The sequence below is a fragment of the Chanos chanos genome, chromosome 6, assembly GCF_902362185.1.
Source record: "Chanos chanos chromosome 6, fChaCha1.1, whole genome shotgun sequence".
NCBI classification, from domain to species: Eukaryota; Metazoa; Chordata; class Actinopteri; order Gonorynchiformes; family Chanidae; genus Chanos; species Chanos chanos.
This window is the reverse complement of record NC_044500.1, coordinates 34,469,488-34,757,845: the sequence shown is the minus strand read 5'-3', so window position 1 is coordinate 34,757,845 and position 288,358 is coordinate 34,469,488. Positions and strand designations below refer to the sequence as shown.

At 39.2% G+C, this 288,358-nt stretch overlaps 6 protein-coding genes and 1 pseudogene across 6 annotated transcripts; 4 read left to right on the top strand and 3 right to left on the bottom strand.

Moving 5' to 3' along the window:
- The first annotated feature begins 13,807 nt into the window (after positions 1-13,807).
- Positions 13,808-27,709, top strand: lrrc38b (leucine rich repeat containing 38b). Its single transcript, XM_030778663.1, has 2 exons — positions 13,808-14,435; positions 27,462-27,709. Exons 1-2 carry the CDS (start codon positions 13,808-13,810, stop codon positions 27,707-27,709), a joined length of 876 nt encoding a protein of 291 aa, XP_030634523.1.
- A 27,981-nt stretch (positions 27,710-55,690) lies between these two features.
- dhrs3b (dehydrogenase/reductase (SDR family) member 3b) lies at positions 55,691-63,296 on the bottom strand. Its single transcript, XM_030776958.1, has 6 exons — positions 62,625-63,296; positions 57,589-57,732; positions 57,131-57,250; positions 56,488-56,726; positions 56,259-56,384; positions 55,691-56,133 (listed from the first exon to the last, which is right to left on the bottom strand). Exons 1-6 carry the CDS (start codon positions 62,817-62,819, stop codon positions 56,049-56,051), a joined length of 909 nt encoding a protein of 302 aa, XP_030632818.1. The 5' UTR covers positions 62,820-63,296; the 3' UTR covers positions 55,691-56,048.
- A 2,629-nt stretch (positions 63,297-65,925) lies between these two features.
- On the top strand, positions 65,926-68,661 carry aadacl4 (arylacetamide deacetylase-like 4). Its single transcript, XM_030778550.1, has 4 exons — positions 65,926-66,153; positions 66,794-67,019; positions 67,110-67,173; positions 67,351-68,661. Exons 1-4 carry the CDS (start codon positions 65,977-65,979, stop codon positions 68,135-68,137), a joined length of 1,254 nt encoding a protein of 417 aa, XP_030634410.1. The 5' UTR covers positions 65,926-65,976; the 3' UTR covers positions 68,138-68,661.
- A 6,109-nt stretch (positions 68,662-74,770) lies between these two features.
- LOC115814218 (arylacetamide deacetylase-like 4) lies at positions 74,771-77,004 on the top strand (annotated as a pseudogene).
- Positions 77,005-77,197: 193 nt separating this feature from the next.
- Positions 77,198-82,686, top strand: cfap107 (cilia and flagella associated protein 107). The gene is made up of 4 exons (XM_030778685.1): positions 77,198-77,403; positions 78,466-78,576; positions 81,807-81,981; positions 82,360-82,686. Exons 1-4 carry the CDS (start codon positions 77,287-77,289, stop codon positions 82,629-82,631), a joined length of 675 nt encoding a protein of 224 aa, XP_030634545.1. The 5' UTR covers positions 77,198-77,286; the 3' UTR covers positions 82,632-82,686.
- Positions 82,687-84,864: 2,178 nt separating this feature from the next.
- On the bottom strand, positions 84,865-87,237 carry klhdc7a (kelch domain containing 7A). Its single transcript, XM_030778737.1, has one exon. It carries the CDS (start codon positions 87,232-87,234, stop codon positions 84,865-84,867), a length of 2,370 nt encoding a protein of 789 aa, XP_030634597.1. The 5' UTR covers positions 87,235-87,237.
- Positions 87,238-92,267: 5,030 nt separating this feature from the next.
- Positions 92,268-230,986, bottom strand: igsf21a (immunoglobin superfamily, member 21a). Its single transcript, XM_030778542.1, has 10 exons — positions 230,848-230,986; positions 172,088-172,200; positions 137,409-137,530; positions 132,869-132,987; positions 110,092-110,207; positions 104,429-104,912; positions 98,592-98,692; positions 95,836-96,028; positions 93,934-93,972; positions 92,268-92,344 (listed from the first exon to the last, which is right to left on the bottom strand). The coding sequence occupies exons 1-10, from the start codon at positions 230,984-230,986 to the stop codon at positions 92,268-92,270; spliced, it is 1,503 nt and encodes a 500-aa protein (XP_030634402.1).
- Between the last annotated feature and the right edge of the window lie 57,372 nt (positions 230,987-288,358).

The following is a 288,358-nucleotide window of genomic DNA, read 5'->3' as shown; positions in this document are numbered from 1 at the left end:
TCATACATGACAGCTGAATGTCAGTGTAGCAAAGTCAATTTGTCTGTTTTGATAGAATTCCTTAGAGAGCCATTCTTACTTCTGCAATGTGTTGTCAGCTCATTCTTATTGATTTGAGTCTATTATGAGATGTCTTGGATCATGAATATATTAAAAAAAGATATTTTGTTGAGTGTGAGTGTAATGAATAACTATGACCGATATAATAATTTTATCTTAAAGAACTTCAGGAACTAAACTATATTGCAATCAACTGAGCTTTCAGAAACCGGTAAAGAATCATTCCATTCTAACACCTGTTGGATTTTGAGAACTGTACAGCATGGGCCTCACTGTCCTCATTCTGTCCTTATTTTAGTATTACAGTTTTCCTAGGTAATACACAAGATACGCTACATAGCAAAAACAGAAGGATACAATTTTACTCATTGCAACACATCAATAAGGTATTTATGTATGTGTGCCTTTTGGTGTGCAAATAAAAAGAATGTTTTCAAAGTTGGTTGTGAATCTTGTGAATGAGAAAACCTGTTACAGACTCTTTCATCTTACCTGTGGGGAACTAAGGGGACAGATGCATGGCTAATTAGAGAGCTTCGTTAAAGATACAACTGTCACAATATCAACAAGGGTTGAGTGAAGACCTTCCCTTTTTTAATTGGTTCAGGAATGGTCTGTTAAGTTACATGTGCCCTCCATCCATCATGGCCCCTGCACACAGAGTGGAGAGGAGAAGATAGATGAAGAAAGGAAGGAAGCAGATGCTGCAGATTGAATTGTCTTGATCTATGCGGATGAGGAAAAGGTCCTCCAAAATCTTTGCCTATTTTACTTCATTTAAATCGTACCCTTGATCCATCTAACTAGATATAATATTCTATCTTTTTTCTCTCTGTCCCAACACCCACACCCACCCCCCCCCCTCAACCCCCATGCCTCTCACTCTCTCTCTCCCTCTGTGTCTTCCCACCTGATTGTTGCTCTAACTGGGTCTGAGGGGTTGAGGTGGCTCAGAGGAATAGGTCCTGTTAGTGGAGTTATCTGTGACGTTAGTTTGGCAGAGGGTTGGTAGACCTCCTGGAGGGGACATAGGAGTGATGGAGCCGAGTCGTGAGAGCCATTTGGTCGGGGGAATTTATGAGGACATTGTGGAATCTGTAGAGTCTGTCTTGGTTATGCCTCTCACTGGGACAAAAACATCCCCAACCGGTCTGATGCAGTCTGATGCAGTACTCCTAATGTGGTTTTAGCTGAGATTCTTGTCTACAATTGATAATATAAATAAAAATTTATGAAAGCTTGTTTACAAAACTGGTACACTACCAAAAATAGCATCATACTTACGTTAGATTTGTTCTGAACAAAACATCAACACAGCAAGCTATAGCTGAAATTTTTCAACAGTTTTTGTAGATCCATTATAAAGTACTCAGATAGTAATTCTGGGTTGAGTAAAAAAAATCGTAGAACATTGGAAATGTAATAGTTATGACAGTTCTGTCTCCTTAAGTTTTCCTATGGTTGTGAGGGTTGTACCATTATGGAACATTCTGAGAACTTTCAGGCAATTGCTGTCATGAATCACTCTCCGTTTGTGTATGGACCCAGTTAACTGGCTGCAGCAAAACAGAATTATTTTTCCTCTTAACTCAACACTCATATTTTCAAAATCTATATGTGCACACATAAATAAAGCCAAACATATTTCAGATTTTTCTACCAAGCACCAGGCAGGAAAGACTGCACCAGTTACAGAGGTGATGTACACTGCTGACGAAATGGTAAGACTGCAGTGTTACTGTAGCTAACACTGAACAAGAACCCCATGCTAGTATTTCAGGTTTTACCAGCCCCATAAATCTCAAAAGACCTGTACAATCCGGTGACATACACCACTTTTTTCAAGAGCACGTTTAACGATACAGTTGACTGCAGTGCATCCAGTTGTCTTCATATGACACAGTATGAAGATTTATAGATGAGTGTGTGAACTAAGTATGAGAAGATCACCAGGCACTGTGAAAGTCACCCTGGACAGGAGGTGTCCATCACCTGCTAAGCTAATGCTTATCTGGCCTCTTTGGAAAGTTGTGACATGCCAAGCACAGCTCAAATGTCATCGCACCTCTGAGTGTGTCACCCTGGCTTACACAGACAGATCGTCCTTACACTTGCTGACTAGCTGTGAACAGGAGAGACGTATTTGATGTCACTCAGAAGTTCTTCCTTCGGCTTAGACGAAAAGATGACTTTGACGTGGCTCAAATAAAAGTCTGTTTTTGTCCTCTGCAAAAAAAAAAAAAAAGGATTGACTCAATCTGCATGTGACACGGCTATCCCCGAGAATGGGAATGAAAAGCAACAGTGGGAGTAGAATACAAAATCGGAGCTATACACGTCACACCTCATACGTAAAGGACTTATCTCCGTAGCAACTAGCCCCCCCGCTGCTGCATGCGGTGTTCCAGAACGTTTTCCCATTCCACAAAGTTAATGTGTCTTTCAGGGAGATGATGTATTCTGAGCTAACACTCATTTGCCCTTCCTATTGTCAGGAAATTTCATTTGGAAGTACATCTGATTAACTCTTAAATAGCACTGGCAGAATTCACTGCTCATTGACTAAGGTCAGTGATTGTATGCTAAGGTCATTCATGATATACTATGCAAAGTGAAGGAAATGCCTTTAAGCTCTTTAATTCTGCATTATTGGAAATATGTTGTGAAAAACATTGAAACATTATGCTCTACATGAGAAGCATGAGAAGTCCCCGTTGTTGGCATTTTATGCTGTGTTCTCAAAAAGAGAGAGAGAGAGAGAGAGAGAGAGAGAGAGAGAGAGAGGAGGAGGAGATTTCCATCTCAGAGTTATTTCTGTACTGTGCCCTGCAGCTCCTGGCCTCTGCCCACCATGCCAGTGCCACCCAGCTAATGATGTCACTCTTTCAAGGCATTCCTCTTCTGAAACTTTCAACCCCCTCAGTGGCACAGGGGCATCAGTGACGTGTGTGTGTATTGATGTGTGTGTGTGTGTGTGTGTGTGTGTGTGTGTGTGTGTGTGTGTGTGTGTGTGAGTGTGAGTGTGTGTGAATAGACAGTTTCATAACCATGACACCTTTTAGGACATGGATAGACACCCAGCATGCTGCTTTGATTGAAGTCAAGATAGATAAACAAATTTTGATGACTCATAAGTCTGCATCCATGTTTTTCTTGTGTATTTTAATTGGCTGGATTCATTTGCCTGGGCAGATCTTTTATACATGTACACTAACCCAGTGGAGTTTCAGCATCCCAAACAGATGCGCCCTGAACAGCCTCGTCTGTGACATGCCGTGTGTTAGCACGAGCTAACCTTAGGTACCTTTGTGTTTTGGTTCATCTGTTTTCCCCATGGTCCAATGAGAACATGCTCAGACTTAAAGCAGAAGGGTCTCCTAAAAAGCTGTCCACGAATGTGAGTGAATGAATAAGTGCCATTTTAGACATAATGTTAAAAGGTCTGATGTCAGGGCACTGCAGTCTGTAACAAATTTATTGCCAGAGGATACAGAGACTGAGAGAGAGCTAAAAAGAGAGTGTAATAATTTACCTTAAGAAATACAGGAGCACTTTAAGATATGCAAGCTGTTTCTGATTACTAAATTTGTATTTTAAGAAATCTGACTAGATACACATTTATTGATCTGTGAAGCTTTTTGTGTTGGGAATTAGCATGTAGTGTTCAGTTTAGTCTAGCTGAGTGAATATACAACCCTGATGACTGGAGGGGATTGAAATAATGATTGTGTTAGAAGTGAAAACACAAAGAGTAAACTGTGATGAAACACAGGTTGTTCACATCTCTCACAGGAACTGTACTGTACTCCCAGAACTTAAAAGACCTACCAGGTGGACCTGTAAGGTGTGTTTGTGTGTGTGTGTGTGTGTGTGTGTGTGTGTGTTTGTGTGCGTGTGTGTGTGCGTGTGTGTGTGATTGACCTCATCCAAAAACTCCATGCTCCATTCTGGCAGTGCTTCAGAGCTTGGCAGTGGGACACAGAGAGGGGCATCAGCAGACATCAGCATCCACAGGGCCAAGCTTTTTCATGTGTTAGGCTATAAACAAATAGGAGAGGAATGTGCACTTTTCTGATGATGGTGGCAAAATTCTAAAACTAAAATGCTTTTGGTAATATGAAGCATTAAGCTTTATTGAGGGTTTCACACACACAGTTGTTTTCAGTCTACTATTATAATGATGAATAATACAGTTTATGAATTACCCAGGGGCATATACAATGAAATGACATCCATTAACTATAGGCATATACAACAGGTATTGCTGATATAATTATGCTGGAGAAATGGTGACCAGGAACTGTAAGATAAAAACAAATAAAATTTCAGAAAATGCTGCATTTGACTGCACTTTACAATTGCACAAAACATGGTTAAAATGGTCGTACTTGAATTGCTGTCCTTTGTTTGTAGCAACAATGTTCTTACCTTAAAACAGAAAAGGTACACTTCAGTGTTGACACCTCTCAACTTTTCTTAAAACTGGACAAAGGATCACAAGCAGTACTTAAGATGTTGTTCCAGCTGTAAATCTGGCTATAGTTACAACACCTCATAAAATGTGATCATCTGTCTCCTACTGTATTCAGTGACTGCAGAGGATACTGTCAGCTTCTATAGCTGGCATCTCTTATTAGTTGGCTCAGTAACAAAACTGCTGAAACTCGTGCTGCACTGACTGGGTTCAAACTTGTGTGTGTGTGTGTGTGTGTGTGTGTGTGTGTGTGTGTGTGTGTGTGTGTGTGCGCGCGCCCGCGTTTTCCAGAGGTGCAGCGTGGGAGGTGTACGCTGCTGACAACACTTGTCTCAGCAAATGACATCACCTGCCAGTGTAACTTTCCCCATTCTACTCGACCGGTGTCTTAACTGTCTCTTTGCTCTGAGGGATGTAGTTGTGTGACATGTGCTGATCCTTCAGTGGAACTTCCCACAACTCACACATGGATGTGAGTGCCTCATTTTCTACTGTCAGTTAGGACAACATTGCTGCATTTCACTTATAAATGTAGTTTATAATGTTGCTGCCCTCCCTGTGCATTGTGCTGAAACATATTCATAATCCTTCACATAAGAAGGGTAATTATGGGGCAATTGTTCATAATAGGAAGAGTAACATCCTATAGCAGGTCACAGTACAAGGTTTGTGAGTGATCAACGACTCTACACATCTGCTCTTGCCTACACGCCAAGGTCTTGCCCCCTTTTAGCTTCACTGCAGCTGAATTATTTCTTATGCCAAGTATTCTCTTCTTATGTTAGTTATTTGCTGTGCTAAATTGGCATAAGAAACAATACACACAAACAGACACATGCACAGACACACAGACACACACACACACACACACACACACACACACACACACACACACACACACACACACACACAATGCCTCCTTTAAAAAGTCCTTACTGGTAGAGAATAAGATTGCTCTGAAGTTGATTTCTGTTTAGAAGAAAATAACACTCCACATCTGTGGCCAAAAAAACATTAAGCTGTCATCATCCTATAAATACCTCTTCCCTTAGCACTGGAGAGAAGGATGGTGAGATGTATTTTGCAGGAAATGAAAGTAATACAACACTAATGCAGGCCAGTCTACTCAACAAGGCTAGCAGAGGGTGGGAAGAATACAGGCACGCAATGTGATGAAAGGAGACAAGGGAAGGTGGTTGCCATATCTAATATATCTTACTTTCCTTCCATGGTGGCAGACCTTTGCGTCCACACCTCTCATCATTTTCATGGTGATGTTTGGGAACAGAGAGTTATTTGCACCCATTTGCCCCGCTGGGATGTGACACAGTTAGAGAGAGAGAGAGAGCAAGTTATCAAGGGCACATCCTGAGAGCAAAGGAATCAATGCAACACCCACCCAATCTATACTTTTCATTAAGACCCCGTCTCCCTAGACTAGGACTAGCTGCAGATGTAGCTCACTAAATGCCAGTGGACAGATGCAGAGATAGAGTGAGAGGCAGAAACCTCTATATTATGCACAGAAGTGCAACTCAGTTCACCTCAGACTTACAGTTCCCACATGATTGACAATACAGAGTGATACTGAAAGCAGAGGTATTAAGTTTCTGGCTGCTCATGTGAGAGGAGCAGCCTAATCTTATTTCCCGTTACATTTTGTACCCTTTATTTTGAGCAGTGTATGGGAGAACTCTTATTCAGCAGTTTGGAGAGGATCTCACTGAGCGAAAATTTCTTACACCGCAAGTTTTTACACAATAAGTGCTAAGAATGTACATTAAATTAAACAAAAACAAACAAACAAACAAACAAACAAAAAACCAAAATAAAACAAACAAACAAACAAAAATGCTTGAAAAAGTATGGTTTGAAAGCGTTCCGGTGGGAAAACCTTGAGTCAAAGCCCCAACACATAAACATTTTTACTGTTCCACTAAACTGTAAAACTGCTTTATCTGGTTTATTATTTTTCAAAAAAAAAAAAAAAAGTGCCTCTTTGTGATCTTGCTAGTGTTTTAAAGCAGCAGAGAGCCAAGCTGCTTCTTTGAGTGTGTGGCTGTCTTTCATGAATGTTGGCCTCTAGTCAATTCCCCAGCTGCTGCCCCACAGCCAGCTGACCATGGCCTTGGCCTCTTCCCACTGAGTGAAGACAGTATGTATTTATACGGCTCAAAAAATTCAAACTAGACTCACACAAGCCGGCGCTCAGAGTAAGAAAGGCACTATTTTTATTTTAGCCCTAATATGAGGTCACTGAACCATCATAGTGTTCACTGAACCATCTTTGACTGAAAAGACAAGTACAGTTAAATGTAATGAGCGCTTTCATGTGAAGTTTTGCAGCAACATGTTACTGATGCAACACTGATCAGATACGTACCACTGCTGAGTGAAATCCTCTAAAATGAGGTCATATATTTGAATAGAAGTGTGAAATGTGTGTCAGGATGGCTTCACATATGAATATGCGAAGTCTCATTTAATTAAAGGACAAAACACAAATGATGCATGCGTCTTAAAAAATGTTCCAAAATACACGCAGTTAACTACTGATCACTGCTGAGTGGTGTAAAATGCTTAGTGTGGGTATTAAAATGAAAAGTTATGGAGCAGATGCTCCAACAACATTCGGCCTTGATCCATCTAAGAGCCACTGTGCCGTGCACTCATATACCGACGTATCCAACAGTGTTTGCGTGCAGCTGAAGTGTAAACACTGAGCAGATGGCCTGCTACATTCTCATTATTAATATGTGAAAATGGATGCATGTGTCATTTGAAACTTCCAATAACTAGAGGTTGAGTATTCGGCCTCATCATCTTAAGGGATTACACATGAATGCGAGCAGTGTATATGTTAGGATGAAGAGATTAAAAAAAAAAAAAAATTCATTGATTCTTTCCATTTGCCTCTATGACATGGCTAAACAAATGCACAGCAAAGGTAATAAGGGAAAGCTGATTTATTGATGTTATGTGTCTGTGTTTAGGGAGGGCATTGAGAGGGTAATCTGATTGGTTACAGACAATGGAGATTGTAACAGTGATGTAAGATAGGAACAAAGCCCCTGAGCAGCCTCTCTGAGAGGCCCTAAAACAAACAGCTTAACAAGTGAGGATTTCATCTCTCTCACATACTGTAGATTGTGCATTTAGCCATACAGCCATGCAGAACAGAGGTCACGCAATAATATGCTAGTAGCAGTGATGGCACGTTAGGTCATGAGGGAATGTAGATAAATCTGGTTGCCTTCTTTATTTTAAATTCTCTTACTTTGTTATAAAGTGTTACAGATTTAAAGTGAGTGCAGGGAGGAATCCAAAGGCATGGATGCTGAGGTTTGTGCTTTCTTTCTTTTTAACAAAGTATGTACTTTTTAAGCTAGATTCATTTTTGTCAAGTTAGTTTGCCTCAAGTATGTGTAAAGGTGATGTTGCTGTACCTCTATACTTTGAATGTTGTAAGGAAATGGCCACTTGTTGAGCAAAACATTATGAAACTCCAGAGGCAGATCTTCCCATCTCACGGTCTGTCTCCCTCTTGCAGATGACCCAGGGTTCAGGACTCAAAACCTTCTCTGTACTTGACATAATGCAAGCATCTCAAATCCCCTACTGCTTGGCAAACAGCTTAAGACTGGACAGCTGCTGGGGCGTCTTGAATGTCCAGCGCATTCTGAGATCACCTCAAAGGGAGGTGACATTTGCAGTATTTCCATCCCTGGCTTGTCCAGATCCTCCTGACGGTGTTCTGGCTATTAGGCCCTACAGGGCACCAGCACCCAGCCAAACCAAACAACATGCTGCATTTGACATTCATCATTTATTGATGTGCTCTGCTTTAATTGCATCTGGGGAGCATTTGGCTTCCTTCCTCTCAGCAGCTGGACCTCCTACCCCAAACCACCCGCTGCTCTCTCATCACGCTGAGCACTGAACTGATGGCCAATAAAAATCTCTCAGCACACAAACAACACTGTGGTGTAGGTTTTTTTGTTTTTTTCAGTTGTTCCCTCTTCACATATGTAAGCACAATGATTTACACATGCTGACACAGAATACACACGCACACACGCACACATGTGCACACACACGTGAACACACACACACACACACACACGCATGCGCGCACACACACACGCAAATATTTGAACTCATATCTTATTGGGGAATTCCCATTGAGTCCTACTTTACTGAAAATAAAGAATAATAACCTAATCCTAACCTTAATACTAACCAAAAAATTATTGATACCTTTTGTTTTACCAATAACAGTGATATCTTAAAAAAAAAAAATACAAAACGTAAAAGAACAGGAACCAGCAAATGTCTCTATAAGGTCACCACTTGTCAGCTGTTTATATCACCGTGGAGACATTTGGTCCACAATCCATCACAAAAACATGGCAGACAAACAAACAAACTCCAGTCTATTCATTCACTGCATATTACAGGCCAAAATGGCCTTGTGCTGTTACCTTTGTAGTGGAGACAGTGCAGGCATAGCTTAGTGATCATTCACTAAACTGCAGTGGAGTAGATTTTTAAAGCTAATGGTTGTGAACTGTGTTCTAAAGAATATAGTATTAGCTGTACTTCCTTGCTAACAGCAGCCTCTTGAAAGCAGAATACTCCAGACTGTATACTGAATAGTCACTGCAACTGTTTCACGGTACAATTATCTTGAGGCTCACTTTCATGTAAAAGGTTACTGTCTCAATTAGATTATGATAAAGAAGTCTTTCAGTCAAAAGAAAGGAGAAGACAATGTTGGTTCATTTTTTCTTGATGGCAGGTCTTTTAATATTGAAAGCACAACTGAACACAATACATGTCTAAATTCGAAATTTAAACATAATCTGTCACAGATTATCTTGAGTCAGACAACAAAATTGCTTCTTACTACATTGGTCATGCTTGTTAATTGTCTCACTACTTACCTTACATCGCATTTTCCAGTATAGAATACTTTTAAACTGATATAACTGCAGCTTCGTGTAAACACAGTCAATATGATTAGCAGTATTTTTGAGGGGAAGAATTGCATTGAGTTTAAGGGGAAAGATTCACTAGGTGTGACCAAGGTAATGTTCAGTGGCAGCAGTGCTGTCTGGCACTCCTGTCGTACAGTGTTACATCATCTGTCTCAACTAGCTCCCCACAATTGACCTGTGATGAATGTAAGTACTAAATAGACACGTTCATAATTCAGTGCATGTTTATTGCCCTAACCGGCTAAATTTAGAGATCCTTTGTCACTTTAACCTACCAACAAATAACATCTTAATTTTAAATACTATGACAGAGTGTAAGATCAGTACAATAGCTTTTAAAAGTCTTTGAGATGGCAGCATGTCAACTGATCTTGTCTCTGAAATTAATTGTCTTGCTACACATTATTATTCAGTTATTCAGTATTTCAACAGGTGAAGTTAAGCAACAGACGAACTCTATGAAATCCTTTATGATAATCCAACACTTGAACTCCTCCTGAACTGACACAGATAACACAGACTGGACTTCAGTGCACTATTTACTTACTCTGGTAACCTCTGATCAATGTGCTAGAACAGAAAATCTCTGAAATATTATCTGTTGCGACAGGATTTACTGTGTTTGAGCTGTAATTTTTTTTTCCTTTGTTGTTTGTTTGTGCATGAGACTAATTAATGTAATTTATGTTAACATGGCCTCATTACTAAACTAATTTAAGGATCCTTCAAAGGCTTCCATTCCTGGACCAGGCTGTTGTCCATTGGGATAGAGAAGTAGGAGATTTAATTTTACACCTGCACAGTTAACTATGGAGTATCAACAGCGAACTTTATTCTGGGTGGTGTTCCAGTTTCATCCTCTTTACTCAGTGTCTACACAGTTCAGTGTTCAGTCCACGATTACTCAACCATCACAAACTAGTGAACGGTGTCCTTTTCTTGCCATTTGGAATAAGGGGTGTTTGGTCTAGTTCTCCTTTTCTTCACTTATTGAGCTGGCTGGGGAGGAAAAAAGGCTTTGGGCAGTGTTTAAGACTGTACATTTCTGAAGCATCTATAATAAGTTCACAAGGTCACCACAGTTGAATAAAATATATCTTCCATACAAAAAACTACAAAATAGAACTAGTTTTGAAAATCTGACTTTGATGCCTTTTCACCTTTCTTAACTTAGCGGAAAGTTTTACGGTGTTCATCTCAAAGTCACTGTTTATGTAATTTGCATAAAAATGTATGTCAGAGCCAAATTTCAGTTACTGAAGATTAATTGGCCTATTTTACAAGCAAACTGATTTTAAGGTTTTTTTCTTCGTAACATTTTCATTCTTCTTTCAGTATGCAGCTCCTTGTCCTAATGTTGGTCCTAGGACAGGTGCACTATGTGTAAATAGCAGATTCATGCTTATTAAACAATGTGCAAGGACTATCATAATAATATTTGGTGGTTTACCTTATGTGCTTTCACACAAGATGGACATTATAGCACCGGATATTGTGTACATCCAAAGCTTTCTTTTATGGCTTTGCAGTGTTTCTGTACAGCATTTCCATGAACTAGGTGCTCCTGAAGTGGCAATTACCATCAATCAACAACTGATTTTTTCTTTAAACATTTTCTTTAAACAAGAAATCTACTCTGCTTGCAAGAACATCTTGCCTTCAGCAACTGTAAAACATTCCCTCGACTATCAAATTTCCAAATATGACTATTGATTCTACTAGAGTGCTGATGCTGTATTACCTTTGTTAAAGAGTTAGTCTGAATAAACTTTTTTTTTTTTTTTTTTTACCAGGCACATGTTAAAAATGTTATAATGCAGTACCTACAAATCAGGACTTTAATGAGCTGATACATCGAGAACAATATGTATGTGATTAACTACATTTTCATTTCATGGTTTCACGGTCAATTTTCAAACTTGGAACACACGGTCAGCTACTATCATTATTAGCGTCTTTGTGTACACTTCAAGTTTTCTTTACACTTGAATTATGAATATTACGACTCAAGTAAGAAACATTGATTAATGAAAATTGCTTGCAATCCTGCAGGCACGGTGTGAATAAAAAGAACCCTAGATTGTTATGATGAAGAATCTGCCCATATGCTCAGCATTATATCAACATTACAGGTGTTCCTTTATGACAGCTTGGTCTCTGAACAGTTTATGTCGGCCTTGGGTATTTGAGATATTGGTTTATGGATGATAAAACACGTTGGCCGACAGACTGAAATGGGCATCTACTACTTAGCCCCAGCAGTCATTACAGTTGTTCTTCAGCAAGTTTTTTGTAAAGCATCTGCTCTATGTCTTGGGACACATTAAGGTAGAATAAGAAGAACATTCCCACAACTGGTGCTTTATATTTCCAGAATGGTCCAGGAACCAGTTTGCTCTACCTGGGTATACCCCCTAGGTCACAGAATTCCAAATTAGTTACCTCTGGTCCCCACAGAGCATCATGATTGACGTGGTTCTACTATAAGTCATTGTTCTGAAGCTTAAATTGTCCCATTACACTCCATTGCACATTGACTTCATAATTCAATCTTTTCTGTCTCTTCCAGTTCACTTACCCTTTTTCATTGGGCTGCAACCTTGGACTGTGTTTCTAATTCTATTTGCCTGTCTGGAAATCTCTGGAGAAGATTCTTCAGTGAGAATCTTGGGACTTTCTGGATACTCCTCCTGCTGCCTTTTACCACAGAGGACAAAGTGATTCAGGTAACTGATGAGGTCAGAATGAATGGAATATGCTCATTGTTCTCTCCCAGACAGTGCGCCAGACTGCAGCTGTAGAATCTTAAGTTTCAAAAATGTAAATTATTGTCTGACGTTTCCCTCAAGGTTAAACAAGACTCCTTTTCATATATGTATTTCATAGACAAATCACAGCCGAACCTCCTCACGGAGTCACTTACTATTTAAGATGTAGATATTTCTGAATTCTTTTTGTGATGTAATAGAATACTTAAACCTTTTTTTGAAAAGGATTTCACAGAAAAGAAATGGTGATTTCTAACTGTAAATTGTCCTCAGTGTAACATTAAATGTGACATTAAAAAGAAGCAACTGTTTGACTCTGTAGAGCACAAATGTCAGAGTAAACCACTCTGTGGTGCATGACTACATGATCAGTGCCCCAAACTAGTGAAGTAACATGGTGTGTTGATTGCATGATTCAAAAATTCCATCAGAAAAATGGGAGTAACAACACAATACAAAGACCACCATTTCCCCCACCTCCACCAACAACAAAACAATAGACTCTAAAGTAATGTGCTGAAGGTGGTGATATTCTGGTAATTTCACGGTTTAGTGATCTGTGTGCAGACAACTTGTTTCTGAATATTTTTCCATAGCAACAGAACAGCAAATTATAAGTTCAAATGTTTCACTAGTCACAGTTCTGCCAAGGCATCGTGATGCATAGAAGCCAAACAGGAGGAGAGAGAGCAAGGCTGCATGTTTTGCACTTCTTTTTTTCCAGCGTTTTGGAATTTTGTTTTCTTGTCAGCTTTGCAGTAGCTATAACAGCTAAAGACACCAGATCTGAAGTGCTTTAGGTCACGACTGCAGCTACCAATTGAGCAGCGTTCCCACTCAGTGCTGAAAGACAAAAGAAGGAATGGAAAAAATTTACTCTGTATTCACCATGTTGGTGCCACCCTGTGGTTTATCCTTTTGTGTTGGAAAGCTAGGCATTCCCCATCTGGTGTGGGTGATCGACTGTGAGTTAACGTGGGGGAGCAGAATTGCTAGAGTCCCTTTTATACCCTTTAATTCCCCGACTGATTCCCCAAATATCCTCCCATGCTCCCTCGCTAGTGTCTGTTTGCCGCTTTCTGTTATCTTCCCTCCCCTCTCTCTCTCTCTCTCACTCTCCCTCTCTCTCTTTCTCGCTCTCTCTCACACTCGCTCTCTTTCGCTCCCTCCCACAGCTCGCTATCTCTCCTCCCCTTGCTCCTTCAAAGCCAACAGTCCGTTATTCACTCTAGGCTGCTTGCTACATGATCTCACGGAAAACAGCGTTCGGCATCTCTTTTGCTGCTGTATGTCCGGATCCCTTTTGAATTTCATCTCTTTGACGGCAGGATGCTCCTGTACAGGCATTGATCTCTCCTTTCCTCCTCTTGTTTTCCCCTTCCCCTCCCCTCTCCTAATCTCTCCCGCCCTCTGACCCTCACCCCTCTTTCCCCTCTCCTTCCCCCCTTTTTCCTATTTCTCCCTTTTCTGACCCTTCATTACCCCACTTTTCTCACACCCTCTTGACCATGTTGCCATGTGTCTGCTGGCTCCAGCGTCTTCTTGCCTTGCTCTCTGCTGTTTTACTGACTCGAGGGGAAAACTGTCCAGCTAGTTGTCTGTGCCCGGACCCTCACACTGTGGACTGCAGCGGCCGGGGGTTGACCCGCCTGCCGGACTCCATTCCCTTGGACGTGAGGAGGCTCTTGCTGTCTGACAATTGGATACCCCGTATCCCCTCTGACTTCCTAGTGCTCTACAGTGACCTGGTGTACCTAGACCTGAGGAACAACTCACTGTCACACATTGAACCTGGCACCCTGAGCACCTCCTCCAGGTTGGTCTTCCTGGACTTGGGTAGTAACAATCTGACTGAAATTCCCAAAGGGACATTTGGAGAGTCGCGGAGCTTGATCAAGTTGCGTTTGGGCAACAATCCTTACTTGAGTATGGTCAATGAGGATGCTTTCCTAGGCCTGACGTCTTTGCGTGAACTTGAACTGGAGCGCAATGCGCTGTCTGGTCTACAGGTGGGAGCGCTAAGCCAGTTGCCCTCTTTGCGGGTAGTGAGGTTAGAGGGCAATCCTTGGGTTTGTGACTGCAACTTTGCCAACCTGTTTGCGTGGCTGATGGAAAACAGTCATAAGCTTCCAAATGGTAAGTCATTATTAAGCCATTTAGTAATAAATCATTACAAGACATTTACTTTCATTCTGCAAACAAAGGGGTTCATATCTGCCTCCTTCTAGAAAACACCATGTAACACTGTACTACAGTTGTCGTTCCTCCCGAGGCTAGCATATCCTCATTCATGTCAAGCACTGTACTATTTATATTATCTCAGTAATATAAGGGACCCCTTCCTCTTACCTAAATTTAGCTCACTCTCCCACCCGGATACAATGAGCGTAAGAGCTTTCCAGAGTAGTGACAGACAAATTGAGGAGTGTGTTTCAGATGGGAAAGCATGTGGGGATCTGTTCTGACTGGTCTCAGTTCAGGGTGAATCCTCATTCTCTGCCAAGCTCACGTTTATCATTCTGCTTGGGAATGTGCTTTGTGCTCCACAGACGTGCAGCACGCATGCCGAACACCTGCCTCTTGCTTAGGGCAAGTGTGGTAGTGTACTGTGCATCAAGCTAGCCAGAGATGTGCTATTTGTACAGCTTCCATTATAATAGCATTCCTCCTGTTAAGTGTACATTTGTGCACTGGCTTTGTGTTTCTGCCTGGATGAACTGGTTAACAGCACTGATGGGCAAGCACAGACCCAGTTTGTGTTTCTGGAACACTTACTAAAATATATGTGTGAAGGCTGAAGACAACAGTGATGATAAAGATCATTGTCCTTCGAAAGGGGGACATCGACAGTATCCAAATGCTAATTGGATGGAGAAAAGTCCGTCTAATATCAGCAATCATGTTTTTTTCTTTTGGCAAAGAGGATGTCTGTTGGTAAAGAGGATGTTTCTTTGGCAGGCAATTCACTTTTTGCTTGAATTGCTGACTGCTGTCTAATATAATTTATTATTATTATCTATTTGATTATTTTTTATCTAAACTGATTGCCTCAATGTTTTTCTATGTGTAATACTGAGTCTTAAAGTGGAACAATTTAACTATCTTAGTAACTGGAATGACTAAAAATACACCCTCAGAAAAAGACGTAATGAAATAGACAGGATATTTCGATAAGTGGTTCTTAATTCAGAGTGACAGATATTGTTGTGTAGATTATACAATGTCTGTCTGAGCAGTGGTGTTACATATAAAGAATTCTAATGTGCAGTTTTCTGTACATCTATTTAAAATCATAATCATCTGAGTGATATATCCGATGCTCATTTCTGGAACTGCTTTGATTTAATTGAAGGTCACCTGCCAAGATTAATTGTGCTTCAAAAGCAAGTGTTCAGTATCACTTTTTTTTAAAAACTGTAAAAACATTTTGAAATCATTGTGGTAAATAATATGCTGAAAAATAAATAAAGATCTAAAGTTGTACTTGTCTCTCAAGGTCATTGCCTAGGAGGCCTTGGGTGTATCCCCAAATAGTAATGTGTAACCTAAACTCTGTTACATATAGTATACCTAAAGTTCAAGAAAGTATGTACTATGTCCATTCACAGGTATCATTTCTCTGTGAGAATACTGGAAAATATATCAGTTGGGTACTGTTGTGGGCTGTAGTACTGTTGTGGTCCTTTAGTCATATGGTTTGTACTGTCACAACACTAACCCGCTGGTCTTTCAGCGGGTGCTGATAAACCATTATCTCACTGTGTTTACATGTGAAGATACCCTTGTGGTGTCTTTGTCAGCTGTTCCACAACCTCTGTTCTTTTACAGATGTCTAAGAGACTTATAATGCAGACTAGCATACTATGGACAAGATGACTCCAAATAGCAAATGATATATACCTAATTCCCTCATTATTCAATCTACAGTTTACTTGCAACTTTCATCTTTAAAAATGTATCATAAGTATAAGTAAATAAGTTAAAAACCCTAAAAAATGCAAAATTGTATTTTTTAAATGTTGCTGACTTATCTTTTGGCCTTACTGCGTATGGTGCAGTCTCATGAACTTAGTACTTTGCTTGCAGTCTCGGACTAGGGCATAAAGAACTATATTTGAGAGCAGAACCATGCACACATTAGTAACAGCAGCAGTAGATAGAGGCTATGAGCGGAGCCAAGCCTCCAGCATACCTGCCAACTGGCCCACAGCATATGCACTCATAAATCGAGTTAGCAGTGCAGCGTCCCACCTCATATTCTGTGCTTAATTCCACATCACTGGGCACTTAGGACTTGTGGAGGTTACAGAGTGACTGGTCATAATCATGAATAAACCATGGTGACCTTTTTACATACACACACACACACACACACACACACACACACACACACACAGAGGCTGAGGTCAGCCCATCAGACCTTGCCAACATCATTTTTAATGTAACTGAAGTCTCACAGAGAGGCATTTTACTTAAGGCTCTTACATGCGATGTTCATCCATCAGTCTGAAAACTCTCTTCAGTGGGGACTTTCTTTGGTTCTAATCTTTGATTGATGGTGATATGTTCAACCGAAATGATATTATTCTGGAAAATGTTCAAATATTTGTTTACATACATACTATAAGCAGTAAGTAAACAAATAAACCCATCATTCTTCATTCCCGTCATGCTTTGGAAAGGTTGTTCCCGTATAGAAACAGCAGTCATCCATGTTTTACATGTGCTGAATCAATACTCATAGTTCTGAAGAGCTCATTAGGATGGAAATCTCAATCTGCACAGGGTGTTTCATCAACATGAAATTACAATTACTCATCTAAAACAACACCACCACCACCAACTACAGCAACAAAACAGCTCAATATGTACAATGCGCTATTCCACAGCAAGGCGTGAACATTATTCTCAAAATGGTTTGTTCTTAGTGCTTGATCTGTATAGAGCCTACTTGGAATATCACCCTCCACAAGTTTTATAGTACATTCTCAGGGAATGTGTGGGAATCTCTGAAAAAGATATAATACTTTGATGAAAGACAATAGACTGGTAAAGTTCAATTAAACATCAATCCCCAAGTGTTAGTCCTCATTAATTCGGCAGAATTCAAATGGTCTGAGAGTTTAAAAAATCTAAAACTTCAATCAACCGTTCATGAGTGAGGATAATGACAATGATTACAGTTAACTTGGCATGACAAATTTGTTCTGATTTTGAGGGTGTTTCAAATGATTGCTAAGATTATGCTGTATCGCTACTGTTGAGAAGCCTTGAAATACTGAGAGTGTTTCTGGAAAAGTCCAGGGGCCTCCTGTTTGACCTGTCTGGAGTTACTGAATTTGCATACACCACACATTCTCTTCCAGTCAGACAATTCAGTCAGGGACCAATGACTCAGAACTTAGAATCAATTCTGTGAATGGATTTGCACAAACTTTGGGTGCCCTTATCATTAAAAAAAATGGAAAATTACTGCATTTATAACATACAGCTCTGTGGCTTGAGCAAGAATATAAATGAAACAAAACAAAAGATTTGACAAACACCCTTAAAGTTCTTGCAAATTAGTTTGCTATTCTGGTTCACTGATGAAAAGTAAATTACATCAAATTTAGAGGAAAGAGCAAAGCTTAATTTGGATCTCAGTGTTTCTCATCAATATAAACACACACACACACACACACACACACACACATATATAAACAAACAATCCACAATTAATGTGTGTCCATTGTGGCATAATGGAGAGGCACAACAAGTCATTTAAATGTACTTTAAAAACAGATGATGAGAGATCCATTTTCTGACAGCTCCGTCATTGGTCACGCAACAGTAGATGATGCAGGTGTGAGTCTCGACTCTACATGTTCCTGACAAGCCTATTTGTGCATTCCAAGATGTACTGCAACTCCTTCTGACTTTCCAGTTTTGAAATAATTGCGCAATTCCAAATTGAACTTCTTAGACTTATAAGGGAACAAATGCATTTGAAGCTAGCATGAAGCTCTTGATAAGCAAATGAAGAAATATACAGAAATATATCAAACTGATTTAAAAAATTAAAGTAATTTAAAATTAAATCTCTGTTTGCCTTTCAATGTCTATTTGTGTCTACATTGCTTTGTCTGTATGGGAACACAATAATTTTCTACACTAGTTCAAAACATTTTATGTTTGGGTTAGCTTCATTTAAATGTCTTTAACACTGCATATGTAAGCATGGGTATCTTAGTGTGTGAGTTGTGTTGTACTGAGGTTAGGAAGTGGGATTTACGCATAACCAGTGGTTCGCTGCTGGTCACGCATTACAGATGGATGATCATCTGTAAAATGAGGCTCTCCAGATAATCTCTCTTGCTCTGAATCAAGGATTCTTATGAAAATAAACGAGAGGCTATTATAGCCCACTATCATACTTATTTGATACTGGGAGTAAATGATTCATTCAGTCAAGAGATAATTTGACTGAAAACATGCAGAGTAAGTAAGGATCATTCAGAAAGCCGTGATCAAAACGATCTTTGTTCACATCTAGCCATGATGACTCTGCAACGGTCACAGGATGGCAGAGGTCTGCAGCCTCCTTCATGCTGTGAGGAGGCTTTTCCAGTACTTTCCACAACACATTGTGTATATCTAGGCCAGCACGAGGTGTAGACACGCTTGGTGCGCATATGTGCGTGTTCACTCTCTCACACATCCTAATTTCCCATGTGCCCGCAGCCATGGGTCCTCAGTAGAGAATTAATCTCTCTGTTTGCATAACTTTGATTAGGCTGGGCCATGCTGAGTAGGTTGTAAATGTAGAAAATCCAGGGATTTAATGGATTAAATGGATCCTTGACAGTAGAACTGTTGCGCTATATATGGCAGCACAGTGCAAAGTTCAATTCATTGAAACATATCGTTTGATGGACCACAGGACAGGTTTTTATTGTTGAACAAAATCCAATATTCAAGTGAAAATAAGCTCTTGCTCTGTCTATTGTGAGTAGCCTTTTTAAAAGGTTGAGTTTGTGGGTTTTGCCATGTTAGAAAGGATGTGGGTTTCAGGAGATGCAAACGCTCACACAGTAAATGCTGATTCCAGAAGTTCATCTTACATTTGAAGGGGGGGGGGGGGGGGGGGGGGTAAAAGAGAATATCTCAGTAAGTGACATGGAACAGTGAACAATATTTGGATAAAGAAGGACATTGTATACCAGCCTTATAATCACTGCGATGAAACTTGTATGTTCGTTTTGGTCTCATAATCTTAGGAAACAGCTGTGCTTTGAGAGTGTGTTTCATAGATTTCAGACGGCCAACAGCAACCAACATGAATGTTTCAACAGGGAAATGAGTGTAAACATGATCCACTGGTGTCACCAGTGCTCTTGGGTTAAGAATGAACAAAGTACATCCATAATTCAGAGCCTGACAGTCTTCAGAGTGCCGTGCCCTGCGTAACAGGAGCTCTTGCTGGTCAGTGGGGAGGGCGTACGGGGCCTGGATGGGCACATGTGCGTCAGCAAGCCTGCTGTGGCACTGCCAGTCACTTCACTAATAAGTGTCAGCCTGAATAAGAGGAGAGTTCATGTGACAATGTCACTAAATATATTTGCTTCACAGTCTATCGAGTTACTTTTTAGCTATCCTTTACCTCTGATGCTGATGTAATTGCTGATTTTTAATCTAATATGGTTGTATAATTTAATATTATGGTGAGACATATGAATCCACTAATTCCATCTGTGAACAAAAGGTCAGACTCAGTGCCAGGTGCATTTAATCTTCTTGCCAGTAGCACAACATGCTATAGCATAATCAGTGTTACTAAGTATACATTAATTTAAAAAATCTAATTGTATAACAGCATAGGAAGAGATTTACGTTGAAATGATTCGCAGTCATTCATTATACACCAGAATAAATAGTACATTCAGGATCTTGGCAAAAATCAACCACAGCGCTGTAGATATTTAGATAGATATGTTTTCTTTTTATGTGTTTGCTCAGTGCTGTGACTGGGCTGCTGGGGGAATTGTGTTCCATGCTGTAAGTGACATGCAGAATGTATTCAGTTTTTCTGCTGAGAGAAAGCCCACGTGACTGTGACATCACCCCCCCGCATGAGGGAAACCCCTCTTAGTGTGTTTATGTGTGTGTGTGTGTGTGTGTGCGTGTGTGTGTGTGTGTGTGTGTGTGTGTGTATGTGTGTGTGTGCATGTGTGTGCGCTTGTGCTTGTGATGCACAGTGCTTGTTATCAGAGGCAAATATATCACTTTGCATGTGTGGAGCCACATTATACTTGTGCATTTTTCTCTTTATCTCTCATGGTTAACCTTGTGGGCAAACTCATTTTAAACTAAATCAGATTCTGCAAACCGCAAAACCATCTCTTTTAACAGCTCTCTGAATCTGTTTTTTTTCATTAGGCCCATTTTTTTATGGGGTCCTCAAGCAATGAGAAAAAAAACTACAAATAATCACATATCTGACAAGGATGACTGCTTTCATACAAATCAAAAAGAATGTCCTGCTGGGTGCTGATTCTCTACTCAACCTCAAGGACTTTCGTCTGAGCGGAGGATGAAAGGGGAGGAGGCGAGATTCCAATATCAGTCCATGTTGACTGGGTAGATCAATCACTCTGTAGCCAGGGAGTAGGTTACAAACAGACAGGCTATCAGTCTCCTTGCCAGCCTCTAATCCTCATTGTAATTCATCAACTGCTGACATTTCCTGTAACCAAGCCGTCTGCATAACTACACCTTAGGTTCAGTGATTGGTGTTTTCTTGCATAACACCTTAAATCACTTTATCTCATTAATTTCAGCTGCCTGTAAGGTTTGATAATGGGGTATAAAAAGTTAGGAAATAAAGACCTCGTGAAAGGAAAACATGTGTTCAACACTGTGGAAGAAATGATGGGGAAATTATACATTAGGAAGGTTCATGTTGATACAAATTACATGTTTCGAACATGAGTTTGTTATTTTCCTTCATCCTTTAGAGTGCATGTTAAAATAAACTAACATAACCACTCGTTAATGAGAACCTGTCAGCAATGGATGTTTGTAATGGCATTCTTAATATGACTAATGGAATATTACTTTTTACTACCCTGAAATAAAACAGGATGTCAGCACTCCTGTAGTTTACAAGCTGAGCATAATAACAGTAATAGAACAGTCATGAATAATGTAACACTTTTGAAAATGACACACGATTACCACATTGTGTCTTTGGAATATACTGTCCTTAAGTTATAATCAGCAATTCTCATAAAACTGATTATGGGACTGGAGCTAGACTTTAATATCTTTATTAAAGCTAAAAATATCTTTACTTGCCTTCTGAAAACATAGAGTAGTCTTAGATAGTCTTAGAGAGAGTGTGTCTGACACTCCATATTTGTTCCATATTCTCTGAGTGCATGTTCAAATTCTGAGGCATCTGCCTTTTTTGTTCTGGAACATACATATATTTTGTTTTGACCATATCGACAATTGATGCATCTTGGCCCTGGCAACGCATGAAATGAATGCGTCTTTGCCAAAAGATTCCACAACTCCAAAAAAAAAAAAAAAAAAAAAATTTACCCAGCTACTCAATGGGCAGCGCTGAATGCAGACATAATGTGTAGGAAAGAAAAGTGCAGAAACTGGTCAATTGCAACACTGACATTATTTATTGAGCCATAAAATGATTTCTGTACTGGTGACTTGTTCATAGGGGGAGCAGATTATGTGCCTGTTGATCTGTAAATGTAAATGTATCAATATAACTTCTGAAAAACTTCAGAAAATGTCAGTGCTACAACTGGCCTGTATTAGTTTTTAGTATCACCATCACCCATCGTCGTCATTAAGACACGATTACAGTGTCTGACTTAATTAAGAATCATTATATGTGCCTTTCCCATGTATCATTTTATATCACTTTTTATATCACTTTGTTCACATTAAAAATTTTTGACTCTTATGTTGCATTCCTTTCATTGTCATCTCAGCATTAGCACTGTGTCAGAATGAGTTTCTCTGAAAACTGACCCAAATGAATCCAAGGTAAAATAAAAAATGTGCAAAAACAAACAAAAAACAAAAACAAACCAAAACAAGCAAGTAAGCAAACAAACAAACAAACAAAACATAACTCTACAAATAGGCTTGTATTTACACGCTGCTATTAGCTGACGTCTTGCTAAAATCAGACACTGTATGTCATGTGATGGCCTTGTGAAACTGATTGAAATTCTAGTCAGTGTGTGAACCACATTTGCTCTCAGAGATAGAAGTGTGATTGGGTTGTGTTGGAGAGATGCAGAGCTCATCCAAACCTACATTTTACAGTGTAATAGTAGAAAAATACGAAAGTTTCTATGTGGGGTGATCAAAGTTTCCAAGAAAGCATTGTTAATCATACTTACCTATAACAGGCATGGTTATACTTTATTACTGAACTGATGGCTATATCTGCACATTACTATTTTGAGAATGCAATTTAATCCCTATCACTTCGAAAATACACTAAACATGTTTCTAGAACCATGCAGAATGTGTGACCACTAGTTGAAATGAGAGATTATTCTTGTCTGCAGAAAATTTGTTGATGTGGCCTATGAGAGTCAAGTAGGCCAGTAACTGATTTGAGGTTAGGAGGCCTTTCAAACAGTTGGAGGTACAAAATAAGGTTGCAGCCTATTGTGACCTTAACAGTATCATTTATTTCTGAATTTAACCTGTTGATTTGTTGAGCTGTTATGACACTGTAATGACATTTTCTGAAATTAGCAACTGTGGACACTCTTTCTAACAAGACAGACATTTAACTAAGTGCTGACATTTGCTAGTTAGCATGAGAAGATGGCAACAACATTTTAATGCTTAAACCCTTTAAAAGTTGAGTATCATGGTAAATATTATACAATGCTGAAAATGTCTATGAAATACATGCTTAAGTGAAAAATAAAAAAGCCCAAACAGTTTCAACTAACCAAATCTATATATGTCTAAATTAACATATTATTCTTCAGTGACCAGTAAGTAAAACCACTGCAAAAAAGAAGAGAATTTCTTTCTTTTTCTTCTTTTTAATGGAGGTTGTGTACTTTATTTGCTGAACTTCAGTTCTTCTCTATAAAAATGTCTTTAAACGGGCTATATTTGAAAATAGTTTAATGGACTTACACTGATACTGCTACCTACATTTTATCTTGGAGTCCCAGACTGTGCTGAAATTGCAGGGGGCCAACCTTTTGCAATTTTGTCAATGTGTGTCTCCAGTTGCTTCTCAGAATTCTATAGAGTATATTCCTTCAGGTACAGTGTCTGTGATGAATGGAAGGGAAACTGCATCCAGGTCATTACTCGGTGAGCTCAGAAATATGCTCTGCTGCAGCGTGTATTGATTTATTTGGCAATATGGGTCTGCCCTCAATGCCCACTGAGAACAGCCTAAAGTTAATGACTCAAACATAGGCCGTATGTTAAACAGGCAAACTTTTGGTCACATTAATCAACCTGCTTAGACAGGTTGGAAACAAAGGCCACAATGAGTGTTTATTGCTAAGTTGTCGATAAGTTAAGGTAAGTGTTGGGAGAGAAAAAAAGAAAGAGAGAGGTAGACTATCTGTGTATAGTAGACCTTTCTCTCCCATATCTATCTATCTATCTATCTATCTATCTATCTATCTATCTATCTATCTATCTATCTATCTATCTATCTATATACATATATAGTACATTATGACTTTATGTATGCATTCATATATAGAGTGGTTAAGTATACCTTGACCATAACCACAAATGAATAAGTGAACAAGCAAACAAATAAATGATAATAACACACAATAAATAAAAACAAAATAAACAAAGTCAGAATCTATAGTTCCCTTATTTATTAGGCCAGTTCAGCTACAATATTGCTACTCCTCGTTTCAAGTGAAATACTATCTGTAATTGTTCAAAACTTTAGGGTCACAGTATTTTCTCTCACATGGTGGTTTAACCACACTGAGTTTATAAGGTCAGTGAATTAAAAGAATCTGTTTAAAATTAAACAGTAGAATCCAAATCACACCCTTAGTCAAGTCAATGAACACAGATTGCAATACCTGAGGAATTTTTGTGATCATTTTCTGTTCTCAGTGTCAGTTTTCAGGGAATGTGGCTATTGTACGCATCTACTTATCCTCTTCTTGTTTCCTCTCTCTGAACTAACGAGTGAACGAAAATTCATAGCCATGCGCCTTAGCCATATTCCTATATGAGGGTAATTTAATGAGTGTAACATGTGTGTCCACATTGATCTATAGTTCAGCTTGCCAGTATCAAAGCTTCCACATAGTGTTTGTCATGATTATGGCTTAAAAGATGTTCGGCTTGTGAACTCTGACTATCATGTTGTATAAAGAGGTCAGGTGACACATGAAGCCTCATGGTATATGAGAGAGTCTAGGGGTACAAGGTCATCATAAATGTCACTGAGATCTGGTGAGTAATGCTATGATTTTAGAGCCTTGACCCTCATACATCCTCCTCAGAGCCTGCAGTATCTTGTTTTTCAGTGTTAATAAGCTGAGCCTGTCAGAACGAGTCATTCTAAACCAGCACATGCAGTGAGTAACTCTGTCAGAGCTGCAGACTTTTTGTCACTTTAGACACTAGGGTGGGGTTGCATATAGTTTCTCTTGTGATAGTATGACTCACAACTGAGGGAGGAAATATTATATATATATATATATATATGCTTTTTCATTCAGCCTTTTAGGTGCCAATTTGTACTTCAAATGTGGTAAATAAAAATATATCAAGCTCGATGAAATCAGTTAAGTGGGATGAATAAACAATTATAATCATTATTTAAAATAAAATGTGAGAGAGCAAACTTATACTTAAAAATATCCTACAGAAACTGCAAGCTCTCCAGTGCTGTATATAGGTACATCCCCCACACAAAAACACAAAAACTCATGTTTTGAAACAGAGACGTGACTGTTTCTGACAATAGAAGGGAACATCACTTTACCATTCTCATGATTAGATTTATTTTAGAATTTCTAAGTGTGTGTGTATGTGTGTGTATGTGTGTGTGTGTGTGTTTTCTCCACCTAATTACCAATATGAGAAACAAGTCCAGGCATATCCAGTCCACTCTTGTTTATTTAAAATAAGAGAGGATCAGTTCTCCTAATTTACAACCACTTTTATGTCCAACTCTCTCACTGTTAGCGAACCCTTTTGGACCATAAAATGAAAGGAATGACATGAAAGGGGGAAAAAATCACAAAAATCTATTATTTTTATATGTAGACTTTTCCAAAGTTGTAAGTTCTTCTTGCTAATGTTTTCTATCTTTCTTTTATATATATATATATATATATATATATATATATATATATATATATATATATATATATAGGTATGGCATCTTGGTATAAATGGCATCTCAGCCTTTCTGCTTTAAGATTATTTTGATACTGACAAATAAAATAAAGTGGTTTTGAATATTTTCACCTTTGTAGGGTAGAGGGCCAAGCTACTTGCTCTGAACAGAAAATCACTTACAAATGGGATTCACTAACATGGTGCAGCAGACATAGTGTACCATTTGTGGAGGTGTATGCCCAGTGGAATTATCAGCACTGGCAGTCTTGCCAGATCTGTTGCAAGGTTAACAAGTCAGCCTTGAGAATGTCAGCAGCCGTGGAAACATTTACACTGTGTTCACTAATTGCTTTGTAAGAACAAAGATCCTGATCTCACATGACACGTTTTTTCTGTATACAGAGCTGAATTACAAAATTACGTAATATGCACATGGGTGAAATTTTGAAGTTTTAATACAGTAATGATTATTTCATTTTATGTTCTGTAGGCTGGGAATCTAGAATTATCATCATCATCAACAGCCTTTCTTGCCACTGCAGGCGGTTGGCCTCTACAACTGTTCCCATCTTTCCCTATCCTTTATCCTATAGAACAGTTAATGTAAAAAACAAAACAAACAAAACAAATTCTGTGCACTTGAAACATGTAGTCCTTTGCTGCTGCAAAGTTTAACTTTGAGAATTTCTACATATGTTTTACTCCTACTGAAGACTCAGATAAGAAGTGTAGTAGTTGATAGATTTAGCACTCTTGTGTCCTATGACATGGGTTTTCAAAGAGAGGGCACAGAACGACGGTAGTATGTGTGGGGGGAGAACTTTTTTTTTTTTTACTTCAAAAACATGTATACATGGCTTGAATTAATTTTGAAGTAAACACCAAACTAAAGTAGTATGTCTTTGCCCTTTACTATTGGGTTTATGTCATAATTTTATATGAGCATATTTATAAATAAATATATTTATATAAATGATTGCTTGACACTTGTTGCATGCCTGTCTGTCAATAATCTGCTATTATGTAGGAATCTAGGAACAGCCTGCTTTAGTCCAGTTCACTGAGAGCTGAGATAAGTAAGCCAATGAAATAATTAAGAATTGTTTTGTAGAAGATTAGGCCTAACTAACATGAGATGGACACATTTTGGAAAAGACAAACACCCTCAGAGGAGACTGAAGATGATAACACAGCTAAAAAGACTAGTGCTGAGCCTAGCATCTTGTGGGGGGTTTACTGAAGTGTATACAGTCACAGAATATAAGGAAGCAGGGATCAGCTTCAGGGTTAATACTCTGAATAAACTAAAATTTAAAAATGATACAAAATTGCATGTTGGTTGATTGACTAATTTCAGTGCTATGCAAGGTCATGCTATGCTTCACAATATGTGTTTGGACCTGTCCTATAAAATTACTTGTCAAGGAGTATCGCCTTTAAACAAAGCAGTAAATAAGCAATGATTCCCTTCCAAGCAGTTTGTCTCATTATCTGCAATCTGTTTCTTCAGTAATATTGAAAAAAAAAATCATTTGAAATGAGTCCAGGACTTTCATTCATGCCAGATGGAATCTCCTTTACACAGATATGACACTTTTAGAGTAACTGATTTCATATTCCTTAGATAAACCCTTTGGAGCCAGATGGCACATTCGATCAAGGTTATAAGAACAGCTGTCAGTCTGTGCAAGAGTATGGAAAAAATTGGGCCATTTCAGGCTGAATGACTTTTTGCAGCTCTTGATTGATCCAGAATTACAGTTCTAAAATGTATTTGTTTTCTTTGTGCAGGTGTGGAGGGCATGGAGTGTTCCCTGCCCACAGATGGCCGGCGTGTACCCCTAAGCCAGCTTTCCCAAGACAGTTTTCGGGAGTGCCAAATCACCCTCACCCTTACTGACTTCCTTATCATCATCTTCTCGGGCATTTCTGTGTCTGTGGCTGCCATAATGGCCAGTTTCTTTTTGGCTTCCACTGTTCACTGCTTCCAGCGGTGGAGCAAAGGCAATAAAGGAGAAGAGGAGGAGACTGAAGAGTGAGGAGAGGCTGGAGCCAGTAACACTCTGACCCATGCCAGCCCTGTTAATTCCTATTGGTGGACAACAGGGGAAGGAGCTGATATGCAGAGCCCTGCAAAGGTTGTAATATGTAAATTCCCAGATACCAGCCAGAACAGGACTGCAGGTGGCAACGAACCATATGTTCTAAGAACCATATGGAGAGGCAACCCTTCCTCTCTGTCAAAAATATTTCTTACTACAAAATCTGTCAAATTTCAGGGGAGAATGTTTGATTCTTGCATCAGAATCAAATGGTATGTGCGGCTAGGTAGAAAGACCTTAGTATGAAAAGTGCCAGGGAGTTACAGGATACAAAGGTTTGACAGATTAATCAAAGTCCTGCCCTTTAAAAGCATCTTCAGCGCAAGACAAGGTTTAGAATAAAAGAGCTTTCAGATGAAAGAAGTCTGGCCTGGTGAGCACAGGTCTGCAGCCATGGTTAGACAGAGCCACAGTGTATACCATTAGGATGGAAAAGAGAATTTATGTAGGAGGATAATATTGCAAAATTGTGGCATTACCATCAAAATAACACATAGCCATTGCTGATGGAAGCCTGTCATCTGATTATTTAAAAGTTTCATTGGTGAAAAAAAAACCATTTCATTGGGTCAGATTGCAGAAATCCCTCTTGTCAAGTGATACAATACAGCAGTTAGCTTAGCTTAGAGCCTGAAGTGAATAGCTGTGTCAAATACTGCACTTTACATGGTGACCATTCTACTTGCATTCTGCCGGCTTTCAATCCACAAAGTGGACTGGCACAGCCCAGATCTGCCAAAGAAGTCATTTATGTGTGAAGAGTGTTGTGGGGTTAATGTGGCTTGTGTATATTAGAGATATCTGTCTTTTTTCCAAAGGAAATGTGGTATAACCAAACTACATTTACTCAATGTATGTTAGTATACTCACATATTTAACATAGATGTGATTCAGGTGAAAATAGAGGGAAGAAATCATATTTATTTTCATGCTGCATTATATTGTTGTTCCTGTCTTACATAATCAGTAATATTGGTAAAACATATTTTTAACTACAGTGGCTTTGTAGTACTGTTTGGTGTTATGAACAGTGGAGACAAACTAGAGACAAATGAGCAGAAATTGTTCTTTAACAACAACTAATGATATACGGAATATAACTATAACATTGTTTTAGCAGATCAATTAATAGGAAGCTTGTATTGTGTGAGGAAACTGTGAGGGGTTCATTTCAAATATCTTTTGGACTGTTTTGGTAATGTATGTTTTAGTAATTGGTTGTGTTTGTCTTGGGATCTTGTTGAAAAAGGGCTTCATTTCATAATTTCAGCCAAGCGAATGAAACATAATCTGATGGGTCAGTTTCTACCAACACAATTATAAATGTTTGTTTACCCATAATCGCAATGCCTTTCTCCACATTTATGTGAAGTTATTATCATTTACTTTATTTGTGCTCTACACCATCAGAAAACTATGATGTATTTCAAAAGAGATCACTATTTCCTATAATAGGCTGGTTTAGATGATTGTGGAGAACTCCCTTCAAGATCATTTAGGTAAAAATCCCAGATTTAGTTGATGTAGCATTTTCCTATGACCTTAGCCTTACTCCCTTGCATTTCAAAACCAGAGGCATTAGATGTCTAATTCTAAAAGTACAGAACCCTTCCATAGACTTGCAATATGTGATTTATTCATTGAATCAAAGGTGTGAAGTTTAATATATGCTCAACTTCAAAATAAACAACACTTTATTTGTTCTTGGAGAGATGCTTCAAGCAAGCAATGATGATTGGTGGTGTTGGATGATACTATATTATATGCTGAATATCTAAAAGGTGTCTAAAAAGCAAAACTACTCTCTCATTTTTTTCAAAATATTTAATCTTTTTCAAGTGTAGATTCTACTGGCCAGTCCTCAAGGGGAACAAGAACCTTGAACCTTTCCTCATCTGCTGGTTAAAGTGACCTTATTCCCAGCAGTTAAGTAATCCTTCTCAAAATATCCGGCCAGTCCCTGTCAACAAAAATTTACAGTTAATAATATGTTTTCAAAATGTTCCATATTTGACACGCAGTAGAATTAAAAAAAAAAGACAAATACAACATTAACCAAACATTAAGCTCTCCTTAAAATGACATGTTTGGTGAGAGATGTGTATAATAAATATGAATAAAACATTCTCCCTCTTTGGTATGAGAGAATTCACATCATGGCTGTGGTTCAGAGACGGTCTGTAGCAGAACAGCTGGTAGGTGAAGAATGTGCAGCACAAGCTATGTGGCGTTGTGATTACCAGTCCTGAAATATCACAAATGTTTTCCTTGACTGCGTCTTAAATGATGCTTGGCTTCAATATGTTATTTGTCTTCTTTTTTTTTCTTTTTTTTTTTATGTACAACAATTTATGAAAACCAGTCATTTCGTTCAAGTTTCTCCATGGCATATTTGTTGTCCAAAACACAGCAGGAAGCTTCAGCAGGGTTGTATAATATACTGCATAATTTGGCATTAAAAAGAGTTTTAGCTGGCTTTGGATTTTATGGCGCATCAAATAGACATTTATTGTTTTATCAAGACAAGTGTAATATGATATGCTCAATACTCTATTTGCTGTCTCCAGAATCAATTTTTGTGTCATTTGAAAGCAGATGAGCATCATGCTGTACGTGTGACCTGTAAGATTTATCATACCATTACTATTACACTGAACTGTGCTGTAATATTATGTGTATGACATTATAACAATAACATGAACATGAAAATGTTTGTCCTCAGTCTTAAATAAACACCATGTATACCAGTAGATATCCAACTACTATGTAGTTACAGTAAAAATGAAAACTACCCAGAACTGTGTTAGTATGTTTTTATTTCTTTCTTTCTCTCTCCGACATGGGATGACAGATCCTTGTTACAAAAAAAGGTCAACAGGAAACAGCACCTGACTCTGTTGCTGTGTTTTTAATCACAGACTGACATAAGTAGTTGAGAAGCTGTGATCTCATAGCTGGTAATAACGTGGCAGTTCAGTTCCTGCTATCAAAGATGCTCATAAATTTATTCACAGGCCTGGTGTGATCAGCACTGATCTTGTCCTGCACTGTTTATTAGCTTACAAAACAGTGTTGTGATGGGTAGACAAATTAATCTCCACATTCATCTTGGTAGCAGATAAACACATGATCTTAACTAGTGTTTGTCCCCTTCTATCCTCTTTACCTTCTGCTTAATGGAGCAGACATATCCCCTCACTGAAGTCAATTACGCTGTCACTGCAACAATATTAAACATTCACTTGTTATGAAGTGAAAATCTTAGCAATCGTACACATGATATGAACTCTAGTATATGAAAAAGCTATAAAATGGATGTTGCAGAGAAAGGCTTAAAAGCTTAGTTACGGGTACTAGATGTAGGAATAATTGAGTGTCCAGATAATACAGTGTTTTAATGTCATAATTGCTTGGATTCTCACTCAGGCATCATTGTATTCTGAAATGCCTCTTCTGGCACTTAGGTCTGTGTTGTTGACAGATCCAGTTTGGAGATTAAATGCACAATAATGCACAGTTTCATAAGTGAGTCTTTCACAAGTGCAGCACATTGTTGTATGTCCTGCATTGTGGATTCTGTTTTTATGAAAATTTGAAAAAAAAAAATTGAAAAACAAACAAAGAAACCTGTAGAAACATAATCTTTAAAACAAGAAAAGTCGGTACAAAATCACAAAGAAATTTAAGTTGGAAATGAACACTGGAAATATTGTTTTCCTCCCGTGCACGAATGACTCACTTTCCAAACGTTTGCGTTGAGTAGGAGCCCAACCAGTGGCTTTAGTGGCTCAGCTCCCATCTGTGAAGCTGCTGTCATGAACTTGTTTATATCCATGAATAAGACATTCTTACAAAGCAGAGGGGAAACAACAAGATTGTCTTGGTACAAACACATATGTGAAAAGGAATCCTCTTCCAAGAAATGATACTAGTTTTGTGGTGGGACACAGATTAGAGACATGCTTACAGCTAAAATAGGCCAATGAGAGTACTTTGGAAGGGGAGGGCAGAAAATGAGGATCCTCCTGCATCCATTTACCTCATTTGGTTGTCATGGTTACCGGGCTGGAGGCTGGCTCTCTGGGATGCCGAGGCGTATGTGGAAAAGGAGAAGTAGGCACAGCCCACAGCAATGCTGCCATATCTCCATATCCACTTCACTTTAAGTCAACCTGGCATTTTGGGAGATGCGTTATGTGTCAGGCCCTCTAATCTGGTCTTGTGCTCCAGTCTGAAGCGCAGTTAATGTTTTCACAGAGAGCAGTCAAAGTTATTTTGAGTATTGTCAGTGTTTCATCTATTTTCATTAGTTGTTGCCCACATAACACATAATGGAATTAAAGAACAGTCTCATCAGATTAAGCTTTTGACCTCCATCTGCATCTCTTTCTCTCTCTCTCTCTCTCTCTCTCTCTCTCTCCCACACACACATACACTAACACATACACACACACAGACACACATGTGCACACGCGCGCACGCACTCACACATGCGCACACACACACACGGACACACACACACACACACACATGCGCACACACACACACACACACACACACACACACACACACATTCATACACACACATTTGATCTCACGATACTCCCACACATGGTTTCATGCGGTGAGGTAGCCAGAGATATAGATTAAATATAATCCTCTCAAAGTACAACTGTGCTCATGTTCTTTCTTACTTTGCGCTTTGCGTTTTGGAGGGATTTTGTGTTCACATTACAATAAAAAACACTGACATCACAATAAAAGCAGCTGTAGAAACTCACAGTAATCAGCCCATAAATAAATAGGAAATTTATTCAACATCATTTTTACATCCTCCCACTAAATGTTCTCCGTACAGTACTTTGAAAGGGAGTGAATAGTGTTTAAGTTGTGACCTAGAAACCCTGAAGGGAAACTGTGAGGAAGAATAGTAGGTAAGCTGACACCCTTGGAGAGGCCCCTGAGGAGAACTTCAGCGGTCTAAGGTTGGATTTAATGTGAAGTTGAGTGCTCTGGTTACAGTGTTAGCAGAGCCTTTGGGCTTCAGTACTGCACCTTTGGACTGACCTGAATAAAGAAAATGCTTGGGCTGTGCTTAGATAAATGTAATTAATCCAAAAATCAAACTGGTTCATTTTGGGAGCAAGAGTCTTGAACAAAAAGTAAGAGCTATCAAATTACAAAACAGAAATAGACCAAAATAAGATCCGTGTTCCAGAGCTTGGAATATGAGGAAGCGCAGATATGGTTCTGTCAAGACTCTGAAAAGCTAATTGTTTTACAGCATTGATTAAGTGTTTGCTTAACAGGGGAAGGTCACTATATTTAGAAGAGTATTTGAACACAAAGTCTGAAACAAGTGAGTGAGAAGAAAGAAATAGGAGGATGGAGTGGCATGGAGTTGGAGTGAGGAAGACAAGGTGAGAGACAGAGAGTCAGGCAGAAAGGTTGAGACAATGCAATGCATCAGTGGCTGTCTGCGACTGTGAGAGAGACGAGGAGCTGGAGCTGTGGAGCTGGATTAGGAGTGATGGGCAGGCAAGGCTCTCAGCACTGCAGGGCACGGGCCTGTCTCCACTGGCTCTGTCTTCCTTTCCCCCTGCTCCCCACTGCTGTCGCCACCCATATATGTACTCACACACAAGCACATCAATACTGTCAGCATGACCAAAGAATGCTGAGTTTAAGTGTGAGTGTTATCTTGTTGAAAATAATGTTGTTGTTTGTTTTTTTTTTTTTTTGTTATTTGTTGTCGTTTTTATTTAATAACTATTTCAAATCATTTCAACAAAACTGTTCAGTTTATACAGTTTTAGCTTAATTAATAGAAATTTTGCATTTAAAACAAAACAAAGCAAAACAAAAGAAAACTGCTGTCTCTTTTGATATGCCACTGCACACAAACTCAAGCAGACACACATTTGCACACGCATGCACACACACACATTTACACACACTTACACGCACACACAAACAAACACACACACACACACACACACACACACACACACTTATGCAAACAACCCTCCTTCCTATTCCCCAACCCTCCATCTTTATGTGTCTGGCCAGCTGAGATATTTGTATCTATTTTAAGACAGTGGCATAGGATTGTGCTATCATGCATACTGTTCCTAGTGTTGTTCTATGAACAGCTTGATAGCATTAGAGTTTTACTCCATTTCTTGGGTTTGCATGAAGAATATGGATTAGTGCAGGATGGCTGCTTTTTCTACTTGCCCCCATATGTCTGTTCCATTACAGGCACAAGCTCGTTATTCTGGGAGTTCACATGTGACTGTAGCCATGTGTGAGGACTACAGCAGGGTCTGCCAGTTTTCATTTCATTACACACACACACAAAAACACATACACACAAAAACACATACACACACGTAAGTACATGCACGCACGCACACACACACACACACACACACACCAGATTTATCATTGTCTCTGTAAGCTACCATATCCTTGCTCTCTATGAATTGAAATATCAATAAGATACTTCATATCTCACAAAGAATCAGGGGTACCTCTTTTTAGACATGAGTCATTGTCTTTTATTATCTTATTATCCACTACAGCAAACGGATCCTTCAGTTTCATTATTCAGTCATTACATACAGACATACAACATAACTCTTTGGTTACAACAAAGAAACACTGTGACCTTTTGAATAACAATCTGTTTTCATTTGCTCAGTTCCGTTAACAATTTCAACCTATACATACATGAACATGAAGAAACCAAACAACTATCTCAGTTGTGCTCCCTTGCCTGCTTAGCTACTCAACCATGTCCCCTCTCTTTCTCTTTCTCTGTCTCTGTGTGTGTGTGTGTGTGTGTGTGTGTGTGTGTGTGTGTGTGTGTGTGTGTGCGCGTATGTGTACATGTGTCAGAAGGAGGCTGTGATCCTCTGAAAAGTGAATTGAGTTTAATGTGACATTCAACTAGGGCAGCATCTTCTAATTGATTGATGTTTATTCATCTGATGAGATTAATTCAGCATGGCAAAACTGATTGAGGAACAAAGGAAGGCGAGACAATGAGAAAGAGAGTGACAGGAAGAGAGTGCCCAAAGCAGAATTCATGCTGAGTAATTTCTCTCTTAATGAGGTCAATCTATAAGCAATTCATCAACTGCCTGTCTTCACACCCTATAAGAGAAAGCAAATAAGTGATAGCAGGACAATACTGGTAATAGGTTGAGATAGCTAACCTAGAGTTAGCAAGGTAGCTTTTTAGATTGCTCTCAAGTCTGATTTTGTTTTGACATTCAGATAGTCTGCATTTATCTCTCCTAATATAATGACCACAATGACTAATGTAACACATTCATTAATTCTGCTGTGTACAGTCATTGCATTCTAAAGTTTCTGCCATGAGCAACTGTGCAGGCACAGTGTTTATGACATAATATTTGTTGTTTTCCAGGTTACTTGGTGAGGTTGTGAGAAAAATGGATTGCACTTGCTGTGAAAAAGTATCAGAGTGAACATCACATCTCCCAAAGCCTCCAAAAATATCCCAGCTTTCCATATGGCCCTTTTACATTTGACAGTACTGTTAAGCCTGCACTAAAGTGTGAAGTAAATGGGACATGTGAATTCAGAACCAGGGCATATTTATTCAAGTCTGTACCATAAACTTTTGTTTAAGAAGACTGAGTCTATGTTAAGTACAATATATTTACTCTCTTTAATGCTGTGAATGGCAGAGGCATCAGCTGAATTGTAACTGTTTCAAAGGTTGTACACATTCCCAAACTGACAGTCTTGACTTACTTTAATCAAGTCACTTTGGTTCATCTAGCAGCATGTCAATCACGTCAACAATGAATCTAAATCTCACTCACTTTTGGGTTCTCTCTGGATACACTCCAGCAAAATAGTATTCCATTCTTAAGCAATCAAACCTGATTCCAATATTCTGAGTCATTTAGGGACACTGATTACCTGAGTAAACTGGGTCAGGACTGCCCACTCTCTCTGTAATGGGAGGGTAGCCCCATCCACTCTTTCTGTAATGGGAAGGTAGCTCCACCCACTCTTTCTGTAATGGGAAGGTAGCTTTACCCACTCTTTCTGTAATGTGAAGGTAGTCATCTGTACTTTTTCACACAGCTTGCCTTCAATCAGACCACAGAATGGAGACAGACCGAAAGCTCGATTATTCACATCTGGAAAAGGTCAGCCATGTGCATGTTCTCAGTGAACCTGTCATAACAAGGACAGTAAATCTCTTTATAGTACTCTGTGTGAGATGGAGAGGACCCTGAATGATCAGCTGATGCCCTATAGCCACTGTACGCTGAACCTGATATCAGCAGATACCATTGTTTTGAAAACTAAGATTTCACGAGGAAACTACTTGCACCGCTTTAACTCTGACCAAGCCTGGAACAGTTAGAGGGACAACTGAAATTGATTAAGGCACAAATGAAGTGAACATTAAGTCTCTCTCACCTATAGGCACTGGGAATAACTGTTCAGAGATCTCATTTACCCGCCCTCTGGTAAACAGAGCAAGGTGCTCTTTCAGATCGAAACAGGAGTCATCAGCCAGAGAAAGTAGAGTCATCAACAGGGGTATACTAACTGGCATTCCACATAACACTGAATCTTTGCTATATCTTTGAAACAAGGTCAAGGCCACATTCGTCATATGAAATTATGAAACTGCAGTGTCCGTTCTTGGTTTGAGAGATGTGGAAGTGCTCATCAAAATGTTTCATGGACTGGTGCTTTACTATGTAACTTCTAAGAACCTTGTTGACAAACACTTGCCTTAATAAACACCCTTCCCACACACAAATGGGAAATTTGCTGAAGCATATTCAATAAAGCAAGCATAAGAGACAGAGAGACAGCTTGATTACATACATGAAATGTGTGAATGTAGATGATGAAAAAAATAACACGTTAATGTTTTTTTAATAGTTAAAGAATTCTTTTGGGGGAAATGTGTTTTTTTTCTTCAGATGGATTTGATGGAGAAGCACACCATATGGCCTATGGCCCTGGTTCTGTTCTAGCACTCATCATTGCTTGGCTCCTTTTTGAGTACTGTCAGTGCTAATTAAGTATTAATGAAAAACTACATGTGCCCCGTGTGTGCTTTGCGAACATGGAGAAAGAAGGTTGTTTCGTATAAACAAGGTGACACAAAGAGGACTCACAATACAGCCAGAGTACAACACTACCATGTGCAAATGTAAAACAAACTGGTAACTGTCAGAAATGTCTTCTGCAGTTTAAGACTAGAATTCTACACATTTAAAACTTGTCCAGTAGGTTGAGATAGTATGAGAAATCACACTTTCATTTATGTAGTCTGTATTTTGATGGCATGTGTATTACTCGACTACATTTTGCAAGACTATCTGAGGCTGCTGAGAAAGGAATTATGAATTATTAAAAATGCTCTAGCAGTGTCAAACACTGCTGAATGGAGTCTGTGTATGGAGCTGAAAAAAGGGCACTTACACAGCTAAAGTAGCGGTCAAAATGAATCACAATCACTGCCTGACAGACTACACTATTACTGCATCTGCAAGACACTTCTTCATTTCAAAAGGATAGAAATAATTCACTGTGCTGAAAGCCAAGAAAAGCAGTAAATCTGAAACAATCTAATATCCTTCACTGTCTTGAAGAAGGAGACATACATATATTTAAAAAAAAATACAGTTTATGTTCTGTTTACACTGCCTAATACAATTCACACAGGACAATTATTCATAAATTCATATATTCTATGCATCTTCAAACCTATTAGAATGCAGCACAGTATGCTGGAAATAAATGTCCTCTAAGATTCAAGTAAGAAAAATTGTGCCCATGATATATCACACAAAAAATAAAGGTTTAAAATAGAGAACAAAAGCAAATCTATACTGGAACTGTTGGCATGAACCTGATGGGAGAAAAGGAGAGGAGCAGGAATTAGACAATTATGAAACACATATTACAACATTTATATATTACATCAAGGACTTTCAGGAAAACACACACACACACACACACACACACACACACACACACACACACACACACACACACACATTCAATTATGGAGCACTAGCAAGCTCCTGTCATTCTAGAAATGTGGGACACTGAAGTGTCGACTAAATGTTCTGGGAATAAAGTTGCCTGAAGATCAACAGTCCAAGGAAAGTCAATATTGCTCATTCATCTCAAATATTGCAACCTCCTGTCATTGTGGAATGCCTCAGATGATTCAGAATGTAATCATCTTGACTGTCATGTTTTAATTATCTTTACCAACTAATTTCATGAACTTCATTAAACAAGCTTATGATATTCTTCTTTAAAAGAGTTCCTTTCTATACTAATACTGAACTTACTTAGCGTTGCTGCAACATAATACTCTAAAAACCAAAACTGAAAACCATTGTGAAATTTGTGAAATGAAATTTGGTTATAGAAGTAACTATATGATGTCTCCTTATGATAAAACGGTAGGTTGATTGCTTGTGGTTTTTATGAAGTAACTGAAATATGGTCCAAGATTGCCCTCTTCTGGTTAAATAAAACTGCCAAAATATGGTGTGTTGTCTTATGAACAATTTACATCTTAGATATATAGAGAAGGAAAAAATGAAAATGGATGATTTCATCACTGTGAAACAAAAAATCTGAATGTGCGGTAGGTGAATCATAGTATAGAAATATTTGGGAACCAAATGCGTAAAAAAAAAAACAACAGAAAACCAGTGGTCTTTAAATAAGACCAAAATGGTTGTCCATAATGAAGATGCATGAGCATTGTCTTTCTAGTATTTTTCTACACCATATGAAGTCAGTGATGTTTTATTGTGTTCAGATGAGCCAAATGTGAGTTACTGCAACAGTCAGCAAGACTGAGAAATACAATCAAGAGTCTGGATTGTTATTCTGGATGCTGGATGGCCATCTACATACAAATCTGAGTTCAGTTCACTGGCTTGACAGTGGCTTTCTTATCATTAAATCTGAGGAGGGATGACCGTGTCCTCAGGTGAAGGACTCAGATTCACTTTGTAGTTGGTGCTCTTTCTGTCTTGTTTTTGTTATTGTTTCATAAGACTTAACCACACTGAATTTGCACAAAGGGACAGATTAAAGCTAAGGCAAACCAGACACGTGGGCCGTGGTTAGTGTCCCTGTTGGCTTTATGGCACTCTCAGAGAGGCTGGAAACCTGCCCCCTGCCTGTAATGTCAAATGCCATAAGCCTGTTGGATAGCCCTGTGTTTGGTGCGCTGAGAACTTGGCTGCTAACACTCATTACTCAAATCATATTATAAGTGAAACTGAAAAGTGGGTCCCAGAATGGTATGAAAGCACAACTTCTATAAAAAACCACCCTTGCCCATGTGATACTAGGCAAACAGCCCACTGAAGACTATGTTTGAAATGCTGACTCCAGAGTAAAAACTAACAGGCAAGCAGGTGGATCGCAGTAAACCTCAATCCAGGATTTTTTAGCTCACAGGTGACCAGGCCAAGTCCTACATTCAGTCTTTTTCAAAGGGCTGGTAAGAACTGCCTCTGTGGAGGAATGAAACAGAGTACATCATTTTGTTCTCCATTTGACATTTCTGACATTTCACACTCTTCCTTTTGGAAAGGCCTGGACAGAACAAAGTGGTTTGTAATAGTAAACACAGCTCAAGAAAAAAAAAAAAAAAAAGCAATTACCATGTAGGTATAAGAAAGTACAAAGAAATGGAAATATATATATATATCTATATATATATATCTATATATATATATATTTTTTTTTTTTCTTAAGTTGGTCAATATTTCACTCTATGGCAGCCAACTGACTTTAGACAAATTGCCACTGAATATATTTACTTGTACATATTTCTTTATTTCTGAAACATAAAGCAATTTCATTTAGTTGCAGAGCTGGCAACAAGACATTGTAGAATTGGCTACAGGACGTGACAAAATGCTTTACAGAGCATCTTTGAAAATCAAGAGAATTCTAAAAGATTTCAGCACCAGTGGAATGTATTGATGAAAGTTGAAAATATTCAGATCAGATATTTCAGTTCAGATAAAAACAATGATGAACAATCTGGATCTTGTTTTAATAAAAGAGACACAAGGACAAAAACGACAGATCTCTTTAAAGTGGATTAGCTTAGATAGAGAGCAAGGAAAGTCATGTGTGAGGTCTCCGTGGCAGTCAATCAGACAGTGAGACACACAGGGTAAGGAGCACTCTTGATTGAAATGCATTGAACCATATGCCAGTGCCCTTCCTGTTTGTAAGTACAGAGGGAAGCAGCAATTTTCTGCTGCACAATCAATTAGGAACAGTCACTGATGAACAAGGATACATTTGTCTCTGGAAAGAGTACAATTTTTGCATGACTGTCAAAAGAGGCAGGTCTCACAGCAGGGAGATGTTTCCACTCGATCCATCTCAGCTAAAGGGAGCCCATGTTTTTGGTGGAGAAACACTTATTGCACAGACATCAACACTAATCCCAGCAATCTGATTTTTTTTTTTTTTTTTTGAGATTTTATTTTTTTTACTGAATGTAGATAATCTTATACCTCATTAAATTAGGAGCAATATATGAAACCCAAGAATATTTTTGGTTTTATGAAAAACTTGTAATTTTTTTGATTTGAACAAGATAATGACAGCAACAAATCATGGGAATTATGACATCTATCATTGTTGTTATTGTAATATGTGTTTATTTGTTGTGATCATGATCAGCCACAGCAAACAGAGGTTGTCAGTTCACCCACCACAACTTCATTGCATATGACAAGATTAGTCAGCTTGTTTAACTGCCTGCCATTATGCTTTGCATTAATGCCATCCTAGCACCTATCACTAGGACTGGTCCCTGAACCTTGCACTACACCCCATATCTGGACCTTTGCAGTACACCTGTTTTCATCTACACTATTTATTGTACATGTCTGCTATTCATCTCACCTCATTCACCAGCTACCTCAGCCTGATGTTGATATTGCACAGCTGACTACCTTGCACATACTGCCCATATCTGCACTTTACTCCATTTCTTCCCTTTTCTTAAGAATGTATACTGTATTTTTAAATTCTCCCTTATATTACATTCTATATTACATTCTTTATATTCTGTTATATTCTATTTATGCTCTGTTTGTGCTGTTATGTACATTCTTTTTTTATCCTTATCCCTGTCTTGCTCTTTTTATCATTCGGACAGTCAGAACAAGCATTTCACTACATGTAGCACTGTGTATGGCTGTGGTTGTGTGATGAATAAAATTTGAATTTGAATTTGAATTTAAAGTTTCATATTTAAACAGTATAGGTGTTTAAATACAAAATAATGATAATAAAAAAAAAAAAAGATAACTGTGGGTAGAAGCATCGAGGAGCCTAAAATATTTAATCCAGTCCTGATTTGCAGCATTATATCAACAGTACATCATTTAAATGTAATCTAGACAGCAAAGTATTTTTGAGGTCGTGCATCCTGGCTCAGGGTTCCCTCTCTCCCTTAGAGTAAAACATTAATAAGTGGCATGAGCTCCCTCATCTTGCGATCCACTGTTTGGTGTCAAGAGGCTTGACCTACATTGATCCTGTTAGGACTTAATCTCTCTCCTAAAACAATCTACGCACATAGAAATGACCCGGCTAAGAACAGCATCGTCTTCTGCTTTAGTAAGCATCATCCTCAGAGACCTGTTAATATAATTTATTTGTGCTAATTATGCTAATGAGAGGAATGTCCACAGAATCAAGACAATTTATTAGACTCAGTAATGAACTAAGATACAGACTATGTGGGCATATCATTTCGTCAGTGCTTGATGATGTTTTCTAAATAAAAAATGGATGAATGGATAGGCTTAATGGCAAGTTAATTGCTGTTAATGTATAGGATAATTTTGACAATTGTCTTCTTGCAATTAAATTGTTGTCATAATTAATCTGATGCTATCTTAGTAAACTCCTATTTATCTTTTGTCAACACACAACTTTCACAAGCTGTTAAGCGATGATAGCGTTCTGTACTGAAGAATAATAGCAAAAAACAAACAAACAAAAAAACAAAAAAAACATGTTCATGCTGCAAATGAAAACAATATCAAAAAGATTACTCGTCGTTCAGAAAACCATGTGTTGGCAGGAATTCACTCGTGATGTTCCACTGCCCAGTCACTAGAGGGCCCCCAGACCCTACTCTGAATTAAAAGTTAACTGTCCGTAGCACTGACAGGAATGGACTCAAAGCTCAATGACAACCCAGCCAATTAATTTAACAGGTACCCACACAGCTTGATAGCTTCCTAAGCTGCTAGTTGAAATTTGGGCTGAAAGTAATTTCATGGAAATTACCTACAAATGTCAAAAGTTTCATGCTCAGGGTGATTCTTTTAAACTCCCACTTTTCCAGTGATTTTGTTAGAAAGCTCACTCCATGGGACATTTGAGTAGCTGCTGTCATGTGTTGAGGTTTTGTCCTGTTATGACTCAGTTTAGTAATGTTGTGCTGAACTTTGCAGTAAATTATGTTTCTGTGAGGTGCTTGATGCTTTTATTTTATTCATAATGAGTGAGTGAGTGGTGAGTGAGTGAGTGAGTGAGTGAGTGAGTGAGTGAGCGATTGAATGAATGTGTGAGCAAGGGAGTGAGTGAGTGAGTTAGTGGCTGAGTGAGTAAGTGAGAGAGTGAGTGATTAAGTGAAAGTGTTATTTAGTTAGCCTGTTAGTTTGTTAGGCTAGTTGTTGCCGAAGCCTCATGGATAGATTAAGAGGGAGATGGAATGGTTCACTATGTGAAAGCTGAAACTATGGAGAGGGACTGGGTGGGTATACCCATGCCACTACTATATAAGTGACACATTTGAATTCAAGTGTAACGTACTGAATTTTGCATTTCTACTGTGCTTCAATTTCCATTATCTAAGTTTTGACATTTAAACACAAGAATGCAGCTGGGAATTGGTAATTGGGGGAATGAAAGCTTGTATTCTGGTAAATGTTTACTTTCCCTTCAGTTTTCCAGCTGCTCGCTTAAAGAAGAGATGGAAAACCAATATCAGGGGGATTATTTCTGAAAGGTAGTCAGACAGGCTGTCAGCAGTCCTGCCGCCATGGAAGCTTGCTGAATATGCAAGTTTATCATTCAGCAGAGCCTTACTGCAGCTAAAGACGAATGTCAATGTGACCAGTCAAAGGTATTTTATGTCTTACTTAAGAAACTGCCCCATTGCACATTGTGGATCTTTCACTCATATCTGAGTTGGTTTTTGCCAATGAATGGTGGAGAGTATTTTGTATTCGAGTAACCTACACTAGTGCCCTATCATAATTCTTTTTAAGAAAATGTATAATGATATGCGTTATGATTTTATTTGTCACTAGGTTTATTTGCTGAAAATTAACTAATCTGCGTACCCCATGCATGCCAAGCTTTTCCCCTTTTATAGGAAACAAATTACACATGTACTGACTGCCAAGACATTGGTCTCTCTAGTTTAAATTCCTTGCCATGGTACTTAATGGAAATCCAATTTTCAGGGAGGTGTTTTAAGATGCAATAATTCATCCAGTTTCCCACTAGTGCTGTAGGGAAACGTAGTGAGGTTGCAGGTATACAGTAGTTCTCTGTTTCTCTCTCTCTCTCTCTCTCTCTCTCTCTCTGATTTTCATTTAATATTCTTGTGTGGGTTGGGTTGTTGCTGCAGGTCAGTCCAGTTTGGTCCTGGCCCTGATTCTGCTGAGTTCTACCTTCATGATTACTCTTTTAAAGACTGATTGGAAAAAGTCTGGTGCTTTACAGGCCTGTCTGCCTCTGGCATTCCTGCCCTCGACAACGCTGACATTACCAGGTTCCACCAGGCTTTTGGTGTTCAATCCTTTACCATTTCAGCTCATAACCCTGCCTGAGAGAGGACACTTAAGCCAAATGTGATACACGATCTTCTCAATGTTCCACTTTGCCTTTTGCCCTCTCTGAAATGGGCAAATATTACTATGTCTCAAAACATGAGATTCTGTACTCTTCATAGGAAGTCAAGCTGAAAGAACAGAAAGGAATGTAAAAACCACATGTGGGTATGGTTAAGGATCCTGGGCATCAACCAATGCTAAACATCAGCTCTCCAGTTTCTTCAGCTTTCCACAGAAGTACCAATTTACATTTCTGTGCTTTACAGTTCTCATTTGACTAATCCCTTTCATGTTTCACTTCTGCATGACCCAAATGAGTTCTGGAACCCAATAATTTGAACCTTATGTAGAGGACTGTGCTGAAGCAAAAGAATTTCCTTTTCAGTAAGTTCTCCGTTTCCCTGCCCTTAACACTCTCTTTAATGAGCCTAAAACCCCAAACCTCATCATCATCATACTCTTCCTGGAGTCACCAGACACACCACACACACATACAGGCCTCATGACCAGTGCAGAGGGGGTTGGAAGGTGTGGTGCTGGGTTATAAACATAAAAGAGGTCTCTTTTCCTGAGAGAAGTTGGAGGGATAACTAGGTGTCAGGGTTAGAGTGGAGGGAGATTCTGGATTCTTTTCTGGAAAATATATCGGTTTGGTTGGAAAAAGAGGACAAAGAAAAAAGACACTGAAAAAAGTTGAAGATTTTTTGGGGGGTTTTGGGGGGGCAGGAGGGGAGGGGGGGGGCAGGAGGGGTGCCCTGTGGATGAACTCGATGGGGACTTAGCTTGCTGGGGTCATTCCAAGTTCAGGTCGTTCCCTTGCTGACTGGGTGAGAGTGGAGGAGCTGTGCGTGGCAAAGGGGGCTGCTTGTGGAGGCCTTTGGCCTCGGCAGGGAGCCCCCCAGGGCCCTGTAACACAAGCCTATTTACAGCAGGCCTCCTCTGTAGGAGGGGTCTAACTGCATAAGAGCAGGTCAAAGAGAGGGGAGTGCAGGGGCTGGGAAAGCACCTCTTCAGATGAATTCCAGCCCTCTGGACCCAACAAAGCATTTGAACTTGCTCATCTCAATATTTTGTCATTCCCCCATTATTTTTTTCTCCTGGTTTCATCATCTCTCCACAATCTACTGCAATGACAAGAATCTTACATCACCGTTGCAAACAACAGGGGCACACCAGTTTTCTCCTCCAAGCTTCTAAAGTTATTTTCCCAAAGTTTGCTGTTTCCAGGTGAGAAGTCTATTTGCCCAGATGGTGAAAAAGATAGGTAATGCCCTAGTCTGAGACGAATGGGAGACAATCAGTCATTCAACACACAGAATCAGGGGAGGCCCACTAATCTGGCAGTTTGCACAGACAGCCCAGTGGGGGCCCTTTGACTGGATAAGTGGTCCTTCCCATTATGTCAGGAGCAGGACAGTAATGGGTGGTGTTTGCAGGGAGTTAATGAGATGAGTGGTGGGCTAATTAGGCAAAGGGGGCACAGTGTTATGACTGTGCAAAGACATGGAGATCAAAACTGATGAGCACACTTCTCAAGTGTGCAGGTGTCCCTCATTATCTAACATGACTAGCAGAGCACCCTAAATAGATTCTCTGCAAGTTTGTTGACTTGTGGCTGAATCCAAAACATCTCTTTTAAATGTGGAATGTTTGCTTTTGCTTTAAGCGGACAATTACCTTTATTACTGTAGTGGGAACTAGTATGTTATTTTTTAAAACTATGTTCAAGAACATTTTACTTTTATTTTCATTTTTTAGTATGTTTATGTAATGATTTCAGCAACCTGCTGTTGCACACCATGTGTTTGAAATAATTTTTAACATGTGCAAATTCCACAGAAATTACCTCTAAGAAGTTATGCTGTTGCATCACAAATTTAACTATAGCTTTCTAAGGCAATCCTGGGTAAATGGTCAAGTTATTTAAGTGTCTATAACTCATTTTAATAGTATTAGAAGACTGCAGAGGGCCTCAGTAGTGAGGACACCAAGAAGAGTGTTCAAATGAAGCAGTACTCATCTGTCTTTGGGAAAAACAATTCCCAGGTAAGTAAAGCTGTGCCAATATCCTATTATACAATGTCTAAATATCATGGTTAAATTTTGTTTGTTAAATATGATGTATGTTTTTAAATAATTTATTGATTCAAAACAATAATTGTTACAATATTTGGCATTTCAGTGTCTGCAAATATGTGTTTTTTGCTGAGCGGACAGAAAAGCAAGCCTAAGAATAATGTTTGTTTATGAGTTCTTCTCATTATTCTGTATTGCCAGATAACCTGCGGCATTTGCTTAATCTATCTCATTTTGATAGCATTTGCCTAATCTGTCTCACTGTAATATTTTGATATCAACATTATAAAATCTGATAAACTCTGAGTAATTACTTTCCAATACATTTTATGATGAGAATTACTGTAAGTTAAGCTACATCAGACACAGACATTATATTAAAGTTTTTTTTTTCTTTTTTTTTTTTAATTCTTGATGTTAATTGTTCTAACCTCTTTTTCCCATAATTTGCTTGAGCCTAAATTCTGAAGACCAGAATCCACCTGGAGAAACAACTTGAACTTTGTGTACCTGTCATGAATGGGTCGTAAATTAGGAACTGTGAAGAGGTGTCATAAATTACAAAGCAAAAATATCATGCTGCAACTTTTTTATCCCTTCAGTTAAGAAAGTTGAACACATAAAACAAAACAAAAACTTTAAAAGCTGTGAACTTATGAACCAATGTTGTGAAAATGCAGTCTAACCATGGATCGAAAACTGTGGATGTCAGTGTTCTTTGAAATAAAAATAAATTCTGGGGTGATAAGGTGCTCCTGAAGGCCGGATAACAAAAGATTTGGCATAGCTTTGAAACGTTTATGCTGATTGACATGAAACTATCTAAGCAGTGTAAAACATTCACTTCTTATGACATTAATCAATGTTGATGTAATGATTTGTCTCAGTTTCAGTTTGAATTTGTTTTGACACAGGCATTTGGAAAGTGAAATAACTTGTTATGCATAGCGTGTCTATATTTGAACTGGCTGACAAAGACAGATTTCTGTCTCCCTTGCTGAGGCGCAAAAGATACAGAGATAGAAAAACAGAGAGAGATAAGGAAGAGATAAACGAGAGAGAGAGCGAGGGAGGCGACTTGTGAAGACCAAGGCTGGAGGGAGGTAAAGGAGGGCACTCTGGAGGTGTGGGGGGAGTGAGAGGAGGGGTGGTAGGGGTGGTATGCCTGAACAGGGGACCTCCTGGTGAACTGTGTAGTCGCGAGCCGGGTCATCGGGGCGAGGCTGTCAGAGCGTGCCTGAAACAGTAACCCGGGGGTTCAGCCAGAGTTCACATGCAAAATGTGCACGATCCGTGTCCCTCTGCTGGCTCCTGTCACATAAGGATGATATTTCTCTCTCTCTCTCTCTCTCTCTCTCTCTCTCTCTCTTTATTTCTCCACCACTTTGTTGTCTAATTGCCCTTCTACCTTCTCCCCTTTCATTTTAGACTTTTTTTATTTTTAAAACTTAGCTTAAGGAATAGGGTGAGGTCATATTTTTGAAAGTTCAGGTATGAAAATGCTCTAACTGAACAAAGAACACATTCAACATTATGGTGACGAAGTAGCATCTAATTTACTCTGAAATCTGGGAGTATTTATATAAAGTTGTAGAGACATGAGAACACTGTTGAATGGGATTCACAAGAGAACGACAGAATAAAAGTGTACACTAATTCCTGTTGGTATGGTTTAAATGAGAAAGGCCACTAAGCTAGTGTGCCCTCTGTGTGTGAGAGAGCTCCCTGTGGGAAAGCTGCCTGTTCTGCTCCCATTGAAGACTGGCTGGCCCATTGTCAAGCAAAGAGTTTGACCTGCAGTTGAACCCAATTGTCAACCTCTGAGTGCAGTGCTGAACATGACTGAGGGAGGATGGGTCTAAGTGAGCAAAATCAGATTGAAGGAGAGAGCTTGTCATGGGCTTTTAAAAAGAGTTGCAGTCTGTGAAATAGCTTTATTTTGTGTGTGGTCAGTATAAAAACATTATGACAAGAGTGATTCTGATAAAGGGAGGTGGAGGGGTCTTAATTTGTCATGCCAGTGTCACTTTTGTGCTCCTTGTAAAAAGCGTCTGAAGATGAGTCTTATCTCCAGTTTGTTGATGCGTGGATCGTGCAGCCCCACTTCTCTCCATGAAATACTGTAGCTGTCTTTCTTCACATGAGGCTTAGGAAAGCAGCTACAGCTGTGGTGGCCGGCGCCAGTGCTGCAGGGCCTGGGCCCAGCAAAGACAAGCCCGACCCTCAGAACAATTCAGCCTTTGTGGAACTACTGGAAGCGATCAGCCAAAATCAAATGACCGTAAGCCGCAGATATAAGCCAGATGTGGGAATTCCAGGGCTCCCTTCCAACTCAACCCGGCCCAACCCAGCTCATCTTAGTCCAGCCCAGTAGTGGTAGCCAGGGTTATGGTCAGTCAACGGGTACTGCACCACCTTATTGTAAGAGATAAACTAACTATATCACACAGTTTAATAACAGTTTATCTTGAACTTGCCAGACAAACAAAAGCAAAATAGCAACCCTCTTTATGCGCATTAGTGTAAACACAGCTCTTAGTTCTTCCCTGTCCTTGATTAAACCTCCATAAATCTCTTTTAATATGCATCACTATACCTTCCTTAAGTCATATCCAGTTGTCATAAAATCTGCAGTAAATCCAGCTGGTTGGGGATATTGCATGGGCTAATGCAGCACAAAACCCCTCCACCCTCAGGCTGAAATGTGTGGATCCTCAGATTTAATTTCCTTTGCCATGAAAATCAATTGTTGAGTGATGACACAAGTGTTAAGAAACCATCGTGTCAGATTTTACACAGTTCCATTACCCCGTCATATAATAAATCTGCTACGCTTTCCCCTTGAAGTCGAGAGACTCGTCAAGACAAGAATTAAACTTTTATTAACCCGTGAACTTAGGTAAATCAACATATTTTTACACCCTTACACAGACCAAAGTGTAGTGTGTTTTGTGCTTCTCTGTGCACCTATACAATAAAAAGTTTGCTTTGGATAAAGGTGCCATGTCTTGTGGTATTCTGGGGAGTTTGATGTGTAATCAAGTATGATGTCATGCACGATAAATCTGAAATTTGCACAGTTTCTGTTTGTTACTGGTAATGAGAGCCACCCTTCATATAAAATAAGATGTGATTTGGCGCATTATGTAGCACTGTCAAAAAAAAAAAAAAAAAATCTTCACAAACTTCACAGCAGTGTATTCCAGATGTACTTTTGAGGCACTTGGTATGAACTATGAGTTTATGTCTCCAGGGAAAAATGCAACATCATTACTATAAATCAAAGGCCACGAGCCATGAGATCTAAAGACAGACTAAGGTGAACTATCACATCTTGCAATTATGCTCTTCAACCATGTGGTACATTCCAAAAGGCCCTAATTATCAGTGTCCTTTCATCTAAAAAAGTGGCATTTCAAAGAAAGAAATGAGAACCCGCTATTATCTTGGTGACAAGATAATATCAAGTGAGGTTTGTCTGATCTAGCCCTGGGTACCACTGCTTTCTGGTCTGAGAGGACTCATTTGTCACCTTGCAGGCTAATTAGTCCTCAGAGTGGGAACCCCTGCTTCTCCAACTGACCTTTAACCCTCGAGGTGTTGAGCAGGCAATTACTCTTTTCAGCTTCTGTACAGCCAGACTTGTAGCACAGGGTTTTAAGCCCAACTCTCCTACACAATAGCTGCAATTTTGAGAGGGTAGAAAGATCAAAATATCTGTGTAGTCTGCAGTCCAGCTACCGACTCCTTAGCTGAGGTATATGTGAGAATGGGTGGGTGTTCTTGAATATGTAGGGCATGTTTGATTATGGGTGTGAAGGGTCATTTGTGCCCAGTGAATTGTTAGCTTTGGGCCACACTCAGTAACAAGCACCTGACAGACAAGTACTCTTGGACTTCAGACCTGGCCATGGTTGTACACCAGTGCTTCACTGTGAAGTTTAGGGTCACTGTGTAAGCAGCGTAGAGCAGACAGAGAACTGATAAAAAAAAGTCAAAATATTTTTATAACAAAAATGGGTCAGTCAGTCCATCCTGTTGTTAGTACTTGAATGTGCTTGTTACTGATGAGTGTAACTGTAAAAGAATCTGAGGTGATTATATATAGTTTGTTGGGAGTTTGATGTCACAGACCTGGGTTCAGCCAAAGGACTCAGCAGTTCTAGAAAGAGTACCACACATGTGGTTATATTGGTCCAGTCTCTCTGAGATGGAACTCAGAGTGTTTACCATACTGACTCATTACTGCAGAAGTTTATATCCTCTCTCTCACGTTGCTTCACAGGCCACATCCTCCCCGCTAACCTCCACAGAGCCACACAGTGGGAGAATGCCTTCAGCCTGATACATGGCAAGTTCAGTCTGTTCCCATTTAAAAGACTTCAGGTATACTTCTGCAAGGCTAATGCTTGGTTAAGGGCTTCAGAGAACTTGTTTATAGAATGTTGCCAAGTGATTTTTGCACATGAAGCCAGTAATGCATGTGCTATGCAGAAAATCAAAACATTTTCTTGGAAACCATTTCCTGAGGACTTGACTGATGTGGTTGATTGATATGTATATATATGAGGGAAAATTCTAACATTATTATACATCTATTATTCTTTTTCATAGAACAGTTAATTCCAGTCAAATAATTTGATTGGACAAGAGCATTCCAAAGGGTGCTGATATAGAGTATAAAAGCACAGGGATGTTTTACTATTATGTATCACTTCGCTTTACAGATGTTCCGATGCCATTGTTAATTACACCAATGCAAACTTAATTCACATTTACCGACAGCGCAAATGGGGATACGTTTCTGTGTATGATAAAAAAAAGAACTTAACTAGCCTGCAGTTAGGTATCATAAAGAATAGCTAGCTAGCAAACCTACCGTAAATCTAGCCCATCCATGTATGCTAAAAAGTAGCTTGCAAGCCTGTAGTGGGCTATGATTAAAAGTGGCTTGCTTGCCTACTGCATAGGTAGCTTTTATGTTTATGATAAAAAGTAGCTGGTGAGCCTGCTGTGGGGCATGAAAGAAAGTAGCTCGCTAGCCTTTTTGTGATAAAAAGCAGGTAGCTAGCTAACTAACCTGCAGTCAAGAAACTTTATGTGTTGCATGACAACACATGTAAATGTAATCCTGAAGTAACTATTTTTGTTGGTAGAGCCAGACAAACAACAAAAAAACATAATTTGTTGTATCAAATTACCGTTACTTGATAAACGGCCTTGTCTGTATAACTGTTGTGTAAAAGCAGTATTATACTCGAGGTCGTGCTGTTGTACTATATATCCTTCGGTGCTCGGCCTGCGGCCTTCTGCCTATGACCAAACCACAGCCGTTCTGATGTACAGTATAACAGCACTCCCTCTCGTGTGATATTGCTTAAATATTGATATTTAAATAAAACAGTGCAATAAAACACTGCAAGGCAATACATCACGTCACATAAAGACAGCTCTCTTTGTCTGTGTTTAAGGACTGCTGTTGGTATTTATAAAATGACTGAAGGGATTCCAAACACATCTGGTCATGACAGTTGTGACATGGGCTTGTGTTTAGAGTGCATATAAGCTGTTTAAGCTGCTGCTTCCATTAGCTCCAAGCAATATGGGGAACCCTATCCTTTTCATGACCCACTGATGTTTACCTTGATTAACGCGAACCATTGGTTCACACGGAGCATACTAACAACCAATTGAAGAGGAAGCCATTTGCTCTAAATAAAACTATTCCAACATAGTCCATCTGTGAATTGTACTTTCATTGTGGAGTCCTAATGTGATTTCAGAGCTGTTTGAAGACTTCAGATATATACACAATCCACAATATGTTTTAACTATATTTCCCTTAGTTGTCATGTTGGTCTTAGTCTGCTTTTACCTAGGGCTGAGGAATAAGGTTTGCTTTTTTTTTTTTTTTTTTAGCCCTGGAGCTCTTTCCTTTAACAGATGTGGATGATGCAGGTGTATTAGATTGAGCCCCTCTATATACTGTTATGTTTGGATGATATATCAGTGACCGAGATTTCACTCTCCAAACATACGGTGTGACCAATCATAGAACTTGCCTGTGACAAGTGATGTGCCCATATTTGAATACAGAGTACAAAAGCTTTGAGATGAAAGAGTCTTTGTCATGTTCTGTTTAGCAGTGTTTCAAACCATCTTCACTGATAAAAGTCCTCTGGGTTTGTGCCTATCTAAGAGGATGAAAAGCACAATTTTCAGTGTGGCATAGACCAGGGGATTCAGCCTGACCCAGTTATGCACACGTTATGTAATTTTTTGCATACTTGCTGTGAGCTCTGTGGCTTTACTGTTGTTCCTGCTTTGATCTGTCACAATGATATGCCGTTCCCGAGACGAATACTAATGAAAAACAAGATATAATAGAGAGGAAGTTCACTGTGTTGCTCCTAACAGTTTCCAACAGACACGCTATAATTATATAATGTCTTTTACAATGCACTGTGTGCAACACAGTAGCGTTGGCACAGTAGCAGAGGACAGTTCATGCCCCGATGTAATATTTTATTTTCTTCAAGAATTACTCATGTTATTATTTTCATCAAGGTAACTGAATTTCTTTACTGAATTCATGTTTGACAGACCTCATCTTGAGCTTTGTCAACACAGTGACCCACAGTGTATTATACACAGAGTAAACAACAGCATTTATGTGTAGGATCTGTGTTATTATTTGTATATAGCCCCTTTCACACATGCACTGCAACCCTAAAATAATCGGGATTCTAACCGGAGGGGCTGTATGTGTGAACGAAAATGTCTGAATCAGTCAACTCGGATTCTAAATGGACTTTATTCCACCAGCCCCCTAGTACAAACTCCGTTTTCTCTTCTTTTGGGTCCATGTGTGAATAGAGCGGTTTATACTCCGGAGCATGCACAGCGAGCGACTGGGTGTGTTGATGCCGTTTCTAACACGCTACTGGTGCAAAACCGGAAGAATACAAACATCCGAGGGTGAAGAAGAAGGGTCATTTACATGAAGACGCCGATGAAAATGTCTAACTGGAGAGACGACGAGATTCGGGAACTTCTGTCGGTAAGGGCCAACGCCAAAATCGTCAGACAAAAGTAGGTAGCCTCGTCCGCTTTTTCCAATTTGTTGTAAACAAAACAGTGTGATTTTCACTGCGAGTACTTTCTGTGTCATGTCCTCCACTCCCTCAGTGCAATTGCCTTAATCTGGTTTGAACCGCAGTTTATTGAGAGGGTACACTGGGTCAGTACTAAGTTAGTGTATAAGCATCATAGACTACAACCCTCTGGCATAACAAGTGCAACGTTACTTGCTTTAAAGACACTTGCTTTACGATTTGGTTCACTTTTTGTTTGAATGCTTTTGAATCAAAACGGATGAAGGGGTCACGTTTTGCACCGATCTTATGTTTTCATCACGCTGTTTGCTATAACTAGGGGTTAAAAAAGCTGAGATATTTCAGATACTGCTTATATTCTTGGAAATGTAATGCATGTCTAATCATCCCAACTGTAAAGACTTAAGCTTAAATCTCCCTGTGTGTGTACCTTTACCCTCTAGCCTCTACCACCCATAATTCTTGTGTGACAGGGCAGCCGAGGCATGGAGCTTGGCCTCACGCAGAGGGTCAGCTCACTGCCGTTTTGTCACATAAGCTGCTTCATGATGGATGAACACTGGGCCGAAAATGGCATTGGTTGCTCAGCAAGGAGTGAGCCGCACTTAGCAAGGTGTGCCCACACGCATCATAGCCTTCATACCCTTTAAACTCTTTTAGAGGGCAGAACTCTCTGGATCTCTGAGGATCTCTGAGGATTTCTGCTTAAAGATGTGATCGTTTGATGATCTGGACATTTCTTATTAAATTTGGGTAAAGGGGGAAATAATTCTCAATAAATTGTTTGACCAAGCAAAACATGTCAGTCAGATGTACAGAACCAACATTTCTCAATATTAGAACATTTTGTCACATTAATTGATGGATTTTCCTAACATTCTCCAAACCCATCATTACCTCAGAGTGTCTTATAGTATTTCTTCCTATATGGCTTTCCTGTTAGGATTCAAGAATGAGGAAATATAGAATCAAGTAATCCAGAGGATTATATAATGGAAAAAAGGCCTTAACCGTTTGGATTACTCACTGCACACAACATGTCTCTGCTCCACCAGCCTCATAATGATTCTCCCAAACCTCTTTTGTCAGAATTCCAGGGACTTGGAGAGGGAAATAAGAACCATGCTGCATTGCTATAAGGTTGTCATCACAGCTGTGACTGAATCCAAAACTCTGTGGGTCTAGGGGAGCTTTAGCTTCAGAAATCTGCATAAAACACAACATAAAACATATTTTGATATTTCCCCACATGAAAATAAGGTCACTTTCTCTGGTTTTAGGTGTTTCTTACCCATTCTCTAATTGGTACTGATTTATGTATCTGGTATCTTGAATATATGAAGGGTTCGTGTGCGAAAAGGACTGATTGTATATTTTCTTTTTCTCCACTCCACCTGTGCTTGGCCAGTTACTCTGTAGCTCTCAGTGCTGGGTAAGCTGCCTCTCTTGCTGTCTCAGTTACTGTTCTGATTTATCCCGTATTTGGCTAACCCTGCTCTGAACCTTCCCCCCAGAGAGTTGAAACCTCCTCCCCCTACACATATGAATGCCGCTCCATGGCTCCATGACCCAGTACCGGCTCCACATGCATCTCCCTGCTTTCGCAACAGCCCACTTGGGGCAATGAAACACAGTCCCCGCAAGAGGCTCCAGTTTCCCTTTGCTGAACACATTCTCTCTTCACTTTGCCACGTCTGTAAGGGTCATCTCCTGATCACAACCAGAGCCACTGTCATAGTGGCCGTTGAAGGTGTTTGCGGTTCACTTCTATATGAATGAATGTTTATGAGGCCTGTCATGCAGTCACAGGTCAGACACTTTTCCTACTTTTACTGCTATTTTCATTGTTTAACCTGTGACTGACTGCACTTGCTCTAATTTGTGCTCCAGTCAGGGGAAACTCATTGCTCAATATGCCTTGAACTTAACCGAAACCACTGTATATAACTCTGACATATAGTACCTGCCATGTGACCTCCATAGAAATAACTCACTTATAATGTGTGAAGACAGATTTTAAAAGGATGCTCTTCGTAATGTTACTGCTCTGTTGTCAGAGTGACTTGCAAGAACACACTTCAGAACCTTGTGTATTTTAGATAATCCCACAGCAAACAGTAATCTGATGGATCTGTAGTTAAATATTTCTAGCTAGTCATAAAGTGGCCTCTGAATAAGCACAGTAATTTTCCCTGCCTAATCTTCCACATAAGTGTGCTCTGGGCAAAGTCCAAATCCTGAAAGGTGCTGCCTTAAGCAAGAAAAGATAAAGCCAGTTGAAGTGGTTGCTTAAAATAACGGTCGCCCACAGAGAAAATGCACGATGAACATTTTGAGGGATCATGCGGCACTGAAGGTTTCACATGCTGGTTAATTATAGCTCTTCCAGTGGCTGAAAAAACTGTAAGTACTTCTGACAGGGAAGCAAACCAGCACACGTGCCAGTGAGACAGGTCAAGGCCAGATTGTTTTGTGTTGGCGTGAAAGGCGTACAGACTCCCCCTCCAGTTCACTGACTGTGAAGACCTCTGTGGTACATGTTCTGTGGGGCCACACACGCCCTCATCACCCCCTTCTGTTCTGGCTATGAGTTCATAGCTGGCCAAGCTGCAGTGTCATCATGTCTACTGAAGAGTCACACACCCTGTCTGATGGAAGTTTTACAGCATAAAACCAGTATGTGTGAGTCCATCAGGATTCATGACTACTATTTAACACACCGCAAAGCATCCTCACTTTTAAAACTGCATTTTATTCAAATGTTGAATGTACAATGACATTAGTAAGTTTTTTATTTAAAAGAAATTGTTAAAAAAACAAAACAAAACAAACATGTACATAACTGGAACACAAACGAGTGGGACTGTTCTTGCAAAGGCTGAGCTCAACATGTGTAAATCATTCAAAGTTCATCCAACAACACATGGAGGTCAAAAATGACCGGCCAGTCCCTAGGTTTGAGCATCATTCACTGCACTGCAGTATGCCATGACATCCATTTGTATGGATCTCAATTAAAAGTGTCTGCAGGAACACCACTGGAGGAACTCCTTTGTGTATTCAGGAATTTTCCCATTGTTGGTCCATATTACAGAGCTCACAATGGTGCTGTAGCTTCTTTGAGACGTATGCACACTGGAAACTCCTGTGAAGCATCAATGCTTCCTATGTCCGTCCTTTGAATGTATTCATGCAGGTATAGCTTCCTGAGAACTTGTGAATTTCCTCGAGGGCACTCTGTGGTAAGATGCTGTTGTATGAGAAAGGCACAAAAATGAAGTTCACATTTTAAAGAAAACAATGTTTTGAAAAAAAAAAAAAATTGGATCTGTGAACAAATGTTGCTAAAACATGATAATTTTGACACAACAGTACCTTTTGAGTATAACAAGGGCATGCATGGTCCATGGTAGGTGGACAAAAGCTGTGTTGGTTCTGACAGCGTCAACGGTTCGGTGGGCCACCACTTCCGGCTTAAGTGGTGGAAAGAGTTTAGGGAATCTGCAGAGCACATAGACAGATGTAAGGTCAGGACACATGTTCATTCTGCTCACATGGGTCTTCTTTTGTCTAAATTATACTGCAAGCAGATAGGCCATCTCACCTTACTCTCATGCCCTGAAACATCTCAGTGTTGGTGTGGAAGGGAAGCACAGTTGTACAGCTGACTCCAGGGCAGTCCAGCAGACCCAGGGTCAAGCTCTCCATGAAGGCCAGTGAAGAAGCCTTGGACGTGCAGTAGTCAATAGCACCAGGGATGGGTGACTGTGATAAGATAGAATTCACACAGACCACATGGCCATTCTGCAGCTCCAGCATGCGTGGAAGGAAAGCCTTTGTAGTCTGCGTAGGGAAAAAGCACAGAGAGAGCAGAGTTGAATGTATGGGATCTCCTGGAAGTTCTTGGAACGCAGACTGGGAAATCATATCAGAGTGCTGCCACTATAGCTGAGGTTTCTATTTATAAAACAGATGCCCACAAGTTTTCCAGCTCATGATAAGGCTTTTTGATCTCAAGTCAAAGGAAAGAGCAGATCCCTCAGGTTTTTGAGAGGCCCTGCAACTCTTTCAGATTTTTCAAGTGCTCAAGAAAAGAACCCATAAACTGGAATTTCCCTTTTCTTCTCCTCAGACTGGCGCACCCCTGGGAGCCCCCAAGACTTTTCATGTCTACATTCTGCACAAGAAACGGCTGTCAGAGACATAATAGCTATTTGACATGTCTCTCTCTGTCTCTCTGGACTTACCCAAAACTGCCCCATTGTATTGATGTGCTGTGACTTCAGAAGGGCATCATCGTCACTGTCTATCAAACTCTTCCCGTGCACCACTGCTGCATTGTTCACAAGAATGGTAACATCTCCCACCTGCCACACAAATAAGAAAGACCACCTGTGAGATGTACATTTTTTCCACAAGAATTTATCTTTTTTCTTCTTTTATGACAAATCTCCTAGTACCAACTGTGCTGACAGACAGCCATATTGCAGGCTCTTATCTTATCCAGACATTTCAAGTGAAGTGTAATCTATATCCAAGATGTGGAGGTGGAGAGCGGGGGGGCTGAACCTGAGCCAACACTGGTTGGGAGGAGGGTACGGGCAGAGTGAAAAAAAGCCTTCAGAGATTCTGTTGAAGGCTCATCTCATCCAAATGGATTATTTCAGGGACTATACTTTTCAGTATTTAAGTTCATTATATTTACCTTTTCTCTGACCACCTTCGCTTGCTTGTATACCTCCTCTCGGTTGGCCACGTCACAGAGAAAATAATGGCACTCTGTCCCTGAGAGGTTGATCTCCTCACACGTCTCCTTCAGACATTTCTCAGTGCGTCCCCAAAGGATCAGCTGAATGACACAAGAAACAGAGGTGAAGGGTCAAAGAGATATGAATTCACCTGTTTTGAAATGCTTCACCAGACACTAAAGCAATCTTGATCATAAGATACAAAGACTGAAGTACTTTGCTTTAGTACAAAATGTATTTGTTACTGATTGAAATGTCATTGTTGTTTTATGATAGAAAACAATGTGCTATGTTTGTTTCTGTTAATTTTTCAGTGTCCCAATGTAATTCTAGGTAACACTCACTCTCTCAGATGGACCAATACAGACTCAGAACTTAGATAAAATCAAAGAAGCATCACAAAGCAGTATAACCTATTAAATATGAGAGGCATCCAACATAGCAGTTCATAACAGTGGAATATTACAAGCTCTTCTGCTGTATTTTGGCAATCATGCCAATTTGAGGATCCTTGCAGACCAGTCTGAAAGATCCTAGACTTCAATGCTAATCAAAGGTATTCATAAGGGCTCTGGTACATTTTATTATATTGCTACATGGAATTCTAATGTATTTTGACTGCCAGTGACTAACTCAATTTTATGGATTCTTCTAAATAATAATTGTATATGAAGCACACAGTAATAGATTGCCTTTTCACACCAAGTACATGATACACCTAAATCAGCTGAGGTGCAGCAACTTGTCTTTCAAAGTCAGAAATGAAGGTATGCCTGTTTCACATTTCTGTCTGAGAGGTCGAACAGTTGATTAGTACAGCCCCCAAGACAAACTACTTTACACACTCGGGCAAAGCCTGATAGTAAATCCAGGATTGAAAAGCAGGCACTGGGGAAGGTTATAAGAACATTTCCAAGGTCAGAATATCCCTAAAGCACACTGAGGCCCATTACAGGGAAAGGGAGAAATGTGACATAGTTGTGCATATGTGCAGAAAAGGGCATTCTCATCTTCTGATACCACTCTGAGTGTGAACTATATAAATATACAGTTAGGTAAGAGTGTCTCAGTGTTTTTAGGAAATGTATTTTCCAATTTGGTGCATGACATCCATGGAGGAGAAGAGTGCCTTTCATTAAGGTAACAGAGAGCTTGTTTTTAGCAGGCCACACATACTTTGGAGGAGGATTAAGAGAGATGACTGTGAGAATGGATTGGCCTGGGCAGAGAACATAGGGGGCAATGATTGGGCAATTAGATCTGTCAGTCTCAGGGGTCAGGGAAAGGTAATGAAATCAGGGATGAGGTCTCCTCATCTCTCGAACACATTCTCTGGGAGATTACACGGCCTGCTGGGCATATGTACCAAGTCATTTTCTGCTCCAAGAATTTGACAACAGTGCTCTTTTTGTGTGTGTGTGTGTGTGTGTGTGTAAGAGTTAAGAGCAAGGTTTGGCACTGATTAATTCTACCTTTAAAATAAAAATATTACTGTGTATTTGGGACACATCTGTGCCTAGGTGTTTAGTGGAGTCATCCCTGACCTCTCACTCTAAATTGCTTTTCTGTCACTAATATGTGAAAAGACTATCTCTGGAGGAGTGAATGGTGAAATTTTCACCTAAATCTGTTTCTCTCACTTGTAGGAAGGCTCTGTAATAGCAAAACTGATTGCATGGCACTGAACTGTTAAGTAATCCATTGACACTGCTTGCTGATTAGTGCTGAGGAATGGAACACATTACTTTAGCCATGATTTTCTGCTGCTGCCTGTAATTGTTCCAATTATTTTGCTGTGGTGCAAGTAAGAGCTTATCGGAGTTTTCACCCTTGGTCATACTGTCATTTGTTCTCAAGAGAGCAATTCCATTCTTTGTCAATTTTGCAGTTTAATTGTGCGGGTTCTCTGCAAGACAGATTTTTCCCACCCTATACCCACAGATGAACATTCGCACACACACTTACACACATGCACACATACAAAAGGCACTGTCGTCACTTTTTAAAGTCCCTTTTTCCCTTCTGTGCACATTGAACATTTACCTAATGAGAGAGGAGCCCAATGACTTTATCACTGTGTAGAAACTCATACATTACATAAACCAACTATACGGGCCTTAGCAAAAGAGACTTGATATTCAGTTTTAATTTAATATTGGTGTAAGATTATACATTCCTAAGTAGCAAACTTAAGAGAAGAGGGACAGAAGAGGGACACATGGTTCCACAAAGGGCTGAGTTCATTAGGACATGAACAAGAGAAACAGACAGTTTTTATCAGCAGTATGATTAAAACTTAGTTTGGTATGATGTGTGATCTCTATTTGCATAGCCACAGGGATAGTCATTAAAAAGGTTTACATTAAACCTAAAGACCCTTAATAAGATTTTAAAATGAACTTGGTGTTTTCTTTAAAGTAAGAGTTCACAAGGTGGTATCCAGCATAATCCTGTTATGTCATTCTCCTGCACACATTAGCTAAGCCTTATCACACAAACTCCTCAGAGTAAGCAACTTGTGATTGAGTTGCATTAGCACCTAATATGTAAATGTCAAGAGCAATCAGACTGTATGTAAACCTTCCCTATGAGGACATACACCTTCTGACTCTTAAAGAAACATTTTTCAATAGGTTGCTGTCAGCTTTTTGCAACTGATGGCTCATAGTCCCTCAATCCTCCAAACCATGGTTTTCACCTCTTCAGATAAACAGGACTGTACGTTAACTAGGCCAACCTGTTGGAGAAAGATTCATAAAGCTTAAACTATTGTGAAGAAACTACAGGGCTCACCTTTGTCAGAAAGAAGCGTATTCTCATCCCCCCATATAATGGTAATGGGGCAGTGAGGGATTTGGGGGGTGGGGTGGGGGTGGGGGGGTGCTTATAGGGGGCATGGGGAGTTCAGGAGGCAGTCGCCTGCCGCTGTCTAATTAGTACGGAGACAGCAGGGTCAGCCACAGGGCACTGCCCAGCTGGGAACAGTTTGCTCCCTGCTTCCCTCCCCCAATTTTCTCCTTAACACACACACACACAAACACATACAGCAATTTACATAGAGCTCGCTTCTGTATCACCTCATTGCTGACCTTAGACTACTTTGACATGTTTGTCATGTTGATTAGGTACAGCTGTGTCAGATAATATGTATCAAGGTAAGTGCATTATTGTGTGGTAATAACCAGTACTATATAATTGAATACGCTAGGAGGCTTTCTCCACAATGCTTCCTGAGTTACATACTTAAAAGCGCTTGCCTAAAATGCTCAAAATTCAGGTTAGCACTGGGGATTCTGAAGGTTTTATCCACTAAAATGTTGAATTTCCTGTAGTCAATATACATATACACACATGAAATGGCAAATTGTACTACCAAGTAAGTGATTCCCTATCTGGAGCCGGCAGCTGTCATTCAGAATCCTCTGGAAGCATATTTATGGGATATATCTGACCCTCCTTAGCATTTCTTAGGACTAAGGTAATTGTGAGGTGGATTTCACAGGTGTTGCTTCCAAAGCCTTCACACCTTGACAATGACAAACAATGCCAAGCTGACAAGCATGCTAGTTTCCTTTGTCATGTATTTGTAAAGAAAGGCCTCTGCAATGTTGCCTCTCCATAGGTTTTTGCCTGGGGATGATGTCGAGGACAAGAGGGGGAAGAAGGAGCTAACAATTAGTTGTTAAAATGAACTGTCAATTCAGCATGATTCTAGCACTGTCCTCCATGCCAGTTGATTTTCAGTTATTTTTAGAGATAGCAACACCATTAAATATCCGCAGAGAGATAGTTTGCGGTTTTTGAGCTGTGCTTTCAAAACCTGGGATGAATTATTTACTCTGTACCAAGAGCCAAAGTTTTTGTCGAGCAGAAAACACAGACCCAGTTAAATAACACCACCATTGTTGTCACAAGGGCCTGCTAAACTGACTTTGTTGGGAGTTGGGGCACTGAGGCTATTTATAAGCCCCTTGGAAGCATGTTAAAGATGGGTGAGGCAGCTGCCACATTTCCTCCCTCCACTTGAATTTCTCACTCATTGCATACCCTCAAAGTGCTGTCAGACCCTGCTTGACAAGAACAAAGGCACAGATACCCAACTAACGCCCAGAAAACAATTATCTTATGCAGTCAAATAAGGCATAATATATCAAATCATTATAGATCTTGGGACCACCGCACTAAGAGAGCTTTTTTGAGGACTTCTGTAATGACAATGCATTTTTAGATGAGCCTACCTAAAATGAGTAACATTGATCTTCTTTTTGTCACTGTTTTTCAGATTTTGCTAAAAATGACCTGTGCAAGCCTGACTAGGCCATTACTCTGTCATCATCTTAACATGGAAGAAGGACAAACTGTTCATATTGCACTAGTGATCAAATATTTGAGGAAGCATTTATTGATGCAGTCAGCTGCTCTATCTGAACCAGACACTGAACACTTCTGTTTTCTTATTGATCAGTCAGAAGCTATGATCTATACATTGATACGTTTAAGAGCAACACAACCAGCCATTGTTTCTAAAATACATAGAAAATATTTATGTGTTTAATATTGGCAGAATATTGTGTTTTGTAAATCTGAGGAGGGCCTCAGGGCACAACAAACACATTCAAAACACAAAAACAAAATGTTTCTGTGTGTATGGGTGAGGAGATTTTAAAATTGATAAAGAAAAACAATGTGACTGATGCTCCTGTGAATACAAGACAAATTCACCATCTTCTGAAAATTGTTTTTTGGTGGCTGGGCACTGGGTGAAGTGTCTTCGGTCTGAAGACAAAATTTAACGTTGATATTTGAATATTTGTTGTAATAATTACTTAACTGAAAACTGATTTTTTCCCCACATCAGTGAATGAAGCTGACAACTGATGTCATTAATATACTCAACAGGTAGTTATAGTACTAGCCTCCAAAACATATTGGTTACCCCAGCCTTTTACAGCTTTTAACTCAGCGTAATCAAAAAGAACAAAAAAATCTTTACCTTTTTAGCCCCTTGTTTGGCAAATTCTTTTGCCAGGTGACGACCGATGCCTCTTCCGCCGCCTGTGATCAGCACCACTTCCCCAGTCAGGCTCTTCCGTTTACTCGGTAGCAAGAAACACACGCCTGCCTTGATAATGTAATAAAGAATCTGGATAGGTAGCAGGATCACAGCACCTACAGCCTTCAGATACATTTCAGACAGTACCTGGATAAGCTGAACACAAAATCGTCGTTCACAGGTAATTTGTTTTAAAAATGAGAGTTTTCTCCTCTTGATTTCAGTGGAAGTTGAAGCAAAATTAAAAATGTATCATGTCAAGCGAGTCATGCATCAAATTCCTCCTTCAGAACAGCGAGTGCCGTCCACCATTGTCCATGCCGTGGCAGAACACAAGCTTTCGTGCGCAGCCGATTTCAGTTGTGCGGGGCTATGATTCAGTTCCCTTGTCTCGTGTAGTCGATCTTATTTTCTGTAAGCTTGGAACTCTGAACTAGCACGTACACAAAATAAGGGAACACGATGATGTGTTCTCACAAAGCACCCAATGACTGCTGCAAGTGCGAACCTTAATGCGCTTACAGTGCCAGTGATGAATACCTTAAGTTATCGCCACTAGTCACTGTTCAAGAGGACTAGTTGAACCTCACAGTCGCAAGGCTACTCCGCTCTGACAGGACTCTTAAAAAGACGATTAATCCTGACTGACAGCTTGTGCTTACGAATATTGCTTTACTGAGTTTCTTCTGAGTGGTTGTTTTCAGCCGCCTATGTCCCCTCCCCCAGAAACACCGCCACTGGCAATTCTGTAGCTCGTTCAAGTGTAGTCACGCTTTCCATGTCTCCCATGTTTTCTCTTTAGGTTATCAAAAGTCACATTTTTCGATCTTCTACGTCATTAACACAGTTTGAAATGATATTGAAATATAGGGTGACGATTGTCTTCTTCTCCGTTTATAGGCCTACCATTGACAATAAACTAATTTACAGTAATCAATACTTCGCAGCCTCAATTCAGTCAAAGTTGATATTTTGAAGTTTGTTTGCATTACGCAATATTTTGAGGCAATGTCTTCCAGTTGCACATTAGACAAGTGGCAGCATGATCTGGAGAAAACAGTGGACTGACAGGGTGATGCGTGTTGTAATGTTTCTTCGAACCGGTTTGACAGGGCGAATTTGTGTCGACCCAAAAAAGTATCATATTTCAAACAGGTAATAATGGCACTGTGACACTTCATTCGTGCTATACAATTTTAGTCAGGTGACAAGTCATTAACATTTTTCGCGCAACGTCTTACTCTTATTTCTTCTTTTATAGCTACAATAGTAGCCAACAAATAAAACTCATTGCTGATTCCCAGTTCAAACGCTGAAGGCAGTCCTATAGCATGTGCAAAAACATAGAAAGACATTGTGCCGTTTCATGCGAACATTTAATCGAAACTGGTATTCTGGGATTTATGATAAGGCTTAGAATTCAGATGACTGCTATTTTACTTTCAATAGAATTTTTTATTTGACATTTCAGATGTTGGGGACCAACATCACTATTAACGAAAAATGCAAAATGTCCTAATAAAGACGTTCGTGAAATTTTCTCACATGCAAACTTACCCTTAAAAAGGCATTAAATGTACAACTGTGTGAGCTCTCATGTTTGCTTGCCATGAGCCTATTCTGAAAAAATGAACGTAAGTGAACTTGTTACAGGGGCACAGCCATGATTCTTTTGGCCGCAGAATCTCCATGGTGTGTGGACCTTTGTGAATGCCTCTTCGACTAATACAGTAAATCCTCTCCGGTGAAGAGATTCCAGTCTGTGATTTTTGGCTTTGGCCCCTGCTTTTACTGGGTGAAGCTGAATGGAGGACATTGCAGGAACTGGAAAGGGTTTAAAAACATCCTCACAATGGTTGCTTTGTACTGTGTTCAGCTTCTTAGTAATGGCCCAGAGCTTCTCTGAGAAGGGTAAATGGTTGTCTAGTTGTAGATAATGTTAGCAATGAAAACTGCCTGTGTGGATCTGCTGGTGCCCATTTGCTAAGCTGTTGCCAAGAATTACATAGGCGTACCTCTAAACAAACAAATAAATAAACATTTATATCAATTTCTTCCAAATCTGCAAGCAGCAGTCCCCTAATAACACATTGTATCCTGCTTGCTTTGGTGAATGGTGCGCATTGTGCTTTGTCACTTGGGGTGTCACTGCCATCTACAGATCGACAGTGAAAGTTCACATGTGAATGATTGTCTTCGGCTGATAGATATTATGGCACATAGCAAGTAATAGAATGATTAAGTATTTAATGGCATGATTGAGATTTGAAGGTATATATGTTGTCCTAAAATAATAAACTAATAGTTTATTCATTTTAAAACTTCATCATCCAGATTGGAACCCATGTTTATGTACAGTACATTGTTAACTGGAAGACTGAGGGCAAGGTGGAGAGTGCTTATTGTTATCCACTGGACATACTACATGTAAACATAAAGACACACTATGTGTATTGTTTTAGCCTTAAACAGTTCCCTCAGTAATAATAAAAAAACAGTGTATCATGCAAGTATTGTCATGCATATACACATGATATCTCTGTAAGTTATGTATGATACCTTCTAAATGCTAGATTGTTGCTAAATAACCAAGTTTTTTGTTTTGTTTGCTTTATGTGGCCGTGTGTGTGTGAACGAATAGCGCTTTCCCCTCCCTCGGTATGCATGGTTGAAGTGCCCTCGAGCAGAGCATCAAACCCCAACTGCTCACCGGGTGCTGCAGCTATGGCTGCCCACTGCTCAGGTTGTGGGTGTGTGATCACTGTCCCTAGTGTTTGTGTGCTTATTAGCTCACTGCTCTTAGTGTGTGGGTGTGTGTTCACCGCTCTCTGGATGGGTTAAAATGCAGAGGTCAAATTTCCTCGTTGAGGGATTAATAAAGGGATTCAACTTAAACCTAAAACTTTTCTTTTGACCTGGAATTTTGTTGAAATTTTGACTTCAATGGACTGGTGTTCAGGGTGTTTCCCCGCCTTTCGCCCAATGGGATAGACTCCAGCAACCCCTGCAACCCTAATTAGGATAAGTGGCTTGGATAATGAGGGAGTGAGAGACTGCAGTGTGCAAGCCCATCTGTTAGGTAACAGGACATTCAGTCATTGTATGCGTTATTGACATTGGTCGATAAGCAGCCCTCCCCTGGGCAGGTCAGTTAGAGGAGACGTGACGGAAGCTTTTTCTAAGGCAGGAGATAACCTTGCACCTGCAATATAAAAGAATAGGGAAACTTGTTCTCCCTCCCTCTAGTCTTGTACTCCCCACTGCGTCTTGTGCGAACCAGGCTATAGCGATAATGTATATTGCAACTCTTATTTTGATCTTTGGCTTTGCTGTGCTAGCTGCAGCTTTTTGTCTGCTGCTTATTGGCCTTGTGTATTCTGAGTTAATGAATTCAGAAATTCCTCCTGGAGTTGCCAATTATAGAAAACTACATGTGGTTCATTGCCTCTATGTAGGAATAGCAGTTCTGGTGAGTATTCATATGGCTTGGTAAACACGTATTAACAAATGTTTTTATGTTGTTCAGCAAATCAGATGAAGTCTGTCATGTTCTTGAAAGTAATTATTTACCCCAGTGAAATACATGAAAATTATAGTTCATTTTAGAGCTTATTTTAACTTGGAGTTTCACTTTGTCCCTAGGAGTCTGATAAAGCCCATGCTAAAAAGAGCACAAGGTTTGATTAAATTAGAGCCATCAGAGTTCATTTGTCTTCCAGTTTTCATAGAACAGGCTAGTTATTCAATAACATGAAAGGGATGATACAAAGTCCAGATAAGTTATGTTATAACTCTTTGTGGATGTTTTATTTTTAAGGAACAGTTCATAGAAGGACAATATGCTGTTTCCTTGTATAACCCCTGCATTACTCCATGTGCCTCAAGAATTGTAGGAATGAAGTGAATTTTTCAGATTTGCATATGAAAATAGGCTACATAATTGTGCAAGGCATTTTATTTGATAGTATAAAATGGTATTATGAAACATTATCATGAGGTTTGTTCACACAAATTCAAATCGATGAAAAGACCCAATTCATCAAGCTGCAATATTTAAATCCAAAATGATTATTGTTAATTCTTCAACACTGTGTCCCAACTACACATAGGGTCGAATCTTGGAACGACTTGGTATCTGTGATCAAGTAAAATTCAGCCGCAGGGTCACAGGCTATATGACAGTACGAAAAACACCACCTCCCCCTGGGTTACGCATTAAAGACTTGACCTTTGCTGGAGTTCCAGTGCGTGTGTATGAGCCTACTGTACCATCTGACAGAAAGAGAAGAGGCCTGGTGTATTTTCATGGTGGAGGCTGGGTTGTGGGAAGCATAGGTGAGAGATAAAAAGCATTGGTCTTCATGATTGTCTCTGTGTTGGTATTTTCCTGCTCATGTCACTATTCACCATCTTGCATCTCCCCAGATACTCATGAGGAAATTTGCAGATTCATTGCAAAGGAGAGTGAAACTACAGTTGTGTCTGTCGGGTAACTTGGCAACTTTTGTGTTTCCTCATATGAATCTTGTCAAAACATGTTAGCTTATCCAAATCATGCAAGTCTGCCACTTAAAACATGTGTTATAGTACCATTGCTGAAGTATCAAAAACTGAAAAATAGATATTATGCTGATTTTGTTGCCCTCTCTCTGTTTTGCACAAACAGCTACAGACTAGCTCCAGAGCACAGGTACCCTGCCCACCTGGATGACTGTGAGGCTGCCACCTGCCACTTCTTCACAGTAGCTGAGGCAGAGTTTGGTGTGGACCCATGCAGAGTGGCAGTGGGTGGGGATAGCGCAGGGGGAAATCTGGCAGCCGCACTGTGCCAGCGACTGGCAAAGCGACAGGATGGGCATCCGTTCTCTCCCTGTGCCCAGATTCTTATCTACCCAGCTCTGCAAATGGCTGATCTCAACCTGCCCTCGTACCAGCAGAACCATGCCATTCCCATACTGTTCCGGGGCCGAGCAGCATTCTACTTCCTGCAGTACATCAACGGGGAAGTGTCTCTTTGCCAGGATGTGCTGGAAGGCAATCACGTTCCTCCTGAACTAAAACAGCACTACAGGAAGTGGCTGTCCCCAGATAACCTTCCACCTGAGTTCAGAAGGCAGGCTAGCAACCCTCAGGTGGTTACAGGTCACGATGCCGAAGTGTATCACATGATTAAAGTGGGCTTAGACCCGGAGATCTCACCATTGCTAGCGGAAGATGACGTTGTCTGCCGCTCACCTCCCACCTTTATCCTCACCTGTGAGTATGACGTCCTTAGAGATGATGGGATTCTCTACCGCAAAAGGCTGCAGGACCTTGGAGTGAAGGTGACCTGGGAACACATCACAGATAGCTTTCATGGGATCATGAACTTCTTCAATAAAGGCTGGCTGACCTTCCCCTCATCACAGAAGCTCTTAGATAGCATTGTGAACTACGTAAAGACTGAAATGTGATCAGCCATTACCGTGCCCATTATTTTTTAGAATTTTTATAAACATGTGGAGTAAGAAATTAGTCAATCTCCAGTAACACTTGACTGATTTACTGTAAATGCTGCTATGTTGTAAGCCACTGAGTTTTCCAGACCCTTACTTTCATTTAGATGTGTAGAGATCAAAAGAAAGCTTTCCATATTGTCAAATATTTTACCCATTAATACAAAACACAAATATGTATTTTTTCTCATATGACTGTAGGCAAACAAATGATTTCAGTGCATTTGAAGATTTTACCTTTTTTTGTATGTATGTTTCTGATTGTCTCATAGGCTATTGTTCACATAAACATAATTTACTATACATTTTGACTCATTGGTAGTATTCATGTTGTTTATTCATGCAGAAATTAGATGAACGATAACAATTTACTGAGTTCTTCCGAAGACACTTACATTGCATTATGGGCACTGTAGTCTCTACTGCTACACCACCTCTTTTTAGCTCAGCAACAGACTTTTCAAAATAAACCATTCTTTTAACACAGCTCTGTAAAGGCTCCTTTCTTTAACATTTAGGAATTATTTTATATCACTTTGACAAGTCTTTTTTTACTTACCTATGAACTTAGGTTACATTCACTTTTTACTTATAAATCAAGTTTCTCAGGAGGCCTTGAGACACAGTTTGATCTAGTGACTGATGATTGTTCAGTTGGATTCCCTGTGGCTCTAAGGTGAATTCTGCTTCTCCTTAGAATACCCCTGTCAGTCTCTACCAAGTATGACTTTGGCATGTTGGCAGTTCTTAATACCGTTCCTCTGTGGTGATCCACACTTTCTGTTCAGAGATTAGCTCTGGGAGTGTTCTGGAATGGTGGTGGATGTTGTAGTGTGCAGCTTGCATACGCCTCTCTTCCCCATCCTTCCTGCAAAAAGCCTGCAACTCCGGCCATTTAAGATCCAGCTTACTTGAAGATTGTGGTCGCGATGTGCGTGGGTTTCTTCCCATCAGTAACTGCACTAGTGAAAACCCATCCTTCAATGTCTGGCTCTGTATGCCAGTAGTGCTCTGATTTGGTCAGTGTCCTTTTTCCATAGACTCTTGACAATCTGAACAGCACATTCAGCCTCACCATTTGATTTCAGGACTGCTCGTGATGTGTGTGAAGCTGCTCTCTTGTGCGAATGTTCTGAACGTCTCTGAGGAGAACTATGGCTTGTTGTCGGATACTACAGTCTCTGGATATCCATGACAAGGGAAAGCCTCCCCCACAGTTTGACCCTGAGCTCTGCTACCTCAATGTATCTCGAAAAAAAATCTGCAATAAACAGGAACTTATGCCTCCTTTGACCACTCAAACAAGTCCATCCCCACCTTTTGTTACAGACGGTCAGGGACTGTGGTGGCTCTCTATACTATGTTCTGTGTTTCTAGCATATTTTACATTTGTCTACTGTCTCTCTGATCTGGGCAGAGATACCTGGCCACCATACTGATTCCTGGGCTCTGGCACGGCATTTGGAGATCCCTTGATGACCCTCATGGAGTTTATTCATTATCTCCTTCCTGAGTATCTGAGGTCAGGGTTTCCATTAGATGGTAATTACCGGTCTTTGCCCGGTAAAATTTATAGAAAAACGATAAATTAAAAAGTAGCCAGTCAAAATGTCCGGTATTAATGCTCATACAAAACGTATGAGAGTGACACGGCTTATGCGCATTGCAAGCTGCAAAGAACCATTGGACACGTTTGATTTCAAATCGAAAAAAAGGAGAAAATAAAATGCTGCCCAGTAGCCTATAGGCCACAGTTGATGCCACGTAGGGTTTTTTTTTTTCTTTTTATAAACAAGCTACAGATGTTACAGGTTACAGATGTTTCATTATAGCCTGCATTTTAGTGGCTAAGTTTAAGGTTTTGCTCAATCGTTACAGTTCGTTTTGCGTAACCATTACTCTTCATTAAATAGTCAAACTGATGTGAGGTCGTTGTTCTTTCGTCAGCCTAGGTGTACATTATATTTGCATTTGTAGCATGGACCGTTATTGAAACGTGACCGGTAAGTATCAAATTTGTCCAGTAAAATAAATTCTTTCTGGACACCGGACCAGCAAGAAAAAATCCTAGCAGAAACCCTGCCTGAGGTATAACGATTCTCTCCCCTTCCATGAGAAGGTCTCCTGCAATATATAGCTCAGTTCTGACCTGCCAGTAGGGTGTAACATCTGGTCTCAGTCTGTGTTTCTCTGGCCATTCTGTTAGACAGTAAGTAATGTGCCACTGTTTTGTCACTCATTGGAGCTCTTGAAAATGTGTCTGCGGTGATGAGATTTTTACCTGCAACGTGAACACAGTCACAGTTATATCTTAAGAGTCTCAGACTGAACCTCAGAACTCTGGGTGGCCGATCATCCAAACCTCTGGTGCTCAGCAGTGGGATCAGGGGTTTGTGGTCTGTCAGTAGTGCAGACCCTGCAGGCAAGAGGTTAGTCTTTTGCATGCCCACATTACTGCTAGCGCTTCTTTCTCAATCTGCGTGTAGTGTTTCTCTGTATCTGTCAGTCCTCTTTAGATGTATGTGACAGGTTTCCATGTGTCATCTGTCTGTTTCTGTGTGAGAACAGCACCTATTCCGTATGCTGATGCGTCTGCTGCTACTTTGGTCTCTGCTGTGTTCAATTACTGAGCGAGAGCCTTTGGTCAACTCAGTCCTTCTTTCAGCTTTTCAGCAGCAGTCTGTTGAGGTTCTCCCCACACCAACTCATTTTTCTCTCTCAGTAGGTCCGTTTGTGGCATGGTAACGGTAGCCAACTGTGGCACAAACTTGGTCAGATACTTTGTCATGCCCATAAGGCGCTGTACATCATCCACACGTTGGCCCTGACATTTGTAGGATTGCTTTAACTTTGTTCAGATCTGGATAGATGCCTTTTGCAGAAACCTTGTGACCGATGAAGATTATGTGCCCCTTAGCGAACTCACACTTCTCGCTCAGAGTGAGGCCTTCGTCCTGCATCTTCTGTAGCACATGATGTAGTCTTTACTGTTGTCAATGAATATTCTAATTTCGATTATATAATCGGATTGTTACAAAAAACAGACATTTGATTTTGGAAACACTTCAGATTTTGGTCAGTAGACGGCAAAATTGTGGAACCTCGAGATAAACCTGTATACAAGCTACGTAAGCTACAGTTAACTTACCATTCCAGCACTAGCAACCTGAGGGCACAGCTTACTCGGAGCATTGAATGTCCTATATACCGTAACCTAATTATTTCATTTGTTTAATTTGTAGTCTATAAGTATGTAGATCTTTTAAAAGATATGTTTATGTTGAAATAAACATACCTATACAAGTAGTTATGTCTCTCGTTGTATTGGTTTTCCCTCGTATGGACGTAATGCGCAAAAATAAATATTCAAAGGGTTCGAACCTATGTGTGTTTTTTACAATGAATAATCTAATGTGATTTTTGGCCAATTTTGACAGTGGCAGTAGTCTTTGGTCATGTTCCTGTCTGTTCCACCTATACACTAACACATCATCTGCTTGACATACCATGCCCTCAAAACTCTCGAGGTATCGCCGAAAAGGAGTGATGAAGGTAGTGAGGGGTCATGACTCTGGCATTAATGGGATTTGCCATAATCTAGATTGAGCATCTAGTTTTGTAAAAAACTTTTGCTTCTGACATCATTGCGGGTGTTTGGTCAACTGCTGGTAGAATGTGGCGTTCTCTCTTCACTGCTGCATTAAGTGGTGTGAGATCCACACAGAACCTGAGCTTGTCTTTCATTGGTTTTGGAACAACAACCATTCTGGAACACCAGGCTGTTGATTCAGTCACTTATGATATGACCCCAAGTGTTTCATTCTACCCAATTCCTTGTGCACTTTCTCTAACAGAGGTAGAGGAACCCATCTAGGTGTTGAGAGGGTGTAGGGTGTAGCCCCCTGTTCCAGTTCTATGTGGTATGGCTCTTTTAGCTTACCAAGCCCTTGGAACACTGCTGGATATGCTGCCTTGAAGTCTGTCTCAGTCTGTGTCACTGTCACTTCATCAGCCCTCTGTACAAGTCCCATGGCCTCTATTGCTGGTTCCCAATAGGGGTTATGTCAGTCCTGCCACAACATACACAGCTGTTTACATTCAGTAGATTGCTACCTGGTCCAAACAGTCTTTAAGTGGTCTTCCCAGATTACCATCACGCTCTGGTTTGAAGACATCTCATGTTTCTGTTATTGATCTGCTCCCGTGTCATTCTTGAAATTAATGGCTTCCCCATTCAGATGAAATTTTTCCATCCATGGCCTTGTAATCTGTGAATCCACTTAGTCTAAGAACGTGTAGTCTTGAGCGTCACTGCCTGACAGGCCTTGTGTGACTACAGCATATAGCATAATTGCTTTTCTTGTGACACTTTCAACATTTAACATCTTTAGCTGGACAGTCTTTCCATGCATGTCTGTGTCGTTTTCCACATTGGCTGCACTCCTTTTCACCTTGAGCGTCTGACTTTTGGCCTTTGTTTGTCTTTTGTCTGGTGTGCTGAAACTTTTTGGTTTTGGGGTCTCCTCCCACTGCATTGCTGTGCAGTGTTGTCTGTTGTCTCTTAACAGTCTCACTTTTTGTATTGCCTTTGCAAGGGTTTATTCTGAGTCCATTTGAAGCTGCTCTGACAACCTCCTGTCTATTATCCCAATCACAATCCGGTCTCTTAAGAGTTCATCTTTAAGCACTCCAAAGCTACAATGTTCCGCTAAGTTGTGCACTGCTGTGATGGATGCTTCTGCTCTCTCTTGACATCTCATGTTAAACTGAGCTCTTTCAAAAATTACCCTGTGCTTTCCTACACAGTGTTGCTCAAATGCAGCTTTAACCGCATCATATTGCTTTTATATTTTTATCAGTCATTGGCAAAACTCCAAAAATATCACCTGCTGCATCTCTCATTGCATAACGGAACGAATTCACCTGATATTCTTTGGGTTTTTCCTTTAATCCTTTAATCCGACATGAAATCTCTCAAATCGCCTGATCCATCTTGGCCACTCTGACAGATCTGAGAAGTCAAATGGCTCTGGGTGTGATACTTGTACAGCTGCCACTGCCATTTCGTCTTTCCCCCCATTGTTTTACGTTCTGGAAGACTTTTATGCCGCTCTGTTGTTCCTCATCTTCTCTGCCACCTGTATGTATCTGGCTGGACCCTGTTGCCTAGCACTTCGCGGACTCAAGCAGACTCACTGGCTTTCTCTGCCTTCACTCATCGCTGTTTTCTGTGCTTATTTTCGCCACTAAGCTGCTCCCCAAGTGTCTACTCACTGAGCAAAACATCCACAGCTTATAGCAGAGTAGAGCACAGAGATTTTGAGTTCTTTTTCATTTTCTGACTCCATGTATAATGAATGAGACGGGACACCATGGACATGAACAACAACAGTTTACTGAGTTCTTTGGAAGACACATCGCATTATGGTTACTGTAGTCACTACTGCTACAGCTGTGTCACAGTGAAAACCTGGTGGTGTGCAACACTCTCCTGTAGATGAACATCTTATCTTGCTGTAATGTGTGACACCATTAGAAACAGAAAATAGATGTCACATGATCATGTACAAAAATGTAATGTAAATGGCCCAGAGCTTCTCTGAGAAGGGTAAATGGTTGTCTAGTTATAGATAATATTAGCAGTGAAAACTGCCTCTGTGGATCTGCTGGTATCCATTTGCTAAACTGTTGCCAAAAATTACATAGGCGTACCTCTAAACAAATAAATAATTATACATTTATATCAATTTCTTCCAAATCTGCAAGCAGCAGTCCCCTAATAACACATTGTATCCTGCTTGCTTTGGTGAATGGTGAGCATTGTGCTTTGTCACTTGGGGTGTCACTGCCATCTACAGATCGACAGTGAAAGTTCACATGTGAATGATTGTCTTAGGCTGATAGATATTATGGCACATAGCAAGTAATTGACTGATTAAGTATTTAATGGCATGATTGAGATTTGAAGGTATATGTGTTGTCCTAAAATAATAAACTAATAGTTTATTCATTTTAAAACTTCATCATCTAGATTAGACGACATAGTTATGTTCAGTACATTGTTAGCTGTGCTGGAAGACTGAAGGCAAAGTGGAGGGTGCTTATTATTAAGAGGGGTGGGGGGTGGGCACCTGACCCCCAACTGCTCACCGGGCGCTGCGGCCGTGGGTGTGTGTGTGTTTATTAGCTCGCTACTCTTAGTGTATGTGTGTGTGTTTGTGCGTGCGTGTGTTTGCCGCTGTCCGGATGAGTTAGAATGCAGAGGTCAAATTTCCCCGTTGAGGGATTTATAAGGGGATTCAACTTAAACTTTTGTTTTGACCTGAAATTTTGTTGAAATTTTTAAAACAGATTGCAATGTGCAAACCCACCTGTTAGATAGCAGGGCATTCAGTCATTGTATGCGTTATTGACATTGGTCGATAAGTAGCCCTCCCCTGGGCAGGTCAGTTAGAGGAGACGTGACGGAAGCTTTTTCTAAGGCAGGAGATAACCTTGCACCTGCAATATAAAAGAATAGGGAAACTTGTTCTCCCTCCCTCTAGTCTTGTGCTCCCCACTGCGCCTTGTGCGAACCAGGCTATAGCAATAATGTATATTGCAACCCTTATTTTGATCTTTGGCTTTGCTGTGCTAGCTGCAGCTTTTTGTCTGCTGCTTATTGGCCTTGTGTATTCTGAGTTAATGAATTCAGAAATTCCTCCTGGAGTTGCCAATTATAGAAAACTACATGTGATTCATTGCTCTTATGTAGGTATAGTAGTTCTGGTGAGTATTCATATGGCTTGGTAAACACGTATTAACAAATGTTTTTATGTTGTTCAGCAAATCAGATGAAGTCTGTCATGTTCTTGAAAGTAATTATTTACCCCAGTGAAATACATGAAATTTATAGTTCATATTACAACCTATTTTAATTTGGAGTTTCACTTTGTCCCTAGGAGTCTGATAAAGCCTCTGCTAAAAAGATCATAAGGTTTGATTTAATTAGAGCCATCAGAGTTCATTTGTCTTCCAGTTTTCATAGAACAGGCTAGTTATTCAATAACATGAAAGGGATGATACAAAGTCCAGATAAGTCATGTTATAACTCTTTAACTCTTTATGGATGTTTTATTTTTAAGGAACAGTTCATAGAAGGACAATATGCTGTTTCCTTGTGTAACCCCTGCATTACTCCATGTGCCTCAAGAATTGGTAGTAAAAATGATGGGAACTCAGTAGTATAAAACATTTTATCATGAGGTTTGTTCACACAAATTCAAATGGATGAAAAGACCCAATTCATCAAGCCGCAATGTTTTAGTTCCAGTGCGTGTGTATGAGCCTACTGTACCATCTGACAGAAAGAGAAGAGGCCTGGTGTATTTTCATGGTGGAGGCTGGGTTGTGGGAAGCATAGGTGAGAGATAAAAAGCATTGGTCTTCATGATTGTCTCTGTGTTGGTATTTTCCTGCTCATGTCACTATTCACCATCTTGCATCTCCCCAGATACTCATGAGGAAATTTGCAGATTCATTGCAAAGGAGAGTGAAACTACAGTTGTGTCTGTTGGGTAACTTGGCAACTTTTGTGTCTCCTCATATGAATCTTGTCAAAACATGTTAGCTTATCCAAATCATGCAAGTCTGCCACTTAAAACGTGTTATAGTACCATTGCTGAAGTATCAAAAACTGAAAAATAGATATTATGCTGATTTTGTTGCCCTCTCTCTGTTTTGCACAAACAGCTACAGACTAGCTCCAGAGCACAGGTACCCTGCCCACCTGGATGACTGTGAGGCTGCCACCTGCCACTTCTTCACAGTAGCTGAGGCAGAGTTTGGTGTGGACCCATGCAGAGTGGCAGTGGGTGGGGATAGCGCAGGGGGAAACCTGGCAGCCGCACTGTGCCAGCGACTGGCAAAGCGACAGGATGGGCATCCGTTCTCTCCCTGTGCCCAGATTCTTATCTACCCAGCTCTGCAAATGGCTGATCTCAACCTGCCCTCGTACCAGCAGAACCATGCCATTCCCATACTGTTCCGGGGCCGAGCAGCATTCTACTTCCTGCAGTACATCAACGGGGAAGTGTCTCTTTGCCAGGATGTGCTGGAAGGCAATCACGTTCCTCCTGAACTAAAACAGCACTACAGGAAGTGGCTGTCCCCAGATAACCTTCCACCTGAGTTCAGAAGGCAGGCTAGCAACCCTCAGGTGGTTACAGGTCACGATGCCGAAGTGTATCACATGATTAAAGTGGGCTTAGACCCGGAGATCTCACCATTGCTAGCGGAAGATGACGTTGTCCGCCGCTCACCTCCCACCTTTATCCTCACCTGTGAGTATGACGTCCTTAGAGATGATGGGATTCTCTACCGCAAAAGGCTGCAGGACCTTGGAGTGAAGGTGACCTGGGAACACATCACAGATAGCTTTCATGGGATCATGAACTTCTTCAACAAAGGCTGGCTGACCTTCCCCTCGTCACAGAAGCTCTTAGATAGCATTGTGAACTACGTAAAGACTGAAATGTGATCAGCCATTACCGTGCCCATTATTTTTTAGAATTTTTATAAAAATGTGGAGTAAGAAATTAGTCAATCTCCAGTAACACTTGACTGATTCACTGTAAATGCTGCTATGTTGTAAGCCACTGAGTTTTCCAGACCCTTACTTTCATTTAGATGTGTAGAGATCAAAAGAAAGCTTTCCATATTGTCAAATATTTTACCCAGTAATACAAAACACAAATATGTATTTTTTCTCATATGGCTGTAGGCAAACAAATGATTTCAGTGCATTTGAAGATTTTACCTTTTTTTGTATGTATATTTCTGATTGTCATTAACTAAAGGAATATCCTAAACATAATTTACTATACATTTTGACTTATTGGTAGTGTTCATGTTGTTCATTCATGCAGAAATTTGTAGCCTCTTAGAGCTCTCACAGCAGCTTCTCTAGCTCAGAGTGTTTGTGGTCTCCATGGTAACAGTAAACTAATTCTTCCCTTACTGTGGCTATGTCACAATGAAAACCTGGTGGTGTGCAACACTCTCCTGTAGATGAACATCTTATCATGTTGTAATGTGTGACACCATCAGGAGCAGAACATAGATGTCACATGATCATGGACAACAAAGCAAAGGAGTACAACAAATGGAGCCAACCTGGCTGGCGAATAGAGCAGAAGTATTCCAACAAAGTTCTCATTGGTAACTGGATGGAGGAGAAACTACAGGTAGGCTTTACATTTAAACTACCATGGGGGCATTAAAAAGTGCTGAAAAAAAAAACCCCCAAAACAAAACGAACAGATGAATTAATATATCATATGAAATATTCATATACTTAATCAATTTAAATTGAGCTGATAATTATAATGTAAGCAAAAGGGAAAATTCCTTATTGCTTAAATGTGATTTATGTAGTTAACTTAGCATGAACTACTCAGAGAGAGAGAGAGAGAGAGAGAGAGAGAAAAAAACTGCATTGAAAATACACAATTATGATGCTGTTATCTATCTATCTATCTATCTATCTATCTATCTATCTATCTATCTATCTATCTATCTATCTATCTATCTATCTATCTATCTAAAGTAAAAATAAATGTACACTAGGTGTATTTTATTTTCACAGCCTGTGTATTGCTTATTGCACGACTAAATTTGCGCTATCCATATACACAACTCTTCACATTTCTATAAAAGGAATACGATTTAGAACCAATCAACTGGATATTTCTTAAATCTGCCCTATAAAAGCAGAGAACAGCAGCAAAAACATCCATTTTAATGTTTAATGTAACAAGCTGTGGGAAGCAGGACAAATGCGTTGACCAAATACAGTAATGTGAATGAAAATCCCAATGCCCTGGATCGTGCAAAATTCATCATGCATGTCACATTTGTAGCCCCACTTTAATATGTGTCTCTGAGTTATACTTTCAGGCAAATATTAACAGTTAATGCATGTCACTGATCCTCTTATGGTTGTTGTCCCATCACTGCATCTGTGGCTGCAGTCCCAGTGGTCATTCAGCTCTTCAGAGAGCTTTCAGATGTATGTAGGAGTGATATCTGAGAGAGATGTACAGTTCAGCCAGGTCAGCATATTCTCATGGAGTGAGAAACTGGAGAGCAAGGTTAATGTCATCACTGAGAGGCTTGTAAGCAGAAGTGGTTGTACAGAGATGTGGTTAGAAATACAACTTTGATTGATATGAATGTGTGAGCTATGCTGAGTTTGGGTTTTGTTTACTGTCAGTTCCCTCCATCTTGTTTTTCTCTGTGTGAGATAGTTCACTCGACAGAGCAGGACAGCAAACAGCACGCATCGGCTGGACTACAAACCTCGGACAGAGCACAAGCCAGATGTCATCGTCAGACGAGAAGCCCTGCGCAAATCAGAGGTTAGGCCACAAGTTCTGAACTTTGCACTATATATTTGATTTCCAATCTAATCAGGGCTGGTTGCAGGGTGCGATGACTGAGGGGGCATTTGAGATTTGTAAGGGACAACATTTTCTAGTGTAAGATTGGTCTGAGTTACCGTGATGCAGGCTTGGATGGGCATAATAAAATTTAACAATGCAGAGAGAGGTTGGAATTTTACTCACCCTAATGCCTTGTCCACTGACTCCCCTCCCTCCACTGTCTCACTTCTTCTGTCCTCTCCTCATCTCTCCCTACTGTTAGTATTTCTCTCACTCTCTCTCTCTCTCTCTCTCTCTCTCACTCACACACACACACACATACACAAATAGAGAGAGAGGGAGCATCAATGACATAAAAAAATATAAGGAGAATAATCATGCACCCTATGGTTCTATTGGCTTACATGTGAGACACAGCAAGAATATGCAAAGGTTGGGGTAGGTCAAAATTTATATCATCCTATCATTTCAGAAAAGCTGTAATCGCCTTGACTTTGCATTGAACTTCCGAAAGAACTTCCATTCATTCTCTCTGAATCTTGAAGTAAGATCCTACTTGCATGCTAGTTGGATTAACTGGGTTTTCCTCTGGTGTATTATGCTGCCTCTGTGCCGACAGAAAATGCCCATGAGGGTTGAAAACGAGTTCTCACATGTAGCTGTAGATGCTCTGAGTGTGAGCCCGTGCCTAAATGAAGTGTAAACAGTGGGCATAGCGGTGAAAGGCCCAGACAGCTGCTGCAACACATCGAGCGGAGTCCAGTTATTCCTATTGGATCGAGCGATTTCGTTTTGCACAAACTGAGCAGCAACAGAAAATTTGGCTTCCACCAAATCTGTTTTGGTTAGATCCAGGAGTGGCTTAACCATTGTAGTATTGAGAAAATCCTTGTTGCCGGGATCTAAGGCACAAACTGCTAGGACCAACTGGCTGTTGAGCTCATTGAACCTTTCTGTCATTTCTCCAATCACAGCATCTAGGGTGCTGAAGAAGAATCTTTTGCATTTGGTCTCGTCTGCCCCATCATTCTGCCCTTTCCATGACAAAGTCTTCAAGGCCCCTGTTCAAACTTTCTCGCCATTTTGCCCTCAGCTGTAAATTGCATCCGACCCACAATGCCTCAAACTCGCTATCACATCTCAGCCACGCCTTTTATCACACTAAGCACAAGTTTCACCCCTGTGTAGAGGTCAGTAGCTTTAGCCTGAAGAACTGTTTTTGCAGGATCCAGTGGCAGAAAGATCTTACGTACCACTGAGGCAATGATTTGGAAATCAGTTTCAGTCACCGTCTTGGCTAAGGCTGAAGCCTCAAGTTTTATGTCAGTGTTAAACACGCCTCGTGAGCGATCATTGTCGATCAGAAGGCTGACAATTTTGTCATAGCATCTCGCAATGACCGATGCCACGGCCAGGTGTGCCGTCCACCGTTGCTCAAGGAGCCTTTTCAGTGTTTCTCCGGTGTACTGAGCAGCCACAGTGGTTTTCCTGACAAACCTGCACAGCCTATCACAAACATCAAGAAATTACTGAAGAGCATTTTCAGAGGACAAGTCATACACAACTACTAAAAGACTACTAAATGCAGCTGATGGTTAAAACAGTGAATGCATGGTATTTCCCTATTCAGTTTGTCCTGCAGCACCTCTTGCAGGCCCCCTTTTTTCCAGACATCACACTAGCACCTTTGTAACACTGACTTAAGATCATGTCTATGCCAAGGCCGATTTTAGTTCTGTCAGCGTACAATTCGTCAACGGCAATGCATCCAGTTCTCGACTCATTGCCATAGAGAGCAGATGCTCACGCACTTCATTGCTTTCAGTAAGATAGCGGACGACAATGGAAATATTTTCACAGCCGGTTGGACTTTTTGTTCCATCAACCTTAAGTGTATGCCAGGAGTCTCCTGTTTCGTTCATGATTTCCTCCTGCACAATCTCACTCATTAACTGTATAATCTCACTTTGAATGCCACGAGAAGTGTATGTTGCGTTGGCTGGTATGGTTCTGAGCACCTGAGCAAGTTCAGCATCTTTTCTCATAGTGTAATTCATTAATGACAAAAAGAGCCCACTCCCTTCGTGTTCCATTGAATCAACTCCATCCAGTGCACCCCTCAAAAGAAGCCTATTTGATGCAAGGAACTCAGTTATACCAATAATGGCAGACATGTACAACTGATTTCTCTCTAGCTGTCCAGCAATCGCTAATGTTGATACCTCGGTTCCTGTTGCACTATATTTGTTTGTTTTTTTCCTTCCAAAGAGTGGTGCATGTCACATGCTCTTTGGAGGATTCGTGTCTTGGATCCCTTAGTGGGATCCATTGCATGCCACCAATTACTGTAGCCTGATAGCACAAAAGCCTTATCTGTGCCAGAGCTAAACTTTCGGCAGGTGAAGCAGAAGGCTGCATCCAAAGACACTGAGTATTCTAACCATTCTCCTCCTGAGTACCGCTGTTTATTAAATGCTCAGTTATTGCCACCAAAATTCTGCGATGGATAATGTTCGAGACAGACCTGGCTAGGGGACTCTATTCCGAGGTCGTCCGTGGGGACATGCTGAGAGGAGACGCTGCTACCTGGGGCAACGGTGGCTGATGCTGACGCTTCTGGCTCAACTGAGAAGTTTTTTTTTTGAGGAGACTGCTGCACCATCTGAAGAAGCAGCAACAGAAATGTTTGGCTTATTAAGCCAGCTTCTAATATCCATTGTAAGATTAGTTAGATAAATATATTTTTCTCACTGGGCGTCGGCACTGCACATGCACTCAACAATAAGTTCTACAAGACATCAATGAAAACCACTCCCGAAATGTTTATTTTACAGGTTGGGTTAAATGGTACAGGCTGGCTGCATATTTACCCCTGCCCCTCCGCCAAAGACAACAAGAGGCGTTTTTCCCACGCACTAACTGTATTTGCGCAAGCAGGGAGTGGCTTTGCTACAATCATACACAGGCACGAACGTAATGTGTACATTATGATTAAGCTACAGTTAAAACTGAGGGGGCAAAAAATTTATCTGTGCCCCTTTTGCCCCCCCCCCCCCCCCCCCCCCCCCAGTCAGCTTCATGTTATGTATGAGTGGGGGAAAAAGTGGTGCTTTATTCAAATATGTACTGCATAAATTTTCCACCCACAGCTTTACACTGAGGAACTGATGTTATTTCAGTCCTCTATTTGTTTATGTGTGTTCCAGGGTCTCCCTGCCAGGCTGCTGCTCTCCCACCATGGTACTCCCAGGTCACACTATCTTGTCACCCTCTATGATGAGATGTATGGGCGTCGAAATAGCACCATTCTGCCCACTCTGCGCTCCTGGAACTCGGACAAACTGGCATGGGTTCCTGAGAAGTCAGACCACCCAGTCAAAGGTACTAGAAGGTTCTTATCCACAACAAAACGTCTAATTAAGGGATTTTGTTGAGAAATTCCCAACAGATGAATGTGAACCATTTAGTTGTCTTAAATAATATAAATTGAAGAAAAAAAATGTTTTCAGAAACATTTCTGTTAAAAGTGTCTGATGAACTTTTTACACTGTAAACACTGAGTTAGGACAAAAGTAACAGTGGTATACAGTTAAACAAGAACAAGACACAAAGCCTTTGATTTGTTCCAAATCTGTCATGAGTGTAATTAATGACTGCAGTGAAGAACAGCTGAGTCTCCTACTCCCTTGTCTCCTCCCTCTCTCCTTTCTCTCTCTCTCTCTCCGTCTCTCTCTCTCTCTCTCTCTCTCTCTCTCTCAGTTCCTCCTACTAACTTTGGTCTGCTGGAAGCTTGGCATGCTCAAATACAGCAGCAGCAGGCAGCTGTGCCCACACTGAGTGTGTACCGGGCAACATATCCGTTGCACCCACTAAGTGCTTTCTGCCAGCCTCGCCATGCCAGTGCACCACGTATGCTCTCTGGCAGTCTACGTCCCACCTATTGCAGCTCCGAAAATCTGAAGCTGAAAAGCCAACCCTGCAAGCAAGTCCCCAATAACACATCCAGCCAGCCCCAACTGCCTTCAGTGTAGACTCTTTCATCTCACCAGTACTCCACACATCAACCACCACCCATGGGGAAAAACTCTTCAGAAAGAAAAAAAAAAAAGAAAAAAAAAGCTGTTTGTGCTTTACACGTTCACAGTCTGAAGTATGGAAGAAGAGTTAGGCAACATGTTTTGAAATGAAAGTCAATAAATATGTATGTTTGAATGCGTGAGCATATATGTACGCATATGATGTGTCTGCGTGAGAGACAGTGACAGAGAGAGAGAGTATGTGTGAGCCCTTGGCTATTTTAATATGTGTCTGGAAAGGAGGGAGACAGAAAAAGGCTATGAGTCATGTTTACCAATGCAGAGGACGGTGGCCTACAAATTCTATTTCTCAAACACATTTCTGGGCACTGTAATGTGTTTCATTATGGTACCAGAATAGCCATGTAGAGAAATCAACAGTTCAATTACACTGTACCACTCATGAGAACCACAAGCTGAGACACTCGAGGAAAATTCAGAGGGGACTTATCAAACTCCCATTCCATTAGACATTTAATTACAAGGAATCAGACACTTTAATTACAGTGAATCAAAGATGCTCATATTTGATGGTCAGCCATCTGTGTCACACGTCTCATGCTGTCTTGTAATGCAGATGAAGCTCTTTGTACTCCTCTGTTATTTATTAGAGCATATACTGGCTGTCTGTGTGTCTGTTTGTGCTAGCTTTTTGAACACTAAATCAGACATTATTCCTAAGGGTTCCATCATATGGCATAGCCACATGATGGCGCTATGGCAACACACCACTGGCAGGAAGGCCTTAAGCTACTGGTCATATACCATATGCTGCTTGTTTTTTCACACTGCTTTTGTCTCTTGTTTAGCAAACACACTAAATTCTGATTTTATGCAGTTGCCGTGCTCACTACGTTAGATAGTGATAGTAACAGTAATAGTAATAGTAATCGTAATAGTAACAGTAATCCTAAATACAGGATAAGTGAACTTTAAATTCAGTGAATATACAAGGAACACAAATGATTTTTGCCATATCAATAGGTGTTGTAACTGTGCAAGAACTATAAAACAGGAATTTTCAATCACAATGGAGGAATTGTTTATTCACCGGACAGATGGTGATTCTGTTTTATTTAACTATAACATACAGATTGTAATGCATTTTGACACTTCCTTTGAGTAGCTCAGGGGATAATAATACAGTCCTCAGAGAGACACCAGTTGCGTAAGAGCAATAGGAAGATTTCAAATTCTTAATGGAGGCTACTTCATAGAAGACTAGCTCTTCAAATAGTTCAAAAGAGGGAAACCTGAATTTGAAAATTAAAATAAGAAAAGAACAAAAAATGCGAGGACATTCTTTTCCTTTGTCATTATCATACATGCAAATTCAAGTGTACTTTTAAGTTGAGTTAGATGGAAGTGTGGAAGAGTAGAGAAAATATCATTTTTACACCTTTAAATTAATCCATACATTCTGTTAGTCCATTAGTCCACTAGAACAAGCAGCTGCTAGCAGATCTATCTTTCACAGATGATTAATTTCACACTAACCATGCACCAATTCAATGAGACTGAGATTCATTGAGATTACTTCAACTTGCATTCATTTTTGTTGACAATATACTTTGTTTGGGTACATATGTTTTTTTTTTTTGTCATACATGAAAAACTAGTTTTGTCTCACATGAACTTGGAACAAGTAAAGAATTAAATCCTTTCTTAGAGAACCCATTAAAGGAACATAAAGAGTAGTTAAAATGATCCTAAACAGTGGAAAATACATGATATTTTTTGCTAATATGAATTGAATATCTCCATTCAAATGCAGATCATATTTTTTCCAGACCCCAGAACCTAAACAGTTTACTCATGCTTTGCTCTAGTTGCTTTTATTTTACTTTCCATGTTTCAAAGCATTTTAGTTATGTGAACCACTTTGAGAAGTGGTACTAGGCATTAGCAAGATTTAAGACTTGACATGGATAGCAGAGTGGATGGAAAGTCCAAATAACAAACAGCTCTCAGTGAAACGCAGGGTTTAGCCAGGAGCGTGGGCTTCATAAATCTCATGCTGCACTACAATAATTGCCCTTAATAGTGTTACTATTTCATTTCTATTGCCCCTGATTGAGCTGGTTGTGCATTCTAGTAACTTATATCAGGCTTAATGCAGTCTGAGAACACAATCATCGAGTGTTTGTTCTCCTCTTTAGAGCTCTCTGCTTCAGGGATCTGACCTTGCTTATACTCGAGTTTGTAGAGCACTCTTATCAGGAAGTGAAAGGACAAAAGGAAACAAGATGCCCTTGGCTGCTGAGAGAACTTTCAAATCCTCCGCAACAAAGCTGGGAGACACATCGTCGGCCAGGAACCTCATGGTGAATTGACGACTCACACAGTAAATGATATCATCCATGGTAACACATTTGAAGGCAGGACAGTAGAGGAGACGTTTGGAGCAGCACTCATACCACAGCCGTGCCACAGCATGGTAACGGTACACGCTGATGCCCAGTGAAGGGCTGACATCAAAGCGGTAAAGGAAGTTCCTCACTGCCACCAATTCAGTGGTCCTCTCTTTGGTGCCCACCATCAGGCACTGTTTCCATGTGTTAGTCTTGGGGCTGTAGCGTAAGAGCGTGTACTTCAACGTGCCACCTGTAACAAAAAGTTCACCATTGCAAGCAGTGGCTCGGTGGGCTACGGCAAAAGTTTCATTAGGCAGTGGTGCAATGAAGGTCCATCTGTTAGAACGAGGGTCATAGCGCTCTACTGATGAAAGACATTCTCCTCCAATGGCATAGACAAAGCCCTGCAAAGCCACAAGCTTACAGTGAGGCCTGGCTTCATTCATGGGACTGATTTCACTCCAAATGGAGGTTATAGGATTGTAGCAAAATACTCTTCTTGAAGGAGCTGCATTGCGGTCCCTGCCTTGGAAGCCAACAGCAACAAACAAATAATTGTCCATGGTACACATGGCACAACCCTTTGATAAGACTTCCTCAGGTATGTGGCCCTGGAGGTGCCATGTGTCTTTGTAGTCATCATAATAATATATCCCACTGGAAGTCTTTCCAGAATCTGACTGAGATACCTGTGATAAATGCCTACCCCAATCTGGAGACTCCATGTCTGCTACCATCAGGAATCGCCTACCTCGCATGCGCTCTTTTTGGATTTGTTCCCGGTCTCCAGCTTTTAGCCTACCATACAGGTCTGGGTCTCTAAGAACTGCAAAATAGTTGTCAGACATAACTCTGAGAGCAGCTTGTCGGAGAGCGGCGTGCCCATGTTTTTTGGCCAAACACAGTGCTTGCAAGCAGTTGCCTAAGTCAAGTTTACCTGCCAGACTTTCTAGTTCTGAGCTACCTATGTTCTCCAGAGAGAAGTTTAAAAATTTGGCCCCAGCTACTGTTTCCAAATTTTGCTCATCTAAGAGTTCACTTAGGTATGATGTATCTTTATCAGAAGCTGATGGGCTGACAGGGCAGCTTTGCAGATCTTTAGATGATGACACGGGAGAGGAAATTTGTGTTGTTGAGGCCATGGATGAATGTAATGGCATCTGGAGCTCTGAGTTTGAGGCTGCTGTGATGTAACTGTCCTTTCGAAGAAGTCTATGCCTGCCGGGTCTTTTGGACTCTGGTCTGATGGGAAAATGTGGGTCCTCAGACATTTCAGCGGCTAATGCCTTATCTCTCATGATCATAGAGGAGGGTTCAGGACTGGTTATTCGAGGGATTTCCATGATGTTGCTTTTAAGACTTGACAACTCCACTGGCTGTGACTCCAACATAAAGCTGCTTTTATATTGTCCATATGTTGGGCTTCCAAGAGAGGAAGTGGGGCGGAGGTTGGAAATGGAATGTGAAGAAGATTCGACATAATAATCATAGATCTTTCCACGTACCTCAACAGTCTGGTTGCCAGGCTTTTCCAGCACGAGATCAGCATCCTCTACTTTAATCTCTGCTTTGGATAAAAAGGTAGAAAATGTGCCTTGGTGATCCAGGTTCTGCCTTAACTCCCTACCCACACCCACACTACCCTCCAACTTCCTGAATATGCATGGAGAACGGCGCCCAGTTGGGCTCACAGGGTGATTTTCATCAGCGTTAGGCAATGGCAAAGTCAGTCCTGACTTTAAATCATCTGTGCCAAATGTGTCCTTAATGTCACTAGGGGAAACATCCTCTGTAAAATCTTTTTCCTCTGCAGTGGGAACTCTCTCCTCAGAGTTTGCAGCTGTCGCACAGTATTTGAACTTGTGCAAGTCTTCTTCTGTTGTCACCGCATCATTTCTCTCTTGTCTGAGAGTGTCCTCTTCTGTGTTCTGTGGGGATTGTTTAGACTGGTTTTCTTCCACAGAATCCTCCAGAGTGCCTTTATTACACGGTTTTAGTTCCATCTTGCATTTGCTACATGTTTCCGGAGCAGTCGGATTGTTTCTGGGCTGAGCGAGTCTGTTGCTGAGTTGAGTTCGGTCCTGAGCCCTTGAGCTGTAGAATCTGTAAGCCCAGGAGATGAGCAGTACAGCAGCAACGGACAGAGTCAGCTTGCCCAGCAGCTGCATGTCAAAGCGCACACCAAGCAGATCTGCTATTGGCATTTCTGAACTGGCAGCGGACACAATCAACTGGACAATAGTTGTTTGGTCTGGAGACTGTCCTTTGCATTTATCAGCCAATTTGTTTTGCCCTTCAGCTGATGAGTACAGCAGCACACTGTCAGCTCTCTCCTGTCTTGGACAGACTAAGAACCTGATACCTGTAGGGAGAGTATTTGCATACTGTCCTCTTTAAGGGCGTGGTATAGGTAACGTTCTACCTGCAACAAATGATCATTATGGGAACTCCTAGACTTAGAGGTATTGACCTGTTGCATATTAAAGAACCCACTTTGTCAGTGGGTCTTTGCTAACTAATTTGTCCCTTAATGTTAGATACATTTCAGTATATGTGATATTTTATAATGGACTGTATAATTAGAAGGCAATTCTCTCATACACTGATAAGGTTTATAACGATTCTCACTAAAGAGAAGATGGGGAAAAATGTATTTATTCAATTTGAAATATCTGAATTTAGTAAAATCAAATAAAAAGTCCTTTGGCTATGTAAGTTAGTAAGGGTGTCATGTGTCATGTGTTTGTTTACTCCAGCACATTGCCTGAGCTTTTAACTGCTGGTCACAGGATTGTAAAGAGTGATGACACTAGTACAAGCACATGGCCATTGTGTATTGCCAATGTAATTTGTCTACAGGGTGGAGAAGACTGATACAGAGCGTTTAAAACAAGCACCTGATTAACAGGATCCAACTGTTTGCATAGTGAAAGTTGAGGATCAAAGGTCCATTAACTGACAGCTCACACACTGGAAGAGAATAGAGTGTTTCCCTATAAACGGTTCCTTGATGAGTCATGAGATGAATTGAGATTAATTACTGTGTGAATTGTTAAATGAGATAACCATTCATCATTAATATTTATAATCAGTTACATTCTTTTATGTACATTATGGTACAATATACATTTAAGAATGGTTTAATATAAAATAAGGAGTAAAAAAGAAACAATACTCCAACCTGACTTCATACAAAACAGAATTCTCACTTTGACTCAACTCTGTCAAAACGGTTTATATTAAGTTGCTGTTGTCAAGCTGTTTTCATGCTGCCTCTGCCACCAATATGCTTGACCAGGCCTATAACCATCACAAAGACTTTTTACAAAAATGCCTCAGTGAACGGATGACCCTGTGGAGCGAGTGTCTCATGGAATTTTGAACACTGCTTCTCTGACACAGACACTGTTGTGCCATCTGATAGTACAGACACCACACTTCACAAAGGAAACCTGAGGCGACAGGCACACTTAGTCGTGAATAATTCAGAGTTGTTCAACAGAGGTTTACTCCATAGATTACCATCATCTCATGTGTCTGGTGAAACATTTTGGAACATTACAGAAACAATGCGTTCGGGAGCACATCTAGCCTGGTACTGAAACTTATACTCTTAGTCTCTTTAAAAACTGAGTGCATTAAACTGTTGTAATGTCAAGACGTCCTACATCTTAAACACATCTATAGTTTTAATTTACCGCACACTATATTTCAGATACTACCAAAAAGCACCAAGAGAGAACAGAGTGAAGTGAGAAAGAGGTGGACAGAGAACAAGTTGGGAAAGAAGGAAGAGTGAAAACCTGTGGGACAGTGGCACTTTGCAAACTGTGTCAAGATAATAAATACCCATGTGACTGGGGAGAGAGAAAACAAGAGCTCAGCCTCTGCCTCTTGCAGTGCAAGTAACAGCCCTCATTTGCATCAAAAGTCTGATGAAAAATTCATAAGATAATACAGTGGCAAATATTTTTATTGTGTGGTCTTGTTCAGTCTCCTTTGAAAAGGTACAGTGCTACACACAGCAGAAATACTCATATCACATTAAAAATAACAAAACAAAACAAACAAAAAAAAGACCAAAAAAAAAAAAAAAAAAAACACTATACAATGAGCGATGACCTTACTCTTACTTTTTACTTAAAGATGATAAACTTGACATAGAACTGAAATAACATAATAACATAATATGACACATGAATTCCCTTTGACAGAACTGTAAAGTTAAATCTGATGCATAAACAAAACAAATGGTGACCTAATAAGAAGAGGACAGCTTTCTGCAGGCCTTGATCAGTGTGCATCAGCTCTTAATTATACTCAACTCTGCAAGTGAAGTCTGAATTGCATATTTAATTTTCCTTTTGTTATCATGAGTAATCGTTATGGTAACCAAATAAACAAGCATTGATCATTTACTATAAAAATAAACAGTGCTTACCTTATTGTTTATCATTAAGTATGCTAGTCATGAAGAGATGTTTGATCGTTTTTTTGTAGTGGATAAATACAAGGACTCAGTTGTGTGTCTTCCAGACATAAAATGTGATAATTTTGTAAACAAAGTAATTTTGTGAGTGTTATTCAGGCAGAATAATTAAGCCATTAAAATACAATTTGTGTACTTTCTAATGCTTTTATTGTAGCTTACAACATGGACGCCTTTCTTGAATTTCAATAGAGCTACGCAGGAACCAAAAAAGCATTGCGCTGGCTTTTAAATTCAGAATAAGAACCCACTGGGATGCAGGGAATAATTCAGAGTGTAATGACAGTGAGGGAAAGAACAAGAGAAAAAAAAAAAAAGAGAATAAAATCAAATTGTCAGAATGATCATTGAAAAAGCATTGCTCATTGTCGTAATGTTCCCTAAACATCCCACACTCATCAACTATAGAGGACTGTAGGAAGGTGAAGCTATCCCAAACAGGTTGGGCCCATCTCTCCTATTTTACTAAGCTCATAAATCTCCTCTCCTACCTAGGCTTTAGTCTTAATCCTTTAATACACGGTGGGTCTAAAAAGAGCTTAAATTGCAATTCTTCTGAATCCCAAAAAATGCATGATTACTTTGTATTCGGACACCCTGAGAGGGAGAGTGACAGAGGACAAACTTATGCAACAGCAGGAGCTAAAGGAGCTAAACACTATTGGCTGGAGAAATACTTTTCCCTAATGACTTTAATAGGGACAGGAACATTTGGGGATGGACAATAGAGGTGCTTGAAACTTGTCCAAAGTTCCCTCTTTTGAACATTTTCCAGTGTTACTGCAGGAGGAGTATCAGAAGGGCTTACTTCAAAAGCATTCGCCCATTTGAGGAAAGAGGAAATTCAAAAATCATTGAACATTTGCAAAAAAAAGCAAGTTTAAATGTGCTCTTGAATGGTTCCCAAAGTTAGATTTGATGCATGGGCAGTAATACCTTCAGAAAGGCACTTTATGTGGATGTGTAAATTCACCTAATCTGAGGGGAAGTAATCCATAATTATAAAGAAGGTTATGTCAATACAAATTAAACAAAATACCCAAATCACATGCTACAATTTGAACACATTTAAAAGTTGTGCCATATAATTCACAAAAAACATAAGACCTTTTTTATCTTTTGAATTCCATACGTCATATCCGATACACTGCTATCAATATTGAAGTCAGTTGAAGAGAAATGCATAATTGCGGTTGGATTATTGAATGTGGTATTTAACATTTTGATGCAATACAAAATACAAACATTTTCTCAACCAAAGAGGCTTACATTGTAGAAGCACACTTGAGCCATATAAGTTGATCATCTCCTTTTTAATATAGGTGATATGAAACAAATGCAACAAACCCTGTTTGTACCAAGCTTCACTTGAGCTTCCTTTGGGGTAAAGGTGGCTAACATGATCCTATCAGTATCTGTTAGGTAAGAATTACATACTGTACACAATGCAGGTCATTTAAGAGAATATGCAACAATGAAAGAATAGACTTACAGGTAGGTGACAATGTAGAGCAGTGAGGGCCACTGCAACACATCAGAAGGAGAAATAATTGTCAAACGTCACATGCACCACAACCCCAAAAAGGCAGACATACAGTATGTTATGAATTTGTTTTCTTTCCTGGTATTTAATCCCGCCATACCAATGTTTAAATATTGAACATATGAAATCGTAGACAGGAAGGCTTATTGATTTCAATGTTTGCCGTAACTCTTGGTTGATTTTTTGAAACAGTTACTGGGGATGACCAAATACAAGCATAAGCTATTGATTGCTAATAACCCAGCTTCTCTTCCTCTTCCCAGCTCCCAACTAAAACCCATATAACTTCTTTTTTTTATATATATATATACATATATATATATAGAGAGTTTTCGTTATTTACAGGGATGCACACAAAATACACTTAAAGAGGGTCTTTGCTTCTCTGTTCCAGGAAATGATGCCATTTCATTTTGATTGAAGTCCTCTTGTACATTCCAGACACAAACCGTTCAGAAAGAAGAGAAAATGTTGTATTAAAAACACAAACTGTAAAAGAATGATCTTCAAAAAAGGGATATGATCACTCAGTGCTTGTGAACCTGTGTCTGTGATAGAGGGAGGAAGGCCAGTCCTGGAGGAGCAGCAGCACTGGGGTCAGTCCAAAAGGCTTTGCATTCCTCTGTAGAGTACCTCTCTTCTTATCAAACCATAGTGTAATGACAAACACCAATGTTCAGGCTAAAAGAGTCCAAGCTTTCCTCCTTGATCCCTTTTTAAACAACATATGCTTTGTTTGTAGACAGTCAGAGGTGAGACAGTCAAAAAAACAAACAAACAAACAAAAAACCCAAAACAAAACAAAACAAAAAACGAATAGGTGAGTGAGGGTTGAGGGGGGAGTCTAAATGTGTTTTCATATTCAGTAGGTTGTTCTTTTATTATTGGCATTGTTATCATTGCTGTTGTTCTTTTAATTATTTTGACTGTTTTCTTCTTTATGTATGTCTTCACAGAGAAAAAAAAGAGATGTGGCCTCTGGTGGAGGCTCTGACTGACACAAAGTGGTTCTTCAGAGGATCAGTAGACAGCTAGAGCATATGTGCTTGTGTTTGCATGTACTGTAAATATGTATGACCTATGATTGAGATTGGGGGGGGGGGGTGCATTTGTTTGTTTGTGTGTGGGCAGGTGGCTGTGTGTGTGTGTGTGTGTGTGTGTGTGTGCGCGCACACTCGCGTGTGTGTGTTTGTTTCTGAGGAAGTTCACGTGAGCTCTGCAGTCACTGTGAGGATCAGAGCCAGCCATGTCAGTCCAAGCACATCCAAACGAGCAGCTCCACCTGGAAAAGGCCCGAGTGAAATCATTCACATTCATTCTGCACAGCTGCAATTCAGCACTAATGCACAACCCTGCCACAAATGAGCAATGGCATCCCATCCATAGTGTAGCTCAGTGGAGAGCCCAAAGTGTTTGTGCCAGTCTCTAGAGAGAGGGCCCTCAGTAATCACTGTGCATGAATTGCTTTTTTCCTGCGTGAGTGATTCTGTCAAGCTTTAGTAAAGTGGACAAGCAAACAATGACTAGAACAGAAACTGCACTATAATTGTCTAATGCATGTTGACTGAACATTACACTGATGGGTATGACCAGCTCTAAATAATTATGTAGAGATTACTAATGAAACCACTGTTTTAATCAATGTATTGCTATTATCATTAATAATGTTAAATCTTTTCTCCCACCACCTACCTATTTAAAGTCCTTAGAATCATCTCAACTTATTTTATCACAACATCCAATAATTTCTCCAATAGCCGCTCATGTAGCTGATCGCCACTTATAAGGGCTATAGATACTCCTTCTACTATTGTAATTTCTACTTTTGCGGTGAGTGAGGCTAAGCATGTCAGCAGCAATTGTACTGAGGACAAGACTGCTAAAAGCATAAACCTCAGACATGAGCTGGATGTTACATCCTGACCTGTAAGGCAGTTTATAATTTTAGGACTGGTAAGTAAATGCGTCAGGAAGCTTCTCTATTCTTTCACAGGTGTGCAGTGACCTCCAAGGCCCTTGTTCTACATGCCATTTGACTTGCATACTAGGAGCGTCTACAGCTCGCCTTGAAATGTGTGCCTTGCTCTGACCTGATTCTGTCCTTGCTGTGGCACACCTGCTCTCCAGCACAGACCAGCATTTGCATATTCAAATTTACATCCGTAGATACGGAGAGCAGAGAGGGGAAGGGAGAGAGAGAGAGAGAGAGAGAGAGAGAGAGAGAGGTCTCACATCCCTCCACTGTTCTGTCTGACAATCCGTCATCTTTACATATGAGCCTCTGAGAAACTGCAAATGAGCCCACGCCGAATGTATAAAACAACCGTAATCCATCAATGAATTGGATTTGCTGCGGTCTCAGCGTTGCATGGTACTGTAAGTGATGGCCTGGTGCTGTTTTCTAAATGATGAAAGGGGTAAGGCCTCAAAAGACACATTGCTGGTTTAAATTGAGCACTGGGGCGAGGACCAGTGACTAAAGAGCAGTGCTTTGCATAGGCCTCTGTGATGGCATAGACAGAATCTATGCCAACAGCACTACTAGTGTTCTTATGGGTTATCTGACCAAAAACACTTCTCTATGCTGTAATGAAGCTGTAGATACTAACATCTTCTACTCAGTCCAGCACGTAATCATGCATTCATATATTCGTGGCATTGTCCTCTGTAAAGAAGAACATTTTGAAAAATCCTATTTGGAAGAACATATATCATATTTAGGAAACATATGCTGCAGACATACTTCACAGGTGGTTCTCTTGTGACTACAAATCTGTCAAACAGTTTCCTTCAAATGAAAGGGAGAAAAGTTTTCTTTTCATATCAGCCAAGGCTAGCTCAGTCAATGGTTCCCAAGACGGCCATACTTACTGTTTTGACTCTGTTTGTTTTTCATCATGCTTGGGTTTTCTGAGGAATATGAAAGGCAAGAAAGAGACAGGAAAAAAAGGCGTAGAGACGAGAGAAACACAGAAAGAGACAGAAAAAGAAAGGATTTAATGAGAGTAAAAGCTGTTTGGATAAACACAGAGAGACAGAGACTGTTTAAGGAGTTGAAAAGAGAGCGAGCTGTCATGGGCTGCAGTTTGATGCAGTGTTAGATAACATCACCGTACTGAGGATGTAAAAGTGCAGAGTGCGTTAAGATCCTCTCCGGGAGCTAAGATGGCTAAATTGACTATGAGTCAGTGTCCTTTACCTGACTAAACTTGTTCTGACTGTACATGTATGCAATAGTACACTCATGCCTAGTCATTACACAGTATCATTCAATGAGGTAATAGCTCTCTCAGGCGAGAATGTTCTAGAAATCTGTTATTCAGGGTGGGAGGTGTGAGCACTTTTTTTTTTTTTTTGTTCTCAAGCTGGCCAGTAACCTGCTTTATTACAGCTGACAACGTCTAATGAATGGCTAGTGGAGTGAGTCGAGTGTAGCAGATTTTGTGTAATCTACCAAGTCTTGTGAGTGGTTCATTTCAAGGCCATGGGGAAGTTCAAGGTCTCTCAATCACCATTTAGTCCTCCTAGCCATAAGTGGAAGCCATCTCCAGCTCAGACATAGACAGATAGCTCACAATCTGCAGCAGGCAGATGATGCCCGAGGGTGCATTGGGGTGTTAAATGGACATTAATGTTCCTCTGCCAAATCTGTCCCTAAGGCAACACCTTCCCAAAGTGGCATTTTCTACAGAATGGCTTTCCTGATCCGCCCAACAATTTGTAAATTTTCGAAATCTAAATGAGGAGATGGCACGGGGAGCATTTATCAAGTGACAGACTGCCTGTCTTTTGTTTCACCAGTCCCAGTGCATGGTACAGAATGCTTTTTTTTAATTTTAAGTTTATGTATATACAGTCACATTTAACAGCATATTAACAGTGTGTGTGTGTGAGTGTGTGTGTATGCCTGTGCAAATGCAGTGCTTCATCCACTATGTAGTTGGCGTGATGGGCCATGGCTGTCACTTGGATTATCCAATGAAACACTGAATTTTCTTCATCTCCTAAAGAGCATCGCTGATTAGAACTGCACTTGTGCTGTAGGCAGATTCTTGTAATACCCTGGCAGCCCACAAAGCTCCAAGGGAAATTTAAGAACCAGGGAAATATACATATATACAGATGCTGTTCAGTTAGTTAAGAATTTTGAGCCCATATCAGTGTAAAAACCCCAAACAAACAACTAAAACAACAGCCACAACAACAACATCCCCACCCCCACTTTTGACACGTAAAGACATCAAAGACAAGGCAAACTAAGAATATGCCAGTGAGGAAGAGACTGGTATAACAGTGTTAGCAAATAGAGGTCATCACTGCCTTTTAACTGCCTTTTAATATGCTGATTAACTTATGTCATGTTTGGAGCTGTGGATGTTGGATAGACTTGCTCTGTGGTGTCCCTCTTGGAAAAGTAATTTGTGGTCCTACTGACTGCTGAGACAATGCCCACGGGAATCTACTTTGTGAAGATGTATTCAGTCTATCTCTTATTAATCAACCACTTAGTTTGCATATATTATTCAAAGCTGAGACTAAGCTCAATTAATCCATATTTTCTTTCATAGTAACAGTAGTCTTAATAAATGATAAATCTGAGGTACTGGGGAACATTCATGAAATCATTAGCATTTTTTTTCTTTATAAAATGGAAAACTCAGCAGTACATTAAGATTAAGGACAGACCTCGAGCCTGTTACTGTAGTGAAGCATGAGCTGTGTACTTCTCCTGAGCATTATTTACCAGAGAAGCAGATGACTGTCAGGACTCACCAAAGACGATGAGGCGCGTGTGTGTGTCAGTAGAGCCCAGGGGGTTCTGGGCAGTGCAACGGTACATGGAGCCATTGAGCTCAGCAGGCACTCGCTCCAACACCAGCTCCTTCCCATCCCTTTCGGTGCTGCCGTCCAACAAGCGACCGCCCACTCGTGTCCAGGTGAAGAGAGGCTCAGGAAAGACCTCATTCTGTAGTTTAATGCGTACGACAGCGTGAGCGTGCATTTGAAGAGGTTTGGCAGTGGGTGAATGGAAATGAAAGGAATGAGGAGAAAGAGTCTTGTTTCAGACTGAGGTACTTTTATACTCGAAGCAAGTGTTTCAAGACAATGAATCTTTTCATTTGATGAATAATACAAATTTATGTTTTTCACTTACAGAATGAATAAATCATACAGGAATTGTTTATTTCTGTGTTATATTTCTCTATAGATTCAACACATTCCAGTAAACACCTTTAAAATTTCAAAGGACTTAAGTTTTCAGAAGTACATTCACAATATGACAAAGGCTTTGGCTCAGGAGGAATTCAGGACATTGCCTTGTGTAACCTCATGAGTCACCTGCTTTGCCACCTAGTGGACAGACTGATTTAGAATCCGGGCAGAAGGAAGACACACTCACGTTAGAAAAGGTTTTTGTAAAAGAGGAGGGGTTCATGGTGGGTTTTAAACAGTATTCAGAGGTCATAGGACAATGACAAAAACACATTCCACACATGGAAAAGAATATCCAGTATTCTTCTATGGCTCCAGCCCAGGAGCATAGTGAAAGTGGCTTTATGCCTTGAAGCCCATTAACACACCAAGAAAGGATTTTTGAGTGAAAGGTCACGAGATATGACGAAAATAACTGGCATGTGTTTATGAACGAGAACATGATGCAAGGGTGAGAAACTATGTGAAGGGTAAGAGCACTGTTGTTACAATCTAAATTATTACTTATATTCTGATGTACGGATACAGAGCAAAATTTTAGCAATGGTTCTTCAGTTTTTTTTTTTTCTTTTTTCTTTTTTTTTTTTTAATATGTTGGAGGGAACAAGAAGAATCTTGATAAGCTAGAATCCTTGAACTCTGCTTGTGGTCTCTCTATTCTAACTAAAAGATGAGCTGACATGATTTATCAGATGAAATAGACTTGTCTGGTCTGTCTGCGTGACCTTTTATAATGGGCCACATGAAAGTAGCGCATGACCATGTGTCACTGGACTTCAGCATCGTTTTGATGACAGCAGTGAAATGAGTTTGCTCATGTGGGGCGATTCTCATGGCACTGGTTCACATTAAGATAAAAAACTGGAGAAGGACTCCAGATAGGAGACCTTTCTGTCATATATCCCCTTGGGTTCAACCACCATGTAAATTACAAAATGAAGAGAGATTTCATCAAAGCGTGGGACTTTCCTTTCCATTCTCATTTTAAAATGTCATTAAACAAGTCTGACATTAAATAAATAAACATGACACCAGTAAATTCCTGCATGGTGGTGATGTATAATTTAAATAAACACCAAAGGGGATACTGAATACTTTTTTATCATTGTAAAAAGAGGAACAGTCTTATCCCTATGGCTTTACATGTATATTATCTACATCTGAAACCCAGCACCTTGCTCCAGTAGAGGATAAAGGAGAACTTCATCCATAAGAATATGTCCGTTCCGCTCTCACATGCACCATGGTGCTAAACTGAAAGCTCCTGATTGGCTGTATATCCCTGTCAAGCCTGTTTATAGTGACCATTCTTAACATTATGTAAAGGAGAGCTTCAAATACATAAACTGAGTAGAATATACTCCTGTATATCTGCCAGGTCAGGTACATTCACTGTGCTGTAGGACAGCTTTGCAAAAGGTTTATGTCAGTTACAATAATGCAGTAAACATGAGGAAACAAGTAATAGTATAACAAAACTAAACTGGCTGATCATTTGGTTAGATTAATGGTGCAAAGAATGAAAGGCCACAAAGCAGATTTAGAGATTGGTATATCAGTGTCCTATCCTCACTTCATCTCAGTGGCTTTGGGCCAGCCTTCCTATGATTCATTCCTATCACAGAGATGGCGAATCATCCACAAACTATTTTCTGCTTATGGCAGACAACAGTAGTTACACAAAGACAATCTCTGTCTTTTTTTCAGCGCTGGTTAAGAGCTCATGCAGGTATAAATCCAGCCCCACTGACAGAATACTGCTTCTGGCTGGCTTGATACAGATGCCTGTTTGCCTAGTCAGATTGACTTGTGCATACATAAAAACCAACACCTGAAAGCTGCAGAGATGTGGATAAGCTGCTGGCTGATTCATTCTTTCAATCAGATCCCCTTATGTCTTCTGGTAAAGTGACAAAAGACAGAGAAGCAAATCAAACAAACAAACAAACTGAAAAGTAATAATAATAGGAGAAGCTGAGAATTAGTATTCTGTTGTGCTATGCACATGCCTTTACTGTGTATCTTTGGTGAGGCCGGCGTAGAGCCCCAGTCAAATTAAGATTTCATTTGAGCGCATTTAATTGAATAATTTGATTAACTGGCTGTAATCCAAGCCCCCGTTGAGTTACGTTGTAATAAGTGCAACATGGACAGCAAGCAGTAGTTGTAGATCTGACAGATACACACAGTATATTGCACCCTCGATAAGAACGGTCAATATAGCTGAGAGCTCTACAAGCTTAACTGCAAAGAGCACTTGTTCTCCTGTACCCGACACTGAACGTGGCCCTGGTTTCACAACCCCATCCACTTACCCCTGGAGATCCTACCTGGAATCCTTGAACAGTGATGCGCACCGTATCCCCTACCTTTGCCCTGGCAGGGGTCATGAACAGCTTGGGGCCTTTAGGAGCCGCTAATGGGGAGAAACACACACACAGAATTAAAAAAAAAAAAAAAAAAAAAAAAAAAAGGCAGGAAGTTGTAAAAAGAGGAAGCAGACATTTGTTCTTCATGAAAACTGACTACATGCATTAGCAATTAAAGTCATGGTCTGAGACATAGAGGTCATTGGCTGAGGCTCTGGAGAATTCTAGATCCTTTCATCCAAGGGGGCTACAGTGGATTTATTCCCCTAGAGAGACAAGGAACTAAATTGGGTAGATACTCATTACTGGAGAAGAAACGGAGCGTGTGAGGAAGAGTGTGGAGGCAGTGAGATAAGGAATACTCAGAGAACTAATTCCCTTGTCTCATATGGACGGAAGCTCCCAGATGGATTTAATTTGGTCCCCAAAAGAGGGAAAAATGATCATATTCTGACCTTCTAAGGCACCGAGAATTTCTCCTGTGTACACAAAAGAGAGATAAGTCGTTGATTTGCCCAGACCCATGTCATGAAAGTGAGAAGTTGTTCTTAGAGTGAAACCTCACGAGGTAGTTATACGCATGCACAACTTTATGGTGAGGAAGTGTGGGGTTAGGAATGAGAATGTCTGTTTTAACTAGCTCTGCATCGTTTAATATGATTACCAATTTCCTCTATACATAGCCTTGACAACCATAAAGAGAGTTTTGTGGGCCATACGTTAGAGCCTATAGATTATTTCAAGACAAAGGTCTTTATATAGAGGCCTTGCCAGAACCAATGCTCAGCTTATACATTTTACATTTCATTACATTAGAGCTGATGCTACCCTTTGGCTGCTACTTACAGCTGAACAAATGTGACTTCTGAAAAGTACCTAAAACAATAGCTAATCAGATTTTCTACCATCCATCAAATCACAGTCTGTCCAGCAAATGTAATGAGGCATCATGTGGTCTTTCTAAGTTAATGATTCCCCTCCTGCTGCTTGCTAATGACTTATGATTTCCATTTTCTCATCTCAAATGGGAAAGAAGATGTATATTTCATACACAAATCAAGTAATAGCTGGACACTATCTAAAAAAAAAATCCCATTTATTTATTTATTCATTAATTTTTAAGAACTGATCTTAGATATTAGTGTGAAGCTCCATGGAGTGGTGAAAAAAGATATGAGACATGAAACAGTGGAGAGATTAGGAGCTCGTCAGAACATGAATCATGAGTCAATGGCTTATTTATTTCTTAAAATAAATAAATAAATAAATATAGAAAGAAAGAAAGAGAGAAGAAAACTGCTCAAAACATGACAAGGACTTTAATAGGGATTGTGTTTCTGACAGTAGAGTGAGCATTTAAAGGCTGACCCTGCTTTCTTTTCACCAAGTCGCTGAATTAAAGGATCAATAGACTGGATTGCCCGTTATGATCCTCTAGTGCAAGAGGCGAGAGTGAAGCTCTGACCCGTGCTATCTACTTAGTCACGTTGCTTCCCCAAAGGTTTTTGCTGGTGTCGGCTCTGTGCTCAAGCCCCTAAATCCCTCTCACTGCTTTTTTGCATCCACAGGACTTTTACTGATCAAACTTGTGAGAGCGTTATAGAGAGCTCGTTGTTGAGGAAGGAGGTGATAAAGATGCACAGCTATGTTCCGGGACACACTCCAGCAGGAACAGTTGGCCATCCCACGTCATCCCCCTTCATTACAGCAGCACGCTCAACCACTGACTCAGAACAGACGCGGAACACTCTGGTAACATGGGGCAGTAAACTGTCTTGGTTCAAGGTTGATGCCGGTTACACAGTCATTTCAGTGACCAATGGCCTGTTAGATCTAAACCACACCCCATACTGATGCCCACTGTAAGTCTTTCAACTTTCAGCGTCCCGATTTGATCCTTGCTGATCTACTGTCCTGCTGTCCTAATCTGAACCTGTGGTCCGTCACCGATTAACATTCAACTTGCCTCTCTGGCCATCCCTATAATCGCCTAAACTCCAAGCGTTGGGACATCTGGATGAGGCACATATGACAGGGAGCTTGTCGTTTTAGCTGATGGTGTGGTGCTCTACTGTTATGGCGTGGGGACTAACATTTGTCTAATCAAAGAGGATAAGAGCAGATTATTGTGAGGAAATCTCCATGCAGAATTTGAATCAACCACCATCTTGTAGCTGGGATAAAGCATTTCATTGCAAAATATAAATGTATGCTTCTTATTGTCAAGGACACACACACACACACAAACACACACACGCACACACACACACACACACACACACACACACACACACACACACAGACAAAACTGTGTGTACTCCAACACACATACAAGGACAATGCACACTTACATACAGAAAAATACACACCAACTGAAGACATGCATTCTGATTATCACCCTTGAGATACAGAACTTAGTGTGGGCAAAGACCATCTTTCTGCACTGCATGCAAGATTATAATTCACCCACACTTAAATTCCGCAGAATAAGAAACACCTCAGTCCACGCACATCCACGCTGCTGAGGTGAGCCTTAATTATATTGGAGCAAAGGGAGTGGTGAACAGTGAATACGGAGCTTTCTGATAGACAGACAGATCTGAATGAGAGGCCCAGTGATCTAGCACAGTCCTTAGGAGTACAAGTTCCTCACATTCATTTGCATGGGGAACATAGCGCGGCTCATGAATATTCAGTGATTGTAATACAGCATTGGGCCATTGTCAGGCTGCCTCCATCTCATGTGGCAATATTAAAACTGTGAAAGATTTATCACTCGCAAGTGCTTCTAGGACTAGGGTTTCATTTCCTGACCAAACACATATTCCTACAGCTCATGTGAGAGTGGATAGACACTGTATAGATGAAATAATCATACACAGATAATTTTCAAGATAACAGCACTTTTAAGATGTGTCAGATTCATCGGTTGAAAATTTAATCATCTATATACTGACTTATATGGTTTTCTGAAGAAACCCATTTTACTGAGCACAGTGTAAACTTAATTCATGCTAAAGCGAAAAGGCTGTGCATAATAGTTTCCATAGACAATTACCAATCCATTTTAAAGCAGAAAATACAATGTAATCTTGTGGAGACGTTCTCAGCATTGTTACACGTATCCTCGAGCCAGTGTACTGTGGGTATTGAGTGCACCAATACATGTACAGTGTGTTTTCTGCACTTACATACAACCTCAAGCCTTTAGCCCAGTTCCTCTCACAGAACTCACTAGAGCCAGAAGGGCTTGATGCTAACCCAAGCTAGGTTTGTGAATGCTTTGAATTTTAAGCATGTTCCAATTAACATCAACAAATGCACATTTTCTGTTCTGTATTCTCTGGACAATAACAAAGGAAGTCTGAAGCGGCTCTCTCCTTCTCTTTAAAGAATACAGCTACTGTTAAATTAATGGCTTGAATCGAGGCACTGTAAAGCCTTGTCAAAATATGAAAAGCCCCTGACAGTTTGCAAGCTCTTTTCTAGGCCTGCACCCTAGTGAATTCTTTTTACCCTTTAACCAACATCACGTAGAGACAGCAACAGAGCATACTTTCTATCATAACCCAAGATGCACAAGACGTTCTCTTGAGAGACACATTCAAACCATTGTGCTCTTCCTCTTATTCATGTGAAACTTGTGTTGAACGTCTGCTTTATTCTTGGGAATTCATGTTTTAGGCAACTGGAACAGTCAAGTAAGGTCAAAACATTTGGCGATGCCCAGGTATTAAAAGAGGTATAAACATTTCATTTGATATATTTTTGTGATCTACTTTGTGTGCTTGAACAATGTCCCCTTTCCTGTCTTTAGGACACTTAAATTGTAGCTGACAGGTTTCATACACAATTTTACCAATACATTTCCATTGCTTTTCCATGACTTCTCCATGCCTTTGAGACAAAATTTCATGACCATACATTCTCTGAAATGTCTGTGTATACATAAAAAAATAAGGATAAAAATCCATGTAAAACTTATCACAGCATATTTTAACTAAAATTAATGACAAGCTATGCGGTTTGAAGCCAGACATGATTACATCGCCATTTTCCTGGCACTGCGCGAATTTACATGTCGTTAAGTACAAACTGCAACTCAGGTCGAAGTCTGACGCTACCCCACGCAGATTACAAAGTGACGTGACTGATCTGCCCGAATATTAAAGTATTGTTTAACCAATATAGGTTTTTCTCTGTCGATCTTAACTATACCACAGGGTTGTACTGAAAAATTCGAAGCTTCGTTCATTGAATTGGCATTTGATTGTGAAATTAAGCATTCTATGATTAGGATGGATGCTTGGTTCGAAGCTTTGCTCGAAAAAAGTTGGCTAAAATTCGATTGGCAAAAGGTGGCATTCGATACAGCCCTACTGAACCACATATACTCTATTAAACAGGTATCTGTGAAGCAAATCTCCATGACTTTTCCAAAAGTTTCCGGGTTTATTTATTTTTTCAAAAGTTTTCCAGGCCTGGACATTGCTATTTTCAAATTCCATGACTTTTCCAGGTTTTTCATGACCGTACGCACCCTGAGCTGAGAAAAAGCATTAAAAGAAATTAATATGACTTCTCCATTTTCTCTGGTGATATTCAAGTTCAAAAACAGTTAACATCGTAAAATTTCCCTCCACCCACCACGTCCTTATGATGTTTCTGCTGCAGCTACAACGCTGTTCTGACCTAGTAAACACTAGAGAACACTCCCTATGCTAAAAAAGGAAAACGCTGCTTCTTCTTTACACATGTTAAAAGAACCACCACTGTGATGGGCCTGTGTGTTTTCTCATATCCCCACTCCTACCTGACCAGTCGGAGAACGCATTAAGGGAGTTGGAGTGTTTTCAGGAGGACCCGAGACTGAAAAAAAAAAAAAAAAAAAAAAAAAAGAAAGAAAAAGAACAGAAACGAGTGCACTGCGCTGCAGGTAACCTGTATCAGCTACAGCTCTTTTCTCTTTCACATCCGCCTCTTTCCTGTTTGTGTACTGCTAAGTGAGAGAAATGTCTCTGTTTATCTTGTCTGCGTCACATCACTTGTCCCTTTACTACAGCTGGTACAGCATGGGCTGTGAGCGAGGTCTGGCTTTGAAGTGATAATAGGATCTGTTGGAGGCAATCTTTGTTTTAGCGTTAAAGGCAGAAAAAAAAAAGAAAGAGAGAGAGAGAGAGAGAGAGAGAGAGAGAGAGAGAGAGAGAGGGAGAGAGAAAAAAGAGCTCCCTAACTCTTCATGCTCAGATTTCCATGGCAATAAGCCTTGCTAATAATGCATTCATTAGCCACACTGTACCGCTGTTCTTCATCTTTCCGAATTGTGCTGACGCTCTTGAGCAAGAACAGCGCAGATCAATTGCCAAGAAAGGACGACTTGAAGTATCGTTCAGCCTGATACATGCATCTTCACCGCATGAGTGAAAGTGCATAGCAACCATTGCTGTCAGTGGGTAGCGCCACTGAGGCCCTATCACAGTGGTGTCTTTTGGGGCCAACATGTTTAAATTCTTGCTCGACTTCCCTAATGCAGGTTGACTTTTTCAATAACAGCCGTACGTTAACTCAATCGAGCACCAGACAGTGCAATGAATTGGCCTGTCAGTCACTGCGAATTTTGCATTCCGTGTTAAGACCCGCAATCTGCTCGGCTGTAACGCAATTAAGCAACAAATGGAAATCAGTGTTTGTTCAGAACGCAGCTTTCAGAGGAATGTAAAGGAATGCAGTGATGAAGGGGAAGGGTGGAGGGAGCATAAGGAGGGACGTTCGGCCGTACTCACCTAGCGTGACCTCGGTCTGCATAGGCATTGACAGGGCTGGGTGTTTGACCTCACAACTGAACAGAGCATCATTATCCAGCTGGGGATTGAGGGTCCAGGTGAGCTTAGCTTGCACCAGCACAGAACCATCACTCTGAGGGATGTGTGTGTTACTGAAGTAGTACAGCGGGTCAGTGCTCTGCACCCAGCGAGGGAACTCCCGGCTCACCACTGTCTCCGGTATGACTTCTGTGGCTGGGCTGGGCTCAGAGCCTTGCTGGCCTGGTGTGTTGTAGCTGTGGCCGGGGGTCTCTGTGTAAAGACGGCCAGGCCTGCCGTCAGGCCCCAGCAGAGAGAGATACTTCTGTAGCTTGGTGTCATCCAAGTCCCTGCTGATAAGTGGCCTAGCTCCACGGACTCCTGCTGAAGCTCCACCTTCATCCCCAGCAGTGGGCTGCACATAAGATATCACCTCTATTAACTCCCCATCTCGCTTAAAATACACCTGGGAGAAAGGCAGAGAGAAACAGAGAGAGAGAGAGAGAGAGAGAGAGAGAGAGAGAGAGAGAGAGAGAGGAAGATAGAAAGAAAGAGAGAGATAGCGTAGAGGTTGGTGTAGTGATCAGATGACATTACAGTTCTGACATATCTAATCACAAGTATCTAGGGTGCTGCTAAGCTACATTCTTACAATACTGTCACTGAGCCATAGCAGAGACATTTGACACAGTTTTGCATTGTGTTGCTGTTCCACTGCGTCTGTGTTATTACAGTGGTTTTCTCACTATGTTTCACTGGGGTATTAAGATTCCCGCATGGCAAATCACTTGACAGGGAATTAAAGCTCCCACTTCTGCACACAACCTCTAGATATTTGTATTAAAAAGAGAATGCTGAAATACCGCTTGTGGCAGTACTGTTTGTGCAGCTCTCTGCTTGTATGCCTCCTAACATTGATTCTCTCTTTTGAGATTCCTCTTTTTCCACCAAAAAATTATAATCCGGCCGTCCGTTTAGAGACCTTTGGACATTTTGAATTCAATTTGCACAAGATCAAAGTGTCATTACATTACACAGTGCACTCTGGCTTTTTTTCTGCCCTCTCTGCTGGTGTGAGTGGGGATTGTTGGGACATGCCTTGATTTTACACCACCTCAGGGGGCCACACTACGTAAATAAGCATAATGAGTGTAAACAAGGGTGTCGTAAGCCTCTGGCCCTTAGACGGGCATTTCACTAATGAGTTTGTAGGCATAGATAGACAAGCAGTCTTCAGAGACAAACTGTCTCCATCTTTACACATGCTGGGGCTGCTTTTGGCTACAGCTGAAGTTCCAGCTGATGTATGAGCCTTTTCACTGACGCTGAAAGAGATTAACGGAATAAGCTTTATGCCTGGTACTTGCCTTTTTTTGTATACTGCTTCACAGCTAACTGGTAAAATAGGAATATAAAAGCTGGTGCATTAGAAAAGACCTATTGCTTTAGACAAAATCACAATTCTTTGAATAATATCTTCAATAACTAAGCTACATTGTTACCTGCCCATGCTAATTACACCTCTGACAATACCACATATTTCCTGAGTTAAAGCCATATATTCAATACATCAATGAGATGCTCAGTTTATTTTAATACGGTGGGTATCTGTAAGGACATACATGATGACATTCATCTTTCTGAATAAACATAAATCTGAGTGCAAATATAGAATATGCATAATAGTTGTGTACCTTCCACATTTCTTGTAAGATAACTATGTTTTTTTTTTCTTTCTGAATGAAACCACAAAACAACCACACACACACACACACACATCCTTTGTCATTGATGTAACATATCATATGTCTTGCAGTGAACATTTACAACCAGTGTGTGGAGCTATAGATCCTCAAACACGTACCAACATTAATCTCAGAGATGGGTGGACATATTGATGTTGCAAATAATGCTCTGTGCTCTTGCTAGGTTTTGTGATTGTCAAGGTTACTATCCTACTTCGAGCTATTCTCTGTCTTTTTCTTTTTCTTTACTGTTATTTCTTGAAAGAAACTGTTACCAGCAGTTACTGCTACGTGGTTTTATTCTGGTACAGTATGTTCTTTTGAGTGATTTCAATGTCATCATTGTCAGGAAAGAAAACTCCAAGAAATGATGGCAATTTTGAAGGTAAACACTATTGTGACCTCTGTGGAATCATTTATTGACGATTGGACAGGGGTAGCTCAAACATTTGTATGGGATTAAAAGCAATGTATCTTCACAACGTTGAGAAATGTGACTGAATCACACTTAAATAGGATTTAAAACAAACAAACAAACAAACAAAAAAAAACCAGTGTCTTTATATCACTCCAGTATGTGGACAAGTGCAGTTGTTATTTATCCCTCCCCCCTCTCTCTCTGTCTGTCTATACATGTTTAAGTGTTGATCCCCACTACTGGGCATATTAGACTAAGCAGAACCTAACGTGTCAATACATGTCAGGGATTTATATAGGTTATTACTGCAGTAGCTCTACGCTCTGACACCCTGCAAATGACAAAGTCAGACTGTTTTAATTTGAAATGCCCAAGGCTGATATCATAGTTAGGGGACTAATTAAAACTAGGTACATGCAGTCTATTCAATGCAACTGATGAAACTGAATAAATGTAGAAATAGGCTTTAATGGGATGTAATGCAGTGCCCTTGAAAGGTTTTCACCAGCTCTTGGTTGAGCCTTTTCACTGAGAGATGAGCTGAATGGATTAAAGTGACTCTCAATCATGCCTCTGTTGGATCTAAACCCGACATCCTCGCAAAATCCAGAGGTGCATACAAAACGCGTACATTTTACTCTAACCTGAATGGGCATGCCAAACAAACAAAGATGTAATTCTGCACGGCTGGCCGTCACAATGTCTGTGAATTAAACTGGTGTGGCTTGTCCGTGAACAGTGTCTAATGAAAACACCTGCACTCCACATTGCCAATAGTCCCATTTCAAGTGCTGAGCTCATTTGGACTTTTGACAATAGCTCGTCCTTTTTCTTTCTTTCTTTCTTTCTTTCTTTCTTTCTTTCTTTCTTTCTTTCTTTCTTTCTTTCTTTCTTTTTTCGTTCTCTCCAACAGGCCCTCTACACCTGAACACTGTCACAGTTCAGTACAAGGCCATCAAAGGGATGATGCAGTCATCTCTATGGTGACAGCGCTACCCGAAAGCTGAATTACTGCTGTGACTTAATCATCTCCATTATTAGCTTTCATTATCCTGTCTCCTCTCAACCTGCACAGACACTGAGATTCAACTACAATGAGGGTACTGCAGAATTTTGCAGTATTGCAGTATTTCAATTCACCAGTTCTGAAAATGTAAAGATGCATGATACCATCAGTATAACTGATTGTTTTAGACTAAAAGCTACACAACACAGCTGGCAGACATTAAATTCTAGGGAGTGATTAGCTTGCAAATCAATTGAATTGATTTGCTTAGACCTCTTATTATAAGACTTGTAAAAATGAAACAGAGACACCATCCAGAATCATTTGGAAAATATTAGTGTGAAATATAAGCTGACACGAACAGAACCAACATGAGATTCATTAGAGGGAGAGAAAAGAGTGAGGGACTTGAGACAGCTGAGATGTGAGACAGCCTATCCCTGTGCCCCTGAAGCGCATCAGTACCTCAAGGGAACAGTGTAATTCCGTTGCACTGCATGATGTAATAGACAAATGGAAGATCCCAAGAGCACACAAATGAATGAATGGATGACAAACAACACAGACACACAAAACAAAACAAACAAACAAAACAAATAAACAAAAAATCAAGTTTGACAATAATAAAATCATTCGCTCTCATTGAGCACTTGTATGAAATCTGTTTCACTGCTGCAATGCAAACTGCTTCATATGACCATACATGTTCATTTAGTTTTGGGAACAGAAACTTGTTAGTGCAGCATTGATACCCATGTGAGCTAAACTAAATAATACTGAAACAATTTCAATTTACATTTCAGTTGGGAAATGGAGTTGAAGTTTTCCATTACTTCAGTTTTCACTGTTGACTTATGCTAGATCTCGGTGCAGATTAAAGGAAATTTTCGGAATAATGGCTTTTAGGGACACTTGTCATTGTGTAATCGGTCTATAAGCACTCCTGAGAATTGTGTACTGGGTTATAATTTAGTTCTACAGTACAGTACCGAGTGACTCTCTGGCTCCACTATCAACCCTGCATGGGGCTGTACAAGTTTGAAGTCAACAACCTATTTTCAGAAACATTAATGTCAGAGAACTGGTTGTAGCTCTTGTGAGAACCTGTTACAAACTCTGTGAGGAGGCTTATGGGGAGACTTCCAAATGAGATTTGCTATTATTTGGATCCTTTTCCCTATCCTGTTCTCCCCCCACAGAGACAAAGATCCCCAAAATGAGCAGGCAGCGCAGAGGAGCACAAGACACAGCTCTGTTTCTCTCTTCTAATGTTGTGCTTGTTCTCTTATTTTTCTTTCACAAGATTCCCCCAAAGCTTTAAATGTATGGTGCTTTTATTTTAGTTCATTTCATTTCAGTTCAGTTCATCATCTGTGCTTTTGTAAGCTTAAAGATGTTTTAGATTTGAAAGTTGAAGCATGACTTAATAATTCTTAACATGGAAAGGTACTCTTTCTTTGCACTGAACTGAGAAACAAGTCAAAGTCTCATGATTTGAACGACTAAAGAATCTGTGTGTGTGTGTGTGTGTGTGTGTTTTATGTTTGTACATGTACATGTGTTGTTAATATGTGTGTGGGTGTGAATATGTATTTGTATGTACTGTATAGAGTATATACAGTAACACAATTCTCATGAGCACAATTATTGCTCATTGAGTACCGAGACTGTCTTACAGCCAAAAAAACAAACAAACAAAAAAAAAACCCAAAACAATACAGATTATAAAAGGTACAACTGATTTGTGAACGGAGAATTCTTCAATTCTTCTTAAACCATTTTAGTAAAATTTTAGCAGTGGAATAATTCACCACCTCCTTTCACATCTTTTCGAGTCTCATTTATTTTTAGCCCCTCTGTGCTGCAATTGTTGCTCTGCATTATGAAGTCTACCTGTGCGACTGAGGAAGAATGCAGACTGGAGCCTGATAGAGCACAGAGTTGGCTGTGGGGTTGCTCATAATGAGAATGGTAGTGGCAGTGAATTCTTTTCAGGGTGTAGATCTTTGTGTTGATGGTGATCGAAGCTGGTCAGCCAGTGGTTGGCAAAGTGAGGCTCTAGGCGGGTGGCGGAAATCATTTTCACCTCCCGCTCCCCTTGTGCTGGGCATTTAATTGCTGGAGATGGGGGCAAGATAGATCCGGAATATATTACTGTTCACCCACGGAGCATGATTAATGGCCTGCTGGGCTTTAACAGCCAGAGGCTGAACTCACGTAATGCTTGTAGGGGTCATGCTCGTGATGTTGAGGTGAGTGGGCTGGAAAATCTCCTCATGATTTGAACGGCTAAAGAATCTAGGTTTTTCATGGAAGCTCAACTGTCTTTTGTTCATATGCTCCACATCAGATGATTATGAACAACAGGGTTGAAACTGGTTGAAGCTGGTGTACATAAGAGTGCATACGCACGAGTGTGTGTGTGTGTGTGTGTGTGTGTGTGTGTGTGTGTTCAACTCAGCTGGCTATGACTTACTGATGGAGCAGGTTTTCCTCCTTTGGCAGTGCAGACCAGAGTGAAGTTCTGTGCCTGGTAGCGGCTGAACGGCGCTGGAGTGTTTTCAGCCACCACAGAGATGTTGTTGGGAGGGGCTGTAGAAGATACAGGGTTAGTGAGAAAATGAAGACTTCAGTCAAAACACTGCCTCTGATTAACTGTAATTTTACTATAGCACGAAAGCATGAAAAAGTAAATACCAGTACCAAAATATCCTCACAGAGTTTCAATCAATGTCCTTTCTTTTATGATCAAGCCTTTGAACACAGAGTAAAACCATCTATCCATACTAATCATGCTCTCGCTCTCTCATGTTCTAGTCTGAAAAAAGAACACTCTGAAATGTTCCATATTGCTAATGCACTTTCATCTGCAGTGGAATGGTATGGTGTAGCACATAGCTAGATGCATGAAACATGTTAGCAGTATTCATGGTGAGCACGGAGCTTCAGAAGAGGGGAAACATTCTACTGAGTGTGAGGGAATATGCTGAGACAAATTGAAAATTGAGCCCACGTTGGTAAGAGGGACATACTGGAGCTGAGAGGCAGCTTCACCGCTGGGGGCTACAGCTTGCAGGTCTTGACCTTTCACTTTGTAAGGAAATAAAATCAGCGATAAGGGGAAAAATGCTTCTGTACTCCCCTGAGCACAGTTACCTGCCTGCAAACTCATTTCTCTGCAACTGTTTAACCACAAAGCACTGTTGGTCATCAGAAAGCTATGTGTACGTGTGTGTGTGTATGGGATGGAGGTTGCTAGGGGAAGAGGTGTGAAAGCCTAATCATATATTGTCCACAGTCCAGTCTCCCTCTTGTCTCTAGGGTACCACACAAGCATGTCAGGCTGACGGTATGGTGCATAACTTAACCGCAGGAGAGGAGCAGTGGGAAAAAGGAAGATGAACTCTCCAGTATCAACATAAGGTACTTCACATAAAAGCAGCATAATGTTGGGGAATCTGAACAAAAGCCCCCTCAAAAGCATCTCTCCCACTATATTCCTCCATTCAGCATACTTTAAGAGCTCCTATTTCACCTGAAAAAGGAAAATGAAAGGAATGAGAGCATACAAAGTGGCCATAGTAACTTCATCAGTCACAAAAGATGAAAGGCTCATCACATCTGCATTTCTGACTACACTGAGGGTTTGTGATCCACCATAAACTGGTCTTTGTAAGTGAGCACTGAACATACTGCAGGCAACATTATCACATAAAACACTTCCTGTGAATTCATTTTTTCATACCCAACAGAGAGAAATAAGAACGGCTGCAACGCAGCCTCGTCCATGTGGCTTTTGAATGACGGAAGGATGAGAAATGGATTGCAAAATCAGAGGATAGGGTTAAAAGAGAACCCAGCAGGAATGCTGCCATGAATCTCCTGATCGATAACGCTCACTAGAAATGGGGAGAGAAAAAATAAACGATACCACATCAGGGAAATGGCAAGGGAAATAAAGCCTTTTTCATGTGTCACTTTTACTTCTAAATCTATTTGAGCTTTCAAACGAACATGCCAGAGCGATTAATTGATTACCACGAAGGAGGAAAAATGTTTGATGGCCTGAGCACTTTTGTTTCCTCACCTCTTAATTGCTTATTGATGGAGGACGTATGGCAGGAAATTAACCTCCGAACACACTATTAGCTGTCTGGGAGTGAGACTTGTCCCAGATTAAAGCATGATGAGCTGTCCCATGTACCCCTGGATCAGATTGTAACATCAACCTGCACTTACAGCCAACGGCCCGATTGCAATATTTTGCTCCACACTTCTGTAATTGTCAAGCCATAAATTTCAATTCTGTTTGAGGTGACTAATTGGGAAATAAACAAGGCTGAATTTTTCATTGAGTTGACTGGTTTGGTCTCACTAACCAAGCAACTTCTCAAAGATATGATCCAATAAAGTAACATACCATTATTATTATCGTCAACAATACCTGGAGGAAAAAGACCAGTTTACACATAGAACTGGGTACGTTACATTCAAACATGATTACATATGGGTATATACATTCGAATAGCTTTTATGTTGGAACATTGTAGGCCACTGTGAAAGAGATAAATACTGGGACGGCTGTAGTTTCCAAATAACTAATTAACTGGAAATGCAAGGGATTGCGAAGGTTAACAACATATAAGTAATGCTGGCAAATGACATCTTACTGAGGAAATAATCCTTGCAGTTAACAACTGCCTTTCTAACCTTAGCTAATTTCATAAGTCTCCAGAGCAGCTCTGGCCTATAATTTGATAGACCGCTCTCTGTTTTATATTTTTGCTCACATAGGACAAACATAGGTACACCTACCTAATGAAAAGGAAAATTGCCAGTCAGATTAAATGTGAAAAGCCTTTTGCTCTTATTTAACTCAGCTTGTGACAACACTACTGAAAGAAAATGCCCTCTACTTTATTATTATTTTTTTTAAGGTATAAGTGAATTACTACAATGTTGCAGAGGTATAAAGACAGAATTATTATGAGCATCACAACTAGCCTGTCTTCATCAATGCTCCATTTTAAACTCTACCTTGCTAAGCTACCTTGATGTTTATGAAGCTTGATGTATTGGATAAAACCAAATGAGAAATTAACTGAGAAACAAATATGCAAAATTCTTGAGGAAATATTTAACATGATTAAAAAGCTGTGCTTGTCATGCCTGACACACAACAATACCTTGTTTAATCCTTTAAAGGATTAAGACACTTTCTTGGTGTGATTATATTTAAGCCTTTCATACTCAATTTAACTGTACCTATAAGGTTTCTTGCACCTTTTGTATGGCTGTGTTTTCAGAAAGAAAATACACCCACCACACAAATCAGATGGCTAAGTCATTACTTCTTTCTTTATTTTCTCGTTACAACTCTCACCATACCGAGTGAAAAATAAAACCAAGCTTGGTTTACCAAATGTTTTCAAACCAATTGCAAATCTGATCTCTTTTCTCTTTCTCTCTCTCTTTCTCTCTCTCTCTCTCTCTCTCTCTGTTAGTGTGTGTGTGTGTGTGTGTGTGTGTGTGTGTGTGCGTGTGCGTGTGTGTACACGTATAATACAATCATGAATAGTATAATGATGAATTCAGATTCCTCGTTCAGGTGATCGAATGTACCAGTCTGGATATATTATACTGTAAAGTGTTGAAGCTGAGGGCCAGTTTTGTAAAATAATACTGGATCTGGGGGCTAGGAGCTGTAATTACATGGTAATATTGGTAAATTATTTCTTCATTTTGCCTGATTCAGCTCTCTAGTTATGACTGAATTGTCGGTTTCTACCTTTCTGCACTTGCCTCTGACCATTGCTTCTGACTAACTCATTAACTACATGGTATGGCACTGTGACTGGATCCTCATCTGTGATTGGCTGACAGTCAGAAACAGGAGCCTATCAGGCACAAGTACGGCTGTTTGATTCATCAGCAGGGTTGAATTGTTTTTTGAGGACGGTATTAAATGTGTGTGCTACTTAAAACCAGCTTGGGCTTACTTACAATATGAGATGTTAATGATACAATATGGAACATTGATTGCTAGGTCATTTGAAGTTGGCTTGTGGACAAGAAATGGCTTGTTGGCTAGACTTTGAGAAACAATGTTGTTCAGTCTCTGCGCTTAAAGGACTTTGGTCCTGCTTACATTTTACTGTGTTCAGTGGTTTCCGTACTTATAACTTCTGACTACACCTGCTATGACTGACATTACAGGCTGATCACAGACAACTGCAAAAATCCCTCACAGTAACTCCATTACTTGTACCAATCATTTTGTGTGACTGTAGAGTGTGGTGGTAGGGTTATGTCAACTCTCTATACTTTGGTGCCTGTGATAGTGTACTTACATTTTCAGGACTACAGACTCAGGGCTGTGTTTAGATCTGGTACTGAAGCATAGAAAACAATGATCCACTTCTACTTACATAGCCAACTCAGGTACATGCTGAAAGCCAAACCCTCGAGTCTTATCCACCGAAACTACATGTGTATTTTTGGCAGCTGGAGCTTTTCAATAGGTAAACGCACAAATACACAAATAAATAAGATTTTTTAAAATCAATTTTTCTTTGGCTTCCTCTGCTTTTCTTTCACCATTGAATCGATTACTCAAATGTCTTTCACCTAGGTCCTGTCTTTTGACTACAATCTAAAGGGGGAAAACAACAACAACAACAACAACTTCAGGACTCCAACACAAAGTTGCAAAGAGAGAAATCCTTTGAAATCTACCACAAGACCTCGACCCTCTCTGCTATTAGTAGTTCATTTACCAAAATGAAATTGAATGCCACATCCAAAAAGGACCATTAATCCATATGCTTCAGACGTAAGAGCTTGGTTACATTTTTTTTTTTCTTTTTTCCCTCATCTCAAAAACTGCGTCAACCATTTTCATCTTGGCTTCACTGAACACCACAGTGCAATTCATACCAATAAGAGTTTCCTATTCTCCCTATTGCTCAAAGGCCTCAAGCGACATCACTTTGCTCTCTTTAAAAAAATAACTGCAAATGGGATTTTGGTTCCGAGGAACAGGGCTGTGTTTAGCAGAGCTCCCTTGAGACAAATCTCACAGGTCCAGTAATTAAAGAATGTAATGTTCCCCAGAGGGCTGTGTGGAAAAGACTGCACCCCTCCACTCCTCCCCCCACTACTCAGATCTGTAACTGAGATCTCAAGAGCCTTTAGTAAATGAGGAGGTCACTCCAGCCAACTCTGGTTCTCATCCACATTTTCTAATAAAATTTAAATATTCAGATTGTCCAATTTTAAATTATGTCAAGGGCCCCCCTGTCAAACAAAGTAATCAGTCAAAATTTGTACGGGTCCTGTGACATCTTGTCTATTCAGTCAAAGACTGATTTTGAAAAAAAAAAAATATCTCATCTAGATATTTATCAAGATGAACCTGATGTGCTGAGAGCAAGGATAATCCATATAATCAGATTACACTATAGTATTTCAATCATAAACAAACCCTTGAGTGTACACACATACTTTGAGGTAACACTAACTTTAAGATATGTACTTAACCAGTTTCATCTGCCTGAAGCAATACATTTTACACACAGAGTGGCAAAATACATCAGTAATAACTACGACAAACCATAAAATTCCACAGCTTGTATTGTTTTATTATAATACTTTATTTATAGACAAAGTAAAGCACTGCAAAGGCAATCATAGAAAAGAAAATATAACTTGCCATCAAAATGAGAGTTAAAAGCTCAATAACACTTAGACTGACACTTAGCTAAAGCAGTGAAACTAAATCACTATGCTTGTGGAGCCAATGCAATGGCAATGCAAACATTACTCCCTGAGACATGAAAAGCTGAAAAAAGCGGTTAGCCACAAGGCTAACAGTAGTACACCTTGACAGATTCTGTTACACTATCAAGTCAACCATGTTATATACCATTTCAACTAATCCCACAACCTCCGCAATAGACACATCAGCATAATCTACGGCAAACTGCACCTTTGACCATCATTATACATTACAAATACAGCTATAAGCTACATTTTAGAAATGGTGGGCAAAAAAAAAAAAATTCTATACAAATACAGTAAACAGCTGTATTTAGAAATACAGTAAAATATTGTAATTCTGTAATACAGCACATAAACTGTAAATAAACAGTATCTTACTGTCAAAATTGCTGCTAGGAAACTACTGTAATCTTACAGTGAAGTTTTAAACAGCGTAGAGACATTAGAATCAGAAGCCCTCCAGTATTCGGTCAACATCCCTTGCAGCACCACCGAAATTTGAGGTTTTTTAAGTAGTACCTCTTCCAGTTGCTCTTGTGGGACCAACTAACTGAACCAAAGCTGCCCATAAAAGTTGTACATAGCGTCTCCTTTAATGCTCCTCCATGGTTGGAATGGCAAAGTCACCAAGGGTCCACTAGGACAGGAACATCTCCAAACTCAACAGAAATGCAAATGAATTATTCAGAACGAAGAATGACATAACTTCTCTTTTTCTCTATTGAGACAAAAAAGACATGCATTTGGTGTCAGCTCCCATTTGGCATGAAGTGGGAGGGGGCTGGGGGGGGGGCATTCTCATACAAAGAGAGAAGCAGCACTCGGCAGTCTTACTGAACAGATCCACAGAACACAGACATCAGAAAGAAGCAGTAATGTTCCCGAAAGGCAGCATCAGAGAGCAGCATCAGACACTGCACACTGTAGAATAAGTGTTGAATAGTGGGAGTCTTGCACTTCTCTGAATGTCCTGATTGACAAACTCAAAAAACCTTGTTCAAAAACCCTGTACAGTGGAAGTCCATTGAGAGGTTATCACAAACTCTTGATTCATGGAATAACATTTGAGAACCCACTAGGCTCCTAAAGGTAAAATGGCTTTGATATTGATAAAGAAGAAAGAGAGAGAAAAAACAAAACAAAGAAAAAAAAAAACATTATGAGCTTTAAGGCAATTAAGAATTGTTTTTATCAAGAGCTTTCCAATCATCTAAAACTATGGAACTATAATAATAACAAATGTTAGCAATAAATAACTCAGTTATTAAACAATGCACTTAAAAACACAAAGATGTTAGGGCAACTAACTAGAAAATTGAGACCCAGGGGTTTTTACCAACTGCAAAACATCATGCAGAAGTCAGGGAAGTCTCAGATTTGGACGGGTTACATTTGGGACGGTGGAGGAGACAGCAGGCAGCTTTGAGAAAAAAAAAAAAAAAAAGGAGAAACGTATCAAAGCTAGGATTCCTCTTTGGGGGGGGGGGGAATGTTCAATGCTGGTGAGAGGCTTCAAGACCCAAATCAACCCTTTGAAATGCCTTTCCCAGGACGAGCCATGCCAAGAGATAAAAGGCACCAGAGTGCTTTTTAAACACTTTTCCATTGTGCTTTTAGTATTTGCATTTGTCCCCCAACCCCTTCATCTTAATTTGTCATTACTGTGCTGTCAACTCTTATCGAAGTAGCCCCCATCTTTAGCATGGTGGGGGGTGAGTGATGAGGGGTGAGGCTGGGCTGTATGAGGATATAGAGAGATGGGGGAGGGGGTTGAGTTTCATACCTGTCAGGAAGGGAGGGGAATGGCACAGGGAGACAAAAGCTACTGTCGCATTTCTCAGGTTTGAACCTCATTAATCATGCCAAAGTCATGAGTCACAAAAAATAAATAAATAAACTAAATGAGTACTGTGCGGGGGTCTGTCCGTCTGTTAGCAACCGTATGGTTTCATTGATATATCAACCAGCAGTGAAAGCTGTCAGCCGTGTCCTACCTACAGACTGCTTTGTTCTGAATATGGAGCGTTGCAAAGTTGGACCAGTTCCAGAGTTATAAAGCTGTATTGACACAAAGGCCTTAAGCTATTGTTATTCAAATGTCAGGCTAAACTGATAATTCTTCAGTAGTTGAGGCAAAACTTTTCATTAAGTTTTCATTCAGAGGGGAGCAACTTTTCATTCGAACATTTTCTTTCTTTCACTTTGGATCTCTTTTTGAACTTAAGCTCAGTTGCACAAAAGCATCCTCATGTCTCTGTTCCCATATGATAGGCAATAAGATATGTCACGGCCATATGCAGTTTTCCTGTCACTCTTCCTCTTCTGAAGCGCTTGGAGGGTAAAAGCAGCCTTGGACTCAGCACACAGCAGCTTTAATGAAGACGAGCGGGACATAAGAGAGGATTTCACAGAGGCAACAGAACAGACACAAAGGAAGGGATTTTGCTGAAAGACTGGAAAGTGGCAGATGGGCACCCAGTGCCCGGCACAGTTTCAGTAATGCCACGGCTGGCACCCACAGTCCTGAAGTCGGCGCTTATCCTACAGGGTGCCACAGCGCAATCTGCTCTGGTTTGGCCTCTTACACCCCTCACAGGTAGCTGGGTAATTTACAGAGCCCCTGCTCTTCGGCCCCTTTTAAGGCTCTCTTGCGGCCAAGGTGTCACAGACAAATTGGTTGATCAGTGTGCTTCAGATGCGTATTTTTTTATTTTTTTTTTATAACATCTAATTTACTGACCAAGGAAAAAATGGGGCCATAAACTTATACGAGGCCAAAGAGAGTCCAGCAAAGCCACAAGGTATCTATCATTCAATTCTCAACACTGCCCTAAGCCATATGAGCAATCCCCCAGGCATTCTCTCACTGGATATACATCACAAACTGATGGGCACAACAGCAAAAATGACAACAGACAATGACAAGCCCCAGACTGCCCTCTTGTAGGTACAGTCTCACAGGGGAAACTCAGCACTTCATGTATTTGAATGACAAATCAAGGGGCTTGGTGTGGTTCATTAAGAACTTAGGCAAATGCATTATTTATGCAGTTTTGAAAATTATCACACTGCCACAGGTTCCAATTCACTACACTCATAATTGGTCTAAACAGTGAGCAACATTAACTGCAGGACCATCCATTGCAAGGACAGAATAATTAACAGAACAAAAGCAAGTTTTGCAACAGACATCTTTATAAATGCATAGTTTTTGATTGCATAATTTTGCAATATTCTGGTGTGAAGTTGTGCATAACCGGGATTTACAGAACTGACATTTATAGCAAAAATTGTATTGATTAATGCTGAACATAATGAGCACACAAACGTACTCTGAGTGTCTGAATGGCACTGTGACTCAGGGAAGAACATAAAATAAGCCCTCACCCAAACCTGGCTGGTAACCTGACATTTATAATTAAGGCTGAAGTATGACAAAGACAAGTAGGATCTATTGAGGGATCCCTGGTCCCAACTCTTGGGGAGTGTGCCAGTTGGCACTGCTACATGTTTCTGTTGGTTGAGTCAGAGTGGCATTCTATCTGCAGAGCAAATGTGGAGAGATTTGTGCAAGGTCAAAGTTAGTACAGCAGTGGATATTTTAGCTTCTGCACACACTGCATTGTATCATGATTGCATGTCTATACATCTTTTAGACATACTGCCATATCTTCTAGCATTTAGTCTTGTGAACAGTAACTTAAGGAACTCTTTCAAACTGATTTTATTCAGGTCTGTTTATTTTTAACACCAGCGTAGTTTTAAACTCAGATAAGTAAGAAAAAGAAATCTTAGTCGATCAACGCAAAAAGACAAGCGCAGGACACCTGAATCCTCCTGGACTAATGTTCCTCCCAAAGGAAATGACATAGCGAAATGCTTTAAGACAGTGGTCACTTTCCCATTACAACACCCCCCCCACCCCCCCAAAGGAAGAAAAGACCATATGGAAGGTGAGTGAGTGAGATGAATGTGGTCTAGGGCACTGGCTTAATCATCTGTTCTGAACCCCATTAAACCTCATGTCTAACAATAATGATGGTTCTAAGCACATAAAAATTCATCTTTGGTTCAAAAAAAGACCCCTTTACGTAAGACTTAGTGATACCTTTGCTGAACCCTGAATATTTCAATAATTTGCACATATGCTTCTTGTAATCAGGGATGTGTAGGACTGTGATGAGTATGTATACTTAACCAGCCAGCATAATTATGATTACTTGCTTTTCAGCACAGCACAGCAATTGTGTGTGTGCAAGGAACGAGGTTCTGTAGGTCTAAATAATGCCAGAGTGGGTGGGCTCAGCTTTAGTCTGGATCTGCAGTAAGGTCCAGGTGCTTTTGGCAGACTGCTTTATGGCACTGCCAAGGAAATTGTGTATTGTTTCCTGCTGTTTCCAGTGTGCTGTGCCCTTCTCTGCTTACAAGACCAGTGTAATGGAGAATATGAAATATTTATGTATTCTGTATTAGGTTGAGCATGACATGGTTTAACACAATACACTTCCGCCATAACCTGGTGCTTTCTTTTTCTTGCTAAAAAATGGCTCACATGCTTCACCCTCATCATTATACAAGTTAATGGGAGCTGACTGACACAAACTGGAATAGAAGTAGAAGTATTTCAAATTTAATTTCAGGAAACTTTTACTCACATTCTTGGCCATGGCATGGCTTATGATTACGCAGCTGCTGTGACTGAGGTCTGGGAATGCTAGATTGCTTAGGCGTGCTGCAAATAAATATATTAGTAAGGGGACTGAGAGCAAAACTCTAAACACAGAACATTCTGGTTTCAACAAGAAAGTTGAATTTTAATAAATACATTTGGAAGGCAGTCTTCGTCCTTCCATGGTTTCAGCTACATAAACACAGATTGTATAACTGATGTTGCCTCAGATATTAAACTGTCCTGAAGACACTGTAAATTAAATTGAAAGTTTATCAACATTTAAAATGGTAAATTGAAATACATAACAAAAATTATGTACTAACACTAATTTTGTTATTTAGACCGAACATGAAATGCAAATTAGGTTGTAATGGTGAGTAGTTGTTTGTTTTAAAGAAATCAAGTAAGTCCTCCCAAAAGAGGATTTGCGAGAACATATCTAAATATGTCTTTTAAACATTAAATAAGTTTTAAAATGAAACAATAATCTGGTGAACAATTAAACATTTATACATTATAAATATGTAATAAATACAAATATTGATATGTACATTTAACTCTTTGTTTATGTTCAATATAAAAAGATTGTAATAGGACATAAAAATTCAGTCGTAACTTTCTAAATATTTAAAAAACATGCTGAATTTGATCACACAAATATATACATTTAGCTTAAAAACACATTTCAATCAAGTTTTAAATATTTATTTTGAATCTAAATGTGCAACATCTACATTCAGATTAAATAAATCTTCCAGCTCTCAGAATATTTATTACATCTGAATGTAGATTTCCAAGTCTCAAATTTCATTTAAACTCACATTTTCAGCTTCAAAACCTTAGTTAGGTGCAAGGCCTTTTTAATATTGTCATTACGAATACATAATTCATTAAGTTGACATTGACAAGTACTGGCATCGAAAAAAGACTAGCAGCATAAAAAAAGGAAAAGAAAAGGAAAAAAAAAGAAAAAAAGAAAAAAAAAAACTCACCGAAAAAGGCAGAAGAAACAAAGAAAAGATTGTAATTGAAAAGGCACATCAGGATGAAGAAAAAAACCATCAAAATATCTTTTCAGTGCCCAAAGTTTATTTCTGTACAAGTGTTTCAATGCCAGTATTCTATGTTTCAGTTGTTTTTTTTTTTAAACAATAAAGATTTTGTTTTTGCATTTTTTTTGTTGTTTTTTTTCCAATGCCAAACTTACAGTCGGTGATTTAGCTCCATAAGACACCCCCTATTGCAACTACAGCATACTCAGTAACCATGCCAGTCCAATCTGCCATTCTTTGCATTAAATACTACTGCATTTTTATTCATCAAGCACACTTTAACCAGAAGTACTGTAAAACACATGCCCTTGCACAACAAACGCACAATATAATGCTGTCACAACCCTAGTTTGGTTTCTATCCAACTATTTAATTCAAATTAAGGTTTAAACTTCGCATCAAATCTTTTAAGTCACATAAGAAATGTAATCGCTGGAAAGCGGTGATTAGCATAGGGTAAAATGATACTGGTTAATGGAAACAGTTTTAGCAACATCAACAGGGGTTTGTTGCAATTTTATCACGTATTTCCGTTAAAGTTGTCCTAAACCAGTTTTAAACTCACAGCTGTTCACAACTCCTCCTGGAATAAGGAGAATGTAGACTACATTTTTAGTCCACATAACACAGCTGATGGACATTTCCTTGGTAGAATTTTCATGAGTGCACTTCAAATATGCGAATGTGTTGGGTGGAAAACCAGCTGCTATCTCCTATCGAAGGTTTCCATCGCTGGAACTATAAGGTCAAAAGCAAAGTTGTTAACTGGCTGTTACAGATGTCAGTCATACCCATTAAGCATTATACAAATAAGAAATTAGAACATATCTTCTTTATTTCAGGAGCGTTTGTGGTGATATTTTAGTTATACAATCATCCAATGTAACAAACAATATCGTATTATTTTTTAGTATTAAGTTAAATTATTCCATCCTAACTCCCGTGTGCCTATGCATCTTTTGGGCGGGCTCTGTCCCGTCAGGCCTGTCCGTTGGCTACACACCTGATTTCCACAAACTGCTCCTATGTTCTTTTAAACAGTTTTCTTAGCCATGGTATACGCCATATTTAAGCTCTCAACTCAAGTTATTTGTCATTATCAACTCTCTCTCCATTCCAGGGGAGAAGAAAAAAAAATCCATTTTCCACTTGAGATATTTTACTCTCAGCAGATTGCCAAACAACCTAAATTGAATCTCAAAAGGTTGCCTCTGGACATGAGACACTTTGTCAAGGACGCTTTTCATTGCTAAACTGAAGCAGTTCCATCAACAATTTTCAAAAGGCCATAGAATCTAGTAGTTAACCTTTTATTAAGATAGCCAAATAGCTATAATAATATTGAATGTGCCACAAGGAAAAGCTGAAGAGTACAGAAGGAGGCTAATAATCTGATCACTAACCATGTTTATATTTTGTATGCCATGATGACAGCTCCATTCCAATCTCAATTGTGCAAGTTGTGTTACATCATAATCTTGGTACTGAATCTCAACAATAATACAAAATTCCCCTAAGTAGTGTATCCAGATCCCTCTCTATGGATATTTCATATTTGGTAGAGGAGGAAGTGCAATGTTCATCTTTGGTTCCAGACCACATCAGAAATGGGATACCAGATTTTGGTATTATGAACTGTAATCAAGATGGGCTGACTGCTAATGAGTAGACTGGATGTTCTAACACTGTGTTTGACATATAAATATATTTACCTATTGCAAATACAAGAATATATACATATGACAGTTTTATTGTTATTGTTCAGAAATGCCATTTCACCCAGTATGGGTGGGGTGCAATGAATCCAGATGCTTTAAATCTGATGTCTAGGGTAAGGTATTCAATTAAAAAAAAATCTCATTTAAGGCTGAACATATTTCATTTAATTAATTACTCTTAACTAATCAGCTTGTTGAATGTAATTAACTACTCCACTGACTAATTTTTAACATATGTTTTTGGAGACAGGCCAGGTGCTCTTAGGTCGGAGGAGTTTGGTAGATGCCAAAAAACATCGTTAAAACATTATTAAAAACATGGTGACAGACAAATGGTAAGCATATTTCATCTTTTGCTGTTTTACTTATACTGAAACACAGCTGGTGGTGCCAGGGTGTCAAAGTTCCTCCTAAGGTTTACAACAGGTCTGAAAGCTGCACTTTCAGCACCACAAAACATTCACAGATATATGAATTCTGCATAGACAGGGGAAAAAAAAGATTTGCATAAAGTGTGCCAAAAGAATATATTATTTGCTCTCAAATGAGTAATAATTTTGACCTGATGCTTCACCAATGGCGCTGTCCCCTTCAGAATCGTAAATGATACAACAAACACAGATATATGTGAGCTAAAGGAATAGAATAGAACAAAGTGATGCACAGTGTGTTGTTGTTGTGGTATTTAATGTAAGGGATGAGAGGACACAAAAACTAACGGAATAACAGGCTGATTAATAATCAGCATGCACTGTAGTGTGTTAATGCTGAAACCTGATATCTTTGAGTCAGACTCCTGTTATGTAATAAATAATTGGTAATGTATTAAAACTAGCATACTTATAATGAAAAGATTCTCCTAAGCAGTCATTAATAGTCTATTGAGTAATTGCCTGCCATGAATAAATAACAGGTGAAGTAACAATAATTCATGAAGTCACTCTAAGTTCAAGTATAGAAAGGAAAGGGTCATTGTGTTCTTTCTCAGATTATATTATTAATAAGCACAGTCACCTAAAACCAGTGATTTGTAAAATTCTCCCAAATTTGGTTGATGAGTCAAAAGGAACTATTTGTACTATATACAAATGCAAGGGCAAAGATATGGTTTAAAATTCTACTGGTCAAATATATCTCTAAGAATCAATTTTAGTGTGTTCTGTGTAGGTTGAGTAGACCATAGAAACTGGCCAGAGATAACCTCTCGTGTACTGACAGAAATAGCACAGCTATTATTGTAAGTCAGGTAGAGAGTCTGTTTCCATTTTACAGTCATTCAGTCACATTGGGTTAGAACAAGTGAGACCATGCTCTCGGGCAAAGTCACATTCAACAGGCACTGCCAAGCCACAGAGTCTTCATTATATGGAACAAGGTATCATTTATAGAGGCAAGGCATTCTGTTCAGGGGCAATCTGACAAACATATTGACTTTGACACACTTGGGGTTGTAGATATTTTTTGCCACCTTGACTCCATTAAGCCCCAATTCGATTCAGAGGCTACCTTGGTGCTGTGGCAACTCAGTCTTTCTACGGCACCTTGGGAAACACTGCAGCACAGACATTAGGGTTGTTGTCATTGCTTAACCTCTCACACTACATACTACTACTTACCTGCTGTATCTGAATCTTTGGTGGCAAAACACTGTTGATTCTTTTCAGGAATGCACTGTGGGTTTTGAAGTTAGTAAGGCCATGATCACAGTATGAGCTCATTGTCTCCATGGTCTATCTTATGTATGGCATATCTATCAACCTGGGTTGATTTACACCAGTGGAGTGCTGTGTGCTACATGACTAACGACCCTAAGCTAGACTCTGCTACTTCCTCATGTTCTTAATGGCAAAACTGTGTAAAACTATGCTCCTTGTGACACTGGGCATAGTTACATAAGACATGAAAATTCTTGCTTTCATCAGAGATAATCTTCCGAACTTGACCGAAAATAGGAATGGTACACTTACATGCAGTTTGAGGTCCTACAGGTGAGCTACAGAATGTGGAAAAAAAAAAACCAAAAAAAAAAAAAACAAGAGTGTATATATAGTATGTTCTCAAGGGAGGTCATTACAATTCTCTCCTCCATGACACAGCAGGAGCTTTGACAGCCTTGACATCCAGACTGTACATGGTTTTTCGATTTGGGCAATTAAAAATGCCAGTCTGTAGAGATGGCCTATTTCTCAAGGGTTAACATGATGGATTTCTGTTGAATTGGCTTACTGTCCAGTGTGACATTCTTCCTGAAAGTTTTCTCCCTTAACTTGTTTTCAAACTCTGCGTAATTACAAGACTGACAAAGAGTGCATCTTATATGTCGCATTCCACAAGACTCTCCCGAATGAATGAGCGAAATGCATGGCGATATTCATATTTCCAGTAAATTGCTTCCTCAGATACAGCATAAAACTAAGGAAGAAAATCAGTTTTCCCCCCTTCATCATCAGGTCCAATCAGTGGCTCTCTGGGAGGGATCTGTTCCTCCTCAGCCAGCTCAGCAGGCCACCATGTAGACAGGAGCCAGTCAGTGATGAAGACCTGCAGGGAGGTGGAGAATGAGGAAGACTGCAGCAAAGGAATGGGGCCCAAAGCCCAACAGGTGAGCAAAGACTGGAGGCTGATATGCTGCAGTAGACATAGTGAATGCCATATAAAAGAGCAAATATTGAAAAGCCACTCCTGGGAACACTGTCATGAAAAACATTTGAAGGTTACTTTTTCAAGGTGATTTCTTCAAATATTTATCTGTGTCTGAAGCTCAGATGTTATGATGAGGAGGTCTCATGGATAACTTTTGTTTTGCTGAAGGTTAGCCACATTGAACAATCTTGGGTCTATGTGTATGGACCACTAGTATCATCATGCAAACTGTTTTAAACATCCTGACGTGAATTCATTTTTGGAGGGAAAAAAGGAAATACTTTTTAAAAAGCCTGAGGCTATGTTGTCAAGGAGTCACTGAACTACTATGAAATATAAAAATACAGATGTATATAGCCAAGCTAACCATAAACCTATGGTTCTGGTCCTAACAAACTCACACATTTCTGTGTCAGAATCATAGTGTGACAAACCTACACAGGTGAGCATACTGTAATGTTGAAAAAACTGCTAGAAAGCAAACAGAAGACCAGAATACACTGCCACATTGTCACCTTTAGTGACTATGTTTGACAAGATATCATCCCACATGGACTATGTTGGCAAAAAGAGTTAACATTGGGACAGCACACAGATGGATTCTGACAATGTGCAATGCTTAACAAGTGCTCCATGGATTTGAAGACCATGGATTTAATGGCCAGCTCAGTACATGCATATTCAGTACATTAACAATTTAACCTCAAGTGGCCATCCAGATGTTTAATGGCCAGCTCAGTACATGCATATTCAGTACATTAACAATTCAACCTCAAATGGCCATCTAGAAAACTATTAATGATGAAAAATAATGATTCAATAATTGTGATCTATTTAGCCACTACTTAAAAATGTGATATAAGAAAATAAAGAAGTTCAGCTGAGATGAGAAGCACAAGCTGGAAAAGAAAGTATATTGTTGAGGTATGAGAGCCAGAAAGATTCCTGTCCATTGCAATATCAGAGCAATCTTAAAGGTATATAAACTACAATATGTTACCTTATCAATACATCCATACTCCAGAACCTTGTCCACACCAAATACCATTATTTTCTCCTCTATGCAATTTCGTGACAAGCCTACAGGTTCCAAATAATCAGTCCTAGCCTACAAACTCCAGAAAACCTTTATTGTTGTACTTCAGAGTATTTCAAGCAGCAAAGCAAATGTAATTTGTATGCATAAGCTAAATAAACAAACAGCTATTAATAATAATGAATCCCACACACCCCTGTGTCATTTCACATGCCTCACCAGAAGATAACTGCCTTTGGCAAAACATACCAGTGCAACCAATGCAACACACCATTTAGCTTACCAAATGGGCAATTCATGGGAATTCATGGACAAAGTAGTTGTAACTAGTGTAGGACTAATGTTATTGCAACAGAATACTCACATTAATGTCAGCAATGACAATTGGTGTCAACAATGATAATCGTACGAAAGCAAAACAAAACAAACAAACAAACAAAACAAACACACAAACCCAACAATACAGTCAGTTTTCAAATGTATTATACTGTGATATTGTGACATTGGATGTGCCCTTATTGCCCTTATTGAATGTGTCCTTGTCATGTCTTCTGAACAAACTGATCAAGGTAACTTGCTATGAATGATGCAGAGATTAATTGGATTGCCTTGTTAAACAAATATTCAGCCGCATTGCTTCAACTAATTACATTTTCATTTTCATTGTCAGTGTGTGTGTGTGTGTGTGAATGAGTGCACAGTTAGCTGGATATACATCGAAACCTTGAAGAAAGCAGCTTGCTGCCAAAACTTTGCTGTGTAATTAAAGTAACAGTGCAGCAGATTGTTGAGTGTGCACCATCCTTCCATCTATGGAGCATTTCAGCTCCTTGCATGGTCATACAGAGCGGCACAGCATTGGTTGTGGATCATGGAGTGCATCATTCACTGAGCTCTTGAGTGGCCACACTGCACGGTTCTATTATCACACATCGGCAGGACATTTGAAGATTAACACTGGGCAGTTTCAGGATCCTGCCTCCTGCAGGCTTTAATAAACAGCCTTTGACTCATGGCAGCAAAATAATAGCAAGCATGGCACACTCACTCATAATATAATCTACTAAACAATGGCTCAGCATGGGAGGGAAAATGCTGCATGCCATTCCTCAAGTCCACTGCGCTTAAAGTGAGAAGTCAAGTGAACACTTTAAAAGCCAGACATGCATGACTGAGAGTCTACTTTCTGTACTAGAAACAATACGCTAGCTTTGTTGGATGAATGAAAGTAATCACAGATGAATATAGCACACACTTCATTATAGCTGTGGCATGAGTTTTGTTGTGTGTGTAATGGTAATAATGGGAATGCTGCCTGTCAAGGAATGTCAGAATCTGGTGTTAGACTAGGAATGCTCAGATAGAGTAAAGCAGATTTTGACTTAAGCCTGGATTACTGCGGTCAAGTACTGTACATCGCGATGGCTTTTTTACCGAATTAATATGGACATTTAGACTATCTTAGAAAAGAAGTCATATGCCATTGATGACAATATGATAAAATCTTCTTTTAATATCAAAGGTAGTTGTGAAAATGTGGCTGTTTGATTGTACAACAATGTCTTAGAGAATGGGTGTAACATCTGCAATATCATCGATTTTCAAGAGAAGTTGAAGTTTCAAACATTTTGTCATTTTCAGCTTTAAAGCTAACCAAGTTGGTCCCTATTCCTTAGTGACACCAATACTTCTCCCGATTAATACACTATTTTATTTATTTATTTTTTGTTTTGCCAGACCAACGTGCAGTTGGCTCTCCAGAGTGCCTCGATTTCTGAGTGGTTGTTCTCATTTGTCACAAGTCAATTCATGTGTTTAAAAAAAAACAAACACACACACACACACACACACACACACACACACATTCCAAAACTACTGAGCATTAAATAGAGCTATTGCTGGGCTTCCCTTCCTAATTACTTTCATGGGTGCACTGACTGGTAAATTTAAAGTTTAAGGGAGAGGACAGTAACAGGTTTGTAACAGGATTTGAGCAGGGCATATATTCCATTGAATTAAAATACAATAGAGAGACAACATACTAGATGAAAAGACAACATGTTCACATGTACACTAGATTTAAATAACATGCAGCTACGCTTGTCTTATGACATTGAGGACATTATAGGAAACTGTGTTAAATATTATAGTTTATTTTTCTGTCAGAAAGTGATCATTATATACTTTGAAACTGTCTGCTTTGAACTGAGGGATCAGTCTGGATCTCATATGACACAATGGTCAAGGACAATGCTTTGTGTTGATGCATTTTCACTGAAAATCTCTGGACATCACAAATTCAAACGAGAAGACTGAAGGCCAGTCTGCGAAAACTGTGTAAATGATCTAACCCACTGCTTAATAAATATATATATATATATATATATATATATATATATATATATATATATATATATATACATACATACACACACACACACACACACACACACACACACACACACACACACACATATATATATATATATATATATATATATATATATATATATAAACAAATAATGAAATTCAGCTGACAGTACACAGGGTCTCTCTGGAGATTCAAAATGTAAGCGTAAGACATGGACAATTCTTTAGTTGTGCTTAAGTGATATCAGTTGTGAGGCAATCCAAGATCATAGCTGTTCATCTTTTCTCTCCTACTCACCCAGACATCTCACAGACATGTATTTATTAAATTCATCTGTTTTGGAACACATTTCTCTTTAGTTTTACTGAATTTCAAGTCCACTGGAGCCAAATTCAAATGGAAAGGCAGGCAGGGTCAAATAGAGTGAGGGAAGCTTAAAGAACAAAATAAACTTGACAAATGTTTCTCAAGTACTGTACTTTTTAATCAAAACAAAACAATAAAAAAAAAGGAGTCAGGCATGAAGGAGAATCTAAGCAATGTTCCTTCCGAATGAAAATTAATGAGGTTTACACAAAGGTTAGACGAAGATCAAGGGGATGAACTGGAATCTTGTGGTAACCTTGACTACAGTGCTGTGCTGTGAGACGCAGGGGATGAATGTGGTGTATACATTGTCCTCGGGACTGGTAGATGAGCATCTCATGTTAATGTCTTTGACTGTCAGGACAGCTTGTCTGCACTGTGCCTAGTCCAAACACACAAAGAGCACAGGAGGACCATCCATCCCTGCACCATCCATCAACTCCCCACCTTCAAACCTCCTGCCCCAGAACACTACACACAGTTTGCAGTCTTTTCCATGTTTGTGCTTTGGTAGGGCGCCATTAATACCAGCCATTTACAAACGAGTGGCTAAATATACACACTGCTTAATTAAAGTTGGGCTTCCGTAATTGAAGTGAATCTCACATTTATGGGATGAAAGAGTAATTGCTCCCCAAACACCTTGAAGCTCATCTCTCTCTTCCAGTGTATATAAATACAAACCATGCTGTCTTGTGAAGGATGTCCTCTCAATTACCTCTTTGCTCTCAGCAGAGGTTAAAACAAAGGATTTCTGGGCATACGTGACATGGCATATTAACACAGGCAATGCAGACAAAGATATTCTTCAGGAGGACAGAGTAAATCTTATCATTGTCTGCTGTGTTTTACAACCAGCACTCAAACATTAGAGGTCAGTAGAAGGAGCACATACACACTCACTTAGACACACACACACACACACACACACACCAGAATACGTCCTTAATAGGGCATGTGGTTTCTGGTTTATTTTCTAAATTTCAAAAAATAGCAACATATTATGCTCATGAGCATTATCCAGACAAAAAGTAAAGCTTCTAAGCCTACTTAGCACATAGTGAAATGACAAGAAGTTTTTTTTTTTCTTTCTTTTTTCCCCCTAAACACACATTTTATGAACTTTTTTTCTCTCTCAATGTTTGGTTAATTAAAATCAAATCTCGCCAATTAATGATCATGAACGAAAGACATCGATGTAATATGCTTTGGCTGAGGTGTCTCCACTTAAACTCCTGTGTGCCAGAGGGGTAACTGATTTCCATTTCAGAATCAAGCTCCTAATTGATCTAATTATTTGCTCAAGTGAACTAATGTAGTGTTCTTTCAAGGTCATCTCCTCTGGCATTACAATGCACATGATAACAGGTGCAGTAGCTGTTCAAAACGTGTAGCTTAATGAAACGAATGAAATAATAGAAAAATGCTAGCTAAGTGACAGGAGCTTGTTGCAGCCAATGGGTAGAAGAGATACTTGTGAAACATAAATAGCTGAACATTTGATGTCTGGAGGACCAGCTGAAGATAACATAGGCTCATAAAGGACACAAATATTTATATCAAAACAAACCATCATTTATATACTGACAAGTATTGTTTTAATCATTCCTGTTTTTATATCATGCACAAAATGCTATCAAAGGTTCCATATCTGTGCCATTATGTGTGAAGTGAAAGGTCAGACAAACCCGAAGGCAACAGTCATTGGCTGGGTTACCAAGTACTTCCTCTCACATCTACAGATATTGTAGCTCATGATTCTTGCATACTGATGTATATGTTTCATTTGGTCCTGGTTCTCATTAACTACTAATTGGCTTATTCGTGTCAGAATTAGAACATAAACTTTCAGTTCATAAAGATAAGAGTATAGGCAAGGAAAAAAAAAAAAAAAAACTTCTGAGGTGGGGTGAAGGAGAGTGGCAGAGATACACTGAGTCTGAGGACAGGCCTTCAGAAACCAAGAGATGGAATTCCTTGGCAAAGACTCATTAAAATGATAATTCTTACTTAGGAAGGCCTTTAAAAAATTAAAATACTCTCCATGTACGGCTTCCTATTAATTAACTTTTTCCACTCCCCCCCCCCCCCCCCCCCCCAAACCGGTGAACTTGGTACTCTAATAGGTTATGAATAATTCTGTTTCAGCTTAGATGGCAATTAGCCACAATGCTAGAAGCCATTCTTTTTCCTGTTATGAGTGGGGATTTAAGACTCAGCTGAGACTACACACTCTTCAGCGTCTCAGTCACACACATACACGCCCTGCGATTCCACAGGGATTTGAGGTTATATTGGCCAAACCTTGTCCCATTGATAAATCTAAGCCTATTAGCATCAATGGAAATCGACACATTACTCATTCCTATGGGCTGGTCTCCGCTGTCAGCAGTAAAAAGGTGAAAATCGTGTCCCAGTCCACAGGGCCATTGACATACTTGAAATCTTTAGAGTTTTCACAGCAGTGGCAGAGTCAAACACACCAATCCAAAAAGGTGCTAATGGCCTGCAAATGTAATACATCCACTGTTTGTACCACTTTTTTGTATTCCTGTTTATTTATCTATCGGTGAATTCAGGAATTATGAGGTTCTTAACTGGTTGCAGACAATTTCTTTGCCTTGCTGTTGGACATCAAACACACAAAGAAATTGAGCCAGATGGCATTAAAGAAAGCCAGCCTGCTTGCTGAGATGAAGGTGCTTGTCTGCTGTTTGACATCAGCCATGGCAACAAAGAGAATGAGCATCAATAAGTGAGAGTGACAGAGGGAGGGAGGTGGACAAATGAAAAGAATTATCTTCGTGTTTGATTCACAACCAGTTCTCATCCAATTACGTTCAAGAAGCTATCAAAAAAAAAAAAAAAAAAGTAGAAAAACGCAGGGGATGAAAGTTTTGAAAGAAACAGAACAAACAAATTAAGAAAGAACACAAGAGACACAAGATATCTCAGGACAGAATTAAAATTTGCTCTGTAGTGATATGGTGTGTCAAATGAGGTATTGCAGCACAACACAAACACAAACACTGAGTGGTCACTTCTACACAGCATGAGTCTATCTGCTCTTCTCTCCTCCACTCTTTCTTCAATCCATCTCCTGCTCATCCTTTGGCCCAGTCATGGGCTCTTATCTTGGTCAGACAGCCCCTCTAATGACACAGGCCTCCTGACTGCATGCCTCTAAATGCTTGCCCTAACAGAGTGTCATCACCACTAGACAAGACAGCCAGACAGCCTTCTTTACGTTTCTAATGTCAGCCCAGACATGAGTCAGACCGTTCATTCATACAGCAGAGGGTGAAATGGAAGGAGTTGACAAGACATTTACAGTTAAAAAAAGAAAAAAAAAAATGCATCCCAAAATGACTGACACTATATATTTGGGGCATATTACACCTGATCTCATCAGAATTTTAGCACCTTTCTTAAGGGTCATAAAAGAACTGGACTGATATTTGTTTTGAAGGTGTTATCAGTTGGACGAGATGGCTATCATCTTTCTGAACACAGCTATGAGCAGATGGTATGTCATCCATAACAGCTTGCTCATCAGAGAGACGAGAGGATGAAACCTGTGTGGACATCGTCACAAACAGCATAAAATGGTACTCACACATGACTGTGAGAAAGACATTCCCTGAAGCCAGCACCACTTTCTCACGGGTGGCCCGGTCATAAATACCCACATGGCACTCGTAAGGTCCGTTGTCTGAGATCCGAACCTCTGGCAGCCTAGGACAAAGACAAACACGCATGCACACACACACACACACACACACACACACACACACACACACACACACACACACACACACACATATTTAACATGATCAACTTTAAACAAAATGATTCATTCAACTAACTATGAAAAATTTTAAATCTTCTCATGTTTTAAAAGACTGTGTTGAGACAGTCACCAGTGGATGATTCTGTAAAAAAAATCTCCTCTGTGGCTATCATGCAGGGGGAAAAATGTTTTGATCTCTGAAAATTGCTGTCTTTTAAAGTAAATTACCATTCAGGTTGCATTTGACCGCAATATAGCTGTCTCCAAAATGGCTTGTGAACTCAATCTGTATTCTGCATGCAACTAAAGTGTCAACAACGATAATCAAAGTGAGACAGCAGCAGCCACATTTAAGCACTGTGATTTATTTTCAAAAAAACAAGAACAATTGTCCTTGCTGCCCAGCCATTGCCAACAGGGAGTATCTGCTGAAGCAACAGAGGGGCACTCACAGTCCTGGAGCTCTAATGAGTGGGGCAGTGGGCAAGGGAGGGGGTAGGGTGGCATGAGGAGATCATTGTTTAGGAGAGCGGACATCTCTCTCCTGAGTGGTCACACTCTATCCTCTGTTTACCTCCCCCTCACTCTCTCTCTGTTCATCCACGAGAGGGGAGAAGAGGGCTGATGACAACTGAGAGAAAGACAGAGAATCTCGGATGTTATATTTCTACAAAAGACACCCGCCCCCTCCAACCTCTCTCTCTCTCTTTCTCACTCTCTCTTTTCTTTTTTTTTTCTTTTTTCTGTTACTTAGCAGTTTTATCTTTTGGCTACTCTAATGGGACTTGTGTATTTTACAAAGTTGTGAAGTTTTTAACCTTTTAAACAAGCACTAAAACAGCTCGATTGACTACAATGAACCTCATACATAATGAATTAAGGCGGCGGGCAAGTTCATTCTGCAGCACATGTGCATTCCTTTCAGGGAGGCCTCTTGCTGTTTTCCCACATTTCAGATTGCTCACTTAAGTTGATGACACAAAAATGCTGTCAACTTTAATTGCAGTGTATAGAATATGATGGCAATGACAACAGTGAAGAGAGGATAAAAATGAATCCACTCCACAGTTACACTTTGCAGATGTGTACAATTTCACCCCACTAATTATAGTTTATTTAAAGGCTGTCTGACATGCCATGATTATGATGATTTGACAAGAGCCCTGGCACTGGATTCAGTGCGTATTGGCATTGCCCTAACACCACTATCAGAGTATAGTGGCTCCTCTAAAGCTTTCTGCCTGCTGCATTGACTATGTCCAGTTATCCGCCCTCCTTCTCTCTCTCTCTCTCTCTCTCTCTCTCTCTCTCTCTCTCTCTCTCTCTCTCTCCCTCCACTCCATCAATAGCGTTTTTCAAACCAAGGCAGTGATGCAGAATGCCCTGGCACACACACACACTGAAGTTCAATTCTTCAAAATAACTTCAGTATGACTATGGCTTCCCTGGCCACAACCCCACTTTACAATTTGGACGGATCGTTAATCAGGTGGTAATGAAAAGCAGATTAGCACTAAATCACACCAAGGCAAAATTGACTTACCACAAAATAGTGGGCTACGCTATGTCTATGCTCATATCTCAGACAATATAAAATGTCAGGTACATAAATGTATTCTGAAATAGTTAGTTTTTGTTGTTTTGACAGTTCAGTAAATAAAATGTATATAAGGACACATCAAATGACACCTAGATATCGTCATTTCCACAAAGACAATGTGTTTCGTCTAGTAAGACATACGTTTTTTATCTCTGTTGTAAAACACACACAAAGCAACCTTCACATAACTGAAATGAAGAAATGAAGAAAATACATGCACACACACACAAACACACACACACACACACACACACACACACACACACACACACCAGATCAATGACAATGAGCCCACACAGAGGAATAGTGAAAACAGCACGAAGGAGAAGAGAGTGAAAGATCAATATTCCCCAAGGAAAGGCCTTTGGAGTTTAACTCAGCACACTCACTGCAGTACCTACTCTTCTCAATCACTGCTCACTGTCCATGCAAACCTGTCAGCTAAGCAAGGACAGGGGCAGTGTGATGGCCCTGGCAGTGTACTGTTCCCATTAGCTTAGCTGGGCAACAGCCTCTGCAGTGAATCAGCTGATATTTTGTTAGAGTAAGTGACTGTGCAGATCCAGGCTTGAAGAATAAGGAACTGAACAACAACAACTACATGTCACTCCATCGATAGTGACCAGTGCAAACACTACTTATTTCCTTCAGAGATGAATAGCATAAAATATTTAACACACTATCTGCCTAACTGGTACCATTTTTGTGAAACACAGTTAAAAGGGGCTCTATGGGTTTTGCATGGCTTCTGATTTTATAGAGGTACGCTCTCTTTTCTTGGGAACCCCTGTTAATATGAGTATTTATCAGTGGCTTAAAATCTAATCTTTTCCTTGACCCTAAATGTCTCCTAGGAACAACAGTGAAAATGAGGTGTCTGTGAAGACATTCTGGAGATTGGGGGGAAGAAGGGAAAAGTACAAAGGCAAAGGAGAGAAATCAGAGGATACTATTATTTATTTATTTATTTTTTCTCTCGTGGCAGCCGAGATCTGAACTCTAGCACCGCTCATTGGCAGATCCATGACAGAGAGCTCTGCTGACAGACTTAAGGAGAAAGGGGGGAAAAAAAGCAGTTCGCCAAACATTATGACTTTCATTAAATATTTAGACTGATGGAATTAATTTTTCAAACACCTTCAACAATGCACTCTTAGGAGAGTTGTGAGGATGTTTGGGCAAGGACACGGAATTTCAATTTACGCTGTCATAATTTCAGGGTTGACACCCGTGCACAGCTTATTCTTCTTGTGGAATCAGCAGAAGATGAAGGCAGGACCAGGTTTACAACACCAGTAACATGTTGTACTTTCCCCGGCCTTTCTTTTCCTCCTCTTTCTTTCAGATGTGAGGTTTAAGAAAAAAAAAGAAAAAAAAAAAAGCTCTGAATTTCCAGGACAAAACAAAACAAAAAAAAAATAATAAGATCAAAAATATTCCTCTTGAGTTATTGTCACTTCAGGCTCTCTTCTGACACTGAGTCCAGCATGTGAGAGACACTCTCTCTAACTCTGTCTGAAATGATCCTCAATAGTGCCCTCATTTCTGGTCGGGGGGGGGGTCGGATTTGTCTGAATGCCAGGGTTTGGTCCTAAAGCTCAGCTGCTCGAGGGTGAAAATGAGAGGCAACACCTGTGAAATATCAGGGCTAGGAACTTCAGCTGTCCTACGGGGGCCGCGCGACGGTGGCTGAGAGAGAGGGAAGAGACAGATATTTTTGGGGACAGAGCACTGGCGGAAAAGGTTGGGATGACAGCAGGAGCGGTAAGCCTGTGTGTCACTCTGCTTGGCTTCCGCTGGCTGAATATTACGCTAGACAGACAGGTCAGAGCCTGTGGTCCTCTCCTGTACCTCACGGTGTGATTGTCAATTGCCTTCATGCTGTGTTGATGCGTTTCGTGCGGTTGTGTTTAAATGGGCACGTTACGTGGTGTGTATGCGTGTCCTAGTTTGGACGTTCTTGTGGAGGTGTGGAAGCAGCGAATCAGACTGGTTTGGAGCTGATTATTGTCTCAAAGTGCCTGCGGGATGAGCTGCTCACATCATACTCATTTGGGGAAGCCTGCGGGCCTAAATGTGCGAGAGGGTAGGGGGTACGAAGAAGGTAAACACAGGCAATTTTTTGCATTGTTTATTGAGTAAATGTTCTTTCTGCATGTAATCCATGCATTCTTTATTGACTCATCTCTCTATCGCTCTCTCTCTCTCCCTCTCATTCTCTCTCTCTCTCACAAAAACAAAAACAAACACAAAGACCTTGTATTTGCAGCCAGAGGATCACCCTAGCCTAGATTTTAGCACAGAGACAGAGACAGAGAGAGAGAGAGAGAGAGAGAGAGAGAGAGAGAGAGAGAGAGAGAGAGAGAGAGAGAGAGAGAGAGAGAGAGAGCACAGACGTCCTTACTATAATGCCTGAAGCTCTGTCTTGAGTAAATTCCAGTACATGGGAAACACATCAACTCCTCTGTGGGAATCTGAAATGTCATAGCTAATGCTGAGTAAAGGTTTAGTGCTGCAAATGGTGCATCTCAACCTGGAAGGGCAACTAAGAACAGGATAGGCAACCCAGCACTTGGTGCAAGAGTTTGCATAGCTAGTAGCTCTATTCTTCCCACTCTGCATAGCAAATTTTGAGTTTGAATGACCTAAGGACAACGTTTTCAGTGTGGTAGAGGTGGGAGGAGGAGTGCATAGAGACATACAGACATGGGATTTCACGCTAAGATAACTCGTGTCAGACATATGAGAATTATGAAGTGTTCTTACCGGACTGTTGATTGATACACAAGGTCCTCCCGTCTGCGGTAGTCCTCCAGGTGAGAATAATTGGTACTAAACATGGCATCATATGTAAAGATTTTCTGCTTAATTGTGCCCCCATCTGTAACCTGCCAAGAAGAAAAAAGGAAAACATTAATAAAATAGTGGTGAATAAAATTTATGCCGGCTATTACCCCAAATATATAAAGGAGGATCTTGACAGCTGTCATAGAGAACGGCATGCCCATCGGCAAAGTTAGTGTTCAGGCCTTCAATCACCTGATTGATCCATTACACTTATTATCAGTTTATTATTTAAAAGTCCTGAGAGATCCCAATTGCCTTTTGAGAATCTGCCAACGCGATGGAATCGGTGAGACTTTGACTTTTGTAGTTTTAGGTGTGTCAAGTTGTATATGGCGATGGCAAAATGAAAACTGACATTGGTGCTGTATTTTGTTGGTGGCTAGCAGTCTCAAGCTCAGAGGAGGTAATGAAATGTGACAAGATATTGTGGAAGTGGAGGATATTCAAAGCACTGCAGCCTCATTTTGCTTCCTTTTTTTTTTTTTTTTTTTTCACTGGGACGGTAAATGATGGAGCACTATTCTCTTCAGTGATATTCACAGGGGAGAGGAAGTCACTTAGCATTTGAATGACTGTGATTTCCCTTCATAGCATCAGACAGAGAAAAAAAAAAAAGGTGACAAGATTTTAATGGAAGTGTTAATGTTGCTTTGAAGAGGGGCAGCTTCGGTTTGCGGGGGGGGGGGGGGGGGGGGGGGGTGTTTAAGGACCTTTCCTCTTTTGATGGTGAAGATGATATCATCTATTTCTTAATCCTATTCCCAGAGTGCAGTAAATAATTCCTGAGTGTATTAGCCCTCATCAGTGTAGATACAGGCAGGAGAACAGGACTATTCTAAATTGGTATGATACAAGCTAACAATTTGTGGCACTCCAGTAAATGAGTGTTGGGCAGCTTGAATAAGCGAGAGTCCCATGGGGAAGCAGCAATGAGTGCTGCAATTCTGCCCAGCCAAATGACAGGATACTGAGATCTAAGAATGAAGAATCCCTAGAATAATAGGTTGACTATAACAGCACTTGATTTGCTTGCAAACTTTTACAGAACAATTATTTATGGATTTACTTTATTATTTATTCACAATATTTCATTTCTGTCATCTTAGCTAACAAGTTACAGGATGAGATGAGCCTTATAAACAGCATGGGCAGCTGAGAACACCTAAAATTCAGTCAGGTTACCAATTTAGAGTGACACACGTCCATGCACACTATGTCTTTGTGACTTGTCCCTTTCAGGCAAAGCAACAGATTAGCCTTAACAAGTTCTTCAGAGGGAAGGGGCGGGGGGCTTTAAAAACGTGAAGTTTGTGAAGCACTTATTGGGAGCTGTGCCAGCTTCAGGGAATGGCACAGCTTTGTCAACGGACCATTTTGACACTGCACTTTAGGCCCAAAAACGATCATGACCATCTGGTTCTCTTTTAAGTGTCAAGCAAACTCTCTTGAGCTCTTGGTAGGATCACAAGAGGGAGGTGACGCCAAAAGGTCGGCCACTAAAAGCAAACCTGTGTTTGACAATTGCATTTTCCCATCAGCTTGATACTAGTTGCTGTCTGTATTATGGCCCTTAAAAAACCCTTAAAAGGCAAGAGGCAAGATGGTATTCATCTGACATCACTTTAAAATGTGACAGGAGAGAGTGCTCTCCAAGGCTGAATACCGATAACTTGGTGGTTATTACTCGTGTCAGAAATTGTTGGGATATTGTTTTGAAAGTGAATGCAGACGCAAATCTGAGCACAACAGCAGATGTAAGGTTGCACTGACTATGCACAATAAAAGATGCAATGGAAAGAACTGTTTGTGCTGTATATTCTTAAAAGATTACTGTGAGTGTGAATTGTATGAATTTTGTTCCCAGCTAGCATTCATTAGACATCAGATATAAAAGTCCTTTGGCCACAACATAATTCACAGCACTGTGACATGCCGTGAAGAGTTGCTTAGACCTGCGTACCTTTCATATAAGAGGACTTGCGTGTTTACTCGAATGTGTGTGAAAATGTTTGATAAGCATACTTGAGCAAAAATTAGTGAGCAAATGACAAGGAGAAGGCACAAAGGAATAAAAAAAAAAAGTTATTCCTTTGCTGATTCCACAAGAACATTCTCTGAAGTCAGTTTAACCAAGCAATGCGCAGATGGAGAGAGACACAGACTGTCATCAGCTTACTGTTATTATTGCAGTAATGAGACCCCCCCCCCCCCCCCCCCCCCCCCAAAAAAAAAAACCCAGCCAAAAAACATAGAACATGTCAGAGATACGCTGTGAGACCAAGAGGGAAAAGCCACAGCAGATAGTAAATAAACCCTGTGGTTGATGCGGGCCTATACGCGCGCGAGATCCGACGTCCTTGGAGATTGTTTTTCGGCACTGTTGGTGAGAGTTAAAATCTGTCCTCGCTAAAGCCTTTTGAGAAGCATGACGAATTCTGCAGATGTCACACATAGACAGCAAAAAGCTGTAATGAGGGGGAGAACGATGGGAAATTTAGATGGCTCCTCACTGTGTCACACTATCTCTCCTCCAGTCATTTTAATGAATTCAGCTCTTGATTAAGAATCTCCCTGTGCAATCTTAACAGACGCCGTGGTCTTAACGAGACAAGGAGGGGAACAGGTATGTGAATGGTGGCAGGGTGATTCAGACCCACTGTTACAGCCCAGAATTCACTATGATTTGAAGAATGGGGGTCACATGGGAAAGCGGTGCTTTGCTTGGGTTAGTCTGATGAATTCAATCGTGGCGCAGAGGCACTGCGACTCCTCCAGTGTTCTGCAATCTGGAGATATGAAAGACAGGCATGGGTGGGCAAGATCCTGGTCCTCCCAACCCAACCATTCATAATGACAGTCAACAGTGCACAGGGGGTCCAGAGAGAAGGAGGGCGGGGAAGACAATGAGAGAGAAGTGTTCCAGCGGAGTGCCAGCGGGCACAGGAGACGTCTGTTATGATTCCACATGGAAGAGCATGCCCGCTCTCTGCTTGGCTCACCTCAGCACAGTGGCATCCCATCCCCGAAGGGTTAGCTCATCCGCTTTTTTGTTTATGGTCCATCGTTGTGGATGGGCCCCAACCTCTGATTACGCACTCAAAAACTGACTCGATAACAAAAAAAAAAAAAAAAACACAGAGCCTAAATCAGAACATGGCCAAGGATCAACAGGACAGCCACGCAGCACTGTAGGCTTCAAAAGCATTAGCATCCTTTCAGTGAGTAAGCCTAGCCCGGATGTGGCTGTAAATAGTAACTACATCAGACAAAATGCAACATTGCTGTTGTAACATCCTGTATTGGAATTGAATGGTCCCAAGAATAGCTCCTCTCTACAGGCAGTGTTCTCACTTTGTGTAAAATACCTCCAGTACATGTCATGTGAATACTGTCTGTGGGTTTTGCATTTTAACTACGCTGTAGCTTTGGTATTTTGTAACTAGTTCAACAGTAGTTTCTCTTAATTTGTGTATGGCTGATTTGCAAGCAGACAGAGTTTTTGTAAACAACCTTTCTTTGCCATTGACCCGGTTCTGTCTTCAGAGGGCGAAAAATTGAAGCGCCCTAAACCATTGTTTTTTAAAGATACAGAGCTCAAAATGAAAGATGAATTCTATCTGTTTCTTGTAAAACAGAGTAGTGGGAGTAACTTGAGAACCCTCTGGTCTATAGTGTGACAAAACATAAGCTTAATGAGTTCTATTTGTCCTTAAAGCATTCGTCCTAACAAAAAGAGATGATCAGACCATTGTTACTGTCCCAGCATCTGACAATGATTCATCTCCACAGTAATTTGTTTAACACTGTATTCTCACAACATGGATAATTATAATTTGAATAGGAATGTGTTGCATGGCAGCTTGCAGTAAAATATACATAAATACCTTAAATAAGCTCTTACTTAAGAAAAGCTCTGAGATCTACATTCAGTGAAAAGCAGCTTCTTCCTGACCAGCTCTGCTCTCTACTCTATTCTAGTAACAGGACTGGAATTTCCACACAACCCCAACGTTCTTACGAGATGGGTCCGTGAGCACAGTCAAGTCCCTCTTGTTAGCCTATCTGCTATAAACGTACACCATGGCAGTCTCCTGCTGCGTTTTCTATGATATGGAACATGTTGAATAGATTTCATGCCTCAGATATCAGGCTGTGATTCTTTCTCCGTGTAACAAACCACAATAGCAGAGCGTGCTAACTCGACTGTGCTTTGGTAGATGATACATGTCTTGTGCTGCGACACTGAACCATCACAGAATAACAAGCTTCAGCAGAATCAACTAATCAGCAATAGACAAATTAACAACAAACAAATACCAAACACCAAATAACAGCATTTTTTATATCAAGCAGTTTCTTGTAAAAAAAAAAAAAAAAAAAAAAAAAGGCTACATTCAAAGCATCAGAACAATGTAAATTTCAGCCTCTACAAATGAACTCAAAGGGAAAGAAGAAAAAAAATCTATATATGAAAAGGAAATGGAAAAAAAAAAAAAAACATGACACAATAATGGGGACCTTGTGTGTACTGGCGACACAGCAAGCAAGATGGATATCAATGTGGTGACTATTCCCTTGCTCTGAAGTGTCACATGCTCTCTGCACGCTGTCACTCATTTCCATTCCAAAACCAGCAGGAAGCCGAGAGCTCTGATTGGCTATGGCATTCTCTGGCAGAATGTTATGCTGGGATTATGGTTTAGCAATGCCTCCCAGTCCTGCCCACACCCCAGCCAGCCTAAACTTAGGGCATAAGGGCACCAGAAAACCTGACAGTAAATGACTTTGGAGGGTCAAAAACAGGCAATTTGGTGCCTTTTCAAGTGAAGCTTTTCAAAAATATTTACTATGGTTGTCAGTCTTCTCCAAACAGGTGTTTTTGTGGTTGCTTTTCTTTTTGTGCCTGGCAGTGGAGGTAGAAAAATGACGAGGGAGCAAGTCAGACTTAATCCAGAGAATTTTCTACTTACAATACAAACCATCCCACATTGTCTAGATCTGTGTTTCTGTATTCCAGTCTTGGGGATGGACTAAACTGCACATTTTTGGTAACGGAAAGCAATAGCACATTTAAGGAAGTCAAAGGTTCAGCAGATAAATTGACAGATGTCATAGTGCAACGGAACAGAACAAAAAAACAAACAAAAAAACATACCGACCAGCAGCTTTCCACATGAGAAAAAAAAAAATGGTCTAGAGCATACATTAACCTTCAAATAAAAACAAGGCTGAAGAACAGACATGGCTGCAGCTTGTCTAGCTCTGAAAGCTGAGTATCACGCCTTGGGCTTTTAGTTCTCTGTGGGCAGCCTGATGCCACTTTTCATCCCACATGCTAATTGCAGCTGAAATCTCCCACTGTAAATCTCCTCTCATTTCCTGTCAATTGAAGAACAGCCACTGCTCACAAACATCAGAGCACAGTGACGCACAAATAATAACACACACACACACGTGGACACACACACTCACACACATACACACACACACAAAGCCAAAAAAGCAAAACAACGACAAAAAATTGAGGTGTTATATAAGCTCTTAGTCAACGGGGAAAAAAAAAAAAAAAGTCACCCATTAGATAGTGTGGAGGCCGTAATGAAAAATAAGACATTCGTGAAGGACAAGGCACTAATGGAATGCTGAACTGCAGCAAGGTGAGAGCATCAGTGTGAGCTCATCCTTAATCTGTTTTATCAGTGAGCACTAAGTGGGTGAGTGCAGCACTAAACACTCACAATTCCTTTACGTAGGGTTACTGAGGGCATCATTGGAGGGTCTTGCTCAAAATCTTCTCCCCCCCTCCCATTACACACATCCACAAGCGCGCGCGTGCACACACACACACACACACACACACACACACACACACACACACACACACACACAATGTACTGTATGCAGCGGACATAGCACAATAATTAGTGCATTGTTGATCATAGTGGTGCAATCTAACATTTCTTTCTTTGTACAGACATGCGAGGGTACAAGTGCTGGAAAACAGATGGTCCAAACAACCATTATGGCTCACTGTGGAGCCAGAATGTCTGCATATGTTTGGAGTGCTGCAGAAGACTTCGGCTGCTTTCCTCCTTACCCTGAGGATAGTTGCATTCACCATCTGGATCAGCCGGTACGACAGCAACAGAACATGCTGAACAGAAGATGCTGTGTATTATACAAACTTCAAGTTGGTAATATACCATAGGAATTTCAAATGTTCAGTTGCTTAAAATGCCACATAATGACTGATACTCTTTCCAAGCTGATGAGTATGTTTCTTTATTGCCTTGTGTAATATATTGTGCTGTTCGCAATACAGCTGGATATGATTAGAGCTCTAGGATTGTTTGCATCTCTATAAGATGAAAAGGGTTTCTGTGTAGCAGATTTTATTTTTTTTCTACCGCATCTAGCAAATGAATTCATTATTGAGGTTCTATTTTAAGAAACGCAAGCATGTACATGAGAATTGTATATTTGAAGAGAGGGAACAATTTTCAACTGCCTGACAAACTTATAATGTAGCAGCCAGTTTTGGGTTACACCTATTCAAATGCGGGCATTGCTTCTGCTGGAGGAGGCTTATCGGTAATCCAGTGGAGGGATTTTGCTTTTATTTTGTGGTGATGAGGTGTCAGGCAGGTTACTGGGGATTAACATACAGATTTGAACCAATCCTTCCTCACGTTTCCCATGCAAGCACAGAAAAATGTTTATCCTGCGACAGCCTGAAATATTCATCAATCTACGATGCATTCGACAGAGAGGGCTCATTTCATGCTTAACTACATTAACTTTCTAATCCTTAATGTGGCGTGGGGCCTTTATTCATTTTTAATAAGACATGCTTGAGTTAAATAGAAGACACAAATGGTGGTGCACACTATATACTCCTGATGTACCTTTTCAGGGTGACTTTGTCTTCCCATTGTGCAACGCTCAACACACTTCATTAAGGAACAAAAATCCTTTTTTGGTATTAAATGTTCATTTTTTTTTCTCATTTTCTGCGCATGTCTAATCTAATTTGTCTATTTGCTATGCAGTACTAACGAAGCAGTTCCAAGTGTAGTGGATTTTTTTTTTTTTTTTGGCAGCGGAGACATGCTTTTGAATAGTTGTGTTGTAGAGGTTTGGTCTTAGGTTTGTCGCAAATAAACCAAAGTGTCAAATTTATTACGACGGAATGCGAGTCAAAATCTCCTGAATGATATGCTCTTTAAAATAATTTGCAAGAGATGCTTTGTGTCATTTTGAAAGTGATCCTCATGCAGTCTCTGGTTTAAAATCAGATAAAATAAGTCTGACTTAGACACTTCACTATAGTCAGCTGTTTTTGCCAATTAATGACATTCTCCAACTTGGCTATACAGCAAATAACAAGACACTTAGTCTTTGGAGAAACAAACAGAATTACAATTAAACCTGTATACTTCTTTTTCTAATTAAAATTGTCTATCTTCAGTGAGAAGTTGATAATTAGCTGCATCAGAATAGAGTGTGTGAGTAAGGTTTCAGAGCACATTATTATTATTGTTATTATTATTAGTATTAGTATTTTTTATAAAACTTTAAAATAACAGAAACATAACACCACAAATTGTTATTATCTAGAGAAAGTTAAGCATCTAGCTGACTGCAGTTAATTAGTATTCAGATTGCCACTGTCAGCAAAAGCAGGTCTAATTATTCAAGGTGTGGCAAGCTACCCACCATCAAAGTTAGATATCCCACATGCCTCAGATGTAGGGGCTATTTGCATTCTGCCGTGTTGTTTTTTTGCCTCAAACACAAATTTCCCTCTTGTGTGTGACTAAATGTCCCATCCATGATCCACAGAGAGGGAAGTAAATGCCATTGCCTAAGGACAGAGGTTCAGGCCATGCTACTGGCAGAACAGCATAATGAGTCTTTAGTTACAGTTACAGCTTCTCTGTAGAGTCTGTCCTTCACATCAAGAGCAACTCTCATTCCAGCTTTTTTCTCTCTCTTGGTTGGTCGCTCGCTCTCTTTCTCGCTCTCTCTCGCTCTCTCTCTCTCTCTCTCTCTCTCTCTCTCTCTCTCTCTCACACACACACACACACACACACACACCCACACACCCCAACCCACAGCCCCCACCTCACCTCCACTACACACATGCGCGCGCGTGTGTTGTTGCTCAACTTTTGTTATGAGGAAGTGCAAGTATGAAAATATATGTGAGAGTGCACATGTTCATATCTGCATAGCAAGCCTTTGTGTGTGCTGAAAGCACTAACGATGGCCATTATGCAGAGTGCCAACACACAACTGTAGTGGAAACAGTAAATATTTTGGAGTCCATGCATGGGTTGCATTCTCTGAGCTGATAATGTAAGCTTCTACCTCACACACACACACACGTACACACGCACACACACACACACACACACACACACACACAGAGAGAGAGAGAGAGAGAGAGAGAGAGCAGAAAAAAAAGAAAAAGAAAGGAAAAGAGCAAAAAGCCAGTGCTCTGCTGAGAGACCCAGCTGTGTTGACATTAAAGGGTTTCTGATGTGCTAGTTTTCTGCTTATGCTGAAGTGCTGAAGTGACATTTTTCATAGTTGCAGCAGGAGTGAGGCCAGGGGTCTGAGAGAGCACAGAAGTAGAAGACAACACATGTCTGGGTGTGCTCAACGCTAAAATGTTCCTGTGCTCTATGCTTGGCCCTTTTACGAAGGAGGAGATCCATGGTCAGTGATGGAGCTCCACACTAAGTGGGTCTCAAAAAAGGCTTCTAATTCAAAGAGACAGTGATGGCTTCATGTGCATTTGATCCCTACCCTCAGTTATGCTAGAACCCTGTAAGGCATATTCCCATTGTACAAAATGACTGTTGAGTTCCTGCCCAGTATCAACCATGCTGGTGCACATACACCTTAGGGCAGAGTTAACACTCTTTTAGTCAGTGTAGAATTCTCAGTTCCATTTTTGCTAGTGTGTAGTCCAGATAAAGACCTGTCTAAGAAGGGATTCTTAAATAGTTGTGGCATTTAAAGCCACTGAAGAGAAATGAGAGCTAATGGATTCCAGTCTGACAGAAGGGTTGAGAGAGAGTGTGGTGAGCGGTGAGAATGGCCAGAGTAACATGTCGTGGCCTGAGTGTTTACTTGCTTGTGGCAATAGTAACAGAAAGCATGGCCTCGATGTGGACAACTTGCTGCACTAAAGCAAAACATGGCACAGACGTGTCGTTATTATCAAGGGAGACAAGAAATATAAACCATGTTTCGGAGGCAGCGTGGTCTTCTAGCAAGGGCTGGGGGATTTCAAGGTCTTGTGATCAAGGGGCTCTGGCTAATGAACCAGGAGACAACTGCATCACATGGCAGCCAGAGAGAGCAAGGGGCACACAGCAAATGGGTGAAAAACACTCTCTCTTCCTCCGTCTCTTTCTGGCTTCTCCGTCTCTGTCTCCTCTGTCTCTATCCCCCTCCTCTGTTTTCTATTACTCTCTCTTCCACAAATCTCCACTCATTATTCTGTTTCCCAGTGTAGTGCACATCACTTCAAGTCTGCTGCGGGCACAGACTGTCAAATGAAAGCCTGAGAAAAGCTATTGTTTCCTCCCTTCTCAAGGCCCTGGGAATAGGTTGCAGAGCATGCTAGAATCACACATTGCAATAGTGAAAATCCACATGAAGCAACAAAGATAAAAAAAAAAGAAGAAAAAAAAGCAAAAAAAAAAAGCTTGCCATTTGAAGAGGGGCATTAATCGTTAACTATTACATTCAGTCACCTACATCGCTGGCCTAAATTTAGTATTCTCAGATGCTGTGTGTGTGTGTGTGTGTGTGTGTGTGTGTGTGTGTGTGTGGCTGTGTATATCTCTCAACAGAAGGAGGCTCAATGTTCCATACAAATTTCAACAAACAAACAAATATAAGATAATAATGAATAAACAAGCTAATTCAAGAGGGGGAGACCATCCATTACCCTGGAGAGATATGACTAACTAACTGTCCCTTGCCAGACTTGTAGCTGTAATGAAAAGCTAACTTGAGTGTCCCTCACAGACACTGAATAAATCACTCTCACTACAACAGCAAAGTGGTATACTGCCCAGAGGGAGAACAGAAATGCATTATTTACAAACAGAAACTGCAAAATCAAGGCCTTTTCTCCTTTGTGGGATGGGTATCAACTCCTTTGTATCAAACACGCCGCCGAACAATCCAGAGGATAAGAGATTCTAACTGAGAGAGGAGAGAGAGAGAGAGAGAGAGAGAGAGAGAGAGAGAGAGAGAGAGAGAGAGAGAGAGAGAGAGAACTTTCAATTGATCCCACACTTGTCAATGTGCAGTTGATGGTATGGGTTTCTCCTACATATATGGAATTCACTGAAGTATTAGTCAGGGTGTTACTGCAGTTCAGCAGCTCTCAGGAGTGTCACTGAAATTTTAGTGGACAAACAAATGGAAATGGTGCATAGAAACTTTCTGGCAGGCTTCTTAGATTTCATTTATTTATTTATTTTTGCTCACTCACTTGTGTATTTTACTTACTTATGTCCTTACTTACTTACTTTATTCTCTTCACTAAGGTAATGTAAGGATGTTACCAAGTGCCAAAGTAGCAAACCTACGGCACTTGTCTAACCTTATCTAACCCTCAGAAGCTTAGAGTCTTGTTTTGATTGGTCACTGTGTAAATGCCTCTCTAGAGGTTGAGTGCTAAAAGCCATTCGATGTATTATTACAACTATGCAGGTATATGTGATAATTAAAGGGTTTTCAACTGAAAGACTGGCTTTCACAGTGAGTAGGTAACTATCTAAAGTAAATGTAGATTTAATTATCAAAATTATAATAGTGATTATAATTATATAATTATAATTATATAATTATAATTAATTATCAACACAAAGAATGGAACTGTATTTGTGAAATACAACATTTTTCTCACATTCAACTGCATGTCTGTGTTTCTTCCTTTTATTTCAGTACAATTTCAGTACCATGGACAGTTCAACAATGAACCAGTTCCATAATGAATCTTCGTTTATAGTTTATGCTACCATTTTAACCACGGGATACATATGGGTGCCACCATATGCAAAATTTTGATTATCAGCACCCTGACAGATTCATACATGTATGCAAATGTGCGTGTGTGTGTGTGTGTGTGTGTGTGTACTATACACACACACACACACACACGCACACGCACACGCACACATGCATACATATATTCACTTCCATTCAGCTTGTTTTACATCAGGTGGTGCTATGGTTGGGGGAATAGGGTGAGTTGTCTTCTAAAGGAGTTCAACACTCATGAATGGGGTTTGAGCTTAGATGCAAGGAAAGAGATGTTAAAGCTATGCTTTGTTTGTTTTGTGAGAAATTTTCAACCTAAGCTGACGACAGAGAAAATTATTTGTCTTCTAGCCAGAGCACCAAGGAGCCTAAACAAATCTATAGAACCTCTTACTGCTGGTCAGTGGATGGACCCCATATCTGTCTTTTCAAGCACTTCATTTGAGCAGGCCAAGGTAACAACTGGAGGATGGAAGCGCGCTGTGCTTCATAACAACCACCTTGGTCTGTTGCAATTTGGCAATAGAGCTAGAAGCACTTGTACAGCGATTTGTCTGTGCAGTGCATTTCTGTGCTTATTCTCACACAGGTCAGCTGCATTCTTTCCAGGAGATGGAGCCTTAATAACAGCTGGACTAAAATGAAGTGCTGTTTTAATCATGCTCCCTTCCTCAGAGGGATCTCTCACTAAGGATCAAAAGGTGAGAACAAAAACACATCACAAAGACATGAAAGGGCTTAGGAATAGCCTTAAAATCCCCTATTGGCACAAACTTATACATCTGAAAAAAAAAAAAATCCTTTGTCCTTGTTAGAGAAGGATCCACAGTGGAGATGTCTTATATAAAGCCCACCTTTGAAGAGGAAGTCATATGTGTTTATTTTTTTCTAAAAATGTCTCTCAAGGGCATTTTCACAATTAACTTGACTAGTGGGAAAACATGAACCTGACATCTGCCACAACGTGGTGTAAAATAAATTAATTTTTAAGTACACAAGCAAAACAGATGGCCCAATGGGATGCTTCAGAGTTAAAAACAATGGAGCTTCAATGTTTCTTCCCTCTTTAAAAAGAGAAAATAATGGGTAGTTGTTTTAATACAAACCTTGCTCTTCAACCTGTGCCTCACCAGGCTATTGTATTCACAATAAGTTCTCAAAGAATGTCAGAACATGTTCAAATATGCAAGAGAGCTTGTGTAATGGTATCATCTCTACATGAAGGTGAGTTTCTAAGGAACATCATGTTACTGCAGGAACCAGGAGGATGCCGTGGACACATCACACAAGACACATCAACAAATCAATGAGAGAATGGGGTGGGTCTACAGAATCCCATAGACGATTTCTGCCAGTGCAGTGCTGATGTCAGAGGACTATCTAGTCATCACAGCTGCTCTGCATCTCACTCTATCTTTCTGTCACTGTTCTGGTTTCTATTCATCAGGGCTTTTACTGCAACCACACATTTACTGCATTCTCCCGATAGCGGAGGAAAAATGGCTTGCCTTGGAGATGCTATAACAGCCTCTAAAAGAGGCATAAAGAAACTCTTTGACAGATTTATCTGACACTATGAATTTTCGCTGATGTTTATGTATCGCTTTCTTTTATGTGATGACGTGAATGGGGTAATTGAATTAGTAAATGGCAAACCTCTGAATGCCTCATTTACTATGCCAGGAACGGTGCTTTCATGTGTGCCACCGGGAGGGGTTAACATTTTAAATCATAATATGTGTATCTTTCACAATTACACCAAAACATCACTGTAACACATGTGTATGTGAGCATTAATTAAAAAAAAAAGCCTCAAAAAAGAGAGGGATCACCTCTGGACATTGAACTACAGTTCACAGTTATGAGTGTAATAGTCAGAAAATTGGCTGAATTTTATACGTTTATAAAATCCCAATGCCATTCATTGTAACAGGTGATCTGTTTCACCTTTTAATTCCAGAGAACTTTCTGATCTCATTTGAGAGATGTAATCATAAGCAGTGCAGGGGCATCATACTGTCTAGCATATGACACAGTACCCCATAACTCAGGCCATTTCCATTCTGTAGCTGACTGATTTACCGTCTGAATGTACATGTCGATGTTACAGTGTGCAGGATGCCTGTAATAAGCTTAGAACGAGCAACTTTTAGGTGAGCGAACTCCAGTGATAATATACTCACAGAAGCAAAGCCAAACATGTTTTTAAATGTCGTTCACATTTCTCAAGGCCTTCCCAGAGGAAAAGTTCATTCAAATCAAAAGCAATGTCAATGGCCCATCTAATGAGGTCTGATAAATAGTATGATTTTTTTTTTTTTTTTTTTTAAGTGCTCAGTAAGACTGTTGAGGCTGTTGATAATCAAGGGCAGCTTATGGGCATATCAAAAATGGTATTAGGAACATTAGGAGGAGAAGGTGCCTGTTTATAAAAACTTTTCATCTATAGACAAAGCACACTGTTATTCCTCACCTCAGCCTCCAATTATACACTGTTACTGCTACTTTTCCCTTCTGTATCTCTGGTGTGAAGTTACATCAAAGCCAGTAAAAGCCTTGAACAATGTTGTGGTATCTTTTTTTTTTTAGGCTCTGTCTAATACGTTTACAAGTAACTGCACAAACCAGTCACATTAATGCTGAAGAAAACACACACACACACACACACACACACACAAAACATTGTTAAGACCATAAGAGGACAAACTGGGGTTTTTCAAGGGGTTAAATAAAGTTCAATATGAAGCATATTTCATGTGCAAGCCTTGGTGAGAAAACAAATATACATTGTTCTGTGGATTTAATTATATTGGTTCATAATCTCTTTTTCTTTCTAGTTTTCCTTTTATTCTGATTCATGGCTTGCCTGAATTTCAAATGAACATCCTTATGAAGTCTTCAAAGTCATTTAGCACTCCAAAAAGGCACTGGCTTTGATTTCCATGTTTATGTATAGCAACACATCTGAAGTCAATGAGTGTTGAGCATAGCCTCGACTTTTTAACATCAACCAGTAAGCATGATTATGACAATATCTCTTGGAAAAAAAAAGAAAAAAAAAAAGTACAAAAGAGAGAACAGACCCAACACAGTGATTTTAAGTATAATCAGCATTCAGACTGGTAATACAACACGTGCAGAGCACAGTAAGCATTCTTGTTAACAATTAAGGCTGTGCATAAACATGGTGTTAATAATCTGGATCCATTTGGCAGGGAGTCGAGAAGGTTGGAAAAAAGAGGAAGGATTTCATTTTCTCAGTTGCCACTTGGCTCACGCTGGCTCAGTCATTAGCTGGGTGAGCAAAATGGTTTAACCAGACCATAGATAATCCCGGCTGAAATGCAGACCTGAAAAGACAGCCTGGAATCACAGCTTTCCACGTCATTATGGCGAAGGCTATGGATGAAAGGGAGTTTTTTGGAGTTATTGGAGATTCCAAAGGCCGTACCTTTTGAAAAATAAAAGCGAGGGGAGATGAAAGCTTTGGGTTTACTTTCATTACAGCTGGATAGCAGTACAATCGCTGCCTTAAAATAAATTGCAAAGCTTTCGGTTTTCACTCAAAGCTTTCTGACTTAGAAAGCCCATCTGATTTACATTAAAGTATTCACAACTACACTAAAAGTGGCAACTAATTACATTTATCTGATCAGCGGTGCTTTTGAAATCCCTTTGTCCATGCAAACATTGACTATGTGATTTTGAGCCATGAGATGGCTTTAGATTTATATCTAGTATAGTTTGGATTATGTTGTAAGTATTCAATATCCTTTGTGGTCCACTCATACAGTGACTAATCGGTGATCTATTCACAACCCCGTTAACTGAATCTTTTCAATGGCACTGAAGCTTGATCAATAGCAAGCATGAACATACACAGTCAATGAATAGAAGCCCCGTGGCCTGTCACTGACACAATGGTTACATCATCAAATCTGTGATTCTTTTACCAATTTGGATAAATTGGCTCAAACTGATTCAACATTTTCGATGACGACTGTACTGTGAAAAAGTTACTTGAAGACGTGGTGTACTTGGGTCTATGTGGATGAAAACCTTAGTGCACTTCTTTTCCATGCACATTATGCAAAGAATGTTTCTGTAATATTTTGATACTGATAAATAATTAGCCTCTTGAACAAGTAGGGCCTGGAATAAAAAAAACAAAAACAAAAAACAAAACAAAACAAAAAAAAATCTTAAAATCTTATGCTTATCAAGAAACAGTACAACACAATCAAGGTTAGGGGGCTAGGAGCTTTCATCTTAACTGGGACACTTTTCAGTTGTTTCATTTTTATTTAAATATTTCCTGTTCCTGTCTTAATTAACTAAATGTTAGCAGCATTAAATCTGAAATTAATCCTAATTTGTTAACACATTCATTAACTAATTACTTCTAACACAAAACAAAGCACGATGTATATGTTTCCCTTAGATGGTCACCAAGACTTCTATTTCTTTCCCATAGGCAAAGAAAATACAAAGATGAAAGATTATTGCAATTCAAAGGGTGTTATGAACCTTTGGGGGTTGAATTCCACTCTATTATTTTGTTAAACCAAAGAATGAAACTGTAGTAGTTATCCAGGCCTTGTGTCATGCCTCTGTCCTCCCTCCCCCCTCTGCTGGTCATGCAGTGCTCTGTTTCTTAGTTTAGTTAATTAGCCAGTGTCCTGTTTCCTTAGCTCCATCAGTTAATCATTCAATCATGTGTTTCACCCATTTAGGTTCATTAAGCCTTGTTTTCTGTCTGTATAATCTTTTTTTTTTTCCTTTACTTCTTTCAGCTCTTTGCAAAGTACCCTTGCTTCCTCAGCATACTGATTCATGTTTCATTTCTTCCTGCTTGCCTGTCTTGTTTTGTATTTCAAACCTTGGTTCCATTAAAAGTTCCTGTGCTACACCTACAACCAACCTCCTGCAGTATTCGTGACACCTTGTGACATGAGGTGGTCGTGTTAGGTCTTGGACACCCTGACAGAGTGAGTAATTTCTAGCAGCTACATCCCTCATGGCCTGTGTAACAGACAATGCAATAACTGTTGGATAATGTAATAATGCAGTTTGTATCATGGCACAAAAAGTAAAATGCACACCATTGGCAAAAAACAAACAAACAAAAAACCAAAAATCTAACTAATAAATATGTGTGTATGTGTGTGTGAATTTATTCTGTATAATCACACAAACACACCTAAAATATCTCAAAAAACCCCTACAAAAAAACAAAAAAACAGTGCACAAACCACTGCAATGCTGTACAATCTTCTGGTTCATCTCCTCCGTAACAACAAGAAGCAATGTGACTAATACAACCTGACGGGTGCAGTCTGCTCATTTTTGACCCAAAAGATGTGCCTTTTACAATTTTACAACGGGATGACACATCTAAATTCATTTTCAAAAACAGGTGAGTACTCCATTTCTTTTCATTGCTAGTGATAGAAAATATGGTAGTTCTATGCCTTGTGACAGGCACTATTTTTTCCCAGTGATGAACATGGTTGTGTTTCATGAATAAAATTTGTTTTGAGCATCAAGCTGATACTGCATTAATTAGTTTGGCAAGGTATGCTGGCAGGATAATGCACTGTAAACAAGTCAGCTATTAGAAAGTAACTGCAGTTCAGGAAGATATTGCCCCACATGCAGTTATTTTCTGACAAATGACTTGTTGCCAGTGCATTATCCTTTAGAAAATGCTCTGTAGAGGCTCAGAAAATGTAAAAGCACCTGAAAATGTACTAATTTCCCAGATGCCATGAAAAACTCTAAGTGGCACTGCGCCATTCTCTCTCTGATGATGTAATAAAAGTTTACATTGACAGGTATCTCTTATATGTTTGAAGTGGTAATGTATTTTTAACTGACAATGTAATAATGTTGCTTTATACCACAACAAACTGTTTCAGTCATGTTGATTTTTTCTTTTTTTTTTGGGGGGGGGGGGGGGTGTTTGTCAACGTCTTGTAAAATTTGATATGTATTACCTCACTAAACACACAACTAGTTCTATGCTGTCTTTAAAGCTAGAGAAGCCGTCAAATTGCTATGCCCTTTAGCAAAGTTACTGAAGTGAGGTGCTAATTGGAAAAACTAATTGGCAAAGCATAACCAAACACTTTGATTTCCTTCATAATGGTCCATACATTGAGCACTCTGCCTTATGGACTTTTTCTTCTCTATATTTTAAATTTTGAATTGAAGTGAAGGATAATATTACTGATCCTGTTTTCAGCTGTTTACCAAGAATAAGTACATGATGACATTAACATAATATTACGGTTATAAGCATGTACTGAGAACAAGTTTGTTTCTTGTATCCATGGAAAATATTACTCTTTATGTTAAACTGCATTTGTTTTTCCTCTTCGTTGAACTGTATCAATTAGCTATATTCCACATCTACTTAAGCCCACTTTTCTCCTGATCCTTACAGTAATGGGTTTGGTGCAAAAAAGAGTCATTCATAATGTAGTTGTAGTCACTGAAGTTGTTTTATTTGGATCACAAAATAATCTATATATCTCAGGGCTCCAAAAATCTAGTCCTGCAGGGTCAAAATCCTGCTGGTTTTCATATCAACCAACCACTGTGGTCTATGATTGACTGAGGGGTACACACACCTGTTTCCCAGGTTGAAAAATCAGCCTCTAATTATGAGGTGAGGAGAAAAAGCAGCAGGAGCTCTGTCATCCGGGACTGGATTTTGGTAAAGCCTAATACAGATAGCGGTGAAGCCTTGTGGTGTAGTCTCTTACAAAGAGAGTAAATACAATTAAAATACAAAAAGTAATTTTGCTTAGAGTGAAAGCGGGAATGATCTCATGAGATGGGAATGGACAGAGCTCCTTCTCAACTGATGGAGTCTAATTAGGAAATCTTCAGTAACTGACACAAGACCTATAGATGAATGCTCTGCAATAACACATAAAATATGATCCTAACAGCTACGCTACAGCAATATTGTTATATATTACGTCTTAAATTGTGGTCTCAAAAAGATTAAAAAAACAAACAAACAAATAAAAACAAAATACATAATAGGAGGCATTGCTTTAATAAAACTATAAATGTTTGTCAAATACAAAAGACAAAACAATGAATTTGAGGACATATTTTTGCTTTGATGGTCTCTACTGGCACACATCACCCTGTTGTTTGACAAAAATATGACCTGGGGGCCTTTGTGAGACTAATGGAAGCCTAAGATATCAGCCCTACTACAGTGAAGTGCTTTATAGATATACAAGGTTTATATGGTTTTGCTGTTTTAAAGTCTGTTCCTCTTGGCCAGACACTCTAAGCTAAATTCATTAACTGCTACTATTGTTGAGTTACCAAGAAAACAAAAATCACAAGTTACAGGTACATTAACTCAGAGTTTCTCAAACTATGGGCCACGGACTGGCGCCAGTCTGTGATGAGGAAACTGCTGGTCCACAGAACCCTGCCACTGTGCCAGTTAAATTGTGCTCGGTGCTCCTGCCACTAAATAATGTCATTTTATTCAAGATTCTAGAATGTTAAGCAAGATTAAAGATTCTAGAATTTAAGATCCTAGAATCCTGAATAAAATGTTACTATTTCCAAAGCAGGATGCTCAGTCAAAGGGGAGGGAACCTGGCAGTTTCTTCTACGCCGGTTCGCAGCCCATAGTTTGAGAAAGCTGTTGGCTTAACTCAAGACGCAATTAACATGGCGTCACAGAATAAGTTATTAATTTCAGTGTCTTTTCATGTAATGATGTCATACATAGGCCACTGAGCCACAGCAGCCATGTGTCTAAAGCCATTGAAAATACCGAGATACAGGAACACAACTGCATATTTTCAAACAGACAACTGAAATGTACTAAACGTGGAGCACTTTGGTTGTTCTGTGAGTAATTATATTATCAGGCAGCATTAGGCCTAGTATATCATCAGCATTAGTAAATCATTACCAAGAAGATAATAAGACATACAGTGTCTACATCACCACAACATGCAGTAGAGAGCATATGTCATTAAGACGGCATATTTTCCAACCTGTGTGTTATTGTGATATCAGATTCTTATAAATATAGATTTAAACATCCTCAAAACACTCATCAGACAATAGTTTCCTTGGAACAAAAAGGATAGTGCAAAAACCATGTCTTGTCATATATGTCTTATCCACACATAATGTTTCTCACTTCTGCAGATCAACATTTTGGAAATTCTGTGGGAAACATTGGGAGGGTGTTTTTCCCCCACTGAGGTCCTTTCACACATCCCTGATTCCTGGCAGAAAAAATATACAACAGCCAAACAGGCTGTCAATATCTCACAGCCGTCGTAATGGGGGCACTAACATAACACTTTGTCTCTGTGGCTGATCGATTGTAAATGGGCTGACATAAGCAACATCAACAGGGAAATGGTCGCCGTGCAGATGGAAATCAGAAAGATATCTTTGTTTGAGTGTAAGACTGATTTATTATCCAGGTCTTATTCGAATATAAAAAAAAGGAAAAGGGGGAAAAGAAATTACACTACAACTAGTAAAGCATGAACAATAAAGAGATTCTAATGAATGATACTCAAAAATTTTACCAGAGAGTTGAATCAAGTAAGCTCTTTAGAGGTTCAGCCATGACGTCCAGATACTGGACAAGGCACCAATGCCTGTTACTGAAGACTTGATTTCCTGAAAAATTGTTCTTGTTACATTTCTCTCAAACTCAATGTTTCCACGCATTGTGGAGAAATTGCAGAAGAATGCAACAGGGTATTATTTGTACCTCTGTTACTGTTGTCCGAAAACATTATTATATTTCAATTTATTTGTTTATTTATATTGTACTTTTCCCCTTTTCCTGATATGGTTATCCTGATCCTCTATACTACATTGCTTCAACGCAAAATATTTCCAGTACTCTTGTTCCTAACACCTCACTGTGGTTAAGTGGAGCTTTGCTATCTTAAGACAGAGCTGATAAGTGATGTTGGTTGAGGTCCAACAGTAGATCAGTTTGACCCCTGGAATATTGCTTTGGTCTGTCCTAGTCCACACTAGAGAGTTAGATGCTTATCTCATCCCATTTGTCACACCAACACCGGCTTGGACAAGCACAAGTGTGGGGAAAAAAATGTCTGGTCTTCAGTTCACTCTGTGGAGAACTTTTTCTAATTGCTACGGCATTTGTCATCTCGTTTCCATGTCCTCTCACCCATCAAAAGGCATGTCATCTTGCTCTTTAATGCTGCCTATGATTCATGACACTGGAAGAGAGAGCACTCACACAATCAGACAGAGTGAATCCGTTGATATAAATGTCTTTCAGCCTGGCTGTATTAGACCTTCGTGTTACACAGAGAGGCAATGAACATATCAATGTATTCTTATGTGGCAAAGGCACTGAAGAGATCATTCCATTTGCCACCTGCAACTGGATCTGAAATGAAAATGTCAAAGTAGGGGAATATAGTGATGACACTTCTTTAGATGCCAGCTTAGGCTCTGACAAAGTGGCCAATAAAAAATCTAGAACAATGTGTCAGGATTCTCAATTGTGGCTTTCCTCACTTTCACATGAGCTTTACTCTGAGTCATTTTCACTTATCCGCTTTCATTGTGGCTACAGACAGTCAATATTGGCTTCAAACAACTGATGCTTTTATCCATCAATGGACAGGATTCCACTGAGGTAAATGAAACGTTTCTGAATGAAGCACCCTACATTTAGACGACAAACAACCAGAATGCTAGTTTTATGTTCGTCATTTCAGCAAAGTCAAATCCTGGGGTATCACAACAAAAAGCAATATATTTTCACCAACTAAACAGATCAGCATCTTTTATCCACAGGTCAGAATGCAAAAATATCAAAGTTTTTTTTTCTTGCTTTCCACCGTGTGGGTGTAAAAACTGAAGTGGGTTTACACATCAAAAGAAACTGTAAATGTACACTAGAAAACTTGATGACACCACTTTAGTTAGGCACATGGTACTACACTAATTAGTGCATTGCAGCTTATTCATTTCATAACAAATTCATGCTTTGTTGTGTCTTTTAAAAAGTGCATGGTGGATACTCACCATGTTTAAGGAACAAAATAGAAATTAGTAATTAGTAGACCTACACTGTTGATAGAGAGCAGCAAATCCTTTCTTTTTATTATTCCTTGATCATTTATGAACATCAATTTTTGTGAGACTTTACTTATGTAATTAAACTTAGAGAAATAAAAAAAAACACACATAAGCAAAAAAAAGCCAGCTGTTTAGGTTCAGCATATTGAATATTCATGCATCTGAGAGAGTAAAAGTGAATAATAAGCTGTGAAATTACTCCTACAGGAGGTGGGCTTGGAGAAGAGAAGGAAAAGTTAGTGCCAGATTAGAAGTGAAATGAACAAGGATCTGTCTCAAGGATCCATCTCGTGGAATAGATATGAGATTTTGAGTGGTTGGGGAAATTGAGTAGGATGAATGAATTTGCCACCAGGGACCCATTTGCTGAAGGTGCGGCAACAGAAGAATTTGAGTGGGATTCCTCAGAGCTGATCCATACAACTAAACCTGTCCTGGAATTCTGCATACACTCCACATACTGAAAGTATTTTCCCACAACTTCACAGGGGAAGACCCAGTAAATGGTACTTAAAGATGATTCACTTCTTAGCTAGGAGAGGGAAAAAAAAAAAACCATGCAGTCAGAGTTTTTTCTAGGGTCCACTGGTTTCTTCAGCATGCCGTAATCGCTTGGATGCAATCACTGCTTTTAAATATCATCTTAGACTCTTGAATGATAGCATGAAAGTGCTTCTTTTCATCGCCAGCATGAATAACATCATTGTGCAGAGAGATGTGTGGAATTAATATCCTTTAACTCCACAGGGAGTATACTGCCCTTGCTTCCGATATGTCTTTGAGCTCTGTGGACTCAGAGGTCAGCGTCTCATTTTACACCGACAAAAATCTATTACAAAACCCATCTTTCTCCAGAAAGTGTTATACCCACAGGATGAGAGGAATGTTTCTTTAATTGTTTCTCCACAGTTCCACATCTGACCCAGTTATGTGTACTTCATACCACAAAGCCGAATGACAGAAGGAGGCAACTCCTATTGATCTGATTTAATGCTTTGGGGGATAGAGGGGAAAGTGGTAAACATAAACGATGGCTTACTTTTTGTGCAATGACACTGCAGTCAAACAATGATGACTGATATACAACTGTCCAGTACACTTTCAGTTATCACAAACTACGTCATCATTTAAGCAATCCCTATAACCAGATAGACCTCTGGGGAATACATCACCTTTAATAATCAGTTCACTTCCTAAACTATTAATAGTACTGTGTAGTTCAGAAATAAGTACAGTTACATTCCAAATTTAGAACCTCATTTTTCTAATCAGATGCCCATCAGGAGCTCGATGTCTTTCGGGTTGCAGAAAATTGGTTGGCCCTTGGGTTGCAGAAATACAGAGCAACAGTGGTTAAAAAAAGGGGTCAAAATGTTGCTGTGGTTGTAAGTCAAAACTTTGTGATTCTTTCTATCACTATATGTAGCCTTGCACTTTTTGATAAACAGAGCAAAAACCCAGTATAGCTCATGCTTCTTATTCAACATACCTCTTGCTGGCATCAGTTGGAAAATGTGATTCAGAGCTCAGCATGAAGTCAATGTAAAAACCCTCTCTGTAAATCAAACAGGATGCAACATGCTGTCATGATCAGGCGTTGCTAAGCTGCTGCCATTTTCGAGTTGCAAAGGGCAATTTTTATCAAATTCAAATTAACACTATATACTTGGAAAAAAAAGGCCCCATGATCATGTGGCATGGAGTTTAACCATGCTGTAACAAATGAGTCTCTCTAAATGACGAAGAACATGGCTGCCACAGTTTGAAGACTGTAGTCTTCAGTAGTAAACGACTAATATCTGACCTCTCCGTAAGACATGGATCATTTTTACAGGCAAAGTATTATCTCTCGACCACAAGTCTAAATGGCAAGACGTCATGCAGATGTCCAAACACAGAGCAACTACAAAGGGGCCCTTAACAGTCAGTGATAGCTCACTGGCTCCAGGATCTGCACCTGTAAGAACTATAGGTGAAAGATGATGCTGAACCATACTCTAGGACCCCCCTACAGTACTTTTGACAGTCTTCTTTTGATACCTTCCTTGATCTGCAATGTTTGTGTAAGTATAGGACACTTTAGAAAGAAAAAAAAAGTATACTGATTCATAACTTCTCCTTGAAGGGTGATAAATCCTTTTGGTCATGGTAATGGTTAAGGAGGAAATAGATATCAATGACTTTAATGACTAAACTACTACTGACAACACAGAGAAATTAGTGCGCTGAGACAGTTCCAAAAAACTTGAGGAAGACAGAACTGTCCACATCTTTTACCTGATATAATTCCAGACCCTCAAAGCTGTCGCACATGCATTACTACCTCATTAAAACTTGTTGATGTAGCATCTTTTCCTCTCTTTTTACAGAATATATTATTCTGTGGCTCCTGAAAAAAAATCCTGTGGATTTTTCCATGTCCCCAAAGGAACTCACTCCGTTGTATTTATGCAGGGGCTATGACTAAGTCGCCGCTGGCATGAAATCTCATTCCCCCTCTAATGCAAATGTCACAATCAGCTCCTGATCCACTCCTAATCGCTAAGTAATCACTTTCCTGTTTGATCATTCTGTGATAGCAAAATGGATTTAGAGAATCTGCTGTGGCACTGCTTTTGTGACTGCCTATACCATGGACCTCAAAATTAAAAAAGAAAAAAAAAGTTATAAGAGCTTTAGTTTGCACAGTGGCAAGTAGTATTCCTACTTACACATGGTTACTTTTCATTCAACACCTACACTACTGTAAACATAACACCAGGACAGAGTTGGAGACCTGTTAAATAATTTGTGTTAAAAAAAATCAAAACAAATAGTAAAAGAATCTTAGAATCTTAACTTAAAAAATGTACAGTTTTGTGGAAGCAATTTTTCCGCATTTAAACCAGAAAAATATTTCCTTGTAACTTCTGTCCTTTAAAGTAAACTCTTGGACACATACCCTACTTATTTTGATTCAGAAGAACATTCTTGAAACCTGGACACCCACAGGAAATGAGAATAGAAAAGAGTTGAATTTATTAAAAAAAAAACAAAAAAAAAACCCAAAACATCTCTGATTCAGAGTCCTCATACAAACATCCCAGGACTTACGGTGAACAGACAACCAAAACGGCTGTGTGACTATGCTCTCCTTTCCCATGAACCAAAAAAAAAGATCAATTTTAGAAAGCAGAGCTAAGACTTTATTTAATACAAGACAGTGGACAGATTATGTTTACACTAAGGGAACATTCACTCCTGGTTTTGAAGCCTAACACACAATCCCCAGCGGCAAAGAAAAATGAGCGAGCTTTAGTTGAGGCTTTTGTAGTTAGAACTAAAACTTGTGCTAAGTCCACACAATGGGTCTTCCTATTAATGAAGCTGTCAATGAATGCATGCAAGAAAGTTATATGGACATCCTCCTGGAAATAAGGGGCTTTAGAGGAAATCTCAGCTCTATCAAAACAAAAATCAGTAACCTCAAATAACTAAAAGGTAACAGCTTTCAGTCAGTTTAGACTTGAGTGGACATTGTAGAAAAAGCTCAAAGGAAAGACAGACTCTGCAAGTCTGGATAGACAAGGTCGCAGATTTAAACAACCAGCTTACTGCAATGGAAGATCGAAGCTGCCGCTCCAGTCCGAGATTCACTGGCTCTACTGAAGGTGCAGAAAATTCAGACAGCATTGCTTTCTTAAGAGAAAATATTCCCAAAAGGCTCAGCACCCTCAAGTGCAAACCATTAAAGACAGAAAGCTATCACTGGATTGCCCTGAGACCTCAGGCTGCAAGAAAGAATCAGCTGAGGACCCCTTATTTTCAAGCTGCTGAACCACTGAGACAAGCAAACTATCCTTCAAGCCACGAGAGAGCAAGGTGCAGCTAACCAATACAACAGTGACAATCTGCAGTCCTTGCATGACTTTTCCAATACAAGGCCACCATAACAATGCATACCATACAATGCTGTCTGACAGTATCTAAAGGAACTGTCAATGGAAGCAAAGCTGAAGTTCCTGAAGAATAGCCAAGACTTTGTCTCTGAAATGCAAGAGAATGTTGATATATTCTTGTCAGGTAGATATTAATCTGGTATGACTGAATGGCTCATGGGTAGCTATGGCAAAACTCTATCTCAGCTATGGATTGCAAGCCTTGTGTTGGGTCAGATGATGCTGAGCTGGAATGCCTGGCTTGCATTTGATCTGTCAACTTATAAGGATTTATGCTGCAACAGCTAGTTTGCTCTTTGGGATAGGATCTTGTCAGTCGTGCAGTCTTGGTCATGCAGAGTTTTATTTTTTGATGGTTCACAGGTACAAGCAGTGGTTCTTGCTTCTCCCTGGCCACCGACTTAATTTGTTGTATTAACTTATTGGTTTGTAAGGTTCCTCAACTTTAGGATCTTTTCTGGTGGGTTTTGGGATTTACTAATTGACCGGTTCATTATCATTCAATTCACAGACGTATACTGAATGATTTATATGTCTACTGTCTATTTTGTTTAATGGGGAGTGGGAGGTTTGTAGTGTGGCAACATGAACCTCCTTGATTTTTACCTCAGTATCATGTCTAATGTAACAGCTAACTTACTAAAAATAACAGACAATGCTTTCAATACTGACAGGGATTTCAATTTTAACTTGGAGATAAACAGAGTAACTGGTCTTAAGGATTTAATAGAAATTAACAAATGGTCAAGTTCTTTGAGAGGTGACCAACAGTTCTCTCAGAGGCATCTGCTTCCATGAGGCTTCTTATCTTAAATCTGCATGTAATAAAAATTATTAGTTCTGAAGCAGCAAATGCTGCAGACTGCAGGAAAGCAGGAGGGAAAAAAAGAAAGAAAAAACAAAACAAAAAACTGAGAGGGCAAGACAATTAGTGGTCATCAAAGCAGATTCAATGAATTTACACTGAAAGGAACGGAATTTTTCATATACAGACTTAAGAATACCAATTACGAACACTGAATGTCCACGTTTGGCTCTTCCACTACGACCTAAGAGCAGTCAATGACAGGCTACAGTCAATGCTGTTAAAAGAAAATGTAATCTCAATTACAAATCCTCCAAGAATAAATTTAACATTGAAGGAGTTTTGCTCCAAATTCTAAAGTACAGAATCCCACTGTAATACAGACAACATATTTGAGTTTATGCTTGCAGTTTGCCAGCATAACAGGGATATGTTATATGCCCCAATAACACTCACAGAATTGCAAGAGGCAGCTCATAATGTGAAGAAAGAGAAATCTTTGGCTCTGGATGGTATACCTCCAGAGGTGCTCTCTCCAATTTGGGACCTAGTCAGTCCACAGATACTGAACTCAGTAAACTTTGCCATTCAGAATGGCTCCTTTCACAGAAGTCATAAAGTTTTCATAATTTCTCTACCTGTGAAAAAGGCAGTGACCCCCTAGTTGCTTTACCTATGGGACTGTCAGCGTGATCAATTCAGACTTGAAGCTTTCTGCAAAAGGTCAAGATTGGAGAATTATGTTAACAACCTCACCTATCCTGACCAAATAGGCTTTATTAGACATAGACACACTGCTGATAACTTGTGTAGATCCTTACATGTGTTAGAATTTGCAGACTGTAAAGCTTAGTCCTGTGTTATTTTTTCTTTCAATGCTGAAAAAAAGCTTTTGACTGTACTGAGTGGGACTTTATTTGGTTAGTTTTAAGGAAATTCAGGGTTGCTCCTGCCTTTATTAAGATGATTAGAATATTATGTACTGCTCCCTCTGCTTTTGTCCAGTCAAGACCATGCAAATCTGATCTCTTCCCACTGAATCAAGCCTCCTGACAGGGTTATCCTTTATCTCTACCGTTATTTGTCCTCTCGTGGGAACCATTGGCTCAGGCAATTAGACAGAGTTCTGCAACAGCTGCAGTCTACATTAAAGGATCCAACCACTCAGTTTCATTATATGTGGATGACATATGACTATACTTATCTGAAATTTCTCATTTGATTCCAAAAGTTCTAAAACTTTTTAATAAATATGGAGAGATATCAGGACACAAAATAAACTAGACCAAATCAGTGCATATGTCTTTACAAGCTACTACCAGGTTAGCAACTCTCCCAGATTATCCCCCCAATTTTGAAAACAATACTGGTTTTTACCTGCCTGGGAGTTGTAATTTGCCAGTTTCCTTAACAGATACAGGCAATCCTACCCTTATTACCACTGGTGAATTTCTTTAGTAGATTCTATGGCCTCAAAATTTATTTGAGAAGGGAAACATTCATGTATTTGAATCTCTATCGTACAATGTCCTAAAGGGCTGAGTGGCGTGGCCATTCAAAATTTTAAGTCCTGTTATTGGGTGTTCAAGCTCAGACCAGTCCAAGTCTGGTTAGACCCAAATTCTTTAACTCCTTGGAGAATCACTGAAGCCTTATTGGCACTCCCTTATCACCTAGAACAGGGGTGGGCAAATCCAATCCTGGAGGGCCGGAGTCCCGCCGGTTTTTGTTTTCACCTCTTAGCTACCTGTTGATTTTCACTTTGAAAACAGGTGTGCACACTCTTCAGCCAATCAGAGACTGTATTTAGTTGGTTGACAAGAAAAACAGCAGGACCATGGTCCTCCAGGACCAGATTTGCCCACCCCTGACCTAGAATATATCCACTTCTCTAATCTAAAATCGAAATCTGTCTCTCTTAAATTTGACTCTGTCAGAGTGGGTATGCTTAATGTTTGGGACTTTGTAGTTAAAAAAATATAATAAATAAATAAATACCAGACCCAACATTCTACCACCTCCACACAATTATGGAACAACTATTTATTACAACTTGATGATCAACCCCTTAACTGAGGAATCCTGCTTATTAATTGCTATATTTTAAACTAATCCAGAAGGTTTATACCGCTCCACCGATACATCACCAAATGGAATTTACTACTGACCCGTCATGCATGATTTGCAATCAAGGAGTTGTTAGTACAACCCTGCACATGTTCTGGGAGTTCCCTAAATTTGTAGATTTTGGCCAAAAGTGTCATAGACCCTCTCGACCCTCATTATTATTAAAGAGTCCACTCAATGACCATTTTGAGCGGTCTTCAGATAGTTTTAGAATTAGTGCCATGCAATCTATCACTGGGATTTGTAGAGAGCCTCTGTGAGGTTTCATTTTTTTCATTTACTGGTGACATACAGCATAACACCATCAGATTTATACCAGAAATTATTAAAAATATTTCATTACACTGTTGTCACTTGGGGTCCATCATACTTCTATTCTCTTTGAAAAAAATCCTCGCGCTTACTGCTGTGTTTGTTTCCTGACTTTTGGCACATCAATGTGTGTTAGCGTAATACTCCACTATGGGAGACCAGCTGGGGACATTTATGATTTTAGGTACAATGGGGGACATTTGTGCACACATCTCATAAAAAGAACTAGAAAAATGGTGCAGTTGAACTTTATCATATAGGTAAATCTTCTGGCAGTTTTCTGAAACATGTTTGTAATTGAGATAAGATAATCTTTAAATTTTACATTACTTCAAATGAGAGCCTGAAACACAATATTTGCAGAAATGGCCGCTGATTAAGAAAACAGTCCCCATTTCATACTGTTAGAATTCTCTGCTTGATTGCTTCAATAAGGAAGCACTGCATATAAACTGCTGTGGAGAAAAGGCCTTGAGAACAGTTAATTATGAACTCCAAGTGGAATATAAGAACATTAGCATTTCCTTTAAAACATAGATGACACAATTCAGAACTCAATATAAGTGATTTTACAAGCTGCACAACTCACATAAAGCACTTTTTTCCCTGACAAAACTGGGTCTCTAGATAAAGCAGTTATACATTTAGATGTCGTCAGTAGGACTAAATGTGAATTTGTAACCCGCATTGATGTGAGACAAACCGAAGTGACAGGCAGTCTTTGTTACATGAGAGAGGACAATCCGTCCATCCTCATCATAACAGACCAACACTATGCCCCAATGAAAGGCTTACAAATATGTGACAATTGTGGAGATGTCATGTTCAGCAAATTCCATTCATTCTTCCTGAGTCTGAGAAGTCTGAATAGGCTACAGTTTGGAAATAAATGTATGGCTTGAAAGAGTCATATCAATACTTGCATATTTATTTCATAGAATCTACAATTGCAAAAAAAGTTGAAACGTTTGGATGGCTTTCTAATGGAGAAAACCAAAAATACAACAAGTTGGTCTATGCATCCTTTAGGGAATAATTCCTAATTCACCTTGGGGTAAATTATTCAGTCTTGTCTCTCTTTTGGGCAGTCTGCTTACTGTACTCAATGTTCAACTGCACAAGAAATTGGTTCTGGTGTACAAAAATATCCACGCACACTATATTTAGCTGCCACACAAGATTTGTCTCAACACTGCAAAAAGAACTTCATTACATGAGAATTTTTGTGAAGATACAATTACACAAGGGGTTTGGAGCAGCAGGAAATAATTCACACAAAAACCCCACAGGAGAGTGCTGTGTGTACACAAAGTAAGATTGCGAACTGTGCACCTACTCTCTCGTTGTCAAGGCAACCGAATGGTGGAGTTCTCAATCTAGTGTGGATGCAACTTCCCCCCCAATCCCTAGTCAGGGAGCAGGATCACCATCTATCAGTTGCATCACTTTTAGGTCAAGTATCTAAGTGCTCATCACTGGGAACATACAGTGCAAATAATTTGGTTCACAGACTCAGATACCCCAATCGCGAAAGACAGTAACTGCAGTAATCTCTACACTCCTTCAATCCTTCAAGCTGTGTTATCTTGCCAAGAGCAAAGTCATTTGCATACTGAGATTGTGTGCTTGAGTGTCAATAGCTTTAATGGGATTTGTGGAGACGTGGGCTACAAGTTAAGTACAAACCATGAGTCCAGAATATTAGAGCTAAGCTAGAGTGAGAAATTATTGTGTGGGTACTAAGTCTAGAAACTAACTCAAATTAAATGGGGGCAGTCTCTTTAGATACTGTAACTTTCATCTTTTGTTAAATCTCTACATAAAATCATCTATGCATACTATACATATGTAGTGTGAGATAGATGGCAACAATCCAATGATATAATCCAAATTCCCATCTTAAATCTAGCAAATGTTCAGAGGCTTAGGTTTAGCACTTAGGTCATGCTAAATGTATAATACTAACATGAAGAAATGCAATATCAAAGGGGATGCTACAGTGATGTTTAGATCTAAAAACGCCATTAACCACTGGACTGCAAATCGCAATCAGGCCCAATAGTAATAATATTTCTATTTGTATTATAGCTCTGTTAGGCAAATGTCTCCACATTATTTCTTTTGCATTGTTGTCTTTTTCAAGGATATATATTATTGACATTTACTGCAGGGTTTTTTTGTTTGTTTGTTTGTTTTTGTTTGTTTTTTAATGAAGAAACTTAACTGATCTTACTCGTCACTTGGTCTCGCTTCACTGCCATTTGCCAGCTTCCGAGGGAGTAGTGGGAATTTAGCAGCACTAATACAAAGCATATCATTGGATGAAATTTCAACAGTCAGTAGAAATATTATTATCTCTTAGCATAGACATTTTAAAGTGATACCAATTCTGAAATATTCACCATGTTAATTTCTATTTATAACCTCTTATAAAACTTTGTTTTTACAACTCCACAGTCACAGCATTGCATGTTTGTGAAGACAGTGAGACATGATGGGGAAATAGATGAAACTTTAAATTGATTTAAGTCTGAACCTCTTTCAAAATTGCATAACTGCATTATGAAAGCTAAAAAGGACAAGCCAAGGTCTTCTGAGCAACTTGATTTCAAAGTTCTGTTTAGATTTAATTTCTAACTGAGCTTTTAAGAACCGTCTCTGTCTCTGCATTACACGGTTAAGAGTCATTCATAGCATGTGATTTTATTCAACATGGATCTCATTCAGCAAAACAAAAGATTGGAGTTCAGTTAAACTCCAGATGTGTCATATAACTCATGAAATGTTTAATTACTTTGAGTTTTAAGAACTCTGAAAGCACTCTGTGTCCTTGTCATAGTATTAATTGAAGATCAGCCTGATCTTTGAAATATTTCCTGCTCTTGGAAAATGATAGTGATGCCTTTTTACAGGAACAAGAAATAACAGGCATGTTGATAAGACAATTTCTCAAAAGATATGAATAAACTTTCTGCATAGTATTCAGGCAAGGGTTTAATTAAACCTTTACCACGGCATGCAGATTCAGTAAAACCTTGATGATGACCTGTTGTTGTGAGAAGTCAAATGTCACAACAGCATCTGACAGCATAAGGGAATGTCTAAGTAGACAAGCTTTAAAGCCAGGTCAAAGTTAAATAGCATTTGATGAGAGCTGTTCAGTGTACACTGTGTATATGTCCCTTTGTGTGTGCTGTCACAGTGAGGAAAGAGAGCTAATGAGCTAGAGGAGTTAACTGAGGAAATTACAGGTAATACAGAATGGCACTCAACAGGCAGCCAGGTGGAAACCTCCAGATAACAGCCGTCACTGCTGTGGTCCCCCTTTGGATAGGACTGGGGGTATCTCTTCATTAGAATGACATAATCAGAACAAGCACAGCGTGAGGTGAACCGCCAGCCGTTTCATTGAGAACTCTCCATGGACATTCCCAGCATTCCAACCCCCAACGCTCACCACGCACATAATGTATGATGGCTTCAAAGTGATAGCAGCTATTTTTAGCCCAGTGATGCACAAAGCACAAGATCATGGTATTAGAGATTTCCTGACAGTAGTACAAAACCACAGTGATTTCTAATCCATGGCTTGCAACAAATCAGAACAATGATACATCCTTATGTATTATTTAAGTTTATACAATTTTGATTAAATGTCAGATGATCTGCTTCTATTATTGATACTTAGTGCTGGGTCCAGATTCAAGAAGAGAATCTGTTTGTCCAGTAAACACAGCAGGCCCCTTTAAGTTAAAAAAAAAAAAAAAAATCATAGTACCTCAGGAGCTCTTATTTGACTCATAATGTCACGTTTTGGTACTGTAAGGACACAGATTTGCCCCCTCCTCCCCTTCTCATCGGATCTTGAAGCTATATAGCTCACTTAAAAGCCCTTCACATGACAACCTCTCATGAAATCTTGATTTGCTATTGTGTTGTGGTGTGTCCTGAAGCAGAGACTTGTCTAAATGCCAATCTTCACATGGGAACAAATCAGCCAATCAAGGAAAGAAAATGAAAAGATCCAGCATATTAGGTCTCCCTTTTTTTGGCATGAGTGTTTCACAATGCTAGCTGGAGAGGTTTTCAATAGCAATCTCCATTATATCAAGTAGCTAGGCAGGGCCTCAGCATAGCAGAGGATGGGTTGGCTTGAAGGAGCAGTTGGGCTCTGGTGTGCTTTACAAAATCCTCAAACAGAAACCATCAAGATAACAGCACTCTGGTAATGAACTACCTACAGCTGCAATCTTCATGTCAAACAGCTTCTGTCTTGCTCGTCCTGTGCTGATTAGATATGGTGATTCCCAAAAGTGAATATCAACCTTGGTTACTTTAAAAATAAGAAAAAAAAAAAATGTAGAGGTCGACAGTTTAGTTAAATGAACAGCAGTGATTAAAACAACTTTGGCAGTCAGACAAGGGTGATTTATAATGTATTAGTGTTTGCAATGAGCTAAAGTAACAAGGAATATTGAACTGGTTCTCACAGTGCATCACTGGATTTGATCACTGGATAGTGTTTGATGTTGACAGCCTTGTCCTCTGCGTGCCTTGTCTGAAACTGCATCTGTCCACGTACTAAGTGTCCTGTTTCTCTGTGCATTCTCCACCGTGCCAGACAACGATTCCTTTTCCATTCCTGACACATTTTTGGTCCCGTGTCAGTCATGGATTCTAACTGTAATTTGAATCTGCCACAAAGCATTCATTTAAATTCGGCTTGTTTCTGTTAATGTAGTGAGATATAAGTTAACCTTCAGCAAGTACCAAAAGGTAAGACTTCATTAAAACAAAAATGATTCGATCTTGATTCACTGGGACTGTTGATATGACCAAGGGGAACATCAGTTCATTCTTTATTGTCACAGAAGATTACCATTTACAAAGTCTGCAAACACAGAATTGTTGAAATGGGAATACAAGGTTAAAACAATCTAACCCCAGAACCCCAGAATCCATCTACCGCAGAAGGACTGCTAAAAAACTTTTGATTACATTTTACTTTAATAAGTAAAATGGATTCACACAGAATCACATAATGAATCAATAATTGGAGGTTATTAGAGCCATGTACTACACAATTAGGGCATTTCAACATCCTTGCCTTGTTTGTGTTAATATACCTTCATAAATACACACACACACACATGCATACACTCCCTGAAATTTTTACAAACTGTCACTTTCAGTAATACATATACTGCTACATGCATGTCTCTTTCTTTCTTTTTTTCTAATTGACAAATCATATGTGTTTCTTTTCCTATTCCATAGCTACGTCAGTGTCTTTTGAAAGCTGTTGTTATCACAGTCAAAACTCAACTTTAGAAACAGAACTATCAGCATGCAAATGTTCTTGAGAGTTGGGAACAGCATTTTGATATTCATTAACCCAAACAGACACCACAGAGGCATGGTAACAACCCAGATTGATGGTGAGAAGACAAAGGAATCCTTTCATTCGGCAACACATAATTGTTTTTAACACTCTTGCTGTGCAGTGCACCAACTGGGGAGTCTAATAAGAGCAGAGAGGCCAGCTGTGATCCATTAAAATATGTCTACGGCCAGTTGAATACGAAAGCAGGATCCCAGCCCAGGGCCACTGCAATTTACCTGACATCTGGATTATCATCTTTGGCTGATGCCAAAATCGTCTCAGGCTCAGACTCAGGTAAAATTACACAGCACAGATACTGAGCTGGACAGTCATCACGGGGTAAAATATATTTATGCTAAGTAATACATTTTGTGCTAATAATGAATAAGAAAAATTGCAGTGAGTAAATTCAACAGTTTGAGGAGTCTGATATGGGTCAGCAACTTGATCTCATAGAGACATCAAACAACTGGAAAGATGTCAGTGTTCAATGCAGAGGTATTGGTTCACAGCTATATGAAATGTCACTCAAATTGTTGTGTGAAAAGTTACTTTCCATAATATTAATCCAAACCGTAATTTCACATACTTTTTTTTTTTTTTTTTCTTCTTAAGATTAAATCCGTAAGGCTGAAAGGGAAACTACTGAGAGAGAAGAAATAGCAGACCCTTGATGGATTGAAAATTTCAGCTATTGATATTTTGCTATAACAATATATAAGATATGCCATTTGTCCACATGTCAGTAATTGATGTACACTTCATAAGTATAGGCAGGAAGAAGAAAATCACACATACACACACACACACACACACACACATACACAAGACAATTACGTACCCTGTACCAAACGATCTCTCGCAGTCTGCCATCAGTCTTGAAGTTGCACTTCAATGTCACTGTCTCTCCCACAACTACAGGCGGTAGGGGCTCTATGGTTACAGTCAGATATCCTGTTGGGCAGAAGAAGAGAAAAACAATCTTGTTTGTAACCAAATACTATAAAATGTGTGCCTTCCACTGCTTATCATTTTTGGGCTCATGTATTCAAATCTCAGTGACACCACTGGCTGGGTCAGGGGTTGCAAAGAAGATGTTCTGGGAGGGTCCAATTGGCAGAGTATGCTTCTTGATATCACGGTTCAGGCAATAGGGAGTTTGTCCAGTTGCAGGTGCATCTATTGGAACTAGCCTAAGCCTCCATACATGCATTGTTCCCATGGAGATATCTATAATGCAAATAGGTGAAAAGTGGCTGACCTTACACATTTTGGAGGGCACACATGTGAATCTCCAACCTGATACAGGCATAGTTCCATTACAGGCACTTATAACAGGGTACAGGGTGTTGCTGATTTCAGACTCAGAAGACACAAGGTGGTTAAAAAAAAAAAAAAAAAAAAAAAAACTTGCTTCGTCAGCCTTGGTAACACTTTTAGTTTCATACAATTTCAACTTCTATTTAAGAGCTGAATGAAAATCAGAGTTTATGACACTTTCATTGTGCATTTTATTTCATATCCTCACAAAACTGCTATTTAAATGATACTGTCAAGATATGTTGAGAAAACTGACACACTCTGCTATATGGGATAAATTTGGCATGAATAGGAAAGGCAGGAGCAAGCAATTGTTTCTCTTTAACTGATGTCAGTATTCAGTTTTTGCAGAGCCAGTGTGATGTAACTGCTTTTCTTTGAATCTATGCCAGTGACAAAAGTTTGGCAACAAGTGAAAATGTATAGGGTTCATTTTAAATGTGACCTAATTTATTAAAAAAATATGCAAAAATCTGGACACAACCTTCAGGAAATATGAATTGCTAAACATGGGATCATGGGAATTTCTAACAAATATTTTCTCCATACCCCATGCTGATAGTTACAGAGATGCACGCAATTTTGCAGAAGTATCTTTTGCTTCATTGGTTACATTTACACACTAGAACGTGTCCAAACTCATTAAAATCAATAAATTAAAACAGAATAACAAGCAGAATAAAATAACAAGCACACACCTAAAACCCTACATTTATTTACACCTTTAAAGGTTACAGTTTGTACCTTCATATAGTTTTAAGGCTACTGTTTATGCATTCAAAATGTGCTTGTTAACAAACCTGCAATATAAAGAATTAACCATGTTTCAGTGAGTTCAGTGGTTAATTCACGATTGCTTGGTGTTTGTCATATAACCGAGTTAATGAGTACAGCCTATCAAATTTCTGACATGTTGAAAGCACATTTGTCTGAATCTGTAGGTTGTAGCATTGTAAATGTCACTGATGTGGTCTGTTAAAGATAACGACAGGGAAGTCTTGCTCGGGTGAACACTCCACTATCTGTCAAGCAGGTGTAGAGCTGTCCATCTCCCTCTTAGTCCATCCATCTCACTAATCAATACTCTGCTCAGCAGAGATAGAAGGGAGAGGGGCAGTGGCATACAGAAGCTAAGACCATGTCTGAATGTAGCGAAAATGTTATTTTATTACAGTCTGTCCATCTATTTTCATTGTGCTTTCATTTGACTCTATCAAAGACACAGATTCTACCTTTACACAACAGAAATACAACGATAGCATTGACATAATGTGACAAAAGGCCAGACCTATTTATCATTCCTATTGTGCAATAGATCAAGGGAAATAAAAACCACACACAATCAGGTGAATTCTTCTTGTCTATTTTCTTCTGAGCTGTTCATTTGTTTGAATCAAACACTGCAAAGTATATCTAAATCAGGAAGCTATGCAGAATTGCAATGAAAACATTAGCCAGGAACGGTTTGATTTTATAATTTTATGATTTCAGCCTTAGAGCACTCTGATGAAGTACATTATTTACATATGTATGCATTCCCACAATGGTGATCTTAATATGCTTAATTCAGCAAAGAACCATGGATGATAAGTGTTTGAAATTTACAAGGGTTCAAATTTGTAAACAGCGACACAGTGAAACGGTATAAATGTATAAGAGCTGAGATAAACACTGGCATACATTTGGCTGACAGTTTCATGACTCTTAAATTGAAAGCCATTAATCAAAAAAGGCACCATTTGACAAAACTTCTTTTTTTTTTCCTAAAAACATTTCAACGTAATGGGCGGCTCCAAATTATAGATCGCAGATCGCTATGCTTGTATTTTCAGGGCCGTGGAAAACATAATGAGATCATGAGCTCGCGTGACAGCAGCATAATTTCTTACAGGTCCGCCAGCATGAATGCATGATTCGTAGAAAGAATTATCATTTTGACAATGAAGCGTTCCATGTCCCTGATTAGTCAAAAATATACAACCTTGCAAATATTTTCACAACAGCTAACAGGATTTTTTTTTTCTTTCTTTTTCTGAGAAACGCATCCCATTCATAAATATTTGCTTCCGAAATGAAAGTATCCCTGGCATAACCAAAAGAACAAAGGGTGGGGAAATTACATGAATTTGCAACATACTGACATAGGTTTGCATATTAGGTGGGCTTATACACCTGAAAGGTCTGTCCGTCTTGGGGGCTAAATTAGCTCTTGAAAAACCAATCAAACCCACTTTCCACAACAGTGGCAACCACAATGTTCCCAAGGCCTTATTGTTCTGTCAGAAAGCCAGGACTGTCTTGGCAGCTCTGTACATTTATCTTTAGGAAAATAAGTGAGCTCAATGGTGACTCAAGGGAAATAAGAGCAGACAGGATAGGAAAAAATATATTCTAGATTTTCAACCTAATTTTGTCAAAAATGTAGAGTGATGTGTAATAGCAATAGAGACCCAGTATTTAGTACCCTACCCACCCACCCTCCACACCCCCCTCCCGACTTGAACAGACCTTTACCCGAAGGAAATGTAACTTAGCTCCTTTACCTCAATGCCACAAAGTTTCAGCTGTCAAATCACATCATTCATACTCTGGGGTTCTTATCCCTAAACCACAAAATGCCCTTGGGTTTGTAAAACTGAGACAATAGGTCGGTCGATCCCAACAGAACACGAACAGTATCCACTTGGAGGTCTGACTGCACCTCGACATGCTTGTTAAAGAATCTTAATTTGATCATCACACTCCAGGGAACTCAACACTGAAGAACATTTAATGGATAAGCCCCACCAAAGACTGGAGGTCATTAACACAAGCCCAAGCTCTTAAATCAAATCCTCTCTGCTTAGTACGAATGCATTCTTTCCTATCACAAAGAGCCGTGGGCCACAAAACACCCAAAGAAGGTCGGCGCAATGCCAATATGTTCAGGAAAGATGGGTGTTCGTTCTTTTGTGTTGCTGGGAATGGTGGGACCTATCTATGGTTGTAAGGATAAAACAGTAGCTAGAAACTACTGTAGGTTGTGAGCATTAGTACCAATGTATTCAGAGCTCCAAACGTTTATAGTAAGCTCAGAAGGCAAAATAAAAACTCAAAATTATTGTGTTACACTTATTACTGTATACCGTCTATCTATCCATATATGATGCGGCATCTAGTTTGGTTATTTAGGTTAAAAAGCAATATGGATATAGATAAGGAAAGTGTTAACGAGAAGATCATGAGGGGATAAACACTTTGTAACCACCGTACCATATCAGCTATTAGTTCAAAAAAAGAAAGGTCAACATATTATCAGGGCACATGCTTTTTTTGGTTATAGGAACAATGTCCAAATTAACTGTAAAAAAAAAAAAAAGTGGAATTAGCAGTAAAACTGCATTTTATTCAATTCTTATTCCTATGAATTAAATTGCAATGGAAACCATGGCTCAAAGCACCTTTATTTTATATTGTTCATTAGAAATTCAAATGTAACACAGTCTCTCAGAGCTCAGATTGTAAGTATAGTGATTGCTTTCACAGTAGTTGTCAACTGCTTTGTGTTTCACCCCTAAACTCTTGGAGGGTGACTATTTGGAGAGGGACAATGCAACACTGCTTGATTAGCAATATAGAAAGAGCCATGAGAAGAGAGATTTTAAAGAGCGTATTACATGGAGACAGTCTTTGTTCCCGTGTATTTTGAATTTTGAACTACCAGTGCTCTAACAGCGTCAACTTTAGAGTGACTAGTCAAAAAGCATGACTTTCGAACATCTTGGTGAAAAATAACAACAAGCACAATCTTTCTAATAGTGAGGAAACAGCCAATGCAGTGTATAAGGTCGTATAAATTCTCACAATAGCCTATACATACTTCAGACGCACACCAGTCTCCACACCCAGCAGCAGTGGCCCTTGATGGCTCAATCATAAGGGTACCAGGGCAGATAAAAACGTTCATGTCAAGAGAGCCTTGGCTTGGTTATCTGGACATTTGATAAGATGACCCAGCTTGGACTGATGTTGCTGTTAACTGCATCTACTGTTTGATTTCTCTTCCCCTGCTATGTGTTACATCATGCATGGCACTCTATAACTCTGCATTAATTTAATCATCCTATCAGAGCTCTCTACATTATAGCACTATCCAGAAACAGCCTCATCAATCATGTCCATACAATAATTTCACTGAGGTCTGATTGCCTTAAAAAATGTCACGTTCAAGAAGGACCCCTAATTAACAACCCAATGAGGCTGACAGCATATGGTTGATGGGACTTTTCACCACTGGACTCATATAACACAGATGAACTGAAACGTACTGAAGCGAATGACAATTCATGAAGATTCATATAAGCATAGAAAGGAGTCCAAACACATTTATAGGTGGACTGACTGATAATAAGAGCCAAAGAAAGAAGCTAAAATAAAATGTGTGATTAATATTACTTTTAATTGTGTTATTAGTATTGATAATATAAATAAATGAGAGTGAGGCTCAACGTTATTTGAGTCTACCTCTGACCAGAACCATTTCATGAGTGGGTGTGCTCTGTCCTAGTCTGTCAAAGGCTTAGCATCTCCCAGCTGCACGCTGACAGGAGATGCAGGCTGTAATGCCTCACACCTGAGCCTGTCCCAAAGTGAGAAAGTGGGAGGCAGGCCTACTGATGTCAACACAAAGTAATAAGCACACACAGATCACCTAGACTCAACATCTGTTGCCAATCAGGCCATGACGCTGCCACAGGTGGGATGCTTTGCTGCCACTCTCTGTCAGCACAGGTACAAGACAGATATGTTAATTGTGGACTAAACAGGCAAAACTAATCTGTTTGCAAAACAGCTGACAGAAGTTAGATTTTCTGAAAATGTATCATGCTGTCCTGCATGTTTATATGACTGACGATGCAACTAATGGAAAGCATGTGCCTGAGTAAGCCGACTGACAGGTGCATGGGTTGGTGCACTCTGAGCGTGCTACTTTCCCAGAGAATATTCTAAAAATTGTTTATTGATGAACTGGAGAATGCAATAATTTTACACACACACAAAAAAAAAAATTATTTGCAGGTAAAATACTACAGGCAACCTTACAAAAATCATTGAAGAAAGAAAACACCCTCGACCTCCGCACTATGTCACGCACAAAGGGTTAGATATATCCAATATATTCTGACTGTCATGTCTGGTGGTGTACAGAGTTCAGGTTTAACTAGGCTTAACTCTGCTAAGGAGGCTTACAGTACATTCCGCTTCTCACGTTCGTGCCACACAATATTGATCCTCCCTGTGGCATAAGCCTCATGCTATGAGGAGATGAAGCAGACACATTTAGAGCCTGCTCCTCACCATCTGCTGTGCATCTTCCCTCTATATGAATCAGTAACTCCAGCAGGATAGATGTTAATGCTAAATGTCAGTCAGCCATCACCATGCCCAACACATTTATTATTAGGCTTCCTTAGCTGGAAGCTATGTCACTGCTTACATTGGCTTGTGGTTACATAGTCTGTAAAGAACAGGAACCATCCTGATATGGATATAGTTCAGCGTCCTAACCAAAAGATATCATCACAAATTAAAGCTAATGATACTTCCTGACCCAAAGGTGGAAACTGTGGGCACACTGTAGAGAAATATATCAACTAGACACCAAAATGTTGTGCCTTATCATCAGTATCCCAGCATGAAAATGCAGGCATATAAAGTCCACAATCAGTGGGGAAAAAACAAAACAAAAAAAACCCCCCAAAAACATAGACCAGGGTAGAAATGCAGCAAACAGCCTTGCTCTAATTGGCTTGAATTAACTGGTTGTAGGCCTCTGGCATGTCTTGATCCATCATAGCTACCATTAAAACAGCATCTAATGAGAGATGCAAAAGAGGCTTTCTTCTGTTAATAATAGTAATTTGAAAACTATAACAAGAAAAAAACAAAACACACTCTTTGACGGCCTCACCCACAATGCCCCCCTTTTTTTTTTTTTTTTTTTAATTTCATGATGTGATTAATGGCAATGACCTTCCTATGCTATACTTACCCGAGCATCCGTATGGTGAAGCATAGGACTACATAATGTGAGTTTCACAAAAATCCCTTGTTGTGATATCATGAGGAGCATTAAACAAGGCAAACAACTGAGTTGGTGTTTGTGACATATTTAAACATTGTTATGCCAGCTACTTTAAAAGAGAAAAGAGGAGGAACACAGCAGGGCTGCTGTCTCTCCTGAGAAAAGAAGGGATGTGAGAAAGGCCTCTGTTTATACTCAGAATGCACTTGGACAGCAAAGCCTGGAGTAACTTCAGAAACCAAAGACACGTGGCTTGAATGTATGGATATGTTCTTCTTAAGTTCTTGTAAGCTGTGCAGACACTTGCTGTTTCACCCAGTGGACTGTCCTACTCTTGACTGGTACTTTCTAGCATCTGCCTTGGTGCAATGTGTAAAAGTGCAGTCTTGCAACAAGCCATCACATGATGAAAACAATGAAGGAATGTTCAGTATTTGACAATTATAAAAAGGACGGGGGTAAATTAGGCTATGCGACAGGGTTTAGCTTAGTCCTAGGACCGCTGTTACATGGTGAAGTGCTGCATTTATTGGTACATCTCATCAGAAAAGTTTTATATGACAACTGTTTCCTCAGGCTAAGCTTGTTTGATAGCTGAATCCATCAAAAAAAGTAAATAAGGACAAATGTCCCTCTTCTGCTTCCATCCAACAGAAGAATGAGGGATAATTTTACTGGCTGTTGGCAATTAAAACTCTTTAGCAGAGAGGAAGCTGATGCTGTAAATATCTCCTGATTGCTTCTTGTTCCACAGCTTTCTCTGCATACAGAAGAGGGAAGATTAAAGTGAACTTCACTAGAAACGCATACATCCTCAAACAGAACAGAATATAAACATCTAGCAAATGGGATTTTGATTTACTTTTTAGGTAATGGAGGCAAAGTAAACTGTTGAGAAGCTTGACAATACCTTCTTGTCCTATACTTTGTAAGAACAACTTTTACATTTTTGTGAATACAAACTCTTATGAAATATCTTTATGAGAGAAACAATGTCCCATTTACAGCCATTTGCCAACTCTTTTGGCTGAATTTACTAAGAACACAAACGATGGCAACAAATTGACTTGTGTGGAAAAATAAAATACGGAAGCAAACCATCTCCTCTTTTATAGGAATTCTACTAAAAACCAATTGACAACAGTTGCTAAAAAATCTATTTTAGGACAAAGAACCCTTTTTAAATGACGTGCTTGTGTGTGGGCGGGATACACTGATTCAGAACATGAAAAGTTCAAACAAACAAACAAACACTGAATCAACTGAAGAGTGAAATTTGAACAACCATTCTAATATTACGGCACTGTGTGAATTCAATAGTTTCAGTAAGCAATTGTTTTAAATGATTGCTGCAAGTATTTTAAGCTAATACCAGAACAGCAGTTTATAATTACACCGCTGGGGCATGAAGTGTCTGCACCAAAACAAGAGGGTGCAGGGACATCGCAATTCTCTCCCTGCAGGTGACCTAACTAATCTGAATGAGAAAGTGCTAACAATGTTGTTTAGATTTTGATCACACACAAAAAGTAGGGCACAGTCCTCCCTCTGATACCTGTAACTGTTCCCCTTGATATAATCTATAACAAAGAAATACTAGCACACAATCCAGTGTAACCACAAAGTCTTCTTGCTGCAATTACAGCAATCTTTACATGGTGCATTTGCATCTGCCCACTAAACATGCTATAATACCAGCACATCTTTAGTGAATATTGCTCTCTCTCTCTCTCTCTCTCTCTCTCTCTCTCACTCTCTCTCTCTCTCCAACTCTCTCTCACTTTCACACACACAAAGACACAGGTATTTGCACTAACTTCGTGATGTCACTATACACTCCTCATATATAAAAAGTGTATACACCCATTTTGGCCACTATTAAAAAAAATAACTTCACGACTCATCTGTGTCTATCTCACCCACACAGCACCCATCTATTTCTGCACTTCAGTTTGAATAGTCTTGTTGACAGCCAATTAGAACAAGCACAGAAAGCGCAATCAATGCAATCATGGTAAGCATCACTTCAGTCACTGCTCAATGTCGATTGTGTTGTGTGCCATTAACAAAAGCTTGATGAAACACTCAGTTTATGAGTAAATCTGATGAAGCTAATGCTTCTCCACGATTCACATTCATATATGCAAAAGAGTTCACCACCACCCCACAGCTGGATTTGACAATGAAGGAGAAATCCAGGTCTTCTTTCATGTCTTAACAAAATAATCTTAAGCATTGCTTTTCATATGTATAAGCTGTTTTACATATTACAGAAAAGCCACTGAAAATACAAAGTTGAACATAGCCTTGGATAATATATCTTTCAGGATTAGCTCACAGAATTAATCTGCATCCAAGTTCAGTTGTCAGGTTAAAAAAAAAATCATGACAGCAAATAATAATTCTTTTTCATATGTTTCTGTCAATATCTGGAACCCATAGACAGCATTACAAGCACTGGCCACTGAATATGGGAAAGTTACGACTTTTTCTAGGCATCAAAATAAAGCTTTCATTTTGTTGGCTTAGTGGAACTGTGCTGGTTATCATTCAAGTATGGGTAATAACTTTTACACAGTCAAACAGTCAAACACGGTGGGTGATGTTGAATTTGGAAATTAAACTTAACTGCTGTACACAATCAGACGTCCAAATGTGAAGAATGATACTGAGCAATGACATTTGCTGCTCGAAACGCATCAGAAGATGTTTCTTCTGGTGTTTGAGGGACTGAATTGGAGAATCATGGCTGACGAACCTGGAGGACTGTTGATTTGTTCAGCTTAAGAACACAATCTGCTGTCTGGAGTCACTCCTGGTGTGTCAACAGGACGCTGGGAGCTGATGCATTTTCAATCAGAATGATTTACTGTTTAATGACACGCTTCAGCTTGGAGAGCGTGGGCTTAGTCTGCGTGGCACGTCTCTAATCTGACTCTCCCTATGTGCACAGGGCTCAGCAGAATGGATGGCAATCAGGAGGAGCCCTATCAGCTGTTCCTCGTCTGAAGGGCTTTAATTGCCATCGGCCGGCGGCATTATCTCCCCTCCACTGGGCGCGTAGGCCCAGGCGTCCGCTGAGCAGAGCCAGCTTGGCCACGTGTGACCACATGCCCTGGCATGGCTGCCGCAGACACAGCTGTCTAGGCATAAGACTGTACACACAGCACCCTCTCTCTCTCTCTCTCTCTCTCTCTCTCTCTCTATATATATATATATATATATATATATATATATATATATATATTTCTCTCTCTCTCTCTCACTCTCTCTCTCTCTCTCCATCTCTCTCATGCACATACTCAAAAACAAGCAGCAATCTCTCACCCTCTTTCATGCACACACAGACAGACAGACAGACACACACACACACACACACACACGCATACACACTAGGATATCCACACACAACCCCCCCCCCCTGTCCCTCTCACTCTCTCCCCGTCTCTGACTCAAACTCAAACTCTCATTCCCCTGGGTATCAAATCCACCAAGACCTCAATCCCCGAAGTCAATCTGTCTGTTGTTGGGAGAGGAGTGGTTAGGAATGTGAAAGCTGGAGCATGCCTGGGGCTCAGTGCACAGACAGAGCAAGGCCTGAAACATGCACATGGCCCTCAGCTCTGACCTGCCACCAAATACAAGCCTGACTCCAATGTGTTGGGTGTCTATAGCATACAAAAAAGGTCATTCGGCATGCAATGAGTCCCTTTATATGGAGGGAAAAAGCTCAGCTGACAAGTAAACTCAAACTCCCTCTGTTTACGCAGACAATTTAAAGAGCTCAAGATTACCGTTTGGCATTTTCCCTGGCTCCTTTTTCTTTAAAATGTGTGTGTGTGTGTGTGTCTGTGTGTGCGCGCGTGCAGTTCCTGTCATATCAAATTTGTCATTTGGGAGGACACCATTCAAAGTATGAGAAAAACAGATCTCTTTGGTGACAAACAACATACTTCATATTTCTCACTTTACTTGTCAAGGCTTTTTAGTTGGCCCAGTTTCAAATATTAAGCAGCTTTATTGTATGAACATGTGACATGGTGATGCTTCCCTGTCCTTCCATGAACCCAAACTCAAACTGTTTGTGTGTGTGTGTGTGTGTGTGTGTGTGTGTGTGGACTGTAACTGGAGGCTGTCTGAACATAATTGTTTTTAAGAAAGAACTCCACCATCATTAACTGTGTGGCTAATTGGAAAGAGACACTTAAGAGATGCTTTCAGTACCTTTGATTGTTTGAAAACAATGTTTTCATCACTTACTTCAATCATTATTGATTACCAATCATTTTCATTTTAAAGTTGTTGCTCTCTAAATGTTAATTGTAAGAAAAGTAAAGAATTAATTCTACACTAACTTCACTTTTATTGTGTGACTATAGTAATATGAATGTATTCAAATAGTGTTCAGAACATTAGTGGTACTAATGCTGTGTGCATGCACTAGGTGTTTGCATACTATGTTTCCTTACATCTAAACTGCCATTTGTTTCATCACGCTGGTTACACTAGAGCTATGAGACAGTGGTTAGACTGGAGCCATGAGATCAGTTCAGGTAACGTAATCACATTATTTATTCAAATGCGAGAGATAAAGAGTAAAGCAAGTCTTTTACCGGCAATGATTTACATGTGCCTGCACCCTTAAATATATCAAGCGTGTTCTGTTTCCTGTGACTTCGAGAGGTGACCTAGATAATGCAGATTCTTTCAATGCAGCAGTGTCCTACTGGAAAAAAGCACAACTTATGTTCACTTTATTGTTGTAAATTTGTTAATATGTTTCATGATTTAATTTTTTTAGGTCTTTACAGTTTCATCATGTCGTCTGTTAAATTTTTGTGCATTTTTGACGGCATCCAAGTTCCAGAGGCAAGTAATACACCGGATGCATTTTCATGGCATCTGCTTTGACAGAAAACTGAAGGAGATGAGTTCTCTAGCTTTATCTGCCATCAGATTGATGGAGCAAAGTTATCAAAATGTGATAAATGTAGAAAAGAAGTGTTCTGGACCATACATGTCAAATAAGAAAGGCACTGACTCATAGTGAATAAAGGTGCACGCCCAGGTTGCCGTCACGAACCACAGCCAGTTTGTACTTTTCTTCCATTAAGACTTAACTACATTTCAATTTACTTCAAATGATAAAAAAAAACAAAAAAACATCAGTTTTAACGGCATCTTATAGCTGTTCTGAAAAGGCTGTTCTACAGCCTGTTTAGTGGTAGGCCACTTACTTGACATGCATACAAAGAACTGTCCAATAGATTGAGCAATGAATAGAGTAATTCTCTTCACTTTGTGCCTGTCAAATCTGGTTCCTGCCAGGAGTGGCACATTCATACTCATATATATTCATAATTATCAGCCTACACAATTTTCTCCATTCCATGACTAAATCCACATTCATTAATGCCTTTTTTTTTTTAAAGAGCAAACTGTCCAAGCTATATGTCCTTGGAGGAAACAAATAATTGATTTCAATTCAATTTAAACAGGTCTGCAAAAGCTATAGAACAAAGAGGTCAGGAGAAAACAGCAATCTAACACCTGCAGCAATCTCACCTGTATCATCATAAGAAAGACCATTTGAGATAATCAGTTGTAAAATGTTCAAAATTTCTTTATTTTAGACCTACAAAATGGGATAAAGCCATTTCCTTGCAACTATCAAAACAGGTCTTTATAAGATTTCATACCACAGAGGCTCATAAATACATATTCCAGTCTATTCTAATAAAGTAAGCGTAGCCTCAGCTCAGGCTAAACTTAAGCTGAAGAGGTATGAGAGGCAAGGTGTTGGTGGTGAGGGGAGGGCGTCGTTTGAATAACCTATAGATCAATCCCTGCTGTATGCTCACTCTAAAGCCCTTGCATCACTGTAGGTCATGAGCAATGGCAGTTTGTATGGTAGGGAACAAAGAGAGAATGGAAAAATGGCCACTTCATTGTCAAGCAGGGCAATTCTAGAGAACGCACACTGAATGTGAGAACATAAACAGAGGAGTTCATCTATCAAAGTCAAATGGCATCTCTCTCTCACTCTCTTGCAGGTCTCATAGACCAAACCCTGAGCTAAGAGTTTCTCTCCAGCAATCTCTCTGTACACAAGCAAAGTAATTCTCTCTTCAAAATTGAGTAGCAGACAAGGGTTCTTCATGAACATAAACCAATCAGCATACAGATATTAAACCATCATTTATGTGTTCAGGTGGCACTAATGGCAAACCCACGAGAACAATCACATTTTACTGGTCTAGGTGTGTGTGTGCGCATGTGTGTGCATGTGGGTGTGCGTGTGTGTGTGTGTGTGTGTGTGAAGTGATGCTCATTTCCACATCACTCATATGCCAGGCAAGCACTACAGGCTCTGACCCCACTTCGCTATGCTTGAGATACTATGGGGCATAATGCCAAAAAAGAAGAAATCAACAAAAATTCAGAACTGAACCTTATAGTCATTGCTGTTTGCCAGTAAAACCTAGCCTATTTTAATAACTCCATTAATGGAAAGTAAAACATGTTCTGTCGGATGTCACAAAGTGCTCAAGCACATAATCTTCCATATACACCCACACAGCAATGACATGGAGGTGCTTCTTAAATCAATCTGCAATCCACTATCACAAAACAAAACAAAACAAAATAAATAAATAAATAAAATAAAATAAAATAAAATAAACAGAGAAAGAAAACATCAGTTTTATTAGAGTTAGTTTTCACAGAATTCAAATGAATACTGGTATCCGATGTTGCATTCTGCTCATGAAACTATGCTGTGCGTTATAGCAGGGAGACAAAGCACAGCAAGGATTATGTTTGAAGGAAGATAAGAGAGAGGACAAATTTGCTGTAATTGGCATCTACTTGTTAATTACTTGTAGCTCAGTATGGTTATATTCTTTTGAGTGAGTAGAATGAATGACGCACATAGTCACTCTAATGACCTCTCCCATAATAACCACATGTAGTCAACAAATGCATGAATAAATGCGTTTCATGGATGGATACCCCAGGTAAACACCTTGTACTCGACATCAAACTGCATTCCTGACATTTGAAGAAAAATAGGTGACATTTTCCATCTCATCATTTTGCATCCATCTTCTGAACACTTATACACAGGACTAAAAACCGAGAGTTCCTGGTAGTGATGCTAACAAAAAAAAAAAAAAAAAAAATTGCACCAGTTGCATGGATCCAGATGCTGGCTAAACAAAAAACACAATGTGAGCAGGGTAAGGCTCTTTTAAAGCCGACTGTGATTGGGTCATCTGCATCATTCTATGAGCCAATCTGTTCCCTGTAGTTAGGGTGGGACGTCCAGCTGAAGCAGGCGCACAGAGCGCAGAAACTCCAGGGCTCGGGCAGTCCTTGATGATGCCACGCTCTCAGCAGAGGGCACAGTGTCCTCCTTGCATCTGCTGGTGTTGCGTGCTCTCCTGTTGTGCTCTGAGGCTCTGTGCCCTACCGACCCAGCGTGCCAGCGCCCCAGAGCCCCGCGTATGGCTGCCCTGAGTGCAACAAGAGAGAGGACTCCACAGCATCCACCTGCCGGCCCAGCAGCCCCCACGACCAATCTGCCGCCCAGCCACGGCACACTAATCCTAGCTTGGCTATTACATCAAAGGACTGGGGAGGAAACCCAGGGTTGCTCATTACTCGAGGGCCAGGCAACTGGTGAGGGGGATAAAAATGAAGCGAGCGTGCCGATTTATCAGTGCGACGGCGAGGATTAAAAGACTGCCAGCCTCCTGCCTGTGTTGCCAACCTGCTGCCAGCCTGCTTTTGTTTCAGTGCCTTTTAAACCCCCTCTGTCTCTCAAGATGTGCTTCATCACTTCAATAGAATTATGCTTTGTGTTCATATCCAGGAAAAAGGAATAGTTGGAGAGGCAAACACACGACACTCCTTCATTGATACAAATCACCCCTATCAGGGAACATCAGTGAAGGTGGCAGAGGAGAGGAGATTTATTTATTTATTTATTTTCCCAACCGCTCAACCTTAACTGTCACATAAGGGAGAAAGGGGTCCGCCCAAAACTGATTTACTCGATTTTTTTTGTTGTTGTTTGTTTTGTTTTGATGGGAAAAAAGGCTCATTCTGATGCCACACTCCATTACATTCTCTCCGTATCACCACACAGACAGCAGGATCAGGCTCTCTTTATGCTACATGCTAGGTCATAGTATTCCACCAAGGTCTGTATGTTTGTATGTATACACATGCTTTATATATACATATTCCTACTATATATATAAAGAATAGTACGGATAGTAAGAATAAGTATTCCACCCAAGCCCGAATTATTCATCAGAGCAGGGGCTTGAGGCGGCAGTGGCAGAGAGAGAACCTGTATTAAACACTGCCGGAAGAGAAGACAGCTGTCCCTGCCCACGTCCTTCTGAGAGCTCAGCTAAGGGAGCGGACTGCTATTTCCAAAGCCTGATCTGAAAACAAATTAATGAGGATTACAGCCTAGCATTGCAGTTCCTCTCCTCTGTGTTCTAGGACAGGCAAAGCCCTGCCTCCCCAGCAGAACAATGACCTGTTCACTATTTTTCTTTTTGAATTTCAAAACAGGTCACATATCCAGTACAACTCCACAGCAAGGTTATGCACTGCAACACTTTTTTTTTTTTTTTATCATTATTATATATGTGCCTTCTAAAATCAGCTGTTACCAAATATATTCCTGCATTACTGACCTTATGTGGTGTTTTAAAAAGGTGCTTGTGTCTTTACTTTCTTCCATTTCAACACCCAATACATTATGAGAAAACCCAAGATGTTGCAATTTAATGTGCTTGTGTCATAAATATTCTGATCACATCAATCTGGATCATAAAATGAAATTCGTAGGATTTGCTGAGAATATGAAATGTACATATTCAGCAGAAAGTCAATTGTGTTTCTACAGGAGCTATACATTTGTCATTAATACAGAGTGACAAAGCATGCAACTACAGGGACTGGAATGTTTTGAATTGCAATTTTCACAGTGCACATTCATTATTTTTCTGTTTTCTTTTAATGGAAAACTCTCTAACATTCATCCAATACTGTCAATGCCAAGATGATGGAAAGACAAAATCTGGAAGAGACAATTTTTGAGGGCTACATTTTTCATGCAATTAATTACAGCAGATCTTGAAGTCACAGAGCGGGATTGAAACAAAATTAAAGTGACTTTTGGTCCCGTCTCTCTTCTGTAGATTCACTGTATGTTTTTTTTTTTTTTTCTCCCCCCCCCTCCCGACTCCCCTAGACAGAAGTCGTTATCCATTGAGACTAACAGATTGGTGCACACAATAAGGCTGGGTAAACAGCAGTATAAATCTCTCCATTAACTCTGGCTAATGGTTACTGGAACTGTGAGGTGATTACAGCATTTGTCACTGCTATGATTTTTTTTTTTCTCCCTCATGTTCATTCACTGACACTGTCTGCCGTCAGACGTCAATGCCACTCCTTTCCTGTCTCTGTACAGCTGTCTGCGCACCCATGTCTGGACCAAGGGCATTTGCTGCGATTAGCCTGCCACAGAGTAATCATCTCCTTGCAAATTTCATTGTATCACCGTACTGACGCTTCCGCATTTATCAGCTTTTATTATCTACAGCGTCTCAGTGGCAAAGCCCACTGTCACACTGCTGATCCGTCCTCCAGCACCTCCCTGTCATGGAGAAGGTGCATGAGTGTGTATATGAGTGTGTGTACGTGTGTGTGTGTGTGTGTGGAGCTAACCTGTACTCACCTACTTTGTCATTTCCTCTGAGCCATTATACCTTTCTCAGGAGAGGAAGACAGACCAAGGGAAGGGAGATGTTTGCTGAAACCAGTGGTGGACAGCGGGAGACGCGAGATCAAAGTGCACACGCTCCTGTTGAGACTGGGCCAGTCTGACAATAGCCTCGAGAGATGTGAATCAGGCTTTCATATTACCTTTTGTGTATTTCATTAAGATAGTGGGGGTTGGCGGTGGAATTGGGAGTGTGTGTGTGTGTGTGGGGGGGGGGGGGGGGGGGTGACTTAAAGGCTGACAGTTCTATTTTTTCTTTCTTTCTGATAGCACTCGCCACTGAAGTGGTGAACATTTGCTTCTCTCTTTCTTTCTTTTTCTTTCTTTTTTTTTTACACTTCTCTTACCTACTCTGTCACTTCTGTTTTCCTAATCTGTAATGGACAGCCTCAAGCTCCCTCCCCCATTATGCCTCTGTGCCCAGTTGCTTTTTTTGGTTTGTCAGCTTGGCAATATCCTCCCCCATCAACATGCACCCCTGCTTGGAGGGGAGAGCCAGTGTTGGTATTCATAGAGGCCCCTCAAATTTGGATCTCCTTCAGCATTCGGACACAGCCAGCTATAGCCCTGACACGCACAAATTCCTGCTCCAACTGTTGGAAGGCAAGTACAACTGTGTTAATTGGGGTAAACTGCATTAGGGAGGGAAGGAAAATTAGCGTGAGGCTCTAAGTAGTGGATGAATTACATCTGTCAGGTTTATGAGATCAAAGAAGACACACAGCTCATGTTCCTGGCCCTTGTGCTTTCCCACCGTACATCTGGTGCTCATCATTTTTACGGCATACTCGTGCAAAAGCACAAGACAGGATCATTTGAAAAAAAAAAAAAAAGCATATTACACATAAAGCGCCATACTGTTTAGACTAAAGTAAACAAACAGCCTAGACAGAGATCAACAAAATGTTCATAGCTCTCGGCCCTTTTATTTTTCCCTTCACATGTTGCACTGTTACATATGTGTGCTTTCATTGGTATGTTTATGTACATTAATGTTGTTGAGCTAAAAAAAAAAAAAAAAAAGACTAAATGCTGTCCAGTTCAGTCAGTATCAGTTTGGGTCAGAATATGAACACTGATACTCGGATAACTGAAAAATTAGCCGCACCTCTCAAAGCATGTGTTAGTTTAATTGTCACTACCTCTAAACCAATCAAATTAAATTCCATTCAGTGCATTGCAGTGTTAGTTTTGCACAGCCAGTCCAAATGAATCTGGGCAATTACCATTGTAATTATGATGATAATTAAGTAATACATAGACACCCAAGGAGTAACTGTCTGCGTGAGTACAGGTTGTGGTAATTGAATAAATTAATCAGGAAGTGGGTGGATTTAAGCAGATTTACATGTTAATTTAATGTGTGTTTCTCCAGGGGACACAATTGCCCTGTACTCTATCGCTGCATGAGCTGTGATGCAAACTCATAAAACCCATAAAACCCAACAAGCAGAACTCTCTACAATATGTTTGTCATCAATAGGAATTATAAAGTTAAGATGCATAACTGTGTGAATGAACAGATGAATGAATGAAAGAACTGAATGAATGAATGAATGAATGATCAAACGAGCTTAATATACCAGTTTAATATACAAGTCAGGCAAAACTATCCTTCATATGATAAATAACACACCCAATGAGTTCATGAAAATACAATTTATTAGTATTCAAATGACTATTTAGGTTGCAAATCCTCTACTATTTAGTTCATCACGTTGCCAGCTTTAAGTTGTAGAGGAAATTAATATAAGAATACTGAATAATCTTGATTAAAAACTGGTGGAGGTATTGGAAGTAGAAAAATGGAAAGGAAAAGTGAAACGAAAAACTAAACACAAATAAAAAAGAACTGACTTCTTTGAAAAAAGAAAAAAAAAAAATAGCCAGGTGGTTTTCGGCCTCGGCAGACTGCCTGGGATCCAGTAATTGCAGGATAGCAAGATAAAAAATACAAAGCGTCTGAGCATTTCAGACATGGTGCAGTCATTCTGTCCCATACTTGACTGACTGCTGCAGTGAACTGGTCAATAAAACAGCTTAAAAGTTTTCTTTACAGGAACATCAAAAACAATACATTTTTGACAGCTCTTTTCACGCCTGTGAGAAGGCAATAATTGTGTGTAGTGAGCACAAAGAAGGGATATCTGCGACACAGGATAGGTACATGTGTCACTAAGATAGGAGCTGCTAAACGCTTGGCTACTTGTGGCTGTTGTGACAGTATTTTCTTTATATATATATATATATATATCCCTCTCCCCTCTCTCTGTAGTTGTTTGTAAAATAATTGAATTGGCTTCAAACAAAACAAATGGTCCACAGAATGTGTTCCCTCTAAATATCCCCAAACTGCACACAATAACAGGGAGCGAAGGATCCTGAAAAACAGTTCTTACTGCAAGCTGGCTTAGACTGGAAGCAATAGTAAAAGAGACTGCCTTTTGCCACCCTCAGTAAGCACAAATATATCAAAGTGATCGCACAGCTCTCAGAAAAGCTTGTGCATTTGAGTTAACAGGTCTTTCTTTTTGTCTAGTTTTTTTGCTTTTCTCTATTTGAAAGTTCAAAAATCATTTAATCAGAAATTCATCGTCAACATGTCCATGATTTTTAATGGCACTGTAAACCAGTGTAGTTTTGATTGTATTTTAGGTTGTTATGGAAAATGAACGTTTTTGATGAGAAGTAGAAAAAAAACCCCTCAAAATTCAAATGCTTGATCGAAAATCCGTCCAAGTTGCTGACAAACACCGAGGTAAGGGTTATAATGAGCTCATCTGTCAAAAGTGGTAAACCTCCCTTTTAACACGCCTGCCCTGTGACAGATGGCTCAAGCCTTCACAAACCACAACTGGAACAATTCTCTGTATTTGCTGTACATCTAGTACCCTCTCAGCTTTAGATGACTGATCCTATAATCAGTAAAGAGTCCCATATATATATATATAACTAGGGCAGAGACATTTGCCATGAAGACAGATTGAATCACAAACAAAAATCAAAAACAACCATTTGTTATACTGTATATTAAAAATACCTTTTAGCTGAGGTGGCCACAGATCATCTCCCAGTTCTGTTCCCTGTAACAGTGTAGCTGCATGAACAGCGCAATGACAAAAAGCCTACGTGTCACCGCAGAGCACCCTCTGATCCAGCCACACAGATGCACGGGATGCTCATTTGTCTCAGGATGCCTATGACAAACACTTCCTAAATAAAGGAACGTAGGAGGCATCTGTGGCTGTGCTCTGCATCTTTCCACAAGGTCACCCATCCCATGGGGGCCAAAGGCTACTGTCAGGAAGTCTGGAGCAATCAGGTGTGAACATCTGCTTCAGAGAGAGCTTCTCCCTGCTGCGCTGCTGCTCCAGGGGAGGAGATGGGGGAGGGAAGCACTAGAGAGAGTAACATAGGAGACTGCTGTGACCTCCCGGACCAGCGAAGAGGAGTTCACCTCGCTGCAGTTAGTCAGTCAAAGGAAAATGAAGCACATTCTGACAAGGTGAATCTTTTTTTCTTTTCTTTTTTTTTCCCAGTGGAAGTACCTCTATTGCTGATTGATTCCTGTGACTAATAAACATTTAACAGCATACACATCAATATAATTTATGTCCACTATATTAATACAGCCAACAGTCCCTCAGCTAATACATGGCAACAGTATTTAATGGAGATTTCTTCCCTCCTCTTATAAACAACTTCAGAATGAATCACTGGGTCCTTTACTCATCACTATTGGCAGCTTCTCTCTCTCTCTCTCTCTCCCTCTCTCTCTCTCTCTCTCTCTCTCTAACACACACACACACACACACACACACCAAAAAGTCATAAGGAAAATGGATAAATCAATATGTCATTTTGTTTCTTCATTGTGAGTCATCATAAGTACGTTTCCCCAAGAGCTGGTAGATGGATACACATGACACATTTCTTTATGGTCTAGCGGGAAGACCATAATTTTGCATGTAATCAACTATGTCACACTGAAGATGTATCATTTGGTGAGTCAAACAAGATTGGCTCTAAAGGAAACACTCAGGGCTGTTCAGCTGCCTGACCCTCTACCCCCTACACCCCACCCCATTTATGTCTACTTCATTTGCCCAAAGTTACCCCTCTGCAATATACACAACAACGTGGCACTATTGAGCATTGCCTCATCTCAAGATTTTATGCTATTCCACATCTCATAATGGTGCCATGATACTCTTCTATCTACTCCATGACAGACAAGCTCTCTCTGCCTCCGTATGTTTATTCTAATCATGTTCTCCCAGAACAAGATTGTGAGTCATGGCTTCTGATAGATTATTTTGCAAGCTGTCAGAAGCAGCCCTGTAATAACTGAACAATGCCTCATTGAGTTTTAATAGGATGCAATATGAGTCAAAATTCAGTGTTTAGAGCGATGCAGTAATAAAAGAGAGGAGTGATGGTCTGGTTCCCCCTCAGTGCTGTTGCCTGTTCATGCGAGGGTTTTAAATTTGTTGCAGAACAAGGTTTAAAGAAAAGAGGAAGAAGACATTGAAAGGAGGCCTGAACAAGTGGAACAATCTGTTGAGAACAGAATGGGACTAGAGGGGAGAATCTTAAATCTGAAGCACAGAGGGAAGGCATGAGTGTCACTCAATGTCAGAGAAACAGATGCAAGAAACATTAGCTTTTGGAAGTGATATGCATCCCTGGATGATGACACTTAAAGGCCACATTAACTTGTCAGTCAATGATTTTCAAAAGGTAAATGCTTTATAAAGATGTATGACCTCTAGGTGAACCACGGGAGGCGTTTTTCTGCCTGGTTGAAGGGGAAAATGACGGAGGGATTGTTGGTGGAGCATGCAGGGACGGGTGAGAAACACAGACAGTTTTGACATTGCTTCTCTTGACATTCATAATGGCAAAAGGACACAGTGAGGTTTCAAAAGCCCTCCCCTGTCGCTTTATGACAGGCTCAGAGGCTGAGCAATCTGGTGGCACTCGAACACTGTCACCGCAGTCATTATCTCTGTGAGCCCATTCCATTCGACCTCTACTGTTGACGCGCATTACTCAAAAGAATGCACTCTACTCCGCACCCTTACCCCGCTCCGCAAAGTCTTGATAAGGGAGCTATGGGTTAACCAAGTCTCTACATCATACACAAGTGGTCAACATGCAAAACTTGGTCACCTTCAAGTGTAAATGGACCAACCGCTCTCAATCTCTGAGACGGCCCTGCCATCCCTCTGGTGCCTTCATTAGTATATAAATACACCTCTAATGAGGAGTGGAAAAAAAGAGCCACTGCTGACTTCTGTTTTGTTAAAGATGAATGGATCTGAGAGCTTCTCTGTCCACTTTGCTCTCCCGCACCACAGCCTTGTTCCAGTGCACTCAAGTGGGATCCTTGATGTGAATCCCTAAGGGCCACCAAAGCCCCCAGTGCCTGTAATTATGTGATTAAACTAATTATTCACATAACCATTACCACGGAAACCCATTCAGCATCTCCCTCCACAGAGTCAAGAACAGGTAATGATTCAAATGCAGATGGGGAATGTACGCCTGCTCTAATGGAGAAGGCTCAAAGGGGGACACAGAACGGACCCTTTCTTCCCATTTCTCCCCACGAATGAGTGGAAATGATGCCACGCTCATTGTTCCTGCTGCACTGTGGTCTACACACCAATGCGGCTGCATCTGAGGTCCCGAGCTATTCTGGCTGTTGGCAATAATTCAAACTGACATTACCTGTAGTTTGAAATGTTCCTTTTTGTAAGAGCTGGCGGTGCCGGGGAGATGACAAGACTAATTTGTTGAAGCTGACCTTTCAGCTAATGCAGATAAACCACAGAAAGTGAGAGTCTCAGCAGAGCAGGACATTAATTATTAATGGTTACAGTCCTTGTATTTGGCATAAGAGACTGGGCAATATCCAGGCTTTATCTAAACGTTGTTTCTGTCTCAAAAGGATGTAAGGTAAAAGAGAAAAGGGTGAGAATCACATGATGCTTGTGTTTTAACATAGTTTGCAAAAAGGTCAAAAGAGATGAAGACAAAGTATCTAAAGGTTAATAGATGAGTAGATTATAGGGGAAATTAGCAGAGTAATTAAGACAAGACATCTTTTTTTTAGGATGTCTGGGCTAGAGAATTTGCAATGGTTTATTATATCTTTACTTAATTTAAAGTAAACGTTACAACTTGTAAAGCACCATCTGCCATCTCCCAATTTTTTATTGAAACCATGACACCAAACAATATGAGCAAAGAAATATATCAAGAATGTAGCAGCTACAAACTCCACATAAAGATGGAGCTTAAACACAGGCTAAAGTAATTCAGTGTTTTATTGGAAGCATAGCTTGTTCTTCTCTGATTAGAATTAAACATTCTAGTAAAGCTACGTAATACTGAATGTCAGAGAAAGCCACACACTACTGCCAGTTTTCATTTTTATGTCACTTTTAGGCCTATATGATTTTGCCATTTACTAATCATTTTAGATAAATAAAGAGCATGATAATATTTACCAGATAAGTGTGGCATTGTGACATGTCAAATAGAAAGTAAATGCCACACATTGTTTTTAAGCAGAAGAACTAGGCAGCTCCAATTCAACCAACCTTCACAAATACATCAAAGGTGTTTGAATTTAATCATCTCTGCATGTAGACACTGCATGTATTTTCAGAATACTAAAGATGATGGTCTCTCTATTTCATTCTATCCCGTTCTGTTCTATTTTGCCTAGTGGGTTCTAAGAGTAGAGTGCTACGTACCATGTAAATGAACCAAGTGTGTGCGTTCTCTAACCTAGCAATGCAAAAATTCAGCCATGGAGGATCACAGGCCTCTTGGTTTTTTTTTTTTGTTTGTTTGTTTGTTTTTTTTTACCTCTTAATCAGTTGCTGATTTCACATGGGAAGCCAGCATGTGAAATCTTAAGCCAGAGACCAGGTTGAAATTGTGCGCCCAGGCCTAGCAATATTCTCTCTTGTGCTCAAAACTATCTATCTATCTATCTATCTATCTATCTATCTATCTATCTATCTATCTATGTATGTATCTATCTATCTATCTATCTAAAAACTGATCTGAAACCATTAGCTAGGTTGTACATAGAGCAGGAGATGCAGGAAGGACTTGCCATGGCCCTGACTTTCCCATGGATAATTTTGGTGTCCATCAGATTACTCCAGTAAGAACAAGTCACAACATCAATTAAAGTATCGATGACCAAACCAAAAGTTATCCTATTTTATTTAACTAATTTGTCTAGAGTTATTGTTAGAGTTTTAAAGTGATATATATAAGTGTCACTATGTCAGGATGTGTCACTAAAGTGGGTATATTTAGATAACCCAACTCAGCACTGCAGACATAAGATTAAAGAAACAGATTCATTCAAAGATGTTTGCAATGGCTGTTCGTTTTCGTTTGATAATAATAGCGACATTTCCGATTATGTATTCATAACCGCTGAATTGAAAAATTTAAATGCATGGAATTTAATAATGTTTCCTTTTCTCTTGTAATAGTTTCATTGCCAACCTATTTAGAATTCATACAGTCCAGTACATTATTCTAAAGGTTACACACTATTCATATTCATTCTGTTGTGGAAAGTATTTATGCCGCAGTTACACCAGAAACAATATAAATTGTTTAATTTGAAATTTCAGCAATCTTATCTCCTGTTATTGTGGAAACAGTGGGTGAAGTATTCTGGTGTGCTGAAGGTTTGCTCTGGAAATAGCCAAAAGAATATAATGAGATGCTAATATATCAATTAAACTCAGCCCAGCAAGGATGTGTGGAGAAAACATCTAGTCCTCTACTGTTTGTTAGGCAGTCACTCTGAAACACTTTAGCAAGGTATCATTAACTAAAATACTATGAAAAATATATTTTGAATTAATAATAATGAATTAAATTTGAATTAAAAATTAAGCAAATATATAAATAAAAAACATATTCTAACAAAGGCATGGATAGAGTGCAAAACAGTGATGTCTCAAAAGTAGTGCAAACAAAGATTAATGTACTTTGAAAGTCAACCACACACATCTGAAAATTTAGATACACAATTCATATTAACAGGCACAAAAAGATGAGTAATATGAAACAGCAGGGTGGCCAGAATAAAACAATATCTTTTACATGCATTTAATTTGCAGTGTGGGAATTGATTAATATGTTCACTTCATGTAGGATTACTTACTTGCCAGATACTCAACACTCTGGAAACAACTCTTAACAGAAGTCATTATGTTTGCGTTGTCTGGGTGCTGGAGCTTTGAGACTTCATATAAACATGTGTCAATCAATCAACTCAATCCTCCCAGTTCCCAACCTCAGAAACAAGAGACCTGGACAGAAATGCCAGCTGTAACAGGGCTGTTGACACATCTGGATGGGACTGACAGCCCAAAGCAGAGAAAGAGGTTAACCTGATACTCACACTTTTTTTTTTTTTTTTTTCCTCTTTACACCTCAAAATAGGTGTCATTGTGACTGCTGACATAGTGGCAGCACAAGCACCTCCCTCCTCTGGACATCCACACACCTGCATCAACCCAGACAGCGATACAATTTACCTCATTAAACGAGGTGACTCGAGAGACTGACGTACCAGAGAGAGGAAAACGAAAAGCTTAGAGCAATTCTGGAAATCTATTGTTATCCTGTAGCACATTTTGTATTTTTTTTGTGGAACAAACTAAGAAATGAGGTTTGGTGGTCACATACATATACCTACATACATATTTATGCACATGCATGTATGTACAACACACACACACTCATACAAACACTCACAGCACGACAGACAGCACCAGCTGTCTTGTTCTTCTACCCATGCACAGGGGGAAAAAAAAAAAAAAAAGAAAAACCCTTGATCTTAGCTTGCCTCTTTTTTTATGTATCTAATGATCATTTTAGAGGATATAGTTTTGCCACCTCCTGGGAGAAGACTCATACAGCACTGCCTCCATCAGTATCCTCTATTTCCACACCAAAGGAGAACACCTGCTTTATATGCATATCCACACCTTGAGAGCCAAGTTCACATTGCATTGTGTGAAATTTATTGATCAGGTATGCTTCTTTCGGAAATTTGGTTTTTGCGACAGGAACATTTGCAATGCACAAAATTAATACACTGGATCCAGTGAAAGCAAAATCAATTTCCATATCGTTTTCACCGACAAAATGGAGAGGAAGAAGCTGAGAGAAATTCTTTTTGACAAAATGCATTCCTAATGTGTATCCTCTGCCCCTGGTTAGGATGAGAGTACAAAGCTTTCGTCTTACTCAGGTATGCGGTTTGTATTCATTTCAAAAGGACAGAGTCAGGGGGCAAGTCCAATATCTTAAACCACTCAGCATTATAGGGGATATCAGTGCTAAACTCAACCAGGCGCTTTATTTAATGACTAATCAGTTCACTCTAGAGCCACGAGGGAAACATAGAGGAAGAATTGGTTTTCCTCACTGGAAAAATGTGAGACTGCAATTCAAATGCCCTTGACTGAGAAAGATATTACCAAGAGAACAGAGTAATATTACAGGGTTCAATGAGTTCTGTGCCCTGTGAACTGATTTCATATGAAGAAGAAATTCAATTTTAAGAAGAAATATAAAAATCTCTTGGGAAGGGAGTACATATGGCATATGTATCATCAGCAGCATAATATCCTTTGAATTATTGCTAAACATGCATTCCAACATATATCTCACACTTATGTCATTTTGACATACAGTGCAATGTAGCAAATCAATAACGTCATTTATCTTCTGTTAGTACTAGTCATGCTTCTAAAAATCACATGACATGAGACCTGCACAACACCAAAATGTGCACAAGTCTTACAAACAGCGTATTACATTGTGTCTCAAATTGTTCGTAAATTCCTATTAATTATTCAGTGACAATTTACAAGAGCTTGACAGAGCCGACGACTATTAATTAGAGTAAATTACTGAAATGACTTAAGTACATGCATGACATATTAGCTCATTGGCTTATACCAGTTGATGGTTGGAAATTAATTTATTTGTGTCTCTTTAAACAACAACAGAAATAAGAACAAAACCAATATCCCATCCCATCATTCATATCATGGCCAAGCTCTGATGATTTAATTACATTTACACATACAGGGAGTGAGAGAGAGAGAGAGAGAGAGAGAGAGGGGATGCAATCAGAGTAGGTCAGTGGGTTTGGAGCGTAATTTCTACTATTTTATCAGTGTTACATTAATAAAAGACATGCTCAAAAAGCTCTTGGGTATTAGTGCTCCTGTAACAGGCACCGACTTGCTGAACTGAAATAACCATAGACATTCAAAAGTGTGACACATATCTTTATTCAAAGCTACAAATGTTTCCCCTTTATTCATGAATGCAGGGTACTTCCAGCAACAAAATATCCAGCACAATTCCTTAAATGGGATGAGAAGTCTTGGAATCAGGCTGAATCTGGTTTAGTAATGATTACTACTAAATTACTAAAGATTTAATTTGTGCAGATGCGATTTGAAAGCTGGATGTAGACTTGATTCTACAGAACGCAGAATTACATGTTGATTCAGACTGAGATTAGTTGTATGCTTACTATGATCTGATCAAAATCCTAAGAATGTTTTCAAAAAGTGATGTACAGTATGCTGAATTGTGCTTAATAATCAACATGGCAGTTGCAATCTCATGTATACTTGTCAAGTAAAAGGAAAAATGCAAATCAAAGCTACAGCAGCTTAAACAATGGCAACGAGCAGTGGTTTTTTGGTTTTTTTTGAGAAATGGTGTTGAATTTTAGAAGCTATTCAAGCTCTTGAACAGCATCTGTCAATGTGTGGTTTACAAAACTTTTATAGAGATGATGTTGTGGTGCAGAGTTAGAACTACATACTAGTACGTGGTAAAGAGTAATGTGGGAGTATCACTTGACACAGTGACAACTTGTGTGGTTTCTTTATTCATTCTATCAGCTAGTGTGTATACTTATGTTTTTATGCTCAAGGATCAACCTTGTAATGAACAGTTCCCATGAGAATTATGACTACAGTCAGTCACCATGAGCTCAAACAACAGATCCATAGTATGGAAACTCATAAGGCTCAATGACCCATAATGAATGCCAATATCTACAAATGGAATGCTTTAACCTAACAGGAGTTATTTTATAGATTTTCGAGGTGTTCCGGAAAACTCCTTTCTCCTCTAGAGTTCATAATATTCCATAAGCATCCAAAGGCCTGAGATTGTTCCAGAACTTCAAAAGTCCATAAATGTTTTATGGATATTATGACAAATAATCTAGGAATGTCTTTCAAGTTCTCAACTTTGCCAAGGGAGATTATAAAAAATAAATCCTAAAAACTATATATCAAATAATTTACTACATGTATTCAGCCTTGCATTAGGGAGTCAGCAACATGAATTTGTGATAAACAGCACCTGAACAAAGGAGAAGGTAAGAGTGAATTAAATATGATTTCCGTATGAAGAAGAGGCTAAAACTCTCAATGGGACAATCAAAAGGGGAATGGTGCTCCAAGGGTCTCGTTCATTTTGAATCACTTTTGATGACCAAATGTAAGCAAGTCAGATTTACCTCTGACTGCACTTTGCAATTCATATTGAATGTTATTATTCTGTTCTTATGTGCTGTTATTTCCTAACTTGCTCATGCCTCTAAATTACATTCTTTTCATGGCTCAAAAGCTATGACATTGAAGTACACTGACCTTGCATCTTCACGGTAATTACCATAAGAGGCACATCCATAGAGAGTGCCTTTTGCCACTGAAAAGTATAACTAGGGCGAAAAAAAAAAAAAAAAAAAAAATATATATATATATATATATATATATATATATAGAGAGAGAGAGAGAGAGAGAGAGAGAGATGTGTGTAATGTGTGTGTGTTTGTGTGTGTGTGTGTCAATAAGGTCAAAAGAGACACCTTTTTTTTTTTTTTTTAAATCACAAACATGTGCCAGACAGAGAGGAATAAACCGTTGCACACATCTAGTCCAAAGTGTTATTAATAATTTGGACATCACAAGTTTGCATCTTAAGCACACAGATATATCAGTGCTTGAACCGTAGTCCAGTTACAAGACATCAAATTGTTTAAGAGAAGCAGCTTATGAACAGCCAGAAACTGAATCCATTAGTACACTGAACTGATTACAAACAGGTCTGTGAGTAATATTCATCCAACAGATGTTACCTAATTTCCTTATTTATTTACAATCATTAAAATTAATCTTCCCACTAAATCAACATCAAAACAAAAAATCAAGAGTGTCATTCATGTGTCAGCCATAAAGAATATCTGCAGCAAAATGTGATGCGAGTTTAACACCAGGAAACCAGCAAAATTGTCTTGCTTAACACATCAATTCATTACTAGTTAACAAGCTAAGCAGGGTAATGTTAGCTTATAACTGCTGTTCATGACATATCTTTGGATATATTTATTAACATAATATCAGTGACCTTTCTATCCTTGCATAATGAAATTGAGATTATAAACAATTATATTTTAGAAACGTAATGGTTACTGTTTGTGGAATCAATAATATTCTATATTCATAATTAAAGAGAATATAATGTAAGTAATGAATAATGAAAATATTAAATCGAAGGTGTGGGTGCACTTAATCCTGCTTTTCAGAATACCCCAGATTATGTATAAACTAAATTTTTACTTTCAGGGGAATCTTGCTGAATATTCACATGGACACTGCAAAAAACTCTCCATAACTTGCTACATCCTTAAGCAAGTGTAAATGACTTAGCACAACCAATCCCAATAGCAGGGCCAGTGATTGGCTGAAGTGTTTTTTGGTGTTCTTCCTGTTGTTGTTGTTGTTTTGGGGTTTTTTTAGTCCTCTGATAATGTTGCAACATTCTGAAGGCTTCACAAAACTGTGACCTGGGACCTTCAAACAATCTCAATAAGACCTTCTGATTTCCAGTGACACACAGCATACACAGACACACAGCGATGTACGCAGGAATCAATTTTATGGGTTAAATTTCATATGAAAATACAACCTCTGAGCTCCAAACAAAGTAAGCTCCTCAATAATCTTTTAAAAGAATGATGGGGGAGCAATAAGGTCGTATAGTTCTTATACACTACATGCACCAGACCTCCAAGAGTTTATAGACTCTCAGTGGCAACACACATTCAGCCAGTACCTTTTTAATGGATGGCAACTACACAATTCTCATCAAATCACACGATTTTCTCAGCTTTACTGAAAACTGAAAAAAAGGGAACATTTTCAGCAAAAGCAATGTTGTGTAAGGATTTTGTGTAGCATTTCTTCCAGTGAAGAAAACTCAACTTGAAAGAAACAAAGCATTTTCTTTTGGTGATGTTGAGTGGCTCAAGCCTCGAACAGGCAGAAAGTAAAGTATTCTCTGAAATTCTAGATATGGCTCTAATGCACCTTGCAGAAGAATAACCACGTTACATCACTGACGCTTCACTGAGAATCACGGAGCTGGGCAACAAACATGCTTAAGACATTCTGGCTTAGCTTAAGCAAAACTTTATTGCTGGACCAAATGCAATATATTAAGTTTTAGCAAGCACTTAGGCACATGCACAAAACATAGAGGTTATAATGCCTCCAACTGCTATACAGCTATAGATGTGTTACATACACGTGTCACAGGTTCATTTACTTGTGTTCATGATCAGTGTTGACATGTCTGCAGCTTTCATTTCAAAACTGATTTCCAACATGGGAGGAAAAAAAAGAAAAAAAAAGAACAACTTCAGCATCCTCTCCCGTCTACAGTCCTGAGAGAATTACAAATCTATATTTGGCTGAGAGAAGGTTTTCTTCCGCAGGAGGTGGAATCACAATCAACCTGAGTTTTATGATGAGCGGAGTGCTTTGCTGTTATTGGACTGTCAGGACTGTCTGCCTCTGTCTCATACAATTACTCTCAGCTGGAAACAGCCACCAGGAGGGGTCTTATCAAATACTGGCTCCTCTTATTATTTTAATGATCACTGTCAATCTTGATGGATTACTAAATGTATTATTGATCTAAAAATAAGAAGGCGGCAGACTCAGCACGCATCATTAAAAGGACGGTTTGGTTTTATGGGCATACCCATTAGGGGTGTTAATCAGGATAAAATGTCTATCTCATCCATTTTCAATGGCTGACCGCAATAATGAGTCATTAACCATTGTGTTTAAGTGAAATCTGTCTCCATCATTCCCTGAAAAATAATTTGATGCTCTCAATATTAGCCCCTTCTCCCAACAAAGCAGAACATAAATTCGCATCTAAAAAACGTTTGTGTGAGGAAGATTGACCTAGTGAGACATATCAAATAAATGTGGTATGAATCTCATCACAGAACAGCGATTAGGCCTATTTTCTTGTCATAATATTCTTTTGAGAGAAGACTTATTTTCACTGCCCTTACTATTTCATTGCATTAAGGAGGAAGAAAGAAAGACATCTTCACTCTCAGGAGTACTTATTGAACAGACATTGACCCTAGCACAAATTTTATTCAGTTTTTATCAAATAAACAACTGCATTCCTGTCTGCATAAATTTTAGTAACGTCTTAATTTAGTAACGTCTTAATTGTACAGCTGAGCTGTAAAACATATTCATACTGTGTGCTTTCCTTGACATACACACATTTAAATATGAACAAGACATTCATTCATATTCTGTCAATCTTTTTATACAAATTCACAAGATTTTTGATTGAAACGAGTACACTGCCTGAAAGGGAAGATTATTAACTCTGAATGTGGAATGACAGAAGGAGGATTTGCATGGTCTTTTCTTGCTGAACACATCTCCCAATGAGTCTAGAATCTTCCATAAGACGTGACTTAATTGCTCACTTTGAAGAAAAGGAGACTTTATTATTGAGAAATGGTCCATTTCAAATTTCCTCTATACTTTAGTGAGCGGATGACACCCTTTTGTTGGACAAAAAGGCTCTTTGGCAAATTAAATCTTATCATTCTGTCGATATTGTCTCAGTCCTGCATTAATGCTGCTTAATTGAATCTTCAGAGAAAGTGAAGTCACTTTGATATGAGGTATCACAATGAACATGAAGACTGCCTCCATATTCACTGGATTGTCATGCATATAAACTGACATCAAATAGTAAAGCAAAAATGAAGACATGTTTAAAAGTGAGAGAAAGAGGTTTACATCAGTTATTTAAGATTTTTTGTTGTTGTTTGTACAGAAGGAAAAACAGGTAAACTTTAATGCGATGGGACACTTGTAAATGTAATTGACACAAGATTTCCTGATACACGTTTTACAGACTCAAAATCAGTAACGACAACATGACTCAAATTTTGCTATCTACATTGCCCATATATATATATATATATATATATATATATACACACACATACACATACATATACATATACACACACACACACACATATATATATATATATATATATATATATATATATATATATATATATATATATATATATATACACATACATACACACACACACACATATATATATATATATACATACACACACACACACACACACACACACACACACACACATATATATATATATATATATATATATATATATATATATATATACACACACACACACACACACACACACACACACACACACACATATATATATATATATATATATACATATATACATATATATATATATATTTTTTTTTTTTTTTAATTTTTTTTTTTTTTTTTACTTGCGTGTAATTTTACTTAACTTTACTTTCAGCAGATGCACAACAACACTGGAGCTTTTGGAAAAAAACAAACAAACTCTCAGCTATACTGAAATAGAGATTATACAGTAAAGCAAACATCAATTCAGCTAACACTGAAGTGGGATAACATACTATAACTGAACAAGTAAGTCCAGGTAGACATCTGAAGAGACTTTCTACAACCTCTTAGTAAATACAGGCAATGCTAAGGTACAGTTATCTGACCTAGAATATTTGTTCTACATTCAGTCTACGATTTAAAAAGATTCAGTGGATTGAATTTACTGTAAAAACATCCAAAGACTATGCTTCTGAGTCACAACTGTAGATTATTTCTTATCTCTACATATGAGTAAGATTTCATAATATCATCTCTGCCTCTCTCAGTCTCACTCAGCAGAGGACCCAACTTGACTGTAAAATATAATTTAGACTTTGAATGACTCTGAAACCATTTACAGATGCAATCTGAAACCAGCTTAACTGCACAACATATGGCTTTTTGCCTCTCTCACAGCAATGTTAGTAATAAAACCCAAATCTACAGAGTCAGATTGCAGAAATGAAAGGAAATGTCCTAATATGTTGTTCAGTTTTCAAGATTACCATCAGCGTAGGGTAACAGGATACCAAACTCTAAGTTAGTTTTCGTTAATCATCAAAACGGTGCAATTATACAGTGATCAACTAATGAGATATAAATTTCATTACATATGCATGTTAAATGAGTTTGAACCTTCATTAGTCATAGTAATTGTTTATTGGTCCACATCCAGCTCATCTTAAAACGACAAGCACTGGACAGTAACCAAAACTCTTCAGGGAATACCCACCATATTGCATTTGATATGCCATTACAGTCTAGCAAAGTGACTGGTTTGATGCCATTTGTTTCTAACCACATTGGAAAACAAAATACATGACCCTAGTAGTAATAAAAGTTTAGTGCCCAAATGCTTCTTGCAATGCCCTGAAATAGGCTGTGACCTTTTTATTTATTTATTTACATTTTATTTCATTTATTTTCTTTCTTTTTTTCTTTTTTTTTTCAAATAATAACTATGACATTGGGTAAATACATAAAGTCTATACATTACATGCTTCACTAAATTAAGCCCATTGCCTGTTACATTAAATCAAATGGGCATCAGCTTGGGCATATTGGGATTCTGGTATCAACATTTTGGAAATCTGTGGGTAACTCACTAATAAAAATATTTCTTTGCCTAAGAAGCTGCCGCTAGTTTTAGACTACAATGACTCAACTGATGCTGTGGAAATTCTGGAACAGACAGTAATATTATGCTTTTGGGAGTCAAATGTTATGTGTTTCATGTGCTCCATGTCTTCATAATAAATGTTAACATTTCCCCTAAACAATGACATGTTCGCTAAAAATCACCCAAGGAAAGTATATCTAATGTCCTTTTTTTCTTTACTGTTTCTGAACTCTCCAACAATGCATCTAAATACTTCAGACTACCTCTAAAGTACTTCAGATGAAATAGAACTCAGTGACTCAGTCACTAAATCTTCCCCCGAAATTACTTTTGTTCCAGGGGCCACTTCAAATTCCCTTATTATAGGAGATAATGGGTCAATAACTCTGATCATTCCTGTTTCTGTGAGGAAAAAAGACAAATTTCATTTCAGCAATAAAACTATGGACCCATGTATTGGGGCGTGGCAGCAAGTATGCTTTTTATAGGACCAATATGAAATGAGAGCTGACCTTGACATAATGAGCGATCAAGGCTTTAACATGACAGAAAAAACCCATCCCACACACACACACACACATGCACACACACAGACACGCACATGCACACATATGCACACACATGCGCGCACACACACACACACACACACACACACTTTTTTACTTGCATGTAAAAGAGAAGATAATGAGATCTATCAGTATACTGTGAATGAAGCCCATAGATTTTCTTCACAAGAGGATTTCCTACTGGCTTAACAGTTCTAAGCAAAGCTGAGCTCGTCAGTTTTACATGCCTTAAAATACAATAGCTAAAGACTGAAGAAGGGGTAATGATTCACGGGTGGTTCTCCTCACAAAACACTGTTGTGGCAGTCTGTCCACCTTCATTATTAGCCACATCCTACAGCTGAAAGCAAAGCACTACCAAAATGAATACACTCCTCCCTGGTATGGGTCTGGATGCAATGATATCATTAACTCAATTACCTAACATCGATTCTGTACTTTACAACTGTTGTATAGTTAGCATGTGGTAATGGTCCCTTAACTAGACTATTAAAGGTGGAGTGGCTCCCATACAGGCTTTATTCAAAATCATCACTCAGGTCATTTATATGGTAAAGAATAATATTTCAGTATTTCAGTTTTTTTTTTCCCCTTTGCTGATTGGCTCTTTTTGACACTAATACACTGGACGAGAAACAAGTCACTATATAGAACAATATATAAAGGTTCTGTCGGTCTTATTTTGAGTGTCTGTTGAATCCCTTTTTTCCTTAGTTGAGGGCTTTTTTAAAGGCAAATAATCATTTAGCCCACAACTCTTGAAGTCCCAGTGCAAAATCAATGGGTCCTCATGATGAGAATTGATCTCAAAATTGAGGTCTTGCTTTTTAGAGATAACATTTGGAGACAGTGAAATTGTGTCTGTCAGACACTGCAGGACTAAAAACTAGCAGGGAGTGCTAAAAAAAAAAGAGAAAGAAAAAAAATTACACATAAAACCCGTGAGCCCACAGTGTTTTTCCAAGTTTTTTACCCATAGCTTGCACAATGAGCGTGCGTGCACAACACTGTCTCAGACAACCATATTTCACGTCATCAGAAAGAGGATACAGTTTAACAATTTTCTAAAATGAGAGAGTACTGTTATTAGAGCACCAGTACACAAGTGGCCAATGCATTTCCACTTCTAAGCGGTAATGTTCTATTACTCTGCTGGTACAGATAGCTAAACTCTATACAAGAACATGCTGAATTATGCAAGTTCTCAAATAAGATTTGCCCATCAGCATGCAGAGTACATTATATTGTACTTATCGGATATGTTGATTGTTTCAAAACCTGTACACTAGCATGGCAATGCACAGATTAAAGAGGAGAAAATCTATAAGTGACATACAAACTAGGGATGAAATGGTTACCGGTTTCACGATAAAGCACGGTAAAATTCCCGACGGTTAGTATTACCGTTTCAAATTGCTGTTAAAACCGTGGTCGATTACCACAGTAATCAACCACTTTAAAAACTCACGTTAAATACTGTCCAGCATCAAACAAGATTAGTGACAGTCTCCCAGACACAAGCGCAGCATGCAATGCGGGTTTGTTTTGTGTCAGTGAAAACATGGCAGAAGCCAGTGACAGCACTCCAGAGATTTTTCAGCCTTCTACGTCCACACTAAGCTGGGTAAATCTGAAAAAGGAGATTTTATATAAAAACGTTTCTCCGTACACACGATCGTTTTTGTACCCTTTTCCATATGTTCTACACTACACTACTCTAGTGTGGACGGACAGGCTAAATGGAGAAGTAATTACGCGTTTTCAAATTGACCCGGGTTAGTGTGGACCGGGCCTGAGGATACCGTGTGTTGACAATACATGCTTTCTATTTCTAAGACTTATTTACTTAGATTACAATAACTTTGCATTTGATTTCTGATGAATAACACATCCTTAGCGTCCTCACTCGAAAATCCACGTCCTCTTTACAAGCTCATTTAAGCAACTGAAGCCATGCATGGGAATGTTGGGCCAGGTAGCTTAACTTTTGCATTTTAAAAAAACCTATTTGCACTTCATTTTAGAGTGTTTTTGTGGCCTGAGAAAGTAATGTCATCTATGAAAGACCTAGTAGACTGTTGTACGTTAATTCATTTCAACAGACAGAATAGATGTAAGCTAGCCTATCGCCTTCTTTTCATGTGGGTATTTAGCAACAATAACAGTAATAGGCCTATTATTTTAACATTTATACAAACAGGAAGTGCATAGTGCTGGTAATTTTATTTGTGGTCTTCAGTATAAAACTTGGTAAAATGATTCCAGTTTGTGTATCAGTTCTTTTCAAACATTTTCAGGACATTTTAACAATACCGTGATAATACTGATAACCATGATCATTTTGGTCACTATAATCACGATATTAAATTTTCATACCATTTCATGTCTAATACAAACTACAATAACTGAAACTGTACCCTTCTTCCACTTCTCAGAGCAGCTGTACCAAGTAATCTCTACAATATGGCACATGTACCTACTACTCTGTCATGTTACTGTGTGAGTTTAGATCACCTGCCATCTCCCAGCACAGAAGCAGATGCTGTGCCGCTCCAGGCCAGTGCCATACATAGAACATGTGCACTGAAAAAAGGCTATTTCTCCATTACAGAGACTGGAGCTAACTGGATCAGAATAAAACAACGCAATTCAGCCAGACGAGTTTCTACAGCCGCAGCTGACACACTATCCGACAGGTGGGTTACGCGTTATCAAGTGCAGAAAAAGCTGCTGGCTAAATAGGCATGTAAAAGCTCCCTTAACATGGGGAAGCATTGTAATTTCAAGCATAGCATACAGTGAGAAAGATGAGATGATTAGATAGAAACGGGAGAGGATGTAGGCTAAATGCATTGTGCTCTGGGGCTGCCATAATGTTATTCTGGTGAAATGCAGAACATGTACTGTATTGGACGGCTGCGCCTAGATATGATGGAAGAATGTGAACAGTGAAGCCAGAGGAGGCCAGAAACACTTCGTTACGAGAGTATTTAAAGTAAAATGACAAAATAGTACTTCAAGCTCTATGTCAAGTGCTGAAATCGAGGTCAGTGCATGGTTACTAGGCTGATCAGGTGATGTGAGGAGCTGTAAAATACCTGTCATGAGCAGATAATAAGACAAGTATTTTAAGAAAGAAAAACTAAATCTGCCAATGTGCAGACATGTTTGGAATGTTTCAAAGCTGTAATCTCCTGTGCCTTTGTACGTATCACCTTGAGATGTACATGTTTGTTTACATACATATGTATCAGGGTCTGAGAAAAGTGAATATTTGGGGAGAGTGATAATCTCCAAAACTAGATTATTTGCATATGCCTCTGAATTAAGCTGCCAGACTGCTCGGTCTAAGCGTTAATCGAGCATTTAATCAATTCACTTGGTACAGCTGTGTAGCTTCATGTTCACTCTGCCCAACCCAAGCCTGCTCCCACCCAAGCCTCTCTCTCGCGCTTCCTCTCTCTCTCTCTCTCTCTCTCTCTCTCCCTGGTTGATCAAGAGACTGCCCACTAGTACCAGTGCTTCCCACTGCTAAACTCCCCACACGCCACATCATGCAAGCTCTTTGATGTGAGGTGATATCAGCTGCATCTCTACCTTGTGGTCTCCCAGTTGCATGGCTGAGTTCAGCCTTCCTATTTCAACCACAGAAACATTTACTGGCTGGCATTCACATACACACTCCAGGGAGAGCCAGCATTCAATACTGATTGAATATTAATGAAGAACGAATGCTTGTGCCAGACTTAATGGTATGTGAGCATGCCTGCTTAAGGCGTGTGGGAAGAGCTTAAATTCTCTGCAGAGGTGTGAGGGGGAAAATGCATATAAAATCCATTTATGGCTGTTTGCTTGCGCACTGTAGATCTGATCACTGGGCTGGCCTGAGGCCAATAGCTGAACAGGCTGCTGTAGAGCAGGAGGAGGAGTAGGAGGCTGTGAAACGAGTATGTCAGGTGTGTTTAGGGAATATACGACCAAAAGAATTCCCTACTCAACACATTCTAGTGCTGTTGACCCTCCTTTCAGAGCACTGACCCTGTTAACCAGGCCAGACCCACCTGTAGTGGCACTGTTTCACAGCCAGGCTGCTGCATAGCAAAAGTTAGCTTTACAGCTTAAGCCAGTGCCAGAGTACACCAACCAGTTGTCTAAAATCAATACCACTCAGGAAGACATGGCAAAAGAAATCACAAAGGGGTTGGAATTAGGGATGTGACAAAGTCAACAGTTTTTCTTTACATGTAAGATCCCATTCTGAAAACGGTTAACTTTGTAACCGATAAGGAGCGGGAGGGTGGGGGGGGTGTCCATGGGGGGCATTTGAAAGTAGGCCTACTGCTTATGACTGCTCAATAGTGACAAAACCATTTAAACTCGTTTTAAAATTGACAATTGACAGATGTACAAAAGTCAGTAGTTAAGGCCACATATTTCACTTTGGCAAACCTAAGTCTCCAACTGGGCTGCCACGTTTTTCTAACATGGCATGTTATTGACAGGTTCTAAGTATATCATTGGTTTGTTGTAGCTGACATCTTCAACAATCAACACTGGTTGCAAAAATTTCAGAGATTAGCAACATAATTCTCTCACTTCGTTCAGGTTAAGCATGGACTGCTGCTGAGGGCCTGTGGTGCTAGCAGCTGATTCTGTAGGGCTAATGGTGAATCACTGGTGATAAGGAACATAAACTGTTGAATGAGCTTATGTTCTCAACCTTGGAAGAAAAGACAATCGATTATTGGTTGGTAAATTTTAGGACATGGTTCCAATGATCTGGTTAACCGTTTAAGAGTTTAACCATTGATATCCCTAGTTGGAATAGTATGGCTGGCATTTATTAAGACAAAGCAGAGCATGTAAGTGATTACAACTGAATGGACATACCCAAAACCTATTTGTGATGGGTTTGTTTTTTGTTCCATCTACATTGATTGGACATTTCTAACACTGTATGCCAAAGTTTGCTAGAGGATGAAAATTGTCCATGCACACCATTGGAGAAGGGCATTTTTCAAGAGGTCCACAGGAATGTCCAAGCTGGGTTGACATTTTGAAATGATGAGGGCTACAACCATGCAGCACACCCCTCTTAACATATACCAAAACAAATGCAGGTTCCTGGAAAACACAAACAGTAAGAAATTCATATCCGGCACAACAAGAAACAACACAAGTGAGGGGAATTTTCCCTTCACATTTTTAGTGAGTATTATTTCAGTCATAGTCTTACAACACCAGAAACTGATATTACAATTCATATTGAACAACACATTTATTAAAATCATGATAATTTGGCAGAAAAGTTTAAAGACCAGGAGCTCTGAAATTGAACAAGTCCAGAGGATACAATATTTTTCCTCAAACTTGACCCAGGCATTGGAGTGAAGTGAATAAACCAGGTGTTATTTGTATGAGTGTGAACTGTAAATGCAGGTGCGTTGTGTTCAAGGTCAAAGAACCTTATGGGAGAAAGTCAATCATTATGACCTCTTGAAATAATCTAATATTCAACTGTTCAAACACTCAAACATAAAGCAAAATGTAACACTACAGTTTTTTCCCTTTTTCTGTGTTAACATCTTAAATAGTAAATCAGTGTCCTTTGGGTTTATTTCATCATGGGTGATGTAAGACCCATTTTAAATTAATCAGTGAATGCTTTGTCTATCAAGTTAAAAAGAAAAGTATGGTGCACTAAAACCAGAGAGAGGACGTGGCATTTCACAGCGTTACCTTCATTTCAACAATGCAGATCAGGTAAAGAAGATCGACACTGCGGTACATTTTTGCACATCCAAGAAAAATGAAATGGCCTTGGACCTGTCCTGTCTTAGGCTGTTGGGACATTTTTAGCTCTGCTGACAGTCTACAACATGTATTTATACAAAATCTTATTTTTCTGTCCAGAGGTGTTATGTAGTACAACCGAAATGGTACCTTGTTAGTTCATTAATTATTGTTAATGCAGTAGGCTGTAAATATATGACATTCTCTCAGGCCTGTTCCTCCGGCCCTTTGGTTTATAATCCACAATCACAGAGTGGCCTGATAAATAAGATTCATTTATTTCCCATCTGTGTAGCTATTTGACAAGTTTGGCCATACACACTACAGCCAAAAACTCTGACTTTCAGTGCACATCAACTATGTTAATTAAGAGCGTGCTTTGGCACACTGATTTATTGTTTGTATTACAACATGAGGCAAATTTTACACAATAAAAGCGGCACCCAAATTCCCATCTGGATTAAAGCCCAGGTACTCTTTTGAATGGTCTAAATGTTCCTGCTATTTAGCGACTGTTGGAAACTCACAGTGGAGAACGTTGTGTGTGTGTGTGTGTGTGGGCCAACACGCAACTTATTACTTCCAAGGTATTATGGTGTTCTAAAAGAGATTGGTTTAAAGAAATTTCATAGAATTAAGATGTGATATAAACATCAATAGGACAATGTGTAAAAAGGATGGCTAATATTACCCCTTTAAGAATTGTGGCATGGTTTCCATGAGATTAAAAAAAACAAACAAACAAAAAAAAAAAAAAACCACTGCTGTGTCTTCTGATCAGTCTCTCACACCACTAAAAACACGAATGCTCCTCAGTGCATAATCTCTCCTTCCTCCCTGCAGAGAGGAAAAGGACTTGAGGGAATACTGCTGTTATATACAACGCGTGAAAACACGTTCATATCTCATCACACGTTATCAGATTTGAAGTGTAACCTCAAGACAACATGGAGTTGACACGAAATATTTATTTTCATAAATATCAATAAACAATAAAAAAAAACAAATGTCAGGCCAAGATTGGAGCAATAAAGAACTGACATAAGAAATGACAAGTCAACATTTGAAATAAACTGCTCTTAAAAGAAAAAGAGAAAAAAAAAAAAAAAAGCTGTCAAACCTGTATAAGTTGGCATGATCCTAAGCCTCGCTGACAAAGCTGTTCAACATGAATGGACAGTCTCCATACACGTGAGACACTCTATACACTAGTTGTTCTGTAACATTTTAAATTTCTCATATCATAGCTTTATACGGCCTTATACAGGCAAACTGTGGGTTATTAAATTTTGCATTTTGAATGAGGAGCCAATATACATTACTGTCTAAAGAGCACTTTTGCAATCATGTTTAAGCTAAGGTCTCTGTGGACCAAAACAAACAGAAAGATATTTTTTTTTTGCCTTCAAACTAGCATATCAGCAGCTGAATTTCCATTTTATGCCCACTTCAAAGTCACCACACACAACATTGCTTTTGTTGTACGCGTCGTCTGCAAATCATTAAACTGGTAACTTGGGAATTTTCTGCGAATAAATGAGTTAAAACTACTATTTTCTGTGTTCATTTATAAACCAGAGCTCCAGAGAAGTTTTATGCGTGAAATGCAGAAAGACTCCCCATATAGACCATGTCAGCGTAGTCAGTGTAGCATCTCTGATTTGGGCTCTAATTCCACAGAACTAGACCTTAAGTTCCTCAAGCACCAGTGTCACAACATTCCAAAGAGACCAATCCATCACCATAATGCATAATGTGTGTGTGCGTGTGTGTGTGTGTGTGTGTGGGTGTGTGTGCATGTGTGTAGGTGCGTATGTGATCAACCAAGCAGCAATCATCTGACTCTCTGTTGATCTCTGACACCACACAGGCATCTCTGCGTGTATTTGTTATGTAGATTTTTAGTTCAAGCTGTTGTTTTGAGGCAATTTAGAACAGTAACTGTTGATGGAGAAAATCTGAATCAGTGTGTGTGTTTGTATGTGTGTGTGTGTGTGTGCGTGTGCGTGGTGGGGGGGGGGCACTTCAAGAAAAGTACTGAAATCAACTACGATAAGAAAAGGAGGAGGGAATTTGTCACAATGGCACAGGCTATTTCCCTAACATCCAAACGCTTGATTTCCTGTGTACTAGTAGTTAAAGGAGTAGTCCACTGTTTTAAATGCCATTCTACACGCACATATAATGCTACAAGATCAGCACACATGTAGTAGTTTTGATGTGCAAGACTGAGATATGTATAGTATAATGCACATACTCATCTCAAACTTCTCTGTAATTATTTATAACCATAAATAATTATGTTCAAAGAACATATTTTTTTGGCAGAATACATCAGTACACTGGTGTAGAATTGGGATTCTTGGATGTAAGGAATAGGCATTGCTTTAAATATTAAAATACATTTCCTCTAGAAAGGTTGCTTACATATTCCAATCCAGGGGTCAAACATAATATATAGTATTTGAGAAAGATCTAATCATCATACTCATGCTTCATATCGAGAGTAATTTTCATGGAAGGCACATATACCTCTGCCAGACTTCAATTAAAAGTACATGTATTATGCACATAGAGAATAAGACCTCTAAAAATAAAAAGAGGTCAAATGTGTTTGAAGAGAAAGGGATCCTTTTGTAAGGGTGTAATGCAAAAGGCAAAACATGCCCGTATTTTATAGGGGAGTGGGATGCTTAAAGAAGAGAAGTGGCCATGCATCACCGTTCCCTCCTTAATTAGTCCCCCGCATTGTTTCATCTCAGCCCTCTGCTTTCAAAACAACCAAGAGGTATTTGATCTAATCAGACTCCTTTGTGCAACCCATTCACACACACACACACACACACACACACACACACACACCCCGACACCCGTGCCTGTCTCTCACCAGCCCTCTGCATTCACACTACAGCTCATCTAGGCTTCCATCATGTCCACAAAATGACAACTCTTTGAAGGAGCCTCCCAATAAGACACGAATTGTATTCATTTACAAGAGAAAGAAGGTCTGTTCACAAATTAGATGAATTGGAAATCTTTCTTTCTGCCTTTTCTTGTTTTTTTTCTTTCAAGAAAAACTGCATTAGGGAATGGTGGCCTTGGAATATAGTTTATGAGAAAGTCGTGCAAGGCGAAACATATAGTATTTGTCCACTGTAGAGAGAAGGGAGTCTTAGAGATGAAAGACTTCTTTCATTGCTATATGCCTCCAGTTTGGCACTATGAGGAGATATTTCACAGTGCTGACAGGGTTAAAGCAGAATAATTCTATGTTGTTTCTCCTGTGTGCAAATATACTCATTTAAATTTTAAGCCAAACAATCTATTGTTCTTGACTTTGAGAGAATGTGTATTTCTTTCTAAAACATACACAGGCTGCAAAAGAAGAACTATGCGTTGCATTGCTAATGCAGCAGTGAATAAATATCTGTGAGGAAATGCTATCTAAAATTTTTAAATACGTAGCTGGAATAATGGTCCCTTCTAGAAAAGCAAGGACAAGGAGACATTCAGCTTTTCCCTCGCTTTAGAATTTGTTACATGATTTCTGTCATCTTCAAAAGGAGAGTATAAAGTCGTAAAATGCTTCTCAGTCAAGATGTCCTTTTTATCAGTACAAAAGCTTTGTTTAGAGAGCTCCAAAAAAAAAAAAAAAAAAAAAAGTTTGACTCCAGTTTCATCACACAGCAGTACACGTTCTGATCAGAAGCCTTGTTTTTCAAAGTGTGGTGAAAAAGAAATAAATAAATAAATAAAAAAAGCCTCAGATTGTGAGACATCTAAAGAGACATCTGTGAATATACAATAAACACGGCAATTAGAAGCAGTAACAATAAGAAGACCGATACATTTGAACACAAAAACACTCCCTTTAGAATGTCCCATAAAACAAAATCGCCCTCTTGTTACATCCACTATAACATAAATACAAGAATCGCCATTCTTTGATAGGTAACCTGAGGCAAATGGTTAGTGTTGTCGAAAAGTCAAATAATGTCAAATAATCTTTTTCGTCACCAGTTTGTTATCAGCTTGTTTTAGGTGCACCATGAACTTGCTTTTGTTGTTAACACAAACACACAAAAAAAACCCACCTGAAGTACCTCTATTCAACATACAGCGCCTCATTAACTGATCGGTCATTAGTGATCCGTCTGCAATAGGCACATGTTCAGCCTGGACATTCTCTAGGGCAATTTCAGCATGGAACTAAGACTGGCCTCTCAGGTCTGCCGACTGCTCCAAACACTGACAAATACATATGTGTATAAACCATAGAATTTCATAAGTCTAATAATTCAACCCATTATCATCCCTGATCTGTGTTGATAAACTTAAACTGTCCTTTTGATGGTGTGTGGCTTGTTTTATGGTAAACAAGGGACACAGAATAAATGTGTTTCTGCAGGAAAGATAAGGGTTGTAAAGAGCAACAATGCCATAAATGTATAAGAACATAGTTTTTTTTTCTGCTTTATATCCATCTTTAGGTAGCTTTTGGTCTACGTCAATAAGTGAAGACATCTTGACCTCTCTGGGTTTTTTTTTTTTTTTTCCCCTCTCCAGCAGTGTTGCAAATGAGCAAGTCAGAAATATAAGCAGACTAGGTCTTCACAACACCACATGCCTGTCTCTTAACAGCTATACACATAAAACCCTGCAGTGAAGGGAGAACAACGGGCGCGTTTTATCTTGCCATGGAACCTGGACCACATTTTCCTCCCCAGAGCTTTTAAAAGCAAGCAACCGGCTCTCGGACAGAGTGCTTGTTAATTTTTTAGACATTAGGTTAATCACACTCACTCCGCCATATGTGCATTATCAAGTTCATTGACCTATGGTAGTTCCTCTGTCCAGAATAAAGGACTTAGAGCAAAGCTAATCAGAATAGCCCTGAGAATATGATTCATACAGCTCAAGGTTCTATAAGACATACAGCTAGTCTTTATATGTTGTTTGTTGTTGTTCCACTGAAAGGATAACTGCAGAAAGCACTGAACACTGTAGACTGAGCACTGTGGAATTGCCAAAAGTTGCATGGGTATACACAACCCAATACATTATTTATACCTATCAGTGGGAAACATGCACATACATATTCATTCAAGAAAGGCATTCTGTAGTAAATATCACTGCATATACACTATATATCCCTGGCCTGGACTCATCCTTCTTTAAGCTTGTAATGGCCCTCAGGCAACTGCCCTACCCAGCACCCTGCCGACTGCTCTACTCTGTTAGTCCTCTGGTAGGGTCTAATTCTACCAAACTGCTGCAAGACCACTCAGTGTATGCAGCAGGATACTGTCATTACAGCAAGAGTGGTGTCAACGTCTTTCTAATCACACAATAATACCATTTTTATGGTGGTTTTTTGGACAGACAGTGGTAATTTCAGGTCAAATTGTTGACTGGGCTGCAGGCACCATTATAGGTTCTTTGATTCTTGAACTTCTGCCAGCCATTATTTAGTTGCACATCAAAAGGGCGAAGTAATCACAAACGGCCACAAAAACAATTTAAGTGTATGGAAGAACAGGGCAAAATCTACTGTGGTATAGTTGTAATGCTGACATTTTCTTCTGTTAAAAAAGAATTCTGTAGCTGTTCACAGGAGGGTTATATTATGTGTCTATGGATATGTGCACATAAATGCACCACTTTAACTGCCATAAAACTCTAGAAAAATGTCACTGTTACAACTGACCCTAACTTGGCTTCTTTGCCCTGCTCACCCTTACATTTCAGTCATGGTACATGAAATTTGCACATGTACACTTCTAGAACACAACTAAATGTCTTCAAGAGGCCCATAAGAAATTAAACATCTGATCAGCATGATACAACTATCTTATGTATGGCCTTCAGTACAGAAATAGGGTTTTTGTCTCAACATACCTCCTTCATAGCTCCTTCTGATTTAAATATTAACAGTTAAGAGCACCCCTAATTACGACCCCGTCTAACGTCAAAAGGGTGAACCCTACATCTGTGATCCATAGTTCAAATCCTAGCGATGCCACACTTGTCCACTTTGGCCAAGACTCTAAAATAATACAGTTGAGCATGTTCCCTCGGCTGGCTGCATCATTCTCCCTCTCACTCAGTGGTAGCCACTGTCAGTCAGGCATCTACATATCTGCAGGGTTGAGTTAAGCAAATAGCACTCTCATATATTGCTTAACAATGCTATGCAAAAAAAAAAAAAAAAGTATCGATTGCCTTCACAAGTCAGAGGAATTGAACTCAAGCTTCATTCAGCTCAAAACTGACAAAATTACAATGGAAGGAGGAGACAATACAGCAAAGGGTTAATGGGTTTTTTGTTTGTTTGTTTGTTTTTTGTGGAAAATGTTACATGAGATTAGAAAAAAGAACAACAGAGGCTTGACCAACACATCCACAATGTGTATTGGACACAATGTGTATTGTACACTGAATACAAGAGCAGCATTAAGAGAATTACACATTATTTTAATGTCACTCAATGACACTTGAAACTAATATTCCCCAGTGTGTCACGATGAATTTCAGTGTAATAACATTACACATCTTGTACCAATCTAATGACAAGGGGATTTATGAATGGCACAGTCAATCCCAGGAAGATATCTAATGTGTCATTACAGAAATTTGTTTAAGTCTTCTTCAGACACAAATATTCCTTACTAAACATGCAGAGTTCAGAGAAGATGCCTTAAGGACAGGGATTATACGGCACTCAGTAAACATGCCTTAAGAGTGTAACCTCAGGGGAGTATTGCTGCTGTGTGTCTCTTGGGAGAGACGTCACTGAGCATGATGGGAAATAATCTGTTGTCAGAGGATGCGCGGCCCACACAATCCCTCCCCGCCTCCGCAGCTCTGGCCCATCCAAGCTGACGTCAATGTGTGGATTAGGTTGTTTTTCCTTTTTTCCCTCCCTTTTTATTCCTCCTCCCCGTCCAAACCTGAAAACTCTGTTTTCCCAACAAACATGAGAGAAATGCATTCATAGAGTGCAACACTCGTTTGAAAACCTACAAACAAAAATGGTTGTATGTGAATAGCAATAACTAGACTCCTTCTCAACCAACCATCAGAGCAACCATTTTAGAGAGGTCTGATGGAGAGGTCCTCAGGCTCAAAGATTTCTGCTAATGGATATGCAGAGAGAGCCTTGGAGAGGCTATAAAAGCTGTATTTGTCTCACAAATGTCAATAAATTATTGGGGAAAAATGAATAAATAAGTAAAATGAAAGAATACGGAAAAAATGGTAAAATTATACCAGATGTACCTCCATTACACAGGAGATAAAAACCTTGACTGATAGTTTGGAAAGCCCAGCATGGTTTGACAGGGTAAAGGGGTCAATGTTAAAAGGTAGCCTGGGCCAGCAACGGCTAATAGCACAGACACTATCTCTCAGAGGCTCAAACAGGATTCCTCATTATTCTTGGCAATAGACTGCCTGCCACAGAGACGAAGAAATCGTTTCAGCAAATGTCTTAATGAATAATTTTGTCGGCCATAACATGCATTTTGTTGTCTCCGTAAAATGCCCCCGTCTTTTCTTTTTTTCCCTTTTTTTTGGTAATAGAAATACCTCCCGGTTTATCATTTCATATTTGACAACATTTATTAATGGTAATGGAATCTAAGCTGATATGTTATTATGTATATTTCTAACCTGCTACACTATACAGGAAGGACATACAAAGCTGCTCTGTGAAGGTCAAAGTGAAAAAAAAAATAAAAATCCAATTCTAGCAAATATTACAATGACAAGACTGTAATACCAGATACAAGATGTTACTCTTTAAAATGAGCTGGAAATTCAAAATGAAAAGAATGATTAAAAAAAAAAAAAAAGAAAGAAAGAAATCCCCTTTTGGGGGATTCTTATTCCTACAGGCATAGGTGTCTGAGATTGAACCATGAGAATACAAATAAGTGTCACACAGTATTTTGTGCCGTGTGCCTGTTACCACTCTCAAATGGCAGTCTAATATAAGCATACTGTGGCAGAGTGATTTTTATTACTTTCTGGCCATGTTTACGCACGATAAGAAAATCGGATAATCCACATTAGGACATAAGATGTGGAGGAGAGTCGGAAGAGGATTTAGGGAAATTGCTTATGAAGCTTGTCAAAATGATGACTGATTGTGACACTCACTAATCCTAAGAAAAGTGAGGCAGGGAAGAGCAGTCACAGCTTGACTCAGACCACAAACGTGTGGTGAAGTTGTCACAAGGAAAGCTCAGGGAATTGCTCCATGATTTCAGGGAAGGATTACCGTGGTCATCTTGTTTTTCAAGACTTTTCCCTTGAGACCAATCATAAACACCTTTATTCTTCCTTTCTAATCTTGTTGCTAAGACAGATTGTCTCATGAAGACATTGCATTAATTAATATTTTCATTGTTTTCAATAAGTTAGAGTTGAAGTCAGTAAATTGGACTGAAATTTCAATGGTTGCAGGTTGCATAATTGGCTCTTAAAGAAAATGTAAACTTAAGCTCAATTAACAGTTTTGCCATCACATCACAACAAAATTACAGAGAACTCACGAATAAGGACAGTACTGTGCAATTAAGTGATGTGATTTGGTGCTTATTTGGTTCTTGTCTGTCTAAACAGCAAGCTACCATCATATACAACGTAGAAAAAGTCCCAACCTAGACAAAGAGGGAAATCCTGCAATGAATCAGTGATATGTCTGAGCCACCGGTCACAAAATAATCAGTTGTTCTTGAAATCACATGGGGGGGGGGGGGGGGGGGGGGGTAAAAACAACCAGCAGAGTTTTCACCATGACACACTGAAGAGCAGTTATCACACTGCTCTAGATTTTTCTACCCATGGCATTGGCTTGTCTTCACTAATTATTGAATGCATTATATATGACTCTGTAGACCGATATGACAGCCTGCGCTAGAGCCACCAGGGCCAAGGGAAGTTCATCTGTCACAATGTTCATCTCCATGATATTCTCCCAGCTCCATCACCCTGAAAGAGCAAATATAAAGGCAGCCAGGGACTAGGCACTTGGCATAATGGCCAGAGATCCACTGCATTATTTGTACTGAAAGAGCCGTAAACCTTCTGGTCTTCCCACAGGGCCTGAATCAGCGAGGCAACAAGTCATCTTGGATGTAGAACCATTTCAACGTGTGCCTGTTAATAAAATATGGTAATGGACTTCCTATCGCCAGTTTTCAGCAAACAGGGCACTTTAGCAGGTCTGCAAAACTATCAAAGGAATTGTTCAGATTCAGCTATTTACATGGGAGCCAAATAGATGTGACATACACTGCCTCTAGGGATGAACAAAGCCATGTTTCAGCTCGAGGAACTGTGTCATTTTATTGACAGAGTCTGATGTCAACAACAGAGGGCTGCATGATAAGGAAAATGAAGGTGATGTGCATTAACCGTGGAATTGGAAATCAGGAGTTAGGGCAATGATGGTGCTAAAGTGGTGCATGTACATGCGCTTCATCTTTTTGTCATTTTCATACTGAACATGGATATATTCATCTCAACTGAGCTTCTGTGGCTTTGATATGTTCATTCTAATCTGGAATAGACATATTACATTTCATTGAATTTCCTATCAGTTTGTTGACAGAATATCTAAAATTTCTCTCAAGCTGTGTGATTTTTTGTGTTATCACAATTAATTTTCAGGGATAGAAAAAGTACATATGTATCAAGAAGGAGTATTAGCAAAACATCACTACTAACAAATTATGTAAATATGAGCGATCAGTGTTTGCTATACCTAAATCTTACATAATTTAAATTTTGCTATTGTTTGTTATGTAATGCATCCGTGTTTTACCTCACACATAAAGCATGTGCTTGATGTGAAACAAAATGCAAGGCAGATTCTTTAGATGATTAATAATTTGTTATGGTTTTACATGTATTCATGTTTATGGAAGTCTTAGTCTTAGACCTAGACTAAAAAAAAAAGGATATCGAAAACGAATGGACCAAAAAAACATAAGTCAAAATATGCCAATTGTGTGAGCTTTTTTGTAAAGTACTCAAAAGGCAGCACAGATCACAAAAAGTACTGCACTTTTGTAAAGTGGTGTTGTCTAATCACTTTTCAATCTCAAATGGTCTTGCAGAAATTGCGTTGTCTGCTGAACAAGAAACATGCATCTGTGATAGCCAGCATATCTGATGTACACAATGCACCAAAGCAAAAGCCTGACAGATGTGATTATTTTGTAATGGCCCTATCATTTGCAGTCCACTGGTCTAGCTGTGAGGCGAAAGGCAGGCTGAAAATACAGACTCTAGTTTCTGGGTCACTTTGTAGATTGTGCTGTCCCAATAGCCATTCTGGCATTTATAAGAGAGTTTCAAGAATTTGAGGAGCTAGAAGTTGAACCAAGACCATGGTAAACAATGCAGAAACACCATCTCATTGCCTTATTTCCTATAGCTTGAATCAAGCAACATAACTGTTGAAAACTATTTCTTCTATAGGGACACCCTGGACTCAAATATGGTCAAGTATGGTCAAGTTGGGAGAATACAAGTGTTTGTAAACTAAAAAGCAAATGACAGAAACTTTACTTATACGTTCTCTTAGATCATTTTTCCATTTTATATAACTGCTAAATAGGGCATTGAGCCAAAGGCTGGTGATTGGTGGACAGAAAGACTGCCACATCCCCCTTTCCTGCCAGTATCTATTCTTACTTCCTCTTAGTCAAGCCCAGCTGTCACAGGCAGACAGGGCAGAACAGAGGAAGGCCTCAGATCCAGCACCCAGCTTTTTAACTCCCCACTAAACCCTCACACATTTCCGATCCTGAGCCCACAGACCTCACTGCTATACACTGAAATCAGCAATCAAAATTACATCCTTTTTTTTCCTAACAGCACTGTTCACGCAATGCACAGGACGGCAAACACATGCAATGCATGCCGTACCATTGCGATATTAAAATTAAAGTGATGGTCCATAGGATTTTAACATGTCATTTAAAAGAGTACACCACAGAGCACATTTGTTTTTATTTATTTTTTTTATTTTATTTTATTCATTGTAGTCCTAATTTTTAAAGACTGTTCCTCGCTTTAAACAAGTGACATGTATAGTGGGATTCTCTACAAGGAAGCATAGTGCTCCCCTTATCCCTCACCCTGGAGTCAGAACACAGTATCTGGGGCTGCGATTATGTCGCTCCTTAACCTTGGAAAGAAGAAATACTCCTGCCACATTCATCTATCAGTAAATACATTCTAAGGGCTGGGCTGTCCCTCCATTCTAATCAAAACAGGCTTTGTTCACTGCACATTGATCTTTGAACCCACTTTCTGCTGTTACAACGGATGAATCTGTAGCTTGGGTACATCTCTATTTTTATCCTTCTAAGAATATGATGTCTTGCTTTTCCTCACATGGACCAGTCAGAAATGATTAAGTTTATATGCAGATTCTAACGGCCACTTTGTTGCTCAAATGTTGTGAGAGGCTATTATGATTTCACTTAAGTTTTTTCATTTAATAAAATCGACAAATAATTTTTATGTCAGTTCAGTCAAAAACCACAATTCTGAGACAAAGCCTACCAGAATGCTAACCCTCAGCTCATGAAAATCTCTCTATTAGATTCTCTGTGTGTGCATACGAAAGGCACAATGGGACTGCCAAAGGGACATACATTTGTTTGGTCATCTTAACAGATTCAGTGTATCTGCACTTGATAATAGACCTGCACCATGACTTCAGAGATTACTTAATCACAAGAGATTTAAGAGCACCATGGATAGATACACACTTATTAGTACTTAATTACCGAGGAGTATAGGTCCACACTGTGACCTCTTAGGACTGACACTGAATGAAATGAGAGCTAAAGATCAATACACAATCAAATGTTTACACTAAATCCCTTAACTGAAGAGGGTAAGAGAAAGGCTACAAGTAGATATGTTCACACACATTATTTTCTTCACATGCAATAAAAAGAAATGTTTTCAAAGCACTACCGATAGTGAGAAAATGAGGTGCATTAAAGTTGAGCATATGTAAGACCTAGACCCAAAATAATGGTAAATGGTAAAATTTCTTCTACATAATGAGTGCATTTACATGTGTAATGGCACATTAACAAATTATAACAGTGCCAATGGAAACTCCAGTCTACAGATCCAAAGACCACCGCTCTGCTTTTACCTCCAACTACTTTAAAAGCTGAGACAGGATATGAAAAAAAAAACAAAAACTCCAAGTTCTGGGTACTGACAATAGCTCCTCAGGATAACCACCCTATCAAACAAACAAATGCTTGCCATCCAGGTGTTCCAGCTGGGTTGGCTCATGGGTCAGCGAACAGAAAGCGGTGAGGGTTTTGGAGAAATTTCACAGAAAGTGCAGATGTCTGCATGCGAATCCTGCTGACAGGTAAGACATGATGCACAGTACAGTATATAAGCACAAGATGCCACACAGGATTTCATCCGTTTCTCAAAAAGTGAAATGCTGAATTATCATTCATTCATTCATTCATTCATTCATTCATTTTCTAAGTCAGTTATCCTAATTAGGGTCTTGGGAGGTGATGGAGCCTATCCCAGCACTCACTGGGTGAAAGGTGGGGAAACACCCTGGACAGGTCACCAGTCCATCGCAGGGCAGACACACAGACAAACACACTCACACACACATTCACACCTAGGGGCAATTTAGTAACTCCAATTCGCCTGGCTTGCATGCCTTTGGACTGTGCGAAGAAATCGGAGCTCCCGGAGGAAACCCACACAGACATGGGGAGAACATGCAAACTACACACAGAAAGGACCCAGGACCCTCTTGCTGTGAGGCAACAGTGCTACCCACTGTGCCATCATGCCGCCCCAATGCTAAATTATCCATTAGCACTAGGTGAAAAGTTCACGTTTTTGAAACAGTCCTCCCTGCCCAGAGACAGTACTTGAAGACAATATGACTGTAAGCATGCATTGCACCTACCATTGTCAGACATCAAATGTTAGAGGAAAATAAAAGTCTATTTTTTTGTCAATTAATTGTTTTTTTTCTTAACAAATAATTTCATCTAAATAATTCAAACACACATGGTAAAGTTTTAGTTCAATTTTATTCTCTCCCATGAAAATATAATTCCACTCCACTAGAGGGATCTTGAAAACACAAGCAATAGCGGCCTGTTAGGAAAGTGCCGGATGTGCAGGAAACTACAGTAGTTAAGGAAGCTAAACAGCAATGGTCTGTAACAAGACATAAATGTACACTATATATAAATCAAAATGCCACAAAATGCCTAAAAGAAGGTCAAAATTGTTGAGAGCCTCTATTCTAAACCACTAAGCGTCAGTAGTCCAACTTAGAAAAGGATATGTATATAAGTGTGCGTGTGTGTGTGTGTATGTGCGCACTGTGTGGGTAAAAAGGAGGCTTCCTGCTTCTCTCTCAAAATGAGAAGCTTCGCCAAAATAATTAGCATCGGAGGTCAGATGTACACATGCATTAGAGGCTCTGTAATGACTCCAGAGGAGACTGATAAAGTACTAGATGGCTGCTGTTTCACACTATTGTGATTCATCGGATCCAGCCTTTGGTCCACACTGTTCTCTTGCGTGGGGTAACAGGGCAGATAACTGTCTTAAAGCCAGACCAAGCCCAGGCAGCAAAGCAGAATGACTAAAACATGAAAAGGTCTAGGATGGAAGCATGCTAGATGGTGGTCAAAGAGAATACCAGAGGCTCCATTTAATAATCCTCTCCTTCTACTCTCTTTGGCATCCTGTGATTTAATGTCAAAGAGTATTTCACAATGTCTGAATGCTGAATAATTTTACAAATATAAGTTTTATGGAGGGGCCTGAGGCACTGAATGTCGCTGAAAAAATGATCAATATTTTTTGAGTTGGCCCAAAAATTTCTGATGATGTTACCAGATATTGCAATTCACGAATGTTTACAAAATATAATGTACGCTATGATAAACCACATTTATGGAATTAATTATAGCCTGTTTGCCTAAACAATTCTTAAGAACACTTGCTAAAATCACTGTGAAATGTAGTTCATTTCTTCTCTGATGGAATCCATATTCCAATATGAATTTACCAAAACCTCTTGACCCACAACTATGAAATAATTTTGTTTATGGTTAAAAAAAAAAAAATCAGTAAGCATCTGGTCTCCCTCAGCAAAACACAAAAGTCAATCTCTCAAAAGACGCCGTCAAAAGACTCGAGCAAAATGAAATAGAACAACACCAGTTTACATCTTGTAATTAAGTACTTTTTTCAGTTTGCTGTTCTTCACATTATTGTATTTCTTTGTCGGACATAAACATAATTTGTGATACATTTCTTGATAAAGACTTCTGCAAGGCTACTGATAGACTGAGTAATCAAGATATGCATCAAGGCAATGGAGGTACAGAGCAGCATGAAGCTCTACAGTGGGTATTAGTACTGGTCTGTCCTTGACCATGGCATGCTATGACTCCATTGTCTCAGGCTATGGTTGCATACTAATGCCTCTTTTCCCCTTGGATTTTTGTATGCGGGGTGGTAACCCAGAGAACACAGAGATAATGCAAACTTATGATATGCATCCCTCTCTTTTATGAACACATGCATACACACACATGCACACAGGTAAACATGCGTTTACTCCCTCTGTCTATCTCTCACTTATAATATAAACAGAAGTTCTTTAACAACTAAATGATGTTACAGGTCATTCACTGCTACATGCTGTTTTGCCGCACTCACTGCATTCTGCACAGTTCAACAGTTGAAAGAAGCTTGTTTGACAAGTAATGGACAATCTAAAATTAAAAGCACCGGCATATTGTTCTCGACATGAAAAGACATGAGCAAAAATAGGTTCTGTGGCGACGGATATCAGCACAGCTCTGTATAATTGCATCTGTCCTGATTTGCTGCTGAGAGAGCTCAAAGGTTTTGATGCAATCTGGGCTGTAGAGCCCTTAGCTCTGTCACCTTCTGACTGCCAGTCTTAAAAATCCAGGTCAAAAAATCAGAGGATTGAAGGAGCTTTAGAGAAGGACCAGGACAGTGCCACAGCACAACAAAAACTTCCACTTTGCTCCACGGGAGATGTAAAATGATAACTGTGTGTTTCTTTACATTTTCAGTTTGTGTAAAGGCAATACATAGCCATTTCAAAATTTGAAGATGCCTCCACAGCCCCTAGCCTATGAGTTTATTCAACTTGTGGGAAATATTTCTTTTTTTTTTTGCGAGCACTACATTGCCCATAGGCTGATTAAACTAAAAAGAGCTACTCTGGAGGTTACCTTAAGTTTTAAGAGAGAAGTTACCTGTTTTTTTTTTTTGCTTGCTTGTTTGTTTGTTCGTTTTTTCTGACCTTGGGAGGTGAGAGAAGGTTGCTGAACGATTATTGCTGAAAAACACAGCTTGGACTGCCAACACCTGTCTTTCAAGCAGTAAGGATGCTTGATCATGATGGATCTAGTCAGGAAGGGCTCTTTATAGACAGGGAAACAGGAGAGTCCTCAGGGGGTAGGCAGACTAGTGAAGAGGCCATTTTACTCAGAATTGTCTAGAATTTAGAAGAAGATACATGAGGTCAAGACTGCACTTATAAAGGTATTCATACACATATTATCATCTTATCAAATAATAATAGTGATTTCACACATGAAATCTGCAGTGTCAGTATTGACAATCAAGTTCTCTATTCCAGAGGATAAAGTCACTGGCTTACTGCATGGAACTGTTTGCATGTTACTTCTACATCAGATGAACCACAGATTTAAAATATTTCAAAGGAGAAGCAGACACCAGATAGGCTTATTGATTGGTTTCTACGCTGGTAATAAGCAACAGCCATCTTGTTGCATACAAATTCACTGGTGTGAGTGGGAAAAAAGGAATCTAAGTGTTTCGGCAAGGGCCTTGTTTGTTTCCCATCACTGCCTTAGCCAATGGTCAACTTTTCATACCTTCAGATCTGTAAAGTAATTTCCACTATTAGAGTGTTAAATTACTCCTTGCATAACTTATCAGACAAATGTACATTGATTTTGTGTGAGCAAGACATCCAGGAGCCAAAAGAAATTTGCCACAGCAAGTATCAGACCTGGTTAACCACATCTAGTCGCATGCAAGTGAAATCAATGTTGCATGATTAAGCTTGTGTTTCAATTTTTTCCACACATAAATTGGATTACATATTGTGATCAGTGACAAATCTTTCAATAGCTTCTCAGATATGCTTAAATAAGGCTGTTAATTAGCTGGCATTCCAGTGTTTGGGCAACGAAAGTACAAAAAAAAAAAAAAAAAAACAAGAACTCAGTGAAGAGTTACACATGTGATCTGTGATGAAACCTCTTTTTCTTTTTGAGTGATTAAATCCCCAATGCAAGGCGTTAGTCTCATCTCAACTTCAGTATATTATCTGCAGTATTTATACTGTGTGGCAGTACTACATTAATAATACTACTACTAATAATAATAATAATAATACAAGTTTATTTAGAGACCAATATCACTATTTATAGTCTCAAAGGGCTTTACATATCCATAACAAAGTCAAATCAAAATTATATTAACATTACAATTATGTATGAAATCCATATGTTTGTATGTATGATATCTGTATCTTTACTTGCAACAAAGTTAAGACATTTATCACTGAACATGTTTAAGCCTGTATACCAGTTGATTTGACACTCTCTTTTCCAACAAATCATTCATCATACTATGTCTTTCTTTCTTTCTTTCTTTCTTTGGTTTTTTCTTTCTTTGGATGAATCATGTTTCTTGTGCTGTTCCAAATTTGCCTGTGTATATGCTTGTAAATGCATATTTACAAATTTACCACGACCATGGTTATAACTCACAGACTGACTCCCACAACTGAATAGATACAGATGCTAGTGGCAAAGAAGGGGGAACTTTGCCACACACACACATATATGTACACACACACACACACACACACACATATATATAAGATAATATATGTGTGTGTGTGTGTGTGTGTGTGTGTGAGAGAGAGAGAGAGACAGAGAGACAGAGAGACAGAGAGAGGGAGCATGTGTACATCATAGTCCAGACCTGTTACTTTGCCTTCATTGGCTATTGATAGCAGTACATTAAAGATTAAAGATAACACAGCAAAAAAATTACGGAAGATCAACACTTTCTTGATCATATTGGACTGGAAAATTATAATCCAAAACTGAATCCCAGGGGAAAATAATGCAATTCCATTGTGTACCAAGTGATAGGTGACGAATACTCTATGGTACTCCTCAGTTGTCCATATCCTAAGTGTCTCATCACTCAGCTGAGCTGTTCTTTTTTAACTAATATCAAGCCCCTCATGGAGTAGGCCATACACTGATACCAGCTGTAGGTCGGGACCACATTTACGACGTTTATATAGCAACCTAAAGTCACATCATAAAATACACTGACTTTTAGTACTAAAAAAAACAAAGAATGGTTATATTCACTTGGAAATTTCTTTGTAAAAAGGCAAAGGTTCATTTGGACAAAGAGCGCTGTCTCTCATACTCTTTCTCTATCACTAAACAATTTGAGTGCTGTTCTGCACAGCTACTCAAGGCAACATTTCAAAGCAGCAAGGCTGAACTAAGACAACATTTTGCAAAAGATAATGCTGCTCGGTGAACAGAAGGGAAGAACAATGTCATTGTAGGAGATATCTCATGATAATTTTCATCCCAATATTGCCATAAGGGGATGCATTATTCCATCCAGCTGGTGTGCAGCTGGGTAAGAACAGGGCTGAGTACCTTAAGTGTGCCTATTGTTGCTCCTGATGCTGGCACCTGAGTTTGTCAATCATTGTGCTGGTGCAGGTTTCTCTGCTATTTATTTGCCAGAGATATACAAATTCCTAAGGTTTTTATCAACATGATGTAAGTAGTATATTTCAGACATCTGAAAAGAACCAAGTGGACAAATAGTCAAAAAGCAGAAGGTGCTCTACATTGTGTTGAGCGAGGAGACAACATGGCACCAGCCTTCCCCTCTATTCTTCGTCAACCATGTCTGTACAGTATACTGCTAACTGCACATTTTCCCCATTCATTTTGATGCTTAAATAGGTTGTTTTATGTGCTCACTGACGCATACACATAATGGGAGGCGGTGGCGTTGTTTCTGAGACGTAACTATTTAATGGAGTGGCATATTCGTTGTGAGGGGCGCATGAGGGTACACGTGAGATGTAACCGCTGGATAGCCACCCGAGCTGTTTTGCGCAGGTCAAACATCAGTTGACTTCTTTTCGTCTAAAAGTTTCGACCTTCGCTTTTTTGATTAATTATATCCTACTTATATTCACAAAAATGACAAGAGCGGCACGACAGTTCCTGACTGAACGCTACCATTTTGATAAACGCGAAATATGTCAGGCAGTTGCGGACCGGGCTGGTAGCACATGTTTCACTGCTCTATGACTCATGTAAACTGTTGGCCCACATCTTCTCACAACTTTTACGTATTCCAGTGGTATCCAGATTGAAGATATATAAGTAGGGCTAATGTTATGCTTTGCTGATAACTGGTAACAATTTCGTAAACAATCATTTCGCTACTTCAAACCGTTATTATGATACTTCTGCTGACAGTTAGGCTATATCGTCGTTTTCAGCACTGTAGCTGCTAAAAATTAAATTCTCTTGCGCCAGTCTAGGGTGAAACATTTTTAAAATAATTCAGCTTCAAATCACCCCACCCGTGCCCTTTTCTACCAAGCCTTACCCAACTCTACCATCTCACGGAATGCCATAATAGAGGCGGCATTTACGGACGAAAAAGCTAGCCTATTATACCTCGAGAAGTAACCCGTTGGCAGACAAAAAGGGGAAAGTTAATACGAAGCCACAACACAATGATCGAGTATGACTGACATAGTTATCGAGGACAAGTGTGTCACAGATTGAAAAAGAACAGAGGAAAGGTCCGTGATGATCGAGCAACTATTTTTCAAAAACGGTGCTGATATCATCGTTCTGTGTCGATAATTATGATATAGAGCTTGACTTACCAACGGCTAAATCCAGTAGATCTGCGCACAAGAGAAAACACAAAGACAAGACGGTCATCTTTTCCATATTTTGCAATAAATCCCAAACTCCATTTGTGTTTACATGCTCTCCGGTTCTCCTCTGCGTAATCCCCACCATTTCAAAGGTATGAGATCGGGTGGTCCCCACAAACTGTTCATGATGCAGTTTAAGTATCAGTGGGAAATTGAAGTTCAGAATACGTACGCACTTTAGCAACGCAACGAGAACGAAGATAGAGAAAAGATTATTTGGAGCAACGCATTGAGAAAAAAAAATCTCCTCTAGTTCCACCAGCGCTTTGCAATGCGGTGGCAGTCGAGGATTAAAAAACCCGGTACAGATTTGGATGGAAATCTATGCTCTCCACTCAGTGTTCATCCTCTCTCCCTTTCCCTTCCCCTCTCTCTCACTCTCTCGCTCGCTCTCCCGCCCTCCAGACATAGACGCACGCACACACAGTCACTCCTGATCACTCGCTCTTTATTTCACACAATTTTCCTTAATCCTACCCTGGCTCCAAACCCTTCCCCTCTAATTCTGTCCACTAAGCCGATTTATTTCTGTAGGATTTTGTTTTTCCTTGGTGAAAAGGTTTTTAAAGATCATTATAACCATATACATGCTGCGACGCCTTACGCTGAATTAATCGTAAAGAGCCTGAAAGATCAAGTGCTTTAATTGTGACTACGACCATGCTAGCGGCCAGTGTAATAAATAATGTCGACTTAGTAATAAATCTAAAACATTCACGGATACGTACTCCGATTTTTTTTTTTTTTTAAATCACAGAGAGTTTTGAATGGACGTGGATATCCACAGGCATGTTCCAAGTGTTTTCTTAAACTATGGCGTTTATTTCCGAATGAAGTCTCGCAGATACGATCTGAATGACTTATACGCCAAATAACTATTAAGACGACAATTCGCAGTTTCCATCTTTGCATTCTTTTATGCCTTAAAGCACTTCAAACAGCCGGCAGCAAAGTATCGTTTCATTACTGATCAGGTTCATGACTACAGCTAAATTCTTGGAAGGAGGATAACAAAACACAGAAAAACACAAATTTATTGATGCTGATTTTTCTGACTGAATCAGAGTATGAAGGGGAAAGGAGGATTTTATGGGTATATAAGGGGAAAATACACTACAGTTTTAATAGGCCCTGCAAGGTTACACTGTTTATCAGTAAAGCAGAGAGTTAAGAGGATTTTTACGATGCTACTGAATGCATCATTTGATTTGTTGTTCTGACAGTAATTACAGTTTTATACGTCTTTGGTAAAATGCAGTACAGCTGATTAAATTTGTCTGAATAACAAGTGCTATGGACTGGATTTTTTCTCTACCTATTTGTATCCCGGGCTGATTTAACTGTAACTATGCAGAACTTGTAATACTGAAATGCTAATTTTGTTTCTAACAACATCCACAGTAAAAATGAACTTGTGCAAAGAATGTTATGCAACTCTCTGGGGTCATGATCCCATTGTAGGGTTTCAGAATTCAATCTCAATCGGCAATTAGGAATTATTTTTGAAACACAAACAGAGCTAGCAATAGGGACTAATTAATGAGATAGGAAAGTCTTCAATATGTGAACAGGTATCAGAAAAAGTGTCTGTTCTTTCTCAAAAAAATAAAATATTATGAGCCTTAGTGTGCGTCAGAAATCCTTGAGCTGATCCTCCCACATACTATGCTGTGAAACAGAATCATAACAAAATCAGGCAACTACAGAAACATCAATAAAATGTTTGAAGTGAAATGTTGATTTGAAGGCAAAAGGTTTTGAGTTTTATTTTGACATGAGGTATAAATTACGTAAAGTGGTGTATTCTTTGAATAAAACTAAAATCCTTCTACTCCTGTACATTTATCCATTAAATTTCTACAATGCCTGAACAGGTGTGCTCATGTACATACACTCTGGATACATCTCATGTACCCTGGTAAGTTGAGCATAATGTCACTCTTGGGCATTCAGCCATGTTTCAATCCTTTTCAAAGCATACGTGTTGTTTGTCCATGACAAGACCTCAAGTATGTCTCTAAAATGATTTATGACTAAGCGCAGCTGTGACTAAAAGACTAGAAGACGAAAAAAAATAACCAAAACACGAGTTTCATAAATGGTTAAAGACAGTCTTAGTCCCTGGAGCATGTAATTGCACTACAAGTGATGAACTCAGTGTGATACTGCTGTGGCTACTGTCTGAGAGAGAGCCTGCAGTACTAATGCACTATCACACATCTCTAGAGGGCAGTGTCAACAACAATTTATCGAAGCAGCAGAGCCAAACATGTTCCTGTCCATATGGCACCTGCCCTGTGAACAAAGAGAGGTCTCCATTCTCCAGGGAGAACTGCACCTTATACAGTTACCATGTGTGGTCTGGCCGCAGTCTGCTTAGTCAGGTGAACAGTAAGTGAAGAACAGTAAATAAGCCCTCAGTTCAGTAAACTCCAAATAGTAGTAAAAACCTTGATTGCTGTACTAACAAACAGCTGAGGGTAACAGAGAGTAAGACAGACGTGATAGTGAATCACATTTGCTTCTTTTCTGCACATTTCATCCAATGGTCTCTTTTGCTGTGTTAAATTCAATCTCGAAGCAGGCAACAGATTATTTTTATGCCATTTTCAATGATGAATTTAAACATTTCTTTTTGTGCACCACATACATTTCGATCATCGGTCATTCACAGTGCCTTGCGCACTCAATCATACTAGCCTACCTTTGTAGCAAAAAAGAAGAAGAAAAAAACTTCAGCAAGGAAGAGATTGTGTGATGTCTTTACAAAACATGTTTGCTATGTGTATCTATTCATGGCACAATGTTTGCTCAGTAAGGAATGGGCACACGAATATCTATTCAAAAATTCAACGTTGCTTGAAAAAAAACAGGAACTTAAGTGAATTTCACGTACCTCTAAAATCAGATCTTATTCAGCATCATTTTTCTGGCTTTCGCTCCTTCAAGGTAAGTAGCAGGTGCATGTGAAGATTTCTGACAATAATCACAGCTAATGGAAGAAACAAGTTAAAACTTAAAGAGAGCAGATAGACTTTCCACTTCTGCTTTGAAAACCATCAGTTTTTACCCCTTTGAGAGCAGCAAAGTGATGACGTTTCTTAAAAGGTGGGATTAATACACCAATTCAGTTTTGTTGGGACCTGCCTCACACAACTATGTTATTTGTTATTCTAGTTTGACACAGTCCAACTTACTCGCAAGATGCCTTAAGAATAAATATGGATGAAATTTGCAGTGTAACTTGGTGCTGACTTTTTTTTTTTTTTTTGGATAACTTGGAGCACTATCCTTCTGTCATTGTTTTTCCCAGCTTTTCCTGAAGACAACTGTACATGTACATGGAACTACATTCCATTCCATATTAAATGTAAACTGTGATTTTTTTTTTTTTTTTTGGTGAGGCCGCAACATAGGTCCTATAACCTGTAATAAATCTGAGTATTGGTTCTTATAGACCCTTCCAGAGCAGCTGCACTGTAGAATTCGATCCCTGTGTGGTGGAAAACAGAATCATCCAAGCATGGTGGGACTCTGTTTGTGAATTCCTCCCAAGTTCCCACAAGGTGCACATTCAAGTCGCATTGGCTGTGAACAGGGACTTTCATAACATCAGTTGAGTCATGCGTGTCTAGCACACTGTGAGTTTTACAAACAGCACAATCTAATGTGTAAATGAGACCTCAGCATCAACCTTAAAGTTCCTGCGTGTTTCTACAACAATCTCACAGTCGGAAAAAGATAACTCAAGAATTCTCACAGAAAAAACATATTTGCAAGGAAAGTATTGATATTTATCTCTCAAGGGGTGTACTGTAAAGCATACAGACATGTGATCAGTCTAGTTCCTTCTGTTCCATCTCTCTTTTTTACATGTCAAAGCCACTGCTTTGAGGCTCTTACATAGAGCAAATGCTCATTTTCAAAGAGATTACTGCACATATCTGTCAGCAGCAGAATTGCATGAATAATATCCATGGGGGATGCCCCGGAATTGTGCCAGCAGGCAACACATTGTTACGTGCCTATCCCATCACTCCATATTAGGAGTGACTTCTAAAAATGGAACATGCCTGGGCTTCATGAGCTGACCAGGTTAGAGTCAACCGCAAAACTACTTGAATTCTATGAATTTACATTACACACAACATGGCACAGAATGTTTAATATTAATGTTAGTTGTATGAAACACTGCAGCAAACCGTTCTACTGTATAAATGAGCACCTCAGATGACCCATGAAAGAGTGAATAAATCCACATGAATGCGGGTATGTAATCAGTGTGATGGGGAAGAAAGAATTTTTTTTTTCTTTTATTGTGGTTGTTTTCATCTCACTGTAATGTTCACAGTTTAAATTCTAAAGGATTGTCTTAGTTGTCATTTGTCAAAGATATGTTAAGAGAGTAACCATTAGATTGAAAATACAGGCAAAACCATTTTGTTTTCGCACTTTCCTAAATGAATTATTTCCTTTTCCAGATGACCATATCAATACTGCTTCATATAACATAGTAAAAATTTGGTTATGCTGAGAACAGGCTAAAATATTGTCCATGTTATTAATGTCCTTTCTTTGTTTTATGCAACCCAGTTTCATGGAGCGAGATAGGGTATGAATCACAGTTTAAACCCTGATTCGTGGGATGTGTCATAGAGAGAGCTGCCCACCCAGTGCAGCTCTACTGTGCTGCTAGAGGCAGCTAACGGGAAAATGGGCTCCATCCTGATGCCATGGGAAGGGGAATGGCTCCCAGTTCATGGAGATGTGCTCAGACTGCTAATAGCAGAGTTTCTGGCCCTGGCAGGTGGACATGGGAGAGCACACCATCCCACAGATAGGAAAAAACACCAGCTGGTCAGCTTTCAGTAAGAGTGGAAAAATGATTTCATTTGGCCTGGAAATTGAAAATGAACCTTTAACGACGTAATCACCCTTTTAACCAAAAAAGGAGACAATAGCCACATGTCTGTCTGGCTTGGAAAGTGCTCACAGAGAATGATGTATTACTTGTACATGAAAATCATGCATTGCTTGGAATAGCCTTGACAAACTTGATTATTAACACTGCAGTTGTTAATCAATCCTGTTTTGAATTAATGTGCATGTTTCGGTTTTGAACAAGCATGGAGCTGAGCTTGTTCCAAGCATGAAGACAACTATTATTTGCATCGTCTCTTATTGCCTATTCTTTCACCTGAATGGCCATGACAGACAGTGTACAAGCAGGCACTTGAATACAAGCACAGTGAACACTGTGAATTAGCTCTGATATATAAACCAGAAAGCCCACTCTTTACACAAATAGTTTCTCTAAAATCAATGTTTCCTTCTGCAATGAATTTTGGTCACTTATGTACACATACAGTCATGAACATGTTCTTCAAATGTTTGAATGAGATCAATGGTGGATGAACATCTCATTTCGGGTTAACAATGTTTCTTTGTGCATCATTGGTGACCTTGCTGAACTTGAAAGTGAGCAATATACTTAGGGATCCGACATCCTTTTGCTTCTCTAGCTTCAGTGTTGATATTTTGTTGATGATAGACTTTATGCTGAATTTTCCAACAGGTGTACTGGCAGCACACACAACTCTGCTATGATCAGCCGGTGGAAGCGAGAAAAAAACAATAAGTGACTCGTCCAGATATTCATTTTGTTCACTGTATGCACTACATGCACTATTTATGATCCATCTAATTCAATCAAAGAAAAATATGCAAATAAATCAATAAACAACAATCAAGGCAACACTATATTTTCTTTCAGAGAAGAGAAACTAACAATAAGTGTAACTCCTTTTAATTTATCCATGTATTCTGCAAGAGTTTTTTTTTTTTTTCCTTCTGGTATTTAGTAGATTTTGATAACCTAGTTTTACTGGCATGTTGCTCAAAATCAACCAATTAAATTCTCTCTGAGACTTTGGTCAAATCTTATATCTCTCCAATACAACTGAGAGAGATGCTAACTACCTCTTCATAAGGCAGTTCTTGTTTCAGTTAACATCATTTAATAGCTGTCGTAGTCGATTAGTGCCGCACTGCAGTCAAAGGCTGAGTGTTTACTTAATACGGCATGCCATAAAGATTATCCCAGATAATAGCAGGACAGGTCTGAAATGCTGGGTTGAATGGTATAGTTCTCTAGGGAAGGGTTAATGTAAAACCATCCTGAAGAGAAAAAAAGATAGAAAAAGTCATGTGTGCTCATGAATAACCTATTAAAATGGAGTGTGTCAGTGTCGGGGGATGGGATGGCATTATTACAGAGTACTCAAACACAAGGAGAAAAAAAAAAACATCAACATCAAAACATCAAAACAGCATTGCTTTTCCTGAAAAAACCCTTGTCAGATGAACTCTTTTAACTCAAAGACACAATTACCATTCATTTAAATGGGGATTTTTCAATGCATTCCTGAGCCCCCCCAAACTGACACCCACTAAATACTAAAACAAAACTAACCCCCATGAAATGCATACAATTACTTCAATGTATAACATAACTTATCATATGCTAACACAAGCTAACATGACATTTTCCCTGCATTAATTACTCTACAATATGGCTGTTCAAGTGCTCTCATTAAGCTCTTTCATTGCTATTATGAACCTTGCACTTCAGCCTTTGCTAACTAACAATATAATACTCTATGTTTATATCAATATTTAATGTAAAAACAAAGAAACAAACAAACAAATAGAACTGTAGAGACAAAGAATTCATGTAATTGATATCGCAGTCATTGAACAAGCTGACATCGTATGGGAAGACCAGCAGAAGAGCTGAGTGACATTGTGTTGACAGTCATTGCTGTTCTTTTGTTGTTGTTCGCAGGCTACGGAAAATCAAAATGTGTCTTTAAAGAAAAAGTAGTTTAGATATTTGGAAGTATTCGGATATTTGATAACACAATTAAGAAAGTAACACAGCAAGTTGCAACTTTTCATTTAAGAAAGACAAACAGGGGAATCTATCATACTTGTTTTAGACACTTTGAAATCCAGTTCCTTGAGTTTTCATTTCCATGGACTCTTTTTACTGTGCTCTGGGGAGAGCTGGTGAACTAAGGACTTTTTGACAACCAAAGACTGCCATCCTCTTCTTTAACCTATCATGTATCTCAAACAACTCAGTGGGAAAGAAAGTGTTTTCACATTTCTTCAAGGAGAGCGCTTCTCCCTAAAAAGCTTACACAGAATCATTTTTCTGACTCAACTGAGTACTGACACAAAGCTTGTTTCCCAAAACACCTGCATGAAAAAAAAGTGTCTGAAGTAGAAAAAAATCATCTCTTTCAGTATTTAGAATGTATTTAAATCTTAAAAGTTTTTTTCCCCTTTGCTGTGGTTGCTTCTTGCATGATAAAACTTGGCTGTCTTTGATATTTTTCTCCCTGCCTTAATGTCTCTCTCTCTCTCTCTCTCTCTCTCTCTCTCTCTCGTTCCCATCATAACTGCATCAGTAGTCCTCTATTCTATCAGACTAAATGCACTGCAGGGGGGGACCCTGTCACCCACCTCCTCTGGACTCTGTATTGAGAGTAAGCAATAAACTTCATGTGAATGTGTGCAGTGGACTGCAACGTCATTAATCCAAACAAAGCATTTTGCAAATTCTGCATGCTTCTTTAATTTTCCAGTACTGACAAATTGAGATAATGGTAAGCCATATATAATAGGCCTAAAGCTTATTTTCACATTAAATAAGCAGCCATACTGTGCAATGTTATTACAACAGAATAAATGAAATATTGATAAAAGCAAAGGAACATGGTGTTGCATTACACGATGTCTGTGTAGAGATGTCACAGGGATTTAGCGGAGCGCTTCTATTTAGTTCATTGTATGTTTCAGGGACAGCAGGGACAAATAGTGTGCAAATCACTTTCACTTCTTCTGTGTGGATTTCCAGCAATATTAACTTTATTTATTTTTTTTTAGCAGACATTCCGCTTACCTTTAGAGTGTACACCCAGATGTATTAAGGAATCTGGGTAAGTCAAGTACACAGTACATTTTACCATAGTGCTTAAAATTCAGAACACACACAAACACACACATGCATATATATATATATATATATATATATATATATATATATATATATATATATGTATATGTATATATACATCTGGCCCTCCACATCTGCGTGGGCTAGGGGCGCGGGGGCAAGTGGAAAAACCATGAATATCTCTACGTCCCCCAAACCTTAACTCTCAATACTGCAGCCTATATTTATGGCAGTAAATGATAAAAGAGGTTAATAATACATATAGGTTATGCATTTATGACTTACTAAACCTTTTTTTAGTTTTCTTTACGTTGCACACTTGAATAAAACTATGTCTGAAACAAGTGTGTTGATACGTTTTCTTTGTTTATTCTGTAACAGCATAAAAAATACACATCACTCTGACATTTCATCGCACTCTGTACTATCTTAACTTTAATCTCTTCTACACGAACTCTACACAAATTCTTCTACACGAAGGATGTTTGATAAATCTATATCTATATCTATATATACATTTTTTGGTTGGCCTACTCATAAGAGAACAAAAAGTATTTGTCAACAGCATGCCACTGTTCTTCAGCCAAAGACAAAAAACATGTTAGAAAATAGTTCAGTGATAATCAGAGTAGACTTTTTGTAGTAAATGTCAGTTATTGATAGTAGGGACATTTGCTCCGAGTAAAATGTTTTGGGTTGTTTTGTACTTTCTTTAATAACAGTAGCTTGTTATTTCACTGTTATTTGACATCACATAAACTATTCCAGACATAGCCCAGGTGGGTGACGGGGTTCGTGGAAGGTGAGTAAGAGGGTCTGAAATCTGTACAGATATTTTTTCTTTTTTTTATTTTTTACAGGCATGTCTTACAAACAAATTTCAGCTGACCCACACTCCTGAAAGAAACATGACTGAAAAATAAAACTTCTTTGGTAAAATGGACTGTTTATCTCAGAACATGCCATAATAACAGTTAAGTTCAGTGTAACACTTGTGTTTATCTTCTTTTGAGGAGTTATATGTTGCCAAGTCCTTCATCACTCTCAAATACTGTTACAGAACCAAACGGCTCCATTAAACTCAATGTACTTTTCACCTATTGATCAGTTTGTTTTATCATTCAGAAGGCATTCTTTCAATAAATATTGCATCATTCGTTTCGTATGTAGTGACTATATGTACACTTATCATCTATCATCAATCTAATATGCAAAAAGCTTGTTTTCCCAACTAAAACCCTGATGATAAGTAGAAAACTGTTGCAGTTGAGTGTCTGAGTGGTAACGATTGGTATATATGAAGCAGAGATTGGAAATTATTAACTAATTTGCATCTGTTCGGAACAATTGATAAAATTTTCACTAGTATCCGTAATACTGTAATTCCACACATTTAGTAAATTGGACACTGTAGAAAATATTATGAAAGTATTGTCCAGAAATTTAATAAAAGGTGTCCCCGAGATTTACCACATAGAAATTATAACTGTTGGAAGATCGAAATGAGCAGTATTTTACGACTGTGTGAGAGGATTATAATGGACTGGAAATGGCTGCATATACATACATTTCTGTTTTTCTTCACCACATGGTCAATGCAGCCTTTTATCTGTATTTCACTCGCTATCCTCCACATGTCACAGCAACCTCTCAAGTATCAGTGATACAGGACTTTGGCACATCAGCCAGCTTAAATGATATAATTGGTGGCCAGTTGTGAAGTTTTCAATGTTACTGATACACTTTAAACAACAGAAAACTAACACATCTGCAAGTACCTCACACGTGTCGGTGGCACTCAACCCTCAAACTTCATTCAGTACTAGAAAATGTTTATAACCACTTTTGTGCTTCCATCAACTGCAATAGATTAAGCAACTTCTGTATTTGGAGAGGTGCAACAGCATTACTGTTTAGCCAGTTGCTTGGAAAAGGGTGATATTGACCATCTGTTAAATAAATAAAAAAAGAAAGTCTGTTTAGAATAAGGAATCCAATGGAATTCCATGTACTGATTTGAGAAAATATTTGGTGTAAATTAATTCTATGTAAAAACAGCCATCAGTGACTTTTTGTATTACTAAGGTTGTTGTGCTGACCATTTACAATGCAGTTTTATTTAGGCGGTACTGGCATTTCAGAAAAACTGTAAGAAATCCAGTTCATATGGGGACTGCTTTGCTGGTAGTTGATCTGATGACAAATGACATGAATGCTTTGTGTTTATCTAAACTTTTCTTGTTCATGCACTGAACACTACTAAGTATATTTAATTATGAATGTTTTGATTGAATTGCCACTCAGGTGTGCCCCATGATAATGCCCTAAATGGACTGCTAAGTAGCTGTACTGTCTTAGATAGTGTAACATGAACTCTGTATAAATCCCTGGAATGCACGGATGATACAGGTGACACTATCCAAAGCAATATCTGCCGCAAGCGCACACATTACATTTTCTGGCAGTTGCTGATCTATACTGCTCGTGCATAAACAGTTTACAGCGCCAAAAATGCGTAGCGTTTTCATTTAAAAATGGAGTGTTACCCTATACGTCTAATAATATTATTAAAGTACTGTGCTGTACTGCAAAAATTCACTACTGGAGTAAGCTGTTATTCACTTTGCTATATACCCAACTGTTGATCTGCAAGAATACATATTTCACTTGAGGTCTGAAAACACCAAATCAGTTTGGGCTCACCCATGTAGCTCTTTTAACCTTTACAGGCAACTTTTAACTTCTTTTGACACTTTTAAGGGTTTTTTTTCCTTTACAAGTCAATTATTAATAATAAATTCAGTATTTCTACTGTGCCATCATATTTCCAGAATGCTGTAGTTTACTAGATATTCTAGTTCACTATACAGTAAATTGTAAATACAGTCATGCGTCGCTTAATGTCCACAGTACTCTCTGTGAAGTAGGATGTTACGTGATTTGGAAGCTGTGCAAACACCATACTGTCGTGGTAAAAATTTAAAAAGAAATTAAACAGAGAGAACGCCACAACACTCAAGAGACACGCAATACACCATACACTGTTATATGGTAAACTTTTTATTTCTAAGTAGGAAAAGTTCACATTAAAATAACGATAGAGAGTTCAGTACAGTACATACACAAGTCAGTAACATACACGTTTATTATGGCTATCAAGAAAATACTATTATATGTTATATATGTACCACACTGTTCTATACCTGGCAGCACAATCACTTTGTATGCAAGAGACATGAGATACACATGTTGCGTGCGGGAAGCTGTTGTGTTCGCTGCATCTGGTTACGTCCATTACATCCCATTCTCCAATCAGGATTTCTGAACTCTATACCCTTGTGGGACTACGGACGTATGCGGTCAAATCTTGCCTGAACAGATGTTATGCGGTGCGTGACAGTAAGAATTAGTAAATTCTTAATATCAATAAAGTTTGCTATTTGTGATGTGATAACTGTGTCATTTCTTACATTACACTGCAGGAATTGACTTAAGTTTCTTGTACTTTTTTTTTAAATGAAATATAATACAGCACAATGTATATATGAAATTCTTTGATTTCTTTGGGTTTTGCGAAATCAGGACATAATTACTAACATTGATTATGCACTCTCACAGATTTTAATCAGTCTGTTATTATTGTTGAAAACAACTGAAGGAGCGTTCTCAGAGACAGGCCTATTTTTATTTAATATAGGCTACTTGTTTTATATAATTTTTCATTCACTTGTTTTGCAGCCGTATGTTTTCAAACAGGGAATGAAACCCTGTCTTTGCATTTTATTGTGATCACAGTCTGTTTTAATAAAAGTACTTTTGACATCTCACATGTGGCTTTGACTTACAACTGAAGATTTAGGCCACTTTGTAGAAAATACCGAGATATATATGGTGTATCGCCATTCAGCTTAAAAATACCAAGATATGATTTTTGGTCCATATCGCCTAGCCCCCCAGCCCCCGCCCTCACACACCCACCCACACACACAAACATACACACAGCCACAAACACACATACATCTTTTTTTCTGAGCCATAGACTACCAAGATTACAAAAACAAAGTCAATTTTCTTTTAGAATATGCATGTTTTTGCAAAAGCCATCCATAAGTTTTAGCTAAGTAGCAGTCACATAAGTGGTTATGGAACTATTTAATTCCTATTTTTTGTTTATTTTAACTTAATCAGCAGAAAGTTCTCTCAGAAATCAGAAAAGGAATAATTCTGATTAGCATAGGTCACCCAACCTAAAATTATACCAGGGCCACTCTCCCTCAGAGGACTACAGTTGAAGTCATGTGGTAGATCGTCTTTTTTGAACTCTGAGCTTGAGGATTCATCCTCACAGAATGTTTGATCATGTACTTCCATAGAATTTTCAACTTTGATCTCCATGTATGGCACCCACCAGGAATACTGAATGTTTCACTGACTGCAACTGAAAATATAACAGAGGACATGTAGGATGGTTTGACCTCTGTGGAAAAGAGAAAATCATTTAAGCACACCAAGGCACTAACAAATTACATTCACTGCATTATATGGACTTCAGTCAAATTTGTAAGAATATGTTCCTCACTGAGTATGAGTAGTCACAAACTTTATTACAGACTAGCAAGACAGTAGGCAATAGCTGGCGCATGGGGGATGAGGATATATAGTTGGTGTATTTGAGTTAATCCTTTATACTGGGACACAATAAGGATTTCTTAATTATTATGTATCGCAATCTGTGAGAACGGACATTGGAAAAGAACGAAATTCATCCTCTCTTCCACCATCAAGTGTGGTTATACAGGATTAAAAAATTAGCCATCTTACTCCTTCAAGTGAAAGATCAGGTCCAAATGTAATTACAAGCCCAACAGTATAAGTTTATTTAGTTTATTTTTAGGTGCTGGCATCCCAGACCCCCTTAAATCATTAGTTGCTATAGCTAGAAGCAAGTCGAAGAGAGGTGACCATGCTGTACTAGAGAGTAACATACATAATCACAAACATAGCCATACCTACACAAATAAACAAACTGTACTTAGAAATAAAGGTTGTGAAATGGCAAGGCCAGCACTAACTTTGACCCTGGATTTATTAGTTCGGTCATCAGTCTCTTAATGTCAACAGTGATTACAAGGCATAAGACTCATAGGCATTCCTCTCTTAAAGTACATCACATTATACAAAATAATATTCTAATATTATTTCAATATATAATTAAATCAAATTTCACTGGGCTTATTTTTTCTTTGTATAGCATCTGCATTTGTTGCAAATATGTTACTGTTGAAGGAGCCAGCTAACAGAGTTGTTCAGACTATCATTCTTTGTTGTTAGATCTTTTTATGAGCTTAGTTTAGACACAAAAAGTGAGGGTCCCGCTGTGTAATACTCTGGAGAATTTGATATCAAAGTTTAGCTTTCATTTTCACATTATGAGTATAAATATAAATACTGGGTCATCGAGAGATGGAAATAAGCATTGATGCCAACTCATGTAAGCCCGAATGCCCAGACCGTGTTTAGACTGTGCCACTTGATCTGACAAAAAAATATGCAGCTCTTGCAAAAACTAAAAAAAAGATTAGATGTTGACTACACTGTGTCAGCAACATGTTCCAACAATTCTTTGGATGGTTTGAAATGATCTGGAACATTTGAATCCTTTTCTGACCACGATTTTTTTTAATCTGGTTCAAGCTGTTTTTTGTATAGCTAGTTTTTCCTTCACTGCAGTAATTGTTTTTAAAAGCCAAGATATATGTTTACTAGATAATGGTCTTTGACTGATCTATTCACCTCTCCAATTAAGCATCTTAACCTTCACACAACTCACATTTTGGTCTTAAATATGGACTGATTGGAGAGTGTTCCATAGAAATAGATCCATGTAAAGAAAAACCCACCAACCTACTGAAAATAGTCTGAAATTAGCAAAAGAAAGAAACATGTTCTCTAATTAGCAAATTATAAATTGTATTTTTTTTTTACACCTGTTTTCACAACTGGAATATATTCAGATGATATAATGTATACATCACTATGTCTACCAACAAAGACACTGTTAACATATTTGTTGTTTCAAACCACTGACATGATATTCTGAGTAATGTGAATTCTGTACATGACTCTTTCTTTAAATCCTCAGTCATGTGACTAAAGGAGCTTTCAGGCAAGGCAACCTTTAGATGTTACCAGGGGTAAAATTGTTTCCTCTCCATAGCTACACAGCTCTAGATGCCCTAATTTGAGTCTAAGATAACCAAGAGTGAGGGAATGTACATAGTATCTGTAGTACATAGTATCTGCTAAGGAAGATGGATTGTGCCTTCCTTCTGGCCTAATTAGCCAAAGTCTTTCAAGGGCCATTCGGAAAATGCCAGGCCCAAGTTAGCCATGTCAAGCATAGCTTCAACAGTAATGGACAAGGAGACATGATAGGGGTGATAAGCATGTTCAGGCAAAGTATAATCAATGACACACATGAAGAAATGAGTGTGGTAAGAGTGCTATATTAAAAGATGCTCCAGATTGATTTATCAAAGCTTAGTTACTGCCTACTCTACCATTAACTCATTAGAGGGCAAAGACCCAACACATTATATAGAGCAGAACCTGTTATACTCAGTGCATTTTGGGAAATAAATTTTGTGAACCAAATGATGTGGGAGCAATAATGAAATGTAAAACAAGCTACATGTATACATATTTATTCATGACTGCTGGCCACAGTCCACTGCAGATCGAATGGCCTGCAGAATAGCGAAAGAACAATAACATCATAACTCAAAATGAGTAATAGTTTCCTTCCTACCTTAAAGTGTAAAACAGCCTGTCATTACTTTAAAAGTCTATTCACAATACAGGACTTTATTTCTCGAGTTTTGAAAGTTGGCAGAGGCGTGAAACAAAACAGGAGGAGGAGCTAATTGTTTCTTCCCATTTATGTTTAGGTTGCTATTTTGAGGATTTGTGGTAACTCATTACCATCACAACAGGTATGATGACTTTGAAGTGGATATCACATGCAATACTGTGAGCAGAGGGACAGTAAGAGAAAAAAAGTATGTTACCGCTAGGATTTTTTGTTGCTGGTCTGGTGTCTGAAAAGAATTTATTTTACCAGACAAATCTGACACTTACTGGTCATGTTTAAATAACAGTCCATGCTACAAAGACAAATAAAATGTACACCTAGGCTGAAGAAAGAACAACAAGCTCAAATCAGTTTAACTATTTAATGAACAGTAATGATGAAGCAAAACGAACAGTAACAATTGAACAAAACCTCAACATTAGCCACTAAAATGTAGGCTATTACAAAACATCTGTAACATGTAACATCTGTAGCCCATTTAAAAAAAGGATAGGCCTACATGGCATCAAATGTAGCCTATAGGCTATACCAGATAACATTTTGCTTTCTCCTTTTTTCATTTCGGCAAAGTCCGCTGCTGCCGATTTGAAATCAAATGTGTCCAGTGTGTCTTAGCAGCTTGCAATGTGTATAAGCTGCGTCACTCTTACGTTTTGTATGAGCATTATTACTTGACATTTTGACTGGCTAGTTTTTAACTTATCGTTTTTTTTTTTGTTTGTTTGTTTTGTTTTGTTTATTTTTAATAAATTTTACCAGGCAAAAAACAGTAATTACCATCTAACAGAAACCCTGGTTTCTACATAGCCTATATATACAAGCACAACCTTAACAGAAAGTGCAACTTCCAGTGGAAGGTTGTGTTTATGTATCTGTAATACACATTGAATCACTTCTGTAATACATTGGATTTTTACAATATGCAGTAAAAGGGGATAAGGAGATGGAAGTTTGTGTTAAGGTAGAGCTCAGTTATATTTTGTATTGCAAAATTTTTATTTGGGAAATGATTTGAATTGTCAATTCAATTTTACAGCACTTGCAGAGTCTATTAAATGTTATTGCTTCAATGGCGCTATTTAGCTACTTCCATGAACTGCAGCAACTATTCTCTAAGCAGTGCTTTTAGCGATAATGTCTCTGTCTGGATCCACTGCTTGCTTTATAAGACACAATCTTGATGACATAGCAAAAATTCCTTATTCCTCTGCAATATAATTTGTGCCACTGGGTCAGGTGTGATGGTATTTGTTTTCTAGTGAGTACTTCAGTTGCATAAGCTTGTAAAATTCAAGTTCTAAAGTCACCCAAACTATGTTCTTGGGGCATAAAGCTTACTGGCGACGTCTGACCAGGTGAACTGTGCTTATTTCCATGCTCATATTGTCAAATTCACTATTCACTAGCATCTTTCAACTTAGAGTAAAACAATAAAGAATAAAAGAAATTTCAAGTTTGATAGACTATTTAGCCTGTAAATGTAAATACTGGTTGCTGACTGTCATTTTATCTATATTTCAATAACCCTCCTGTGGTTAACTGCTAAACAGTACCATTTACAAGTATAAGTAAAAGGTACATTAACTGTTGCAGTGACTAAGTGATTTACAGCTAAATTGCAGGGACCCCAGGTAGTAGGAATCTTAGATTTGGTGCCAGGTGTATTGACTGGGAACTAGAGGTCTGATAATTCTAATCTTTCTGCCCTTCCTCTGGTCACTGCCCTTGGGCAGGGCACTTAACCCTGAGTTTCTCCAGGGACTCCAGGGTTTTCTCCAGTGACTGTGCATTTATTGACATTTACCTTTGTCCTTTGAGGGTCCTCTGAGTGGAGCTAAACCATGCCAACTCACCTCACAGCAGATCAGTCAGAATTTTTGGGAAACAAGCACTTAGACATGCAGGTCTTTTTTGGCATGCGCCGTGCATTTACTCGCTTGTTGAAAGCAAGGTGAAGTATGACTCATCTGACCACATAACTTTTTTTCACCACTCCGTAGACCCCTGTCTGTCTCCACTGTACTCATAAATGTGCAGTTTTGGGTGTAATTGGTTTATACACAGCAACCAGATAATAGTATTTCTCTCTGTGAAGTTCTTGCCAGACTCTTCTTAATGGAACTGTCTGCCCATGCTCTAGAAATTTGCAGTCAACTAATGTTAAGTTTGTTGCTCGTCTTTATTGCTTTGGATTTCAGACCAAAGCATCACTGTTGAGGAGCATGTGCTCTCAAATATAATTGATCTCAGCCAGTGTGTTCCCTTGGAACTCCATACTAACATCTCTTTAGCTTCTCCTCCAAATGAAACAGCAGCCTTCACCACTCAAATTCCCGCCACTCCAACAATTATCCTTAGCTCTTGTGTTCGATGTTTGCTCTTGTTGGCCTAAAGTGTGTAGAATTAAACCACACCACATTTCTTTAAAGTAACATATCCTATATATAAAGTAAGGATATCCTTCCCTGTAAGCAAGGCTATATTCACACCCTTGCCACATATACAAGTCATTAAGTTGCCTTAAATCAGGCTCTTGCACAACACCAACAGCAAAACGTGACGTTAGCCCCAGCAGTTTTCACCAGTTACTAAACAGCATAATTTAAAAAATACTGATCCCACTGTCTTGCGGATCAGTGTTAGAGGAGACGAGATAGGCAATTACTGTAAAAATAAACTCAGAAACTCAGGTATCTATTTACTCATGAAGTTGGAGCAAAAGCTGGACAGACAGGCTGAGAGACAGACTGATATTTCAGAAGCATGTTTAGATCTCCAACTCTTCTAATTAAGATAAAATTAAAAGATAACCCAAAGTTTCAATCCTTTTGAAGTTATTATTATTATTATTATTATTATTATTATTGTTGTTGTTGTTGTTGTTGTTGTTTTTGTTGTTGTCGCTGTAATAATAATAAAAATTGTTATTATTATTATTATTAGTAGTAGTAGTATTTACCATTAGTATATCAGTTTTGCATCATGCTTCAGGCAGCATACCTTTTTCCATCGTAGACAGGGTGTAGCTCCCTCTGGTTTAATCACATCATAAGCAGTACCCTTTTACTTGCAGCTTATTGTATGTTGAGCACATACCAATAGACTTAGGCTGTGAGAACTAAAATAAGACATACAAATGAGTTCATACACCACTGAAATGACATACACAACAAATCAACACAAAATTACATTACATAAACTTAAACATACCTCATTGGCCACATAACCAAAAAAGTGAGTAAAAGGAACAGTCAGTTAACTTTCTTGGAGTAATATTTGAAACCTTAAGCTACATGAACTTCACACGAGTAGTGTGGTTTCATACTACATCTGCCTAGGTGGAAATAAAGGTAATATTATAAAATAAAAGAGCACAAAATAAAATGTGCAAATATGCAATGACATAAACACAAAAAGTGTCTGTCAGCTACACAGGGTAAACCTTGAGTAATAATGCATAACCATCTTCCAGTCTTCCAATAGCGGCGTATTTCTTATATGTTGCTGTAAAAGACATGTTTTTCTTTCCTTACACTCATCTTGCTTTGAATAGTTTTAATGTCTCATGACTTTAGTTTTATTATTTTTCTTTCGATGAACTCTTAATCACACTACTGTAATCACACCAGAATGACAGAAGAGTACAATGAATTACCTTTAAAACTCAAAGCACTGTGCCAATGAACCATTTGTGATTTGTCAGGTGCTGTTACATTGTGCTGTTGTAGAGTTATAATGAATTGTTTCACTTAATGGCTACAAGTCAATTTAAGATTTTTTATTCATCCAGCTTGTGCTCTTGCATCATATTTCAGTATGTCTGTGTCTGTGTCTTAGCTAGAATGGACACTGAGTATAAATAAGGACATTCAGAGGTACAGTTTACCACAACAAAAGCTGTTTTGCGATGACTGAGAGGTATCACATGAAAATGAAATATCTTAATACATCATCTTTTTTTTAGTTTGAGGCACCTTGTGAGTTTCTGTATTTTTAGTTCTATGACTGTGGAACTGTGAAAATAAGCATCATCTTTCATTCAGACACACACACACACACTTGCGCTAGCACAAGATTTTTCTCCCATGAATAATTGACCACACACTTTCAAATGTAAATGTGACAGTGCAGTACTTTCATGTATCAATGTGAAATTATATTATCTATATTGTGCAGAAAAAAAGGCCTCATCTGTGCATCTCTGTCATGAGAGGAAAAAAGCTGGAAGATACAGATCTTGAAAAGTAGCAGAATGAAGACATTTTAAAATGTTTTTCACAGCATCAAACTTTCAGGGCCTGCAGCTGAAGACCTCTGTGCAGTATAACATATTGTACATATCTGTAAATTACATGTTTTGACTACACTTATAAAAGGCAATAGGAATATGCGAAGTGAAATGCTGGGTCTGACATTTTTTTAATGTATCACAAGTATATATTTTGTTATTGCTATTGTTTTATTCTGTTTTTTTTTCTTGTACATTTCCTACTTGTATTTGAAATGTAGAATTGGGTGGCACTACATTATTGATGAGTTTGTAGAGCATGTTTTCCAGAGCAAGTCCAGTGTGACTGTTATGACCACAGTCCAAATGTTCACCAGGCCCACTCATCATAGCACACCACACAGGCTTACGTCAGCTATAGCATGAACATACTTTCCTGGTAAGCTTAGTACATCAAATTAAGATATTCTAAAAATTGTAATAGGTTTGAATCATTAAACCATGTGAAGGATTGGACTTTATCACGGAAAATGTCATGCGACCCAAAGCAATCATGATGTTCCCTGAGAACAGACAGAGATTGGTTTTAGTGTTTCTGTGATACGATTACTCATTTCTCACCAAGATCCCTCTGACATGCTTGTCTCTAGCAGTCTCCTTAACAAAGCTTTGAGTCACATCAGTTCATTTGGGGGAAATAAAAAGGGCAAGTGCTACTCTACGTTTAACGGAAAACCTATGTAGTGCTCAGAAATACTTCAGAAAACATGTTAAATCTTCCTCAAAACTCACACTTAATTTCCACCATCATCTTACCTCTATCAAGACTTTCTAAAAAATAGCTAGGGCAATAAGTGAAACAGGAGGCTTACTTTAATAGAACAGTACTAAAAAGGAAATGAAAGTTCAAAATGAGGTCCATTTTGAGATGAGGTTCTGTAAGAATTAAGCAAAGGCCTTGTGAAGTTCATCTGAGCACACAAGGATAAAAGGCTATTTCAATACGAAGGCCATTTTGTTTTGGTCCTGACATTTACGTGGTTGACAAACTAGTATACACAGTTCCATGGAGTCCGTTTCATGGCTGATAGCATTAATAAAATAAATTGCCAGCAAAAGTTTACAATCCATTTTACACTAGTTTAACTTTTTCTGTAGGAAAGAGAATTTTGCAAAATTCTCTTAGAGAACGATGCAACAGCAATGAAATTTTTTTAAAAGCATCAAATCCCTCTGCTATTCATTGTAAAGATTTTTGTGGCCATACTTGAACTAAATTCTGTTTGAATAATCTGCTCCATTTCATTTCTTTGTTTTTCATTTATCAGAGATTATCTTAGTGCCAACAAAACACGCCCGGCTGGTTTCTTCAGTCCCTACAAAAGTATGAACGCTGCAGATGTCGCGCTGTTATTGCTTGAGCTACCTGGTGGCGCACAGTTAAGTATCCAGCTTTAACACTGTTTGCAAACTGGCTGTGACATTAATGGGGTACATATTTAGAAGTCTCTGTTCAGTTTAAGGTCTAAAATCCAGATGTTAGCCAAATACGTTTAGAATAATGGATTTTATATCCGCCTTGCGTACTCTCATTCAAAAACTAGTCACTTCTTAATACATTGGGTACACTCTGGAATTATGGCATGCATTATTAATGACCCACTCTTTGAAATATTAATTTTCAAGGGCTGCAAATCGTCCTATCAATCAGGATTCAGTACAGTTATAAAAATGACCTTTTGTTCCAGTCAAGTCTTTCGTAGCACTGTCATTATGAGTTATTAATTTTTTAAGCACTTGAAAGGATTTGATCAATAGAATGATAACTATTTACATTTGTTTATTTAGCATTATCCAGTTCTTGTTCAGAGGACTGCACAAAAAGTGCATGCCATTAATTGGTAATACAATATTTGTGTGAGTCCCAGCAGGCATATGCATTCTAGTGGGAAGGGAGTGTGACACAATGCTATAGGATAAGTTCATTGCTAATTCTGCAATGTAAAGCGGAAGAAGAAATTATCATAGAGCTATAGATCAAATCTAGCATGTGCAAAGACCATGCAGTCAAACAGTCAATGAAATGCAAAGATGTTCTACAACATACAGAAAGCAGTGCACATATGGAGGCATAAGAACAGTGAAGCATTGAGTGCATAGAAGACAGTCGAGCACACAGTCTCTGGACATAGTCACTGTACGTAGTAACAATGAACTTTAAAAAGATGAGTTTTCAGGTTACACTGATGTGAAGGCAGTGACAGGCCAGTCCTTACCAATGTTAAGATTTTTTTTCCTCTGCTCTGTGGAAAAGACTCCAAGGTGACAGGTCCTAGACACTGTTTTAAAGAACTTCTATCCAAGGGTCTGAAGCAAGTTCAAAGTAACTTCAAAGTCTGATAGTTGGTAGACTAATTGAAATGTATAACGCAAAGTGCACAGGGCACTACAAAGCAAGGATTAGTATGGCACACACACAAACACACGCACACAAACACACACACACACACACACACACAAATATAAACACAGAGACCACAAATCGTTTTGCCAGAGAAACTTCAATTTTCGAACTGTAAATGCAATGCAACATTCAACAATACAGAGTGAAACAGACTTAGTTATGTTCGTAAGGTTCACTCTCATTTTGAACTAACGTATTAATCAAAGGCATGTTATTAAAGTGATGTAACAAGCTGGTTGAGAACAGATATTGAAGTCGCTGACATTTTTTGAATGTCAAGCACAACTTTATCTATGATTCAGGTGTCAAGTCTTGTGTTTATACCCACAAATATTTTAATTGAACTAGTGAGGTCTATCAACAAACAATGTTAGCAATTTTTCCCTGTGCAAGTATTTATACTCATTGTTAAAAAGACTCCTTGTAAAGTTTTAGAAAAGCTATAACCCTAGGTGGAATTGAAAAGTACACTGCAATCACAATTAATCCTGAATGAAATGAGTGTTGTGAATGAACATTTGTATGACGGTATTGCAGGTTAACTGTTTATTTATTTATTTATGTGTTAGATCTAAGTGAGAACTCCAAATTTTGAGCCATAGAGTAAAGGCCAAACAAAAGTCACTTTTACTGATAACCAAAAAAGTCACCAAAAAAGTTGTTTGTTGTTGTTGTTGTTTTTTATTATTTGTTTTCACATTTCACCAATGTTGTACTGAAAGCAGTAAACAGTCCAACATAAAAATGTAGGCAACATTCAAAATTTCCTTTTTTCATACCACATTTTTTTACTCATAGTCAGGACATTTGATTGAAAAATTAAAGACAGTAGCCAACATGCCAACATATCTTGCAGAAGATATTTCAGATCTGATACTGAGGGAGGTATTGTGTGGTACAAAACACTGGAGATAATGAGGTCCTGCACTGTTGCAGTAGTGTAAAAAAACGTTGCTTTCCAGTGGACTGAAGTTGTTTGGCACTCCGACAAGTCCTGAGTTTACAGCTCATTATAACACTAACACTGGGGGCAAAGAAGTCACTTTTGCTGTGCTAAAACCCGTAAAAAAAAAACATTACGGAAATAACAGCAAATCAAAGATCATCTCAAATTCATCTCCTCACATCACAACAGCTTATGCTAGGTTTTACAATGTGTACTCATGGGTCTTATGAGTTATATTAAGTATAGGATTCACTTGAACGATCATACTGGTGCCCAATGGTATAATATTCTAATATCTAGTTTGCACAGTCTGTAAATATCTGAGTGAACATTTGACAGAGGGAAAAAAGGAACAAAACCTTCCAAACTACACAAGTTAACTCAGTTATCCATGCTACAAATAAAGATGAGCAAGGCTATTTATCAGTGGAGAAAATCTTCAGATACGTTAATTACAAGGCTCATTAATTTAGGCAACTGAGTCAATTGGAGTCTTGATTCTCTTTCTAATGGCACTGCTAAAATTGCTCACAAGTTTTTTTTTTTCTAGCTTTCTTTTGTTTCCTGCCTTTTGATCTAAAGGGGAAAAAGCATAATGGAGCATGGATTCTTGTTTGTGTGTGTGTGTGTGTTTGTTAATACTCTTACCATCAACACAGGAGATTCTGTTCCAGTATTAAGTGCACTAGCCAGTAAGTGGTACCATTGTAAAGCTTGAGGGGGAGATTCACTGCCATTGTAATGGACTGAAAATGAGAGGCCTTCATGGGGTCCTGCATTAGCTGAGTATTTGATTATGCACTTTGACCCATGAGAGGGCCTTCTGTGATCATGTACAGAACTAAAGTCTATCTCTTTCTTTTTGCGCACAAATCTGCCTGTGTTGTCAGGTTCCGGGAACCTTTTCTTCTGCTGCTTTCAGAAGAAAACAGTGTGATACACTGACATATGAGCAATCATATTTCAGTATATTATATGCTCAGTGTACTTGCTGCATTACATTTAGTGAGATCTGAGATGGTAAAACACTTGAAAAATCTCATGTTGCAAAGATATGTTTAGAACCATTGACGGCATTTTATCAATCGTTTCAGGGGACTGTTTTGTCCCCTAAGCTGTCTCTGAGTTTTGTGTGAGAAATGTCACAACACTGAATGAAATTTCCACATCCTCTAGTGTGAAACTTTAACACCACACAAACAAGCTTTGTGTCATTCATGATGCCCATTACTTGACTCAACAATGCAAACATATAGCATTTTCCAAAAATGAGATTCCGTTATCAGGAAGGCTGCATTGTTCCTAAAGTAACAGAGCATACACAGAGGGTTATCTGTCCCAATGTTGTTTGCCACAAGTGTGCCGCTGTAGTTATTATGCCCTTTGGCAGCATTACTCTTGAATTGTGTGATACAGAGCTATACAGAGATGCATTCCATGCATTTTCAATTGAGCATAATGTATAGATCCTTATCTGCCTGCATCACCCTAGAAGAAAACAGCTTCATCCAGTAAACTGCTGAATCTAAATGAGCATATCCCAAAAGCTGAAGATGATAAGCTACTATAAGTAAATTCAGTGGGCAGTTTATGGAGCAGACCCATATGGTCCTTGAACCTCTCTTTGCCTCTAGAGTAGCCCTAATTCTTCAGGTCATGGATCCTACAAGATGTCACATATGTTCTATGGAGTTGTCAGTTAATGCTGATTGGTGACATAACACAGTTATGTAGGTGGGGTGCTGTATATAGTCCATTCCGTCACATCCCAAAGATGCTGTATTGTGCTAAGTTCTGGGTACTGCAGAGGCCACTTGACTAAAATTAATTTGCTGTCATGTTCCTTCAGCCCTTCTGATATCATTTGCACTTTGTGCTGTGGTGCATTATCCTGCTGGAAGTTTCCAAGTGAAATACGGTAAACTGTGTCCATGAAGGAATGCACTTGGTCAGCAACAATGTTCAAATGAAGAGTTATATTTGCTCAGTTTGTATCAAGAGACCTTACTGGTACCTGGAAAATGTTCCCCACACCATTACACCACCTGCAGTGGCTGGTATGATGGACACAGAAGAGAATGGGTCCTTGGTTTCACGCTGATTAAAGCAAATCTTCACTGTGATTTCATAGAAGCCAGGAACTGTGAGACCATATTTTGTTTCTTCATTTCTCATTCATCCTCTGTCTGTGATCACATGCTCACTTGTGCCCTTTATTCTTGTCTTCAGCTGACAATACTGGAACCTGGTGAGGTTGTCTGCTGCTATTGCCCAACCATGACAGCAACTGTTGAATTGTGCAGTCTGTGATGTCTTTCTGCACAGCATTGTTGTACTGCACTGTTATTTGCCTGTTGACACCCAGGCTATACAGCTCATGTGTCTAAGCTTGCACAGTTCCTCCCATACTGCTTTCACCACTCTCGTCAGCATGCTGTTTTCACTCGTCGGACTGCTGCCGAATGGACGTTTTTGTTTGTTGCATCATTCTGCATGCTGTAGAGGGCCCTGGAGGATGACCTTTTCTAGGATACTGCAAGCTGGTTGCCTGGAACCGATGATCATATCATGATGAAAGTTGCTTATGTCACTTCTTTCACCCATTCTGATATTCAATAACTGTATCTCACGATGTCAGTCTCACTGGTATGTGCTGCAAACCATAGCCACATCACACAGGAGGCACTACATTTTTATAAATGGTGTTGTGTACCTAATAAACAGACTTTTATACATCATAGTCAATACTTGCTATCTTGTACTTGCTGTCTTTTCTCAACACGCACTTAGCAATACAAGGAGTTTTAAGAAACAGCCATTAGATATTGCCAGATCTTTGACTTAGGTCAGTTTTATTTTAACTGTGAACTTCCGTCTGAGGCACAATGTTTATGATTATTCACACGCACAGAAAAAGACTTAAAATCATTATCAGATGAGACATTTGAAAGAGATGAATTTGTGCATTTTGTTGCTTTACACAAAAAAAGTCACTGACAGCAATACCACTGTCACCCAGCGTCTTTGTCCTGATCAGAATTTGCGAATATACTCTCAGATATACTCTCAATTCATGGATGTATTAATTGCACACATGTGGTTTAACATGGGATGGAGTGCTGAGTAGTAGGTTTGGCCAGATGACTCATGACTAATGACTCATCTCCCCAGATCAATCAAAGTTTTATCATCAATAAGTTGTGTCAGCTTCTACAATGGATAAGCTTTCCTCTGTGAAATTGATTTTGATAAACTGTTTGACTGACACTTCATGAACTGCTGTTTATGCCAGGAAGATGACGGGAGACAAGAAGCATCAGGACTCCTTCAAATTAAGTTTTTACTCTGCTGGCAGCTGGACCTCAAATGGATCGGTGTATTAGTAAGACCAGTGGTTCTGTTAAAAAAAATCCATGGGTGTAATTTAGATTGTGGTTACTGAGATTGGAATATGTGCCAAATACATCAGTATGCTTAGTCTAGCTGCAAAGCATGGGCGTGCTAGTCATAGGAGTGACTGCATCGTTTGTGAGCATCATACTGTGAGCATGGAAGTGCGGGGATGGAATCTGGATTAGCTTGAGTGAATTCTACGTAAGCTTTTGCACTGGATAAATCCAAAGTGAGCACAGGGAGAAGTCCAATGAACACATGGATAAGAATTCTCCTACCTATTATTGTTTTTCTGTCTCTCAGTTTTTCTCCTGTGCATACTTAATCTTTCAAAGATATAGTGAAGGGGACCTGAATGACCAATTATAAATAAACAAACTGAATTAATTCTAAACTATAAAGGCAATAATATCAGCATTATTTTTTCAGTACAGTACCTTGTGAAATAAATAGTTGTACTGAATGAGATGCATGTTCACAAGTGCAAGGCTAACATTTTATTTTTATGTTTTTCTACCTGTGACATGGCTGTTGTTCACTCTCAAAGTTGGCTCATAAAATATATCATTTACTCACTGTCCTTAAGTAGATATCAGTCACACTCAGATTGACTTTGCATTAAAGGAGCTGAAATACTGAACTCAGGAAAACTGTAGTAGTTGAGCTGTGATAACTGCCTGTATCCTCTCTGCCTAGGGTGTAATGATTCACCGATATGAATCGGAACCGATTGTAAACATTAAAGAAGCAACTACATCGATTTGTGGACCCCTGGATCAATCTAAATGTACCATGAACCGGTTGATGGCCCAATTCTAAAGTTACAAATTAGTTAACTGAAGCGTTGCTGCTAATTCTAACTGCTAATTCTACCTTAGTATAAACTAAGCTGCTGCGGATGACTCACTGATCTAACGTTACAAGTCATGTTACTTTCAAAATAATATTGACCACTTCTCATTCGCTAATAAATCTGCTCAGTGTCTTGCATTGACCTTTTACCTCTTATGAGAGTAACGTTAGTGTTGCTTGCGAGGTAAAAACAAGAACAGCATGTCCGACAATGCCAACACGGTTTACAGTACACCATCAAATCTAAAATCTGAAGTTTGGAAGATATTTGGATTTTATAAGAAGGAAGGAAAATTGGACAAAAGTCCGGCCATTTGTAAGTTCTGTAGAACAGCGATTAAGTACAGCAGTAGCACAACAGGTCTTACCACTCACATGGTAAGACAGCATGGTGAAACAATAGTTTTTTGTGTTTCATCTCCTTTTCTAGTTTCTTTGGCTCTTATTTGTGCCATTAGTGAAAATTTGATATTAATTTTGCTTTCAGAGTTAGAGGGGCTTTGCAAAGTTCATGAATTGCAGTGTAGGTCTGCTGAAGGGCTGAGACTTCGTGTTATTTATAATATTTTTTCAGATTTTTCCCCCTAACCAACTGCCAAAGTGAGGTATCTGGGCATGGGCAGACTATATAAACTGATACAGACTTCAGTTTATATTCATAATGTCAAAATTTTGTTCATACAGTAAGTCTTTTTTGTCTAACTGTGCTTATAAGAAAAGTAATAAACTTAATGACATGTAGTCCTGAAAATATACAGATATGTGTCGGTGCGTCTTACAAGGAAGAGATGCACACCCCTACCGCTTACACTCAGGGTAATGTTTCTCCTGAATTCACTTTTAAAATGATTTCTCCCTTTACCCACCTCAGCAGAAAACAATGCTTCTCTAATGAAGCTGTTGGCCGTAGAGATGGAGCGATAATCATAGAGTTGGAATTTGTAAACTGCAGAATATCTAAAGAATTTCTAAAGCTCTGTGCGAAATTCATTTTTGTGCCTCTGTGTTCAGCTGACAAAACAGGAAAGACGTGGGCGGTGAGAGATGGGCCAGTGCTTTGTCATCTCCACCTCCCAAATATATTTTGTATTGCTAGGAATAAAATGACACAAGAATGCAGATTACCCATAAATCCGTGCACGTGAGATAAATCACATTCGAAGTAAAGCCAACTGTTTTTCTCTTCTTCTTTCTTCAATAATAAAAATTCCCGAATGCCCGTTCAGCTGTTCTTGCAAATTTGTACAGACTTAATTTCACTCAAAAGACACTCCTCTGTGTTAAAGCCTGTTTCAGTTCTTTTATAAAGCTGTTTGAAAAGAACATTTTTGTTTGTTTCTGGTTTTTCGGTACATGAGTGGTTTTTCTCCAAAAACCAATTTGAATCAGACAATGTGCCTAAGATTTCAGGATAGTTACATGACCTTCTTTTAACATGCTTTATTCACGTCTTTATTCATTTATTTGTTCACTGTTATTCATTCACTGTCACTTATTTATTGTCAAGTGTTGGCAAGAGAAACACATAATGAAACATAAATTAAAAAGAGAAAAGCCCTCGCTTAATGTGCAAAAAATGGTGATGTTAGGTCATTTTTAAGGTAATACCAGATCATGTGGAGAAAAAAAGAGCTTGTAAAGAATAAAAAATGGCAAATGACTTGGATTTGACATTTATGATCAATTTTAAGATATTTAGATTCATTTTAATGATGCACCTGAGAATAACCAGGTAAAACCACCATTTGCATATTAAATTACTGAGAGCCCTGTACAGAGGGATCAAAGCAGTGCCATTTTGCATATGCCTCTTCATTGTAGCATAAATCAGATATGACTTCACCCTGCCTGTAATCCTGATATTTTATTGATTTCTACTGCACGCAAGAGAATTGAAAGATATGCTTTACAGATGTTGGGAGCTACAGATATTGCTCTGGCTGGCTAGTGTGAGATTATATAGTCATATTTATGGCTTTGATGGAATTGAACTGGTTTCCTGACTGCTTTACCATAAGCAGATGCCCTAAACTGGATTATAGTTCCATTCAGAGGGGAGGGATTTTGAACTGTTGCATAGCAATGTATTCATTTGTTACTGCATGCAATCTAATGTTTAATGCAACCTAATCTGTCACTTCATTCAATCTTAAAACATCTTTAATCATCAAAAACAAGACAGTGGATGAGTCTGAAAGTGACGCAAAAGTTAGCTTTGTTAAAACCATCTCTCTTCGATGAGATAACACCACAAAAATTATTACTTACTTTTCAACCACATTACATTTTGTAAAATCATTGTACAATATTGCACCATTTCTCATTCGTTACTAAAACTCTCTTTCCTTCTCTTGTTACCCATGACACAAATGCTTTCAATACACAATCACTATCTAGAATTCATGGTTGGAAAAAATGACACAGTCTTTTCTTATCTCATTATTTGATAGTGTATCTGTAATATATAATGATGCGGGAACTACCTATGCTTTTTGGCCTGTGCTTTTCAAAAGGTATTTCATTTGATTTAATACACTGCACATCCCAGCATCTCAGCTCATCCCCGGTGGCCCACTTGTTTAATGGTGGTGACAAAAGAATGAAACGAAGTGACACATGCCAGGACCAAGAGATCTCCCCAAGCTGATATTCATAACCTGCACCAAATGTGATAAGACCAGTGATCGATGGGTGCAGACCTGCAGCACCACGGATATAATGATTAGCTTCCAATTGTACATGGGAGGCTTTAAAATAAAGTTGGAAGAAATGGAAGAAGGAGGTGTCCTAAAATGGAGTAATAATTTCTTCTTTCTAGCGATGACCATATCATTCTTTTCTTCTTAGACCCTGAATCGCTTTCCTGCATTTGTCCGTAGTGAATAGTGGGGTGTAAGCTCTTGCTCTTGCTGGAGCTGCTGAAGCAGGGTTATTTGCGGACTACACCAGCTCACAGCACTGTGCCATAGCTCCAGCATGAGGCCTTTGACACACACATAAAGGAGAGGTCAAGGAAAGCTGCTTATCTCTAAGACCAGTGACAGCTTTTGAGCTGTGGTCAAGGAGAAATGGAGCAAAGACCACTGAGCCCTTTCTCTGTCACACTACCATAAGGAGGGGCTTGGCCGAAACTCCAGGGTGGTTTGGAAGGTGGAGGGGAGGGGGCGGGTCTGATTTCAGAAGTTTCTTTAATGTTACACCCTACTGCCACTAAATCCAGCTTTTGGGTCAACTGAAGTTTCTGGCTCTCTTCATATAATTGCAGTCTCCCTTTGAGTCCATGTTGTCTACTGAGCTAATTTTTGACAGACTGAGGGAAATAAGTAATTCTCCCCACAGTCATTTGTTTGCGGTTTAAAAGTTCTTGATGTGGCCTTTGAAGTTGCCGTTACGGAAAGTGAAGCCCCCTCGTCTTTGATTAAAACATGCTCTACAGCACAGTGTTGTCCACTGTATTCTGTCTTTATTATAACAATCTGTTACGGTACATCAAACAGCTCCTGGCTTCTAAATTATAAAGATAATTAATAAAATGTATTTGTCAGAGTGCAGAGCACCTCCAAGCTCCATGTTTTCAAACACAGCACCACCACAGGACATTGTACAGGGTGATAAACATTTCTTCCTCCAGTGCTTTTAATCAGGCAGCTGACAGGAGTCTTATGCAAAAATTGCTCAGCCAGGGGGTCAAATCACTTACAACAGACAGTATAAAGAAAAAAGGCCGGCCCAAGAACCTGTCAGCATCTGCATATTTTTCACATTTTGTAACAAAAAATTGCTTTACTTTCAACAACATAACCATAGCTTCTTTTAAGATATTCCAGATTGACTAACGATGTAATTAACCAGCAATTTTTTTTCATAAAAATAAATAAACAAACAAACAAGTAAGCAAACAAAACAATAGCTGTATTTGTTAAGTGTTAACTGAGAATATGTTCTTGGGGCTCTTTTCTAAACACACAAAAATTTTGGCACAAACAGCAGTAACATGGTCTAGTGTATCTTGAAAGATAGCTCTTCCAAGAAGGCTATTACGGTTATGAAATTACTGCAGTTAATATTACTCGATGCTGAACTGACATGTACTAAAAAAGTTCAATTGTTGTAAAGTTTTATGGGCTCTTGCCTTTTTTGAGTAAGAGTAGTGCATTTGGGTTGTCAGTAGTTGATCTTCACAGGACTAAGGTGCATAGAGGACTGTGCCCACGTGACACTTCTCATGGGAGGGTGCTTGGTTTTCCCACTGTGCCCTGTGTCAATCTGTGCTCTGTCAGTCTGTATTATCAAGATTAATCTGTGTGACGTTGGGGCATGAAACAAGGTCATTAATTAATCTGGCCAACAACCTTTTTACCTTAACTTCAACCTTAACTCAATCCAAGTTAACAACCTTAACTTCAAAATGATTGTCCAAACTCCTTGGAAGTTTTTTTTTTTCCTGATTGTATTGTTTTGTATTATTTTGAATGGAAACTTTTATTCATCTGTGCAAAGAAGAATAATGTCAGGATCAGTATCAAAGCAGATTCAGCTATGAAATGTAATAACTTTCACCACACCCTCTGCAGGACAGATACCTTCGCTTCTAATTTCTATGCAACTGTCTGTGACAAAAAGCTAGGAAACACATTGTAATCTAGAACTATATTTTAGACATAATTTTCATGGTACTACTCTGGGTAAGCGTATGTTTGAAAACCTTGACTTGACCAGAAAAAAACTTAACAGAAAGTATGGTAACTCTTAGCCTATTCAAGTACACCCCACACTGAATATATGTCCTTCACTATTGTGTATACTGCTTGAATGCTCGAGAACAAGGGGAGGAGGAAAAAGTTGTCATGTTCAGTGGACTTTGACGTTTGAATGTCTTTTATTTTGCCCTTAGAACTACACTATGTGTTGTATGTTGCTTTGAGGGATCAGATCAGACAAAATATGAACAATTTCCTAAGCACTAAAATATGCATATTACATATTTTCTTATTCAGCAATAACATATGCTTTTTAATATATCAATTTTCAAACTTTTTTTTTCCATTATTATAACATTAACTCACTTTATTCCCATTGAACAGGAAATGGGACAAAAAAACCAAACAAAAAACAAACAAACAAAAATATTATTATAAATATATTATTTTCCCTCTGGAAAGACAAAAAAATATATATATATATATATATTGCATGAATTATTCAGACTGCAGTTGATTTTTGTTGAGTTGCTGAATGCTTTATGATGTTTCTTAATAAACTGGCTCTTCACAATCCCTGCACTTCTTGGACCTATATTCGTGACATGACATCGGATGGAGGGATGTACTTTTAAACAGTGACAGTAGAGAGATACAACAGTTTCTTTTCTTACACAGTCCTGTAAATTTAATCTTGCCATTCTAATGATGGGGGGTTGGTAGGGAGTACCTGAAAATCAGTCTCATGCTTAATTACATAGTATGCCAGGACTAATCATCATGACTGTCCTTAACCGAGCCAAGCAACATCTCAAAAACACTGCTAGTGAAACCTTTATTAGCACTTGCTTACAAACTGCAATCAGGGCTGTCTCCTGACATTTATAAAATTCTTTAAACTCCCACTAACTGTATTACAGGAACCAAAATTGAACCTCAGTGAAAGCGCGTCCCTACAATGGCTTAGCTATTGCCAGACAATATGAAACAAATGAAACAAATGACACTGTTATTTAAACAGACAAGCAAAAAAAACCCCTCAGTGTAAGGTTCAAAATTATAAGGGCCTGTACTGTTGTGTAGGAAATTAAAAAAATGCATTTTAAAATACATTAAAATACATTTTTCTCCCCTGTGAAAGTAAATGCACTAAAGTGTGTATTATTTACACCTAGATCACTTTAACCTTTTGTTGCTCTGGGGCTTTGTTGACTTCACTGGGTAAAAACATATAAATGAAAGGGACAGATCTTTTGTTTGTCTTTTTCGTTGTTTCTAATATTCATGGAATGCTAATTATTCATGGAATGTCTGAAGAAAGCATAATTTTCTCACAGAAACAAAACTCTCCTGTATTACAGTTTTTCTCAATTGCTTAGACTTGATTCCTGGAACAACTCACCATTTTCTCAAATCTTCACACACAATTTTAAAAACTCACACCCAATGGTACAAACATCTAACTTCTGGGTCTCAATTCAAACTTTGCCCTCAGACAAACTTTGCCAACAGACACATCTGTCAGAAACTCAGACTACATGACTGTTTGTTACACACTGGAGGGATTAATTCAAAACACTGCTTCCAAAAGGTTTAGAATAGGTTTTCAGTGAAATAATTTGGAACTTTGTAAAATTATAGCACTGACTATCCAGATAACTCTTTCAGGAATTTTTGGCAAGAGAAATTCAAAACAGTACTTCTTAGTAACTCTTACATTAGTGGATACGAGAATAGTACTGTATGTGCTGTTTGGGTCAAAAACCTGACCTTTGAAATGTCACACTGATAAAACGTAAGGAAGAGTCCATGCACAGTAAAATACCCAGTTTCCAAAAGCTTTATTTCCAAATGCATAAAATGCACAGGTTACTCAGCATCAGCATCAGCATCAGCATCTGCGTTCTCATAATCTCGTCTCAGGTCTGGGTCATGCCATAATATCTCATAAATGTCACACATTATGTTTGCTCTTGCTAGGCAGTGTGGGAAAATTACCCTTGTGTGCCTTAGAGAATCCTGGATAGACTTCACAGACACATCATCACAGGCACCCACTATTGCCTCCAGGAGGTTTTGCTGTCCATAGGGGTTGTGGTCAAACACTCTCCACCACCATGCTGAGAGAAAGTCCTCAGTCGGATTCAGAAATGTGGAATATGGTGGCAAAAATGAACGGTGAACCTGGAGTGGTCATTGAACCAGGTGTACACCAGAGCTGCCTGATGGAAACTCACATTAAAATGACAATATATTGGGCTTGCTCTGGTTGCCACGGCTCTCTTTCCTGTTGAAGAATGTTACTGTGCAGCTGATCTAGAAAATGAAGGAGTTGTGCCGTGCTTTATGGACCCACTTTGACATGACGGTAGAGGACGCCACAATTGCTGATGGCTGCACATAGGGTGACATTGCCTCTCCTCTGGCCAGGAACTTGTATGACGGCACAGTGACCAATGATGTTGCGCCCCCTTTTGAGCCTTTTTATTAGGTTGAACCCTACCTCGTCAATGAAGATGTACTCATGTGGGTCAGCCCTGGCATCCAGCTCAAAGATTCTCTACAGAAGTCAAAAAACACACATTTTACTGTGTACTACTGTGCCGGAATGAAGAATTATGTGCTGCAATTACTGTAACACATTACTGTACAGTACTGCATTACAGTAATATGCTGGAAAGATGGGCCATACTCTACATACTGTGCAATTACCTGCACATATTGGAATCATTGTTCCTTAACTCTGTTTGAATTCCTTTCAAAAGGCACACAGTACACAACTGTAATTTAAGATGTCAGTGAAAATTTTCACTGATGACATGACAAGGGTTACTGCACATAGTGATGTCAGGTGCAACATGATGCACTGCAGTTGCCTGACCCCTTCTACTAGGAATGAACACATATATTCAACATCAAATGCATCTTGATGTTGCAGAATATAAAAGCATATGGACAAGACACCATGACCTGGACTCACATGTTATGTTTCTAGATTCCATCAAGTAAAATCAAGACTGACCATAGTCAGTATAAAACAGTGCTTTGATCTTTATACTTGCTTTCTTTCTTTCTTTCTTTCTTTCTTTCTTTCTTTCTTTCTTTCTTTCTTTTCTTTTTTTTTGGGGGGGGGGGGGGGGTAAATTAAAGTGGAATGCTGCATTTTGCACTGCTTTTAAGTGAATGATTCATAGGCTTATGCTCCTGTACCAGCAGAATATAGTTAAGGAAAAGAAAAAGAATGAACCAGCGGTAACGTCACTGACTCAGAGAACACTGGCATAACAGCAAATACACTGTTCTCCTGCATCTCTGCTAAACAGGCTCCATTCAGATTTCCAGCTTTGTTTTTAAATGTTTATGATTATGGACAGAATTAATTATAAATTGCCCTGTTCAAGCTTTGCCATTTCATCAGATGTATGTCACAAGTTTTTACCTTGATTATAGGAACAATATCGATGAGCATTTTTCTGTAGGAAGACGGGGTGTGTGCTTGATGTGAAAGTATTATTATTCTTACTACCACTATTGTTGTTGTTGTTGTCGATGTTGTTATTATTATTGTTATAATAATAATAATAATAATCCTTTATTTCTATAGCAGCTTTCATAAAAGAAAGCAGCTGTCCTTTACAAGTTAGAAAGAACAATCAACATGACCATACAGACAAAAGATGTGTTCTGAAAAAGTGAGTATATCCTCTGCTCAAGTCATATGTTTGGCTCTTTGGCTCTGTGAAAAGGTAAATGTGTGTGTGTGTGTGTGTGAGTGTGTGTGTGTGTGTGTTCAGGTTTAGAATCTGTCCATGAAGACAAATGCCACTGTTTTAGTTAATTTACTCATTGAATGATATAGGATGTGGGGCCACCCTTTGGATTTCATGAAAGTTCATTCAGCCTGCTTACAAACATATAGCTTACACCGTGTCCTTGGCGTAAAAGATTCATTCCTAGCTAGAAAGAGAGTGGGCAAATCTAATGTATTTAAAAAGAAGGAGCCTCTCTCCAAAATGAACAGATTAACAACTTTTCAAGTTAGCCAGAAATATTGCTCATTTTGTGGAGTTCAAGTAATAAACTGTGGAAATCACACATAATAATCTCTTGTAATTACTCATAAAATATTTGCTATTTCTAATGCTGCATGATTGCATGCTCACTTGAATTATTTGCTCATTTTGGTGCTGAATTTTTGTTTTACTATGTTAATCACAGGGTATGTAAAATTTACAGTGGAAGGGCATCCACAAAATCATGGGTCTACTTTAGATTGCAGTCTATTAAATTTAAATATACAAAACATTAACTTCTAGAGGAAGTCTCTCTCTCTCTTTCTCTCTCTCTCTCTCTCTCTCTCTCTACCTCTCTCTCTGTCTCTTCCTCCATGTCTGTCTGTCTGTCTCTCTTTCTCTCTCTGTCTCTCTCTGTCTCTCCCTCCCTCCATGTCGGTCTGTCTATCCCTCTCTCTCTCTCTCTCTCTCTCTCTCTCTCTCTCGCTCTCATGGTAGAGGGATACAGGGATTCAGAGGAGTATCATTTATCTTCGAGTTTTACATTTTCTCATGACATTTAGTTCATCCGTGAATCCTAGTCAAACTTTGAATATAAAAACAAATGGCTTATTGTTATGCACAAGAAAGTGAAATACAATTATCTTGTGTTTATTGAAGATAACACTATGTATTTGCAACTTCATTAAATACGCTCTGTAATTTTTCAAACACACTTATTTGAATAAAAATCCACAAGGTAAGTCAAGGCATGCACACAGTAAGTAATTATCTCAGGGAAGCTAATGTATAATGTCGTATAGTGAAGAAATTTAAATGAGTTATGGAAGTGTGTGTAAAGCGAATAACAAAATGACAATATTCAGGAACTAATTTATTACTTTACTTCTCGCTTTTCCCTGTCAGTCATGAAAACTGTCTTTTTGCGTTTTATACAGGGAAACACATACAGCATGGATATGAGCCAATAATAGCCATTTGCTTTCAGGATCTGTGGTATGCTAGGGAGAGGTCACCTGTTGGTAAAGGACTAAAATTCCTGGGATAAGACAGTTGATATCAAAAGCAAAGATGTCATATGTGTAAACTGTTGTTATTCACAATATATTGCTTGTTCCATCAAGATCTCCTCCATCACTGACTATACCATTCTCGACTGAAAAGTTTCTCCCTATTGCAAAGTATTGCCTGCTGTTCTCCAAGTTGGTCCAAATGATCGCTTTGAGACCAGTTTGTTTCTAATGTAAACAAATGCCACTGATGTGTTTTTATGATTATTATGTGCAGTTATCCTGTTTTTTGGTATGTGCTTCATCACTATTGTCATTTACAAGCCCATTCACACTAGGGACTGTACGAATAGCTGTAATGATAATGATCACAATTTACTCCACACAAGGGGCAGCTGAGACAAATGGTTGTTTCACTCTTGGGAAGAAGAAAGAGGCAAAGAGTTGTATAAACATGAGAAAAAATGTTCTGCCAAGTAAGGACATACAAACATGCTCGATGTAGTTATTTTGAGTTAATAATGCAGGCTATCGTGTTGCCGATGATACTTGCGTAGTGAATGCCTTTGAAGCTGCATTGTGCAAGTTGTGTTCACAATCTGGATGTTTTTGTGTTCACAACTTTGGGCTATTTTGCTGTTTATTTGGAGCTTACAATCCCTTTTATTTTATCTATATGTAGCACATTGTGAAGTGTACAATGGTGGATAATTAAGTGCATCTTTGCATCAGTCCAGCTGCAAGCATGAATTCCAAACATAGAACATGTTTGGAATGAGCAGTTAGTGTTTTATCATTCGATGGCATGAAGGAAAATAATAGTAAGAAAGTTATCCTATCAGTAATTAACTAACACCAGAACCAAGCGATCTCGCTCCATTCTTCTTTTTTAATGTCGAATGACACCCAAAGGTGTCAGGAGCAGTTCACACATGCAGAATGTTTTTTGTGGCCTAAATTCAATTTGAAGTATAAAACATTCAACTAAGCATTGCATCTGTTTTCGTTATAGGCTGGAGACAACGGCACCTAACAGTCTAAAGCTCATGTAAAATGTCCTAATAAGTACGATAACAGTAAATAAAAAGTATTGCAAAAGAGAAAGCAAAGGGCTAATCTCTACAACTTGTGTAAATACGAAAAGTATAATGACAAGTGATAAAGAACAACATTAGTTTTATGATGTTACAGAAATGGTTGTGATATGACACCAGACCCACATAAACACTATAATGAAATGAAATGAGTTTTTAGCACACACTCTATATTGAAATGAAATGAGAAGTACTTACCTGAAGTGGAGAAATGATAATTGTTGTCAGGGGAACCTATTACAAAGAATAAAGAAAATAGTTAACAAATCATTACGTACATGAGAAGCACACGAAATATTCCCATCCCAGGTAAGTACCGGTGATGGTTTGATGTTTGTTATGAGATGTAAATAGGATTTGTTCATTGTGTTTGTTCTTGTTTAATTTGTATGAATGATCAGGCTGTATTGCGTTTCACTATCTCTCATCATGTCTGGTAATCAATGGTTCATATTGTCCAAATGTGTATATTTTAAGGGGGTTGTTTAGGCCAAGGCTTGGTGGGAACTGGCAGTATGAATATGGAATATTTTGCAGGGCTATTGTGGGACGTGTTTTGGAGAGAGTGTGTGACTTTGTACCTGGTCAGAGTGTATGTTATTAGTATTTAGAGACCTTTTGTCTACTGCAACCGAATGTGTGTTTTTCTCTTGTTCACCTAATTCCATTCCCCCCCCCCAATTCATTTCTTTATTCATTCATCTTTTTGTCATTACTCTTTTGTAAAATCAGTGGACAACATTTCTATGAGCAAACGTTGCTCTGTCTCCTGACCAAGAATTAGTTTGTGTGATTAGTTATGCACTTCCTCTTCTTATCTTTTTCATGTTCTCTGTCTTTTTCAAGTTGCCTGTGTGTACGCCTCCATATCCATATCACATATAGAGCACTATCTAGTGTACCGGTGATGTTCATTTTAGCAGATCAATTATGGACAGACCTCCACCAAAATGTGTGCCATAAGCTACCTTTGCAACGTTGACATTTTGCTAAACTCAAAGCATTATGTTCTTTGCCCATCTCCTGTCAACATAATAATGTTCAATTTAGAAATCACCTCTTCTGTCCACCCACATTCTACTGCATCTCCATCTGCCTTCGTGTAGCGTCATCACGTTGCAAAATTATTGCAAATCACGCCTTTCTCTTAGTGAACTGTGCACCAATTTCATCTTTACATAATGAACTGGTCAGACCACCCACAATTCTTTTTCTTATTCATAATCTTACTAATACACTACGGTATTCAAAAGAAGAGGAAAGACATAGTAAAATGTGCATGAAAAGCCTGTTTTTGACATCCACAGGAACACAAGAGCACGTTTCATGTCTGGATACCAGTGCTGACTGGGGTATTTGGGAATAGTAGAGGGTACATGGTGTGAAAAGCATTTTTTACCCACAGGAGTGTTTCATCCTACTCTTCATAATGGAATAAAGCTATTGTATGTTTCCTTTTTTTTTAATTATTGCATTTGTCAAACCCTATGATCCACTGATTAAGTGATGAATATTTGCAAATGATTGTTACAATAGTTATATCATCTGTACATGTTTCATAGCTACGTAGTCACTCTGTTACTCTTTTTTTGACACTCTTTCAGTCATTCTTTAATACATTGTCTCTAAACTCTTATCTTGTCCATTCCTCCTTCTACACTGTTTAAATAAACCTTATTTAAAATGTCCCAAACTTTCTATTTAACAAACTGGTCTCAACAGAAAGCACTCTACACTGCCCATTCAACCCACTCTCTTTCTAACTATCACATGTTCTATCTATTAAACAACCATTTTGCTTTTGCCTAGCTGTTACCCTTTCTTTCCCATTATTCTGTTGATCTCCTCATCTCTCCTTCAGTCCTACCTTTCATCCTTTCTTTTAACCATCTTCCAGTCCACTCCATTTCTTTCATTATGTGTATTGAACTCTTCTTTCCATTTATAATTATGATACCTCTTACTTTCTTTACCTCTGCTATCTGGTTTCCTCCCCCCTCTTTTTCCATCCATCCATCAGTCTATCTATCCATGTATCCCAAATATGGTAACTTTCACAAATTAATCCATCCTGCCTATTAAATATATGTCACTTTTTCAATTTTATTCAACAAATATCACCCGCATTTTTGTTTCTACATTCCTACTCATCAATTAATTAGAAACAGAATTACTGCTACAGTTCTTAGATTTAAAATAGGGCAGCACTGCTATATATTACTAAAAAGATTAATTTTATCAATTCATTACAATAAAAGTCTGTGTCCGTATTCAAAAATGACTGTTCCAAAAATATATAATGCCCATATTTTGATACTTTTAAACTCCAAGTTTGCATTTCAAAGTTTCTGAATATATTTTCAGGTTAACTTTAAAAAAAAAAGGCTTTAATATCCTGGGTATTCTTTCACTTTGTTCATTTCAAAAGCTTGAACTCTAAGTTGACTTCAATACATAGCGAATGTAGGTTGTTCCTCTGAGAGAAGAACTCAAAACTTGGAAAGAATTGACATTCATCATGTTTGCCACTGTTTAACAAACGGTGTGCATAAAAGTTTTTTTTTTTTCTTAGACAGGGCCATTACTCAAGAATGAGCAATGAAGAACACCTAATGTTGTTTAGATTCATTACTTAGCTTCTTTTTTTCTCTAAATTTAAAATACTTTTTAAATATGCATAATATTTTGCTAAGGAGAAAAAAATAGACTCATTTTTGTTTAGAGTGTCAGGAAACTGTTTGCTTTTCTGTAGAATAATTAACAGCTTTAAAATGATGCACAACTGTTGTTGGTTTTCCTGATGGGCTCCCTTCTGAGAATTTGCACAGCTGCAAAATTCTGAATGACAGATGCGCTGAAGTCAGATAGTGTCACTTTCCCTTGAATATTTTTTAGAGGCATTTCAAAGCACCTATATTCCACCAATCTATATTTCATGTCTGAATGGCTGACTGACTCATTGTTACCCAGTTTCAGTGAAAGGTGTTTCACTGATAGACATAAGAATCTAAACCGTTTTCCTTGCATTTGTAAGAACAACAGGATTGGCATTGGAAAGCAAAGCTGGTTATTTTTGAGGTCATACCAGCATCTTGATAGTGTCTTTTGAGTTTCCTTGCACTTCTGTTGCAGTGCTGTAGAAAATCACAAGTTTTAAAGAATCTTTTAGCCTGGATATGGAGGTGTCTCTCCAGCAAATAACAGCATAGTGTAAAGGTCTCTGAGCGATCAATCCCCAGTCTGACATATCTCTAACAATATTACTTCAAAGAGGATTTTTTTCCCCTTTTATTTCTTTTTTTTTTCTCTCAGTGTTAAACATAATGACATTGTTACTGTTGTATTGGATCCACTATATGCACACTACCATTTATGATAAAACATTTTCATATGTGTTGTATGCATCTTTTATATTTTATATGATTGCTGATATAACATTACAAATAGGTATCAATATCTTTTAGTTTACTGCTGATACAACTGACTTGAGTCAAGAAAACAGTACAGTTGAAAATCGCAGTGTTGTCTATGTTAGTGAAAAAGAAAAAAATGGCAGGCAATGTATTTTTTTACAGCGTTATGTGTGTGTGTGTGTGTGTGTGGGTGGGGAGGGGGTGGGGGGGGGGGGGGGGTTTAACGATTTTGTGGAGTGGAGTAAGGGGAAAACAAATTCAGAAATGTGCTTTTCCAACAGAGATGGGAGAGAAACACAGCACTGAATGAACTGTCAGGATGAGCTTCTCTATGAGCAAGATGAAGTGAATTACATAAGAGCTCTGTTAAAAATATCTTGAATTGGCTGCTTAGAAAGGGTGATGTCATGAGGTCATCTCACCCTTTCATCCAGAAGCATACTCCACAGCTTGGCAGGCTAAACCTTTACTTCCTTTTATAACATGTGAAAATGCCCACCTGATCTCAGTGGCTCAGTCCCAAACAGGTCAAAATAAAAACAAGCTTTAAAAACACACATTATGATTCAAAAGGCATTTATTTATTTAGTGCATTAAGCTACATGTCAGTGTATGCTACACATGTCAGCTCTTTGATTTGGTATTGTGCCATGTTGTTCAATTACGCATAGCTGAGTCATCTTAGAAATGGCTGAGGATCATTCTAAGTTTCATTATTTTGAGCAGTTTTACACATGATTAAGCTCTGTACTACCACACAGCAGAGTTATAAAATATAATTGAGAAACAAAATCCATACTCACATCTTTTCAGGCATTGTGGCTTTCTTCATGTTGGGAAGAGAGTGAAGTGTGTGTGTGTGTGTGTGTGTGAGTGTGAGAGAGAGAGAGAGAGAGAGAGAGAGAGATGGTGGGTGTGAGAGAGAGAGAGAGAGAGAGAGAGAGAGAGAGAGAGAGTGAGAGAGAAATGACCTCAAATAACCTTAGAGGTATATACCATCATTATATGTCCACTTTTGAGTTAAAGGAGTTAACAGGTTTTTGCAGGTAAACAAGTCTTGACTGGTGTGGATATGGAAATGCAACCTTAAGACTGAACCATTTAGTTGTCATTAGAGTGACCTCTTGAACCACGGTGTCAAGGAGAGATGCAGAGCTTCTTCTCATTATGCCTAGTTTTGCTGGCCAGCCTGAGGTTAACCCTAGTGCTGTTCAGTGTTACTCCTGGCTGACATTTAATCAATGTCACTGAATTAACAGCAGCTGCGTCATGACAGCAGACATCCTGGAGGAGAAGAATTTGGAAAAAGGGCATTATGCCCACTCTGACCTTCTGATATATTACTGATCACTTCAATATCTTTTTATGTCATACTAGAAACTTTAAAATACACTGTTCCACTGATGTGGTTTTTTTTCCACAAAAAGGTTCTCAATCAAAATTCTTGTTATTATTTCAAAAAATACTGACAACTATGACAGGCAACTGTTATATATAACAGATGGCGGTCATGTATTTCATTGATTTCATTTGATCTATTGATGGAAACAATATATTCGACTCTTTCTGACAGATGTATCACTGAAACAAACTTGAGAAACTGGGCCCATGGGATGTCAAAGCCACATCTGTGGCCTGACTCCACAATTGATTGCCTTCTCCTTTTAACCATTTCATTTTAACTGGCTAGCAGGCAAGAATTTCCTCAGTGACACAATCGGTTTGAGGGTCAATATGGCCTGCACCCAAATTGTTTAGACAGCACATCTTTGTTATTTCAGCCTGAGGCACTGCCCATCAACAGTGTTACTGCGGTAGTATTATCTGAAGAGTACTCAAAGGTCAGAAATCTGACTGCCCATTACTCCAGACCTAGGTACTGTGACAGAGTTCTACATGTTGAGAAGTCATATCTGCTTCACTGTAATTTTGTGTTTTGTTTTAGGTCATGTAACAGTGTGAAAAAAAATATCCATGCAAAATTAGAACTTGTCTGGCTGTGCTGTCTGGACAAATGGAATCCACCGTCTGAAAGATCCAAAATGACCCCATTTCTCATCTCCTGTTGTCGTAGCACACTCTGAATTATACATCACAAACATCCGCTCAGGAGGTTAATAGAGCAAAATACGAGGCCAAGCTCTGGTTACCTCTAGGCTTATGAATATGAGCTGTAGTTTTGCCAGATGACGTAGTTTTAATGTAGGCCAGTTTCATATTGTGTCTTGTTTATTGTCAAAAGATATAGTTGCATTCCTGTTTCAGGAGAAACAAAAAAGCATAGTCTTGACCTTATCATCTCACATTTCAGGGCCACGGACTACGAAATGGCTGCCTTGCAGTTAGGAATGACAGCGATCCAGGGGAGGCTGACGATTTTTGTTGCACTAAGACACTCAGAAGGGCATTTGAGCTCTTTTTTGTTTGGTCTTTCCGTTCTTATTCCTCAAACAACATTGACATCCAAAGCAGCCATAGCCTGATGGAATGCCTCGAGGCACAGGAAAAGGAGGTGCACTCAATCACCAAACTCCTGTGGTCTAGCAGAATAATAAGTGCTACTTTTTTCTCTCCCTCTTGTAGCTCTTTTTTTTTTTAAGGAGAGCAACTGTCAGACTGAAGAAAGATATATCAAGCATCTAGTGATTCTTCCTCATCACTGCACATTGCAGCAGATGACATTTACTTAATTTCCCCTTCGTGTTCGTGAGGCAAATAGGGAAGCGATGCTATCTTAGGCAACATGAACCACTTGTGCCAGATCCCATGGTGAAAGAAAAGCTTTTTGGAAATGTCTAAAGAATGTCTTAGACTTGCCATGGACTGCAATCATGTCATACATGATTGTGCTAAGCTAAAATGTTTTTAATAACATTTGACCTTGGTCATGTTGATGGTATCTTGTTAATAGTCTTGAATGTAATTAATTTACCTTTCTGAATGAGCATATACTGTTAATAAATCAGACGGCTCTCCAGACAGCTGAGATTTGGGCCTCCCTAACGCTTGTGCTAATTTTGGGATAGCTCAAGGTGGTCTCTGAGCAAGTCAAATGCTAATGAAATGAGCAAATCCATCTGGATCCAGATAGATTGCTCTGGATGGCAGCAGAAATTCCATTAAATCTTGGCAAAGGAGAATGATATCCTGAGTCTGGGCCAAAGAGGCACGACTGTTGAATGTATCACAAGAAAAAATGATGCCCATCATGGCTTACCTAGCTTGAGCGAGCCTCAGTCACACCGCTTCTTTGATTAAATAGGAATGTATTAGTTATGGCCTCCCTCAGAAAATATGATAGAAAAAAGTACCATGTGAGACTGATGCTATGTCAGTATTGGTTTTTGTCTTTTTTTTTCCCATTTCTTCCAAACTGTGGTTTCATTATTAGCTGTAAACGGTTTCATCTCTTGAAAAGTCTTGCAGATGCAGTGTAATGACATATCATTGTCTTTTTGATTGAATTTTGTCCCTGAGAGAAGTATTTGGCATTCTGCATTCTCTTGACAGCTCTGTTGAATAACAATGCTCCTTACCTTGGATAAGAGATTTAACAACATTATCATACAATAAAATCTTTTCAAGCAGAATTTCCTCAGAGGATTATGACTTTGTGAGGTGAAGTTACATTTTAACTTTCATTAAGCACATGTATCACTTCAGAATAATGTGTCAAATATTGATCAGTGTCAAACATTTGTACAGTTCTATCTTGTCAGTCCTCAATTCCTCTCTCGTTTGTCCATGATAGCTGCAGAAAACAGTGGGAAACGACCTGTTTATCATCAACTCAATGACAGGTTTTCAATCATCTCATTACATGACTCATGAGTGACATTTTAAAGGATTACTGGTTCCGCACCATTTTATTTGTTCATGTCAGTCATTATTTAGCGCTACCTACAATCCTAGTATATTTATTTAGCTTTAAACATTAAGCAGGCACTGCACTACCTATTCATTCACTGGAATAACCCTCAGATGAGTGCTCCCTGCACTTTCCTATAGATCTGTGCTCTCTGGGCTCACTCTCAGATCCCTAAGCCACCAACTGGTCAGACACATCTTACACAAATTCACAATGACACTGCATGTATTTGGAGATATGTTTTGTCTGAGGTAATAGAGAAGTAGAAGTGTTCCAAGTTATGAACAGGAGAGTGATGTGATGTAGCAGATTCTAGTAAAAATATTGAAGTGATCTATGTATGTATGTATATATGTGTGTATGTATGTATGTATGTATGTGTGTGTGTCTGTGTGTGTGTGTGTGTACTTATGTTTACCAAAAGAAATGAAAAATGTCAATGTTAAAGTCAGATAAAATACTTTTGTGATTGTGAACATTATTTTAGTTACAATTTTTAAAACAATTTTGTATATCCTTGTATGATTCCATGTATGACTCCTGTTTGATGCACATAATAATAACAGATTGTGTGTGTGTGTGTGTGTGTGTGTTTGTTTGTTTGTGTGTGTTCTGTGTCACTCAGCTGTTACATCTCAGCGTTGAATATTCCCTCATAGCTTATTACCCCAGCCGTAAATAAATAAATAAATAAATACCTTTGCTTATTTACCTTGAGAATGACATGGCACATAAAGAATGATAATGATAATGCTACTGTAACTGATGAACTATCATATGGTTGAAAAACAAATTTCTTAAAATTTTGACTGTACATTTTCATTAGTTTTTTCCCCCTCCATTTTCAAACTAGCTTGAAGACATGTCAATAGAGCACACACTGCCTTACTCTTAAGACAGCTAAGATAATGAAGGCTGAATGCAGACATTATTACTCTAATAAGCTTTTGAACTGATTTATGTTCATATTTTATTAACCCGCTACTAACTGCAATCACACAGCCCTAGCACCGTTGGAGCCTGTGAAATATACAGAAAGTTGCTTTTTATCTCATGAATAAAATGTATTACAGGGATGCTGTAAGTTTACTTCCAGGTGATCATCTGTTGTCGTCATTGTTGCTGTTGTTGTTGTTGTTGTTGTTGTTGTTTTCCAGTAAACACTGTTAGCGCTCATCCAGGTCAAGGGAGAGTTTGCTTCTTAGTTTCTCACACAGCAGATGGCAGTCTGTCAGGATGTGGAAGACCAGATAAAATGGACGGAGTGCATGTCAAAGGCTATTTGTATAGACAGTGATGACAGGCTAATTTTTGACTGGGTAGACTATTGACTATGTTGTCTTATTTGATGAAGTAGCTGATTTAGGAATGCTGTCATCTGTGACTTGGTTTTGAGGACTGGAAGTACCTTTCTATTGGCTGAAACAACAACAACAAAAAATCTGCTTTTAATTTTTATCAAGTATTGCGAACTGCGCAAAATGTAAATGTCTTTTTCACGTCACTTCAAATTAAAGTTTATAAAAATAATAACCACATGTATATTCTATTATACATTCAAACATATCTTATACATTCAAAACTATATTATGCATTCAAAAATACCTGTACTTTTAAAAGCACAGTAATGGGGACTACGATAATGAAAAGCTTTTGTGTTTATAGCAAAAGCTCTGGAGGACAAAGGAAGTAAGGATAATGTGTGTTACCTCCCACTGAGGTTTCAGGACACTGGCACTCTTTATTAATGAACACTCAACTATCTCCAGTGCCACCTGAGTAGAAGTATCTCCATGTCTTCAGCCTGCCCTCCTGAAAGAACAATAGCTTTTGGTACAAACCCAATGGCAGAGAAATCCTTGGGTTATTGGCAATCAATGTGCTTGCTAAGCAGGTGATGTTGATATAGGAGGAAAGTACATAGATTTTAAACCTGTTGAGATTTCCAGTGCCTCACAATAAATCTTAGGGACAAGAGCTGATCTTTTGGCTGAGCTGCCATTCTCTCTCTCTCTCTCTCTCTCTCTCTCTCTCTCACACACACACACACACACAAATGCATGCATGCATGCAAACACCCACTCACCCACCCACATCCACAGACACATACACACACAGACAAACACACATACGCTGTCTCAATTGGACAGGGCAAACTACTGCCAGCTTAAGCCATGGTATCAGATCATAGTGGCTAATTTCATCGAGTTTAACCCTCAGCAGTGAGCAACCATGCAGAAAATGTGTCTGCTTTAGGTTGTCATTTACACAGGTCTGCTTATCATTCGAGGGACTGAATCATCTCATTCAGTTTCTTCTGCATAATTCAGTAATGTCTTATCTATTTAAACAATCATGAAAAAAGAAAGAACGAAAAAAAACAAAAAAAAAAAAACAAATGAGACTCCCTATATCCAGTGTAGAGTCCGGCTTTTAATCAATTCTTCACGCCAGCAAGCATGAAGAGTTCACAGACGGTCCACTGTCACACAGACTGACTGTCAGTATGTCACAACCCATTAGGCTTTGCTACGGCCCAGTCTGTCACATCCACAGATACCAACTTCAAACATCTCATTTTCTCAGTTGACGGAATCCCATCCATCACAAAATATACAGCTCACACTTCACAGAAGGATTTCTCCCCCCCCCCCCCCCCCCTTTTTTTTTTTTTATATCCACATTCAAGAAGCATATCATTGTATTGAAACATTTAAAAAGTTAAAGAGAGTTAGAAATTCTTTTACAGTAATGTTGATTCAGGTTCAGGAATGCTGGGCAGCACTGACCTTAGACAAGTTAAGAAAACACATCCCCTGTAATTACTGATTAATGAATATGTGATTTAAACAGATGGCACCATCTATCTTTCATTCTTGCAGATGTGAGTGAAAAGCTGTCCATGAAAGTCATGTGTTCATTTATATCTCACTTGAACGGATTTATGGGTGGTAATGGCATATAGTAACTATAGGTGAGCCACCAGAACATGACCCCTACTGTATCTAAGCTTCTCATTTTAAGTAATTTTACTTTATTTTTCTGGTACAGTAACCTCCTACCTCTCTACCTATGCAGTTATAAAAGTCTAAAAGCCTGACCAAACAGTAATGAGAGAATTTTGTTTAACTCTCTCACTGATTGCAGAGAGATAAACAAATGTTCTAAAGCAAAAAAAAAAGTGCTAGCCATTATGTTCCTGCTTTAGTATAGTGACATCTAATTATGAGAGCATTAGATGAAAAGCTAAGAACATTGAATGACACCTGAGAATAAAAATTGGAAGTTGAAAGTCATCAACTAGCTTAGATAAAAAAAAAAAAAACCCAGAAACTAAAACAATTAGGTGTTTATGCGGGCACAACAAAGACATAGTTGTGTTAGAGTACGTAACTGTTGAAACTGTATGGCTCTAACTACTTTATTCAGCTGGTAGCATCTTTGACCCTCTTCCTCAGGATTGTGAGTTCAAACCCTGCAGAAGGACAAGCAGCTCATAGTACGCTATTTAGGTAAGCTATTTGATGTTTAAATCAGTAAAACCAAAAGCATGAAACCAAGCACACAAGTAAGAATGATTCTCAAAGGTAAGAGCAATACTGGTTATAATTCACAAGAAAGAGAGGCTCACCTATTGATTATAACAGTTTAATTGCACTTTTCTGGACCTTAATGGGTAACTTATCGCTGAGTAATTTACATGTAATGCAGTCATGCTAATGGATGGCACAGAATAAAAGAGAGGAAGTACTTTTCATTTTTAATGCACCAGATGCCCAAATCAAAGTCTTGTGAGATGAACAGTGGTTTCCTTTATGGATTGCAAAGTGATAAATTGCTTGAGGTTCACTGTAAAATGATCATAAAAAAAAGGAAGATTATCATCAGGTTATAAACTCAAGCCTGGAAGGGTAGGAGAGCATCTTATCATGATGGGTCATTCCGAGGGAAAAGTTAAGATTATGTCTACTCTGTACTGTACCATTAAATTCCCATAGTAGAGAGAGCTGACTCCAGGGCAGAGAAGGAGATGAATATTGATGCTGGGATTTTATCTGAGATCATACTGAATAAGGACATGTGATGGAGGACATTTTATGGCAAGGTCAGTGAGTCCATCACCTTCAGAAAAACCAAATACGATTTCACCGATGAAATAGAGTAGGGGTGTGAGGCGTTCGCTCAGACAGGAATTAGCTATTCTTCTGCACAACATAATCATGATAAATGATGAAATCCATATCATATTTGTATTTCCCACTCAGCTGTGGTTTGAAGCACAGAGAATGGCAATGGATCCTGTCATGGTACTTTAATGTTGCTAAAGTACAACTTCTTTCACAGTCATTGATCCGGATTTCATATGAAATTTATACTACACTAGGCAGTGATCTGTAATGCTGTCTAGAAGTTATAAAATACATTGTTCAAAAGTTTCCTTGGTCTTCCCCACCTACCAGGATCTCAAATGCACAGCTCTCTTTGTAGTCCAGCTTGTGTGCAAAGAGCACATAGGGGCCAAATGAAATTGGTTTTGAACACATTAGCTTGGCTGTGGTGAGGGGAGTGGAACATTATGATATTATATTACAGAACAGATTTTCCCTTAGACACTCGCATGCTTAGAAAGAACTTGTCTGTGATATTTCTAAGCACATTCTCACAGGCAAGAAGGAAGAAGCAAAACAGACAACTCTGATTTATTCTATTAATGGCATAATGATTAATTCTAATTTGATTCAAATTTAATGTCAGTTTGGATGATGTTATGATGTACAGATTTTGCTGAATGGACACACCTCGGAGGCATTGAAGGGACTGTATTTTTTTTTTTTTCTTCCATTGGGTTTACTTTACTGTAACTTCATCCCCTCTCATTGGGCCTCATTTATCAAATGCTTCCTAAGACAGGTTTATATCGGCAAATAAATACAAGTTAAGAAAAACTCATGCTGGATCAGCAGCGGTTCCATGTGGAACCTGATTGTATTCATGCATATATTGATGAATTCCATCCTAAACAGAGCATCCTTGCACACAATTATCATCAAAACACAGCCCCCAGTACCATGAAAGGGAGTTATTTCTTTTAGGCCTTATACAAAAGACAAAAATGAGAATGACAATGAAAAGAGGGGAAATAAATAAAGAATTTTCCTGAAGCAGAAGTGGAGGTCATATGAACTGATGTTTTTAATAACTGCTTGAGCATCAGTAAGTTTTGGTATTGGCCAGAAGCAAGTTTAAGAAGAGGCCGCACAATATCATATGCAATCTGAATGCATTACAAAAGCTGCATTCACCAGTTCATCTAATAGTGCAATATCTCCTAGAATTTTCAAATATTTGGACAAATAATTTGACTGTGGTGTTTTATGGCGTAATTACAGCTACTGTATCGCTATAGCATGACGTGCTTTAACCCTTGGAGTAAACTTGATTTTTTTTAAATATGAGAGAAAAATTTGCTGAATGGCAATGTGGTCTTAGTCAACAGTTCATGACCTAAGTTACACATTTAGAAATAGAAAATGAGGTTCATTATATTGAAACTACACTGTGATAACTCAGAGCCTCTCATCCTCTGAGGGACGGAACAGAAAGCAAGTATTTAAAATTAGGTGAAATACTCACATTTATTATTTGGACCACAAATCAGCAAACCATGGTGTTTTCTGGCTTTCTTAATTGTACATCTGGTAATGGCTACTGACTAGTCTCTTTGTGTCCTGGAATTGATACTTAAAAACTGAGACATACCCAGATTTGTCTCCTAATGTCACGGCTGGTGGTGTGGTGCAGGACCCAAGTGCAAGACATGATGGTTGAAGGTGGCAAACAGAAGACTTTACTTAAAATGAAGACCAAAATACAAGTGCAAACTAATAACAAAAAGGTGCAGCGTGACTGTTGTGCAAACTAACACAAACAACGATAGACAAAGTACAAGGCAAACACTAGGACTTAAATAGAAGGAGAACTGAACAGGGCAAAACAGGATTGGGTGAAATTAACAAGGTAATAAGACAAACAGGAACAGGTGAGGGGCGGAGACAGACAGAGAACAGGAGCACAAAGACATGTCAAACAAAAGTCCAAAATGGCGGTGCAGGTTGTGACAGAGCCCCCCCCTTAAGGGGCGGCTCCCAGACGGCCCAAAAGAAAAACAAAGTCCAGAACAGACCGGGTGGGTGGGGGGGCGCACAGAGGGATGACCGAAGGTGCTGCAGCCGACGGGCCCCCCTCTGTGGCCGAGCAGGTGAGGGGTTGGCTGGAACAGACTTTCCAAACCGGCAGAGGAACAGGAACGGAGCAGACTCTTCAAACAGCCTCGACGTCGGCTAGAGGGCTGAGCTGGGTCGGGCAAAGGGCCTTGGGAACAGGACAGGGCGTCAGCATGGGAGCTGACCAGGACAGGGCGTCAGCATGGGAGCTGACCAGGACAGGGCGTCAGCATGGGAGCTGACCAGGACAGGGCGTCAGCATGGGAGCTGACCAGGACAGGGCGTCAGCATGGGAGCTGACCAGGACAGGGCGTCAGCATGGGAGCTGACCAGGACAGGGCGTCAGCATGGGAGCTGACCTGGACAGGGCGTCAGCATGGGAGCTGACCTGGGCCGGGAAAGCGGCCTCGGGAACAGGGCAGGACAGCGCACCCTCCATGGTGCGCCGGGCAGCGCATTCCTCGCGCCGGGCAGCGCACTCTCCATGGTGCGCCAGGCAGCGCATTCCTCGCGCCGGGCAGCGCACTCTCCATGGTGCGCCGGGCAGCGCATTCCTCGCGCTGGGCAGCGCACTCTCCATGGTGCGCCGGGCAGCGCATTCCTCGCGCTGGGCAGCGCACTCTCCATGGTGCGCCGGGCAGCGCATTCCTCGCGCTGGGCAGCGCATCCTCTGTGGTGCACCAGGCAGCGCATTCCTCGCGCTGGGCAGCGCACCCTCCATGGAGCCTTCGGAGACACTGTTTGAAGGGGATTCAGGGTGGCAGAGACAGGAGACCCAGGAGCGGACACAGCCCTAGAGATGGTTGGGCCCAGCACCACAGTCCATGTGGTGCCTGGGTCTAGGGCTGGGAGCCCCCCCCCAAAAAATTCCCCCCCCGGGTTAGGGGCTGGAGAACCTACCGAGAGAGGGAGCCCCGCCGCACCCAGGTCAGGAGCTGGAGCCGTCTCTGCCCGGGGGACAGAAGTGTCTGCTGGGTCCTTGTTGGGTCTATCGTTCTGTCACGCTGGCGGTGTGGTGCAGGACCCAAGTGCAAGACATGATGGTTGAAGGTGGCAAACAGAAGACTTTACTTAAAATGAAGACCAAAATACAAGTGCAAACTAATAACAAAACCAATAACAAAAAGGTGCAGCGTGACTGTTGTGCAAACTAACACAAACAACGATAGACAAAGTACAAGGCAAACACTAGGACTTAAATAGAAGGAGAACTGAACAGGGCAAAACAGGATTGGGTGAAATTAACAAGGTAATAATGAGACAAACAGGAACAGGTGAGGGGCGGAGACAGACAGAGAACAGGAGCACAAAGACATGTCAAACAAAAGTCCAAAATGGCGGTGCAGGTTGTGACACCTAATGAAATAAAGGACCACTCAACTAACATTCCAAAAGGGTAATATCATGACATAACTCCCATATTTATTTCTCATTTACTACCATTCACTCATAACTGCACTGAACCATTGAATCTTGCATGCTAAGACACGTTTTGGCCAGTAAGGGTACTGGCAAGCAGAAAAGCCAGTATAATTACCACAGTATTAAAGGTGATCGGGTCCAATTCGCTCATCTCAGATTAGATTCCTGTGATTTATGGTGATGCTTCATTTAACTCATCTCTTCCAAATGCAGGCATCGTGTATGAACCTCTGCATCCCATAGTAGGTTTGACATTATCGTCAATTACGTACTAATTTCAAATGGAATGCATTATCACTGGATGATTTGTGTCAGTAATTACATGCCTTGAGGAAAAATATGGCCCACAGCATGTCTGCCTGAGAGCCTCAGTCAGCAGATTCCCCTAGTCATTCCTCTCACAGTGGAGGTAGGCACCAGCCAATGAATTTGTACTTCCAGTACAGGGACTGAATTAGTGGGCTGGCAAGGTTTTGTCTACTTCACTGCACAGCAGCATTAGAGATACTAGAGAGGTCCCTTTATGGATCAGCCCACTTTCCCAAATAGCCACAGCATGAAATTTTCACACCTTTGCCAAGCTGCAGTGGTTTCCCTTTTGATTTCAACTTTTTTTTTTCTCTTTCTTTTTTTATGTATCCGAGCCTAACCCAGCTTAGTTCGAGCCACCCCCAGCTGGACTCCAAGCCAAACATGCCACTTAGCACCACCATACACGATGGTTCACATTTCCACGGTCCCATGTAGAGCAGGGATTCCAGATACATCAGTCAAAAAATTTAATTTTCTGAATGTCTCCATAAAATGGCTTGAATTACAGATGTGAATTCCTTATGCATAAAACCCATGTAATGAAACAGGCACTGACTGTGAATTTGTTTCATGTTTTGTTTCCCACTACGACTTTACAGAAATTTCACACTTGTGATTTAGAGAATAGATCAGAAATGCTAAGATTTACATATTTTCCATCTAAATAAATTGGTGGTCAGGTAAAATATAGGTGGACAGTAAGAAAAAAAAAAGAATATCTGGATTTGAAAGAGTTAAAAGGAACTAAAGTTGACAATAATCGTCATTGTCAAAGTCACTTAACTGACATAATATCTAAAGTCTTCATTTATTTGTGCTAGCATGTTTTTATGTGAAATGATTGACAAGGTGACATGTAAAATAAGCACTGCTCATGAGTTAAATATTTTTATATTATATTTTAACATTCTAATTAAAATCCATTTGTTGTCCATTTGTGTGGGGAAAGCCAAAGAACTCACATATGAAAAGAAACGAATGATTGTCGACCCTCAGTAAATTAGCACAAGTCAGATAATTGTTGAAAATAAATAGAACTTTTTTTTTACTTATTTAAAATAGTAAAGAAAACAATTCAAAACCACTGTGACAGTGATAGACCAGTCTGGAAGAGGTATACATGCACATCTTGCACTACACTCAGTAAGTAAACTGGTTTAGGTAGAGAAAAATCCAAGGGCCAAATCCAGTTCTTTCCAAACTTGATTGCAACTTGAGGTAACCATTTCTCCAAATAACTTAGAAACCACTTTTCTTTCACTAGACTGTTTAAAAGAGTAACCATAAAAAACTTTTCCTGAGAGCAAAAAGCAAATCAAAGTATCTGGAGTTTGCTAAATGAGATTGCTACTTAGTTGAAACCAGATACAATAGTTTGTTGAGACAAAAATGCAACTCTTTGGCCATGTGCAACTTTACTGGGCATCACAAGAAGAATCTATATGTTGGAAAGGTCACGTTCCAACAGCAAAATGTGATGGAGCTCAGATTTTAAGTGCTTGTTCGGCTTTCACTGATCCACTTCTCAACGGCACCATGAATGATGAGCTCTAAGTGCAAGTTTTTAAATAAGAAAATGATCACAAAGAGCGATGTATTTTCAGTTAGTTGTAAAGGGGGGTATACTCCTCCACGTAATAATAAATCATTGACAGCAGCATTGATCAGATCTCAGAACATTATTTTGGTCATAATTCTTTCAACAAGAACTTGTAAGAGAGCTTTTCTTGTCACATTAAATGTTGTATGTCCTGGATAAGTGTTACTGTAATGCACTTGTTAGTAATGCGCTGGAAAGTTAAGAGAGAAAGGTCAAATCCCTGGTGTGATCTTAGCGAGGGACAGTGGTAGGGCTGAGGGCAGAGCTTGTAACCTACAGCGAAGTGACATTTCAAAGCGGTATGAAAGCATCACTATCAAATAGTGCATAGGAAATGCTAAGCTGTCATTTAAGGGCATCTAAACTCAGTGATATATGATCTTTAAGATGTCGTTTAAAGTCTATTTCAGAAGTATTAATCTTTTTCTGATTAACTGGGATATTGGATGCCAGTACCTGTTTTTTATGACTCATCTCCTGAGAATCTTCAAGAGATGCCAAATTGATTGACAGAAACAGAAATCTCATTTTAGGTTTACTCATTACAGCTTTGAAATAATCCTGGCCTGAAATAGATGCTGTATGGCTCTTTAAATGGATTGCTATTCCATATGGATAGACAAACATATGTCCAAATGAAATCATATGAATCAGTCCGATCGCTCTTATGTTCAGATCTCTCTGCTAATGGTTTAAATGCAGATACCCTCATGTCTTTTTTTTGCTTATCTCAAACACTGAGTTTACATCCAGCTGAGGTAACACAGATTTGACCTAAAAATAGGAACTGGTTATTCATCCCTATGGACAAGGAAGTCAAATGGAACAATGATATGATGATGATGTGTGTGTGTGTGTGTAAAACATTGTGCTTGTCTCTCCGGTAGATCTAGCTCTTTGTTTGGTATTCTTGGCAGTTTTGTCTTAGTTTATAAGTCAGTAGAGTAATTTTTTGTTGCTTGTATGCTGTTATTTATTTATTCATTTATTCCAGGAGCATTTAAAAATTTAAACATTATATTTGTTAGGTTAATGATTGTTCTGATGAATATACAGTTTAAGCTGTTGTATGATTATCACATAAATGGCACTCAGTGAGATCTTCCTCTGATTTTTTCATTTGATATTGAACAGGAGGCAGACACACAAGGGAAAACAGAGAGCTGGAATGATTGACTGAATTATTTTACTAGCCATGACGTTTTCAGAAAGAGCACCATCTGTCCTCGCTGAGATGAGCTGAGATATTCTTTTCTGTTCTAGTAAAGATGCACCTTCTTCTTGCTTCTGTGGGAATTTGCAGGGCAGCTGGAATTCAAGACAGTTGTCTGGATTTATCAGTGTTAAACATGGAACAGATAACTGAGGCAGTTCTTGTTTAAGCACTAATGTGGCTGTGGATTCTAAATCTTGGTTATGGAAATCATTGTGTGGGTGCTGATAGGTTCATTTGGAAGACCTGCTTCTAACACCATAACTGAATGAAACTTTATGCCCCTGTTAATTTTTTACTCCATCATCATCATCATCATCATCATCATCATCATCATTATCATCATCATCATCATCATCATCATCATCATCATCAGCTTAATTGTCTTCTTGTTCTTCCTCTTCCTCTGGATAAATTGGTGCCATAAAATGCATCATCTTAAAATTGGCTCAAAAATTAACAAACTTCCGACTGGTTATGTACAGACATTCTGAATAGATGAAATGAGAGATCAGACATGATAAATGAGGGGTCAGACCAGCCAAACTGTTAGTTTTATTTAAACAAAACCCAACAATATCTTCTTCTTATTACATTTATTTTCAAAAAGGTTTGCTTTTTTTATTCAGCAAGACTAAGAGTGTTGTATAACTGGTTTCACAATGGCTTTACTATGATCTTCTTTGTCCAGAGGCAAAAAAAAGCAATCCTGTTATTAAGCTGTATCTTTTTAACTCCTTTTGCTTTTATCAAAATACAGAGAGTAGGAGAGAATATTCTGTACTCAATGCTATTTTCAAGTTGTTGTATGTCAGTGAGGTTTCTGGAGAATTGTATTATCCAATAAACAAAGGAGATACATGCTCATTGAGAATCTTACAGTTGAATCATTGTGTTTTTGACTGCTTTGTGTGTGCTTTGTGACTTTTGGTACTCCATAAACTGGCTTGTCATGACCCTACCAATTTCATGACCCTTTGTGTGCAATCTGATAGTAGATAAGTACTGAAATGGCAAACAAGATAAACCTCTCATGGGGATGACTGTCTTTCCCTCTTAGCATTGTTGGACGTTCATCCATAACTAGGATGTAGGCTATTTTTCTTTGCTTATATGCTTCATTTATGAGAATCTTCATTAGAATCTGACCCATCAACTTCAAGCGACCTTGTTTTGTAAAGCTAGATTCAGAGGGGTCAAAAGTTTTTCATTTAATATTTATCAGAATGAATGTATAAAGGAGATGAGCAGAGATTTCTTATAGTCTGTGTGGGAATCGACAATGTGCAGCTAATTTTTTTTTTTAAGGACCTTTTAGTGAACATCTCAGGTTTACTCAACTTCCATTACTAAGGTATATCTAACAGTCCAAACAAAACATACACACATACACACACACACACACACACACACACACACACACACACACATATATAAATATATATATAAATTAACTTATTTACACTGTAACAGCAAGTGCTCTGACTCTTGAGATCCAACCAACAGAAAGAGAGAGAGAGAGAGAGGGAGAGAGAGCACTGCTGGCTGGAGTTGTTGCAATGTGACGTGTAGCACCTCTGCAGTTAAAGCTCAAATAAATTCCCCCCTCCAGTTACTAACCTTGGAATGTGAAACCAGTAATTTTAAAGTGGCTGATCGTACCTCACCAACATTTGCAAGACAAAGGAAAAGCTTGCTGTTTGTCTTAAAAATTTCCTGCACTTTGTAACACAACACTCACACCTTACCTATCTGAACAAAACAGTTCTACTCCCTTGTTCAGGAGAAAGAGATCTACTATGACAGTTCTGAAC

Coding starts and splice junctions, on each gene's coding strand:
- lrrc38b (XM_030778663.1), top strand. CDS start 13,808: ATGTTGCCATGTGTCTGCTGGCTCCAGCGTCTTCTTGCCTTGCTCTCT. Junction 14,436..27,461: donor CAGTCATAAGCTTCCAAATG/GTAAGTCATTAT, acceptor TTCTTTGTGCAG/GTGTGGAGGGCATGGAGTGT.
- dhrs3b (XM_030776958.1), bottom strand. CDS start 62,819: ATGTATCTGAAGGCTGTAGGTGCTGTGATCCTGCTACCTATCCAGATT. Junction 56,727..57,130: donor ATACAATGGGGCAGTTTTGG/GTAAGTCCAGAG, acceptor TTCCCTACGCAG/ACTACAAAGGCTTTCCTTCC. Junction 56,134..56,258: donor GCCCTTGTTATACTCAAAAG/GTACTGTTGTGT, acceptor CTCATACAACAG/CATCTTACCACAGAGTGCCC.
- aadacl4 (XM_030778550.1), top strand. CDS start 65,977: ATGTATATTGCAACTCTTATTTTGATCTTTGGCTTTGCTGTGCTAGCT. Junction 66,154..66,793: donor ATGTAGGAATAGCAGTTCTG/GTGAGTATTCAT, acceptor AACTACACATAG/GGTCGAATCTTGGAACGACT. Junction 67,174..67,350: donor ACTACAGTTGTGTCTGTCGG/GTAACTTGGCAA, acceptor TTGCACAAACAG/CTACAGACTAGCTCCAGAGC.
- cfap107 (XM_030778685.1), top strand. CDS start 77,287: ATGATCATGGACAACAAAGCAAAGGAGTACAACAAATGGAGCCAACCT. Junction 78,577..81,806: donor AAGCCCTGCGCAAATCAGAG/GTTAGGCCACAA, acceptor TGTGTGTTCCAG/GGTCTCCCTGCCAGGCTGCT. Junction 81,982..82,359: donor GTCAGACCACCCAGTCAAAG/GTACTAGAAGGT, acceptor TCTCTCTCTCAG/TTCCTCCTACTAACTTTGGT.
- klhdc7a (XM_030778737.1), bottom strand. CDS start 87,234: ATGCCAATAGCAGATCTGCTTGGTGTGCGCTTTGACATGCAGCTGCTG.
- igsf21a (XM_030778542.1), bottom strand. CDS start 230,986: ATGGTGGGGATTACGCAGAGGAGAACCGGAGAGCATGTAAACACAAAT. Junction 172,201..230,847: donor TCTACTGGATTTAGCCGTTG/GTAAGTCAAGCT, acceptor TCTGCCCAACAG/GATATCTGACTGTAACCATA. Junction 93,973..95,835: donor CACGCGCCTCATCGTCTTTG/GTGAGTCCTGAC, acceptor CATATTCCTCAG/AAAACCCAAGCATGATGAAA.